Here is a 209949-nt window from a genome sequence, read left to right as displayed (position 1 = left end):
ATTTGCTGGTTTATTCCAGGATGTTTCTGTTACGTGTCGTCGCTTTAAGATGTTCTGTGTTCATATTTTGTTTGTTGCGGTTGCACCCGACTTAAGAGCCGCATGGCTCACAGGGCTATACCTAATAAATGAACTTGAACTTGAACCCTGACCAATTCACCACCCACACCCAGTGCAGTGTTTGTCTGTGGCTTACTGACCACTTTCTGTATATATCCATGAACCCAACCTTTTCACGTAAAGTCGTGTTTTCTTTAGCTCGTGTACGTGGGCAACGTCTGAGTAGAGTTTGTTCTTTTTTAATAGAACAAAAATTTATTAACTTAATTCTCTGTGAGTGGAAGCCACCATATTTCACCGTTTTCGAATTATGCAGATTTGAACGTCACAAAATGCATATTTTTTCGTTCAAACCCGCTTTAATCAGAAAGATCTCAAAAACAATAAAATATAGATAATGATTCTCGCTTTAATTTTACTTTCTGTTTAACGCTCTATCAAACGAAAAAAACACAATGTTATATTTGAACGATTTCTGAATGACATGCACCAACATTGTTATTGGGCACTTAAAATCGAGATTTGGGGGCCTCAAAATGAAAAAGTTACGGATTTTCTGAATTTTTTCTGCTGTGTCCTAAAAGCTACCTGTGTTCCAAATATCAGCTTTCTACCAAGTCGCGAAGTACCCTAGAGGTCTTTCTAGGCTTACAGATGAAGGTCTTTATTTATACAGATACAGTATTTTATCACAGTTTTACATGCAAATGTACAACATTTCTCATGAATGAGTTTAACAATGCTTTCTTTATGTGTTTAACCAAAACGCATTTCATAGCAATGACGGAATGGACATTTAAATCCGTTACATTATTGTGTTGCAACTTACGAAGCTGCCGACTTCCGAACGAGTCGTGGACTGCCCGTACTGCAGCCATCGCCCCCTCCTGGCGGAATCTAGGCCCAGCTCTTGCACGTGAGATGACTTTCCTGGTGTCTTGAATTTCCACCTCGTTAAACAAAATACACTTTATCTTAAAATGTAGATTTGAATCTGATTTATTTATTTATTTGATTCAATAACCTATTCGTAAATGTCCCGACGGTAATATTTTTAGATGTGAAATTTCACTTAGCATATATGAAACAAACTTAAACTAAACTAGTTTTTGTTTCTACAAGGTAATGCTCACATAGTTAAACAGCTCTTTCTATGAAGCGACCATGTGGACATTCATAGCTGCCAAATAACTAAACGCATGTTTCTAAATATGGAAGGAAAACAGGAGGACCCGGACCAAAATCTGTGCCAAGTGGTATCCAGGAGGTCGTGGGTTCGATCCCGACCTTGATGCCGGCATATGTGTAGTTTGATCTTGAATCCATACTCGTTGGTTCTTTTGGTAAAGTCTACGTAGGTAGAAAAAATAATAGATCACAACGTTTCGATCGCAACACAAGCAATCGTCATCAGGTGAGACAACTTACAGCACGAAAACTGCTGAAATGGGCGAGAGAGCTGTCGTGACGAAAAGTTATATAGTTCTGAGCTGGTAAGACATGAGGGGGAAGTGGGCGGGGCTGGAAGTGTGATGCAGCGTGTGAAGACATGAGGGGGAGTGGGCGGGGCTAGAAGTTGGAGGCTGCTGTGAATTCGTGTGGGTGGAAGTGGGCGGGGCTGGAAGTGTGATGCTGCGTGTGAAGACATGAGGGGGAGTGGGCGGGGCTAGAAGTTGGAGGCTGCTGTGAATTCGTGTGGGTGGAAGTGGGCGGGGCTGGAAGTGGGAGGCTGCGTGTGAAGACATGAGGGGGAAGTGGGCGGGGCTAGAAGTTGGAGGCTGTTGTGAGTTCGTGTGGGTTGAAGTGGGCGGGGCTGGAAGTGTGAGGCTGCTTGTGAAGACATGAGGGGGAGTGGGCGGGGCTAGAAGTTGGAGGCTGTTGTGAATTCGTGTGGGTGGAAGTGGGCGGGGCTGGAAGTGTGAGGCTGCTTGTGAAGACATGAGGGGGAGTGGGCGGGGCTAGAAGTTGGAGGCTGTTGTGAATTCGTGTGGGTGGAAGTGGGCGGGGCTGGAAGTGTGAGGCTGCTTGTGAAGACATGAGGGGGAGTGGGCGGGGCTAGAAGTTGGAGGCTGTTGTGAGTTCGTGTGGGTGGAAGTGGGCGGGGCTACAAGTGGGAGGCTTCGTGTGAAGACATGAGGAGGAAGTGGGCGGTGCTGTAGTTTGCATGTTCTCTCTTTCGTAGTGGTCGTGTGGATTTGTTTCCGGGTCCTCCAGTTTTGCCGCTCCATATTTATAATAAACTTGTGGCTGCTATAAATTTCCACGTGATAAGCCACTTAATTGAGGTATCATTTGTGGCCAGGTCGCATCTGAAAAAGAGCTACATAGCTCAGTGGGACCTTACCTGGTAAAATAAGAAATAGTTCATAGTTTGTCGATTTTAGCGACTCTTGGTGTCCATCTGCTTGCTTATTTACACTCTATCCAAGTGGCAATAGCTGCACGCGTTTAACTGTTGTCATTTTAGCGGATTGGTTTCTCTCTGGCACCTGGCTTTTACTCTTCTTCATTGCACCACCCGCCACCACGACTGAGAGCTTGTGGTGAAGGCTGCTGAGACTGCATTTTGACTACCAAGGATAAAAAAACTCAATACACTTGTCAATTGAAATAATAATATGACGAGTTGTATTTTTTTATTCCGGAAATAATTCCCATTGCATATCCGATTAGAGAAAAAATGCATTCAAAACGATGACATTTGTCATTAATACTACCTGGCTATTGAAAAATATATGACGCGAATGTTTTAGGTGGCTCCAGACTGCAAAATAGGATGTACAAGATTGAAAATACTACAAATGTTACTTAAGTTGATTATCGGATGATGACAATGGACAATTGCAAAAAAAATGCGCTTCTTACAGTATGATGTTTGCCCCCAATGTTTTTATAAAGCAGTGTTAGTGATGAATATGTGCTTCATTTAAAGAATCAATTACTTAAACTTAAAAAGCCATAATATGACGGTAAGCAGGTTATAGTAGAACTGCTCCAGAACGTTGACTCTGGCTCTAGAGTCCTCGATGCTCCAGTGACGTCAGCTCCAGTGACGTCAGCTCCAGTGACGTCAGCTCCAGTGACGTCAGCTCCAGTGACGTCAGCTCCAGTGACGTCAGCTCCAGTGACGTCAGCTCCAGTGACGTCAGCTCCAGTGACGTCAGCTCCAGTGACGTCAGCTCCAGTGACGTCAGCTCCAGTGACCTCAGCTGCACAGACCACGGCTCCAGTGACCCCATTACTCAGAGCCAGCTGCAGGTCACGGGAGCCAGAGTTCAACCAACCCGGATGGAGCCATTGATGACGCAACATTCACTCGCCTGTTGAGAAGAATAAAGCAATAGGGTCATCAGCGGGCTACCTTAAAGGTGAAGCGTTGTTGTTTGTAATCTGCAACCGTTAACTTGTATCTGATTTCAAGTTAATGGCATATATCACGTTGCCATCATAGTGTGGGTAATATTATGAAAAACATTTATTTTTGCCCATTTAATAACTTATTTTATTTTCCATTTTTTTCTCAGTAGTACAATACCCTCTTGGGTTCTATGAGAAATTATCGGATAATATACGTAAATGTCCCAAACCTAAGCCTCCCGTTTCACCTAACATTCCCCTGATAGTAATGCACATGCCCTCTGGTAATGTGGCGAGCCTGAGTGGTAATATAGCGAGCTAATGAGTTAATGCAGAATCCTCCTAACAAGTCGTGTGGAGAAGCTCGGCGAGTATTCAAGAGTTGTACTCGTGTTGTAAAGACCAGTGCAGAGGAATGCATTGGTGTTTCCTAACCCTTTGCTAAAGTCTATGCTCTCGATCTTCACCATTTCACCATGTACACACACAGCCGTGTGTTACGATATAGCCCGGATAACCTCCACGATCTATTAGCTTTGGTGAAACGTTCTCCATCAGTGAACTGACGTTAAAGACTGTACAGTCTATTATTCTATAACACGGTAGTTGCGTCCGTGAAAAACGCGTTATAATATTTAATATAGAGAAAACACAGCCTGAGATAACACGTGAGATGCATACGCAGGCTGAACAAAGACTTGGGCGCGTGGTGGGTAGCATCTAGAAAGCATCCAGCAGTATCCCGCCTTGTTGTGCGATGATATGCCGAGGCAGCCATACCACCGCGTATTCCTACTGTCGCTGGGACGTAGTTCCGTTCACTCCATCGCGTAATGTCCGATTGGCGTTGTGAAAAACACGCGTTACAGCACGCGTAGGGAGTTACCAATGAACGTGACTTCGTGACTTCTGCGTATTCCTCTTCAGGTTCAGTTTCCGATGGACGGATGTCTTCGTAGAGAGCGGGCGGAATTGTCAGCGACGTGTAGGTGCGGTCCGCGTTGTCTGTGGCCGAGTCTGCCCTGTTGCTCCTCTGTTGGTTAAACACACGGAGAGTTATTAAACGCACACACACATTTTGGACCGATTTAAATATTGCCAAAATAACAATTTAGCCCACCTTTGTTAATCAGATGCCAACATGTTCTTGATGTTTTCATCTTTCAAATTATTGAGCAAATGTGCACTCTCACCAATATCTGTGTAAATCAATCTCTTGCTAATTAAGGAGGGGGGGGGATTGGGGGAATATTGGGGACACTTGGTGAGCTGGCAGCAACTCGACGTCAGCCCCACGTTGATTTTACAGGGATCCTCAGAGGGGACGTGGCCCCACACACATTGCCGTGGCACGAATCCTGGTTATAATTTTAATTGATGTATAATTTTAATCAAAGCTTCAGAACACAGGTCCAGTTTTTTTGTCCTGAAAATTGAACTATGAAAAATAAGAACAGGTTTTACCCTTTGCGGCAATAAATCAGAAAGTGTTATGAAGTCTGAACACCAAACACATACTTCTTGCCATTAATAAAGTCTGCATTAACCACACACAGTACTTGTTGTGAACTTGCAAACAAACATCAGAAATATGCGTATTGTCTTTGAAACTGCGTAACCTACACTACAGAGAGCCTTTTTATGGCCAGAGAATGCCAAAAGAATGTTCTGGTACAAGCTGGGATGATTGACAGCCACTGTCGCTACCTCCGTGCCACCTGCAATGCATTGAGATGTCTACGCGTGAGTAGTGGCTTTGCGAACGGTAACACTGACCCCGATCTTCCATTGCTTCCGGGCGTAGCAGGCAGCCCCGCACGCGATCGCTGTGCACACGACCACTGAGACAGCGATGTATACTGGGGTGAGGTCCACTCCAGATGGTCCTGCAGAGAGGGACAGATCCTAACTCGAGCTGTGTGTGTCTGTGCGACTGTGAATGTCGGCACCACGGCACTTGCAAGACTGCTACTGCTAAGGCACTCGCCAACACGTGTTGCACGTTTTGTCCCGAATAGCTTATGATTGTATATTTTTAAATGTGATATTCGCGCCATTCCGGTTCAGTAATCCATTGCGCATCTATCTTGAACAACCATTGGTGTGAAACGTAAGTGAATATTGTTTATATCTTTATAATGTCGCACTCATTACAAACAAAGTATTTGTCACAAATTAACCACGATTCCTCGCTGATCTCGTAAAGGAGCATAAACCATCACGGCAACTCCGGTCATCCTTGCAGCAGCAGCGGCTTTTGGCTCAGCTATCGATCAAAGACGGTGGTCACCAGATCGCACGGCGCTTTCAGATGCAGTTTTGCGTCCATCTGGAACGCTCTTCCTTCCGATATTCAGAAGCCACTGGGAGCTATGCACTTTAAATCATAATCTAGATCGACAAACTCAATTCTTTAGAACTGATTTTTGTATTTAATTTGTTGCACATTAGGATCCTGAGATGGAATGCGCATTATACATTTGAATTATTATCGGGAAAGTACCGAAAATTTGGGAACACATTCATCCAGCAATGGATAAAGAACGGTTGATGATGATATTCCTGTGGGTATTTCCATTCAAACACCATCGCGAATACTAATATTAAAACTAAGGTAAGCGCCTCCTCTCGGACAATTTGTTAATATATGTCGACGTCGTAAATCCAGCTTATGACAATCTGACACTCATGAGTAGGTTTGCAGTTTCAACAAATTTCACGATATGACGATTATCATGATATATGTTTCTTGAAAGTTTGTAAATGTATTTCATTGCATTTTTCATGCTTTCTGTACTTCCGGCACGGATGAAGATTTACATCATGACGTGAACGCTCCCTAACTGCAGTTCACTAAACACAAGCCAGCCACGAGTCTTATCATGCCAACTTTCCAATCTATAATCTTTACGAGCCACGGACGTTTTATTCCGCACAAAATTAATTACATTTATTCTGAACAATATCAATTATTTATCTTACAAAAAAACGTTCCACGAAGCAGAATTATAAATTAATAGCTTATTTGCAATTGCAATTGCAGACAAAATAACCACGACGTAACGATATTTTTGCAAGCAATATAATCATTGTGGATCTCCTAATGTAAGATGGATCGTAGTATCTCCATATGGTGGAAACCATGACTGTAAGCATGTGTTGTGACTGTAATGGTCACTGTGTGGTGCCGGGACTTGCGAAGCCACGGCCGGAAATGTTGTCATTGTGGGCAGCCCGAGTTGCGGGCTGCAGTACCAACACTAGCTGTGGTTGGGTGAGCACTGGTTAGTGCATAGGCACCGCGAGCAGTGTAGGGTGCCGGCTCCCAGTGGGGGAGCAAGAGTGAGCAACAGCCAGCCAGGGTTACTCTGGGGCATGACACTCTGGCTGACCTGTTGTCACGTGACCGGACGATACTGGAGGGGGGCCACCGGTGGACGGGGGCTGAGGGGCGGTCACGTGGTCCTGGAGAGCTCTCGGGAACATTCGAGAAGGGGCCCGAGAAGCCTGGAAGGTGGGCGGGGCTAAGGGCGGAGCCAGCCCCAGCCCGGGAGCATCATATAACCAGAGCTCCGTGAGCAGCTCGGGGTTCTTCAAAAGTTGGTGTTCGAAGATCTACGCCGGGGAGAAGAAGCCTCTAACCACGGGGTCCGGGACCCAGCTTGTGGTCCGGACCGGGATAGCAAACCGTGTCTAGTTCTGCCGTAGCGTGGTTAGATGGGCATTCGAGACCCGAGCGTAGGTTGTGTTGTGTTGCGTGTTGTTGTGTTAATAGATAGTGTTGCTCCCAAGTTAACGTTTGTGACTCAGTTTGACTCAATACACATGCAGTCACAATTGTGTCAGTTGGGGCATTTGCTTGACGTTTGACACATTTGAGTCTTGGTTCCACCAAAGGCGACTGGCTAACACGTTTGTGTTTCACTTGTGAAGGAGTGTAACAGGAAACTTGTGGATTTACACTCCGCTATGTTTTTTTATATTAGTGCTGAAGTCTTAAAAGTGTAGAAAAACGTTTCAGAATCATTCATAGCCTAAAGCTGTGTCCACGTGTCGTAATGTAGCTTCATTTTCGTGCATTACCTTGTATTATCTTGACTTTCGTCTCATAGAATTCCTGGGGATTGTTCAGCTCGCACAGGTAAAATCCTGCATCTCCACTCTGGAGATCGTGAATGAGAAGTGATTTGTTATTATCGATGGAGTGTTTTCTTCCTCTGACGGTGTTGACGGGGAAGTATGGTTGTCCTGGTAGAGCAAAGTGCCATTTAACGCTTCCATAGATTCTGCTTTCAGAATTGCCTCGGCAGGGAATCGAGATCTTTTCACCAACTTTAGCCTCGATAATGTTGTTCGTTTTAACATCTGCAGACATAAGCACATATCACCAACATTGCTTTAATAATCAAACTCCGTGTGCCCCTTTGTCTCAGGCGCTCAAATGTCTGTGAAGCTCAACTCAGACACTTGATGGGCCGACAGCTCCTCGATAAGCCCCGCCCACTTTTCAAGAGCCACGCCTACTCACCCACTAGCCCCACCCACACAGTGACGCTTTCTGATATTGGCCACACCCTCTCCGCCACCTACACTCACTGCTCACGTAGCCCTGCCCACTACTCACGCCGTCCCGCCCATACCCCTAATAGCCCCCCCCAGTCATCTGGTCTCAAGTGGTCAACTCCCTCGCATAATATACGTGGGTTCGATCACGACCTTGATGCCTGCATATTTAGAGTTTGATTCCCTCTTTCCTCGTAGTGGGGTAAGTTTTCTCCGGGTCCTCCAGTTTTTCTCTCCACATTTAGAATCAGCAGGCATTTAGAGTAGTTAACTTATATAACGGGCCGCGTGACAAGCCACTTTGTTGCACTATCATTTGTGGCCAAGTCACGTCAGAAAAAGCGCTATATAGCTCAGTGGACATTACCTAGTAAAATAAAACATATTTTAGATAAAATAGTTTAGGTCGCCACGTGTCCTATTCAAGTCCACTTACTGTCCTTAACAGTTTGAACAACATCACTAACCTGTGTATGTTCTCGAATCTATGCGTTCCCCCTTCTGTCTTTAAAAGTAAATCCAAATCACAAGTGCCTTATTTTTGAACATTTGAAATAGTAAAAAAACCCATTAAATATGCCAAAGTCCTTCATTGCAGAGGACATGCACAAGACGTTTGGCAGGAAACTCCCTACAAGCTATGCTGGTGATGCCAAAAGGCGCCACACGCCTCGCCCATCACCTCCCGTCCAGCGGCACAAGCGTGGACAGAGGTGAGACTTTTCTGTTCCAAACTTGTAGTATTTTCTGATTAGTCGAGTATTCGAACTGATAACACTGGTCAACACACTTTTTCTGGCATAAGGTATTTCAACGGTTTTAAGGTAATTTTGGGGTGCTGATTCCAAATATGGCATCAGTTTTTGTCTATTACATCAGGAGATATCAAATATTGCATTTTCAATAAAAACTGCAGAAGAAAAATATGAAATAAATGTGGATATCTACATAAAATGATATTATAAACACACTATCCTAAAAAATACAGCACCATATTTTAACACTAAAGCAGTCACTGACTCGCAACAACTTGCAATCATAAGTGACAGAGTTAATTTCGGGTAAAATCAATGAAAATGGGGTATGCCGATAGCATAAAAATGAGATGTGATAGAGCAAATCTGAGATCATATTTGGAAAGCAGCACCCTGAAATTAGTCTAAAACAGCTGCAAAAGTCCAGGCCAGAATTTTTTTTTTTTGTTGACCAGTGTTATTGGTGGAGTAATCGACTCCTACAACAATCGTATGTCTTAGCTTACTGAGTTGTAATGATTACAGCTTCTGTTCATTGAATCTGCATCAGTTAAATAGATTAATAAAGAAAACGCGTTGTGACTTTTGGTAATTTCTGTGCCTTTTAGTAGATTCTGCGTCAAATTCGTGTGTTCAATTGCATAATCCGTACCGTACCTTTGATGAAGAGAAAATATGTTGCAGTGTACATGTCACTAGAGTGTTGATTCTGACATGACCATTTACATCTGTGCCATCTCTCTTCTTCCCAGTCATGATTTTCGACGGTCATGGAAGCGTTTTTGTTGTCAATGTATTTGGTGTTGCCAATTATGTTTTCAAGAGAATCACCAATGTCTTTATATTCACCATTAATTAATATAGTCCATCGAATATCGCTAACAGTTCCTCGGCAGTCTGTCCGACAGGGCAGCAAGATAGTTTGATGATGCTTCGCGATGGCGAACTCTAGGATTGCGTTGGCATTGCCTGCAGGGCGTGACAAAAATCCACAATGACAACATTTTACATCACGCACATGCTGCTAAGAAACACGTCCAATGTTACGTTAAAAATACATTTAATAAAATAATATAAACGTTAGAAAAAAATTGCACAATATTTGTGAGCATATCCATATTTGTTGCTATTCTCAAACTAAGGGGGGTGCCACTCTGGTGATGTGGATAGCGCACGGGACTGCTGATCCAGAGTTGTCAGTTCTATCCCCTGTCGTGACGGTGAGAACAATGGGCACGTTGCTCACTTCACCCCTGCCTCTGCCCACCGCGAGATTTGATCATTCTATTCATACTTGAGGAATCTGAAGAGCTATAAAGCTCGTCTTCACAAAAGTCCAGTAGGGGCTACGGTGTCAGAAAGTTACAACAACACCAAACAATGCGAAAACACGATAGGAGTGCAAAGTGTAGGACAGGTCAGTACAAACATTTACTTTAAGCTGTCACTGGCAGATCGAATTTCAGATATCAGTTGGTAGCGGGCATCGGGTAGCAACTCCTCTTCTGGATTATTGCACGAAATTTGGCTGTCCGGTGGCTCGGCCTGCCCCTAGGCACCTTGCGATGAGTGCATGAGAGAGTTGGTGGCGTAGCAAACTGGCGAGCGTCACGGGATAACTCCTCTCAAGATGCGTTCATCGGCAAAAAAAAGTTCCCACCACTGATCATTTTCGCCCGTACTTCACATCTGCTCATTTTTCAATATACATTTAATACAATAAAACATATAATTCTTATCCAGATTGCGCTAACGGTGTTGTGTCATGAGAAGTATCCATTCGAATGTCTCGCAAGGGAGTGCCACCTCTTCTCGTCAGAGAACGATCCACAGAAAGGGAGTTCACAGAGCCACCTCTGGGAATCCTCGAAGTGACCTGGTTCACGTATTTGACCCGTAGAACCTTCCCACCCACTCCTTGAGTAATTGTCCTCACCTGCTAGTAACACCTATCTTTTTTCTTATTCTCAGCGCTGGAATTAATGGAATTAAGTGCAGGCATGGGTGACCGAGCTGAGGCCATTAACTCACGGGCAGTAGCGCGGATTTAGAACCCCAGGATCTCTGGGGTGCAGACCATGCGCTCTGCGAGCTGTTAACCCGTGGTCCCCGCAGATCTGTTCGTGAAAAGAAAGTGGCAAGTCAGCGGGAGTTACTCACTCACGACAGCAGCCCACAGAGCGACGAGACAGGTGGCACTTGGCCAAGAGCACGACGCGGCCATGCCCAGGGAGACCGCTCTCGACAGCCTCACTTCCTCGTGTGCCGTTTTATACAATAATTCGGCCCTTAAATTTCCCGATCTTGGCGTTGAGCGGAAAGTTTTTCGCTTGGTTGCTTGTCTTTTGCGGTTCCCTCCTCTACGTGTTTTCCACGTGTGGTCTGAACCTGAAGCCTACGACCGCGAGGTGCTGTGCATTTGGGCTGCCAGAAAATAGAGCGCTCATCATCTCGTCGACGGGAGCGGAGATAGTCGCAAATCCGAGTGTCACATTAACACCCTGACCAATCCAGCACCCACATCCAGTGCAGTGTTTGTCCGTGGCTTACTGACCACTTTCTGTTGATATCCATGAACCCAACCTTTTCACGTAAAGTCGTGTTTTCTTTAGCTCGTGTACGTGGGCAACGTATGAGTAAAATTTCTGTTCTTTTTTTGTTAGAATGAACAAAAATGTATTAGCTTAATTCTCCGTGAGTGGAGGCTACTATATTTCACCGTTTTCGAATTATGCAGATTTTAACATCACAAAATGCATATTTTTTTCGTTCAAACCCGCGTTAATCAGAAATATCTCAAAAACAATAAAATATAGACAATGGTTCTCGCTTTAATTGTACTTTCTGTTTAACGCTCTATCAAACGAAAAAACACACAATGTTATATTTGAACGATTTCTGAATGACATGTGTAGTGGCCTTATATAACGACGGAGAAGGTTGATGGAGGCAACAATTATTTATTACAGATGTAGTGCCTGAGATACGCATCACACGCTGAAGTCGGTGTGCGCGCACGCAGCGTACAGTGGGAGCAAATAAGGACACGGGGCGCAGATTGGCTGGTCGTTGTTGTCTCAAAGGAGGTGACGTGATGTCTGAGGATGGTAGCAGGTGGCAGGGAGTAATTAAGGACGCAGGGCGCTGATTGGCCGAGAGGGTGTTGTTGTCGCAGAGTGGCGCCGCATTGTCTGGAAAAACATGCCACGTGGCAGCGGGGGCTGGGGGCGAGTGGCGTCGCGGGGGATGCCCCTGGTTAATTGGGAATTAATTGGCTCGGGGATAAAGACGGGTTTTCGGAGGAGACGGGAGTTCGCGCCTGGGAGGAGACAGAGGATGGAAGAGTCGGAGCAGCAGAGCTAATAACAGTATAGGGTAGCAGTGGAGAAGCGTAGGGTAGCAGTGGAGAAGTGTAGGGTAACAGTAAGACGATGAAGCCTGTAGGAAGCAGCTGGAGTGTGGGAAGAGAAGCTGATGTAGTTACAACAGAGTGGGATGGCGGAGCTGATAAAGAGCAGCCGAACTGTGGCGGAGAGAGTGGAGAGGAGAGTCGACGAAAGAGTGAAGGGGAGCGAGTTAGGCCGGCGGAACGCGGCGAGCGAGCGGAGAGCGTGGAGGAGAACTGTGGATCGGTGTGAGCGGGAGGAACATTGAGCGACGTTGGATTAAGAAGTGTTGAGCGAAATACGCGAAATAAAGTAACGAGGAAAGACAAAAAGCTGTCGTGTCGGTTCGAGCACTACACAGGTAACTTCAATTACAGCAGAGTAGCGACCCTGAGACTCGAAGAGGTAACGGCCTCTTCACCCATTCTATCGGGGGAAGTGTTCCCCAGCTAACGCCCCACGTTAACTCCCTACTTCCCCTACTCTAGACCTCCCTCCTGAGGAGGCAAGCTAACCTGGCCCAGCTTCGGCACAGGTTTTGACCACCAGCCACACCACGAGTCCGGCCCTTAGAAGGACATCGGCCCTCGCGGTTCTGGGGTCGCACCACTGGCTTGCTCTGCCCGGCCCTCAAAAGGGCAGCGGGTCAGAGGAGTCCCAGGTTCTAGCTAGCTGGCCTTCAGTCTTCACTGGTTCTTTGTCTTGGCTGGGTCGAACTGCCTCTCTGCTCTCTGGGCCCCACCTTATATACGATTTCCCACCGAGGGGCGGGTTTCTGTGGGATCACACAGGCCCCCCCAGCTCCCTCCCCTCAGAAGGCCCTGGGCGTATATCATCACACAACCGCCCAGAACAGGTTAGTACCGCTTCCCACAGAGGGGTGAGATCACACGCGTCCCACAACCCCCTCCCCTCAGGAAGCCTGGCCAGAGATGACACGATCACCCGCACCGGTAAGTATTGTAAGTCGGCCGGTTTGGCGTGTGTGCATCAATACCACCACCACACATGCACAAACATTGTTATTGGGCACTTAGAATCGAGATTTGGGGGCCTTAAAATGAAAAATTACGGATTTTCAGATTTTTTCTGCTGTGACCTAAAAGCTACCTGTCTACCAAATTTCAGCTTTCTACCATATCGTGAAGTACCTTAGAGGTTTTTTTAGGCTTACAGATTGTCGATATTTATACAGATACAGTATTTTAGCACAATGTTACGTGCAAATGTACAACATTTCTTATTTATGAGTTTAACAATGCTTGGACATTTAAATCCGTTACGTTATTGTGTTGCAACTTACGAACCTGCCGACTTCCGAACGGAACCCCATTCGTGAGTCGTGGACTGCCCGTGCCTGCAGCCATCGCCCCCTCCTGGCGGACTCTAGGCCCAGCGCTTGTACGTGAGATGACTATTCTGGTGTCTTGAATTTCCACCTCGTAAAACAAAATCAACTTTATCTTAAAATGTAGATTTGAATCAGATTTATGTATTTTATTCAATAACCTATTCGTAAATGCCCCGACGGTAATATTTTTTAGATATTCATTTTCACTTAGCATTATGAAATCAACTAAAACTAAACTCATTAAATCCTTTATATTAAGTTCACTTGCTTGCTTGCTTGCGCGCTTACGACCGTGCAAATCTTTTGGTCGTTTTTTAACCCACTTCCCGTGATCCAATCGAGCTGACATTTTGCACACCGACTCGTTGTGCGTGACAATGTATTTTCGTGAAAAAAATTTTCCAAAATTTTCCACTTTTTAGGAAAAAATAAAATTTCATATTTTATTTAAAATACCAATGTGATAAAAATGAAACTCTTACTCAAGAAAAACAGAAATGAATAATAAAATAAAACCGATGCCACGCATTTAAAAGATTGATAGTGGAAAACTTAGTTTTTACGGGTAATTTTTTTTTTACATTTTATTTTACCAGGTAATGATCACATAGGTAAATAGCTCTTTTTATAAAGCGACCATGTGGACATTCATGGCTGCCAAATAAACTAAACGTATGTTTCTACATATGGAGGGAAAACGGGAGGACACGGAGCAAAATCTGCCCCAAGTGGCATCCAGGAGGTCGTGGGTTCACTCCCGACCTTGATGCCGGTATATGTGTAGTTTGATCTTGATTTGAAGCTTTCGTGACTGCAGGAATCCATATTCTTTAGTTCTTTCGGTAAAGTCCACGTAGGTGGAAAAAATAATAGATCACGACGTTTCGATCGCAACACAAGCAATCGTCATCAGGTGAGACAACTTACAGCACGAAAACTGCTGAAATAGGCGAGAGAGCTGTCGTGACGAAAAGTTATATAGTTCTGAGCTGGTAAGACATGAGGGGGAAGTGGGCGGGGCTAGAAGTTGGAGGCTGCTGTGAATTCGTGTGGGTGGAAGTGGGCGGGGCTGGAAGTGTGATGCTGCGTGTGAAGACATGAGGGGGAGTGGGCGGGGCTAGAAGTTGGAGGCTGCTGTGAATTCGTGTGGGTGGAAGTGGGCGGGGCTGGAAGTGTGATGCTGCGTGTGAAGACATGAGGGGGAGTGGGCGGGGCTAGAAGTTGGAGGCTGCTGTGAATTCGTGTGGGTGGAAGTGGGCGGGGCTGGAAGTGTGATGCTTCGTGTGAAGACATGAGGGAGGGGGAAGTGGGCGGGGCTGTAGTTTGCATGTTCTCTCTTTCGCCGTGGTCGTGTGGATTTTTCTCCGGGTCCTCCAGTTTTGCTGCTCCACATTTATAATCAACATGTTGCTGCTATAAATTTCCACGTGATAGGCCACTTAATTGAGCTATCATTTGTGGCCAGGTCGCTTCTGAAAAAGAGCTACATAGCTCAGTGGGACCTTACCTGGTAAAATAAAAAATAGTTCTTAGTTTGTAGATTTTAGCGACTCTTGGTGTCCATCTGCTTGCTTATTTACACTCTATCCAAGTGGCAATAGCTGCACGCGTTTAACTGTTGTCATTTTACCGGATTGGTTTCTCTCTGGCACCTGGCTTTTACTCTTCTTCATTGCACCACCCGCCACCACGACTGAGAGCTTGTGGTGAAGGCTGCTGAGACTGCACTTTGACTACCAAGGAACAAAAACTCAACACACTTGTCAATTTAGATAATAATATGACGAGTTGTATTTTTTTATTCCGGAAATAATTCCATTACATATCCGATTAGAGAAAAATTGCATTCAAAACAATGACATTTGTCATTAATACTACCTGGCTATTGAAAAATATATGACGCGAATGTTTTAGGTGGCTCCAGACTGCAAAATAGGATGTACAAGATTGAAAATACTACAAATGTTACTTAAGTTGATTATCGGATGATGACAATGGACAATTGCAAAAAAATGCGCTTCTTACAGTATGATGTTTGCCCCCAATGTTTTTATAAAGCAGTGTTAGTGATGAATATGTGCTTCATTTAAAGAATCAATTACTTAAACTTAAAAAGCCATAATATGACGGTAAGCAGGTTATAGTAGAACTGCTCCAGAACGTTGACTCTGGCTCTAGAGTCCTCGATGCTCCAGTGACGTCAGCTCCAGTGACGTCAGCTCCAGTGACGTCAGCTCCAGTGACGTCAGCTCCAGTGACGTCAGCTCCAGTGACGTCAGCTCCAGTGACGTCAGCTCCAGTGACGTCAGCTCCAGTGACGTCAGCTCCAGTGACGTCAGCTCCAGTGACGTCAGCTCCAGTGACCTCAGCTGCACAGACCACGGCTCCAGTGACCCCATTACTCAGAGCCAGCTGCAGGTCACGGGAGCCAGAGTTCAACCAACCCGGATGGAGCCATTGATGACGCAACATTCACTCGCCTGTTGAGAAGAATAAAGCAATAGGGTCATCAGCGGGCTACCTTAAAGGTGAAGCGTTGTTGTTTGTAATCTGCAACCGTTAACTTGTATCTGATTTCAAGTTAATGGCATATATCACGTTGCCATCATAGTGTGGGTAATATTATGAAAAACATTTATTTTTGCCCATTTAATAACTTATTTTATTTTACATTTTTTTCTCAGTAGTACAATACCCTCTTGGGTTCTATGAGAAATTCTCGGATAATATACGTAAATGTCCCAAACCTAAGCCTCCCGTTTCACCTAACATTCCCCTGATAGTAATGCACAGGCCTTCTGGTAATGTGGCGAGCCTTAGTGGTAATATAGCGAGCTAATGAGTTAATGCAGAATCCTCCTAACAAGTCGTGTGGAGAAGCTCGGCGAGTATTCAAGAGTTGTACTCGTGTTGTAGAGACCAGTGCAGAGGAATGCATTGGTGTTTCCTAACCCTTTGCTAAAGTCTATGCTCTCGATCTTCACCATTTCACCATGTCCACACACAGCCGTGTGTTACGGTATAGCTCGGATAACCTCCACGATCTGTTAGCTTTGGTGAGACGTTCTCCATCAGTGAACTGACGTTAAAGACTGTACAGTCTATTATTCTATAACACGGTAGTTGCGTCTGTGAAAAACGCGTTATAATATTTAATATAGAGAAAACACAGCCTGCGATAACACGTGAGATGCATACGCAGGCTGAACAAAGACTTGGGCGCGTGGTGGGTAGCATCTAGAAAGCATCCAGCAGTATCCCGCCTTGTTGTGCGATGCTATGCCGAGTCAGCCATACCACCGCGTATTCCTACTGTCGCTGGGACGTAGTTCCGTTCACTCCATCGCGTAATGTCCGATTGGCGTTGTGAAAAACACGCGTTACAGCACGCGTAGGGAGTTACCAATGAACGTGACTTCTGCGTATTCCTCTTCAGTTTCCGTTTCCGATGGACGGATGGTCTCGTAGAGAGCGGGTGGAATTGTCAGCGACGTGTAGGTGCGGTCCACGTTGTCTGTGGCCGAGCTTGCCCTGTTGCTCCTCTGTTGGTTAAACACAAAGATAGTTATTATACGCACAAACACACAATTTTGGACCGATTTAAATATTTCCAAAATGACTAAAAGGCAGAGGTTTTGCCAATTTACCCCGCGTTTGTTAATCAGATACCAACATGTTGTTGTTGTTGTTGTCATCTTTCAAGTTATTGAGCAAATGTGCAATCTCACCAATCTGTGTGTGAATTCAATCCCTTGTTATTTAATGGGAGGCTCAATTGGAACACTTGGTGAGTTGGCAGCCACTCGACATCTGCCCCACGTTGATTCTACAGCGATGCTCAGAAAGGACGTAGTCCCACACACATTGCTCGTAGCACGAACCCTGGGTTAAATGTTTTATTGATTTTATAATTTTAACAAAAGCTTCAGAACACCGGGACAGTTTTTTTTATCCTGAAAATGAAACAATGAAAAATAGAACAGGTTTTACCCTTCGTGGCAATGAAACAGGAGGTGTTATGATGGCTGAACACCAAACACATACTTCTTGCACGTAATCAAGTCTGCATTAACCACACACAGTACTTGTTGTGAACTTGCAAACAAACATTATCTGAAATATGCGTATTGTATTTTTCATTCTTCACCTGAAGACGGCTGCTTGCGTTGTAGCCGAAACGTCGTGAGAATTATTTTATTTTATTATGTTTTATTTTTATTATTTTATTACTTCCCTTCTACGTGACTTTACCGAAAGAACCAAGAAGATATACGTATTGTCTTTGAAACTGCGTGACCTACACTCGAGAAAGTCGTCTTTATGGCCAGAAAATGCCAAAAGACTGTACCGGGCCAAGCTGGGATTATTGACAGCCTCTACCACTACCTCCGTGCCACCTCAAATGCATTGCGATGTCTACGCGTGAGTAGTGTCTTTGCGAACGGTGACACTGACCCCGATCTTCCATTGCTTCCACGCATAGCAGACAGCCCCGCACGCGATCGCTGTGCACACGACCACCGAGACAGCGATGCTCACCGGGGTGAGGTCCACCCCAGATCGTCCTGCAGAGAGGGGCAGATCCTAACTCAAGCTGTGTGTGTCTGTGCAACTTTGGCGAGCTGAATAAATGGCAACCAAAAAGCGCTACAAGGACACCCTTAAAGCTTCCTTGAAATGCATTGGATTTGACCTGAAAAACTGGGAACCCCTAGCTCAGGACCGACCTGCCTGGAGAAGAAAAGTACAGGACGGTGCAATCCTCTGTGAGAGTCGAATGGCCTTCATCCAACAGCATATTGGCAAAGGTCTGAATTGTTTTGTTGTTTGTGTTGTAGTAATTGGGCTTCACGTAAATCTCTTGGAGCGCTATTGTTCAAACAATGTTAACACAGGTTGCATCGCTACGTTTAACGGTGCAGTTGAGTGTCAGGTGAGTGTCAGGTGAGTGGAGCTTACCTCGTGGTTCGTTGAGAAGTTGGTGATGGACAAAGGTATTTGCTAAAATTATTTGTGCATCATTACTTTTGTTTATAGATACGAGTGTAAATTTCCGTTGGTGTGAAGTGGGTGAGGCTGGATTCCCTTGCCTATTGGAGGTAAGCGCCTCCGTGGACGATTGGTTCGTATATTTCGACGTCGTAAATCAGCTTATGACAATCTGCCACTCATGATTAGGTTTGCAGTTTTAACAAATTATTACGATATGACCATTATCATGATATATGTTTCTTGTAAGTTTGTAAATGTATTTCATTGCATTTTTCATGCCTTTCTGTACTTCCGGCACGGATGAAGATTTACGTCATGACGTGAACGCTCCCCAACTTCAGTTCAATAAACAAGTCGGCCACGAGTCTTATCATGGCAACTTGACAATCTATAATCTTTACGACCCACGAACTCTATTCCGCGCAAAATTAATTACATTTATTCCGAACACTATCAATTATTTATTTTACCAAAAAACGTTCCACAAAGCAGAATGATACATTAATAGCTTGTTTAAAATTGCAATTGCAGACAATTGAGACAAAATAATCAGGACGTAACGATATTTTTGCAACCTATATGATTATTGTGGATCTCCTACTGTATGATGGATCGTAGTATCTCCATATGGTGGAAACCATGACCGTAAGCATGCACTCACAATTGTGTCAGCTGGGGCATTAGCTTGACGTTCGACATTTTTGAGTCTTGGCTGCACCAAAGGCGACTCGCTAGCACGTCTGTGTTTCACTTGTGAAGGAGTGTAACAGGAAACTTGTGGATTTATACTCCTCTATGGTTTTTATATTTGTGCTGAAGTCTTAAAAGTGTAGAAAAACGTTTCATAATCATTCATAACCTAAAGCTGTGTCCACGTGTCGTAATGTAGCTTCATTTTCGTGCATTACCTTGGATTATGTTTACTTTCGTCTCGTAGAAATCCTTGCAATTGTTCAGCTCACATAGGTAAAATCCTGCATCTTCACTATGGAGATCGTCAATGAGCAGTGATTTGTTATTATCGATGGAATGTTTTTCCACTGACGGTGTTGACGGGGTAGAATGGTTGTCCTGGTAGAGCAAAGCGCCATTCAACGCTTCCAGTGATTCTGCTTTCAGAATTGCCTCGGCAGGAAATGGAGATCTTTTCACCAACTTCAGCCTCGATAATGTTGTTTGTCTTAACATCTGCAGACATACATAAGCACATATCAGCAACATTGCTTTAATAATCAAACTCCATGTGCCCCTTTGTCTCAGGCGCCCAAATGTCTGCGAAGCTCAACTCAGACACTTGGTGGGCCGGCAGCCCCTCCATCAGCCCCGCCCACTTTTCAAGAGCCACGCCTACTCACCCACTAGCCCCACCCACACAGTGACGCTATCTGATATTGGCCACACCCTCTCCTCCACCCACTGCTCACGTAGCCCTGCCCACTACTCACGCCGTCCCGCCCACACTCCAAATAGCCCAGGTACAAAGATGTTAACTCCCTCGCCTAGTATACAGGAGGTCATGGGTTCGGTCCCGACCTTGATACATGCATTTTTGGTAATTACATGTCCCTATTCTCGTCGTGGCGTGAAATTTTCTCCGGGTCTTCCGGTTTTTCCCTCTCATTAAGAATCAGCAGGCGTTTAGATAATTTGGCTGCAAAACAATTCCGCATGATAAGCCACTTTGTTGAGCTCTCATTTGTGGCCAAGTCGCATCTGAAAAAAGAGCTTCATAGCTCAGTGGGCATTACCTGATAAAATAAAAATACTTCAGTTTCAATAGTTTAGTTTCGTGATGTGCCCAAGTCCACTTACTGTCATTACCAGTTTGAACAACATCACTAACCTGGCTGTCGCCTGATGAAGCCAGTTGTAATTACTGGCGAAACGTCATACTCAGTTTGTAAATGTTGTCGCTTGGCTCTCCAACACACTGGTGTGCTGTACTAGTGACGAATTGCCACGTTCTGTTTACGTGACAACCCTTACTAGTTGGCTGTGTCAGGTGGTGGCGGGTTTAACGACACATTTGTATATTTACGCGATCTAACCCAAAAACCTCTATTATGGATCACTAACCTGCGTACGTAAACAAAAAAATAAATTTGCCAAAGCCCTTTAGTGCAGAGGGCATGCACAAGACGTTTGGCAGGAAAGTCCCTAAGAGCTATGCTGGTGATGCCAATTGGCATCACAAGCTCCGCCATTACCTCACACGTGTGGACAGAGGTGAGACTTTTTTATCTTCCAACTTTTAGTGTTTTCTGTTTAGTCGAGAATTCAGACTGATAATCGGCAGAGTAATCGACTCCTTCAACAATCCTTTATCTCAGCATTACTGAGTTGTAATGATTACAGCTTCTGTGTCAATGAACCTGCATCAGTTAAATAGATAAATATAGAAAAAGCGTTGTGACTTATGGTCAATTCTGTGCCTTTTTAGTAGATTCTGTGTCAAGTGCGCGTGTTTATTTGCATAATCCGTACCGTACCTTTGATTAGACGAATCGATGTATCAGTAAACTTGTCATAGGAGTCGTGTTCCTGACATGACCATTGACATCCGTGCCATGTCGATCCTTCCCAATCAGGATCTTTAATGGTCATGGAACCGTTTTTGTTGTCAATGTATTTGGTGTAGCCTATTTCTTTTTTACGACAATTAATGTGTTTCCAAACATTATTATCGTGTATATACCATAGAATGTCGCTACCGGTTCCCTGGCAGTCTGAGTGACAGGACAGCAGGAAAGTTTGATGATGCTTCGCGAGGGCGGACTCTGTGATTGCGTTGCCATTGCCTGCAGGGCGTGACAAAAATAAAAATAATAACAACATTTAACATCACCTACATGCTGGTAAGAAACACGTCCATTGTTACCTTAAAAATACATTTAAAACATATAAATGATTTACATAAATTACACAATCTTTGTTACCATATCCATATTTGTTTCTAGTATCACTCTGGTGAGCTGGTTAGCGCAAGGGACTGCTGATCCAGAGGTTGTCAGTTCTATCCCCTCTCACGACGATTAGAACAATGGGCACGTTGCTCACTTCCCCCCTGCCTCTGCTTACCCTGAACTTTGATCGTTTTTTGCATACTTGAGGAATCCGAAGAGCTATGAAGCTCTTTTTTACAGAAATCCAGTAGGAGGCTATGGGGTCAGAAAGTTACAACAACGGCAGCAAACAATGCGAAAAAACGATAGGAGTTCAAAGTATAAGAAAGTTCAGCACAAACATTTGCTTAAAGCTGTCGCTGGCAGATCGGATTTCAGATATCAGTTGGTAGCGAGCATCGGGAAGCACCTCCACTGATGGATTATCGGACACTACAGTGAGGGAAAAAGTATTTGATCCCCTGCTGATTTTGTACGTTTGCCCCACGGACAAAGAAATGATCAGCCTGTAATTTTAATGGTAGGTTTATTTGAACAGTGAGAGACAGAATAACAACAACAAAATCCAGAAAAACGCATGTAAAAAATGTTATAAATTGATATGCATTTTAATGAGAGAAATAAGTATTTGACCCCCTCTCAATCAGAACGATTTCTGGCTCCCAGGTGTCTTTTATACAGGTAACGAGCTGAAATTAGGAGCACACTCTTAAAGGGAGTGCTCCTAATCTCAGCTTGTTCTGGCTGTCCGATGGCTCAGCCTGCCCCTAGGCACCTTGCGATGAGTGAATGAGAGAGTTGGTGGCGTTGCAAACTTGCGAGCGTCACGGGATAACTTCTCTCAAGATGCGTTCATCGGCACAAAACAAAGTTCCCACCACTGATCATTTTCGCCCGTACTTCACATCTGCTCTTTTTTTCAATATACATTTAATACAATAAAATATGTCATTGTTATACCGATTGCGCTATCGGTCTTGTGTAATGAGAAGTATCCATTCGAATGTCTCGCAAGGGAGTGCTACCTTTTCTCGTTAGAGAACGATCCACAGAAAGTGAGTTCACAGAGTTACCTCTGAGTGACCTGGTTCACGTATTTGACCCGTAGAACCCTCCCACCAACTCCTTGTATTAGTAATTGTCCTCACTTGCCAGTAACACCTATTTTTTTAAATTCTCAGCCCTGAAATTATTCGAATTAAGTGCAGGCATGGGTGACAGAGCTTAGACCATCGACTCACTACACTTGAGACCCCGGTGTAATCACGTGCAGTAGCGCGGATTTAGAACCCCAGGATCTCTGGGGTGCAGACCAAGCGCTCTGCGAGCTGTTAACCCGTGGCCACCTCGGAGTTGTGCGTGAAAAGAAAGTGCCCAGCCAGTGGGAGTTACTCACTCACGACAGCAGCCCACAGAGCGACGAGACAGGCGGCACGCGACCAAGAGCACGACGCGGCCATGTCCAGGGAGACCGCTCTCGACGGCCTCTTCTCCAACCGCTCAGCCCTCACTTCATCGTGTGCCATTTTATGCCAAAATGGGCCCTTCAACTTCCCCATTTTGGCGTTACGCGGAAAGTCTTTTGCGGCCCCCTCATCTACGTCTTTCCCACGTGTGGTCTGGACCTAAAGCCTACGACCGGAAAGTGCGATGTGCTAAGGCAGACAGCAAATACAGAACTCTCCTCATCTTCTTTTTACTGTTAGTTGGGTTTTAATGTGCTAGCTTAGTGGCTGTGTATGGGCTTTGGTCCTTGTTATAAATTAACGTCCGACGTTTTGTGATGCTGATGGCATGAATGACGCTATATAAAATGAGTACATTGTTAATGAGAGCACATATCCACCATCACCGATTTACCGACTACACCCAGGACAGTAATACTTCGCCAAACGCGTGGGGAGCGGGAATGGGTGGTCACATTTCTGGGTAATGCTGTGTTTGGAAAAACCCCGATTTATAAATATTTGACCTCATGGGAAAAACTGGTTTGCGTTCCTGGGTCAGAAATTATCACTAATTCCCTCTTTGTTAAACTAATTCTACACGATTTGCCCCCACTTGGTATCACGTAAAAATACAATTAAAACGATAAGAAAAAAACTTTTTATTTTACCAGGTAATGGACCCACTGAGTATTGTAGCTGTTTTTCATCAGCGACCTGGCCACAAATGATAGCTCAACAAATTGGCTTATCATGTTGAAACGTATCGCGGCCGAATACTCCAGACACACGTTTCTAAATGTGGAGGGAAGAAACCGGATGACACGGAGAAAAATCCACGCGACCACAGCAATAGAGAAATGCCAACTCCGAATATATATGTAATGTGAGGATATATCCGGCTCACTGACGTATCACAACTCATCATGATGATTGGCTCTGCCGGTCCTGGTTTATAGCCAATGGGGGGAAGCCTAGGGGCGTGGCCCTGATGTAATGGAAAGGTGACAGCTGTAAGTAGAGGATTGGTTCTGCTGGCTTTGGCTACAGCCAATGGGGAGATGAGTCAGGGGCGTGGTCCCGGGAGCCTACGAGGGAGCCTGGAATATTCTATGGAGGCTAACCAGGATTGGTGGAAACGTACCACGTGACCCGGGTATTAAATAGGGGTGGAGACGAACGACACGTGGTCAGAACGGGAACGAACGGAGGAAGGGGGCCACGCGGGAGCGGGGCTGCGGGGTTGCCACGTGGCAGTGCGTCTCTCTCTCTATCTATCCCTCTCACGCTGCCTGTCAGCAGCGTGAAGGAAAGCTGTAATGCAAGTTGAATAAAAGACCGTATTCCAGAAGTCGCCTCAACGACCTTTATTACATATAGAAGGCGTCAGGGTCGGGATGGAACTCACGTCCTCCTGTATACCAGGCGAGGTAGTTAACATCTCCTAGCCACCGTGATAATGATGATGGGAGAGAGACACGAAAACTCCAAATATACAGCAGGCGTCAGGGTCGGAATGAAACCCACGACCTCCGGTATACCAGGCGAGGTAGTTAACATCCTGCCACCCAACTTGCCCCGTGATGTACACAGCGGGCCTTTGGATGATGAAATCAGAGGAAATCACGTGGGCTTCTGCCCCGGGCCTCCCAAAACCTCTGAGCGGCGTGGACCTTAACATTGGTGGAGGAAAGTGAGATGGGTAGAGGGGCCCAGGGGAAGAGGATGCATGGGAGGCATCAGGCCTTGATCTCGGAATACTCAGAGGAAGGAGTTATCACTCAGCTACGCACTCAGCTGGGCGACCTAAGTTCCATCCCGCGGCCATGGTGAAAAACAGCGCCGAGTGATTTACTGCCTTCCACCGTTCCCCTTCACAAAGCCGCGCTGACCTCCGCGGTGAAGTATGGTCAAACAACCCCCACTCCCCATGACTGACAGGCCGGGTTTCCTTTATCGAGTAGTGGCTTGACAACTGAAAACGATGCGAAGTTATTTTTCAAAAGATGTCTGACCTTTTATTTTCAGATGAACCGAGTTTCTTTTTCGCGGCTACTCAAAAAGCTCGCTCAAGAAATTGCTAACGGAAGGGGGCCTCTAATAAGCGGGCTCTAGAAAGAGAGCACCTTTCTTATAGGGTACTTGTCCTACTCTTCAGCACCAGAAAAACGTCTCGAAAAGAGGCAGGAGCACCCACACCGTACCCCACCATCGCACGCAACCTGCCAGTCTACTGTGGCACCGCATGACGCCTCTGCGGTGGAAAATTGGCGACTGGAGATGATAGGGGATAGTGAGAGGGTCTCAGACAGATTAAGTCCCTGGCTGGCCTCTGTCTTAAACGTGCAGAGCAAACTTTACCATTTGTTCATAATCAACGTTTTTGGGTTTAGATCGCGTTATTTATAAATGTGTCGTAACCCTCCACCACCCGACACGGCCAATCAGTAAAAAAGTGTCACGTTGACAAAAGACAAATTAGTTCACTGCTTTAGCCCACCGGTGTGTTGAAGCTTTCTTTCTTTACATTAACGCGATCTAACCCAAAAAAACCCTCTATTATGGATGATATTGGTTGCGAAAGCCTGCTTAGCTCATCGCTTCTTCTTTCAGAAGCGACCCGGCCACAAATGATAGCTCAACTCAGTGGCCTATCGTGTGAAAATCCTACAGCAGAAAAATAATCGAAACCAGTGGCTCTTAACCTTTACTGCAGCCTTGCACAATGAATACATAGGGCTTGATGAAACAAAGTAGTTGTTCTTACGTGGCCCGAGCTTAATTTTTCTTCCGATTATTTACCTTCTAAAAAAATGTGTCCATGTCTCGCACCCCCAAAAATGGCATCACGCACCCCCAGGTTAAGAACCACTGCCAGTTTAGCGCATGGCAAGTTTGTGGGACTCACGCCTCCAATTTTAAGTCTGTGAGCCATGCGATAGCTTGGGGAGTCACGCGACCAATACTGCTCAGTCCGCCGGAGAGCCAGGCTTAGGATGCAGTTGGTTCGCGATACGGTGGCTCCATTGTCGGGTTCTGGTTGGCTGCAGTCACACTGTGTGGGTTGTAACAATAGGTTTGACCCTTTCTGCCAATAAAGCAGGAGGTCCATAATCAACGTTTTTGGATTTAGATCGCGTTATTTCTAAATGTATCGTAACCCTCCACCACCAGACACGGCCAATCAGTAAAAAAGTGTCACGTTGACAAAAGACAAATAGTTCACTGCTTTAGCCCACCGGTGTGTTGAAGCGTGAAACCACAACATTTAAAATTTTTGAGTACGACGTTTCGCTGGTAATTGCATCCAGCATCATCGGGCAATTCGCCAGAAAAACAGGAGATGTTATGATGTTTAAACACCAAATAGAAACCTTTTGCAAGGAATCAAGTTCTGCATTAACCACCCATGGTACATGTGGTGAACATACAAACAAAGCATCCTCTGATAATCGTATACGCATTGTCTTTGAAACTTATTGGCCTCCACTAGAGAGACAGTCTTCTTTATGGAATAATCTCACCAGTCTCAGACCAGAGAAAGCCAAAAGGCGAACAGTACAAAGCCAAACAAGGTCCCATGACATGTGTTGGTTGTTTGTAATTCTCCACTTGTGGAGGGAGGAGGTGTGTGTGCGTGGCAGTGACCAGTTCCTGTTTACCCGAATCGTTTGATGGAACCACCGCAGTTGTCTAGGCAGAGCAAAGCTGTGTGAGGCAGTGGCGGGGTGGTCGATGAGTCTCAGAATCAGAATCAGAAAGGGTTTTATTCGCCATGAAAGTTCGCACAGACAAGGAATTTACTTTGGCCGGAAGGTGCATACATTCAACATTTAGGAATCTTAAATCTTAAATAAGTGGTTAACAAGTCTAACTATACTAAAGGTACAAGTCTAACTAATACTACGGAGCTAAAGTATGTAAAAATAGCATAAAATAAAATTTTAAATATACAATAGCTATAATATACAATATTTAATTACAAAAATGCAAATATGGTAACATAGTGCAAATATGGCAGGGTGTCATTGTGCAGATATTGTGTTAAAGTCAGTTTGAGCGTTAAAGTCAGTTTGAGCCCCTGGCCTTGTTGAAGAGACCAGCAGCGGATGAGAAGAAACTGTGTTTGTGGCGTGAGGTTTTGGTCCTGATGGACCGCAGCCTTCTGCCGGAGGGGAGTAGCTGGAACAGAGAGTGTCCAGGGTTGGAGGAGTCGGCCACAATCTTCCTCGCTCGCCTCAAGGTCCTCACGGTGTGCAGGTCCTCGAGGGTAGGCAGATTGCAGCCAATCACCTTCTCAGCAGTACGGATGATACGCCGCAGTCTGCTCTTGTACGCTGCAGTCTGCTCCACGAGCCACGGTGCCAGGCGTTGATGTTCAGTAGCGCGCGGGCGCTTCTCACAGCAGCAGTTTTCACTCACAAGCAGGCCAGCAAGCTGGTATCAGCGGCGTAAAGTTCCAAGTTACTTTTATTTAGTTTTTTTTTGCCAAGTAACAACTTGGGAACGCTGAGCACGGGTCTCTTGTCACGTTCACGTGTGAGAACATGTTAGGGGCGGTGTGTTTATTGATTTGTTTGTTTATTTATATATAGCAAGTAAGCAGAATTGGGCCGCCGTGTGGTTTGCTTTTGTGCACGCATGTCAATCAATTCATCAATTCCCTCCGGTTCAATCAATTCATCAATTGTCACAGATTCAATCAATTCATCAATTTCCACAGGTTAAATAAATTAATAATTTCCCACAGGTTAATTCAATTTACCAATTCCCTCAGGTTCTATCAATTAATCAATTCCCACGGTTCAATAAATTAATCAATTCCCACCGATTAAATACATTAATCAATTCCCACCGGTTCATTCACGTCAATAATTCCCACAGGTTCAATCAATTCAACAATTGTCACAGATTCAATCAATTCATCAATTCCCACAGGTTCAATCAATTAATCAATTCCTACCGGTTCAATCACTTAATTAATTCCCACAGGTTCAATCAATTATCAATTCCCAACTGTTCAATCAATTCCCCCTGGAGAGGGTCACCGGTCCCAGCCTTTGGGAAATGCGGAAAATTGATCTTTAAAACGGTTTTCGGTTCAACCGGCTTTTGTTGAACGACCTTACACAAGACAAAGATCCCCCCGTGTAGCCTTAAGAGACTGTTGTGGCAAATGCTGTAAGCCAGCACCTATGAAGACCGGCACAAAACACGAGAGCTAGGCCCATGACCGGTTCAGATAATTGTCACTGGGTATTGGCCGTGAGCGGGAATCGACCTCGGGTCGTCGAGTTCGTAGCGCAGCGCCGCGCTAACAGCCACACCACCGCTCGTCACGAGCCAAGTCATATGCGGGTGCGCGCACACACACACACACAACAACAACAACACTTGCTCCGGCGTGTGTGTGCGTGTCAGGGCGGCATTCGAAATCGACACCTCGTGGTGGCATCGAGCCACCAAAAGCACACCACCGACACGAGCGACTCTCTCTCTGAGCCCACCCCACCGCTGCACAGCGAGAGACAGAAAGAGAGAGAGAGGAAAAAAAACGATGGCCACACATTTGTGGCCTCTGTGACCCCACATGGCACTGTGGCGACGGAGGAGTTAGTGGGGCGGGGGGCGGGGCGCGGTTTGGTGTAGCGGCCTCTGTGATGATCAACGCAAGAAAGAGGCCGTCCTTGAGGGTTGGCCAGGCAGGCGGTGTCGGGGTTACCGCGCCGCTATAATAGTGAGCGCCGTGCCACCGTCGCCACCGTCCCGCGCTCACCACCCGTGCCACGCTCATCAACCCCGTGCCACGCTCATCATCACCCCGTGCCACCCTCATCACCGGTGCCACGCTCATCACCCCGTGCCACCCTCGTCAACCGCGCCACGCTCATCAACCCCGTGCCACCCTCATCATCACCTCGTGCCACCCTCATCACCCAGTGCCACCCTCATCACCCTTGCCACGCTCATCACCCCGTGCCACTCTCCTCAACCGCGCCACGCTCATCAACCCGTGCCACCCTCATCACCCGTGCCACCCTCATCACCCGCCGTGCCACGCTCGTCAAACCCGTGCCACCGCGTCCGTTCTGTGGGGAGCGGCATGGAGGTCGCCGAGCGAGGCCTGGAGGCGCCCCTGCCGCTGCTGCTCAGCGACTCGAGCGGCCACTTCTACGTGGTGCCCGAGACGGCACGCATCGTGGCCGCCATCGACAAGCCCGTGGTGGTCGTGGCCGTGGTGGGGAAGATCCGCACAGGCAAATCGTTCCTCATGAACCGCCTCGCCGGGTCCAACTCAGGTGCGTGCCCTGCAAGGTCGCCACTCTCGCCATGCACACTCCCCCCCCCCCTGCCCCTCACCTCCTGTCGTTTCCGGCATCGTCAAAACGAGAGAAAAAAAATGGTACATTTTTATATGTAAGAAATGCGATTTTTGTTGTTGTTGTAATTGACTTCAATTTCATACCGATTGTGCCATCATCGGTGTCGTCTCGTGAGTGCGAAAGAGCCCACTCGAAACCCGCACAGGGCATGGCAGGGCGACTATTTGTGTTCGAGATTTGGCCCGCAGAGCTACTTCTGGCGTTAATTCGTGTGATGCCTGGCTCACCCGCACTGCAGCTGAGGCCATCGTCCGTCGCGTGACAGTGGTGTAATACTGAAAGAAAAAATATATATACATTGCGATACAGATGTACTTCATTCTAGCGGAACAAACCCCAGATGCATGGGTTGAGACATCTCTGCCCTCAACGAATTCAACACAGGAAGCAACCACAAGCGGATGCGATGCCAGTCGCGCTTGCAACACAGCCACAGAGAGAGACAGACAGACAGAGAAAGAGAGGGCTCAACTAATTGCGGACAAAAATCAAGAAATGTTCATCTGAATGAACGTCCGAACAATATTTGAGCTGGAAGGATATATCATTATTAATTGTTGCAGATTAACACCAGGTCCTCCCGTTTCAGTAGCAAATAACCGAAAGCTTACTGGGATCGTTGGACTCTCGCCTGCCTCTGAAGATATCTCCCTGGCGCGCGCGCAAAAAATAAATCGTGCGGGATTTTTGCAATGGGATGGTGTGAGTTTGGAAGGCATAAGGCAAGGAAGCGAAGCAAACCGGTACCGGTTGCGGCGTTTTTTTGCGTTTGCCGCTGCTGCGTGTTTGTTTCTGCAAAAGCTCTGCCGCATTTCACGGCCACATTCTCCCAGCGCATGTGAAAGAGCTGAGGGTCGGCCAAAATAGCTTTCTAAAGAGGGCCACGCCACATAAATCAGGCGCGGTTGGCGCATAATTGGGAGTCGCTTGCTCCGCTTTGCCACTGTCACACGCACGTGTATGCGGCTGAGATGTGGACTCGAGTCATGTGACTTGGACTCGAGTCAGACTCGAGTCATGAATTTGATGACTTGCGACTCGACTTGGACTTGCATAACAATGACTTTGTCCCACCTCTGGTATGCGGACCTCTCTCGCTCGCTCGCTCGCTCCAGCCCGTCCGTCCGCTCCCCCTTCCTCCTCCTCCTCCTCTGCCCCCGAAACCCGGCGCAGTAGCAGCCGCCGCCGCCGCCACGGTCCCGACGTGATTTACCGTGTCGCCCACACCCTCAGGCGCCGTGACCGTCCCGCGGTGCCACCTTACCGGGTTACGCTGGGGGAGGGATGTAGGGGTTGGGGGGTTGCCAGGGCTCGGGTTGTCTTACGTGGGAACTGGACGACCGTTCCGCTTTCCACGCGGACGAAAGTCCAGCTTTGGTTGAACAACACCTGAAGTCGAACGTCTGCCGGCGAAACGCGGAATTCAAACAAAATTGTCAACTTTTATTTTGGACTCGCGTCTTCAACACCCATCCTCCTCCACTCCCCCTCTCCTCCAGGCCGAGATGATGGTGGCAGGGTTTGACGACACACCCGTGTCGACGCGATCTAACCCGAAAAACGCCCTCTCATGAATAATATTGCTCGCGAAAGCCTGCTGTGCGTTAAATAAACCAAATCATTCGGCATGTTTACCCGCGTGGCGCAACAAATCTGGTTTGACTGGCTCTGTTGGGTCGTGGAGGGTTATACATAACAATTGATATAATACCCGCACCTCCGATTATCACGGTTGGCTACGTACGGTGCGACAGAAGTTCAACATACATACATAAACTAATTACGAATCACGGAAATGACTAGCTGCACCTTTATGAGCATTGCGGCAGGCGTTCGGGCTAATTTTCTCTTTATAGCCCGAGCTGACGCCAGTGATGGAAGTTCTACATTCCTCAGGCGTGGAAGATAATATATATCCCAAGGCCAAACCACTGTTGACTTGTTCGCAAAGTACTTATTGTATAAGCTCCACCCACTCTACCCATGTGCCTATCTGGCCTACATCGCTCATAGATTATTGGCTTCATACGACAGACATTTGATATACGCACACCCGCTGTGTGTGTGTGTGTCAGTGTGTGTGTGTCAGTGTGTATGTGTCAGTATGTGTGTGTACGGTTGGAAGCGGTAGTGTAGCGGTTATCGCGTTGCGCTGTGAACCCGGCGACCCGAGTTCGATTCCCGCTCACGGCCAACACCAGTGACGATTATCTGAATCGGCCCTGGGTCTCCCCTTGGTCGACTCAGCCTCAAATGAGTACCTGGTGCGATGTGTAGACATCGTCACTGGGGAAACAAAGGCGGACGGGCGTGGTGCTGCCCACCCACCTTCTCAGCACTTGCCCCAACAGTCTGTTAAGGCTATACGGGGATCTTTGTCTTTGGGACGTAACCTTAGCGCGCTGCCTTACGCGTGCCCTACGAGCCCGGCGACCAACAATAATGGCAAATAACTGAATTGGTTCCACGGGCCTTCCCAGCCTGAAGTGATGGGTAAACTGGGGAGACAAAGGCGGCCGGGGGGACGTGATACTGGCCACCCATCTCCAGAGTACGCCGTACCGGCCTTCATAGGTGTTACTCGCGAACAGCAACTTTCCCCAACCGTCTGTAAGGCTATACGAGGTGGGGAGGGGTGGTTGATGTTTGTTCCTGGATAGTTCCCATGGAAATCGCGTAACGTATGAATGTAGAAGTTCCCGGTTTTGAACCTTACCAGCCCTCCACCACCAGCAGCAGCGGCAACAGCAGGTCCACGTTCACTCACTGCCCCACGTTGCCCCTGAGCGGTGACATCCCAGTAATAGGAGCCCCCTTCTGAGAAGTGCGGGCTGCACGTACGTGCCGGGTTTTTCGTAGAAGCGACCGCTCTGTGCGGCACATTGTCGCATACCGGCCACGTTTAACACCCATCGTCATCACTACCACTGACTGGCTCTGGATGTACTCACTTACGCTACTTGAAGGAAGCCAGACTGAACACTGCCCATATACTAATTTCTGCCCACAGGCTCAACATTGCCCATCGACTCAACACTGCCCCTCGACTCAACACTGCCCATAGACTCAACACTGCCCATAGACTCAACTGCCCACAGACTCAACACTGCTCACAGACTCAACACTGCCCAAATACTAATTTCTGTCCACAGACTCAACACTGCCTATAGACTCAACACTGCCGATAGACTCAACGGTCATCCGATTATTGATATTTTTAGAACTAACGATTCTATGCTCCATTTAGATCGACGTGCGTTCATATCGGTGGTTCTTAACCTGGGGTGCACGCTGCACCCCCTGGGGGTATGCGATGCCCTTTCTGGTGGTGCGAGACATGGCCAGATTTTTTTAGAAGGTAAATCATCGAGACACAAATGAACCTCGGGGCACGTAAGTACAACTACTTTGTTTCATCAAGCCCTATGTATTCATTGTGCATGATATATCGTTTTAACGATTGAGAACCGAATGGGTGCAAGGCTGCGGTAAAGGTTAAGAGACACTGGTTTAGATTATTTTTCTGTTGTAGGATTTCCACACGATAGGCCACTGAGTTGAGCTATAATTTGTGGCCGGGTCGCTTCTGAAAGAAGAAGCGATACGCTAAGGAGGCTTTCGCGACCAATATCATCCATAATAGAGTTTTTTTTTTGGGTTAGATCGCGTTAATGTAAATGTGTCGTTAAACCCGCCACCACCCGACACAGCCAATTAGTAAGGTTTGTAACGTAAACAGAACGTGCCAATTCGTTACTCGTACAGCACACAGGTGTGTTGTAAATGTTGAGGATTTGCTCTCTAACACACGAGTAACGAATTGGCACGTCTTGTTTATATGACACACCTTACTAATTGGGTGTGTCGGGTGCTGGCGGGTTAAACGGCACGTGTATATTTACGCGATCTAACCCAACACACCTATATTATGGATCAGTTGGCTTCACCTGCTAAGATAACAAAACACTGTTTAGTTTTATTTGTATATTTTTTAAACAGTGATTTGTTTACCTTTTCCTATACTTTGCACTCCTCTCTTGGATTTTTTTAAATATTGTGTTTGTTGTCACCTTCTGAGCCCATGCCCCTACTGGACATCTATGAAAAATTGCTTTACAGCTCATCGAAGATTCTTCTGGTATAAATAAATATTCTGATTCTGTACAAAGCGGCAGGTCAGGCCATCTACGAGAGGAAGCTCCTGGCGGTGATTGGGCGATGCCACGGGAATACAGTGTGTACTGTATTGCAATATGTACTGTACCTGGAATACAGTGTGTACTGTAAAGGGGTTGTAGGCTCGGGTTAAGAGACAGATGGGAGATCAGACATGGATTCATGGATCTGTGCTCAGCATTGATTGGTCATCCCCTCTTAGGGAGGCAGTAGAAAGATCCCTGGATTTGATCTCTCATGGTCTACCTCTAAACCGCATCCACTGCACAAACCATGGCAGCAGCAGATGCGGATACCTGATGATACACATATGGAAATTAAAAACTCTCCAGTAATAGTGGTGCGACTGTGGTCATCCAGAACAGGACCGTACGGCGTGCAAGGGCGCAATGCTCCGATCCACAAATACGAAGAGAGAGACACCACATTTCGATTTAAAGCTTTCGTGACTGCAGGGATTCATCTTCTTGGTTCTTTCGTTAAAGTCACGTAGAATGGAAATAATAAAATAATAAAATAAAACATAATAAAATAATTCTCACGATGTTTCGGCCACAACGCAAGCAGCCGTCCTCAGGTGAAGACCAGGTCTGTCGGGGAGACAGCGTCTGAATGAATTTCAGACGCTGTCTCCCTGACAGACCTGGTCTTCACCTCTCCCCGACAGACCTGGTCTTCACCTGAGGACGGCTGCTTGCGTTGTGGCCGAAACGTCGTGAGAATTATTTTATTATGTTTTATTTTATTATTTTATTATTTCCATTCTACGTGACTTTACCGAAAGAACCGAGAAGAAGAGACATCACAGTGAAGATACACTCCACTTACTCCTAACGCGGCTGTCTGGCTTGACCCACCTGAATGTGTAATTGCAGTTGTTGCTGTGCGTCTACATCAGCCAATATCAATTACCGCACTGAACCGTACTTCTATGCTCCAATGTCTATGCCGCCCGCCTCCACCAACCGATAGTTGACCACCGGTGGGGTGAGGTGTGCACAAAATTGACCCCATGACCTGCACGGCGTGGGCAGGTCCTCACCTCGTCAATAACATAAACCATCATCACGCAAACTCTGGTCAAGGATCATAAATGATCATCACACGAACTCCAGTGAAGGAGCATAACACACCACGTGAACTCCGGTCATCCTCGCAGCAGCGGCTTTTGGCTAACCATCGAAGAAAGATGGTCATCGCATAACGCGCTTTCAGATGCGCTTCTGCGACCGTCTGGAAGGCTCTTCCTTCCGATATGAGAAAGTCACTTTGAGCCGTGCACTTTAAAATCATCATCTAGATTGACAAACTAATTTATTTACAACTGCCTTTTGTGTTTAGTCTATTTTCCTTTCCACGCACCTCCGATTAGCAGGGTTGGCGACGTACGGTGCGAAAGAAGTTCAAAATACACACGTACACAACGTGCGTCCACGTGTAAGACTCGTCTTCCTGTGCGTGTGGTGATCTCTCCGCCTATATAAGCCACTCTCACCCCGCGTGTGTGCTCCTGTGTGTGTGGCAGCGGTTTCATAGCACTCAGCGCGCTGCGCTACGAACCCAGCAGGTACCAGAGTTCGATTCCCGCACACGGCCACCACCAGTGGTGACGATTATCTGAACCAGTCCTGGGCCTCCCCTAGGTCGACTCAGCCTGAATTGAGCACTTGGTGCGATGTGTAAAACATTGCCATTGGGCGTGGTGCTGGCTACTCACCCCCTGCTGCGCCTGTGCCGGCCTTCATAGGTGCTGCTCGCTAACAGCACTTGCCCCAACAGTCTGTTCAGGCTACACGTTGAGGTCTTTGTCTTTGGGAAGTACCATTGTGGGGTCCGGTGGTGCAGTGGTCAGCGAGCTGCCGTTCGAACCAGGCGACCCGAGTTCGATTCCCGCTCACCACCAACAATAGTTGCGAATTACTGAACTGGTTCTGGGCCTCCCTTCGGTCGACTCAGCCTGAACAGATGTGTAAACATCGCCACGGTTGAGACAAAGGCGGCCGGGCGTGGTGCTGGCCACCCAACCCCTCATGCGCCATGCCGGCTTTCATATTGTGCGACCCGTTAACAGCATTTGCTCCAACAGTCTGTTAAAGCTACACGGCGTGGAGATATTTGTTGCCCTGTCAGCCGCACCTCCGATTGGCATGCTTGGATAACGTACGGCGCGAAAGAAATTCAACATATGGCACGTAAATACATCTTTTTTTTTGCGGGGGGGGGGGGGGGTGGTTGGTCACGCAGGCTTCATGCTGGGCAGCACCATCAAGTCGCACACCAAGGGCATCTGGGTCTGGCCGCGTCCGCACCCGCTGGACAAGAAGAGGCACCTGCTGCTGCTGGACACTGAGGGTCTTGGCGAGGTCAACCCGGTGAGGACGGCCATTACCCCACCCCACCCCCACCCCGCCCCCACCCCACCTCTGCCCCCGCCCTCGTCCCACCCCCTTCAAGTGCACACGCGCGCCCCCTCTCGGGGAGATGTCATTGAGACGCAGGGGACGGGGTGCCGGAAAACACCCCCCCCCCCGCCTCTTTGGCTGTACAGCTGAGTGGGCCTTACCAGGGGTAAAATAATAATTATACAAATAGTTGTGTGCGGTTTTTTTTATTGTTGTAATTGCATTACTGATTGTTTTTGGGTGAGATCGCGTGAATATAAATATGCTGTTAAACCCGCCACCATTCGACACGGCCAATTAGTAAGGTTTGTCATGGAACACAAAACGTGCCAATTCGTCATTAGTTCAGCACCCCCGTTGTGTGTTGGAGAGTAAAACCCACAACAACAATTTACAAATCGAGTAATGTGACGTTTCGCCGGTAATTACAACCAGCACCATCAGGCGACCTAACCTCAAGAACCTATTTCATGAATAATAGTGGTCGCGAAAGCGTGTTGAACTGTACGAACGTGATCATTAGAGATTGAACTTCACCTCTTAGAAACATCGAAATTGCTCATAGGAGCGAGGTCACCCAAAGGTTCATGGGTGAGAGTTGGCCATCTGTGAAACTACTGGACATCTGGGGGAAAAGAGCTTTATCGCTCGTCGGATTCCTCCAGTAAAAATCAAGATTCTGAGTTGAGAGACTGCCTTAGAGCCATTCTTAAGGCCCAAGACCGGTCTTGAGAACCCAAGGCTGGGTGAAACTGGGTTCTCAGGCGTTGTGACCGCACACAACAATCCCATCAAATTCAAACTCTGCTTTGTTGCCTTTGTAATTTGTTGTGCTTCCCCCACACCTCCGATTAGCGCGATTGGTTATGTATGGCGCAAAAGCAGTTCATCATGCAAACTACTATACACTGTCCAGACTCAACACTGCCTATAGACTCAACACTGCCCATAGACTCAACACTGCCCATAGACTCAACACTGCCTATAGACTCAACACTGCCCATAGACTCAACACTGCCTATAGACTCAACACTGCCCATAGACTCAACACTGCCCACAGACTCAACACTGCCCACAGACTCAACACTGCCCACAGACTCAACACTGCCCATAGACTCAACACTGCCTATAGACTCAACACTGCCCATAGACTCAACACTGCCTATAGATTCAACACTGCTCACAGACTCAACACTGCCCATAGATTCAACACTGCCCTAGACTCAACACTGCCCATAGATTCAACACTGCCCTAGACTCAACACTGCTCAGACTCAACACTGCCCATGGACTCAACACTACCCATAGACTCAACACTGCCCATACGCTCATCACTGCCCATAGACTCAACACTGCCCACAGACTCAACGACACTCAGCACCTCCAATTAGCACGGTTGGCTACGTACGGCGCAAAATAAGTTCAACGTACGTACATGCAGTACATACGGTGCATACAAAACTCGGTTTATTGCCGTTTAACGTGGCTAAATGTCAGCGCTGAGACTTAAAAAAAACGTCACTTTGATTGACACTTGACGAACAATCTTCGCGAGGGATTAAAAGGTGTGCCCCCAGCGCAAATGCGTCGCTTGAAGTCGCTGCAGAAATAGCTGCGTGCGATCATGTTCGGGGTCTTCCTCCTCCCTCCTCCTCCTCGTGCGGCCGATGTCGATGTAGAGCAACAGCTTCAGTTTTACCACGAGCTCATTGAGCCACATGATTGCGGCCAGAGTTGCAGGGTGGTGCATCGTCGTCACGATCGTCATCGTTGTCATCGTCGCTGCGATGATCCCCTCCTCCGTGTTTGCGAAGCGCGCATCGAGTCTCCCGTTACATTCCACGCTTCTGTTCCGAGTGACCACAGTCGCATTCCAGAGATTCAAAATCAATCAATAAAAAGCCATCTAAATTCTTTACCATGGGACCCCTTTTTTTGCCAGTATCAAAGAATGAATAATAAGAATAGATGTTACCCTTTCTGGCAATGAAACAGGTGGTAATATGTTCAAACACCAAATAGAAACCTTTTGAAAAGAATCAAGTCTGAATGAACCACACACGGTTCTTGTGGTGAACATGCAAACAAAACATACTTTGATAATACATGCATTGTCTTTGAAACTAATTGGCCTACAACGTAGACGTCTTTATGGCCTAGTCTCACCAGTGTCAGACCACAGAACGCCAAAATTGCCAGTGTTCTTTACATCATTTACGCATCTTCTTGGTTCTTTCGGTAAAGTCACGTAGAAGGGAAGTAATACAATAATAAAAATAAAACATAATAAAATAATTCTCACGACGTTTCGTCTACGACGCTGTCTCCCCGACAGACCTGGTCTTCACCTGAGGACGGCTGCTTGCGTTGTGGCCGAAACATCGTGAGAATTATTTTATCATCTTTTATTTTTATTATTTTATTACTTCCCTTCCACGTGACTTTACCGAAAGAACCAAGAAGATGAATCCCTGCAGTCACGAAAGCTTTAAATCGAAACCATTTACGCAGTGCATCGCGCGCGGTTTATCCTCTGCTTACCGCAGATGTTTCCGAATGCGAGAGTGTCCTTGTCACGTGACGCGATGCCGACAGAACACATTAAAGGATACGATTGGTGGGCGAGTCACAAGATAAAAAAAACATTTTCTCGGCAGTTCGAACCGCACCGACAGCCCACGACGGGGAGTGTCCCGCCGCGCGGCTGCGGCTCAAGTTGAGAAATTCGCGCTTTTATAATTCTTAGAAGTGATGCCATGCGGTGGGTGGGTGAGGGGGGGGCTCACATCATCGCGAAGGGTGACCGCTGACAAGCGCCGCTGACGGGAATGGCAGCTGAGCGCACCGCAGATTCGGAGCGGTCGCAAGGATGCATCGGTCGGTGGTGCCGTCAAGCGTTTGCCTTGGTGTCGGTGACAGCGGCGGTGACGGCTCTATTGTGCAGGAAGGGGACACGGACAACGACCACGACACGTGGCTCTTCGTCATGAGCGTGCTGCTCAGCTCCATGCTCGTGTATAACACCACGGGGATCCTGAGCACGGACGGCTTGGAGCACCTACGGTATCCTTTACACCGAGCGTGAAGGGGACGGCGGGGGGGTGTGGAAGAGAGGTCGACGACCTTCGTCGATCAAAAATAGTGGCCCCGCGGCAGGGCCTTCGGGCACCCCTGTATGGGTGTCGGAGGGTCCGGGTGCCTGGCCTCCCGCGGTGTCGCCTCGGTGTGTGTGTGTGTGTCTGTCTGTGTGGTACGTGTGGTTGTGTAGAGCGGTAGTGTGGCGGTTAGCGCGCTTGCGCTACGGACCTGGCGACAAGAGTTAGATTCCCGCTCACGGCCAACATCAGTGACGATTGTTTGAACCGGTCCTGGGCCTCCTCTAGGTCGACTCAGCCTACTCAATTGAGTACTTGGTTCGATGTGTTAGCATCGCCACTAGGGAGACAAAGGCGGCCATGTGTGGTGTCGGCCACCCACCCCCTCGTGTGCATTGTCGGTCTTCATAAGTGCCCGCTAACAGCACTTGCCCCAACAGTCTGTGCGGTGCATCCAGTGCGTGCGAGAGGGAAGATTCCTCTGGCACAGCAATGTGGGTGTCGGAGGGTCAGGGTGCTTGACCTCCCGCGGTGTGGCCACGGTGTGTGTGTCTGTGTGGTACTTGTGGTACGTGCGGTCCGTGCCAAAGGGAAGATTCCTCCTGATGTGGCCAAAAAAAGCTCGTGTTGGGGTCGGACGCACATGCCCAGGATAGGTGAGGGCCGGTTGTCGAGACGGGGCATTGGAGTGGTCTCCACGGGTTTGGCGATCAAGGGGAAGAGGAGACCTAAGGGCCGATGTTGTGGTACTTGTAAGGGCAGGTGTTGAAGATCTTGTGTCCGACTGTGCATCATTTTTGGGATCTGGTGGAGGGATGACGACGTTGGTAGTGCACCGTGGTGGCGGTGGTGGTGGCATCAATGTTTTTGTCCACGGTGACATCTACTCCTAGGCCTTGTCTGGTGTTTTGGGGTTAGTATGCATGTCATCATGCATGCTATTTAATTTCTGATGTTGCTGCTGTAGCCCCTTTGATGTCTATGAGGCTGAGACTCGGCTGTGACTACACATGGGGACAATTCATGGATACAGCATTGATACATATTTAAAAACATAGTACAGGATTTATACGTAATGACTCAGTCCATTTTCTCACGAGGGATAATGCAATGATAACTACTTTTTTTAAGATGCCAGTGGTTACACCTTGGATCAACTCACACCTGCCATAGGAATGTGGAATTCACATAATTCGGGACCACCAAGAGAGATGAGTGCTGCCCAATACTCATTTGAGCACTGGGACACTTTGACTCCAAACTGATGAGCTCTTGACCCAACCACCTCACCAACCACCCAGCCACCCAGATACTCAACCCAGAGCCACCATACCACTCGACCACCCAGCCACCCAGCTACTGAACCAATTACCCACCCTACCACTCTACCACCCAGCCACCAATTTACTGAACCACTGAGCCACCATACCACCCTATCAACCAACCACCCAGCCGCTCAACCACCCAACCACATAACCCTCCTACCAATCAGCCACCCAGCCACCCTGCCAACCATTCACCATAACAACTATCCACCCAGCCACTCAACCACGCAGCCACCCAAATATCCAGCCACCCAGCCCACACGACTACTAGCCACCCAACCTCCCTACCACCCAACTATTCCTCAAAATAATCCAACCGCCCTATCACCCAGCCACCCGACCACACAACCCACCCAATCTCACCCACCAAACACGCAGGCGCATAGACACATTCCTCATTTACGGCCGAGCGTGGTATGTGTTTATCAAGCACCACTATCTATCGGAAACGTTTCGGTACAAGTGCACGTGGACTGCAGATACATTCGGTGGCTTGCCCTGTGTCGAGTGGCGGTGGCGTCAAAATGAAACTCTTGAGATATTACAAGGTGCGATTAATGTTTCACCTGGTAAGCCGCGCTGAGTCTCAATATTTGTTTTGCCGGAGGGTTATGTGCTCGAGTGTTCTAGCCAATTCCACAAACAAGTGGTATTTTTTTTTATGTGAGGTCCACACAAACAAATTTTACACACCCACTTTGTTGTACTGCCGTCGCTTGGCCACATCGCAGCCTGTGGCGGTTGGGAGTTTCACAAATCTCAAAGTTATATTTGTTTTATCAGGTAACGCCCCACTGAGCTATATAGCTATTTTTTTTCAGAAGCCACCTGGCCACAAATGATGGTTCAACGAAGTGGATTATCGCGTGTAAATTTATAGCAGCACAACAATCTAATGGCATGTTTCTAAATGTGGAGGGAAAACCCGGAGGACCCGGAGAAAAATCCATGCGACCACGGGGAGAACGTGTAAACTCCAAATACACAGCAGGCGTTAGGATCGGGATCGAACCCATGACTTTCTGCATACCAGGCGAGGTAGTTAACATCTCGCCACCGTTGCAGCCCTACGTGATCCACCAACTCTATCCTCTAAAAGCAGGTAGACGCAAGGCACGCATTGCCACGGCAGCCAGCCGTTTAACATTTCTGCCCTGTCGTGGAATTGTTGACACGCGAATGATGAGACGCCGCAGTGTTCAGAGCGAATACCGAAGCTCTGGCTGTGGCTGTGACTTCAGCGCTTGCCGAATTTGACTCCCAGTCTTTTAGAGTCCATCAAAAAATCAAGAAAAAAACGCGAATTCATTTATTTCCACCAGAGTGTGGGTCGCGCGTGGATCGGGCGCCTGTCTCCTCCACCACCGAGCGTCAAACCCGAACGTACGGCCAGGTTGAGCCAGACGGCTTAATCCGCCCATACATCATTTATTTCCCCTCCCTTCCGAGGTAAAAAAAAACCTCCAGCATTTGCCAACGAAAATCGGCACGCGTGCCAGAACCGCCACGCGCCTGGGCCGTGCGGGTGGGCGTTGGGGGGGGGCTGGGGCTGACATCACTGCCGCACAATCTGCCAGATTTTTTTGACGACGTTCCCGACCACACACACACACATACGCGCGCGCGTGCGCGCGCTCTCACGCACGAGCGTGGGAACACGAGTCGGGCAGCTTAGCCAGCTCAGTATGCCGCCCCCCGTGGTCAATCCAACTTGCCAGCTCGAAAATATTGAAGGTGGAAAGTTTTGCACAACGGGTCCCTCCTCCTTTGGTGGTGTTGCGACGATGTTTGACGAGGTGGCGCCTGGCGCTTGGTCGGCCGTGGTCAACCGTGGGGCTGTGCGCTTTCTAATTCGCGGGGTGACATTCGCCGAAGAAGGGGAGGCCCCGTCTGTTCCGGCGTCACGGTCCAAAATATGCCGAACTTGATCAATGGCTCGCGAATGACTTGAACTGCGAAGGCACTTAGGAACATCGCTCCCTCCACGCTACTGGCAGAGACTAATGCCCACTCGCTGGCTGGCGCTACATTCACCGTATGGCAGACAGGGGCAGCTGCCACCCTGTTGCAGGGCGCCTGGAGATGTTACTGATTTGGAAGAGCGGCATGAATAACATCAAGTGGTGATTATGATGAAAAGAGTAAAAAGAGGTAACCAAAAATGTATCAGCCCCCCCCCACTCCCTACTGTTTGGGCACGGGCTGTGCGGATGGACGCTGGACGATGTCTATGCGTCACGGTGGCGAAATGTTAACTACCTCACCTGGTATAAAGGAGGTCGTGGATTCGATTTGGACCCTGTCTCCTGCTGGAGTTTTCAGTGTCTCTCTGCCAGTAGTCGCGTTGATTTGTCTCTGGGTCCTCCGGTTTTTCCCTCCACGTTTGGAATCAACGTCACGCGTTTAGAGTAATTGGCTGCTGCTGTACACTTGAGCTATCACTTGTGATAGCCAGGTCGCTTCTAAACAAGAGCTATATATGCTCAGTGGGTCATACCTGAAAAAAAGAGGATATATATCAGACCTCCCCCGGCCCCTGTCAAACTTAATCCGAACGATGTCCCTAAATCCTCTGGCTGGCTCCATCAAACCGAATGCCAACAACGCGGTCAAAACCAAGCCAAGCACACACGACCCCCCCCCTCCTCCCCCCGCTCCCTGCCCCTGCTGGGCCGAGTGCTCGAGGTGGAACGATCTCCCCCGTCCACCAGCCGACGGTGGGCTGCACTTGCGACGGGTGTTGGGTAACGCCGCAGCTTTGCCCAGTGGCGTCTCGGGGTGGTTTGCCCTTGGCCCCTCCGATGTTCAAATTCTTCCCACACTTTCTTGAGGCCCCTTAACGAGCCGCGCACGCCCGGTGCAGTTGCACCGCCTGCACACTCGATAAGCCACGCCGCTGGCCGGTGCTGCCATGCCCTCGTCTGTTGCGATGCACCGATGCATAGCACTGGTGGCTACGCGCGATGCGAAAGCAGTTCAACATAAGAGCGTACGCACGGAAGCTTCGCCGTCCGTTCCGTCTTCAATGTTTGGTGGTGGACAGCAGCAGCATCATGTTCGAGTCACTTTTACCGTAACTTAAGTGTCGGGATCAATGGGAAATATTCAGTGTTCGAGCTTGAGTCGGACGAATAGAGCCAGGCACTCCTCGTCTCTGTGTGTGTTCCACCAACCCGCGCTCACTCACGTCTCGCCTGCGCCGTGCGTCTTGTCGCGATGGTGTTGAGTGGGGGGAGCGGGTGCGTGGCGGGTAGCTGAGTGAGCCAGTGTGTGCGTGTATGTATCTGGGGTGCGGTGGCGCAGTGGTTAGCGCACTGTGTTCCGAACCTGGTTCGATTCCCGCTCACGGTCGACACCGGTCCTGGGCCTCCCCTAGGTCGACTCAGTCTCAAATGAGTAACTGGTGTGTACAAAAAATCGTCACCTATTGGGGAAACAAAGGCGGTCGGGCGTGCTGCTTGCCACCCACCCCCTTCGCGTGCCGTGCCGGCCTTCCTAGGCCGCTACTCGCTAATGGCACTTGCCTCAACAGTCTGCTAAGGCTATACGGGGGGGGGACCTTTGTCTTTGTGTGTGCGTTACATTATCCCCAAAGAGAGAGCTGTCTCCCGGGGCGGGTGGTGCAAGCTGTGCCTCGTGGTTGACAGGTCACCGTCCCCCCAGGTGCACACTGCCCCCGCCACCCCACCCTGAGGACATCATCATCCATCATCATCGCGTGTCCCGACTCCGCGTGACTGCAGTTGCAGACCAATGAATGTTTGGCAAGACGGACCGGTGATCTTCTCCGATGTGACATCTGGGATTCAAACATTCCGACTCATGGGGGGGGGGGGGGTGGATGAATCCTGTGCTATATAGATCCGCATAAGATCTTTCCACGGATTTAGAGATTCGTGTTTTTTTAATCTCTATCACATGTTATGGGGCTCCATATTTATACCCCACCTACACAAGTCCAAGTACATACGGATACACGCACGCGTGCATTTAGGTTGCAACCCAACCAGGTTCTCCCAGATAAACCCCAAGTCAAGTCACGTGACTCTCACAGGGAGCAAGTGCATCAACCCCGTGGCGAAGAACGCCACTCCAGAAGGTGACATCGCAGAGCTTACGTGTTGCGGTCGCCTTCCGCCCGTTGCCCCGAAGCCACACTCGGTGGTGCTGCTCATTCTCGCTCACGCAGCCATGGAGGCGTCCGTCACGGAACTCGTATAAGACCGAGTCGCGTGACACATCGCGGTACGATTGGCTAATCGGCCATCGTGGCCATTGGCTTTAAGTCTCCCGTTGGAGCCCAACAACGCTACAAGGTCTTCCCGGGACACCGCGAGCAGCCACGGCCGTCGAGACCCCTTGACATTTTAAAATTACGGCCCCTTCTCCGCAAGCTTCGGGTGTCCGGATTTTTCGCATCCATGGAGGGGGTGGGGGCGGAGGGAGGGGGGGGGCTCGTGACCCCTACGGTCAATTATCATCACGAGCATTCCGTCAGGCGCACCGCGGGCGACAATGACCCATGTGGCACGGTCTCGTCACCAGCTAAGCTACGTGTGGATTTTACAACCCCCACCCCCCTCTCTTTTATCTTGTGCCCGCCGTTGAGTTATGGCCTCCTAAATACGGGTGTTTGGCAAGAGGACAGCGACCTTCATATAAACAAAACAAGAAGCAACATGCCCAGGGGAAGAGCTCACCGCCAGAGGAGAGAGGGCTGCCAGTCTGGGTGCCAGGAGTCGCGTGTGTTTGTCGTGTCTATATGGGGAACGGCGGCTGTGTGATGGGGTAGCGGTAGTGTAGTGGTCTTTATCGCAAAGCCATCATCGTTCTCCGCTGAGGACAGCGTGGAGTTAATATTAAATTTGGCACAAATCGAAACGAACGAACGGACACACACAGCCCCGTAGCTCGTGGCTCGTAGCAATGCATCTCTGCTGCGTCCTGGGATGTTCCACGAGGTGTGTGTGTGCTACGAACCCGGCGACCCGAGTTCCGATTCTCGCTCGCGGCCAACGCCAGTGACTATTATTTGAACCGGACCTGGGTCTGACCCTAGGTCGACTCAGTCTCAAATGAGCACCCGGTGCGGCGTGTAAACATCGCCACCGGGGAGACAAAGGCTGCCGTGCGTGGTGTTGGCTACCCGCCCATAGATGCGCGCTAGCAGCACTTGTTTGTATGGCCGCACGTGTGAATCGTCCATCACCAAGGGGGAAATCACAACGGTGGCGTTTTGTCAAGATGTAGATCTGACCTTTGACTGTGATTTGACCTGGCGTCATGAGCTGATGTTTAACGTTGCGGAGATAATCTAAAAATATACTCTTACAACCCATGGTGAGCTAGCAGCCCCTCCGTTAGCTCCACCCACTCAGGTAACCCCACCCACTGCTCAGGTAACCCTGCCCACTAACGAGGTAGCCCCACTCACTACTTAGGAAGCCCCACTCACTACTCAGGTAGCCCCGCCTACTACTCAGGGAGACCCGCCCACTAACGAGATAGCTCCGCCCACCAGTCAGGCAGCCCCGTCCACGACCAAGATATCTCCGCCCACTCCTCAGGTAACTCCACCCTCTGCCTCCGCATAACGTGAGTTTGACACGATGCCAGAAAACGTTGAGGTGGTGACAACATAGTGATGTTTCCAAATGCTTCGGACCACCAGGGAAAAACTTGTTGGAACCACCGGGACGTTTGGTATCTTGTCGTGTCGATGATGGATGATGATGTGATTTTTTTTAATGCGGCCGTTTCCCTTAACCAGCGTGGGCCACCACCACCACCACGACGACGCAGATTCGTGCTCAACCTCACGGACCACCTGCGCACGGACACGCGGCAGAACGCCCACGAGCCTGGCTCGGACTTCGGCAGCTACTTCCCCTCGCTGGTGCTTTGCCTGCGAGACTTCACCATGAAGCTGGAGGTGAACGGCGAGGCGTGCACCTCGGACGACTACATGGAGCACTTCCTGAAGATGCGCGTCGACCCTCAGGAGGACGGCCATGAGGTCAACGCGCAGAGGCAGTTGCTGTGCCAGTACTTCAAGGTGGGTGTCGGTAAAAAAAAAGAACCTGGCCAGGACAAACTAACTATCCACTTCACATTTTTTTTTCAGAAGCGACCTGGCTTTCACAAATTATGGTGCAACAATGTGGCTTATCATCGTTGCGTGGAAATATAGAAAGCAGCCAATTACTGTAAACGCGTGATGTTGATTCCCAATGTGGAGGGACCATGCAAATACCAAATATACAGCAGCAGGCGTCCGAGTCGGGATCGAACCCACGATCTCCTGCATACCTGGCGAGGTAGTTAACATCCCGCCATCGTGGGCGGGGCAGGCCTTCCCTGCGGCAGCCCCGCCCACTGTTACGTGACCACGCCCACTGAAACACGAGCCCCGTCCACAGAGCGAGCGGCCTCCTCACTCTGATGTTTGGCCCTAACTCCTGGTCACAAACCCCATCTAATTCTCAATCAATCCCACCCACCGCACAGGTAGTCCTACGCTTTCCAGTACACGATCATGGGTCGAGCATGAGGCCAGAAAATGCTAAACTGCAGACAATATCCACATGCTCGCAAATTAATCATAACAACAATTAGTAGCTAAATACTGAGACCACGAGTTCGTATCTGGGTTTCAGCTGTCCGTGCTTCAACCGCGTTCTCGAGTGTAGGCGAGCTAATGATCTCAGCCCTGCCCATAGGACAATGACGGCGAGACCTTTCCACAAATCCGACCGCTCAGTTATTTGTATCGACCTGAGAGCGACGTCGGATGATTCCGTGAATTCACCTCCGAATTTTTGGGCGGCCGCCGAACTCATCGCTACCTTCCTCCGTTCACCGTCGCTAGCGGAGTACACGAACCACAGCCATGCCACGTGACCCACTGCCGATGAGGCCCCATTACCACGGGGTGGGGGGGTGTACACCAGAGGTCGCAACCGGGTACCCGATAACCCTTACCCTATCCGATACCCGGCTACCCGTACCCAGCCGGGTACGGGTACCCGTTTGCGACCCTGGTGCGGTCGGGTACGGGTACGGGTAGTGAGTAACTATTTGTCACTCATTTCCTAACGTCTTGTCTCTTCTCACAATTCAAGTTCCTAGAATCAACCCACCCGCGCCTGCAACATGGCTTTATCCCAGAGGTCGCAATCAGGTACCCGATACCCGTACCCTACCCGTACCCGGCCGGGTACGGGTAGGGTAGGGTACGGGTATCTGATTACCCGGCCGTACCCGTACCCTACCCGTACCCGGCCGGGTACGGGTAGGGTACCCATTTGCGACCCTGGTGCGGCCGGGTACGGGTACGCGTAAGGAATCAAAACCCGTTTGCGACCTCTGGTGTACACTGCCTTTTTTTATGGGCTGCTCATTGTTAATTTAGACATCCAAATTAAAAGTGTTGCCCGCCATAAATTATTGTAAACACGACGCTGCTGTCAGCGCTACCAAGAGCAGCCAGGATCTGGGCTCTCCCTCTCCCCCATCCATCGCCCCGTCGCACTCAGCTAACGGGTGGTGATTTCTTCCCAAGGCTTTTTGCCACTGGTTGGGCCCATCCGGCGCCTCTGGCCGTTTGTCGTAGGGGGCTTTAACCTGCTCCTTGGCTGTGTAATTGAGCTGAAAGGTGTTTTTTTGGGGGGGGGAGGTGGAGGTGGGGGGTGGCGGTGGGGGTGGAGGGGGGAGGGGCCTCGCGCGTGGTGTCCTCTGGCGGGCAAGCACGCTCAGGCGAGCAGCTCAAATTGGGGGCTCGAGAGGTGGCGTAACAAGAAAAAAAGTCAAACACTTGACGCGGACGACTGCGTTGCACGTGCTCGATTTAGCACGCGGTTGGCCACGTAAGAAGTTCAGCGTATGCGTGTCGTGGTGTTTTGTTTTAGTCGACCGAAATAGCCTACGATATTAATTGCCGGGATTAGCGACACGTGTCGTATATGTGTAGCGACAAAAAAAAAAACCTTGTAATTATTACCACGATGATGAATTGTTCCCCTTGGATTTAAAGCAGTTGGGTTGATCCGGTGTGTGCACGGCGAGAATTATTGGCGAATGCGAGAAGTGATATCTTTACCCATTTTATAGCTCGAGTTGGTCTGGGTCAGAGTTGTAGCCCTGGATAGGGCTAGAAGCAAAATCATTCATTGCTTTATCCTCATATTTATCTGTAGCTCTAGTCCAGTTTAGCCGAGCATTTGGATATATCTCGAGACCAGTTTAGATTCGTGTTTGTCTAAATCGCTAGCCCGGTTTAGCTGCGAATTTGACTAAATATCTGTCCCGGTTTATAGTCATGTTTGGCTATAACTCTAACCCGGTTTAGACTCATGTTTGGCTCTATTTGGATGTATCTCTATCTCGGTTTTGCAGAGAATTTGGCTAAATCTCTGCCCCAATTTAGCCTCATGCGGCAACTGGCACCGCATCCCAACCCCACCCCCAGGCTTATGACATCACTTGCCGTGCCCCTCCCTTGCCCCTCCCACCCCGCCCTCCCACTCTCGCACAGGAGCGCAAGTGCTTCATGTTCCCCAAGCCCACGGACCTGCGGAGCCTCCTCAACCTGCAGAAGCTTCCGGATGACAAGCTGGATGAGCTGTTCATGGAGACGGCCAACTCCTTCACGGGGTACACCATTGGCACGGCGCGCCTCAAGCAAATCAACGGCGCCGTCTTCTCCGGCCTGGGTGAGTGTGATGTCGCCGATTCGGCAGCTCGGGTTTTGTCGAATTTTCGGGGGTTCTGCCTCCTCGTGCCATGTGTCTCGTTTCCCTTTTCCGTACCTCACATCCCGTGTCTCGTCTCCCATCTCCCATCTCCCGTGTCTCATCTCCCATCTCCCGTGCCCCATGCCGCATCATCTCCCATGTCCCGTCTCATCTGTCTCATCTCCCATCTCCCGTGCACCCGGCCCCGCGTGCGCTCAGCGCTGGTGCGGCTGGTGGAGGAGTACGTGGGCGCTGAGCGCCGCCGCGCTGTGCCGTGCATCGAGAGTGCCCTGCGTGCCGTTCTCACCACCACCAATCGTGAGGCCAAGCAGGCCGCCATGACGCTCTACGCTGCCAGGATGGCCCAAGCCAACCTCGAGGTGCGTGCTTGGGGCTTAGAACCCGCCCCCCCCCCCCACTTCCCCCGACCTGCTCGCCAGTGTGGAAGAGTAGGACATCACGAACCCCCTCCTGGAGGATCTCTCCCTGTAGCACGCGGAGGAGGCAGCGACTCGAGGGAGTAATCGCAGGGCTGCGCCTCTTGCCTTGTCTCCTGCAGCTGCCGCTGCCCTTGCAGCTCATCAACGGGTACCACCAGCAGGCGGTGGAGCCGGCGGTGTGGCTCTACCACGAGCTCACCATGCTAGACCGTGACCACCTGCAGGAGAAGGAGCTGCTGGTGAGACGTGCTTCGTCCCCTTTCATCCACCGTTCATCCGCTCATCCATCTGTTCATTCGTCTGTGCCTTTGTTCGTCCGTTCACATGTCCATCAATTCATTCAATCAAGTCTTTGTTTTCTCTTTAGTTGAGCCAGACAGTGTTGCCACCTGTTTTGGCTTTTTCAGGATCGTCCCCTTTTTGAGGAGGCAGCTTCTGCCCTCTGGATATCTCTAACTCTTCCCGAGACATTACGAGTCCCGGGTTTTGTCGGTTATGTACTAATGCACAGCCAAAGTTCCCCGCTCTTTCCACACAGCACGCCGCACCTGAGCTACATCACCACTCCCTCATTTCCTTCGTTCACCATCCACGGCAGTGTCCACCTCCCTGCCACCCTCCCCCACTCTCCTCCCTACCTACCTACTTTGCATCCCTATTTTCTTCCCTCCCCTCCCTACCTTTCCCCTCCTCTCCTACCTCTCTTCTCTCCTCCCCTACTTCTCTCCTTCCCTTGCTACCTCCCTCCACCCCTCCCTTCCTAACTCTATCCTCTCCCTTCCCACCTCCATCCCCTCCCTCCCTCCATCACCTCCCTACCCTCCCTACCTCTTTGCTTCCCTTGCTACCTCCCTCCACCCCTCCCGTTCCTCACTCCCTCCCTCTCCTCCTACCTTCCTTCTCTCTCCTCCCTTTACCTCCCCCCTATCCTCCATAACCCTCCATCCCCTCACTCCCCCCCCCCACCCCATCAGGTGGAGCTGACGAGGGAATATGCGAAGCTGATCACGCGGAACAGCGAGGTGTCGTGGCAGCGCTGTGAGCGCCGGCTGCTGCAGCTCTACCAGCCCATCAGGGAGAAGGTGGACCGGCAGGAGCTGCACAAGCCTGGTGGCTACCGCAAGTTCCGTGCCCTCATCGACAAGGTGCACGACGACTACTATGAGGCGCAGACGCGCGAAGAGGAGGTGAGGACCCCCTGAAGACAGTTGCGTTTCCGTCACCGCTGCTCGTCCACCTGCGGCAAGGCCTCTAACGGAGGCCCCTTCTGGATGCAAGGCCTCTAGCGGAGATCTCGTCCGGTGGCAAGGAATCTAGCAGAGGTCCCATCTGATGGCAAGGCCTCTAGCAGAGGTCCCATCTGATGGCAAGGCCTCTGGTGGAGGTCTCTTCTGGTGGCAAGGCCTCTAGTGGAGGTCTCTTCTGGCTCCAAGGCCTCTAGCAGTGGTCTATTCTGGCGGCAAAGATCTCTAACGAAGGTCTATTCTGGCCGCAACGACTCTAGCGATGTCCTCTCCTGGCGGCAACGCCTCTAGCGGAGGTGTCTTCTGGCCACAATGCCTCTAGCGGTGGCCTCTTCTGAATGCAAGGCCTCTAGTGGAGGCCTCTGCTGGCAGCCCCTTTCACCAAACAGTGGTGCGAGCCAGCAATGGCAGGGCTGCACCTTTACCACCTGTGGAGGCGAGGGGGCGCCTTCACAGTGGAGCCAGACGTGTGTCCCCAAAAGAGGGACATGGGCGTTGGTTGATTTTAAGAAACCTGCACCATCGTTTCATTTCAACTGCCACGCCAGGAGATGGGATCAAAGCAGCGCACCTCTCGATCACGATTCCAGTGTGCCCATAACTACTGCACAGCGGCACGACTGCGAGGCCTGTAACAATAATAACATTTTCTGAGGGGGGGGTCCCATCTGGCCAGATCTCCTGAGTGCCTGAGCGATACAGGCGGGGCGGGCCAATGGTCACGTGAACACGCTGCCTCACGTGAACACACCGAGTCACGTGTGCATGCTGCATCACATGAATACGCTGCCATAGGTGGACCGTAGGTGCGTCACGTGAACACGCCTCAACGTGAACGTGCCACATCACGTGAACACACCACCATAGGAGAGCCGCAGGTGCGTCACGTGGACATGCCACGACGTGAACACTTCACATGAACTCACCACGTCACGTGCACACACCGCCACCATAGGTGAACTACTGTTACGTCACGTGAACACGCCGCCACCATAGATGAACCGCAGGAGCCGTCGACGGCTCACAGAGGAAAAGTTTGCAGTTCGCTCAATTTAGGTTTTTTTTGCCAATTACTCTCTCGCAATCGCAGCGTGGACTGAATCACTAAAACTTCACTTGGCGACACCGTCGGCGTTAAATGGGGGTTGGGATGGAATAAAAACATTTGAATTGGGTTCTCAAATGTTCAAATGGGATGCGGAGGCCGTCGTTCATTAAAGCAATGCCTCTGCGTTTTATTTTTCGATGCATTGTGCTCGTTTAATGTTTTTTTTTATTTCACAGCAGGAAAATGTCTACAAGCTGTTCATGGACCGCAGAGACATGGACGGGAAAGTCATTCTCAGGGCCGACAGGAACGTCACCGACGCGGAGAAAAACGAGATCGGTGAGAATTCATCTTTCTTCCTTTTTCTTTTACAATTTTTGCCGACAACAACAACAACAAAAACAATGAACAAGGCAGGTGCTCGAGGAAGCGTTGAAAGTGCGACGCGTGACATGAGTCCAACGGGAGGGGGGGCGAGGCGGCGAGGTGGGGGGTGGGGCCGTGGCTTGAGATGGCTCCTGCAAAGGGACACCCAACTTGTCCGCCGTCCAGCCCGGCAGGGATATGCTCCAGCGCGGATCGGATTGCTGCACCGGTGGAACTCGCACACGCACATACTCACACACGCACATACTCACACACGCACATGCTCACACACGCACATACTCACACACGCACATACTCACACACGCACATGTTCACACACGCACATACTCACACACGCACATGCTCACACACGCACATGTTCACACACGCACATACTCACACACGCACATACTCACACACGCACATACTCACACACGCACATACTCACACACGCACATACTCACACACGCACATGCTCACACACGCACATGCTCACACACGCACATACTCACGCACATACTCACACACGCACATGTTCACACACGCACTCGTACAAACGCTCCCACACACGGACACACGAGCACACACATACGCACACATGCGCACACGCTCACACGCACGACACACACGCGCTCACACGCGCGCATACACGTTCGCACACGTGCACACACATGATCACACGCAAAAAGACAGATCCCCGTGTAGCCTTAACAGATTGTGGGGCAAGTGCTGTTTGCGAGCACCTGTGAAGGCCGGAACGGCACACGAGGGGGTGGCTGGCCAACACCATGCCCTACCACACGCACATACTCACAAACACACGCACATGCAGATGCAGCAACAATAACAGCCGTCATTTGGCACTAAGCCGCAAGGCACTTTCTGTGCGTGCTGTGTTACTCAAAGTGCGAAGTCCAAAGATCCCCCGTGTAGCCTTAACAGACTATCGGGGCAAGTGCTGTTAGCGAGCACCTATGAAGGCCGGCACGGTGCGCGATGGGGTGGTGTGGTCGCCTTTGTCTCCCTCGTGGCAATGCTTTACAAATCACACCCTGTACTCATTTGAGGCCGAGTCGACTTAGAGGAGGCCCCAGGACCAGTTTCATGTGAAGGAGATAATGCCGATCCCCATGATCTCAGCAGTGCCAGCCCAGCCACCTCTGAAACCAGGAGTGTATTTTCTGAGATGTGGCTGCGATGGCCAAGGGTCAAGAAGCTCCTGGCTGGGAGCGTCTGGGTGCCACATGGGTTTAGGTCTTTGGGCGTAAGAGAGTCAAGGAGGGGTGTGTGGGGGGGGGGGTCACGTGACTCGCTGACTCGGGGTGGCCTTAACACTGAGCCAGAGCCTCAGAGCCAGCACGGATTAGAAGCTCAGGGGATCGAATCCCGCTCACAACCGACCCAAGGCTAACTCGGGTTCACAAGTGTAGCGAGATTTTAATAGCCTCGTCCCCGTAACCAATTAATCCATCGTATTAGGTTGTTTTTTTTATTCACTATCTTTGGCCGATTCCATCACTGAGAATTAAAAATGTAGCTTTTTTTCTTTATTTAAATCTGGTGCTCTCGGGGTGGGGGGAGGGGGTGTGGGGGGCGGCCCTGGGCAGCTGCCTCGTGTCTTGATGGCAATGATCGCCTCGGTTAATCTTAGCACGGAGCGGCGTAAGTGAATCCCGACCGTGGTTACGCTCGCTCATACCTGGCCACGTGCCCCGGTCATCCAGCCCCACCTCCCCCCCTCCCCCCGCAAATTCACCACCCTCCCTCTTTCTCTCTCTCTATCTTATTGACATTTTCAAAATATTATTTTCGTCCTCTCAATGCAAAGTCGGCCCATAATTGTCACCGTGGTCGACAACATGAGTGTACCGCTTTTCTGCGGTAGTCACAACGGGAAAGACTCGCACCGCCCCCCCCACCCACCCACCATAGGAATGTAGAATTTCCACCACTGGCTTCAGGGCTAAAAGTGGAATATGAGCAACTGCCTCGTCTACGCTCATTTGAGCAAGAGATCGCTTTCACACTTTGTAGTTAATCCCAGGCGCCGCGTAATGACATGAACAATCCATTTGGATCGCGCAAACCAGAGCAACCCCGCGTGTTCTGGAGCGAACCAGTGCGGCGGATATCAGAGAGCAACCTCTGAGATCCATTCCAGGTTCAAAATACCTCTGGGCCACACAGCGCACAGGAGAGTAATGTTAAATCGCGTGAAACTCAAACTGACGTTTTAAGTCTCGACAGCTGGAAGTTAGAACAACTTAAGTGTAAACCCAGATTTTACGTGGTGCTTTTACTTATTTCATTTTGAATGTGAATTCATTGGTGCATGGGCTGAGATCATCAACTCACTGCACACTTGAGACGCATGCCAGTTCAGTCACATGCAGTGGCTGGATTCTGATCCCAGGATCTCAGCGGTGTCGGCTCAGCGTCTCTCGGTCACCTGGGCCACTTTCCCCAATTCAGAATCATAATATTTATTTATGCCGGAGGAATCCGAAGAGCTACAAAGCTCGTTCTTTCTCATCTGCGCCCACGTCCTCTCCTTGCTCATACGAGACTCGTCTTCATTGGCTGCGAACCATAAGCGGAGCGGTGGGCATTCCACATTTCTATGCCGGGAGCCAGAGAGGTTTTAGGCGCTTCCCACAACGCCGGGCGCATTTTGTTGGGAGGGATTGTTGTTTGCCGAGTCAAAAAACCCCATCCGACGATTTGAGCTTGTAGGTAAAGAGGCAAAACGTGCAGCCTCGCAATCGCCTCTCTAAACCCCACCCTGGTCTGCGAACTGAATACTCCAGACACGCAGCGCAAAACCGGCCGCACGCGAAAATGAAATTCGTCTTTGAATATTAAAGGTCGCTTTCATTCTTATCTCTTAAGCCCCTCTCCACCGGAACATGATTGATGTAACGGGCGGTGACATTGAACAAAGTGGGGGGGGGGAGGCAGTGTTTGACTGCAGCGATGGAGCTGGCAGAGGACAATGTCGCTCACGGCCTGATGATGGTAGCCAGAGATTTAATTTCTTTATTTTTTTGCCTGGTCTGTCTGTACGCCTCTCGCTATGGCTGTGACGACTTATCAACGTGCTTACTCTGGTCTACCAGCGGCCAAGAGGGTAAGAAACATGTTGAAGTACAGCCCTGAAATTCCCGCCACAGCTGTCGGCAAGGCCCCTCTGTAGGGAATGTTTGGCCTACTCTTCCACGTGGTGCCAGACGTCTCGGAGGAATAGGTGCGAGAGTACTCACGGTTCACCCCACGACGATGACCTTGCCGATAGACTCATAGCGCCGTTTTCATTCGCGCTGCTGCTGTGGATGGAGGAGAGGCCGATGGAGATTTAAGAACGCCGCGTGCGGTTGTTTCAGCTGCCACGCGGGGACGTCCAGCGCGGAACTGGCGACCTCTGCGCTAAGCATCACCAACCACGGCAAACCGGGAGGAATATTCAGCGAGGAATGAAGCCCTGGACGACAGAGGGAGGGGCAAAAATGAAATAAGTTGGGGAAAAAATGGACTGGTCAGCGGAATGTGTTTCCAATTACTATGATTACAAGGGTAGAATCTGTTCTAACTGTGGGGTCATTTCTTTTAAATATCTCGGGTGAATCTTACCTCTCCGAAGCTAATGAGCAAATCTTTGGACGAGCCCTTGGACCAATCTTAAATGGATCCACGGCTAGTGAGCAAGTACCACAGACTAATTTGTAAAGAACGGTCCCCTGGCCATGACATTTAATTACCCATCGCCCATAGAAAATACCCACAGGCATAAAAATACGAAAGATGCCCACAGATATAACTCCCGCCCCCCCCCCCCCCCACATTTCTTTAAAAAAGTGCTGTTAAATGTATTGTATCACAGAAAAGGGGAATTGTAGTGATAATAACAATGCATTTTATTTTTAATCAACGCAGGAAATCCTCGTTGAGTCCCAGGACTCTGCTGAGGGGAGTTCAGCCGTGAGCCGTTTGGGCCGTTAGAAAATCCATAATCGATTGTTTTCGTTTTTTCGTGGTTAGATCGCGCAAATATAAATGTCGTCATTAAACACGCCTACCACCAGAACCCGACGAAGCCGATTAGTTAAGGTTCGTCACGGAAAGATAACGTGCCAAATTCGTTACTCGTTCAGCACCAACCGTTGTGTGTGTGTGTGTGTTGGAGAGTAAACCCACAACATTCAACAATTCGAGTACTACTACGACCGGCATCATCAGGCGACAGCCAGAGTAGGAGAAAACCTCACGCACGCCGAGGGAGGAGGGCACGCTCATGACGCGCGTGCAGATTCGTTTTTATTTTTTGGGGGCTCACGGAAGCGATTGTGCACGTGAACACGCCACGGGCCTTTTGCGAGTCTGTGGCTGGATCGAGTGCCCTCTCCATATTCCACCGCGCTGGTCAGCGTGACGTTGGGAAGCCATACATGTGGGAGAATAGCTTACAACTAATTTGTTTTATTTTTATTTTACCAGGTAAGACCCACTAGGCTATAGAGATTGTTTTCAGATGCGACCTGGCTATCATCAATGATAGCTCAACAAAGTGGCTTATCACGTGAACATTTTTATAGCGGCCAAATACTCTAAACGCGCGACGTTGATTCTAAATGTGAAGGGGAAAAACCGGAGTGCCCAGAGGATAAATCCAGGCGGCCGCGGGAAGAGAGTGAGACACAAACTCCAAATATGCAACGGGCTTCAGGGTCGGGATCGAACCCACCAAATCTTGCATACCAGGGGAGGTAGGTAACATCTCGCCACCGCGGCGCCCGCAGAACAATACTGTACATCGATATATACAGTGCACTTCCGTCTGCGGCCCACAGCGTGGCCCTACAGCGTGGCCCTACAGCGTGGCCCTACAGCGTGGCTCTAGAACGTGGCCTACAGCGTGGCCCTACAGCGTGGCCCTACAGCGTGGCCCTACAGCGTGGCTCTAGAACGTGGCCTACAGCGTGGCCCTACAGCGTGGCCCTACAGCGTGGCCCTACAGCGTGGCTCTAGAACGTGGCCTACAGCGTGGCCCTACAGCGTGGCCCTACAGTGGTCTATAACTCCACACGGCGGTCACCCATCCAAAGCGCTATCCAGTTTCGCTCCCTTGCTTAACTTCCGAGGATCTGTCGAGACCGGCCGCATTGCTGGTCTCAGGCCACTGTGCCGACTCTGTCGCATGCGGCTCTCTGCGACTGTTGTCGTTTGCGTTTTGGTTTGGCAGTGAGCGACGAGCGGAGCAAGCGCCAGGAGCGGGATCAGAGGGCGACTGCGGAGCGGGACATTCAGAATGAGATCAAGATGCAGGCCATCAAGAACGAAACCCAGGTGCCTCCTTCGTCCTGCCACCCCCCCTCACCCCCCCCCCCCCACACACACACACCAACCACCCTTTACATTTCATCATCAGCAGCAGTGATTGATCCGCTGCTGGATGAAGGCCGCTCCGAGCCGTCGCCATCTCTCTCACGATCCTCGTGACATAACAACGAGCCTCGCGCGAGCCGGTCTCGCCGTTCCATCTCCTTCGTGGCACGTCGGCTCAGATGCGGTTCCATTTCTCGTCTGCCACCCTGTGGCCCACAGCGTGCCACTACAGTGGTCCTATAACACCGCACGGCGGTCGCCCATCCAAAACACGACGCGGTTCCACTCACTGCTCAGCGTCGGAGATCCGTCGAGATCGGCCGCATGGTCAGGATCGAAATCACAACCTCCTTGCATACCAGGCAAGGGAGATAACGTCTCACCACCGCCCCCAAGTGCGCCGTTTTCGCGAACAACAACAATAATGATAATTGTTTTTTTACCATTCTATCTGGCAACAAAACTGACACCTTTTTTTACAAGGAGTCATGTTTGCATAGACCACAATACCTGCAGTCATAATGCAAACAAAAAACATAACTCTGACTGCAGGTATTGTGGTCTATGCAAACATGACTCCTTGTAAAAAAAGGTGTCAGTTTTTTTGCCAGATAAAAGGGTAAAAAAAAACCAATTATCATATTTTTTACTGGCAAATGAGGTTCCAATGGTGTAAACAACAATAATAACAACAATGAACATCCGCGCGCGCGTGGCGAGTCCCGCAGGTGGCCGAGGAAGCGTTCGTGAGCAAGAGCCACGACGTGGAGCAGCTGATAGCGCAGGATCTGGAGGAGGAGCGCCAGCAGCACAGCCGCATGCTCAGAAAGTTCATCCACGAGCTGGAGCCGCTGCTGGAGGAGGCCCTCAACATGTTCCTGCTGCTGCTGCTGTCGCCCTGATGGGGCGGCGGGTCGGGGGGTGCGGCCACGCCACGGAGGGGTGGGGTGACGGCGGCGGTGGTGATGGCACGGCCTGGGGAAATGAGCAGCTGCAAGGCCTGGGCCTGACACGTCCACACTATTCAACGCATTGCGTCCGTTAACTTTTTTTTTAACTTCACGTTGCGCGCAAAATTATTGTGGCCATTTTTTTTGTTCGTGGTCACGACGACGCCCGCCATTGTAGTAGGTCGGTTCTTGGCGCCACCGGAATTCGATTCCATCTCCCGATGGCGCCGGGATTAGAAACGACGGGGTAGGGGGGTGGGGCTCAGCGAGTTCCTTACACAGATGCCCTCTCCTCCGCCCACCCCAGCGGTGTGAATGGGCACGCTATGGTTGGTCGGTCGGTCAGCAGGTGCGGTGGGTTAAAGCGTGGGTAACTGCTGCCTCTGGTCAGCATAGCAGAGTATGCCAAGTGCCCCCTCTGGGTCACACAGTAGAGGGCACCGATATCCCGCCTATTCTGCCACATAAGAGCAACGTTCGCGACATGACGGTCGAACCGATATATTATCAGAGTATGTTTTTTGTTTGCATTCTGACCACAAGCATTGTGGCTAATGTCGACATGATTCCTTGTAAAAGGTTTCAGTTTGGTGTTTTAACATCTTAACACAGCTGTTTTGTTGCCAGAAAAAAGGGGAAAGCCCTATTATCACGACATATTTAATCATACGAGATGAAATTCAGACAAATTAAGTGCGGCACCCAATTTTAAAGTGATGGCGGTTTTTTTTGTCACGTAATTTGTATTTTTAGATTAAGGGTTCCAGTCATTGACGGTCGGGCTGAGACCAATACCCTCGATTGCCCCCCCTTTCGAGAACCCAGTTTGAAACACGGGTTCGGCCGAAAAACCCAGCCACCCTAACCGCCAAGGCCCTCTCCATGGTGGCGCCAACAACCCGGCACCCTCTCTGACCTCTGACCTCCGAGCCAAGCACGGGGAGAGGGGAAGGGGGGGGTAATCGGGCATCGTGTTATCATCATTATAATTATTTTGGCTCGTGAAACATCGTACCGGATGCACGGGTGTTTTTTTGTGTGTGTGCTGTTGTTGTTGTTGTTGCGTGTTGTGGCGCAATAGTTATTTATCATATTTATTCCTGAGGTGTGCCGTGTCCGCTTTGAATCCCGGCTGCTGCAACTGCTGCTGCTGCTGCACCTCGTGACCGAATGTTGGGTTGAAGAGTAGGAACGAGGCGGCGTTGTTGGGAGACCACGGAATGATCGCGAGGGTGTTTTTGTTTTTGTTGTTGCGACGATGTGAAGGGCAATCAACCGATAACGGGATGCGAAGGAGTTCGCCAGCATCATAGCCGTCGTAGTAGTAATAGTTATTATTGTGTTAGCATTTATAGGACGTTGAGTGGTGCCACCACGGTGGCGAGATGGTAGATACCTCGCCCGGCACATGGGAGGTCGTGGGTTCGATCCCCTCCTGGACGCCAGTATATTTAGAGTTTGCGCATCTCTCTCTCTCCGCCCGTGGTCTCGTGGATTTTTTTTCTGGTCCTTCAGGTGTATCCCTCCACATTTATAATCAGCAGGCGTTTAGCGTATTTTTGGCTGATATACATTTCCACGTGATAAGCCACTTCGTTGAGCTATCCTTTGTGATACCAACCTTACCTGGTAAAATAACATAACAAAAAAATATAGTGAAGTCAGCATCTCAAAGCAGCGCCTTCTATCACATCTCAATTGAATCATTCAAAGGGCACCCCCCCCCCCCCACACCTTGGCAGCTGTCCCTGTGCAGCACAATGTGACTCAGCATCTGGCCCTGCCAAGTAGCCATTAGTCGTGCCAGTAGGGCGTCGATTGCTCCTGCTGCTGCTACAGCCGTGTTTATTCCCCCCGCTGAGCAATTTAGCGGAGTAATTGTTCCCAACTTGGTACGAGTGAACTCGGAGGGCAGGGAAAATGATGATGCTAATGAATCATGTGAAGCTGCGCAACGCTGTGCCGTCACGCGGTGTTCAGAGAGAGAGGGCGACTCAGAAAGAGAGAGAGAGGACGACTCGGTGAGAAAGGATGATTCAGAGAGGACGACTCAGAGAGAGAGGGCGACTCAGAGAGAAAGAGGGAGAAAAGACGACTCGGAGAGAGAGGACGACTCGGAGAGAGAGAGGACGATAGGTGAGAAAGGATGATTCAGAGAGGACGACTTAGAGAGAGAGGGCGACTCAGAAAGAGAGAGAGAACGATAGGTGAGAAAGGATTATTCGGAGAGGACGACTCGGAGAGAGAGGACGACTCGGAAAGGATGACCCAGAGAGAGGGGACGACTCAGAGGCGCCAGAAGGAGGAACCCAAGATGAGCGAGAAGGCAGCAGCAGCAGTCACGTGGTAATGACGAGGAGCCGCCTCTACCAACACTTGCCCAAGCTCTGCGGCCCTCTATATATTAAAATGTTTTCAGCCAATGAATGAGTGCGTTTGCATTTGATGGTCATGGTTACACGCTTTGTTATCTTGCCAATCAATTAAGAAAACGTACCCCAGTGGTGCACTCGCTGCGTTCTAAACGCCGGCGACGGAGTATCGAATTCCTGGCCCTTGGCTCGCACAAGTCCGAAGTAACATCATGCCCGTGGCGCGACAACTTTAGTTGGTTGTCTTTGTCAGGTGGCGATATGTTAACCACCTCTCCTGGTATACATGGAGGTCGTGGGTTCGATCCCGACCCTGACGCCGGTTGTATATTTGGAGGTTGCGTGTCTCTCTCCCTCCCCGTGGATTTTTTTTCCGAACCCTCCGGGTTTTTCTCCCTCCACATTGAGAATTAACATCACGCGTTCCGCATATTTGGCTGCTGTAAATTTCCACGCGATAAGCCGCTTGGTTGAGCTCTCATCGGTGATAGCCAGCTCGCTTCTGAAAAAGAGCTACATTGTAGCTCAGTGGGGTTTTTCCTGGTAAAATAAGACGTAGTTTAGTTTGTTTAGGTGGTGGATGGTTATGTTTTAAAAATACACGCCTTCCACACGACTATCTAACCCAAAAAACTGTCTCACCCAAAAGAAATCAAGTATGAGTCACGATATCTGTGTTCTAAATTCGACGATTAACGACAACAGGACTGACTCGTGCCTGAGATCAGCAGGCGCGTTCAAAAGCCATGACGCAATCCCCCACCACCATGTGACTGCACAACAACGTGCACTGGTTTGTCTCGAACGGTCGCACCCTAGAGGCTATTACGTATTGTTAAATGTTCGAGACCGTGAGCGTAACGATGCCCTAATCCACATCATCGTCGTTACGCTCACGGTCTCGAACATTTAACGCTGTAGGGGGCGCACTCCGTCTTCGCAAAAATGTTGAAAACAAATCTTTTGCCACCAGTAGGGTGGGTGTGTGGTGGGCAAGGCACCAGCATGCCAATGTAAGTGTAGTATCAACGATTCAGAGACAGAGGCTCTAGGAGGCACTTTCTTCACGAACAACTTTCACAGTCTCGTCCGCACACTCTCCACAGTAGCTTAGCCTCGCCTGTACACAACATCAGCCGTCTAACACTGACGGCGCTGACTGAGATAGCCAACTACTCTCCTACCCAGCGCAATATTTAGCGGAGACGTTTAGCGACGACGGCGACGAGGCGACAGCAACGACGAGGCGAGTCCACTCCCAGAACCGGCAGCCCCGAGCCCCCCGCTCTCGGCTCATTTTATGCTCAGAGCGCGGCCTGGCTCCGCCCTGACCACGCCTCCCTTCTCGAACCCGCTAGCAGGTTCCAGGGGCCTCCAGATGGGGTCCTCCGTGACCCTTGACCTAGTTCCTCCCCTCTGCCAACACCACGTGATCACGCTCACCGGCGTGTGTATTATCTGTCCACCACAGTTGCCGCTGCTGTCCATCAGCCAGCGCTATGACACGACACAAGTTAAATTTCGATTTAAAGCTTCCGTGACTGCAGGAATTCATATTCTTGGTTCTTTCGGTAAAGTCACGTAGAAGGGAAATAATAAAATAATAAAATTTGAAAACAATAAGATTCTCACGACGTTTCGACTGCAACACAAGCAATCGTCATCAGGTGTGAAATCCACGGCAAGAAAATGTGAAAAAAGTGACGATTTTTTTCTTAAGGTCAGCACCACGGACAGCGATTTGGCAGTTGGCCAGATGGACGAGTCCCTCTATGTTCGGAAAAGAGGAGGGGAGAGAAGAAGATAATGGAATGCGGTCTGAAAGTCACCGTAAGCGTACTACACAAGTGATGCTACTTCGCGGATTTTTTATCTGGGTGAGAGCCCTCTCGAGGGCTGTGCGAGAGGTTTAACGCTCAGCTGTTCAGTGCAGCGAATATAACACCGTGATTGAGATCCAACCTTAAGATAACGTCTGTAAACGAAAATAAATTCGCATGTATAATGGCATCCAATCTGTTATTCTACGTGTAAATCACTTAATTCAACAATGTAATACGATGAAGGTGAAATATTTGGATATGAAGAAGATGAAAAATTCATCTTCTACAGCCCTTTGTCAATCCACTGCTGGATGAAGGCCTTGCTCACACTGTGTCACTCGCAGAGGGGTTGTTTTGACCATACTTCACCACGCTGGTCCGTGCTGCTTCGTGAAGGAAGTGGGATGGCGAAACCAAAAATAACCCACGCACTGATATCACACGTGTTATCACTCCCACAGTGATATCAACCAGACATTGAGATCACTCCCACGAGGAAATCGCTCCCACAAAGATATCATTCCCATAAACATAACCACTCCCACAATGATACCAGCCCCAATATGACATCACTCCCACAGTGATATCAACCACACATTGAGATCACTCCCACGAGGAAATCACTCCCACAATGATATCACCTCCAATATGACACCACCCCCACAATGGTAATCACTCGCATGTTGATGAGTCGATGCCAATCGGGTCGCTTGGGGGTTGCTGACCGCCGCGTCGCCGCTCCACGCCCAGAAGCGCAGTGACCGCGAGTGCCTTGCAGGCGTCAAAGTGATCAGCGGCGTTCACGCGACGGTTGGCACGCGCACGCGCACGCACGCACGCGCACGCACGCGCGTCCCTAAACAATGCACAGCCTGCCCACGAACGGCAGGCGAGCGCGCTGTGCCAGCTCACACGCCCAGCAGGTGTCGACATCAACACGCACGCGACCTCGACTGAACCCCCGGCTACTCGTTCCCTTCGCCACTTCACTCACTCACTCGTACGCATGCCTATTCGTTAATTAAACCATTCGTTCACGTGAATATGCATTAGTTCAACCATTCATTCACGCGCCTATTCGTTAATTAAACCATTCGTTCACGTGAATATTCATTAATTCAACCATTCATTCACACGCCTATTCATTATTTCAACCATTCATTCACGCGCTTATTCATTAATTCAACCATTCGTTCACATGCCTATTCATTGATTCAACCATTCGTTCACGTGCCAATTCATTAATTCAACCATCTCTTCACGTACCTATCTATTAATTTACTCAGGAATTCACATGTCCACAAATTCACTCGCTCACGCGCCCATTCATTCGCATGCCTTTCAATTATTTCACCCATTCACATGCCTACTCGTTCACTCACTCGCACGCCCACCAATGCATTCACTCAATCACATGCCTATCCATTCATTCATGCAATCACATATACAGCCAACCATTCATCGTGCCCATCCATTCCCTCGCAGACTCACGCGTCCACGCGTTCATTCACTCTTCCACACGTCTATCCATAACAAGTATAAACGTACCCATTTGCTCTCGCGTTCTTCCATCCGACCATTCAACTTCCTCGCCTATCCAACCGTTACCTCATTTATTCATCAATTCAACTCCCATTCATGCATTCGCTCACAAGACAAAGATCCCCCATATAGCGAGGGGATGGGTGGCCAGCACCACGCCCGACCGCACCAGGTACTAATTTGGGACTGAGTCGACCTAGGGGAGGCCTAGGACCGGTTCAGATAATAATTAATCACTGGGTGTTGGCCGTGATCGGAAATCGAACTCGGGTCACCGGGTTCGTAGCGCAGCGTAGCGCTAACCGCTACACTACCGCTCCGGTATCATCCATTCACCCATTCACACACACACACACTATTCATTAACTCATTCACATACCTACCCAGCCACTCACTCACTCACTCACCCATATGCCTATATCTCTGAATTCATTCACTCGTTATCACGACAATGCATCCATTGACACACCTTCGCTTTGAAAGAAGAAGAAAAAAACTAATTTTAATTTAATGTCTACGCCGAGGGACGCGCACGTGTGCAGGCGGCAAGCAGCTGTCGGCTTATCTCTGTGGTTAACATTCTCCACAACGAACCGAGTGATTGTGTTGCGTTATGCGCGACGCGTCGCGCCATTCAAAGCTTACGTCAGAGAGTTATCATTTGTGTCTGCGTCTGTGTTGAGTTTGTTGTCCATTCCCCGCACCTCCGATCGGCTCCGTGCCGTGCGAAAGAACTTCGACATACGTACGTGAATCATTTGCACAAATGGATGATGATAATAACATATTTACGTGAACATAGCCGCTATATAGGATCCCGCTAGATTGGAATTGTTGCTATTATGGGAGACCTTTTTTGTTGTTACTAATATCAAAATATGATGAATAAGAATAGGTTTACCCTTTCTGGCAATTGGACAGGAGGTGTTAAAATTTTCAAACACCAAATAAATTCATTTTCCAAGGCATCAAGTCTGCATTAAGCACACAAGGCGGTTGTGGTGAACATGCAAACAGACACGCTCTGGTAATAACTGCGTTAAAGTCACGTAGAAGGGGAATAATACAATAATAAAAATAAAACATAATAAAATAATTCTCACGACGTTTCGGCCACAACGCAAGCAGCCGTCCTCAGGTGAAGAACAGGTCTGTCGGAAAGACAGAGTCTGTATGAGTGATACAAAGACAGCGTCTTTCCGACAGACCTGTTCTTCACCTGAGGACGGCTGCTTGCGTTGTGGCCGAAACGTCGTGAGAATTATTTTATTATGTTTTATTTTTATTATTGTATTACTTCCCTTCTACGTGACTTTACCGAAAGAACCAAGAAGATGAATCCCTGCAGTCACGAAAGCTTTAAATCGAAATAATAACACATTTATGTGAACATACCCGCTATATAGGATCCCGCTAGATCGGAATTGTTGCTATTATGGGAGACCTCTTTTTTTGCTAGTATCAAAATATGATGAATAAGAATAGGTTTTACCCTTTCTGGCAATTGGACAGGGTGTTAAAATTTTTAAACACCAAATAGATTCATTTTCCAAGGCAGTTGTGGTGAACATGCAAACAGACACGCTCTGGTAAAATCTGCGTTGTCTTCGAAACTGATTGACCAACTCCAGGTGTTTTGATATTATCAGAGCATGTGTTGTTTTAGATTTGAAGCTTTCGTGACTGCACGGATTCATACTCTTTGTTTTTTCGGTAAAGTCACATAGGTAAAAAATAAATTAAATGGAAATAACTAAATTAAATAACGACGTTTCGGGCGCAACACAAGCGTCCGTCATCAGGTGGGAAAGCATGTCCTACTGCTGTCTGTTTATATTCTTTCAAATCTTTGACGCTTAATATCTTCGGATCTACGAGACCAAGCGAGCTGAAATTGTGTACATAGGCTCGTAGTCGTCTCGCGTGACAATTCAAGATTTAATTTAAATAACCGATCCAGGTCTCGCCGATCCTGAACCACTTTGCGTGTTTTTTTTGTGTGCTACAAATGTGAGTGCGCTATTTCAAATAGATTAGAATAATTTTCCATACAATAATGAACAATTGTTATTGTCTGGATTGAGATCTTAGAACGAATGTTTATATATGCAAATTGTTTTTTGAACAAGATTAATAATAAAAAAAATAGATACAAAAAACTCGTTTTTTTCAATGCACATACTTTTATTTGTACTTAAAAGTTTGAAAATATATTATTTTGACCCCAGCATTAATCAAATGTTAATGTGCTCAATAAAAGTTGGTGGCTTGCATCAAGAAAATGAAACATCGAAAGGAAGCCATCCACTTTCATTGAGCACAGCATTAATTGATTGATTCTGGTGGAGATCAAATAATTAATTTTCAAACTTTTGAGTGCAAACAATAGTGTGTGTCCATTGAAAAGCCTGTTTCGTACCTGTTTGTTTTCGCACCTGTTGTCTTGGATGAACCATCCATGGCCCCTGGCTCTCCTGGAGAAGGAGATAACAGCAAAAATATTGAACTCCACCCTGTTGCATCCATATGGGATAGCGTGTTTCCCCCTCACTCGCACGCGTTGGTTTGGACCGGGTGCCACGGTTTCCTCCCAAATGCAAGCACTCAGTAATTGGCCGACAACGCCTTCATATACATTCAGACGTATGCGTGATACATTGAGATGTATGCGTGATACATTGACGTGTATGCGTGATACATTGATGTGTGTGTGATATATTGAGATGTATGGGTGCCCGTGTTGTTGTTGTTGTTGCAAAAGCCGGCACGCAGACGCCGGACGAAAGGAGATTTGACGTGGATACAAACGGAGCATCATCCATCTCATCCCGCACCCCCCCCCCCCCGCTTGCTCTGTTATCCCCACCGTGAATGCGGTTTTTGTCCCTTGAGACCACGGCTCAGTGCAGCTCGTCGATTCACATCGTCAAGGCGGCCAAATCAACCAGTTGTTGTCGTCAATTCTGGGGGCGGTGACACGGCGGGGGAGGGTGTGGGGGGGGTAGACCGCCACCCCACAGAGGAAGCGAGTCGCGCGTGTTTTGGCGGCTTCCGCTTTCCCACGGCCGCCCTGGTTAATACTACTACTGATACGGGTGAATTGTCGCCGTGCGTTTGTGTGCAATTCGTACATTGACCCGAAACCACAACAAAACACTTTTACGCACCGAGCCCACTTCACTCGGAGTGGGGCATTAAAGATCCCGTGACGCCATTCGCAAGAGAATCAGAATATGTAGCTATACTGGAGGAATCCGATTAGCTATAAAGCTCCAGTTGGTGTCCCGGTCCAAATATACTCAACATTGCCCATAGACTCAACACTGCACAATAGACTCAACACTGCCCATAGATTCAACACTGCCCTATAGACTCAACACTGCCCATAGACTCAACACTGTCCATGGACTCAACACTGCCCATAGACTCAATATTGTCCATAGACGCAGCACTGCCCATAGACTCAACACTACCCATAGACTCAACACTGCCCATAGACTCAACACTGCTCAGACTCAACACTACCCATGGACTCAACACTGCCCATAGACTCAACACTGCCCATAGACTCAACACTGCCCATAGACTCAACACTGCTCAGACTCAACACTACCCATGGACTCAACACTGCCCATAGACTCAACACTGCCCATAGACTCAACACTGTCCATGGACTCAACACTGCCCATAGACTCAATATTGTCCATAGACGCAGCACTGCCCATAGACTCAACACTACCCATAGACTCAACACTGCCCATAGACTCAACACTGCTCAGACTCAACACTACCCATGGACTCAACACGGCCCATAGACTTAACACTGCCCATAGACTCAACACTGCCCATATACTCAACACTGCTCAGACTCAACACTACCCATGGACTCAACACTGCCCATAGACTCAACACTGCCCATAGAGACAACACTGCCCATAGACTCAACACTGCCCATGGACTCAACACTGCCCATAGACTCAACACTGCACATAGACTCAACACTGCCCATAGACTCAACACTGCCCATAGACTCAACACTGCCCATGGACTCAACACTGCCCATAGACTCAACACTGCCCATAGACTCAACACTGCCCATAGACTCAACACTGCCCATATACTCAACACTGCCCATAGACTCAACACTGCCCATAGACTCAACACTACCCATAGACTCAACACTGCTACCCATAGACTCAACACTGCCCATAGACTCAACACTGCTCAGACTCAACACTGCCCATGGACTCAACACTGCCCATAGACTCAACACTGCCCATAGACTCAACACTGCTCAGACTCAACACTGCCCATGGACTAAACACTGCCCATGGACTCAACACTGCCCATAGACTCAACACTGCCCATAGACTCAACACTACCCATAGACTCAACACTGCCCATGGACTCAACACTGCCCATAGACTCAACACTGCCCATAGACCTCTTTTATAGCATCACCTCTGCTCTATTGGCCATTCTCTTCCCTCCCCTCGCCCCTTCCCTACCCTTTCGTGATCACCGCATCATCGCGCGCTTTCAGATGCGCTTCTGCGGCCGTCTGGAACGCTCTTCCTTCCAATTTTAGAAAGCCACTGGGAACTGTGCACTTTTAAATAATCTCGATTGAAAACGTGTTTCTTTAGAACTGATTTGTGCCTTTTATTGTTGCCCTTCCCCCGCCGCACCCCCGATTAGCACCGTTGGCTACGTCCGGTGCGAAAGAAGTTCAACGTACACACATACACACACACATACACTCGTTCCTCAATCCATGAACGCCCCTGGCACACTCCACCATTCCATTCCGCCATCGTTTTGCAATCTGCGTCAAAGCGCCATGATTGAAGGGCCCCCCTCTCTCTCTCTCGATATATAAATATAAATTCGATTTGAGTTCAAAGGCAACCTCGTTCTCGACCGAATGCATTGTTCGGTCGCTTACATCACCGGCTGCTCAATCCCTGGGTCGCCACAGCCAGGGAGCTCTCCCAGCGCCTTGCTGCAGCCTCAAAGGGCTCCTCCGCACGTGGTCATCACCATGGACCCGCCACGAGCTTCATTCAGCGGCGATTTGCCCGCGCGCAGACGAGTCCAGTGTCGTTTCAAGTTTCAAGTTTCATGTATTAGGTATAGCCCTGTGAGCCATGCGGCTCTTGAGTCGGGTGCAACAGCAACAAACAAAAGATGAACGTAGAACATCTTAAAGCGACTGCGCGCAACAGAAACATCCTGGATAAAACCAGCAACAACAACAGCAACAACAACAATTCTAGATTTTAAGCTTTTGTGACTGCAAGGATTCATATTCTTAGGTTTTTTCGGTAAAGTCACGTAGGTAAAAAATTAAAATTAAAATTTATAAAAGTAAAGTAAAATAAAAAATAAAATAAAAATCACGACGTTTCGGAGGCAACACACACCTGATGACGGAATCTTGTGTTGCCTCCGAAACGTCGTGATTTTTATTTTATTTTACTTTTATAAATTTTAATTGTAATTTTTTACCTACGTGACTTTACCGAAAAAAACATAAGAACAACAACAATGCCGCTCCGGGCAAACCGGCGCCAGCAGAGTGCGTCCGTGCGGCTTACATCGAATAAGGGATTATGATTGCGCACGGTTTAATGGGGTTAATTTGTATGGGGGGCAGTGGGGGAGGAGGAGGGCTGTGGTGGTGGTGTATGCGGCTAAGACAAGGCGTTACTAACAATGGGGTCGTTAAGTCAGTTCGGGGGGCGCGGGGATTATTTGACGCGCGGTAGTTCAGGCGACGACCCGAATCTAGTTGGACGCGTGGCTCGCCGTGGTATTGCCTGGCAGGGGTGCACCTCGGTCGTGGTGCGGAGGGGTGGGAGGGGGTTGACTCGGCTCATCGTCCCTCCGGGGATCGATAAAATTAGTAGCACTTTGTGGGAAGTCAACAGTGGTAACGTGATTAGGTGGATTACTGAATTAGGGCACTGTCTTACTTCTGCCCTCTCATCTCACTCTACTCTCCTCCACGCACTCTCCTGCCTCTCCCCTCTCATCTCACTCTACTCTCCTCCACGCACTCTCCTGCCTCTCCCCTCTCATCTCACTCTACTCCCCTCCACGCGCTCTCCTGCCTCTCCCCTCTCATCTCACTCTACTCCCCTCCACGCACTCTCCTACCTCTCATCTCACTCTACTCCACTCCACACATTCCCCCCTCTCATCTCACTCTACTCTCCTCCACGCGCTCTCCTACCTCTCATCTCACTCTACCCCACTCCACTCCCTCCACGCACTCTCCTACCTCTCCCCTCTCATCTCACTCTACTCCCCTCCATGCACTCTCCTACCTCTCCCCTCTCATCTCACTCTACTCCCCTCCACGCACTCTCCTACCTCTCCCCTCTCATCGCACTCTACTCTCCCCTCCACGCACTCTCCTACCTCTCATCTCACTCTCCTCCACGCACTCTCCTGCCTCTCCCCTCTCATCTCACTCTACTCCCCTCCACGCACTCTCCTGCCTCTCATCTCACTCTACTCCCCTCCACGCACTCTCCTACCTCTCCCCTCTCATCCCATTCTACTCTCCCCTCCAGCGCGCCCGTGTCGCCGCGCCCATCCGCCGTCACGATATGCGCCATGATAGATAATCGCGCATGGCACACGTGCCTCACACACGTGGCGCTTGGCGTCTTCACGCCATTCAATGACTTTGCCGCACGCCAGGCCGCGCCACTGACGACGAAGCTCCAGACCCTCTCGGCCTCTCATTTCCGAACCGCGGGTCTCCCCTTCAACAGACGACCCCCCCCCCCCCCCCCACTTTGATTGCCTCTCACCTGCCTGTAATTACTGGGAACGCGGCGTGATTAATTGATGGAGGTGAAGTGGAATGAGCGGTGCTCGATCGCAATCATCGCGGCGGTGCCTGCGCCAGGGATGAAGGTTGCACGAACGACGAACATCAACAACGCGTCCCCTCGCAGCCTCAACACACTCACACCCCACTCACACTCACACCCACATCACACTCACACCCCACTCACACCACACTCGCACCACACTCACACCCACGCCACACTCACACCCACACTCACACCCACATCACACTCACACCCACATCACACCCCCACCCACACTCACACCCCCACTCACACCACACTCACACCCCCAACACACTCACACCCCCACTCACACCACATTCACACCCACACTCACACCCCCACTCAAACTCACACCCCAACCCAAACTCACACCCCCACCCCCAACACACTCACACCCACACCCCACTCACACCACACTCACACCCCCAACACACTCACACCCCCACTCACACCCCCACCCACACTCACACCCCCACTCACACCCCCAAAACACTCACACCCCCAGTCTAGCCCAGGTGCCCGGTGTCCTCTCCACCCCGTGCTGTCTTGTTCTCTCTGTCTCGCCTGTGCTGCGTCTCACTCCGCCTTGTTCGTACAGGTGACATTTATATTGAGCGTATATAATCGATTACGTTATCCGATTAATCGTTTTAAAGTTGCTCCCCTCGCGGAATGCTGCTTGGGATGAGCTGGCGAAGGAGTGCGAGGTGGGACGAGAATCTTCATAGGAGAGGTGACTCTAATGGGTGACTCAGGAGTGACTCAGGAGTGACTATCAGAGTGACCCATTGTAATTCCCCGCGTCGCTCGCTCGGCCTCGCGCTGATCGATAACCGTGTCACTCGAACAAAGCCACCGCAGACGAGGCGACGAACACACAACAAAGACAAAGAACCCCCGCATAGCCTTCAACAGACTGGAGAGGCAAGTGCTGTTAGCAAGCACCTATAAAGGCCGGCACGTCACGCGAGGGGGAGGGTGGTTAGCACCAAGCCCGACCGCCTTTGTCTACCCTGTGGCGATGTTTACACACAACACCAGGTACTCATTTGAGGCTGGGCCGACCTAGGGGAGGCCCGAGACCGGTTCATATAATCGTCACTGGGTTTGGCCTTGAGCGGAAATGGAACTTGGGTGGTCAAGTTCTATCGCGGAGCGCTAACCGCTACGCCACCACTCCGCACCGACGCACAGACACGCAGACGCACGCACGCACACGCACAGGCACTCACAGACACGCAGGCGCACGCACCCACACGCACAGACACGCAGGCGCACGCACCCACACGCACACACACACACGCACAGGCACTCACAGACATGCAGACGCACGCACAGACACGCACACACACGCACAGGCACTCAGAGACACGCAGACGCACGCACAGACACGCACGCACACACACGCACAGGCACTCACAGACATGCAGATGCACGCACAGGGACAAAGATGCACAGACACAAGCAGACACAATCACACACACACACACACTGTTGGCACGCACAAACACGCAGACACACGTAGACACACGCAATCGGCCGAGAGGCTTCTCGTGGCCACCGATACCTAATGGCACCGCTAATTAAACGCAAACACGCATTGATTGCGTAACAGCGCTCGCAATTGCCTCATCAGATAGGCGCGGGCAGCTCAAATGACCCCCTTCGCTTGAAGTTAAAGGTGGCAGGAGGTAGGGAGAGGGGAGAGTCATTCTGGATCTTTTCTTGGTCTCTCTGCAAGTTAAAGGTGGGAGGACGTAGGGAGGAGAGGGGAGAGTCATTCTGGATATTCTCTTGGTCTCTCTGCAAGTTAAAGGTGGGAGGACGTAGGGAGGAGAGGGGAGAGTCATTCTGGATCTTCTCTTGGTCTCTCTGCAAGTTAAAGGTGGGAGGACGTAGGGAGGAGAGGGGAGAGTCATTCTGGATCTTCTCTTGGTCTCTCTGCAAGTTAAAGGTGGGAGGATGTATCGAGAGAGGATAGACATTCTGAAATATTCTCTCCAGGAGTTTGGGGGCGAGGGGGGGGGGGGCGGCGGGGCCGGGGTGGAGGAGGAGCGGGGGAGGGGTGTTCGTGCGGACGGGAGAGGGGGGGGGCGGAGGGGAGAGGGGGGGCGGAGGGGAGGCAGAGGGGAGAGGGGGGGCGCAGGGGAGAGGGGGGGGCGGAGGGGAGAGGGGGGGCGGAGGGGGGGGCGGAGGGGAGACGGAGGGGAGAGGGGGGGGGCGGAGGGGAGAGGGGGGGGGGCGGAGGAGAGAGGGGAGGGGGGGAGGGGCGGAGGGGGCGCTGAGTGGAGGGGGGGTTGAGTGGAGGGGGCGGGAGAGGGGGGCGGAGGGACGGCACGCCAGGTGGTGGGTGGCCAACGCCACGGCCGGCCGCCTTTGTCTCCCTAGTGGCGATGCTTACACACGGCACCAGCTACTCATTTGAGTCGACCTATGGGAGGCCCAGATAATCGTCACAGGTGTTGGCCGTGAGCGGGAATTGAACTCGGCTCGCCAGGTTTGTAATGCAGGGCGCTAACCACTACACAACCGCTCTCTACACAGACACACACACATTCGCGCACACACCCACACACAGTAACACACATCACGACAGAGCGTGGGAGGACGAAGACGCGTCTTTGGGAGGGAGAGAGAGAGAGAGAGGGTGATGAGGAGACAACACGCGTATCGCCCTCTCTCTCTCTGGGAAGAGAGAGGGAGAGAGCGCGCGTGCGAGAGAGAGCGAACACCGTCTCTCTCTCTCCTCTCTCTCTCTCTGGGAGGGTAAACACTCGCGCGCGTCTCTGTGCGCTCCACGCAGCCTCTCGTCTCCGGTGAAGGTCGCTCCCGGCCCCCCCCCCCCTGTTCCCAACCCCCACCAACCCACCCCCCCACCTCCTCCTCCTCCTCCCGTCCGTGACATTACCGCGCCCGGCTCCGCTGCGTCTCTCGCCGCCGCTCCTCTGCGCGCGCCGCGCGCTCCGCACTCGGATTAAGATGCGCGCGCTGTCGCCCGCCTCCTCTCTCTTCCTCGCGCTGTGGCTCGGGACGACCGTCCTCCTCATCCGCCGCGACATGCGTGACGGACGACGAGGGGGTGGACGAGGAGGAGGAGGCGACGGTGATTACGATGATGACGACGGCGGCGACGGCGGTGGTGGTGATGATGAAGCAGCAGCAGCAGCAGGAGGACACGTGGACTACCGCCGGTGGCTTCTGGGACCCTTCGGCGCCCACGCTTCGCCGGCTCGCCGCGTGGTCGCCCGCAAGGACGGCGACATCATCATCGGCGCCCTCTTCTCGGTGCACCACCAACCCCCCGCCGACAAGGTGTCGGAGCGCAAGTGCGGCGAGATCCGCGAGCAGTACGGCATCCAGCGGGTGGAGGCGATGTTCCACACCCTGGAGCGCATCAACGCCGACCCCGCGCTGCTGCCCGGCATCACACTCGGCTGCGAGATCAGGGACTCGTGCTGGCACTCGGCCGTGGCGCTCGAGCAGAGCATCGAGTTCATCAGGGACTCGCTCACCTCGGGCGGAGGGGACGACGTCGTCGGAGGCCGCGGTGACGGACACGCGAGCCACGGGGGAGCCCGTCTGAGCGGTCCCGTTACCGCCACCGCCGCAGCTGCAGCCGCTCGCTGCATCGCAGCGCCGCCAAGTTTGAAGAGGCCCATCGTTGGTCTGATCGGGCCCGGCTCCAGCTCGATGGCCATCCAGGTGCAGAACCTCCTGCAGCTCTTCAACATCCCACAGATCGCCTACTCGGCCACCAGCAAGGACCTGAGCGACAAGTCCCACTACAAGTACTTCATGAGGGTGGTGCCCTCGGACACGCTGCAGGCCAAGGCCATGCTGGACATAGTGAGGAAGTACAATTGGACCTACGTGTCGGCCGTGCACACGGAAGGTGGGTGGACCTCCTCCTTCTCATCTTCTTGGTGGTGGCGGCGGTGTTGTTGATGTTGATGGTGGTGTTGTTGTTGATGTTTTGATGTTGTTGATGGTGGTGTTGATGGCACAGTGGGGTGTACAGCTGGTGGTGCATCTACCGATCATCTCAGTCAGCTAACCCATGGCACCTGCCTGGTCTGTCCCGTGACCTCCTCCTGTCAGCGAGCCTTCGACACTTGAATCTTATGGCAGTACCCCGGGGTGACCAGAGTACCCCGGCTCTTGCATAATGTCCGTGATGCAATCATTTTTAGTTTGTCGATGGTCGGCGATGCGGCAATCGACTCATCTCGATGAGCTGAACGCGATGCACTATTCCGAGTTGAATATTTGGATAGCGTATTTTTGAAATATACTTTTTGGTTCGGTAAAGTCACGTAGGTAGAAAAATAAAATAAAAAATAATATTGTCACATTTATTTTCTTTTTCTACCTACGTGACTTTACCGAAAGAACCAAAGAGTATGGATTCCTGCAGTCACGAAAGCTTCACATCAGGATTTTTGTATGCTGATGTTTGGCGTTTCGACATCGCGGAGTAGCACCGATTTCGGATTGATTGGTGCCGTAGTCGCGGAGTTCAGTACACACCTGGAGGCCACGTGAAGTCTTCACGTGGCCTCAAAGTGCACCTGGCCTGGCACAGACAGCCGGGGTGACGTCACCGTCAATTAGTGTCGAATAGCGGTTGTAGTGGTATTGGTGGTGTTGAAGTTGTTGGCGGTGGTGGTGTTGATGTTGTTGGTGGTATTGATGATGTTGTTGGTGGTGTTGATGTTGTTGGTGGTGTTGTTGGTGGTTGGTGGTGCTGTTGATTTTGTTGGTGGTGTTGATGATGTTGTTGTTGGTGGTGATGTTGTTGGTGCTGATGATGATGTTGCGGTCTTCATCGGCCGATGGCTGGAGCAGGAGTTTGAGGTGCTACGGATGGTTAAGGGCAGCAGCGGGTAGCGGCAGCGCGGTGGTGACACGTGAGCCTGGTAGCAAGAAGAGTCTGGGTTCGATTCCCCAATCCGGGCGCCTTTCTGCGTGCAAATCAGCGTGATCCCTCCCTTTGTACCACATGGATTTCCTCCGGGTTCTCCAATTTCGTCCTCCTCCCACAGCTGAACAACAACAAAATGAACAATGCATTACAACCGGTTATTGTTGGCCGAAACATTCCCAAATGCTCCAAGAATTACCTTCAAGGGCTTCTCGATTTGGGGATCGCCCACGCAGCTGCAGCAGCAGCGGCAGCATCGAAAGTGGCTGCGACAAACTCGGTAGGACCCTCTCGAAAACGAGTCTCGAGTGGTCCAGCGAGGGGGGCCTTCTCCTCGCCAACAGTGTGGGCCACCGTCGATGGCTCGACTTGAGGTGGCTCGGATTGTGCGGGCGAACGCGTTTCACGAGGGTGGTGGGTGGGAAAGAAGGGGGGGGGGGGTGGAGAGGCAGTGCCGAGTTTATCTGCCAACCGAGTCTCCACTCGCCGCACTGACTGGCGTGGTGAAGTGTGGTTAATAATCTTATGTTTTTTCGGAAGCTTGTGTTGCCTCCGAAACGTCGTGATTTAATTGATTTATTTTCATTTATTATTATTATTTTTACCTCCGTGACTTTACCGAAAAAACCTAAGAGTATGAATCCTTGCAGTCACGAAAGCTTCAAATCTAGAAGTATGGTAAAATAAACACCCCGAACCCACACACTACCCAAGCAGTATATTTACAAAAGGGTCTATCTGTACACGTGCGTGTGGGGGGGGGCGGTGGTGTAGCGGTTAGCGCGCTGCGCTACAAACTTGGGAAACCCGAGTTCGATTCCCGCTCACGGCCAACACCGGTGACAATTATCTGAACCGGTCCTGGGCCTGCCCTAGGTCGACTAAGCCTCAAATGAGCAACTGGTGCGATATGTAAACATCGCGACTGGGGAGACAAAGGCGGCCGGGCGTGGTGCTGGCCAACCACCCCCTAGTGTGCCGTTCCGGTCTTCATAGGTGCTCGCTAGCGGCATTTGCCCCAACAGTCTGTTAAGGCTTTTCGGGGATCTTTGTCTTTATTTTATAAGATAGATAATGTACACCGTATAAAACGGGCATTTATACGTGAGGCAGTCACGTGATTTACAATGAGAAATCATCAGCCACGACCAATCCACTGCTGGGTGAACGCCTCACCAATCCGTTGCCTGCCGTGTAATATAACTTCAGACAAAGACAAAGATGCCCCCGTATAGCCTTAACAGACTGTTAGGGGTAAGGGCAGTTCGCGAGCACCTATGAAGGCAGGAATGGCACACGAGGGAGTGGGTGGTCAGCACCACGCCCGACCGCTTTCGTCTCCCCAGTCGCCATGTTTACACACAGCACCGGATACTAATTTGAGGCTGAGTCGACCTAGGGGAGGCCCAGGACCGGTTCAGGTAATCGTCGCTGGGTGTTGGCCGTGAGCGGGAATCAAACTGGTCTCTGCTGGGTTCATAGCGCAGCGTAGCGCCCACCGCTACACCACCGCTCCTCACAATATAACTTACCAATCCACCTAGCATGTACAAGCGAGCTTCAAATCATCGCTCCATTTCCTCGGTGTACGTACTCTCTCTCTCTGTCTGTCTCTCTCGGACGCGTTTTCACTCCGCAATGATGTTTGCCCATCGGCAGTCGCCCCCCTCCGATTCGCCGTTTCATTCATTCTCACTTCCAGTATTAAGTATTGCAGGGCCAGTTGGCCAGAAGTGAGCAAAAACCTGGCCCCACGTTTCACCCAGTCGACTGAAGACTGGCGTAGACTCCACGCGTTTTAAACGTGTTACATCAAAACCGCAGCGCACGTTTACATATTTAATTATCACAATGAAGAAAAATGTAAATCTCATTAATCATCCATAAGCGGCGTATGTCCGTGTGTGTGTGTCCCCCATTCTGTCTCTCAATGTAAGTTGTTAAGCGTGCCTCTCCCTCTCATTCATCAGTTTTGCCGCACGCACTTTTCAGTTCGTGTTTCCGCCGCCTCTGCCGAACCGTCTCCTCCCCAGGCAGATAGTCAAACCCAACATGATTAAAACAACAACAACAACAACAACAGACAAGCCATCCCCCCCCGCGCCCTCGTTCAGGTCAACGTCTCGTCAGTGAGGCTCCGCTCGGCTACACGAATCTCCTCCCTCCAAGGCGCCCTCTTTGGGGGGCATCTCGTCGTGTCCATTCGGGGTGTCCGTCTCGATGAGCAGAGGGCATCAGACGCCGCGACGCGAAAAGGGTGGTGGGGTGGGAACGGGGGCAAGCAAAACGCGCAACGGCAAGATTGTCAAAGTTGGCGGTGATCGAGATTAGTTAGCACTTTTTTTGTTTCAATTGAGCAAGGTTATTCATATTATTTGGGTCTTTCGGTAAAGCCACGTTAGATAGCGCGAAATGTGTTTTTTTCACTTGATGACGATTGCTTGTGTTGCGATCGAAACGTCGTGATATTTGTTTTTTTTCTATCCACGTGGCTTTACCGAAAGACCCAAAGAATGTGAATTCCTGCAGTCACGAAAGCTTCAAATCAAGATATTCCTGTTGTGTTATTATAATAGCTTGGGGGTGGTGGGGAGAGGTGACGGGATGAAAATTGCAAAGAGGATCTGTCCTCGGTCAAAGACAAAGATGACCCGTATAGGCTTTACATACTGCTGGGGGCAAGTGCTTGTTCGCGAGTAGCACCTACAGTGGCGATTTTTTGAGGATGAATCGACCTAGGGGAAGCCCAGGACCGGTTCAGATATAATCGAACTCGGGGCGCCGGGTTCGCAGTCAGGCGCCCTAACCGCTGCGCCACCGCTCCGCACGAAAAACTGCTTAGCAGAGAATGGCACACGCACGCACGCACATGCACGCACGCACACGCACATACGCACGCACACAAACACACACACCTACACACTAACACGCGGCGTGGCACACACACACCGACACACTACCACGTGACGTGGTACACACACACACACACCTACACACTAACACGTGACGTGGCACACACACACACACTACCACGCGCGGCGTGGGTTGTAGAGATACGAGCTGCTCCGTGTTTGCCGTGGCGTTCTGCGGTAATTGACTCCCAGCGATGTCTGCATTAACCTTTATCTCGCTAAATGGGCGCTGATTATCCGCTGTGACCGTTTACATTACCGGCCAATAAAGACAAAGATCCCCCGTAAAGACCTCAGCAGACTGCTGGGGCAAGTGCTGTTTTGCGAATAGCAGCAGAACCTATGAAGGCCGGCACGGCACACGAGGGGGTGGGTGGGTGGCCAACACCACGTCCGGCCGTTTTCGTCTCCCGCAGTGGCGATGTTTACTACTCACCGCACCGGGCTACTCATTTGAGGCTGAGTCGACCTAGGGGAGGCCCAGGACCGATTCAGATAATCGTCACCGGTGTTGGTCGTAAGCGGGAATTGAACTCGGGTCGCTGGGTTCGTAGCGCAGCGTAGCGCTAACCGCTGCATCACCGCTCATCACACACAGACAAATACAAAGATCCCCCATATAGCCTTAACAGACTGTAAGGGCAAGTGCTGTTAGCGAGCACCTATAAAGGCCGGCACGGCACACAAGGGGGTGGGTGGCCAACACCACGCCCGGCGATGTTCACTCATCGCACCAGGTACTCATTTGAGGCTGAGTCGACCTAGGGGAGGCCCAGGACCGGTTCAGATAATCGTCACCGGTGTTGGCCGTGAGCGGGATTCGAACTCGTGTCGCTGGGTTCGTAGCGCAGTGCTAACCGCTGCACCACCGCTCACCACACACACACACAGACACACAGAGACACACACACACACACATACAGACACACACACACAGACACACGCACACATAGACACACACACAGACACACACAGACAGACACACACACATAGAAACACAGACACACACACACAGACACACAGACAGACATACACAGACACACACAGACACACATACGCAGACGCACACACGCAGACACACACACGCAGACACACACACGCACACAGACACACACGCAGACACACACACGCACACAGACACACACGCAGACACACACACGCAGACACACACACGCACACACAGATACACACACACAGACACACACAGACACACACACATACACACACACACAGACACGCACACACAGACACGCACACACAGACACACACACAGACACACACACACACACACAGACGCACACACAGACACACACAGACACACACAGACACGCACACAGACACACGCACACAGACACATACACAGACACACACACGCAGACACACACACGCACACACACACACACACACGCACACACGCAGACACACACACGCACACACACACACGCACACACACACACAGACACACACACAGACACACACACGCGCGCGTTCTGTGAATGTGCATTACGAGTCACCGCTATCCGTCACCTTTATCGTCACCTTCGGCGGGGGAGGCGGTGGGGGCAAGTTTCTTGGTTCACTAATTGTGGCAATGGCAGTGACGGGTCCCGTACATTTGTAAAGCGTCGAGCGCGTGAGTGGAAGCAATGCAGCGTCTAAAGCTGAGTTTGCACTCTCCGAATGAAACCAACATCAACATCTAGACCTTACATTGTGCGGGGAAGCTCAAATGTGAAAAAGGGAGAAAATGTTCTTAGGGGTATTTATTTATTTATTTTAGTTATAAGCAAAGGGTGAACTATTATCTTGCCAATTTTCATCTCGCCTATTACCTTCGAGAACGTAATTAGATATTGCATCACTCGGTCATGATCGCCAATATGAGTGAGACGTGTGTGTGTGTGCGCGCGTGCATGCGATACACGCGTGTTATATATTCACATGCGTGTGTGTGTGTGTGTGCGTATCGAGTGTACACGCATCGTCTGGAGAGTGCACGCGTGTTCAATGGGCATCACCCATAGAGTACACACGTGTGCATCGCTCATCGAGTATACGTCTGTGCATTACACACCGCGTACACGTCTGTGCATCACCCACAGTACACACGTGCACACACAGCATGAGTAGGGCACAACGCACACACAGTGCACACGTGTACACACAGCATCAGTAGGGCACAATGCACACACAGTGTACACGTGTACACACAGCATGAGTATGGCGCAATGCACACACAGTGCACACGTGTACACACAGCATGTGTAGGCTACAACGCACACACAGAGCACACGTGTACACACATCATGAGTAGGGGACATGGCACACACAGTGCACACGTGTACACACAGCATCAGTAAGATACAACGCACACACAGTGCACACGTGTACACACAGCATCATTAGAGTACATGGCACACACAGTGCACACGTGATCACACAGCATGAGTGCACACGTGGTCACACCACGCACCTCGTGTACGCCGACATGGCAGCGTGACTCAGACTAAACAAAATAAAATATTCGATTTAAAGCTTTCGTGACTGCAGGGATTCATATTCTTGGTTCTTTCGGTAAAGTCACGTAGAAGGGAAACAATAAAATAAGAAAAAAACATAAAACAATAAAAGTCTCACGACGTTTCGATTGCAACACAAGCAATCGTCATCAGGTGTGAAAACTAAAATCGCCCAGGCGACGCTCGCGGCGCGAGCGTCGCCTGGGCTTGCCAGTGACGGTCAACTCGTCAAATCGCCTTCACCTGCCACCAGTGTGGCCGGGCTGTCGGGTGTGCAGGCGGTGCAACTGCACCGCGGCTCACGGGGCCATGGAGTGGCTCGGGCGAGCGAGAGGTTTGAGGGCGAGGGGGGTGGGGGGTGGGGAGAGGGGTGGGGTGGTCATTTAATTCTCACGACCTGTGCTGTGACGCGTGGGTGGTGACCACGCGGTCGTTAGCAACGCAACACGTGGAACATTTTTTTCATTTTCTAAATTAGCAACAACAAAAAGAACAAATGCGTGGAGATTAAATGCGCGCTTGGAATTTATATTGGGGAGAGCTTTTGCCCACAATTTTGTCTTTTTTTTTGAAGGAAACATGGGACTGGCTGGGAATCATCAGCGAGTTGTCGATGCTTGTAGTTGGTGGGCGTGGTGCCACGTGCCACGTATAGCACACACACAAAGACAAAGACCCCCCGTATAGCCTCAACAGATTGTTGGGGCAAGTGCTGTTAGCGAGTAGCACCTATGAAGGCCGACACGGCACACGAGGCTGTGGGTGGCCAGCACCACGCCCGGTCGCCTTTGTCTCCCGAGTGTCGATGTTTACTCACCGCACCAGATACTCATTTGAGGCCGAGTCGACCTACAAGAGGCGCAGGACCGGTTCAGATAATCGTCACTGGTGTTGGCCGTGAACGGGAATCGAACTCGGGTCACCGGGTTCGTAGCGCAGCACACACCTTATGGGACATCCCAGGGCAACAGCTGACATGCATTGCTACGAGCTACGGGGCTGTACGTGTGTGTTCGTTTTGATTTGTGCCCAATTTAATATTAATTCAACGCTGTCCTCAGCTGAGAACTATGGCGACTTTGAGAAAGACAAACTGGGCTGGGCGTTCACCCTTCCCCCACATCACCCCCCCCCCTCAATCTACCCGCCCCCACCCCACTCCCTTCACCCCCCCCACCGCCGCCACCCCAGCAATGTGACCCTGCACGAGATGGCGATGGTTAGGCGAGACCTTCACCCAGCCGTCGGTTGATCATGACTGCAGATGACGACACCGGTGATGGTATCCAATACCTTTGGAGGGTCGGGGTTAGAACGTCGAACACGAAGGGGCTCTGGCCCGACACCCTAAGCCACGTAGCCAATATGGCCGCGACGATTAACCCCAATTGCTGACTCCGATTCCAACCCAGGTACAGTTGATCACCGGTCACACAGAGAAGCGCTCCCAACGCAGTTTGGACGGCACGCAGAGCGTTTCGTTGGCGGGCGGGAGGAGCTCTTACATTTGATCTCAATCCACGAGCGGATTGGTTATTTCTGTTTGGGCCGGGGCTGCCAGGTGTCCACCAGGTGGGTTGTCAACCTACCTGCGTGAGTCTTCTCCTCCCCCGTCTGACCTGGGTGGGGTGGGTGGCGGACGGGCGGGCGGGCTAGTGGGGGTGGGGGGGTTATTTTTATTTAAAATAAATAAAATCGGGTTTCCCCCAAATTCAATAACCGCGCGATGCGGCCTCAACCCCGCGTCGCCTGCATCTCGACCACGGAAGGAGCCGCGTCAAAGGAGCGGGAGGAAGGATGGAGGATGATGAATGGATGGAGGATGGAGGAGGCTTTGCGTTTCTCTTTGACTGCCGCTAGCATCACAGCCCTCCGATCGCTCTCAATAATAAAACCCTCGGCGTATGCTCCTTCCTTGGATGCCCACCCCCACTCCCCCTGTGACCCCCACCCCATCACTCTCCCTGCAGCAGCATTAATTGCCCCAAAACTGCGAAGGAGGGGGGTTTCTCTTCGCCCGGTTCTTTCAATTTATTTATCATCTCCCGCAACCGCGGCGCCGCCGCTCCTTTGAAGCACCAATTTACCATCCGCGTAATTGTTATTGAGTCTTCCTCTTTGCGCGGAGAAAGAGAGGAACGCTCCTCTCATGCAAATGTATCGTCCCTTCCCTCATTCATCCATCCAGTTCATTCAGTCGTTCAGTTCATTCGCCCGCCCCGCTCACTCGCTCGCTCGCTCGCCTGGCTCAATTCACACAGGGGATTCACTCATTTTATTCAGTACGTGCGTGTTTTATTGATGCGACTGACAGCACTAATCTAATTTATTGTTACTGCATCTACGCTGCTCAGATTTTATTTATTTTACCTCTCCCACCCCCCTCACCCCACGACAACGCCAACCACCCATCCCCCGGCTTCATTTCATATTTTGCCTTAAGCAATAAATTTAAACAAATCAGTGCTCGTACCCATATCTAGTTCCCATATTCTCGCCTATAAAAATCTGGCGGTTGACTTGCATTGGTATTGATTTTTATATATTTTTAGGCAAGCCTCAACTCTTGCTGACGAGACAGCGATTGTCAAAACCGGTCCAGCGTTGTTGTTTTTCGGTTCGAATTATATCAGACACTGCTAACTGCTGAATATACAAAAAAAAAACTAAATCGATCACTCTCATACGGCAGTCGTGGCTGATGGAACGTGTACAAAATGAAATAGTTTCATTCCTTTGGTTTTTTTTAAGCGGAGAGACAGATATGGAGAGAAAGCGCGATGTCCCGGAGTACATTCCGAATCGAGACCACCACGTGTCTCATACGCTACGTGCCCCGCACGCCACGTGCCCCGCACGCCACGTGCCCCGCACGCCACGTGCCCCGCACGCCACGTGCCCTAACGCCAATAGCGACGTGGCGTCACAAAAGCGGCCTCGACAACATCCCTCGGCTGTGCATTCTGGGAGTTGTTCCCACAATGCAAAAATCTTTGGTGCAATCACTTAAAGAAGTGTGACCCCAGGTGGGGGGTGGGGGTACGGGGGGGACATGAGCCTGTGTGTGTGTGGATGGGGGGGAGCGGCAGCGTAGTGGTTAGCGCGCCGCGCTACGAACCCGGTCGAGACCAGATTTCGATTCCCGCTCAACACCAAGTGACGATTACCTGAACCTGCCCTGGGCCTCCCCTACATCGACTCAGTCTCGAATGAGTATCTGGTGCGGTGAGGAAACATCCCCACGCGGGAGACAAAGGCGTGGTTCTGGCCACTCGTGTGCCGTGTCAGCCTTCATAGGTGCTACTCACTAACAGCACTTGCCCCAACAGTCTGTTCAGGCTATACGGGGGGATCTTTGTCTTTGTGTGTGTGTGCTATCCGTGGCAAGTGGCACCACGCCCACCAACCACGAGCATCGACAACTCGCTGATGATTCCCAGCCAATTTCCCGAGCTTCTTAAAAAAAAGGCAAAATTGTGGGCAAAAGCTCTCTCCAATATTATTCCAAGCGTGCATTTTATCTCCACGCATTTGTTGTTGTTGTTGTTTTGCTAATTTAGAAATACAAATGATTCAAAGTGCTGCGTTGCGAACGACCGCGTGGTTACCGACCACGCGTCACAGTACAGGTCTTGCGAATTGAATGGTGCGATGTGTAGACAAAGGCGGCCGGGCATGGGGCTTTGCCCACGCACCCCCTCGTGTGCCACAGTGCAGGCCTTCACAAGGTGCTGACACTCGCTAACAGCACTTGCTCCAGCAGTCTGTTGCGGGCTATACAGGGGGGGGGGGCTGGATCTTTGTCTTCTTAGGAGAGTGCGGCGTTCCAAGATGCGTTGGGGGGTGCGGTGTGAAACATGACAAGGCGCTAAATAATCCACGTCACCGTAAGTGGGTGACCTGAGCAGGAGTCGGTATGGGGGGGTGGGCTGGGGGTGTTTTTAGGAAATTACAGCGGAGGTGAGCGGTCATTAATCACCACCACCGCCACCACTGCCACCACGATGCGTGTGGCGCAAGACGAGAGCAGTCGGTCTCCTTCCCCGGGATTAACGCGACGTCTGCGCGGTCCCCCTCGTCGTTGTCGTCGTCATCGTCGCCGGCCAAGGTCAATCCACTGCTGGACGGTGGAGGTACTCCACCAGACGCCACCACCATCGCCACCGCCATCCGTCACGATCCTGCTCGCAAGATGCTTCCGTTGCTCCGTCTCCTCCACGGTGGCTGTCCTTTCCGTCCGACGTGTTGATATTGGATTGCTCTTTGGTTCTGTTTTAAAAGACAATGATCCCCCGCATAGCCCTTAACAGAGACGAACTGCGTCAAACCCATTTACTCCATTAACCGATGAGTGGACAGAAGCGGCGTCGGTGGGGGCGAGGGATGGGAGGAGGAGAGTGGCTCCCACTGAAATCAACGTGCAACGTTGATTTCAAGTGCGTCGCAGGGAGATGGACGGGCTTGCGGGCTGCGGGAATTTGGTGCAAAATTCTCCGCGGCAGAGAAGGCAGCCCGGAGCCAAAGGCAGCGAGCGGCAGGCGCAGAGTTCGCCTGGAGGGAGGAGTGAGAGAGAGATGAAAGGGGGAAATGAGTGGATCTGGGCTCGGCGATACAACGGCAACAACAGCAACAACAAAACGCGTAATTGCGTGGGCCACTTCATTCCGTTTGCCCGAGCAGAACGCTCAAAAACAGGGGGGTCGCCTCCTCCTCCTCCACCCTGTTCCCTCCTCCTCCCTCCTCCTCCTCCCTCCTCCTCCTCCCTCCTTCCTCCTTCCTCCTCCCTGCTCCTCCTCCCTCCCCCTTAATCTGCCCAAAACAAAATCCGCTGACCTTTCGCGCGACCTTTTCGTGGCGAGCCGAAGGAAAGCGCCGACTCGGCAATCGAATCTGCATTGATCACCGCTCGGAAGCTGCGCAATTAAACGTGCGACACTCGCGACTGTCCCCGTCCCCCCGCTGCACTGAGACAGGGGGGGGGTGGGACGGTGGCGGGGTGGGAGGGGGGTAAGGAAGGGGGAGAGGGGAGTAAGGGAAGGGGGATAAGGGAGGGGGAAAGGGGAGTCAAGGAGGGGAAAGGGGGGTAAGAGAGGGGGAAGAGAGGGGAGAAGGGGGGTAAGGGAGGGGGAGAGGGGGGTTGGGGGAGGGAGAGGGGGGTAAGGGAGGGGAGGGAGAGAGGGGGTAAGGGAGGGGAGGGGGAGAGGGTAGAGAAGGGGGCTAAGGGAGAGGGGGGAATGGGGGGGGGGTAAGGGAGGGGGGGAGAGGAGGGTACGGGAGGAAGTAAAAGGGGGTTAACGAGAGGGGGGTAAGGGTGGGGTGGAGATGGGGGAGAAGGGGGGTAAGGGAGGAGGGGGGTAAGGGAGAGGGAAGCCAATTTGAAGGAGTGGCGGCGGGGGGGGGGTGGCACCGTGCCGAGTTGGCAGAAACAATCATTGCACATCCGCAGCGAGACCTCAGTGCAGTCGACTGCTCGGATTTGGCGCCCGGTGGAGGCCGGATGGTGGAATCTGATCAGACCGAGCCGCGGCACCATCAGTGGCAGGAGCAGGAACGGAAGGGCAATCCCACTGTTGCGAAACTCGACCCACCCAGCCACCCATCCGCCCACCCACCCCCAGAATGTCTGATCTTGCAATTTGCCACTCGCCCGGAGTAAAATCCTCAGCCTTACTTTATTTTTATTAATTTTAATTTAACTTTTTTACCTACGTGACTTTACCGAAAAAACAAAGAGTATAAATCCTCAGCCGTCTTCTCATCGCCCCATTGGAACTCGTCGGGAGCCTGGAGAGAGAGAGAGAGAGACGGTCTCTCGCAAAGCAGGGCGGCCCATCCGTGTTATTAGAAAACGTCCCGCGGAAGCGGCTACCACAGAGCTACATCTGAGCTCCCTTCTCCACATGATTCAAACTCTACCCCCCACCCCCTCGCTCCGCCGTATTTTTCTTTGCTGTAACGTTGTTACCCGCACCTACTGGACATCTGTGATAAAGAGCTTTGCAGCTCATCGGATTTCTCCTCCAGTATAAACACACATTCTGATTCCACGCAGCAGAAGACGATTCCCGAATCACCGCCGAGGCTGTGACCTGCGCGACCCCGTGACATCCTCCCCTCGCGTGTCCTTCCAGCTCGCGTGACCCCTACGACCACGTGACCCCATGACCTCCTTGTGCTGACCTTACCCCCCCCCCCTCCCCCCCCCACCCACCTATCGTTGGGTCCCGTCGGGGCAGGAAACTACGGTGAGAGTGGCATGCAGGCGTTCCGCAAGCTGGCGGACGACGCGGGCATCTGCATCGCCTACGCCGACAAAATCTACAGCAACGCCGAGGAGAGCAACTTCGAGCGCCTGGTGGAGCAGCTGCGCGCGCAGGTGCCCAAGACGCACGTGGTGGTCTGCTTCTGCGAGGGCATGACCGTGCGTGGGCTGCTCATCGCCATGCGACACCTGGGAGCCGTCGGCGAGTTTTTGCTCATCGGCAGGTGAGGCTCGCGGTGCCAACGCGGTGGACTTGGGGGACGATGGGTGTTTCTACTCAAACTTGATTTGAAGCTTTCGTGAACAACCCCCCACCCCCACCGTCTGTCTATTTAAGGCCTCGATACAGAGGCATGTGGGTCTCTGTGTGACTATGTTGTGTGTCTCTGCCTGTGTGTCTCTGTGTTGTCTCTCTCTGCTTGTGTGTCTGTCTGTGTGTCTATGTTGTGTGTTTCTCTCTGTGTGTCTCTGTGTGTGTGTCTGTCTGTGTGTCTATGTTGTGTGTCTCTGTCTGTGTGCCTCTGTGTTGTCTCTCTCTGCTTGTGTGTCTGTCTGTGTGTCTATGTTGTGAGTCTCTCTCTCTCTGTGTATCTGTGTTGTCTCTCTCTGCTTGTGTGTCTGTCTGTGTGTCTCCGTGTCTGTGTTTTTGTCTATCTCTCAAATTTAGTTCTACCTGATGACGGTTGCTTGTGTTGCAATCGAAATGTCGTATTATTTTTTAAAACATTCTACGTGACTTTACCGAAAGAACCAAAGAGTGTTTCTCCTCGCTCGGCTGGTGCGTTGCACGGTGGAAGTTCGTGGGCTTCGATTTCCCCGTTGTGTACGGGGTGCTTGAAACAAAAACAAAAATGTGAACGCTTTTATTGATGGGACTGTCGTTTTTAATGGGTAAAGAAATGGATAGTAATACGCTGTAACGTGATGACAAATGTCACGTTAATAGCTTCAGAAAGTCAAAGAGTCTCCCACTTATCTTCTTGGTTCTTTCGGTAAAGTCACGTAGAAGGTAAATAATAAAATAATGAAAATAAAACATGATACAATAATTCTCACGACGTTTCGGCCACAACGCAAGCAGCCGTCCTCAGGTGAAGACCAGGTCTGTCGGGGAGACAGCGTCTGAAGCAGGCTGCTTGCGTTGTGGCCGAAACGTCGTGAGAATTATATTTTATTATGTTTTATTTTTATTATTTTATTATTTCCCTTCTACGTGACTTTACCAAAAGAACCAAGAAGATGAATCCCTGCAGTCACGAAAGCTTTAAATCGAAAGTCTCCCACTTGTTCGCCATCATTGTCAACGCGTGCCTGGGATCTTCTCCAGGTAGTCTCCAGAAACCCGGAGGCACAACATTTCTCGTGGCGTTGTTGCAAATTCTCACAAGTGTTAACATTGTGTTGAAGCACCCAGTATTTGGAGTTTGCGGTGTGTGTGTGTGTCTCTCTCTTACTCTCTCTTTCCCCGTGGTCGCGTGGATTTTTTTTTCTCGGGGTTCTGGTTATCCCCCCTCCGAATGTAAAATCAACATGCGTTTCGAGTGTTTGTCGACTATAAATGTCCACATGGTCACTTCGTTGGCCAGGTTCCTTCTGCAAAAAGAGCTCTATAAGCGTGAGTGGGCGCTACTTGCTAAAATAAAATATAGTTTCGTTTATTTCTAGGATGCACTGGTAGGGACAAGGCCCTGTCACTAGACCTTTGCAACCGCCTCCACCGCCACCCACACGCCTAGAGTGGCACTCTATTGCCCTACTCTATTTGAATCTGTTTTTTTAGTTTGTGTTATTTTACCAGCTAAGGCCACACTGGGCTATGCGGTTCTTTTTGCAGAAGCGACCTGGATATCACAAATGATTGCTCAACGGAGTGGCTTATCGTCATCATCATCGTGTGGAAATGTCTAGAAGCAGCCAAATACTCTAAACGCGTGGATGTTAATTCTAAATGTGGAGGGACCCCCCCCCCCCAACCCATCCTGGAGTGGCAGTGCCCCCCCCCGCTCCACGCCCCCTCCCCCCGCTCTCGACCACAGTTCCCAAAATATGTGACTGTATTGCTCGGCGCTTTGTGTTCCCTGGCCGGTCTATATTTAGGCCGCAACTGGCTCATCCTCTTACGAAGGGCAAAAGAGGCGACGTGAAATGAATATCCCGTTACCGAGCGAACAGACATCGAATGGGATTCTTATGTATTTTGTCATTGTGATGAATGTGGGGCTCTGTTTACGCAGCTTTAAGTTACGGGACCCCCCTCCACCCCCCCCCCCCCCACCCTTTGTGAAACAGTAAAACCCTAGGACCCTCCCCTGAGGGCGACCGACTCGAAGCAGTAACATCAGGGGGAGATGTGTTTTTTTTATGAACTCTTATCCTCGTTCATTTTATTTTTTCGTCGTCTTTGGACAAAATCTGATCCCAGTTTGCGCGCTCATTCTTCCCCGCTGGGAGCCGCGAAGGCGCCGAGCCACGTGACGTGAGCACCGCGGCGTTCCGACGTTCCGCGTCATGTGCCGGGCGGCTTCCTCCGATTTTTACGGAAAATTTCTCAGCCTGCGGAAGGGGAAAACGTGAAGGAAAAAAAAACCAAACTCGCGTGGCACGAACCTGGAAACAACATTCGGAGAGAGAAGCTGCGTGGCATTCACTCGGACCCCTGAACGGATTAAAAAGATGAATGCCTTGTTTGCGATACGTTCTTCACTTTGGTTAAATATTTGAAGAATACAAATTTGGTAATATACTCGACGTTATGTGATTTGTTGCCAATGTTTTCTTCTTTTCGTTTTAAAGCTTTCGTGACTGCAGGGATTCATCTTCTTGGTTCTTTCGGTAAAGTCATGTAGAAGGGAAATAATAAAATCATAAAAATAAAACATAATACAATAATTCTCATGACGGCCAAAACGTCGTGAGAATTATTTTATTATGTTTTATTTTTATTATTTTATTATTTCCCTTCTACGTGACTTTACCGAAAGAACCAATAATAATTTTTTCTTCGTTTATATTTATTCGTATTCCTAGTTTTCTGGCGACCTGCAATGTTACGTTCCGTTTGACCAGGTAACCGATGCTTTTGTTGATGAATCCCGAATCAAGAGCTTCTTAGCTCACAGTGCGCTTCAAAATAAACTGAACTTAACGCTCAACGAGCAGAGTAGCCACCGCATCCCACGAGCGGCTAAAGTTAAAGCGGACATTACGGAGCTACGTCTGAGAGGCCTTCTAATTACCTCCGGTTTCACACAGTAAGGGGCGGGCTGGGTGGGGGTCAACACTGTCCACACCTCCGATTAGCACCGTTGGCTACGTACGGTGCGAAAGAAGTTCAACAAATGCATACGTCCCGCGCGCTCGCCATATCAGAGCAATGCTCGTCACGTGACGGTCACACTGCAGGATTTATAGTCATTGGAGCTGGAATTTATCCACATTGAGTGCAGAACGACGTTTAATGCGAGAAGCTTTTGGCTTTTTACGGGGGGGGGGGTGGGGGGGGTGGGGGGGGATCAGGTATTAGTGACCGCGCCGAGACCATCATAACCCGGGTCAATCACAACTCAGTCGATGTGATACCACGGGTCTCTCTTTGCGAGTCTTTTGATCTCTGCGTGAGTCTACGATGGGTCTGTAACGTCTATTACGGATCTCTCTGTAACGGTGGCTCTTAGCCCGGGGTGCACGCAATCCCTGGAGGTGCGAGACGCGAGTCTTTGCAAGGTTTGTTTTAGCAGGTAAGTCATCCGCACACACATTAAGCACGGGGCATGTAAGTACAGCTTTCTTTGTTTCATCAAACCATATGTATTTAGGGGCCGTCCATAAATGACGTCACGCACCTAGGGGGGGAGGGGGGGGTCAGATATTTGTGACGATATGTGACGAGGGGGGGGGGGGGGGGTTGAGAAATGTGACGTCACGTAAAAATGCGCAACTTTAAATAAATATGGACAATACGTTATACTTAATTAAATATACTTTTTAATAAATATTTTCTCCTACAACATCAGCGCCACATTGAATACGCACTACAATGACAATAATTTAAAGCGATTTGAAGCATGTTTTATATATTTTTTTTTCTGTGTGGGTGGGGGGGGGTCTGACTTTTTGTGACGCCGTGTGATGATGGGGGAGAGGGGAAAGGGGGGATCAAAAATCGTCCAAAATCGCGTGACGTCATTTATGGACGGCCCCTTATAAACATTATATAAAAAAAAATACTCTTCAGAACCGAAGGGGTGCAAGGCTGCAGCAAAGGTTTAGAACCACAGCTCTGTGTAAGTGATTGGTGATCGTGCTGAGACCAGCAAATCTCTGCGCCTTGAGACGCCGATTTGAGCTACCTGCGAAGCTGTCTGCTGGCTGGGTCGGTGTTGTGAACGGGAGGAGGGGGGGGCCCTAATCTCGGTGGCTGTCGGCGGAGCTGAACGGGGTTCATGATTTATTGATTCAGTTATTGAATTGGAAGAAAATGACCCCGGCCCTTCAGTCTCAAGTGGTCACTTCCGGCTTGAAGTGTCCCCCCCCCCTACCCGCACACCGTGTACACGCGTGTGCACCGTGTGTGTGTGTGTACACGTGTGGGTGTGTACACGTGTGTGTGTACACGCGTGCGGGTGTGTGTACACGTGTGTGTGTGTGTACACGCGTGTGCACCGCGTGTGGGTGTGTGTACACGTGTGTGTGTACACGTGTGTGTGTGTACACGTGTCTGTGTACAAGTGTGTGCGTCGTGCTGTATGTGTACACGTGTGTGTACACGTGTGTGTGTACACGTGTGTGCGCCCTGTGTGTGTGTGTGTGTACACGTGTAGTTGCCCTCCATTTCAAGCGTTGAATTCAGATCTCGGCTTAAACGCCATAAAAACCTTCGGGGGGGGAGGTTTCTCTCCCTTGCAGTGGCCTTCGCTGTCCACCTCCCCCACCTCCCCCACCTACCCCACCTCCCCCACTTCCCCCACCCCCCCCCACCTCTGTCACACCTCCAATTAGCACGGTTGGCGACGTACTAAATAAATGCACCTCTACATACAAAGACAAAGATCCCCATATAGCCTGGAACAGACTGTTGGGGCAAGTGCTGTTAGCGAGCACCTATGAAAGCCGGAACGGCACACGAGGGGGTGGGTGGCCAGCACCACGCCCGACCGCCTTTGTCTCTCTAGTGGCAATGTTTACACACCGCACCAGGTACTCATTTGAGGCTGAGTCGACCTAGGGGAGAGGCCCGGGACCGGTTCAGATAATCGTCGCTGGTGTTGGCCGTGAGCAGGAATCGAACCCGTGTCGCCGGGTTCATAGCGCAGCGCTAACCGCTACACTACCGCTCCCCACTCTACACACACACAGACACGAGACATGCAGACACGACGAGCTTGCGCCCGCGACGCAACGAAGCGTCGTAGACGCCGCCGCCGCCTTTGCACGTGCAGATGACGACGAACAGCTGCGCGGACGCGCCAGCGATGAATCCCGGGGGTCAGCAGCGCTGCGAGCGCCGTGGTACGCGATCGCGTTAAGCTCAAGAGGCAACAGCGGCGGCGGTGGCTTTAGGAGGCCACGTGATCCAAGCGCGAGCGGGGCTGTTCGTGCGATGTGCCAGCAAACGTTTTTTTTGTGTGTGTGTGTAAATATAAAAAAATTAACTTGTAGAAACAAAGTTTTTCACTATAAATCCTTTATATGCGTGGCATCGGGGCGGCTAGAGTCCTCTCGTCCTCTGGCTTGAGATGGCTGCCACCTATGGGTCAGATGATGGTGTTAAACACCACAGAGCGACACGAGGCGAACAGTAGGAAATCGATGTAAACGCTGAAGCATGAATCGCTCGGGTTTTGCAGCTTGTATAGCGTGCACATCGTTCCGTGGTATCGATGCCAATCCTCGCTAACTGTTCACGTCTCCTCCTCCTGCTGCTGCTAAAACAAAACCGCTGGACGTTTGTGGGAAAATAAGCTTCACAGCTTATCGGATTCCGCCAGTAACAAATAAATATTATGATTCTGCAATCGATAATCCGCCGGGTTAAATGCTTCTGGTTACCGCTGGCTGCATCGCTGCCAACCACATTGATCGTCGTCATCATCATGATCCTCGCGTGTCAGCGCATGAACTTGCCTTAGCGCAGCTACACCTCGGTTCGAACTTGAGTGACTTAACTAAGCAGCCACACACGTGCACTGCGATGACCTCATTTAAAATCATCTCCACACACCCCCCCCCAGCTCCCCACCTCCACCCACCATCTCACTCCTCCCCCCCCACCTCCACCCACCAGCTCACTCCCCCCCACCTCCACCCACCAGCTCACTCCCCCCCACCTCCACCCACCAGCTCGCTCCCCCCCCACCTCCACCCACCAGCTCACTCCCCCACCCCACCTCCACCCACCAGCTAGCCCCCCCCACCTCCACCCACCATCTCACTCCCCCCCCCCACCTCCACCCACCAGCTAGCCCCCCCCCACCTCCACCCACCAGCTCACTCCCCCCCACCTCCACCCACCAGCTCACTCCCCCCCACCTCCACCCACCAGATAGCCCCCCACCTCCACCCACCATCTCACTCCCCCCCACCTCCACCCACCAGCTCACTCCCCCCCACCTCCACCCACCAACTCCCCCCCCCACCTCCACCCACCAACTCACCCCCCCCCACCTCCACCCACCAACTCACTCCCCCCCCCCCACCTCCACCCACCAGCTCACTCCCCCCCACCTCCACCCACCAGCTCACTCCCCCCCACCTCCACCCACCAGCTCACTCCCCCCCACCTCCACCCACCATCTCACTACCCCCCCACCTCCACCCACCATCTCACTCCCCCCCCACCTCCACCCACCACGCCAGGATTCGCTCACAGACAGCGCTGCGCGCCTCCAGGAACAGAGAGAGAGAGAGGGACCACGCGAACCCGTGGCATCGTTACTCAGGGGCATGTCGAGCTCGGCTCGTGAAAGACGACCCTTCTGGGCAGTTGGAGGCAGCAGCCGCCCTCCAATAACAACGGAGGGTTGGGGAGCGAAGCTCACAACAACAACGAGCGGCAATGGCAGGGGGAGAAAGCTCGTGCACATCTGCCAGTCATCGCAGTCAGTTAACCCATGTCACCCGCTTGCCATGTCCCCGTGACCTGCTCCCAGCGGAGGAGCTTTCGACACTTCACGTGTGATAGCCTCAAAAATGCACCTGGCCTGGCACGGGCGCCGTGGTGACGTCGCAGCCATGGCGGCTGTTGTTGTTGTTGTTATTGTTGTTTTCGCGCCCGACGTTGACTGACCGCTATCAACGCCACGGTCGTCACCGCCGTCGTCATCACGCGCACTGCGATCAGTACATCGGTCATTCAATTAACCCCAAGGTCAATTTGTAACGCGCGCGGCATTCGGAAAAGAAAGCTGAGACGCCACCACTATGACCAAAACAGAGACTGAGATCCCCCCGTAGAGCCTTAACAGACTGTTCGGGGCAAGTGATGTTAGCGAGCAGCACCTATGAAGGCAGGGATGGTTCAACAAGGCGAGCGGGTGGTCAGCACCGATTTTTACACAGCTCACCAAGAAACTCATTTCGGGAGGCGTAGATCCTGTTCAGGCAATCGTCACCAGCGTTGGCCGTGAGTGGGAATCGAACTCGGGTGGCCGGGTTCGTAGCGCAGCGCGCTACCACTATCCCACATCTTGTCACTCACCAACTACGTCGCCCAATCACCCACTCACTCTCTCTCTCACTCACTCACCCACTCACTCACTTACCCACTCACTCACTCACTCACCCACTCACTCACCCACTCACTCACCTACTCACTCACCCACTCACTCACCCACTCACTCACTCACCCACTCACTTACCCACTCTCTCACTCACTCACCCACGCACTCACTCACCCACTCATCCACTCACCCAGCGCGTTAGCCGCTACACCACCGCTCCCCACCACCACCACCACCACCTCAATCATTGCCATCGTCACCACCACCTTCGGCACCAGCGCGGGTCGGGCCTGTGGCTGGGTAGTGGCCCAGATTTCAAGATAATTTTGTTAAACCTCGGTGAAAACTCGGGGCCGGGATAATTTCTCGTGCAACAGCGACCTGCGGCATGATTCTGTCAGTAGACTTTGAGGGGTAGGGGCGGGGTAGCGATGATTTGCGCCATGTGTGTATTCCCAGTTCAGTCATTTTGCGGCGTAACTTCGCAGTGACATCTCGAGACGCCCTTGCGGAAGGGGACCCCCTCCCACGGTGGCAGCTGCTCCTGTGAGGCGCACGGTGAATGCAGCACCGGCCAGCGAGGGGGCATTAGTCTCTGCCCGTGGGTGGGGAGGGGGGTCTATGTTGTTAAGTGCCTTACCAGTCTAAGTAAATTGTGAGCAATTCATCAAATTTGCCAAAAATGTGGACCCTGACGCCGGCACTACACGAGCAACGTCGCGCGTCAGTACAAGCAGACGGCGCATAGTATCATCATTCGTGGCTCTTACACCCCGCAGTAATAATAACCAGGGCCGCCCGCTGGATTCGAACCGCGCAAAACCTCTACAAGCGAGCGGCGAGCTCGCGCGTCCGCTGTGTGGGAGGGTGGGGGGGGAGGAGGTTGCCATCAGATGGAGGCAGCTGCGTCACATTGGCGGCCGCGGGGCTCCGTGAATGAGGTGGAGCGGGCGGGCGGGCGGGCGGGTGACGCTCACCGCTTCTCTGGCTGCGGGGGGCTACGCGAGATGCCCTCCTGGTGGGCCGTTAAATTCCACGCCGTTGAACACTGCGGAACGCGCGCACCGACGGCGAGAGGCAATTTTACACCGCGGGCGCCGCTTCGAGAGTTAATAAACGTCATCATCATCTTTTATAATGTTTAATTTTTATTATTTCCCTTTTACGTGACTTTACCGAAAGAACCACGAAGATGAATCCCTGCAGTCACGAAAACTTTAAATTATTTTATTATGTTTTATTTTTATTATTTTATTATTTCCCTTTTACGTGACTTTACCGAAAGAACCAAGAAGATGAATCCCTGCAGTCACGAAAGCTTTCAATCGAAATCATCATCATCATCATCATCATCGTCGTTGTTGTTGTCCCCAGACGCCCCCGTTCCTGTCCTTGGGGTGGGTGGTGGGCGGGGCGTCGGATTAAACCAAACAACAGGGCTCTTCGGGTCTTCTCGGTGACAGGGCATAAGGATGCAGGAGAGGTCAATGCGCCGAACCAAAGGCCATTACTTTGGCGCTGACCCCACGGATGCTCCTTGAGTGATAATGTCAACACAATCTGCACGTTCCGCTCTCCGTGCGAACACCCCGAGGCATGCAAATGTTTAACCCCCCCCACACACACACCCCACCAGACCGCCGAGCAATTTTGCTGATTTTTCTTTCAATTATTATTGCGCAAAATTTCATTCCTCGCACCAGAGGGCCCCGTGCCGAGGTGCTTACTGCCCCGTCACTGACGGTGCCACTGATGGGCCAGCGAGCTCGTGACGTCTGCGACGGGCGAGGCGAGAACTCGGTGATTTGTTTACCTCTGAGATACTTTGCACTCCTATTGTGTTTGTTGTTGTTGTTGTTGCTGTATTGTTTAGTTGTTGTAACGTTCCGACCCCGTGTCTCTACTGGGCATCTGTAAAAAAAAGAGCTTGATAGCTCTTCGGATTCTTACCAGTATAAATAGTCTGATTCTGAGTGATGTCCAAGCAGGAGACCACAACTTCTTCATACCAGAGCGCGCTAACACTTTGCCCTTGGAAGCTTCCAAGGCTGAGTCGACCTAGGGAAGGCCCAGGATCGATTCAGATAATTGTCACTCGTGTTGATAGCGTAGCACGCTAATCGCTGCACTACCGCTCCCCACATTCACTCACTCGCCCACCCACTCAGTCACTCACTCACCGACCCACTCACCCACTAACTCACCCACTCACTCCCGCACCCACTCACTCACCCACCCATCCACTCATCCACCCATCCACTCAACCACCCACTCACCCACCCATCCACTCACCCACTCAACCACCCACTCAACCACTCAATCACCCACTCACTCACCCACCGACTGAATTACCACCTCACCCTTACAAATAGCGTAACGAGCGTGGGGGTAGGGGGTGCCCCCCCCCACACCGGTGGCCAAAGCTCCGATTTGAGGCCCCCTTCACAACCACTTGGAGATATATATATTTTTATATTTTAGATATTTTCAACAACAGCGTAAAAGAACAACACGCTGATTTAAATCGCGGTTTCATTATTTGTTTTGTGCGTGCAAATGATTTACTTTACGTTGCACGTTTAATTTTTGATTTAATTCAAACCAAACATCGCCCCCCCTCCACCTAACCGATTGTCACACCCCGTGCCCCCCCCCCTGAGTTGATAATGTAGTCAACACGCCACTGGCAGGAGATCTCTGTCATTGGCAAGGGCAATGCTGAAGGCGAGCGCCAGTCTAACGACATTTTAATGCCGCGAGATTAGCGTTAATTAATTCTGATCAAACACAATTAACAGGTTGACTTAAAACGGCACCGCCGTTCCTCGGTGGTGCAATGAACCAATTCCCTGGTATCGGGTTTCATCCTCTCTGTGGACCATCCGGTGGTTACATGCTTCGAGAAAATGAGGACAGACTTTGAACAAAAAAATGAAATGCACGGTGACCGCGTGAAACAGGAACAAGTGTGGATTTGAGGACGTGCACGCGTTCGTAACGTCAGTGAGCATGGGCCTGGACAATATCGTGGCTGCAAGCGACGATCGCCAAGTATCGGAGACGAATGACAGAGTGGTAGCCGTGTAATTGGAGGGAGGAGGGTGAAGGGAAGGGTGGAGAGTGGTGGGCGAAGGGGATGTATATGTAAGTTAGTCGCAAACATTTTGGTTGGGATCATTTCTCACGTAGGTAAAAATTAAAATAAATGAGAATAACTAAATTAAATCATGAGGTTTCAGGCGCAACACAAGCGTCCTTCTACAGTTGAGGACAACGTAGCGAACGCACAACCGCTTAGGTACGTCTCAGAGATGGCTGTGACGAGGAATTATATAGTCGCTGAAGCTTTGTGATGCAGATCGTGGAAGTAGATAAGCAAGCTATGATTACGCAGCCTTTTGTTACGCTGCCGATGGGGTAAATTGGAGACGCACAAGCTAACAAGTAAACCCGTAAAAACAAAGTTTTTCACTATAAATCCTTTATATGCGTGGCATCGGGGCGGCTAGAGTCCTCTCGTCCTCTGGCTTGAGATGGCTGTCACCTATGGGTCAGATTATTGTATGGCAGCATTAAACAATTGGTAATACACATTTTTTTTCCCCCTAAACAGTGTAAAAGTTTGGAAAAATTTTTTCACGAAAATGCATTGTCACGCACAACGAGTCTGTGTGCAAAATGTCAGCTCGATTGGATCACGGGAAGTGGGTTAAAAAACGACCGAAAGGTTTGCACGGTCCTAAGCAAGCAAGCAAACTTAATATTAAGGATTTTAAAAAGACCAAAAACTGCGTGTGGTAATGGTGATGGTAGTGTGTGAAGCTGGGGGTAACAGACTGGAAATATGGATATGTTAATGAAAATTAAATCTAAACTGGTTGTCTAGCAGTACACTGCACGGCAGCTAAAGTTTAACTTGGTTAATTACATCCTTCCAACGATTGCTCAATTTGAATCCATCATCTCGGTTGAAGTTATGGCTATGTTTGTATATCTGGATGGCTTCATGGACAAATCTTTGGTAGTAACCAGGAGGCTTGCAAGAGCACCTTGGTATCGGAGAACACAATGTCATGAGAACCAGCAGTATTATAGCAGTGGTCAGCTACGGCCGAAGAATTCGTCCTGCCATGTTTAAAATCCGACTTGTGCTCGCGGGTGCGATCAGAAATATGTCGTTCCGTTTCCCCGTTAAAACAATCACCACAGGTGCAACTCAGTTTGTAGACACCAGGGTACTGTAAGTCAGGAATGACATCCTTTACGGATGGGATAAGATCACAGATCTTGTGTACTGTACTGAATCGGACCTGGATCTTGTGTTTGTTCAGAATTGTGGAAATATTTTTGGTAATGCCTGTTATGTATGGCAACGTAATGATTTTGATCGGAATCTCAGGGGGTTGTTTCTCCACGGTGGGAGAAACGTGACTTTACCGACAAAACCAAAGCGTATGAATCCTTGCAGTCACGAAAACTTCAAATCTAGAATCATTTCTCTTTAGTTCAGGATTTTTTTTCTACTTTTCCTGCACGGAATCGTCACTGCCCTGGCATCCTGCTTGCTGGGACGGCTGATTGGGGAGATGTGAGGTTACTTTCGCGAAGGTCTCCTTTGAAACCGTAAAGCTTTCGCTCATCCTTTGTCTAAAGCAAAGAGGCTTTTGCCCATCCATTGGGAGGCTATGCGCTACCTGCTGTCACGCTTGGGGAATTATATCCCCTATGCGAGTGTCGCAGTGATGAGAAACGCCCGCAACCAATCCCCGTGAAGCGAATTACAAAACAGATCACCAGTGATCCGTACGGACAAGTTACGCGAATTCAGGCGCTTTGCATACGTGGGTAGACCCAGGGTGTTTGACGACTCCAGTCATCGCGGGCCCCCCACCAATCCACTCCATTCAAATACAAGTTATCTCATTCCACGCCACATGATTGTGAAACAAGTGCCACGTGAACGCTGTGTACGTTTAATAGAGCCGATTCAAATTGAGATTAAGATATCAGCGTACGTATGTGTGTGTGTGTGTGTGCGTACACGTGTTACACGTGTGCGTCTGTAGACGTTGCATGTGTGTGCACGCGTTCCATGTGTGCGTCTGTACACAAGTTCCACGTGCGCGTGTGTGTGCACGTGTCTCACGTGACGCAGACAACGTCCATTGCTTTGCGCGTCACGTGGCAGGTGGTTAAGAATCATCGGGCTCATGCAGCGCGAAACGAGTTAATTTTCATTTGAACAGGGAGAAGTAAATTGTTGATCGCAGAAAGGCAGACGTAGTCTGGTGCTTGTGGTGGGCCGCGAGGATTGGAGTATTGGAACAAAGCTGGGATAATCAGTGGGACACACCTGGGGCATCACGGTGGCTAGGAGATGTTAACTCCCTCGCCTCGTATACATGAGATCGTGGATTCAATCCCGACCCTGACGATGCTTGTATAGTTGCAGTTTGCCCGTTCTTCCCCGTGATCGCGTGGATTCTTCTCTGGGTCTTCCGGGTTTTCCCCTCCGCATTTGAAATCAACGTCACGCGTTTAGAGCATTTGGCTTCTCGAAATATCCACTTGATGATGAGGTAATGCGATGCGCTATCATTTGTGATAGCCAGGTCGCTGATTCTGTAAAAAAATTGCTATGTAGCTCCGTGGGTCTTACCTGGTAAAATGAAAATAGTTTACTAGTTTAGTTTTAGTTTCATCACTAAGTGGCTTTGTTTTTTGTGGGGGTGTGTGTGTGTACACGGCCATAGTTACCCGTAACTTCAGACGGACACAATTTATGTCCACGTCTCTCCGACGAGCGGCGAGAAGAGGCTCGCGAAATGCCCGTCCCTCTCATCCGCGCCGCGATGGATGCACGGTGGAGCCGCAGAGCGTGAGCTCACGCCATCCCTCGTGTGCGTGTGCGTGCGGGTGTGTGGGTGTGTGTGTGTGTGTCACATCACCATCGTCATCATCATCAACTCGTGCCATAAATAAGCGGCGTTTTCCAAAATTATAGGCAATTACCATCAGGATGTCACCCCTCTGCTCTTCCTCCTCCCTCCCCACCGGCCACCCACGCGTTATTATTATGAAGATTTTTTATTGTTTGGCATTTTGATGGCGGTGTCGCAGATGCCTAATTTACAGGAACCGTACGTTTAGGTCCGTGGGCAAGATTGGCACCGATATATATGTATAAATATATCTCCATATGTATGCGCGCGCGCGTGTGTGTGTACAATAAATATGTAATTTTAATTATCGTTACTATTTAATGAACAGAATACGAGAGAGCTTCGTGGGTGAGAGAGAGAACACGAAATTTGCATGCCTTCCGCGTGCACGTTGCAATATTCATTTGAGTCTCTTAATCAAACGGAGTTGGGCGAGGCAAGCGAAGTGAAGGGGAGAGCCGTGGTGCAATGATTGTACCCCACCGCCGCTATTCAAACCCCGTCGAACTCTGTCTTTGATTTTCGCGGTTCCCAGCCAACATCAGCGGAGACCGATAACTGATGTTTTCTATTTATTGATATTTTGTCTTTTAACCGGGAGGTCGTTTTAAGACGTTCGATCGCTGAATGTTAAAATTTAAAGTAAAATAAAAATACAACTGTAGCCTGTTGACTCCTTTTTTTTTCTCAAACGCTTGTACGTACGAAATAATTAGAAGATCTGAACCTGTCGTGGGCTTCCACCTCCCCCGCCCCTAGATCGACTCAGCCTTCAATAACCACGTGGTGATGATGTCTATGCAATGCAGATAACAGCAGCAACTGGTGCTAATAGGTGCTCGCAAACAGCACTTGCCAGCAGGAAACATTGGTGATCACACAAAGAACTAAGTTACTCGACATCCATTGTTGGACTGCGCTTCTATGCTCTCGCATCTCACGGTCCCCGCCTTTAGCAAGCCGCCGTGTTGACCGGCGTGGTGAAGTATGGTCAAACAAACCTTTCCCTCCCCCCACCCATGACCGACGTGACCGATGATGAAGCATTCATCCAGCAGTGGATTAACAATGTAGGATCAACCCTTGCGACCGAACGTGAGCTGCACGCGAGTCGCGTCTCACTGGGAAGTCGTCGCGCACAGCGAGCGAGGGTCGCGTTCAATAAATCATCCTAACACCAATTGGTGTTTGGGTTCTATTGGTTCAGATTGTGTTGAGCACGGAGGTCGATTGATTACAAGTTGTGTGCCCTCCACCACCCGACCGAGGTCAGTGGCGCATCAAGTCGTGCTTTTACATCGCAACAAAAACAAATTCCGAGCAGCGTTCAGTTGGTGGCTCACGGTGAATTAAATTCAATCATTTATTATCATCATAGCAGCCTGGTTGGACACTGGATCAACAGTGTCCCCCTGATCGTATGAGGACCATTTATGAGATATTAAGTAAAACATATTTTAAAATAACATACATGTTTCGATTTAAATCTTTCGTGACTGCAGTGATTCATCTTCTTGGTTCTTTCGGTAAAGTCACGTAGAAGGGAAATAATACAATAATAACATAAAACTTAATAAAATAATTATCACGACGTTTCGGCCACAACGCATGCAGCCGTCCTCAGGTGAAGAACAGGGCTGTCGGAAGACAGCGTCTGAATGACGCTGAGAATTATTTTATTATGTTTTATTTTGATTAATTTTATTATTTCCCTTCTACGTGACTTTACCGAAAGAACCAAGAAGAACAAACATGTTGCTTGTCTGTTAACTGTGACTGTAAAATATGTTGTAGTCGGTTTTAATGTAGGGGTAGTAACACTCAATCTGCTTTCCAGTTACCTCTTCCCCAGCTGGTTCAATAAGTTAATAAACCATCGTCCGTGGCGGGTGCCCTCTTGCTCACAGCTGACGATGCTATCCGGGTGGTGGACGGTTTTCTTTATTGTTGTTTTTCTTACACACTTTTATTTAACTTGCCCCGTTGTCTGTTTATATTCTTTCAAATCTTTGACGCTTAATATCTTCGGATCTACGAAGCCGAACGGGCTGAAATTACAGAACAGGTCCAAGTCTCGCCTCTCCTTTGCCTCTTTGTGTTTTACTTAAAATTGTATTGCACTATTTTAAATACATTAGAATTATCTCGTCGACAAATTGGTAAAAAAAACACGCGTTTTCAATGCACACACTGAATAAGAGTGGGTGGTTTCCTTTGGATCTGTTGAATTTTCTTGATGCAAGCCACCCACTGTTATTCAACACGTCAAATTTGATGAATTCTGGGGTCAAACTAATTTCCATTCTATTTTGAGCGCAAGTGAAAGTGTGAGCATTGAAAAACGTGTTTTTTACCTAATTATTTTTTTGTTCCCAGACTTACACGACGATCTTGACAGACAGACGGAAGAAACTGTAGAATTATGGAACTGCACGCTCGCTAATCACGTAATTCAAACGCTTCAGAAGAGCAAGTGGCATGGTCGCCAAGGTGGCGAGATGTTAGCTACCTCGCCCCGTCCACAGGAGGTCGTGGATTTGATCCCGACCCTGACGATGCCGTCTATTTGGAGTTTGCGTCTCTCCCCCCCCTCCCCCCTCGTGTGGATTTTTCTCCGGGTCCTCCGGTTTCTCCCTCCACATTTAGAATCAACGTCACGCGCTTCAGAGTATTTGGCTGCTATACATTTCCACGCGATAAGCCACTTCGTGGGGCTATCGTTTGTGATAGCAAGGTCGCTTCTGAAGAAAGGGCTACGTTGCTCAGTGGGCCTTACCTGGTAAGATAAAATAACAGAATAATTCAGTTGAATTTCGATTTAAAGCTTTCGTGACTGCAGGGATTCATCTTCTTGGTTCTTTCGGTAAAGTCGCGTAGAAGGGAAATAATCAAATAATAAAAATAAAACATAATAAAATACAATTCTCACAACGTTTTGGCCACAACGCAAGCAGCCGTCCTCAAGTGAAAAACAGGTCTGTCGGAAAGACAGGGTCTGAATGTTTGCTTGCGTTGTGGCCGAAACGTCGTGAGAATTGTATTTTATTATGTTTTCTTTTTATTATTTTATTATTTCCCTTCTACGTGACTTTACCGAAAGAACCAATAAGATAATTCAGTTGAGTCGTTTTTAACATCGCAAGCGTATCGACCCTTCACATACTGCCCATCGTCTGCTTCGCGGTTGATCTTAAAGATCACGGGTTTTTTTTCATAGGTGAGCGATGACAACGATGTTGACTACCTCGCCCAGTATGCAGGAGGTCGTGGGTTCGATCCTGACTCTGACGATGCCTGCTGCTGTATATTTGGAGTTTGCGTGTCTCTCCCCGTGGATTTTTATCCGGCTCCTCCGGGTGTTCCGCTCCACATTTAGAAACATGTATTTGAGAGTATTTCGCCGCTCTAAATTTCCACTTGATGATGACAAGCCACTTCGCTGAGCTATAATTTCGTGATAGCCGGGGTCGCTCATGAAATAAAAATTCGCTACGTAGCTCAGTGGGGCCTTGCATCTGGAAAAATAAAAATAAAATCTTTTAATCGTTTTTTTTTTAAGTGGGGCATGTTGAGGACACGTCACGGTGAGAAGGGATAATTGACGATGGTAACACCCACATTTGGTGGAGTGGCCGGCCAAAGAACGGGAAGCGTCCGAGAGAACAGCGCGTCTGACGTAGAGACGGAGTGATAAGTTCGGACTGCACTGCAGAATCGCTAGAGATGGCTGCGGCTTGGGTGGGAGGTGGGAGGGGGGGGGTGGCGTTCATCCAGCAGTGGATTGACGACGCTTATTATGATGACGTTGATGATAATAACAATAATTTACATTTGTAAAGTGGCGCGTGTCATCCGTAGATCCCACCAATCTGCGCCGTGTATGTAAAGCGAGCAAATATTCAGAACCTGCAGCCTGAGCGGCCGGGACTAAGGCAGGGGGTAAGAGGCCAATTTAAAGAGGTGAGTTTTCAGTGCGGGGACTTTAATAGCTGCTGCTGATGATGATGATCATCGAGTCAAAATGAGTTTGCCTTAATGTGCCGTGCGTGGCGAGCGTGCCATCACTCAGCAACCGAAGAAGAGCTCCCTGTCTCAGCGCCGCCTCGCCGTGACCCTCACCCAACAACGTTCTCAGTTGCACCCCCGCAGGCCCCATCAGCAGCATCAGCAGCAGCATCAGCAGTAGCATCAACAACATCAGCAGCATCAACAGCATCAGCAGTAGCATCAACAACATCAGCAGCATCAATAGCATCAGCAGCATCAGTAGCAGAAGCAGTCAAATCAGCAGTAGCATCAGCAGTGGCAGCAGCAGTAGCATCAGCAGCATCATCAGCAGCAGCATCAACAGCATCATCAGCAGCAGCATCAGCAGCAGCAGCAGCGTCAGCAGTAGCATCAGTAGCATCAAAAGCATCAGCAGCAACAGCATCAGTAACATCAACAGCATCATCAGCAGCAGCATCAACAACATCAGCAGCATCAGTAGCAGAAGCATTAACATCAGCAGCAGCATCAGCAGCAGCATCAGCATCAGCAGCATCAGTAGCATCAGTGGCATCAGTAGCAGAAGCAGCAACATCATCAGCATCAGCAGTAGCATCAACAGTGGCATCAGTAGCAGACGCAGCAACATCATCAGCATCAGCAGTAGCAACAGCAGTGGCATCAGTAGCAGAAGCAGTAATATCAGCAAAATCATCAACAGTAGCATCAGCAGCAGCATCAGCAGCAGTAGCATCAGCAGTGTCATCAGTAGCAGAAGCAGCAACATCATCATCATCAGCAGTAGCAACAGCAGTGGCATCAGTAGCAGAAGCAGTAATATCAGCAAAAGCATCAACAGTAGCATCAGCAGCATCATCAGCATCATCATCAGCAGCATCATCATCAGCATCAGCAGCAGCATCATCAGCATCAGCAGCATCAGCATCATCAGCATCAGCAGCATCATCATCAGCAGCATCAGCAGCAGGTCGTCTCCGATAGCTGTCCCAGGCACCCGTAGACTCGCCGCTTTATCTCTGCCCGTCGCAGCGTAACTCTTCGGCCGCCGCTAATCTATGGCGGATCTATTCTAATTACGGGGCCCCGCGCCGTCTCGCTCTCTGCGGCTCGCTTGACGAATGCTCCCCACCCTCGTTACGTCCTCCAGCAGGGGGGCTTAGCCCCCCCCCCTCGCGCCGCTGTTACAAATCCAATCGCGCCATCGATTCCACGTTCCATCCCCTCCCCCTCCCTGTACAACCCCCCTCCCTCCCCTCGATCCCGACCACTAATAACCCTAAAAGGAATAATGACCAAAGGTAAGGGGGAAGTAGGGGGGAGGGAGGGGGGAGAGTACAAAAAAGTTAATCTCGCGTTACGTCTGAGATGCTGACGAAGTTCTAGATTTGAAGCTTTCGTGACTGCAAGGATTCATACTCTTAGGGTTTTTCGGTAAAGTCACGTAGGTAAAAATAAAAAATAAAGTTATCAAAAGTAATAATAAAAATAAAATAAATGAATAATATTTCAATTATTTATTTTAGTAATTTTTCATTTTCTTTTTTACCTACGTGACTTTACCGAAAGAACCTAAGAGTATGCCGGCGAAGGTCGGTTTTTATTTTGGCTCAAACGAGGAGCTCCCATTTACGTGGAGCAGCGCCGAGGAAAAATTTCGACGGCGCGCGCGAAAAACGCCACGAGGAATTGCCCAGTGACGTCGGCAGACGTCATAATAAAATAAATAATATATACAAAGCCCATGATCCCCCCGTAAAGCCTGAACCGACTGTAGGGGCAAGTGCTGTTAGCGAGCACCTACGAAGGCCGGCACGGCACACGAGGGCGTGGGTGGCCAGCACCACGCCCGACCGCCTTTGTCTCCCTAGTGGCGATGTTTACACACCGCACCAGGTACTAATTTTTTCAGGCTGAGTCAACCTAGGGGAGGCTGCGCGGGGTGGTCGTCAACCGAACGTCTTCGGGGTTCTCGCGGGAGCTCGCGGGACACGAGCGACGGCTTTGCGAGGCCTCCGTCCAGCCGTGGGGTGCAGGCGACGATGGGCCCGGGGCAGCTTGCTCGGAGGTGGGGAGGGTGGTGAGTTAGGGGATGGGTGGGCGGGTGGGGCGGTGAGGATTCTCCCACGCGTTCTGCTCCGTGAGCCGTGTTGGCGCCGAGACAATTCAGCGGTTTGGCGTTCATCACCCCTCTCACTCCCTCTACTCCCTCCCTCCCTCCCCTCCCTCCCTCTACTCCCTCCCCCTCCTTCCTCCCTCCCCTCCCTCCCTCTCCTCCCTCCATTTTTATTTTTTTATTTTTTGTAACGATCAGACGAGAAAGAGTCTCGGTCTTTCAGCACTTTACTTCGTTCATCATGTCGTTTGTTTGTATTTTTTTTTTTATATAACGCGGGTTTCCCGTGTAATATTAGTCCTATTGTGTGTTACTGTGTTCATAGACACCAACTAGAAAACAAATCACCCTCAAAAACCCATCACCAGATCCCCTGCTGCTGCGCTACCAGCACCATAGCGGCGAAGGCACCTGCCTGACATCCCTCCCCTCCCTCCCCTCCCGTCCCTCCCCTCACCTCCCCTCCCCTCCCTCCCTCTCCTCCCTCCCCTCCTTCCCTCTTCTCCCTCCCTCTCCTCCCACCCTCCGCCGCCACCACCACCGCGTCCACCGAATATATTCCGCGCTCATTCTCCGCGGGTAGTTTGCATCGCTAGACGAAAACTGAAAGAAGAGAAACACACAAAAAAAACGCGAACTTCTCCGTGACAGCGCCGCTCCCGTTGCCGGCGAGGGCTTTTTTGGTGCTAGAACGGCACCAACGCCCCGCGCGCGGAGCAGTGTGCAGACCTCAATCGGCCAGGCGCCTTCAATGCCAGCCAGAGGGGGGATTGGCCGGGGGGGAGTGAGGGGGGGGGCAACACTATGAAACAATAAACTAGTTTTTATTTTATTTTACCAGGTAAGGCCCATTAAGCTGTATCGCTTTTTTTCGGAAGCAGCGAACTGGCAATCACAAATGATAGCTCAACGAAGTGGCTTACCACGTCGTGGGAAGGCATAACACGTTGCTTCTAAATGTGGAGGGCGTAAACAGGAGGACCCGGAGAAAAATCCACGCGACCACGGTGAGAACATGCAAACTTCAAATATACGGGCATCAGGGTCGGGATCGAGCCCACGACCTCCTGTATACCAGGCGAGGTAGTTAACGTATCCCAGCCACCGTGGCGCCCTGAAACGCACGCATTTTCATTGTTTTTCAGTAGCGACTCGGCTACAAATGACAGCTCAACGAAGTGGCTGATCGCGTGGGGATTTATAGCAGCGTCTCTCTCTCTCTCCCACCGTGGCGCTCGCTCCGCGTGCCCGTTGCCAACGATAAGTGGCACGCACGCGCGCGCGTAGGAGGGGTAGATAGAGAGAGAGATAGACATTCATTTCCCAAATCTGCTGGAGCCTGTGCGTGCGGCTGTTATGTTTTTATTGAAGGGAAAAAAAAATCCAGACGTAGTGGGGGTGGGTGAGCACGGAGTGTAAAACAGTCAAATTAAAGAAAACGCTCAACAGCAACAGCAACAACAAACGAATCACATTCGACGACTGCCGCGGAACTCGCTGTGTTTGGTGGACGAAGAGGTGCAAGAGAAAGCTGTCTGCAGAGTTCAACCTCTCGCTTTGGTAGCGATCGCCGGTGCCGTTGCAGTGGTCCAAAAAAAGGTCAAAGGTCAAAATGTTGTTCCCGACTCAAATGGCGCATTGAGACCACTCGCGCTCACCTACCGTCGCGGAAGAGCCGATGGTGGAAATTCCACGTTTCTATGGCGGGGGGAAGGTATATCCATACGTCAAGGACTGTTGATTTGCGCACAAAATTGGTGCAAATTTTTATCGAACACCCCCCCCCCCACTCCCAGCGCTTCGGGACGCCGCAGATGCTGAATGTTCATTGTTTCGGATGCTGTGACGGTGGTGTCAGGATCAGCAGCGCACTCGCTGTCAAATCATCCTGAGGACGCCGGTTCGACTCCGTCTCCTGGCGCGTGGTTGTTTAACACGATGGAGCAAGTTAATTAATTACCCCCCCCCCATATCCCCCCCCATCCCCCCACTCCACCAGCTTCCTCCCACCCTCTCTCCTCCCAACAGCGGACTGAAAACGGTGGGGGTAAAATGTGGGTTACTTCCAAGAATTCTCGCCGGCGCGGAAGAGTAGGCCAAACAACCCTTTGGAAATTGCCTTCACGCTCGAGAGCTCCCACCGGTGTGCGGAGGCCACTGCCGCCATCGGCGGCGTGGAGCAAAGCAATTGCAGGTGCTGCGCCTTTGCCGTAGACCTTCGCTGCTGGAGGGCTTTGCCGAGGCGCGCGTGCAGATACAAAGTCGCGTGAAGATCGACGCAATTGCAACGTTCTGTGTGACAGTCCGCTCGAACGGCAAACCCACAACAAAAACAAAGATCCCCCGTATAGCCTTAACAGACTGTAGGGGCAAGTGCTGTTAGCGAGCACCTATGAAGGCCGGAACGGTACACGAGGGGGTGGGTGGCCAGCACCACGCCCGACCGCCTTTGTCTCCATAGTGGCAATGTTTACACACCGCACCAGGTACTCATTTGAGGCTGAGTCGACCTAGGGGAGGCCCGGGACCGGTTCAGATAATCGTCACTGGTGTTGGCCGTGAGCGCGCTAACCGCTGCACTATCGCTCCCCACAACACACACAGACGCACGCACACAAAAATCTCAGCATTTTCGTCATGAACACAAATCGTGTATCAAGGGGACAACGTGAAATGGGACGTTTCGCGCAATGCCCCTTTGTCATGGCAGAGAGACGATCTCGTTCTCTCTCCCTGGGATGAAGGATCGTTTCTCAAAACTTTGCCTCGACAATATTTTCTTTCCTATTAGAGCAATGTTGTTCATGAACGTGTTGATTTGTGTGTTTGTTATTTGTGCTGACGCACTACTCGCCAGCAGGTCATTACGAAACAACAGACATACATGTCGTTTTTTGTTACTTCGTAAAGTAGAACTGGAATTGAAAACAAATGGAGAGATATCCAGAGCGGAAACATTGGATCATGTACACATGCATAAACATAAGCAGGCAGCAGCAGTAGTGGCAGGCAGCAGCAGTAGCAGGCAGCAGTAAGCGGGCAGCTGTAGGCAGGAGCAGCAAGCAGGCAGCAGCAGTAAGGCAGCAGTAGCAGCAGCAGTTAGAAGCAGTCGTAGCAGGCAACAGCAAGCAGGCAGCATCAGCAAGCAGGCAGCAGCAGTAGCAGCAGTAGCAGCAGGCAGCAGTAGCAGCGGCAGTTAGCAGCAGTAGCAGCAGGCAGCAGTAGCAGCAGCAGTATCAGCAGACAGCAGTAGCAGCGGCAGTTAGCAGCAGTAGCAGCAGACAACAGCAGTAAGGCAGCAGTATCAGCAGACAGCAGTAGCAGCGGCAGTTAGCAGCAGTAGCAGCAGGCAGCAGCAGTAAGCAGCAGTAAGCAGCATCAGCAGCAGGCGGTGAGTATGATTCGTTGCAGTCTCCTAGACCGCATGCTCTTGGTTGCGTGGAATCTCGTTCTGAAATCGCAGCGAGGATGCAATAATATCACAGTGGCGTTCCGAATCCCAACGAAAAAACCCCCAACAGATTCAAAAACGTATTCATCATTTCATCAGTCGTGTTGCGGAAACAATCATATTTATAACAATATTCATACTGTTCATAAATAGTGAGGTGGTGGGGAGGGTGACATTCTTAATATAATTTTTAAAAAATCCCGAGGCTATTTTCTGTCGCACCTCGGCCTCTGTAGCAGCGAGAATCTCGCTCGGTACGGGGGGAGGGGGGGGCATTGACATTGACCCCCCCCCCTCCCCCCAAACAGCCCCCCCACCCTCGCCCTTCCCCCCCGCCCCCTCCTCTAGAGATTTATTTTTTGTAGCAAATTTTCTCAAGCGGCACCTCGTTAGGACCCCAGGCAAACACGCGGGTGTGGGTAATTGATTAGAACGGAAGAGCGGTGGCGCAGTGGTTAGCGCGCTAACACTACGAACCCGGCCACTCCCGTTTGGATTTTCGGCGCGCGGATTACATTAGTAGCGGAGTGGGAGGGGGGGTGTCACCCCCGACCACCACTACCCCCCCCCCCCGGCCCGCCCGCCCTTCATCAATCCGCAGGGTCGACCGTGGTGAAATATGGTCAAACAACTCTTACACCCACCGGTGATATGGCAAGAGGCTTTAAACTATTAATGTTTGTTATTATGGCTCAACGGGACTGCCCGCGTGTCTCAGCGGTCGAGAGAGTGGCTGGCAGTCGAAAGATTGCCAATTCAACTCCTGGCTCAGCCCATAATTCCTCTCTCCGTGGAGGGGAAGAGTGAAAACTTTTGCACCAATTTGTGCAAAAATCACCAGTGGTTGCCGTATGGATATGCATCTTCACCGCCATAGAAACGTGGAATTTCCGCCGCTGGCTCTTCCGCAACGGGGGCTCGGCACCAGTTTGTATCAATGCCCCATTTGAGTCGGGAACCACATTTGACTTTTGACCTCTGCAACGGCGCCAGCTGTCGCCAACCAAAGTGAGACGTTGAACTCTGGAAGCAGCTTTCCTTTGCACCTCTTCGTTCACCAAACACACACAGTGAGTTCCGCTGAAGTCTTCGAATGTTGGGTTTCTCTGTTGCTGCTGCGTGTTTTTATTTAATTTCACTTCTTATTACGCTGCGTGCCCCCGCCACTACGGCTGGATTATAAAAAAAAAAAATTCTCCAATAAAATAAAAACTGAGCGGCACCACAGGCTCCAGCAGACTTGATAAATGAATGTCTCTCTCTCTCCTCCTCCTCCTACGCGCGGGCGCGTGCGTCCCACTCATCGTTCGGAACGGGCACGCGGAGCGAGCGCCACGGTGGGAGAGAGAGACGCTGCTATAAATCCCCACGCGATCAGCCACTTCGTTGAGCTGTCATTTTGCGGCCGAGTCGCGTCTGAAAAAAATAACTAATAGCTCAGCAGGCTCTATCTGGTGCTATAGAATTAAACATAGTTTAGTTTTCACGTATTTTTTTTTATCAGTGGAGTGTTTTACCCTGACTATACTTTGCACTAGTATCGTTCGTTTCGTTGCATTATTTGTTGCAGCGTTCTGACCCGTCCCTACTGGACATGTGTGCAAAAGCGCTTCATAGCTCATCGGATTTACCCTCCAGGCTCACTAAAGATTCTGACTCACGTTGTGAGAGCTGTCGACGGCTGCCACGTGAATTTCTACCCGAGAATAAATGCCTCCCCCCCCCCCCCCGTTCATCCGTGCGTTCAATTCTTCACGTGGCGTCTGCTTTTCAACACCGTTGCTCTGTATTCCTCGCAACGAACGCAACTGATGAGAAGTTTTAGCTTCGTATTTCCCTACTGAGTAGAAAAGCCAAGAAGATCCCCCTCGACGGCTACTCGGCCGGCAGACCGCATCGAAGCGTTTCCCACGCAATCACGAACGTTTTAAAACTAAATCAGAACTTAAACGTTCGTGATAATGGTAGGAATCCACTGGTTCCACCAGCCCACAGAGGATTATTGTGTCCGTCCGTCGTGCAGGGAGGGGCTGGGTGGGGAGGGAGGGGCTGGGTGGGGAGATGAGGGTGGGGAGGGGCTGGGTGGGGAGGGTGGGGCTGGGTGGGGAGGGGAGGGTGGGGAGGGGCTGGGTGGGGAGGGAGGGGCTGGGTGAGGAGGGAGGGGCTGGGTGGGGAGGGGCTGGGTGGGGAGGGTGGGGCTGGGTGGGGAGGGGAGGGTGGAGAGGGGCTGGGTGGGGAGAGTGGGGAGGGGCTGGGTGGGGAGGATAAGGAGGGGCTGGGTGGGGAGGGGAGGGTGGGGAGAGGCTGGGTGGGGAGAGTGGGGAAGGGCTGGGTGGGGAGGGTGAGGAGGGGCTGGGTGGGGAGGGTGGGGGTCGGTGGGGTGGGGCTGGGTGGGGAGGGGCTGGTCACCCCGTGCAGTCACGAAAGTTTCAAGTCAAGATTTAATCTAAACGCCCGTTGGATTTTTAAATGTGGAGAAGGAAAACGGAGGAAGCTGTCACGCTACCACCACGGGGTGAGAGGACACGGGGGACCCCATTTCATCTACGGGCATCATCAAGGTCCGCGATCGAACCTACGACCTCCTGCCTACCAGGCGAGGGAGATAACATCTCTCAACAAATAGGATAAAGGTGCATGCCTGCAATGGCTTGCTCGCGCTATTGCTGCCGGAAGGGCCTCCACTACAGAGAGACCTCTGGAGCGCGCGTTGGCCTACTCTTCCCACGATGGCATTGTCTCGTGCGGTTTGCTGACAGTGGATGGCTCTACCCACTCGCCCAACAACATGAATGAGAAGGATTTTTTTTGGGGGGGGCGAGTGGAACAAGCCGGGACAGGTGGCCACGATCGCGTCAGTTCCGCAGGCACTTCGCGTGTTTCCACTGCAAGTGCACACCATGGGGACATCGCTTGCCAGGATCAAAATATTATACAAGAATAGGCTTTTACCCTTCCTGGCAGCGAAACGAGTGTGTTAAGATGTCTAAAGCATTAATTCTAGATTTGAAGCTTTCGTGACTGCAAGGAATCATATTCTTAGGTTTTTTCGGTAAAGTCACGTAGGTAAAACATCAAAATTAATGAAAATAAAATAAAATAAAAACAAAAATCACGACGTTTCGGAGGCAACACAAGTCTCCGTCATCAGGTGGGACCGTCACAGCCAGATTAGCTGCATCAAGTGAGGCAATGATTCAAGATGTAATCCCTTAAAAGCGAGTTGAGGGGGGAGGAGAGGGAGGGGGGAGCTCATCAGAATATGGTAGCCACTGAATGGAACATATCGGGAGGGAGGGGGGGCGGGGCGGGGCGCTCCCCCCTCCCTCTCCTCCCCCCTCAACTCGCTTTTAAGGGATTACATCTTGAATCATTGCCTCACTTGATGCAGCTAATCTGGCTGTGACGGTCCCACCTGATGACGGAGACTGTGTTGCCTCCGAAACGTCGTGATTTTTGTTTTTATTTTATTATATTTTCATTAATTTTGATGTTTTACCTACGTGACTTTACCGAAAAAACCTAAGAATATGTCTAAAGCACCAAACGTAAACCCTTTGCGATGGAGTCATGTCTGCATTTTCACCATATATGCTTGCGGTGAAAATTCAAACAAAAAACGCTAAAATATGCTCTGGTCGTTACTAGCAGTTACTACCAGGGCAGATGTTTTGTGTTTTCTGTTTGCATGTTTGCTACCAGTATATGTGGTTAACGCAGGCATGATTCCTCCTTGCAACGGGTTTCAGTTTGGTGTTTTAAACATCTTATAACACGAACTGTTTTATTGCCAGAAAGGAAAAAACCTATTCTCATATGCGACCACATAGCCGCCGTTGCAAACGGAACGCGAACAATGAGATCAACATATATATATATAACGGAAACATAACAACAACAATCTCACCATTGGAACCTCCTTTGCCAGTAGCAAAATATGATAATGAATTTTTTACCCTTTTATCTGGCATCAAAACTGGCACCTCTAAGAAAAGCTGTCTCGGGTGTGGACCAATCAATTTCAAGGACAGTGCAAACATTATCAGAGTTGTGTTTTTTGTTTGAATTCTGACCGCCAGGTATTGTGGTCAATGCCTCCTTGTAAAAAAGGTGTCAGTTTTGTTGCCAGATAAAAGGGTAAAAAAACAATTATCAACAACAATCTCGTGATTGTCGGCTCTGTTGAAGCCACGTGGACCTCCCCCCCCCCCGGATTATTTGCTTTCGATGGGAAGTGCGGAGCGAGCGGGCGAGAGGGGCGAGTGAGAGGGCCGACGGGAAAGGGAGCCGGCTTCAGAGATTCACGTCGCGATCGCGTTGCGATGACTCGCAAGGGTCGTTCGGCCCTAGACCTAGGGGCGGGGGGGGCTGGGGTGGGGTGGGAGGTGGGGCTGGGGGGGTCCGTGATGTTGCGGTTTTGAGTTCGGAGTCGAGGTTCCGTGCGCACCTCTTACGCTCACGCTCCGAGTCGCCGGTCAAAGCGAGAGAGCGCCAGATCTCTCTCTCTCTCGCTCTCACTCACTCTCTCGTTCTCTCGCTCGCTCGTTCTCTCACTCACTCTTTCATTTTTTCGCTCTCTCTCACTCTCTCGTTCTCTCGATCGCTCACTCTCTCACTCTCTCGTTCTCTCGCTCGCTCGTTCTCTCCGCGACAACATTCAGAATCGCCGAGTTCCCCGCGCTGAGTCTGGTGGAAGTAAGAGAGAGAGAGAGAGACTTTTGAGGTTGACTTTTAAACCACTTTTATTGCCGCCAGCAGCAACAGCACTAGAGGCGATTCCGATATGAAATACACAAAGGCAACAGCAAACAAATGAAAAGAACGCTATAAATCCACGCGCTGTGGCGCTAAATGCACCGCGCATAACACGAAAGAAAAGTCACGTGGTGGTGGTGGTGTTCATCGCGCGCGTCACGGTGACGAGCGAGCGCTTCAGAAGGAGGAGGAGGAGCGCGAGACAGAGAGAGAGAGAGGAAGGGAGAGAGAGAGAAAGTTGGTAAATGTTCATCCATCGCATGTGTTCATCGCGTGGTTGTTCACTCATACCCGCTCTCATGCAGTGCGGAAGAGACAAGGTCCATACGGATGCGCAGACGGTCTGTGAATGGGACATTCACACGTTAGTTATTTAATTTGCACGCTTGTCGATTGATTAATTAATTCCTTCATTAATTGTTAGGCAATCGAACAAAGGCGGTCACGCCATCGCGCGCTTTCAAAATGCGCTTCTGGGGCCGTCTGGAACGCTCTTCCTTCCGATATTAGGAAGACGCCGGAGCGATTAACTTTTAAATCATCATCATCATCATCTTTATTGTCAAACTCATTTATTTTTTCAGAATAGATGTTTGTGTTTAGTTTGTTGTCCTTCCCCCGCACCTCCTATTAACACGGTTGGCTACGTCCGGGTTCGAAAAAGCTCTACACGCATACGCTGCACGTAGCCAGCAATTTAGCACAGTGGAGGCGGCTGGGGTTGGTAGATCAGACAAATGTTATGAACCTCCCTTTGCGTTGCCGTGGAGGAGGAGCCGCTTTGCCAGGAGAAAGCGGCACAGAAAATGTGTGGACTGATGTAATCTGTCCCTTCTGTGCAGGGTGGGGGGCGGGCATAGAGCGTTGCGCCCTCGCACGCGTGGATTTACTTCGGGCGCTCCGGTTTCACTCCCACGTCGTAGCACAATAAACGCTCGCTAATTGGGCGAGAACATCCTAGCGCGCAGAGAACCGCAGTGCAAATTGTCGACAGCTCCGGCTCACACCGCCTGGCAGCCTTCCAGCTCGCGGGTGTGGCTCATACTCAGCGATTGCGAGATGCGATTTGAGCCAGAAGTAATCGTAACTCTAGCCAGAGCGCAGAGGCAAGCGAGGCAATTTTCGAGCGCAATTAATCCCTCCCCATTGCTCCGCGGGGGGCAATCGGGAGGCCTTTTCGAGCGACATCGCAGCAGAAACGCGCTCGCAAACCGGCTGCCACTCACGTGCAGAAGTGAAGTTTCGGTCCTCTGGGGTCACTCCCTCGGCCCCCCGTTGGGTTGATTGGATGTTAAAGTTTCCAGCTGGGAATGTCACTCCCCTCTATCCACACCAACAGGGCCTCTGCGTCTCTGCATCCCCTGTACGCCGCAACTCTGTGCGCGTTGACTGTGGTGCGTGTATCGACCCCATAGAGCAACCAGCACATATTAATAGTGTCTTTCTAAACTCACCAACTCGCTCACCTACTCATCAACACGCCCACTCACGCAGGGTGATCTCATCTTATCCTCTGCGTCTCTGCCCCTTGTACGCTGCGCCTCTGACTGTGATGCGTGTCTCAACTCCGTAGCGCGCCCAGTACATATTGATTGACTCTTTCTCTCTAAACTCACTCGCTCACCTAACTCACCTTACTCACTCACGCCCCCCCCCCTCCTCCTCTTCCCCTCTGCATCCCTCCCGCCGGCGTTCCTCCAGCGACGGCTGGGCCGACCGCTACGAGGTGATCGACGGATTCGAGGTGGAGGCCGTGGGAGGCATCACCATCAAGCTGCAATCGGCCAAGGTGAAGTGGTTCGACCAGCACTACCTGAAGCTGCGGCTCGACACCAACAAGCACAACCCGTGGTTCGCCGAGTTCTGGCAGCGCCGCTTCGAGTGTCGTCTCAAGGGCCACGCGCAGGAGAACGCCGCCTTCCGCCGCCAGTGCACGGGTGAGGCGCGGCAGCGTGGCCGCCTCTCGCGCCCTCGTCCACTCGCTGGCCCCCTCGCTCGCTCGTCTACCCACTCACTCGCTCACGCACTCACTCATTCACTCGTTCACTCACTCGCTCGACTACCCACTCACTCACTCGCTCGCTCACTCATTCACTCGTTCACTCACTCGCTCGTCTACCCACTCACTCGCTCACGCACTCACTCATTCACTCGTTCACTCACTCGCTCGACTACCCACTCACTCGCTCACGCACTCACTCATTCACTCGTTCACTCACTCGCTCGACTACCCACTCGCTCGCTCGTCGGCCTACTCGCTCACTCACGCACTCACTCGTCCACTCATTCACTCGCTCGCTCACTCGTCCACTCACTCACTCACGCACTCACTCATTCACTCGTTCACTCACTCGCTCGACTACCCACTCACTCGCTCGCTCGTCGGCCTACTCGCTCACTCACGCACTAACTTGTCCACTCATTCACTCGCTCGCTCACTCGTCCACTCATTCACTCACTCACTCACTCACTCACGCACTCACTCACTCGTCCACTCATTCACTCACTCGTTCATTCATTCACTCGCTCACTCACGCACTCACTCGTCCACTCATTCACTCGCTCGCTCGCTCGTTTACCCACTCACTCACTCACTCGCTCGTTCGTCCGCCAACTCACTCACTTGTCCACTCAGGCACTCACGTACCATCCACTCAATACCCAATCACTTACTCACCTACCCTCCCACTCCCTCGCCGACCCACTTTAAATCGCCCACGCACTCGCCAACTCACTCACCTACCCACCCACTAACCTACCCACCCACTTACTCGTACACTCACTCACCTAACCACCTATGCACTCACTCAACCACCTTGCCACTCACCCACCCACTCACCCACCCACCCACCGACTCGCTCACGTGCGCAGTGGATGTATGTACACCGACGGTTAGTCGCCTCCTTGTTTCTCTTCTATTGCTACTCCCATGGGCGAGCCTGGTGATTGCCCCTGCTACCTTCACTCGTTGATTCTTATCACATGTGCTGCGGGCCCGGTCGATCAGTCGGCACGTTTCATCTCAACCACCTACCCAGTCGCTCGCCCAGTCAGTCACTCACCCAGTCAGTCACTCACTCAGTCACTCACTCAGTCACTCACCCAATCAGTCAGTCACTCACCCAGTCAGTCACTCACTCACCCAAGTCAGTCAGTCACTCACTCAGTCACTCACTCAGTCACTCACCCAGTCAGTCACTCACTCAGTCACTCACTCAGTCACTCACCCAGTCAGTCACTCACCCAGTCAGTCACTCACTCACCCAAGTCAGTCACTCACCCAGTCAGTCACTTACCCATCCATCCATCCATAGAGCACTCGGGTCAGTGTGGAGTTGGCAGTTGAGGCTCACTGAATGCAATCATCTCAGCAGGCTGTTTAAAATAAGTAGCGCACTGTGGGCGAATCAACAGCAGTCGCCCTACGGGGAGACTTGAACGAGGCGGAGGTAACGTGGAATTTCCACCAAATGGCTGAGGGCTTCATCAACCGGGAGGCGGGGCACTGCCCGGGTGTTCACGTTTGCTCGAAAGGACAGAATAAAGATTGAACTTTTGTTTTCTTAAAACCGAGTCACGAATGCGGGAGAGGAGGCATCATCGGAGCAATGATGGATCCACTTTGTTACTCCTAACGCAATGATATGGGGCTCAGCCACCCCAATGTAGAATCACATCCGTTGCTCTATACAGCAACATCATGCATCCAAAGGATACTGCAAAGATCTATAGACTCACACCGAGACCTGTAGACTCACACATAGATCTATAGATTCATATAGAGACCCACAGACTCACACAGAGACCCATAGACTCACATAGAGACCTATAGACTCACACACAGACCCATAGACTGACACAGAGACCCATACACTCACACAAAGACCCATAGATCAGCACTGAGACCCATGGTCTCACAAATAAACCCATATAATCAGACAGAGAGCTATATGAAGGAGGCATCATCACAGGGCGGATCCACAACTGCACCTCAATGTCGAATCACATGCGTGGCTCTACATCGACATCAGCGGCCGTACAAAGAAGACCGAGATAGGGAAATTAAAACTAAGAAACGCCCTCTTACGTCCATTACATTCAACCTGCAAACACGCGAAGCGCACACTGGGCACAGAACAACAACAATAGACACAGAGACAGGCAGACACACAGGGGGTGACAACAATAGACACAGAGACAGACAGACACACAGACAGCCAGACAGACACACAGACACACAAACAGGTAGACGGACAGCCAGACACACAGACACACAGACAGACACACAACCAGACACACAGGGGGTGACAACAACAGACAGACACACAGACAGGTAGACAGACACACAGGTAGACAGACAGACACACAGGTAGACAGGTAGACAGACACACAGACACACAGAGCGGGCACACTCGCTCGAGTTGACGAAGTCCCGCGATTAAACATGTGGTGCACGCGGAACAACACAAAGACAAAGATCCCCCATATAGCCTTAACAGACTGTAGGGGCAAGCGCTGTTAGCGAGCACCTATGAAGGCCGGAACGGCACACGAGGGGGTGGGTGGCCAGCACCACGCCCGACTGACCGCCTTTGTCTACACAGTGGCGATGTTTACACACCGCAACGGATACTTATTTGAGGCTGAGTCGACCTAGGGGAGACCCAGGATCGGTTCAGATAATCGTCACTGGTGTTGACCGTGAGCGGGAATCGAACCCGAGTCGCCAGGTTCATAGCGCAGCGTAGCGCTCCCCACTACACCACCACCACCCCTACCCCGGGTAAGATACACGTGGAATAACCTACCCCTTGTACACAAAGCAGTCCTCCTCCTTAAACGTATTCAGTACCTCAACTCCACCTTACTTGCAGAAACTAATACATTTAGATATTCCATCAAGGTCCTGAAGCTCTTCGCGTCTCCAACTGCTCAGCACTGCCAGGTCTCGCTGGTGCTTTTTTGCTGATTTGGTGCTTTTGTTAGCGCGGCAGCACAAACTATGGAACGCCTTGCCACTTGAAACCCCATCTCTTTAAAGTGACGTCGGTTTTTTTTTGTTTCCTGCTTGCAATGCAATGCGCATTTGGATCCTAGGATGCAATGCCGATTACACATTTGAATAACTTGATTTGAAGCTTTCGTGACTGCAGGAATCCATACTCTTTGGTTCTTTCGGTAAAGTCACGTAGGTAGAAATAAAATCACGACGTTTCGGGCGCAACACAAGCGTCCTTCATCAGGTGGGCATCCTGTCGTGATTTGTTTTATTTCATACCTACGTGACTTTACCGAAAGAACCAACGCGTATTTGAATTCCTATCAAACCTCCACCTCTTCTCTAATTCCCATTCACCTCCCCTCGCCCCTCCACTCCTTCCCGTCCCTTTCCTACAGCCGCTCCGTGACCAACCCCCTACCCTAAGTACCTCTCTATCGCTATCACTCATTACTTAAAACCCTGAAGCACTGCCCCCCCCACCACCACCACCACCTAAATCGTTCCATCCTGCCGTGTCGCCGCTTTCTGCGAACTGTGTCAAAGCGCCTCGAGTGAAGACCGCCAGCGGCGCCCGGCGCTCTTCCCCATTCCTCTAAAGCTTCTTCTTCTTCTCCCTCCTCCTAATCTTCTTATTCTTCTAAAGCTTCTTCTTAAGCCTCTTCCTCGCTGGCTGGCGAGGACGCGTGACTCCGCCAGAGCCAGAGAGCTGAAAGGTGGCGGCAGGCGGCAGGCGGTCGGGCGGGCGGGCGCGCGGCAAGGAGCCGAAGGAGCAGCTCCGTGGAGCTGACGGGAGCCGGTCCAGCCTGGCCCGGCTCCCGTCAGCGCCAGTGGAGCCGAAGGGAGCCTGTCCAGCCTGGCCCGGCTCCCGTCAGCGCCAGTGGAGCTAAAGGGAGCCTGTCCAGCCTGGCCCGGCTCCCGTCGGCTCCGAGTGACGAACCTTACTGATCGGCTGCATCGGGTGGTGGCTGGGTTAGCGACACATTTATACTGACGCGATCTAACGCACGGATCCTTTGGCGTGGATAATTTGCGGTGATTAATAAACGCACGCGCGCACACGCAGCTCAAAGAGCTGAGCGGAAGCAGGCAGACAGGCGTGGGGGGGGTGTGGGAGGGGGGTGCTTCGCGGATACCTCGCCTGGTGGGTTCGATCCCGACCCTGACGCCTGCTGTTATTTTTTGGAGTGTGTGTCTCTCATCATCATCACGGTGGCTAGGAGATGTTAACTACCTCGCCTGGTATGCAGGAGGTCGTCGGTTCGGTCCCGACCCTGACGCCTGCTGTTATTTTTTGGAGTGTGTGTCTCTCATCATCATCACGGTGACTAGGATATGTTAACTACCTCGCCTGGTATACAGGAGATCGTGGGTTCGATCCCGACCCTGACGCCTGCTGTTATTTTTTGGAGTGTGTGTCTCTCATCATCATCACGGTGACTAGGATATGTTAACTACCTCGCCTGGTATACAGGAGATCGTGGGTTCGATCCCGACCCTGACGCCTGCTGTTATTTTTTGGAGTGTGTGTCTCTCATCATCATCACGGTGACTAGGATATGTTAACTACCTCGCCTGGTATACAGGAGGTCGTCGGTTCGGTCCCGACCCTGACGCCTGCTGCTGTTTATTTGTAGTTTGCGGTGTTTTTCTCGCCGTGGTCGCGTGGATTTTTCTCCGAGTATTCCGGTTCCCCCCCCACCACCACATTAAGAATCAACATCGCGCGTTTAGATCATTTGTCTGCTTGCTTTACATTTCCACACGACGACGACGGCAACGACGATGATGGATAATAAGCCACTTCGTTGAGCCATCGTTTGTGATCGCCAGTTCGCTTCTGAAAGAGAGCCCCGTAAGCTCAGTGGGGACCTTCAACCGGTGAAGTAACAGCGATGTGGTAGTGCACGATGAGGCTCGCGAACGAGCGCCTCATTCCCCGTGCGGAGGAGTTGGCGTGACGGCGAGAGAGGGGGTGGAGGTGCAGTGGGTCGGGTCGCGCGTGAGCCCTCCGCCTGCGTGTGTGAGCCCCGGGTGACCTCTGGCTATCTCAGGGGGGGTCGCTAAGTGCGATGGAGAAGCCAGGCGCTGCATACCGAGTACCCCCCCCCTTCCACAGCCCCCCCCCCTTCCACACTCACACCCCCCCCCCACCGCATGATTCTCTCGCGTTACGCGTTCACACACAGCGCGTGCGCTCGGCGGGATGTTCACAGCGTGAGCCCTAGACTCACCTGGCGCGCCACGGTGGCTAGGATATGTTAACTACCTCGCCTGGTATACAGGAGGTCGTGGGTTCGATCCCGACCCTGAAGATGCCTGCTGCTGTATATTTGGAGTTTGCGTGTCTCTCTCATCATCATCATCATCATCACGGTGGCTAGGAGATGTTAACTACCTCGCCTGGTCTGCAGGAGGTCGTGGGTTCGATCCCGACCCTGACGATGCCTGCTGCTGTATATTTGGAGTTTGGGGGTCTCTCTTATCATCATTATCATCACGGTGGCTAGGAGATGTTAACTACCTCGCCTGGTATGCAGGAGGCCGTGGGTTCGATCCCGACCTGACGCCTGCTGCTGTATAATTGGGGTTTTTGCGGGGTGTTATTCTCTCCATGGTCGTGTGGATTTTTATCCGGATCCTCCGGTTTGTGCCTCCACATTTAGAATCAACATCACACGTTCAGAGTATTTGGCTAGTGCAATACATTTCCACAGGATGATGATAAGCCACTTCGTTGAGCGATCGTTGGTGATAACCAGGTCGCTGCTTCTGAACTAGAGATACACAGCAACTCAAGTGGGGGCCCTTACCAAGTCAAATAAAAAAAATAGCTCAGTTTATAATTTCAGCCAGACTCGGGGGCCACGTGGTCACAGCGAAATCACGGAGGCAGAGAGGAGGCGATCGATTCACGCGATAGCGGAGGCGTCTCCATACAGAAAAAAATGAAACTAAACAATCACACTTGGCACTGGTTAATAGACGGGGTGTAGGCGCAGCCCTGCAATGGCTCTCTAGATTGCCCTCTGGAGGGTGTTTTTGCGGCCTGATCTTTCACGCCGGGCGGACGGCTTATAAGCTGTGGGAGTGCCAACATTTTACTACCACCAAACGACCTGCCGATCAACTGAACCAGTTGGGAAATGTGGAATTCACACCACCGGACATGTTTCTTCTCGACCAATAATTCTACCCCCCCCCCCCCCGACTATCACACGTGGTCGTCTGCCCGGATGTCTTCTCTCCACGAGATTCTCTTCTGTGCCTCGTCTCTGGTCACGTCCACTGCCCTCGATCTCCCTCCCCTCATTCTGGCCTGCACCTCCAGAGCCCTTCTCGTCTACAGGGCTGTCTACGTGCGAGTCTATGGGTCTATGTGCGAGTCTACGGGTCTCAGTGTTGATCTATAGATCTCTGTGCTCTGTGTGAGTCTATTGGTCTCTGTGTGAGTCTACGGGTCTCTGTGTGAGCTTATGGGTCTATGTGTGAGTCTATGGGTCTCTGTGTGAGACTATGGGTCTCTGTGTGAGTCTACGGGTCTCAGTGTTGATCTATAGATCTCTGTGTCAGTCTTTGGGTCTGTGTGTGAGTCAATGGGTCTCTGTGTGAGTCTACGGGTCTCAGTGTTGATCTATAGATCTCTGTTTCAGTCTTTGAGTCTCTGTGTGAGTCAATGGGTCTCTGTGTGAGTCTATGGGTCTTAGTGTTGATTTGTAGATCTCTGTGTGTGAATCTCAATGTGAGTCTATGGGTCTCTGTGTGAGTCTATGGGTCTCTGTGTGAGTCAATGGGTCTCAGTGTTGATCTGTAGATCTCTGTGTGAGTCTATGAGTCTCTACGTTCGTCTGTGAGTCTGAGTGTGAGTCTATGTATCTGTGTGTGAATCTCAATGTGATTCTATGGGTCTGCGTGAGCTTCCATGAGCCTTTCATCTCCACAGCCCCTCTAATTGCGTGCCCATTGCATTTCGTCGACACGTGCCAACACCATCTGACGTTTCGCCTCTCCGACCCTCCAAAGGATCCGAGTTAAACCCCCGGCTGATGCTCGCGAACGCCTTCATTCTGCCTCCGCTTAACACCACCGAACGAGGGCCGTTGCGCACTGCAAGGAGGCCGTCCCTGCTCGCTTCGCTGGGCAACAACCCCCCCTCCCCATCCCCACTCTGACTCGGTGGGCCAATTCAAGCTACTCCACGCCTCAGTCCAGTTCCAGCTTGCTGCCGCTGCCGCTGCTGCGTCGATTGAGCCCTGGGTTGCTGGGGATGATCGTTTGAATCCAGAGATTGCGGTAGTTTGCCAGATTGCGGATGGTTATGTATTCATTTATTTATTTTGTCTCGCGGCTGCTTGCCCCTCTTTTTTTTTCTTTCAGGGAATGGAGGAATTGAGAGATTGAGATCGAGAGAGCGCGCGCGGTCATCTCTCCTCGCTCGCTCTCTCTCGTAGCCGCCTCCTCCTCCTTCTGGGTCGTTGCTTGCAGTGTCTCGGTCATTCGGGGCGCCGTGTTAAAGGCTCACTGCTGCCGCTGCCGCTGTGTTTGTGCTCCGCATACATCTACCCCCCCCCCCCACGTCTCTTCGCTTTGCTCCGCCGTGAACCGCGGGAGATGGGGATCAAGGCTGGGAGATTATAGAAAAACAGCTGATAGCGAGAGAGGGCGACGCTGGGTTGCGGGAGGGTTGGGGTTGAGAGGTGCGGGGCGGAGATGACCCGAGTCACGGGGGAGGACGAGGTGGGGAGGGGCGGGGGGGGGGAGATAAAGATGAGGATGGAGGGGTCTCGGAGATTGGAGAATCAGAGCGTGGCAATTGAATGGGATGGAAAGTAATTTAAAAAGAATGGCCGACTCCGCTGCTGTGATAAGGTGTGGCTTTCTGTGTAGGGTCAGAACATTGCAAAGATGGGGGGCTTATTCCCCCCCTCCTCCTTTGCCGCCCCCCCCCCTGCCCCATGTACTTACATTGCATTCATGGCCCTAACAAATACAACGCCGTCGCCACGTGTGCGAATTCATATCTGTCACGGGGGGAGTAGCGAGCGGATGGGGGGGGGGGGGTGAGTCATTTTCTAATGGCTCGAAACGAGGAGCCGCATATGAAAGAGAACTATTCAATAATTGTCCTGCCGGAGAAAGGGAGATCCATTTGAATGCTTCCTGGGCGAAATCGAATACGTGAAGGGATCGCGCCGTGGCACATGAATTTCAATATTTACTTCGGAGGCAACAAACAAACAAACAAAATAGGGAATGAAGAAAGCGGTAATTGAAAGGCACAATGAGAGAGCGAGCGAGCGAGAATGCACTCACAAGGCAAAAGTCGTTCTACTGCCAACAGGCTGACCGCTAGATCCCAAGGCCAGTTGCTCGGCTATTGTTTGGTGCGCGCCACAGGTTATTCGGTAAACAAAAGAGTCAATGCGATGCAAATTGCATTTGCATCGCATCGACTTCCGTGCGAGTCTACAAGCGGCGTGCGCGCGCGTGCGTGCGTTGTCGCGGTCGTGTCACTGTGTTGATTCGGAACGACGGCGTCCAACCATTCTGTTGCTGAAGATGCTGCCGAGCACGTGGGAGCGAAACGTCGGACGTCGTGCCGAAACAGCCGTGAAAACACGTCGGAGAATTGCGCGTGCGTGCGTGCGCGCGTGACGAGTATCTGAACCGGTGCCGCGCCTCGCCTAGGTCGACTCGGCCTCGAATGAGTATGTGTGTTGACCTTCTTTCGCACGGCACGGAGCCAACCGTGCTAATTGATGCGATGTGAACACATCGCCACTAGGGAGACAAAGGCGGCCGGGTGTGTGGCTGGCCACCCCCCCCCCCCCCATGTGACGTGCCGGCCTTCATAGGTGCTACTCGCTAACAGCACTTGCACCGACATTCTGTTGAGGCTACACGGGAGGGCCCCCTTTGTCTCTCTAAATATTTGACGTGCAGCCGTTTGTCAATCCGCGGCTGAACGAAGGCCAGCTCCCCCGCCTAAGCCCGCGTCGGTCACGGGAGCCGTTTGACCATACTTCACCACGCTTTGCCAGCGCCGGGGGGGGGCTGCCGTCAAACGTAGCCAGGAGAAGAAACAAAAATCCAAACTCGGGTGGTCGGTTTTCAGCGGCGAAGTGCGCTAACCGCAGCGCCACCGCTCCACCCGATTTGGAGTTAAAGCACGTCTCAACGGCGTAGCAGTGTGCGGCGACGACAATGATACTCCCCCCCCCCCCCCCGTGTAGCCTTCAGCGGAACTGTTTGGGGGACAAGTGCTGTTTGCGAGTAGCACCTATGAAGGCCGGCCGGGCACACGAGGGAGGGTGGGTGGCCAGCAGCACGCCCGGCCGCCTTTGTCTCCCTCGTGGCGGCGTTTGCACACCGGACTGGTTTTGATGTTTCACGCAAACGTCACGAGGTGTTGACCGTGAGCGGGGAATCAACTCGAGCGAGACAGCGAGTTGAGAGACGAGAGGCTGACAGAGTTGAGTTTCAAACCAAATTTTATTGCTGCCAGCAGCATAGGCACTGGAGCCGATCTCGAGGCAAGTCACATCGAGTACAGCGTCACGTGGACACGCCACAAACACTGCCCGTGTCACATGCAAAGACAGAGATCCCCCGTGTAGCCTTAACAGACTGTTGGGGCAAGTGCTGTTAGCGAGCACCTATGAAGGCCCGAACGACACACGAGGTGGACGGGTGGCCAGCACCACGCCCGGCCCGCTTTGTCTCCCCAGTGGCGATGTTTACTACACACCGCACCAGGCACTCATTTAAGGCCGAGTCGGCCTAGAGGAGGCTCAGGCAATCGTCGCTGGTGTTGGCCGTGGGCGGGAATCGAACTCGGTTCGCCGGGTTCGTAGCGCACTGCGCTAACCGCTCCGCCACCGCTCCCCCAAGCAAGCAAACGGCACAAACACGCCCTGGGATGATGGGGGCACGGGGTGGCACGGGTCCGTGTGATCGCTTGGGTGCCGGCTTTTACACAAAAAAGAATTACCCCAAAATATCCACTTCCCAAATATAGCGCGCGTCGTTAGCCCGCGGAGATCTCTGCAAACGCCTCGAAGAGGTGTGAACGTGCTAATGAAGAGATAATGAAAATTTGACAATATTGTGGTGTGTATGTGGGAGTGTGTGTGTGATGTGTGTGTGCGATGGGTGGTGTGTCTGTGTTTGTGTGTGTGTGTGATGGATGATTGTCTCCCCGACAGACCTGGTTTTCACCTGAGGACGGCTGCTTGCATTGTGGCCGAAACGTCGTGAGAATTATTTTATTATGTTTTATTTTTTATTATTTTATTACTTCCCTTCTACGTGACTTTACCGAAAGAACCAAGAAGATGAATCCCTGCAGTCACGAAAGCTTTAAATCGAGATTGGTGGTGTGTTTGTGTGTGCGTTGGGTGATGGGTGGTGTGTTTGTGTGTGTTTGTGTGTGTGTGCGATGGATGATGGGTGGGGTGTGTGTGTGTGCGTTGGGTGATGGGTGGTGTGTGTGTGTGTGCGTTGGGTGATGGGTGGTGTGTTTGTGTGTGTGTGTGTGCGATGGATGATGGGTGGTGTGTGTTTGTGTGTGTGTGCGATGGATGATGGGTGGTGTGTGTTTGTGTGTGTGTGTGTGCGATGGGTGATGGGTGGTGTGTGTTTGTGTGTGTGTGCGATGGGTGATGGGTGGTGTGTGTTTGTGTGTGTGTGTGTGCGATGGGTGATGGGTGGTGTGTGTGTGTTTGTGTGTGTGTGTGTGTGCGATGGGTGATGGGTGGTGTGTGTTTGTGTGTGTGTGTGTGCGATGGGTGATGGGTGGTGTGTGTGTGTTTGTGTGTGTGTGTGTGTGCGATGGGTGATGGGTGGTGTGTGTTTGTTTGTGTGTGTGTGCGATGGATGATGGGTGGTGTGTGTGTGTGTGCGTTGGGTGATGGGTGGTGTGTGTGTGTGTGCGTTGGGTGGTGTGTTTGTGTGTGTGTGTGTGCGTTGGGTGATGGGTGGTGTGTTTGTGTGTGTGTGTGTGCGTTGGGTGATGGGTGGTGTGTTTGTGTGTGTTTGTGTGTGTGTGCGTTGGGTGATGGGTGGTGTGTTTGTGTGTGTGTGTGCGTTGGGTGATGGGTGGTGTGTGTGTGTGTGTGTGTGCGATGGATGATGGGTGGTGTGTGTTTGTGTGTGTGTGTGTGCGTTGGGTGATGGGTGGTGTGTTTGTGTGTTTTTGTGTGTGCGATAGGTGGTGTGTTTGTGTGTGTTTGTGTGTTTGTGTGTGTGTGTGTTTGTGTGTGTGTGTGCGTTGGGTGATGGGTGGTGTGTGTTTGTGTGTGTGTTGGGTGATGGGTGGTGTGTGTGTGTGTGCGTTGGGTGATGGGTGGGGAGCGGTAGTATCGCGGTTAGTGAGCTGTGCTACAAACCCGACTGGATCGTCGGGTGCTACTCACTAACAGCACTTGCCCCATCAGTCTGATTAAGGCTATACGGGGGATCTTTGTCTTGGTGGGCGGTGGTAGTGCGGGTTGCGTGCGCGGGTGTTGGTGTGTGCATGCGATGGGTAGCGGCAGTGTAGTGGCTTAGCGCCCTGCGCTACAAACCCACCCACCAGAGTTCCATTCCCGCTCACGGCCCAACATCAGTGACCAAATCATCCGAACTGATCCTGGGCCTCGGCTCGACTCAGCCGATGCAATCGAGCACTTCGTGTCGCGGTGTGTAAACATCCCCAAGCTGTGGCCGAATCCACACCGCTACTTCGTGTGCCTGTGTGCTCGCTACCAACGGCACTCGCCCCATCAGCCTCTTAAGGCTATACGGGGCGTCTTTGTCTTTGGTGGGTGGCTGGCTGACTTGACGGGGTGGTGACAGCATCAAGGCGGAGACAAGAGATGAGCGGCGGCGTCTTCAGAAAAAAATAAAATATATTTCACACGGGACTCGGTTGAATAAATAAGGTAGAGGCGCATCCCCTGCAAGTGCCGGCTCACGCCACTGCTAGCGGAAGGGAACTCGGCGCGACAGCTGCCCTCTTACTCAGGAGAGCGGGCGGGGAGGGGGGCATCAACAACCTGCGGCTCCGAATCCGCATGCGGCGGCTCTTGAAGGACCGCTTCGTGACCCGTTCTTCATGAAGGGGCACCCCACCGTCTCCTATTCACCACTTGCATTTTGAGGGCTCTTGAAATATGGAGGTTTTTTTTTTTTTACAAAATTAGAAATTTGTTTATATTAAACGTACCTCCCTCTTGTTGTTTTGGTTGTTGATTACCGGTCTCGAGGGTGTTTTGGCTGCCTGCTCTTTTCCTCTTGCCAGAGGTCTAGGAAGAGGTTGGGTGGGTGGGGTGGGTGGGTGGGAGAGGGGGGTACCCACATTCTACCCCACCACACGTGATCTGCCGATCGACTGGCTGCTGCGCACGCGTTTTATAACTGCGTGTGATGAGGATGGGGGTGGCTGGGGGGTGGGTGGGGGGAGATTGAATAAATGTGCGCCATCGTTTCAACTGCCGCGCCAACGACGCAAGGGACCTGCGAAATCGTCCAACGTGGTTCATTCACCATGAGCGCCGCCGTGCCTAGCAGCGTCCCCCGTAGCGGGGGGTGGGGTGGGAGCTAGGTATTAAATTCGGCATGAATGCGGCATCAAAAACGAACGAGTGATAGAACGAATTCATGACTGCGTTCCCACCCAAAAAGAGGAGTTAATTTGTAAACAAACAAAAAAGTGCGGGCGCGCGGAGACGGCGTGAGATGTGGCGGTGATTTTCCCGCGACCCCTCCGCGTCTCGCTCATTTGGACGTAGCGACGAGCTGCAGCGTATCGGGCGGTTAAAATTATTATTACAATACATAGATGTCTTATTATTATTATTCCTTCAACCCAAAGGCCCACATGAGCTCCTTCCGTTTGTTCTGTGGACGACAGCAAAAAAAACCACGGCGGGGGATTTAGAGTGCAAACATAATGAGCGTGGCAATTAGTGGGGCGGGTGGCTGGGTGAGTGTGTGACGGATCGTAGTTTTGTCTTGGTGTAGTTATGCACGAATGCACCGCGCGTCTCATCATCTCTTTAAGCAAGAAAAACTAATTAAAATTAATAACGCGCGTGTACTCTGGGGAAACACTAAATTAAAAAAGTATTTTGTTTACTTCCAGCGATGGAATTATATAAAAAACAAACAAATGTATTTCAGCCTTTACAAAACATCAGAATGAGAATAGTCATTTATATGTGAGGAATCCGATGAGCTATGAAGCTCTTTTTCACAGATGTCCAGTAAGGGGCACGGGGTAAGAAGGCTACAACAATAACAACAACAGTTACAAAAACACGATCGGAGTGCAAAGTACAAGAAAGGTAAACAAATCACCCAGACACAAACAAATACAACACTCAACCATCCCCATCCTACCAGGCAAAGCCCACTGAGATATTTTACTTATTTTTCCAGAAGCGACCTTGCCACAAGGGATATCTCAACAAAGTTGCCCCACGATTTGGACATTCAAAGCAGCAAAATGAAAGAAAAAAACCTTTATTATGAATTATTATGAGCAAAATAATCATAATAAACGTAATTGCAATGCGCGTTCCAGAGTGTTTCCATGCCATCGTCCAATTTGTAATGGAATGTGCTGGACTCCTCTTTGCTGAATCCCGTACGATGGATTTATGATTCTGGCAGGATTTGTCCCGTGTATTGTAAAGGCTCTCCCTTCGGGTTTCGCGTTCGATCGACCACCGCCGATGGACTACCGGCCACGGTTTTTCAATACCGCGTCCAATAGGGCATTACATTAGAACGTTCCCCTAAGGATGCTCTAAAGAGGATGTCATACAGGACTTAAATGCTCCCTGCCAATATATTATTTGACATTGCATTCCCACGATTTCTCGTATGCGTTGGGGAGGGGAGTGGGGGGGAGGGAGGCAATTGCGTTACCCAGCGGTAGCGCGTTCGCCGATTGTTGCAAAAGGTTCGCAGTTCTCATCTGCATCCTGCCACGGTGGCTTTGAGATGTTAACTACCTCGCCTGGTATACAGGAGGTCGTGGGTCCGATCCCAACCCCGACGCCTGTTGTATATTAGGAGTTGGCGTGTCTCTTTCCTCGTAGTCGCGTGGATTTTTCTCCGGGTCCTCAGGGTTTTCCGTCCACATTTAGAATCAACGACACGCATTGAGAATGTTTGGCTGCTACAAATTCCCACGTGATGGTAGGCCACTTCGTTGAGTTATCATCTGTGATAGCAAGGTCGCTTCTGAACAAGAGCTGTATCGGCTCAGTGGGTCTTACCTTGTAAAATAAAATAACAGAATCATTCAGTTGAGTCGTTGTTAACATCGCAAGCGTATCGACCCTTCTTCACATGCTCCTCGTCTGCTTCACGGTGGACGTTAAAGATCACGTGACGTCACTCGGAAAGAGTAGGCCATCGTGTTGCCGCCGTCACGGTTCAAACATTTTCCACGTTTGAAAATCATCTGCTTTTGGGCCAAATATTCAAATCTTCGACCAAATAACACCCGAACATTGCTCAATTGAGATCGCGCGCAGCAGCGTCATCAGTAGCAGCAGCAGCAGCAACAGCAGCGCCTCCTGCTGCGAAGCTACTGCAGACCGTGTCGTGAATACTAAAAACTCTTGAGCTATGTAGGGAAATTTTAGATGCGACCGGCCACAAATGATAGCACAACAAAGTGGCTTATCGCGTGGCAATTTATAGCAGGATTCTAATACTTGTAAACGGATGTTCTTGATTCTAAATGTGGAGGGGGGGGGTGGAATTCGGAGGGACCCCGAGAAAAAATCCACTCCACCAAGGGGAGAGAGACACGCAAACTCCAAATATGCAGCAGGCGTCAAGGTCGAAATCGTACGCACAGCCTCCTGCATACCAGGCGAGGGAGTTAACATCTCGCTACCATGGCGCCCTTCCTGTGAACACACATAAGCGCCCTCCTTTGTAGCGATAGCCTTGCACGAGAAGAATGATAGCGCCAATACGAAATCTACCAAACGATTACGACCAAGCCGAACATACGCGGTATGCAGTTAGAGCAACAACTAAAAAAAAAATCGTGGCTTATATATGATCAAAGACGGACGAATTCTTTTGAAAGTAAAAAAAAATTCGAGCCAATTCCATTAGGCCCGTTTTATTCTTGTAATTTATATCGTCTCTCTCTCTCTCTTTGATTCGTCTGTGACGTTACCACTCACCTTGGGGAGAGCACGATCGGTAATGGAAAGGCATCAATTAGGGTAGAGCCAGTGCGGACGTCTCTGAAATGAAGAAGAGTTTGGCGAATAATAATAATAATAACAATGCCTTCACTCGCGAGAGATTCTGGGGTTTGTCCGGACTTGCTGCCGTGATCTGTTCACAAGGGGACTATTGGGCTACGACCACAAAGACAACAAAGACAAATATTCCCCTTGGGTCAAAACGCTACTGGCCATCACCTGTGAAGGCTGCAAACAACAACAGCAGCAGCAACAACAACAACAACAACGACGACCGCCAATATCCACCGTGCGTCGCTGACGTCACCGCGGCGGTTGTGAACTTTGAGGCCACGTGAAGTGTCGAACGCTCGCTGCTGGCAAGGTGGTCACGGGACAGACCGGGGTGCCGTGGGCTGATTGAGATGAGTGGCTGGCAGTAGCACCACCGCCTATTCCCCCATACTATGCCAATGTGCTCTTTTTCTATCCGCCCGACGCTCCGCTCATTGTTTTGAGCGTCGCATCTCTGCGCTCCTGTTGGAGAGCGACTGCCTCCAATTGTCCAGTCGCATCCAGTAGCAAATACAAAGATCCCCCGTATAGCCTTAACAGGCTGTAGGGTCAAGTGCTGTTAGCGAGCACCTATGAAGGCCGGCACGGCACACGAGGGGGTGGGTGGCCAACACCACGCCCGGCCGCCTTTGTCTCCCTAGTGGCGATGTTTACACTCCGCACCAGGTACTCATTTTAGGCTGAGTCGCCCTAGGGGAGGCCCAGGACCGGTTCAGATAATCGTCACTGGGTGTTGGCCGTGAGCAGGAATCGAACCCGGGCCGCCAGGTTCGTAGTGCGGGCACGCTAACCCCGATGCTACGACAAAGATCCCCCATATAGCCTTAACAGGCTGTTGGGGCAAGTGCTGTTAGCGAGCACCTATGAAGGCCGGCACGGCACACGAGGCTGTGAGTGGCCAACACCACGCCCAGCCGCCTTTGTCTCCCTAGTGGAGATGATTACACACCGCACCAGGTACTCATTTGAGGCTGAGTCGACCGAGGGGAGGCCGGGGACCGGTTCAGATAATCGTCACTGGTTTTTGGCCATGAGCGGGAATCGAACCCGGATCGCCAGGATCGTAGCGATGCGATAACCGCTACAACACTACCACTCCAACAACCGCCATTCGCCACTAAGTAGCGGTGACGTCACCACGACGCTTGTGCCAGGCTATGTGCACCTTGAGGCCAGGTGAAGTGTCGAACGCCCGCTGGCAGGAGGTCACGGGGCAGACCCAGCAGGTGCCACGGGTCGACTGACTGAGATGACTGGCCGCTACACCACATGCGCCCCATACCGTGCCAACTTGCTGTGTTTTAGGCACCCGGCGCTGCGCTCGTTGTTGTGAGCGTCGCTCCTCTGCCCTCCGCTCCCCTCGCACACACACACACACCTAGGTACACAGCCCAGGGCCCAAGCTCACGCACGGACACACGCCGCAAATAGTTTTAGTCTGGGACCCACAGGAGCCCCACTGCATTTCAAGACACGGAGCTTGAGCACGGAGACGTTCTTATTATTATCGCGCCGTTCTCGGGGCTTCAACAACAAAAACAAACAAACAACAACAAAAACAACCGACCCCCGGTGTGGCACAAACAAACAAAAAAACAACGCGACCTTTAGCGAAACGTGGATCACTCGCACGAAAACCCGAGACGAGTCGGAAAGCCGGCGGGGTAGGGAAAATCCGGCTGCGGGAACGAGAAATAAGATCGGCGCCAAGCTCCTCCTGTTGGACAATGCCGTATCGACGGCGGGCGATCGTCAACCACGTACGAGCTGCGTTGATCGCTGATTAACAGATTTGTCGGGCGAACACTTGAAACGGAAACAAAAACACGAACTCGGTTGAGTTTTGCGTCACCGAATCGTGAGCACCAAGAGCTGGGGTTGGGTTTTTAATTTTTGTTCTTTTCAGCAAAATAATTGCTGGCAGCAGTGAGAGTATCTGAATTCTGGCAGGGTGAAATTATCTTAATGCTGGCAGTGGTGAGATTATCTGAATTCTGCCAGGGGTAAGATGATCTTAATGCTGGCAGTGGTGAGATTATCTGAATTCTGGCAGGGTGAGATGATCTTCATGCTGGCAGTGGTGAGATTATTTGAATTCTGGCAGGGTAAGATGATCTTCATGCTGGCAGTGGTGAGATTATTTGAATTCTGGCAGGGTAAGATGATCTTAATGCTGGCAGTGGTGAGATTATCTGAATTCTGGCAGGGTGAGATGATCCTCATGCTGGCAGTGGTGAGATTATCTGAATTCTGACAGGGCTGAGATGATCTTAATGCTGGCAGTGGTGAGATTGTCTGAATTTTGACAGCGATAAGATGATCTAAATGCTGGCAGCGGCAATATTAGCTGAATGCTGGCAGTGGTGAGATTGTCTGAATCCTGGCAGCGATGGGGTGATCTGAATGTTGGCAGCGTTGAGATAATGCAAACGGTAACGCTGGCAGCAGTGAGGATGACGGCTGCGGCATTGATTAAAATTGTCGTGGCAACGGTTGTAATTGTAATTGAAGCACCGCTGATAAATTATCTCGAGGGGCGCGCGTTGACGCTATTGAGATGTATGCATCGTGTGGCTCCTGTGTATCCAGTGTACGGGTTAGGAGGCCCAACCAGATTAAGAGCTCCCTCCCTGCCATCCCCCCATTTCCATAGGCATCCCTGCAGCCCGACGCGTGCTGCCAGTCCCCAAGAGAGCCCCGTTTCATCGCGGTAATGACAGCAGCGCGGAACTGAATGAATGCACGCGATGAAAAGAACTGTTTTGGCCATTCTCTCTCCAGCTTGACCCAGGCAACTCACTGTTCCATTGACCCTGTGTTCCGACCTCCTCTCCCCCCCCTCCCTCTCCCTTCCAGCTTCAGGGCCGTGTCGATGCCATTCCCTCCGCGTGCCACCATCCTTCACAGTTCCTTTCATTTTTCATTTTTCATCACTAGCAGTTTTTTGGTTGTTGTTGCTTTTGTATTGCACGGATTGTCCGTGCGTCGTCTGTGTGTCGTCTGTGTGTGCCTTGCAACAGGCAGGGAGAGAGAAGAATAGAGGTGGGGGAACAATGAAGCTCATTTCGCACCTGTAATTATGACGCATGTGTCTCCTCTGTCAGCGGTAATTATTGCCCGTTCGCCCTGCCCGTTCTGACTGGGGCCCCACCTCGAAACGCCGCTCGCGTCGCGTGAAATGAAAAACGCCGCTCCGACTTGAATTTGTGTTTTTTATTTTTTATGTATGAGGCCAGCAGGTCTCTCTGACTGCTGTCATTCCCCCGTCGCGGTTCGCTCCTTCACGACCGCGACGAGCATAGAGGGTGGCGCCGGACGAGTCTGGAATTACAAAGAGAAAACTCCCCCCCCCCCGTCTCCATCATCTTTCTTCTCCCACACTCTCTCGCTCGCTCGCTCTCTCTCTCTCTCTCTCCCCCTGCCTGTCTCTCTCTCTCTCTCGAGATCGAGAGCTGCACGCCAGAGCCGTTAACTCTAGCGCTGCAGGGAGAACAACCCGCACGCTGTCGAGGGTCGCCCGCGCGTTGCTGATGATTCCCTGCAAGGTCGAAGCCGATCGGATTTCACGTTGAGCAAAGGAAGGAGCGATCCCATCGCACCCCTCCATCGCTACGTCGTTGTTTGTTTTTCTGCTCAGTTTAGCACGTAGCGGTCGTGGTAGTAGGGGTCTTTCGTGACCAATGTTATCCATAATAGAGTTTTTATTCTTCTTGGTTCTTTCGGTAAAGTCACGTAGAAAGAACCAAGAAGCTGAATCCCTGCAGTCACGAAAGCTTTAAATCGAGAGTTTTTATTTATTTGTTTGTAAAAATAAATGTGTCGTTAGACCCGCCGCCACCACCACCCGGCGCAGCCAATTAGTAAGGTTGTATCGCGTAAACAAAAACGTACCAATTAGTTACTCGTTCAGCACACCGGTTGTGTGTTGGAGAGTGAACCCACGGCGACATTTGCAATTCGAGTACCGTGAAGTGCCGCTCGGTAATTGCAACGAGCATCATCAGGCGATAGCCAGAAAAATAATAAAAGCCTCTTATGTCTTTCTAGTCAATGCGGAGTGCTCGTGACCTCGATGATAAAGACTCCACTGGGTTTCGTGAAAATGCAACTGGTTTACTGTCCCCTCCCGCGGTTACAACACTCTATGTCTACCTCTGTCCCCCAGAGACAGATATCTTCGTAATCTCGTGATCTCTAGATTGGTATCCAGGCTGGATCCTGGGCCGCTGCTACCCGACATCAGTTGGAACCCGTGTCTAAAAATAAAACAACGAAAAAAAATGTAGAAACGTGAAATAAAAAATCATGCATATGCATGGGTGACGGAAGTCTAAAGCGCGTTTGTCATCGCAAGTATTTAGCTGGCGATAATTACGTTAAGATTCAAGCCGTCTAAAATGGTTATGTTTTTTTCATGATTTCAGCTTTGCATAAAAATACGCATCGTAAGCTTTACAATGGCTCATCATTCATGGGGAATTGGCTGAGCGGCTTAGGAGTAGCTATCACGACAAAGATGCATACAGATTAGCCTCTAATTATATAAGGATATGCCATCGGCTTATCCAATAGGAAGTGTGTGGTGCAGTGGTTAGAACCCTGCATTATGCACCTGACAATCTGGGGTCAGAGTACAGAATGTGTTATGACATCGCAGCAATGTTGAACGTTTAGCGTACGAACACATTCCTGTGGAGGGAGCTGGGAGGAACGTTGGGTTGCTCGGTCAATGGCCAGGGTCAACGGCGGCGTGGTGTATTCCGCAAATGTGCCCGACTGTGAGGGCGGGCACAAGCCGGCGTGAGTAGGTTAAACGTTGAGTTTTATAAGGGCACCACGGGGTGACCAGCCCCTCCCCACCCAGCCCCACCCCTCCCACCCAGCCCCTCCCCACCCTCCCCACCCAGCCCCTCCTTTCACGACGGACGGACGAACACAATAATCCCCTGTGGGCTGGTGTAACCAGGAGGTTCCTACCGGTATAATACTCTCTCGAAACTCCCGGGTAAATAAAGAAAGTTACACACGTTGGACATTCCAAGCGTAACGAGAAATCTTTACGGGGTTGGTCGTAAGTCGATCGTAACCGATAATAACTATCGATGATGTCACACAAATTGCCGTCAAATTAAATCACCAAATTACATTAACCGCAGCGTTTACAATGAATACCGTCAACATCAATAACGTAATCGTTGGACGGGTGATTGCTTGTCTCCGTAGCCGTGCGATTTGAGCTGGTGCAAGAGATGCTGATGGTGTCTCGCTGTTGCAGCCATTTGGGGTTCCCGTTTCGCATTTAGCGAGGGCTAACGAGCGGGTTAACCGGCGACACGTTTCACGTGTTTGTTTGTTTGTTGTTGCGCGCGCGTGTGACAAGGGGTGAGTACTCGAGAGATGACGAGAGGGGGGGATGGGGGGGGGTGATCTCATTTTTGCAAAGAGTGACCTGGTTGACTGAAAACTGCAATGACAATGACGCATATAAAACATCGGAGCAAAAAAATACAACTGCATTACAGAGCGAAACAAATAATAGAGATGTAAAGCAGTCGACAGGCAAATACATTGCCTGCGACAAAAAAAGTTGGCTCAGATAAATCACGTGTATTGAACGAGCAAACATTCAGAGCACTCTAAAGTGAAGTTAAAGAAACAGCAAAATATATATTCGGGGTGATTATTGCATCGGCGTGTAAACAGACAAGGATATGCATCCAAAGATAATCGCCAGTGACGTTATCACACAACATCGACAGCTCAACATCAACGCGTGATTTTCGATGATTTTTTATTGTAAAATTAGTGGCAATGATGATGGTGGTGGTGAAGATAATGATGATCACCACACAATGCCGCTCTAGACACGACGGATGGATACACCCGCAGTTTATAGACTCATAAAGTCGCATAGACCCATAGACTCGCATGGAGACCCATAGGCTTACATATAGACCCATAGACTAGCATAGAGACCCATAGACTAACATAGAAACCCATAAACTTACATGGAGAGCTATAGACTAACATAGAAACCCATAGACTTACATCGAGACCCATAGACTAACATAAAAACCCATAGACTTACATAGAGACCCATAGACTAACATAGAGACCCATAGACTAACATAGAGACCCATAGACTAACATAGAGACCCATACACTTACATAAAGACCCATAGACTAACACAGAGACCCAGTCCATAATAGATTTTTTTTGGGGGGTTAGATCGCGTAAATATAAATGTGTCGTTAACCCTCCACCACCACCCGACAATCGGTAAGGTGTGTCACGTAGCACAACACGTGCCAGTTAGTGACGCGTTCAGCACACCGACGGTGTGTTGCAGAGGAGACCCACAGCAGCGTTTGCGAGTCGAGTACCGTGACATTTCCGAAAAACCCGCGTGTGAAACCGACAGAGGGTGCGGGTGGTACAGACTGCATCACGGGGGGCCAGTGGCGTAGCTAGGATATTTTGCGCCCGGAGACGAACTATAACATTGGCGCCCACACCCCCAGTTTAATCACATACCAAAATGTAATTGCATGACATGTAGGCTGTGTGTGGCGGGATATATACAATTTTAGGTTGAGGTGTTGATTTGTGCAGTATCTTCTTGGTTCTTTCGGTAAAGTCACGTAGAATGGAAATGATAAAATAATAAAAATAAAACATAATAAAATAATTCTCACGACGTTTCGGCCACAACGCAAGCAGCCGTCCTCAGGTGGAGACCAGGTCTGTAGACAGTCAGACTCTGTATTCTCAACAGACCTGTTCTTCACCTGAGGACGGCTGCTTGCGTTGTGGCTGAAACGTCGTGAGAATTATTTTATTATGTTTTATTTATATTATTTTATTATTTCCATTCTACGTGACTTTACCGAAAGAACCAAGAAGATGAATCCCTGCAGTCACGAAAGCTTTAAATCGAAATTTGTGCAGTAGTTTCAGGCTGCCGCGCCCGCCGCAATAAGTTATAATGTAACGTTGTAAGCCTCATTTTGGCGCCCCTTTACCTTGGCGCCCGGGGACACATGTTCCCCCTGCCCCCCCCCCCCTAGCTACGCCTCTGCGGGGGGGCCCACGGGTCCCACTCGGCCGTTCGGGGGCCCGAGGCTACGGCGACCAGGGGGTAGATTGGACCGGACCGGGGCAGTGTCTTTCGTTCGCACCCAGGACCCATGCCAAGCAAGCTCGCTCGCTCGACTGGACGACCAACAAGAAAATGAAAAATGAACCATTATTCAGCGTGCAATTTTCTCCGGCTGAGAAATGTGAAATCAATGGCTTTTTTTCCTCTCCCCTTTTGTATCTTCCTTTCATAAGCAAGCATTGCAGGCTAAAGCAACATGTGTGTGAGTGTGTAAGAGGGGCGTAGAGGTTAGCGCGCTACGAACTCTGTGACCCGAGTTCGATTCCCGCTCACGGCTAACGCCCAGTGACGATTATCTGTAACCGGTCCCAGGCCTTCCCTAGGTCGACTCAGACTTAAATTAGTTACTTGGTGTGCTGTGTGAACATCGCCACTCAAGAGACAAACGTGACAGGGTGTGGTGCTGGCCATCGACCCCCTCGTTTACCCTGCTGGTCTTCATTTGTGCTCGCAAACAGCACCTGCCCCACAAGTCTGTTGAAGGCTATCTGGGAGATATTTGTCTTTGTGGCGATCGAGGTTCGACTCCAGGCAGTGATGCACAAATCCAGAGCCACTTCATTGCTACGCGTGGTTTTGAATTTGGGGCCGTCCATAAATGACGTCACGCACCTGGGGGGGGGGCGGTCAGACATTTGTGACGATGTGTGACGAGGGGCGGGGGGGGTTTGATAAATGTGACGTCACATCAAAATGCGCAACTTTAAATAAATATAGACAACACACGTTCTACTTAATTAAATAGACTTTCTAATGAATGTTTTCTCATACAACATCAGAGTGCAGCGCCACATTAAATACGCACTACAATGACAATAGTTTAAAAGCAATTTGAAGCATGTTTTATTTTCAAATTGGAAGTATGGTTTGGGGGGGGGTAGAGCTTTGTGACGTCATATTTGAGGGGGGGGGTCTGACTTTTTGTGACGCCGTGTGACGAGAGGGATGGGGTCAAAAATCGTCCAAAATCGGGTGACGTCATTTATGGACGGCCCCTTTGTGGCGATCAAGGTTCGACTCCAGGCAGTGAAGCACAAATCCAGAGCCACTTCATTGCTACGCGTGGTTTTGAATTTCCCTTCGATTGATTCGACCTTTAAATGGGATCGCCACCGATTCCACGATCCAACCCCGGAAATATGTCTCAGCCAGCAACGAGGTTCGATGAACAACAGCACTGCACAGTTTACTGAATTAAAGTTCAAAACGCCCACACCGGTTAGCAGATCTCTGTTACAAATCAATCCCTGCTGCTGCTGCTGCTCGCATCCGAGCATGGATGAGGTCGATTCCGCTGGCTGTACCGGGTCAAACCAGGATAGGTGGCAACCACGCACCGAGATGAGTGCCTGGCAATGCCACGCTTAGACTAAGCACTGGCTGAGTGTGTGCAGGGCAGGTCTGGCATCAATAGGCGCTCGCACACAGCAGTTTACACCCGCCGTGCACACGTTTATGTGTTTCAAGTCACTGCGTCTGCTCGAGTCACGGTTGTTTTCATGGCTTATGAACTCGATACGACGGAGACAAAGTGATTTGTTCTCCGTTAAAACATATCCCAGTCCAGGCCAAGGGACGTCCTTATTTCCCTTTTATAAAACATGCAGTTTTTCTTGGGCACTTGCCTCACAACACTCTGCTCACAGGCTATACGGGGGGCCCCGTGTCTTCTCTGTCTATTTGTCGATATTCTTGATCTTGAAACTTTTCCATCACTGACGAGTTTGTTTTGTCTTTCCGCCGCCTGTTTTCGTTTCATTCTCGCGGGGGCCGGGGGGGAGGGGGTTGATTTTGGGTCTTGTTTTTTCTTGGTTGTTGTTCTTTTCGTTTGCTGTTTTGTTTTTTTCGTTTGCTGTTTTGTTTTGTTTGTTGTTTTTTTTTGTTTGTTGTTTTTTTTTCTTGCTTTCTTCTCTTTGCCCCCCCCCCCCCACCTTTCCTCCATACACGTGTCGCCCGCCGGGCAGGGAACGAGAGCTTACGGGAACACTACGAGCAGGACAGCAAGATGGCCTTCGTGGTGAATGCCATCTACGCCATGGCCCACGGCCTGCACAAGATGCAGCAGGCGCTGTGCCCGGGCCAGCGCTCGATGTGCCCCGCGATGCGCCCCATCAACGGCAGCACGCTGCTCACCTTCCTCATGCGCACGCGCTTCTTCGGGGTCACCGGCGAGGAGATTCAGTTCGACGAGAACGGCGACACCCCCGGCCGGTGAGGTGCACCCCGGTCGGCACTCGCCCCTCCCCCCCCCCAGACACGCCCCTTGCCCACGCACACACACCCCCCCCCCCCCAGACACGCCCCTTGCCCACGCACACACATACCCCCCCCCCAGACACGCTCCTTGCCCACGCACACACACACCCCCCCACCAGACACGCCCCTTGCCCACGCACACACACTAACCCCCACCAGACACACCCCTTTCCCACGCACACTCCCCCCCAGACACATCCCTTTCACACGCACACTCTCCCCCCCAGACACACCCCTTGCCCACGCACCCTCCCCCCCCCTAGGCACAACCCTTTCCCACGCACCCTCCCCCCCCCCAGACACACCCCTTTCACACGCACACTCCCCCCCACCAGACACACCCCTTGCCCACGCACACCCTCTCCCCCCCCCCAGACACACCCCTTGCCCACTCACACCCTCCCCCCCCCAGACACACCCCTTGCCCACGCACACTCCCCCCCCCCCCAAACACGCCCCCCCAGACAACCAACCCAGACATCCCCCCTCCCCCAACAGACACCCCCCCCCCCTACCACCACAACCCCTCTCCCCCACCAGACACCACCCACCCCAAACACACCTTCCCCTAAAAACCCCACTCCCCCAGACACTCCCTTCCAGACACTCTATCACTGCTGTTTAGTAGAAGGATGACTGAGACATAGTACCTCCCCCCCCCCCCCGCTCATGATTGAGGCGTTCGATATCTTTGTAAAAAATTGGTTAACCTGTTAACGATGTTCGTTCCAACAACTGGCTCCGACTTATTTGACGCTGTGCCATCCAGTGAAGGGAGTTGCCGTTTGTTGTTCACTCTGCGACGGGCAGAGTTGGCTTCTGCAAGCGCCAAGCAAGGACAGGGTTTTGTTGCTGTAGAAATCTGCATAGCCACACACTCCACTACCCAGCCACACACTCTACTACCCACACACTCCACTACCCACACACTCCACTACCCAGCCACTCACTCCACTACCCAGCCACACACTCCACTACCCACACACTCCACTACCCAAACACTCACTCCACTACCCACACACTCCACTACCCACACACTCCACTACCCAGCCACACACTCTACTACCCACACACTCCACTTTCCCAGCCACACACTCCACTACCCACACACTCCACTACCCAGCCACACACTCTACTACCCACACACTCCACTACCCACACACTCCACTACCCAGCCACTCACTCCACTACCCAGCCACACACTCCACTACCCACACACTCCACTACCCACACACTCACTCCACTACCCACACACTCCACTACCCACACACTCCACTACCCAGCCACACACTCTACTACCCACACACTCCACTACCCACACACTCACTCCACTACCCACACACTCCACTACCCACACACTCCACTACCCAGCCACACACTCCACTACCCACACACTCACTCCACTACCCACACACTCCACTACCCACACACTCCACTACCCAGCCACACACTCTACTACCCACACACTCCACTTTCCCAGCCACACACTCCACTACCCACACACTCCACTACCCAGCCACACACTCTACTACCCAGCCACACACTCTACTACCCACACACTCCACTACCCAGCCACACACTCTACTACCCACACACTCCACTTTCCCAGCCACACACTCCACAACCCACACACTCCACTACCCAGCCACACACTCTACTACCCACACACTCCACTACCCAGCCACACACTCTACTACCCACACACTCCACTTTCCCAGCCACACACTCTACTACCCACACACTCCACTTTCCCAGCCACACACTCTACTACCCACACACTCCACTTTCCCAGCCACACACTCCACTACCCACACACTCCACTACCCAGCCACACACTCTACTACCCACACACTCCACTACCCAGCCACACACTCTACTACCCACACACTCCACTTTCCCAGCCACACACTCTACTACCCACACACTCCACTTTCCCAGCCACACACTCCACTACCCACACACTCCACTACCCAGCCACACACTCTACTACCCACACACTCCACTACCCAGCCACACACTCTACTACCCACACACTCCACTTTCCCAGCCACACACTCTACTACCCACACACTCCACTTTCCCAGCCACACACTCTACTACCCACACACTCCACTACCCAGCCACACACTCTACTACCCACACACTCCACTTTCCCAGCCACACACTCCACTACCCACACACTCCACTACCCAGCCACACACTCCACTACCCACACACTCCACTACCCAGCCACACACTCTACTACCCACACACTCCACTACCCAGCCACACACTCTACTACCCACACACTCCACTTTCCCAGCCACACACTCCACTACCCACACACTCCACTACCCAGCCACACACTCTACTACCCACACACTCCACTACCCAGCCACACACTCCACTACCCACACACTCCACTACCCACACACTCCACTACCCACACACTCCACTACCCACACACTCCACTACCCACACACTCCACTACCCACACACTCCACTACCCACACACTCCACTACCCACACACTCACTCCACTACCCAGCCACACACTCTACTACCCACACACTCCACTACCCAGCCACACACTCCACTACCCACACACTCCACTACCCACACACTCACTCCACTACCCACACACTCACTCCACTACCCAGCCACTCACTCTACTACCCACACACTCCACTACCCAGCCACACACTCTACTACCCACACACTCCACTACCCAGCCACACACTCTACTACCCACACACTCCACTACCCACACACTCCACTACCCACACACTCCACTTTCCCAGCCACACACTCCACTACCCAGCCACACACTCTACTACCCACACACTCCACTACCCACACACTCCACTACCCAGCCACTCACTCCACTACCCAGCCACACACTCCACTACCCACACACTCCACTACCCACACACTCACTCCACTACCCACACACTCCACTACCCACACACTCCACTACCCAGCCACACACTCTACTACCCACACACTCCACTTTCCCAGCCACACACTCCACTACCCACACATTCCACTACCCAGCCACACACTCTACTACCCACACACTCCACTACCCACACACTCCACTACCCAGCCACTCACTCCACTACCCAGCCACACACTCCACTACCCACACACTCCACTACCCACACACTCACTCCACTACCCACACACTCCACTACCCACACACTCCACTACCCAGCCACACACTCTACTACCCACACACTCCACTACCCACACACTCACTCCACTACCCACACACTCCACTACCCACACACTCCACTACCCAGCCACACACTCCACTACCCACACACTCACTCCACTACCCACACACTCCACTACCCACACACTCCACTACCCAGCCACACACTCTACTACCCACACACTCCACTTTCCCAGCCACACACTCCACTACCCACACACTCCACTACCCAGCCACACACTCTACTACCCAGCCACACACTCTACTACCCACACACTCCACTACCCAGCCACACACTCTACTACCCACACACTCCACTTTCCCAGCCACACACTCCACTACCCACACACTCCACTACCCAGCCACACACTCTACTACCCACACACTCCACTTTCCCAGCCACACACTCCACTACCCACACACTCCACTACCCAGCCACACACTCTACTACCCACACACTCCACTACCCAGCCACACACTCTACTACCCACACACTCCACTTTCCCAGCCACACACTCTACTACCCACACACTCCACTTTCCCAGCCACACACTCTACTACCCACACACTCCACTACCCAGCCACACACTCTACTACCCAAACACTCCACTTTCCCAGCCACACGCTCCACTACCCACACACTCCACTACCCAGCCACACACTCCACTACCCACACACTCCACTACCCACACACTCACTCCACTACCCAGCCACACACTCCACTACCCACACACTCCACTACCCACACACTCACTCCACTACCCAGCCACACACTCTACTACCCACACACTCCACTACCCAGCCACACACTCCACTACCCACACACTCCACTACCCACACACTCACTCCACTACCCAGCCACTCACTCCACTACCCAGCCACTCACTCCACTACACAGGAACTCATAGACACTTCTAAGTCCCGGCTGTAGACCCCACCAGCTGTGAATCACGGCCACCCTCTTTCTCGGTCTCCCCCTCTCCGCCTCGAGTCTCTCTCTCCCCGCTTACTTCTCACTTGCTCTTTTACACTCACGGCGCTCCGACATCTGTTGTTTAAGGGAGCCTTATAAATCAGATTGGTTATTTATTTATTAATAAGTTCACGTTTTTCATCATAGCGTGTGTTGTGTGTGTTCTCATGCGTTACGACTGAATCTCGAATTGGATTGTCAACACTTTAAATTATGCAAATATTGTAATTGATCGTGAATAGTAAATGAAAATCCGTGGGTGTGGTGGGGTTTGGGGTTGTATGCAATAAAGCGAGCGACAGAGAGCAAATTATCTGAAGCCTCAAGCGACGTGCGGGGTGGAAGTAGAACTATGAAAAGAAGCAAGGATGCGAAACGGAAGATTGAATTCACAGAACTCCATAAGACGATTGGGAGAGGGGGTTGGGGGAGGGAGAGAGAGATATAATAAATAAATAAATAAGCCCACGCCGCAGAAGCCACCATGGCGAGCGTGAATGAGGTCGATGATCGGTCGCACCCGTTCGGGAGTGACACGGAATTGTTGATGGGCCGAAAGTAAACAATAATGAACACGTGGCGGCCAGCATGCTAATGGACATCTGTGAAAACAACAACAACAATAGCTTCACCGCTCAACCGGCTTCCTCCAGTGCACGTCGACATTTTTATAATTCTACGAGACGCGTGCGGCCACCACGTGGGGCCACCACGTGGGGCCTACCTGGGCACGAGACCTCGGTGGCAGCGGCTGCGGTGACTCTGTTATGAATATCGCTGCTGCTGCTGTTGTCGTGTAAATGCAACGCGTGGCCAGAGGCCCGTGGCGGGAGGAGGGAGCGAAGTTGTGTTTGCAGTGGCCAAGAGACTCGTCCGAGTTTAAAGCTATGAACTGAATCTTAACAGGGTTGTTTTACACCATTTGCCAGTAAAAAATATGATAATTGTTTTTTTACCCTTCTATCTGGTCCAACCCATGTGAGACTAGGCTCTAAGGAAAGCTGTCTCGGGTGTGGACCAATCAACATCAAGGACAGTGCACATTATCAGAGTTATGTTTTTTGTTTGCATTATGACTGCAGGTATTGTGGTCTATGCAAACATGATTCCTCGTAAAAAAAGGTGTCAGTTTTGTTGCCAGATAGAAGGGTAAAAAAACAATTATCAGGTTTTTTAAATCATTATTTCTGAGTGACGCCACGTGACCTTTAACGTCCACTGTGACGTGAGACGACGCGTAGTATGTCAATGATCGATACGCCTGCGATATGAAAACAACTACTCAACTAAACAACTGTTTTTTTATTTTACCAGGTGAGGGCCCACTGAGGCTGTATAGCTCTTTTTCAATAGCGACCTGGTTATCGCAAATGATAGCTCAACGCAGCGGATTAATCATCGTGTGGAAAATGTCGAGCAGCCGGGTACTCTTAACGCGTGACGTTGATTCTAAATGTGGAGGGGAAAACCGGAGGACCGAGAGAAAAAAACACGCGAAAATGGAGAGAGAGAGAGAGACACGCAAACTCCACATATACAGCAGCAGGCATCAGGGTCGAGATCGAACCCAAGACCTCCTGTAGACCAGGCGAGGTAGTTAACAGCTCATAGCCACCGTGATGATGAGAGAGAGACACGCAGACTCCAAATATACAGCAGCAGGCGTCAGGGTCGAGATCGAACCCAAAACCTCCTGTATACCAGGCGAGGTAGTTAACATCTCCTAGCCACCGTGATGATGATGAGAGAGAGACACGCAAACTCCAAATATACTGCAGCAGGCGTCAGGGTCGAGATCGAACCCAATACCTCCTGTATACCAGGCGAGGCAGTTAACATCTCGCCACCGCGGTGAAAGCGTACATGAGTTGCAGCCGGGCGAGTCGTGAACCTCGTGTTCACGGCGTCTTCACGGCGTCTTCTGCACCACAACGCGTCACACGTCAGGGAATCACTCCGTTCGGGCAACATCCCGAACCCCCTCCATCCACAACCTTTCATTCCCTTCCCCCGTCCTTTGCCGAACGCTCCACGACTCTCCGCCAAATCAAACTGTGCCACGGTTTATCCACTGCTCGATGAAAGCCCTTCCCTATCACCACCCGACCACATTCCTGCGATTGCCACGATCCGTTCCGCGTCTTCTGCACACGAGCTGACCCTCGGTTGCTCCGTCTCCACGACAAAGCGTTCCACCCTTGGGCGCCTTTCCCTCCCCCCTCAACCCGCTCCTCCTTTAGACTGCCATTCTTGTCACCCATTCTTGTCACCCATTCTTGTCACCCGCCTCAACCGCTGGCCTTCGCATCACCACCATATCGCAAGCTGTCCCCTGCCCGAGCCCCCCGCTCACTGTCGATGTGCGTAGCTCAGAGATCTGCGTGCGCTCCTCGTCCGGATCTCTAGGTGGGATTCCGAAGCTCCCACTACATCTCTCTCTCTTCTTTCTGACCGAGGTTTTCACGTTTCTCGTCCGTGGGGTCAGAAGCGGGGGTAACGCGCACTGATTGAAAACTCTCGCCCGCCTCCCGACGGAACATATGAACCGCGACGAAGCCTGCTTACATTCTGGCTGATGATGCTTGTTGCAATTACTGGCGAAACGTCGTACTCAGGTGGTAAATGTTGTGGCTTAGCTCTCCAACACACCGGTTACAAACCTTAATAATTGGCTGAGTCGGGTGGTGGCGGGTTTAACGACACATTTATATTTACGCGATCTAACCCAACAACCTCTTATATAAACTATTGGTCGCCAAAGCCTACGTGTTAAACCGGAGTTAATTCAGTCGGTAAACGGAAGAATACATTCACAAATGACGTTTCAGGCAGAGAGATATCCAGATTTTCTCTCTCTCTCTCTATGTGCTATGAAGAAGGACTATTGCCCGAAACGTCGCCTGTTCTATACTGGTTTTCCATTGAAGACAACGCACACGGTGTTATCGACATGGGACGTGTTGAGCTTTTATTTTTCGTGCCTGCTCACAAACCCCAACGCAGCTGCAGCTGCAGCAGCATCACGCGGAAATGTTATTCATTGTAGCCATGTGGACAGGGAGCAGATCCGCACGGGATTTAGCGGTTGAGACCACATCGGATTTACATGCGATCGACCGGTTGAGACTGGCTTTGCGCAGGTGTTAGCGGCCGCCGCCGGGAATCGAACTCAGGTCGCCGGGTTCATAGCACTGCCCGCTCAAACCCCCCTCCCTCCCACCACCCACTCGACCGTTCGACTGTTCCACTCATAATATGATGATAAAAAACAAGTTACGTAATCTATAATAAGTAATACGTTTCACGATGTTAAATGTAATGTACCCGCACGTCTGATTAGCACTGTTGGCTACGTACGGCGCGAAATAAGTTCAACATACGTCCATAATACATGCCAGCCACAATATTACAATATGTGTAAGAGTATATACAGATGTATCATTCACAAGAGTCTGTGCGTCGCACTCTGCATCTCCCAGCACGCGATGACGACGGCGACAACGATGACGATGACGACGACGATGATAACGACGATGATAATGATGACGACGACGATGATGATAACGATGATGATGACGATGATGATGATGAAGACCACTACGATGATGATGATGACGACGATGATGATCATGATGATGACGACGACGATGATGATGATGACGACGATGATGATAACGATGATGATAACGATGATGATGATGATGAAGACCACTACGATGATGATGATGATGACGACGATGATGATCATGATGATGACGACGACGATGATGATGATGACGACGATGATGATAACGATGATGATGATAATGATGACGACGACGATGATAACGATGATGATAATGATGATGATGAAGACCACGACGATGATTGATGATGATGATAATAATAATGACGACGACGACGACGATGATGATAACGATGATGATGATAATGATGACGACGACGATGATGACGATGATGATGATGATAATGATGAAAACCACGACCATGATGATTGATTATGGTAAAAATAATAATGACAACGACGACGATGATCAAAACGACAATGACGACGACGATGCCTACGACGATGTTGACGATGACGACGCTGCCGACGTCGGTTATGTCGTCATGGCACTATGCCCTCGCGGTCAGAGCTCACACGCGGTGCGATGATTCACGGGGCGCTCGAATGCGTTCTAGGGGCCCATCGAGTGTCAACTGGGAGACGTCAATGCCCCCCACCCACAAAAGCAACGTTGGTGGGGTAATAGTAGCCATTTTCTATGCTTTTGATGCATAAGCAATTAGAAAATAACGCTTACTACCCAGGAACAAAAATCGTGTTCCATCGTGAATAATTATTGTTGACCAAACCCGCACTGCGCCCTACGATCACGGCCAAGAAGAATCAAGGCTCAGTGGGCGCGGGTCACACGCGCAGAGGTGGCAAGATTGTATTTATTTATTTAAAAGCCTCTCTCCATCAACCGCGAAGGAATCTGACCGCTGAATGAAATAACGCCGGCGGCGCTTACGAGGTGTACGGTTTCAATTTCGTCCGCGATGTAAATTCACTTTGATATGTGGACACAAAAAATACTTTGTAGAAATTGCAGGGGGTGGGGGGGGGAGAAAGTGAAGTGGGGAGTAGGAGAGGCGGGGATGGAGGGATAGAGATGGGGGGAGGGGGACGGGGGTAGGCTCGCTCGGAATCCTTATCGCTCGAATTTCACTTCAACTTATATCCCCCGCAGGAAATACTCCACGCAAATAGCCTGGCGCGCCTCTTTCATTGCGGGGGGGGGGGCAATGGGCCGCGTTCAGGGCAGAGCGAGCGGACACATTTTGGCAGACAGGAGCCCTCGCCGGAGCATCCGAGTTTGATTTGACGCGGCGTGTAGCCGAGCAGCAGCGGGTCAATCTGTAGCCGTTCTCTCGTCCCTGATTGAGAGCCGTTTTCCCTCGCGTGCCCGGTCACTATTTCTCCTTATTATGATTATTGTTGTACGGCCGTCTTTGAATTCTCTAGATTTCCTCCCTGGCCCTACTGCAACCTCCCCCCACCCACCCCCCCTCACGACGACTCCGCGCTGCAATCCCACGTGCGACTCCGTAATGCAGGGGGTTTGTTTGGGTTCGATCGCGTAAAAATATATCGTTGTGTCGTTAAACCCGCCACCACCCGACACAGCCAAGTAGGAAGGTTGGTCACGTAAACAGAACGTGGCCAATTCGTTACTAGTACAGCACTAGTCTATAGTGTAGTGTATAGTGTAGTGTATAGTAGTATAGTGTAGAATACTAGTACAGCACTACACCGGTTGTGTGTTGGAGAGCCAAGCCACAACATTTACAATCTGAGTACGACGTTTCGCCAGTAATTACAACTAGCTTAATCAGGCGAAAGCCTACATGGTAAACATACGTACAACTATACACTACACTACTATATACTACACCATGCTATGCACTACACACTACACTACTATACACTACACTATACACTACACTGCACACTACACTATTATACACTATACCACTATACTAAATAGAAAACTAATATAAGTTTTAAAAAATGGTTGTTATGTTTAGTTTGCTGTCCTTACCCTGCACCTCCAATTAGCACGGTTGGCTACGTCCGGCGCGAAAGAAGTCCAACATACTACTATACACTACACACTACACTACTATATACCACACTGTGCTACACACTACACAACTATACATTACACTGCACTATACACTACGCTGCTATACACTACACTATATAATACTTTACACTACACTATTATACACTACACCATCAGTAGAATCACCATCACGCGTTAAGAGTATTTTGCTGCTATTATACTGGTAGGAACCTCCTGGTTACACCAGCCCACAGGGGATTATTGTGTCCGTTGTGCAGGGAGGGGTTGGGTGGGGAGGGAGAGGCTGGGTGGGGAGGGGAGGGTGGGGAGGGGAGGGTGGGGCTGGGTGGGGAGGGGAGGATGGGAAAGGGCCGGGTGGGGAGGGTGGGGAGGGGTTGGGTGGGGAGGATGGGGCTGGGTGGGGGGTGGGAGGGGTGGGGCTGGGTGGGAAGGGGCTGGTCACCCCGTGGTGCCCTTATAAAACTCAACGTTTAACCTACTCACGCCGGTTTGTGCTCGCCTTCACAGTCGGCCATATTTGCGGAATACACCACGCCGCCGTTGACCCTGGCCATTGACCGAGCAACCGAACGTTCCTTACCGGCTCCCTCCGCAGGAATGTGTTAAATGTCCACACCACGATAATACCACTTCGTTGAGCTGTCATTTGTGGTAACGAGGTCGCTTTTGAAAAAAAGAGGTACACATCTCAGTGGGTATTCCATCTTGTAAAAAAAAACACATTTTATTTTTTTATAATTTGAATATTTTATTTCGTGCCGGTTGGAGTGTTGGCCCTCACCGCTTAAGAGAGAGTGCGCCTCTTGGGCACAACCGCGACAGAATAGCACTTTAGTTTTTGGGAGCACGCGAAAGAGGATGGGGGTGGTTGATTGTGTGTCGTTGGTGTGGTCGAGCGAGTGGGGGGTGGGGGGATGGTGTTGGGGAATCCAAGGACCGGCTCAAGACTTTACTCGCCACTGTCGTGGGCCCTGTGTCGGACGAAGCAAATCAATCTCAGCACTCGCCGGGTTCACAGAGCGAGTTGCGATGAGGCTCCGGGCACGCGATGCTGCTGCTGCCTTCCCTGGCCCACCACCCACCACCCACCAACACCACCGCGCGCTTTAGTGTATGGAAAACTGGACAAGGGACCTTGGTGGCCCCGGCTGATTGGAGCCGTGGAGCGGTGTTAGAGGAGTCATTTCCTCGGATATTGACACACTTCATTACGAGGTTATTGCTCGGTTTCCTTGGTGCGGCTCGCTGCGTATTTGATCGGCAATCCTGGGCGGGGGTTGTGGATGGGTGGTTGGTGGTGGGTGGGTTGTGGGTGGGTGGGTGGTTGGTGGTGGGTGGTGGTGGGTGGGTTGTGGGTGGGTGGTGGTGGGTGGGTTGTGGGTGGGTGGGTTGTGGTGGTTGGGTTGTGGGTGGGTGGGTTGTGGGTGGGTGGGTGGTGGTGGGTGGAAGCCTGCTGGATTCTAAGCACCCAGCATTCACCCATAATGTGGAGGGCCGCATCCATCAGTTGTCAAATGATGATGTTTCTGTGTGTGTGTGAGTGCGCTCGCTAACTGCACTTGCCCCAACAGCCTGTTGCAGGCTATACGAGAGGTATTTGTCTTTTCTAACATCACTTGCACCAACAGTCTGTTCCCGGCTAGAGCGGGGGGTCGTTGTCTGTGTTGTGTGCTGGATGGTGGGGGAACGGCGGTGTAGCGGTCAGGGCGCGCTGCGCTACGAACGCGGCGGCCCGAGTTCGATTCCCACTCACGGCCGATGCCAGTGACGATTGTCTGAGCCGGTTCTGGGCCTCACCTGGGTCAAATGGGCACACGGCGCGTTGTGTAAACATCAGCACTGACGAGACCAAAGCGGTCAGGAGTGGTGCTGGCCACGCCCACCCGCGTGCCCGCTCGACCAATCAGCGCGTTGCGTCCGCGCGAGGAAACGGCGCATCCTATTGGCTGGATTCTGAGGTGAGGACCCGGTTTCCACATTCAGCGTCTCATCAGCAGAGTTGGGCTCGCTTGAACCAATGCTGGTGAATTGCTAGATGTGTATCGGCAATGACGCTCCGTCTCTGTTGGATATGGGTCCTCGTTCGATGCAACACCGTCTAAATCAGCTGAAGCCGCCGGCAAACCACGTGACTTCCGTGTCATCACCCCCCTCCACTCTGATCCCTCATCTATAGATCTCAATTTGTCTAAATCAGCTCAAGCCTCCCCCACGTGACTTCTGTGTGATCCCCCCCCCCCACTCTGAATCCCTCCTCGCAGCCCGCTGTTGAAAAACAGAATCTGTTCCTCCGTGCAGCTCACTCATGCTGGCTCATTCTTTCCCTCTCTTTCATCCTCTCTCATCATCATCACCATCGTCGTATCTCTCTCCCGAAGCCCTCTCCGTCGTGGCGAGCAGACCACAGACATTTGGCATCAAGCTACTCGAACCAAATTGGAGTAATGCGCAAGAATGGACAAGAATCGCCCGATTATCCCAGATGTCTCGACAACGGTCGTCCCTTCTCCCCCTTCCTTTCCTCGAGGTGCTCATGCTCAAGTGAGGTCTAACAGTGTTGTTGTCTGGATGGGGGTTGGGCGGGGAGGGTAAGGAAGACTTCTGCCTTCTGAGTGTCTGGATGCGTTTAGGGAACACATAAGTTTAATTATGCCGGCATCTGAAATATTGATGAGTCGCTTCACACTTTTATCACAGAGTCATAAAATATTTATTGTAACGGGAGATTTGCGGGAGAATATGAGGCATGCCGTTTTCCGCATCCATTATCCAGTCCAATAAATGTAAGATGTGTTGGGTCTCTACGTGTGATCGTTAATTTGAGTCGGGCTTCACTTACAGTCGTCTGAGAGACATCTGGTCAAATCTGACCTCATGAACTCTCCAATAATTAAAGTCGATACGACCGATTCCCAGAGAGAGAGAGAGAGATTAAGACCCCCGCTTTAACACGTAGGCTTTCGCGATCAGTATTATTCATAATAAAAGTTTTTGGGTCAGATCGCGTTATTTATAAATGTGTCGTAACCCTCCACCACCCGACACGGCCAAGCAGTAAAACATGTGTCACGTTTTTCAAAGGACAAAATAATTTACTTCTTTAGCCCACCGGTGTGCTGAAGAGAGAATCAACAGCATTTTGAAATTTGAGTAGTACGACGTTTCGCTGATAATTACAATCAGCTTCATCGGGCAAGAATGGTGAAGCTCTCCTGTTGTTTCCGGTCTTAAATAGAAACAAATACCAACGAATAACAATTGAATGATTACCAACCTATATAATTACAATACCCTCCCCCTCTTTGCCTCGAATCACTGCACCAGATTGAATCAAATGATAACGTCACCCTGCTGCTGCTCTATTTAATACCGAGAGCAGTTCGCGGTTCGAATCCAGTGGCCGCCCTGTTCAATACTGCGGTGTGTAACGACCGTCATCATAATACCACGCGTGCCGTATGCTTCACAATAGACGTTAAATATCCCATTGCGTCGTTCGCAAGAGTGGTAACCATTTGCGTGCCGGCCTCAGGGACCATTTTTGCCAATTTCGAAAATGACACCGCGAATTAGTCAATTGGGATAGCACACAGAGCAGCGGCAATAATCTCGCCCTACTGGCAGCAGACTAATGCCCAAACTCACTTTTGCAAATGAAACCTCCAACTACTGGCAGCAGACTAATGCCCAAATTCACTCTTGAAAATGAGACCTCTACCCGTTGTCACTTGAGTTCTCACCACTTGGTTAGAAGACAAATAATTGCCCCCCAAAAAGTTGACTCGCCACTGACGTCGCCACGGCCGGGAATTGAACTGAGGTTCTTCCTTTCAGGTGTGGAGGTGGTAGGGATGGGGCTGTCCCGTGCACTGGAGCAATGTAACACTTTAACGCAGTGTCTCGCCCGCTTATCAATACCGGACGTGCCCCTGCTACGGTCACGTGTGGATGACTGTGGCTCAGGCCGAGATGCAGGTTCATCTCTCTGGAGTCTAGAACAGGTGGGGGAGGGGGGGTGGGGAGTAGGGGGGGTGGGGAGTAGGGGGTTAGGGGGGTCGCCAACATTTCGAGGTAGAAGAAGAGTAATTTGTCTTTAAACCAAATAGTTCGTGAGCCGCATCACACGCGCACAGCTACTTGCACCCAACTCCCCCACACATTTAGAAAATTATCTTCACGTTAAATTACGTTCAATATTCACGTTTATTTTTTCTAAACGGCTGCCCGCAAAGGGGGTGCGGGGGAATGGTGCAGCCAGAGAGCCGCAAGGGATGGGTGAGCCAGAGAGCCGCAAGGGATGGGTGAGCCAGAGAGCCGCAAGGGATGGGTGAGCCAGAGAGCAGCAAGGGATGGGTGAGCCAGAGAGCCGCAAAGGATGGGTGAGCCAGAGAGCCGCAAGGGATGGGTGAGCCAGAGAGCAGCAAGAGATGGGTGAGCCAGAGAGCCGCAAGGGATGGGTGAGCCAGAGAGCCGCAAGGGATGGGTGAGCCAGAGAGCCGCAAGGGATGGGTGAGCCAGAGAGCCGCAAGGGATGGGTGAGCCAGAGAGCCGCAAGGGATGGGTGAGCCAGAGAGCCGCAAGGGATGGGTGAGCCAGAGAGCCGCAAGGGATGGGTGAGCCAGAGAGCAGCAAGGGATGGGTGAGCCAGAGAGCCGCAAGGGATGGGTGAGCCAGAGAGCAGCAAGGGATGGGTGAGCGAGAGAGCCGCAAGGGATGGGTGAGCCAGAGAGCCGCAAGGGATGGGTGAGCCAGAGAGCCGCAAGGGATGGGTGAGCCAGAGAGCCGCAAGGGATGGGTGAGCCAGAGAGCCGCAAGGGATGGGTGAGCCAGAGAGCAGCAAGAGATGGGTGAGCGAGAGAGCCGCAAGGGATGGGTGAGCCAGAGAGCCGCAAGGGATGGGTGAGCCAGAGAGCCGCAAGGGATGGGTGAGCCAGAGAGCAGCAAGGGATGGGTGAGCCAGAGAGCAGCAAGAGATGGGTGAGCCAGAGAGCCGCAAGGGATGGGTGAGCCAGAGAGCCGCAAGGGATGGGTGAGCCAGAGAGCCGCAAGGGATGGGTGAGCCAGAGAGCCGCAAGGGATGGGTGAGCCAGAGAGCCGCAAGGGATGGGTGAGCCAGAGAGCAGCAAGGGATGGATGAGCGAGAGAGCCGCAAGGGATGGGTGAGCCAGAGAGCCGCAAGGGATGGGTGAGCCAGAGAGCAGCAAGGGATGGGTGAGCCAGAGAGCCACAAGGGATGGGTTAGCCAGAGAGCCACAAGGGATAGGTGAGCCAGAGAGCCACAAGGGATGGGTGAGCCAGAGAGCCACAAGGGATGGGTGAGCCAGAGAGCCACAAGGGATAGGTGAGCCAGAGAGCCACAAGGGATAGGTGAGCCAGAGAGCCACAAGGGATGGGTGAGCCAGAGAGCCACAAGGGATAGGTGAGCCAGAGAGCCACAAGGGATAGGTGACCCAGAGAGCCACAAGGGATGGGTTAGCCGGAGAGCCACAAGGGATAGGTGAGCCAGAGAGCCACAAGGGATGGGTGAGCCAGAGAGCCACAAGGGATAGGTGAGCCAGAGAGCCACAAGGGATGGGTGAGCCAGAGAGCCGTCACATGCGGCTCCGATCCATTCGCTGCTCGAGAATGAAGACTTGCCGAGGGGCGGGAAGTGGTCGCGATTGGCAGGGCAGTGTGGGTTGGGCGGGTGAATTGGAAGTCGTGGGCAAAGCGGGAGGACGCTTAAAGAGCTTACAGGGGAGGCGGAGGAGGAGCGGGGTGGGGGAGGGGAGGAGGGGAGGATGAGGAGGGGGGAGGTAGCAGTCAACCGCTGAGCGAAATCCGACAGGGCTGTCTCGGGCCAAGAGGCCTTGGGATTTTCTTTCTAAAGGGTTTTTTTTTTGGCCTTGTGCATATTTTTTCGTTACATTTTCGATCGGAATGTCATAGCCCGCGTGTGACTTACGGCATTTTTTCCGTGACGTATAATTCGGAGACGCGGGCACTGACGGCTACAGTGGAACGCCACAGAGAGAGAGAGAGAGACGGACAGCCAACGTTGTGAATTACACCTAGAGACAGGAAGAAAAAGGAGGAGGAGGGCAACGTGGATCGGTGAAGTCGTAGGAATGATATTGACTGTTCAGAGAGAGAGAGAGAGCGAGCGAGCGAGTAAGCAGACCTGTGCAGGAAACAGCACGAGATGGAATCGTGGCTGATGGACGACAGTAGTGGTTCTGATCTCGCATTATGATGGCAGCGGATGTGTACGGGAGCTCCATGCCAATGTCCAGGTCTTGCTGGGCACCTCGAGAGGGCTTCCGCTGTTGAGAGTTCGTGTCGTTTTGCCGTTTTTTCTCCTCTCCGTTGAAGGAGCGCAGAATGCAGTGGGTTATTCGTAATAAAGGTTTTTTTTTGGGTTATATCGCGTAAGTATAAATGTGTCGTAACCCTCCACCACCCGACACAGCCAGTGAGGTTTGTCACGTAAACAGTGGGTTACTCTATGGTCCGTAGTGTGGGTCGCATAGCCACCCTCGCGCTACTGTGGCTGGTCTTTAATGTATCTCTGTGGGCGTCGATGTATCTCTATGCATCTCTTTGTATCTATATGAGTCTCTATGTATGTATATTAGTCTCTGTGCATCTCTGTGTGTCTCTATGAGTCTCTAAGTATGTCTATGAGTCTCTGTGCATCTCTGTGTGTCTCTACGTGTCTCTAAGCATGTATAAGAGTCTCTATGCATCTCTGTGTGTTTCTATGAGTCTCTAAGTATGTATATGAGTCTCTATGCATCTCTGTGTGTCTCTATGAGTTTACTATTATGGTCCACAGTTTGGGTCGCATGGCCACAAATCGCAGGAGGAGGGGGAATGTCGAAGCCATGAGGTGTTGCAATGAGGCTTGGGTCTCGAGTGAGGAGGTGTTTTTAAATTCTGTACGTCCGCCTTGTTTCGCCAGCGTACAGTCGGGATCTGGGTGAGATTCTAGAATGGGTGACACAGCAGCCGCAGCAGCGGCGCGATCCCAGAGAGGGTGGGGATTGAGACTCGGGACATTGTTGAGGTCTTTGGTGATGATGGGTAGGTGGTTGTCGTTGGGATGTATGTTATTAATGTTGACATTATTTCGCACCGTACGTAGCCAACCGTGATAATCGGAGGTGCGGTGGACAGAACAACAAACTGAGTACAAAAAAGCAGTTTCTAAAGAAACGAGTTTTCAATCTAGACTTAAAACTGCATAGCGCCCAGTGGCTTCCTAATATCGGAAGGAAGAGCGTTCCAGACGGCCGCAGAAGTGCATCTGAAAGCGCCGTGCGACGATTCCGCCTCCATGGAGACGGAGCGATTGGGATCGGATCTCGTGCGGGAGCGAGACGGCCTGCGGCATTGCGCGAACATCAGAGATGCTGACGAGGCTGGGAGGCCCTTCATCTAGCGGTGAAATGATCACGCCTGTTGATGACGACGACGAGAAATGATGATATTTTTTAATTCAAATGCAGTCGCGTCTGTTGCCACTGCGTAGGCCACGCGGGGGGATCTTTTTTCAACGGCACATTTACAGTTACGCGATCTAACCCACCAAATATTATGAATCTTTGTCTTGCATGCCTGGTTGCTTTAGTGCAGGCTAGGAGCAGGGGAGTGAGGTGGGGCTGGGGCTGGGGTTAGGGTTAATCTATTTACTATTTAATATATTTTAGCCCATTCAATATACATTGCGCACCGCAACGATGCTCTCTTTAGTGCATCTAATATACATTTTCAATATTCGTTATTTATTTATTTCCCCCGTATGTCATGCCGTCCGATTGTCTTCTGTGGCATGCCCCGTGAATGCCACCCCCACGTTGAGCCCCTGGGCATTGCGAGCTCGAGGGGGTGACCGTCCCCTTCCCGTGAGATGCCACGGGAGATTGGAGGGTGGGGGGGCTGAGTGGGATGGGGGGGGCTGAGTGGGGGGTGGGAGGGCTGAGTGGGGGGGGGGGCTGAGTGGGGGGTGGGAGGGCTGAGTGGGGGGGGTGAACTTGCCAGGAGATGGTGAAACATCATAGAGACAGGGAGTGTGATTGGAGTGGTCAAATTGTCTTATTTATTACGCTTGATGACACTGAAACGCCTCCCTTGTTGCTACATTTCTAACAAGCAAACACAAAACTACGCTGTACATTACTCAATTGGAATACGCATCTCGTTTTGCGATATAATCGCTTCCCCTACTGCGTGAACCTAGCAGGATCGTCTTGAGACAGAGTCTTGAGACAAAGTCTTGAGACTCAGCGAGGCTTTGCTGGGTCTCCTGTGCAGCTGCACATCCTGATGATGCTGACGTCCTATCGCGTTTGTGGATTGTGTTTGTTGTGGTAACGTTCTGACCGCATGGCCCCTAACTGGACATCTGTGGGGGGGGGAAGAGCTTCATAGCTTATCGGATTCCTCCAGCATGAATACATTGATTCTGATAATGAGGAACAGGCGAGGGCGTGGGGCGGATGACGTGGCAGAGGTGGCAGCCGAAGATGCAGCTGAAGTTGGGGGGGGAGGGAGAGGCAATGATGCGGGTCTGTGATGAAGGAAGGGAAATAAATGGACTGCAATGTTTAGGGTCGGGGCAGGGGCGAGACAGAGGAGATGGGATCGAGATGAATCACTGGCCCACACCACGGGCACCGTTTTTTTTTTGGGGGGGGGAGGAGGTGGCTTGATCATTGTGTATCGCGTCCGACAACGTTTGCTTAAAGCGGACGACGTGAGCGTCCTAATTCCGCACCATTGTCACTATCGTTATCGTCTGTGATGTATGGACGCGCCTCTTAGCGTGCGGCGACACGACGCCATGCACGACGTCCACCACCGAGCGGATTTGCGGCTTTGCCCAACGCGTGGATTCGCAGTTGCACCGCCTGCGCACTCGATGGCTGCGCAGCGTGCTTCGCTTATAGAAGACCGATGGTAAACTCGCATAGAGACCCATCAACTGCAATGTATATAGAAACATGGACATATAGAGACCCGTATGCATTACAGTACTCGCATAGACCCCATAGACTCACAAAGACCCATTAACAGAGGCCCATCAACTCAACACACAGGCCCATCAACTCAACACACAGGCCCATCAACTCAACACATAGGCCCATCAACTCAACACATAGGCCCATCAACTCAACACATAGGCCCATCAACTCAACACAAAGGCCATCAACTCAACGCATAGGCCCATAAACTCAACGCAAAGGCCCATAAACTCAACACAAAGGCCCATCAACTCAACACAAAGGCCCATCAACTCAACATGTAGGCCCATAAACTCAACACAAAGGCCCAGCAACACAACACAAAGTCCCATAAACTCAACACAAAGGCCCATAAACTCAACACAAAGGCCCATCAACTCAACACGTAGGCCCATAAACTGAACACAAAGGCCCATAAACTCAACACAAAGGCCATCAACTCAACGCATAGACCCATCAACTCAACACACAGGCCCATAAACTCAACACAAAGGCCCATGATCTCAACACACAGGCCCATCAACTCAACACACAGGCCCATCAACTCAACACAAAGGCCCATAAACTCAACACATAGGCCCATAAACTCAACACAAAGGCGCGTCAACTCAACACATAGGTCCATAAACTCAACACATAGGCCCATAAACTCAACACAAAGGCCCATCAACTCAACACATAGGTCCATAAACTCAACACAAAGGCCCATCAACTCAACACATAGGTCCATAAACTCAACACATAGGCCCATAAACTCAACACATAGGTCCATAAACTCAACACATAGGTCCATAAACTCAACACATAGGTCCATAAACTCAACACATAGGCCCATAAACTCAACACATAGGTCCATAAACTCAACACATAGGCCCATAAACTCAACACATAGGTCCATAAACTCAACACATAGGTCCATAAACTCAACACATAGGTCCATAAGCTCAACACATAGGTCCATAAACTCAAGACATAGGTCCATAAACTCAACACATAGGCCCATCAACTCAACGCATAGGTCCATAAACTCAACACATAGGTCCATAAACTCAACACATAGGTCCATAAACGCAAGACATAGGCCCATCAACTCAACACATAGGCCCATTAACTCAACACGTAGGCCCATAAACTCAACACATAAGCGGCCACGAGTCTTAACGACAAAGGACAGAATACACGACTAGCGCTCACAAGTGGTAATAACCAGGCTAGGGAAGAGGGGGGGGAAGGATCTGTGAGGTTCAGGAACCGGTGAGAGAGTTCGAGACGAAGGGGCGTGGTCAGGGGTAGAGGGACGGGCCGCGCTGGGGGATAAAAGGAGGCGAGAAGCGAGGTTCTGGGCTGCCGTGGGAGTCGGGGTCGTTGCAGTCGTCGCTATGTCCTCAAGTCGTCACCGTGTCTCCGAGTCGTCCCTGTGAAGAGGTCGTGTTCTGAGTAAATGAATCCCTCGCCGGTCAGAGTGTCTGAAGAGTCGTCACACAATGATGGACACTGCTCGAGACAAGCCTCTCAACGGAGGGAGGCCCCTTCCGCCAGCAGCGACGCCGGCTTGGGAATTGCGGGGCCTGAGCCTTTGCCTTACGCGGTCCTGCGTAATGCCCGTGAGGGGTGCGGGGAGAGATGAGGCCCACTGACTGCTTTGGTCTCGTGGCAACAAAGGACGCATTGCACCTGCTCGGTCTCAAATTGATGCCCTCGCCCCGCTACATTAGCGGCGCATTCCTGCCTACTCAAAAAAAAACACACACACACACAGGTGCAGACAAAGATCCCCCGTGTAGCCTGTAACAGACTGTTGGGGCAGGGTGCTGTTAGCGAGCACCTATGAAGGCCGGTACGGCACACGAGGGGGTAAGTGACTAGCACCACGCCCGGCCGCCTTTGTCTTCCTAGTGGCGATGTTTACACATCGCACCAGGTACTCATTTGAGGTTGACTAACCTAGGGGAGGCCCAGGACCAGTTTAGATAATCGTCACTGGTGTTGGCCGTGAGCGATAATCGAACCCGGGTCGTCAGGTTCGTAGCGCAGCGCACTAACCGCTGCACTGTCGCTCCCCACTAGGGCACCCGGCACACTGACACGCAGAGTCCATAATAGTAGTCATCATGATGTACCTACCATGTAATGGGGATGGCTTCCAAGAGAGCGCTTAGCGTGGTCTTGCCATGGTTACGGGCGGAGACATCAGCGGAAGCTGCATGCATTTTCCAGCTCGATTTTTTGTTCAACACCGTATCGCTTTTCACGATACGATGTTAACAAAATCTTTATTTATAGCTGGAGGAGGAATCTGATGAGCTAGGAAGCTCTTTATGTCACAGGCACAGAATCAGAAAGTCCCAACACAATAATGCAAAACACGATAGCAGTGATCATTATAATTATGACAAAGCTAAGCAAATCACTGCATATATATCTCTCCATGTTTATTTTAGCAGGTAAAGTCCACTGAGCTATTAGCTTCTTTTTCAGACGCAACATGGCCACAAATGATAGCTGATTATAATCGCCACGATGTAATGACGATTATCGAGATATCGTTTTACTGTAACTTTGTAACTGCGTTGCGCACGTTAATTCTATAAGCTTCACGCTTTGTTGTATGCCCAGGGATGAATAGAGATGGCTCAAAGAGTTCGTCAAATTCTAAGCATTGCAACTTTGCAATCTATAATAATATGTCAACATTCAGTCTTTGATCAGCAAGCTAGGCTAGCAAGCTAGGCTTGCTTGAACCATTGATTTAAAAATAAGCTCTGCAACTGCTTCAACATCCAGTGCATCAGCAGCAGAGTCAGGCTTGCGTGAACCATCGGTTCAACGGAACCAAAACTCTTGACCTGTTGCATTGTATCATCAGCAGTCAGGCTTGCTTGAACCATTGATTTAAAAATAAGCTCTGCAACTGTTTCAACATCCAGTGCATCAGCAGCAGAGTCAGGCTTGCGTGAACCATCGGTTCAACGCACGCGAACTGCCAGACGTTCATAGAAAAAGGTCCTCCCTGGTAGATGTGGCTCCTGGATCCGACGCACAAACTCCGACAAGTCAAATCATCGTTGGCATTTGCCATGGAAGAGACAGCGGGTAACGAAAGGCGCGCCGCTCTTTCTCTCTCCTCTCTCTCTCTCGGAGCGCGCAGCAGAAACCCCCCCCCCTACCCCCGCCACGTTTTGCCAGCAACAACAACAACAACAAAAAACAACAATAACCAACAACGGCATTTCAGCTCCCCTGTACTCTTGAGAAAGATGCCCCCTCCCCTCCGCTCCCCCCCATTAAAATTGCATGCGGCTTGTTCACGACGTGTTCTGGTGGTTATTTTGTTTAATTATTGAGCGACCCTTACGAGCTAGCGGGCGGTCGGGCGGGCTATATCCTTGGTGGGGGAGGGGGCTGGGGGGGGGTCAGCCACATGGCTGGGGGGGGGGGTCATCCACGTGTTTCGCTTCACCGTCTCGGGCTTCATCTGGCTGCCCGCGTGCTCGCTGTCCATGCGGGAGGCCGCGTTTCTCCCGCGTGGTTATTGCCAAATGTTTCGCCCCGGCGGCGGCGGACGTTTTAACTCGTTCGGCGCCGGCTGCGATGATGACACGGACGACGCACAACGACGACGATGGTGATGACGATGATGACGATATGATGACGATGATTACACTGGTCAACAAAAAAATACCTTTTTTTTTCTGGCCTGGACTTTTGCAGCTGTTTTAGACTTATTTAAGGGTGCTGATTCCAAATCTGATTTCAGATTTGCTCTATCACATAATTTTTATGCTATCGGCATACCCCATTTTCATTGATTTTACCCGAAATTAACTCTGTCACTTATGATTGCCAGTTGTTGCGAGTCAGTGACTGCTTTGGTGTTAAAATATGGTGCTGTATTTTTAGGAAAGTGTGTTTATAATATCATTTTATGTAGATATCCACATTTATTTAATATTTTTCTTCTGCAGTTTTTTTTATTGAAAATGCAATATTTGATATCTCAAAAACCTGACCTGATAGACAAAAACTGATGCCAGATTTGGAATCAGCACCCCAAAATTACCTTACAACCGTTGGAATACCTTATGCCAGAAAAAAAAGTGTGTTCACCAGTGTTATTAATCCTTGCGGCGAGATGGTAGAAACGACTTTGGGCGCGCGTAGTTGGATTTCGCAACGCGGCACAACTTGAAGCCACGCCGATGAGAATACCGCTGGATGTCTCAAGCCCGGTGCTAAATAAAAAAAAAACGCCGTGCAAGTAGTGCGCTCCCAGAAGGCCCCGCGGTGTTGCTGATGGGATGTGTGAAACATGAAACACACGGGGCGCCGCGATGTTCACTCCCTCGCCTGGTTAGACAGGAGGGCCTGGGTTTTCCATCCCGACCCTGGCGCATGCTGCTGTACATTTAGAGTTTCACACGGAGTCTTTCGCGACCAATATAATTGCTAATAAAGGGGGTTTTTTAGGCTAGATCGCGTAAATAATTAAATGTGTCGTAACATCATTTGCCAGATGTTTGAAGTAATTACCAGCGAAACGTCGTATTCACATTGTAAATGTTGTGGGTTTACCCTCCAGCACACCGGTGGGCTGAAGTAGTAACTAAATTGACGCGTTGTTTGCGTGACAAACCCTGACATGCTGTATCGGGTGGTGGAGGGGGTCCTACACGTTTATACTTAGGGACCGTCCATAAATGACGTCACGCGATTTTGGACGATTTTTGAGCCCCCCTCCCCTTCGTCACACGACGTCACAAAAAGTCAGACCCCCCCCCCTCAAATATGACGTCACAAAGCTCTGCCCTTTCCCCCCAAAAAAAAATAAAACATGCTTCAAATCGCTTTAAACTATTGTCATTGTAGTGCGTATTTAATGTGGCGCTGCACTCTGATGTTGTAGGAGAAAACATTTATTAAAACGTCTATTTAATTAAGTAGAACGCGTTGTCTATATTTATTTAAAGTTGCGCGTGTTTACGTGACGTCACATTTCTGAACCCCCCCCCCTCGTCACACATCGCCACAAATGTCTGACCCCCCCCCCCCCCTAGGTGCGTGACGTCATTTATGGACGGCCCCTTACGCGAACTAACCCAAAAACATTTTAACGTGTACATGTGATCCTTATGGCGGTACCCCGGGGTAACAAATAACACAAATTGGCCGGGGCAATTAAATATTTTATTTCTGGGACACAATTTTTTTTCAGGGGTGTACTTTCCTCCGCGACTGGGGCACCGATCAATCCGAAATCGGTGGTGCTACTCGAAAAACATCAGCATAACAAAATCCGTCATCGAAAAATTCAACTTTGAATCGTGCATCGTGTACAGCTTGTCGAAGATGAGTCGATTGCCGCCATCGCCGACCATCGACAGACTAAAAATGACTGCAACACGGACTTCTAGATTTGAAGCTTTCGTGACTGCAGGATTCATATTCTTAAGTTTTTTCGGTAAAGTCACGTAGGTAAAAAATTAAAATTAAAATTAATAAAAGTAAAATAAAATAAAACTCACGTTTCGGAGGCAAGACGGAAGCTTGTGTTGCCTCCGAAACGTCGTGAGTTTTATTTTATTTTACTTTTATTAATTTTAATTTTACATTTTTACCTACGTGACTTTACCGAAAAAAACCTAAGAATATGCATCACGGACATTGTGCGAGAGCCGGGGCGCTATGGTACTACGATGGTGACCCGGGCTACCACCATAAGACACATTTTGAGTTTGGATCCTCCAGTGTTTTTTTTTAGCCCCCTCCACATGTAGAATCACAACGGTAAGCCACTTCGTTGAGAAAGTAATTGGTGATAGCCAGTTCGCTTCTGAAACAAAACAAAAAAAGACCCTCACAGCTCAGTGGGGCTTTTTTACACCTTGGAAAAATACTAAATTGGTATTTATTTTAGCGTTATTGCTGAGTGCGCAACGCGAGCATCCATTGGCAGAGCGAACGTCAAACGCGCCGCTCAGTAAGAGCTCGCGGGCGCTGTAATAGAATAATAGTAATTGTTAACTACTGTACATTATAAAGCCCCCTTAAACAATCGTTCTCAGGATAAAATTAATCGAAATCCCCCATAAGAGATTTGCCCCCGCCCCCCTCCACCATATATAGTTGTTTGTGGTTCGTGAATCGAAGGTCAATTGTTATCGATTCTGCTCAGTCGATCCGGCACCCGGCTCAAAGTCGATCGGGCAGCCCATCTTGAAAATGTACGATTTTTATTATTTTAAATTACATTCGGCGGTTCACACATCGCAACAAAAACAACGGTATTGATGTTCGACTCTTACGTTTTTTTGACGTTAACTTGTTCATATAGTAGATTCATTGGCCATCGATCCGTTGATCGAGTAATGATCCTGTGAACGATTCATTTGATTGGCTAATAGCAAACAATCCATTGTAATTTATGCCACGTGACATTAACCCACCCCCTCCTCCCCTCTGACCGTCGCAGCTGATTGGCTCTCAAGTGAAGACATCACTATTTCAAACCAAAACAGCGGGTGGCATTCTCCACGTCTTTGTGTCTTGTGGCCTGTTGGTGCTGGTTGTTGTAGTTGTTGTAATTACTGGCGAAACGTCACGGTACTTGAATTGCAAACGTTGTTGTGGGCTTACTCTCCAACACACTGCTGAAGCTAGTAGCGAATTGGCATGTTTTGTGTTTGCGTGACAAACCTTACTCAATTTTCAGTTTCATTTATTTGGTATAGCCCTGTGAGCCATTCGGCTCTTGAATCGGGTGCAACCGCAACAAACAAAAAACAAAAACATGAACAAGAAAACATCTTAAAGTGACTGCGCAAACAGAAAAATCCAGGAAAAAACTGCTAAATCTTCCGGAAAGAAAGCACCGTACACCAACGCTGTGCAAAAATCCCAGTGGGATGCAAGTCAAACAACAACAACTTTTGATTTAAAGCTTTCGTGACTGCAGGGATTCATCTTCTTGGTTCTTTCTGCCTTCTCGACAGACCTGTTCTCCACCTGAAGACGGCCGCTTGCGTTGTGGCCGAAACGTCGTGAGAATTATTTTATTATGCTTTATTTTTATTATTTTATTATTTTCCTTCTACGTGACTTTACCGAAAGAACCAAGAAGAAAAAAAACAACAACAACCACAAGACAACTTAGATTAAATCCATCATTTTAACTCCGTACTACAACAAACAAACATGGCCAAACCAAAAAACTTTTCGAAATCACCAAAATAAAGCCATAAAAGTAATGTAACAGTGATCTTGGAACTGTGACCGAAATTTCAAAATTAACGACATAAACAACATGTACCACCAAAAACCATGTAGCCATAGCTACAATATGAGTATAAAAACATTTTAAATTCACCTTTAAAGATCAGCACACTAAATCAAACCATCATACGTTGCAGCGGTCATCCGGAACGAAAACATTTGATTTTAGGCCACTGAATACTAATCGTCCATGTCGGGTGGAGGCAGCGGGTTTAACGACACGTTTAAATTTACGCGATCTAACCTTACAAAGCCATCTGATGTGGATAATATCAGCAAGTTTCGATTTAAAGCTTTCGTGACTGTAGGGATTCATCTTCTTGGTTCTTTCGGTAAAGTCACGTAGAAGGGAAAATAATAAAATAATAAAAATAAAACATAATAAAATAATTCTCACGACGTTTCGGCCACAACGCAAGCAGCCGTCCTCAGGTGAAGACCAGGTCTGTCGGGGAGACAGACCCGGGACAACGACACTCATGATGATGCGTTTAACAGACGCTGTTTCCCCGACAGACCTGGTCTTCACCTAAGGACGGCTGCTTGCGTTGTGGCCGAAACGTCGTGAGAATTATTTTATTATGTTTTATTATTTTATTATTTCCCTTCTACGTGACTTTACCGAAAGAACCAAGAAGATGAATAGCATTAAGGTCGGCGATTCCGTCGCAGTCTCGCTTACATTGTGCGCCACGTCAGAGCGCTGGCTCTCTGTGCCTATCCCATCTCACCGCTGGGATGGACTCGGCACCCCGCCGTGACGAATGTGGAATTTGTTTCCACCGCGGGCCGCAGGGCACCCAGTTGGAGATGAGAGGATCCTGGAAGTTTCCACGGAGCGAGGGTGATGTTGTAAAAAAAAAATACCCACGACGATTTCTCGGATCTTCTTGACATTGTATATTTTTTGTTCAAAGCGGTATCACACGTATATTTGGAGGGGTTTTTTTTGCACGCGATTGCACTCTCGTTTGAAGTTTAATTAGAATGTATTTAATTGCAAATTGACTGAAATTATATATCTGAAGCTCGCTTCAGCGATGAAAGTGGCTCCCGTGTTGAAGGTGCCCCCATCAGCGCGCTCGACGTTACCAGGCCAGAGGGCCCATGGGTCACGAATATTGAGGGCCCCCAAGGGAAGCACGTGTTCACATCACCTCACTCTACTCACCCTCCACGCACTCTCCCACCTCCCCCCTCTCATCTCACTCTACTCCCCCTCCACTCAATCTCTCACCTATCATCTCACTCTACTCCCCCTCCACTCACTCTCCTACCTCTCCCCCTCATCTCACTCTACTCCCCCTCCACTCACTCTCCTACCTCTCATCTCTCATCTCACTCTATTCCCGCTCTACGCACTCTCCTACCTCTCCCCCTCATCTCACTCTACTCCCCTCCACGCACTCTCCTACCTCTCCCCTCTCATCTCACTCTACTCCCCTCCACGCACTCTCCTACCTCTCCCCTCTCATCTCACTCTACACCCCTCCACGCACTCTCCTACCTCTCCCCTCTCATCTCACTCTACTCCCCTCCACGCACTCTCCTACCTCTCTCATCTCACTCTACTCCCCTCCACGCACTCTCCTACCTCTCCCCTCTCATCTCACTCTACTCCCCTCCACGCACTCTCCTACCTCTCATCTCACTCTCTACTCCCCCTCCACTCACTCTCTCACCTCTCATCTCACTCCACTCCCTCCACGCACTCTCCCACCTCCCCCCTCTCATCTCACTCCACTCCCTCCACGCACTCTCCTACCTCTCCCCTCTCATCTCACTCCACTCCCTCCACTCACTCTCCCACCTCCCCCCTCTCATCTCACTCCACTCCCTCCACGCACTCTCCTACCTCTCCCCTCTCATCTCACTCCACTCCCTCCACTCACTCTCCCACCTCCCCCCTCTCATCTCACTCCACTCCCTCCACGCACTCTCCTACCTCTCCCCTCTCATCTCACTCCACTCCCTCCACTCACTCTCCCACCTCCCCCCTCTCATCTCACTCCACTCCCTCCACGCACTCTCCTACCTCTCCTCTCTCATCTCACTCCACTCCCTCCACGCACTCTCCCACCTCCCCCCTCTCATCTCACCCTACTCCCGCTCCACGCACTCTCCTCTGCCTCTCATCTCACTCATACCACCCCCTGCACGCGCTCTCGCGCCCAAACTTCCCTCGGTGCAGTAGCACCGCCTGCACACTCGATAGCCACCCCACTGGGTGACGAGTGGTGGTGGTCGCGAGTGGTGATGATGGTTGTTTTGTGGTGCGGCACGCTGAAGGATGTGGCATGCTGATGGTGTCGCGAGTGGTTGGTGCTCGTTATTTAAATGCTAATGAATTCCCCCGCTCTCTCGCCCCCTCAACGCAATTCCTCGGTCACGGCTGGCCCAAGGGAGGTTGTTGGCGCGTGCGTGGGACGCGAGAGAGAGAGAGAGAGATTCGCGCTCTCCGTCCGATTGTTTTCGCGAGCGTGGGTCGGCGTTCGCGGACGACCTCTATCCAGCCTCGCGTCTCTCGCGGGCGCGGAGAGACGCGCGGAACGGGAGACAAAGGCGGCGGGCGACACAACGGGAGAAATGCTAAATTGTGCACTCCGGTTTTTTTTGCCCGGTTATCCGCGACGACGACACTCATGATGATGAGTTTAACACGGGGTCTTTCGCGACCGATGTAATTCATAATAAGGGGGGGGGGGAGGTGGGGGTTAGATTAGATCGCGTACATATTGACGTGTCAAACCTTACTAAATGGTTGTGTCGGGTGATGGTGGGTTAACGACACATTTATATTTATACAATCTAACCTAAAACCATAACAAAAGCAAAAAAAAATTTATTATGAAAAGAAGAAGAATAATGATGATGATTGGCAAAGATGCGGTGCATTTCATATCCGGTTCATTCTCATCGCGCCAAGGCGATCAACCGAAGTGGCTGTGTGGTTTACGGACACTACGCGGTGGTTTACACAGAGAGGGGGGAGGGGGCGGGGGTAGGGGGCGGGCGGGGGGGTCTTTAACGTCCGCTGGCAAGCAGACGACGCGCATCGCTGTTACCGTGCGGTGACAAACGAGGGTGGCCTGAGCCGGAATCGAACCGCGAGCCCTCTGCATTGACCCCGAGGGACAAGCGTGCTACAAAGAGAGTCATCGATCCTCCAGCACGGAATATAAGTTAGACCGTAAGCACCGTGCTTAGTTAGAATTTGAAGTAACCACCTTTTTTTTGCACTGTACACAAAGAAAAAATCCACCGATCATTTCTATATATTTTTTTCTCAGCCAGCCCAGGTCTATTATATAACACAATAACAACGTGTGTGCAGCAGTAACACCGTTATAAAGTTCTAGATTTGAAGCTTTCGTGACTGCAAGGATTCATATTCTTAGTTTTTTTCGGTAAAGTCACGTAGGTAAAAAACAATTTAAATTTAAATTAATTAAAGTAAAATAAAAATTAAATAAAATTAAAATCACGACGTTTCGGAGGCAACACAAGTCTCCGTCATCAGGTGGGACCGTCACAGCTAGATTTGCTGTATCAAGTGAGGCAGGGATTCCAAGATGCAAGTTCTTAAATACAAGTTAAGGGGGAGGAGAGGGGGGAGCTTATCAGAATGTGGTAGCCAATGAATGGAACGTATTGGGAGGGGGGGCGGGGCTAAAAGAGAACACGAGGTGTACGTGAACGTGGACGTGTTTGTGTGCAATCACCTGTTGGTGCACATGATAACGTATTGGAAGGGGTTCAACACGGCAAGGGAGTGGGAGGGGAGGGGGTGAAGGAAGAGGGGGTAATGGGGGGGAGGTTGATAAATACCAACGCTATCATAAATCACGGTGCCTAGACAACAACCCAAACATTACTAGATGACGGCGAACAATTTGCAAAAGGACCACAAATTGCCACGTTCAGCGCGTGACGTTGTTCTGCCAAATAAAGGGCTCTTAAACCCAACAAAAGCAAACCCTCGTGGATTATAAATACCCAAGACGGGAAACGCTATCGGCACAACAACAACAACAGCAGCGGCGGCGGCGGCTGCAGCTGACAACGTGACGACATCCAATCAGACGGAACGAATCCGCGAATGTGAACCACGCCGCAATGGGCACGCACGTCGCGAGCAGCCGTACAAATAAAGAAAAACTCGTGGCACCTTAAGAGTCTCGACAGAGCGGGGCAAATGTCACCGCCTGGTGAACAAATTGATTGACGGTGCACCCGAGGAGTGGCAAGCGACACGCAGACAGCTGTAAGCGTCAACATTTTGCGGTGGTAAAAACTTAATTTGGAGCTTTCGTGACTGCAGGAAGTACCCTTTGGTTATTTCGGTAAAGTGACGTATGAAGAGAAAATAATGAATTAAATACTAGCATACGACGTTTCGATTGCAACACAAGCAATCATCATCAGGTATAAATGAAATAGAAACACAAATCTAGTATACTTAGAAATGTAATGTAATACAACAGAGAGTCGGATAACATAACAGTCAACACCCAACACCTGATGATGATTGCTTGTGTTGCAATCGAAACGTCGTATGCTAGTATTTAATTTATTATTTCATCTTTATACGTGACTTTACCGAAAGAACCAAAGAGTCATTTTGCGGTGGTGTTCGTGGTGTAAATTATGCATACGTGGTATTTAGAAAACAGAATGTGACTTTACCCTCTCCGGCAATAAAACAGATGTTAAGATAAAAACTAATAGAACTAAACTATTTTTTATTTTACCAGGTAAGGCCCACTGAGCAATACAGCTCGTTTAAAAAAAAACCCAATCGACCACGGGGAAAGAGACACGAAAACTCCAGACCTACAGCAGGCGCCAGGGTCGGGATCGAACCCACGATCTCGTGTATACCGAGCGAAGTGGTTAACATCTCGCCATCGTAGATACTACACTGGCATAAAGGGTCCCGCAGATAAAGCTGCAGAGTATTTACTGAACTGCTCCGATGGCCATCGGCGCTTGACGGATGACCGCGGCGCTGACTCGAAGCCTGCCCAGGGTTTGTTGTCGCTGCTGCTCGCTTTGCCCGCCGCGCCAACCAATCACGCTCTCCCGTCACGGGGCCACTGCAGATATTGAGATGGACAGCCAGGTGACCTTTGTATATTACTCGTGTAGGAGCCCTTTCGAGACCGCGGGTGACCCCTTCTCAAGGGAGACTTGGGGTTTAAATAAGCTGAGTGGAAGAAAAAAAAGGAGGAACACATTCCTGCATTCTTCGTCTTGTTCTTCTTCTTGCAGAGCAGCACCTGTACCTGTCTTTGTGGTTCCTACGCAACCACGTGGTTCCTATTCTGCCACGTGGTTCCTACGCAATGGCGTGCTTCAATGCTGGCACGTGGTTCCTATGCCTCCACGTGTTCCAATGCTGGCATATGGTTCCTAAGACAGGACGTGGTTCCCACGCAACCACGTAGTTCCTATTCTGCCACGTGGTTCCTATACAACCACGTGCTTCAAAGCTGGCACGTGGTTCCTATGCAGGAACGTGTTCCAATGCTGGCACGTGGTTCCTAACACATGACGTGGTTCCCACGCAGCCACGCGGTCCCACACCAGCACGCGGTTCCAATGCTGGCAGGTGGTTCCAACACCGGCACGTGGTAGCCACAGCGTCACGTGGTTCCTACACTGTCACGTGGTTCCTATTCTGGCACGTGGTTCATCAGTCGGACTGACAGCGATTCCCGTGTGGTCGTTGCGTGTGCCCACACCCCATCCCCCGCCGAACCCCTTGTGCATCTGCAGCTACGACATCATGAACCTGCAGGAGACCAGCCAGGACAGCTACAGCTATGAGAAGGTGGGCAGCTGGGAGAACGGGGAGCTGCGCATGGAGGACCGCATCATGTGGCCCAACCGCAGCGTCGGCGTCAAGTCGGTGTGCAGCGAGGCGTGCGGCCGCGGGCAGATCCGGGTGGGTGGCGCACGGAACACTGCCCCATAGACTCAACACTACCCCATAGACTCGGCACTGCCCCATAGACTCAACACTGCCTCAACACTGCCCCATAGACTCGGCACTGCCCATAGACTCAACACTGCCTCAACACTGCCCATAGTCTCAGCACTGCCCATAGACTCAGCACTGCACATAGACTCAGCACTGCCCATAGACTTAACACTGCCTCAACACTGCCCATAGACCCAGCACTGCCCATAGACTCAACACTGCCTCAACACTGCCCCATCGACTCAACACTGCTCATAGACTCAACACTGCCTCAACACTGCCCATAGACTCAACACTGCCCATAGACTCAGCACTGCCCATAGACTCAGCACTGCCCCATCGACTCAACACTGCTCATAGACTCAACACTGCCTCAACACTGCCCATAGACTCAACACTGCCCATAGACTCAGCACTGCCCATAGACTCAGCACTGCCCATAGACTCAGCGCTGACTATAGACTTAACACTGCCCTTAGACTCAACACTGCCCATAGACTCAACACTGCCTCAACCCTGCCCCATAGACTCAACACTGCCCCATAGACTCAACACTGCCCCATAGACTTAGCACAGCCCCATAGACTCAACATTACCCATAGACTCAACCAGTGGCGGCTCCTGCAAAATCTCTCAGGGGGGGCAAATGCCTGGATGATTGATAAGGATAAGGTCCACCCATGCAATGGATACATTAACAGCTTAAGCATGTAAAGGCAACTTCACTTCTTTAATATTAATGAAAAATAAAGTGACTCTTACAATACATCTTGTTTGTTTCTATACTCACTATTAATACAATCCACTCAAGTTTCTTTTATTAAAGATTCCACTAGGTGGCGACAAATTATATTGTTGGATGAAACGTGCTTACGTATGATGACGTAAGCACCGTAGACTCAACACTCCCCATAGACTCAACACTGCCCCATAGACTCAACACTGCCCATAGACTTAACACTGCCCATAGACTCAACACTGCCCATAGACTCAACACCGCCCATAGACTCAACACTGCCCCATACACTCAACACTGCCCATAGACTCAAAACTTCCCATAGACTCAACACTGCACATAGACTCAACACTGCACATAAAGTCAACACTTATCTATAGACTCAACACTGCATCATAGATTCAACACTGCCTATAGACTAAACACTGCCCCATAGATTCACCACTGACGATTATCTGAACCGGTCCTGGGCCTCTCTTCGCCTCAAACGAGTACCTGGTGTGGTGTGTAAAACATCGCCATTAGGGTGTTGGCCACCCACCCCCTCGTGTGCAGTGCCGGCCTTCGTAGGTGCTCGCTAGCAGCACTTGCCCCAACATTCTGTTGACGCTCAACGGGGTATCTTTGCCTTTGTGTGCTTTTGGGTCGGCGACTCCGACCGCCAGGTGATCCGTAAGGGCGAGCTGAGCTGCTGCTGGGTGTGCACGCCGTGTAAGGACAACGAGATCGTGCAGGACGACTTCACCTGCTTGGCGTGCCGCCAGGGCTCCTGGCCGGACCACGACCTCAAAGGTTGCACAATCACGTGGTGCTGCTGATGATGATGCTGATGATGCTGCTGATGATGCTGCTGCTGACGATGATGATGATGCTGCTGATGATGATGATGCTGATGATGCTGACGATGATGCTGACGATGATGATGCTGTTGATGATGATAATGATGCTGATGATGATGCTGCACGTGACCCTGCTGATGATGACGCTGCTCATGCTGCTGGTGCTGCTGACGATCCTGCTGATGATGATGCTGTTGATGATGATAATGCTGCTGCTGATGATGATGCTGATGCTGTTGATGATGCTGCACGTGACCCTGCCGATGATGACGCTGCTCATGCTGCTGGTGCTGCTGACGATCCTGCTGCTGATGATGCTGTTGATGATGATGAAGCTGATGATGATACTGTTGATGATGATGATGATGAAGCTGATGATGATACTGTTGATGATGATGATGCTGCTGCTGATACTGTTGATGATGATAATGATGCTGCTGCTGGTGCTGCTACCGCGCCGAGCCCCTCAACCCCCTCCCCCCGCCCTCTCTGGACCCGCGTTGCCCCCCCCCCCCACGCTGCTTCCCGGCAGGCTGCGTGGAGATCCCGGTGTACTACCTGCAGTGGGGCGACGCGGAGGCTCTGGCGGCGGTGGCTTTCTCGTGCGCGGGCCTCCTCGCCACGGCCTTCGTGGCGCTCGTCTTCGTGGCCTTCCGCGACACCCCCGTCGTCAAGTCGTCGAGCCGCGAGCTCTGCCTCATGGTGCTGGCGGGCGCAGGCCTCGGCTACGCGTGCACCTTCGCGCTGGTGTCGCGCCCGACGCGCGCCGGCTGCTACGTGCAGCGTATCGCCGTGGGACTCGCCTCCTCGGCCATGTACTCGGCGCTCGTCACCAAGACTAACCGGATCGCGCGCATCCTCGCCGGCAGCAAGAAGAAGATTTGCACGCGCAAGCCGCGCTTCATGAGCGCCTGCGCGCAGGTGAGGGGCTCGCTCTGCCCGCCCGCTCGCTCGCTCGCCCGATGTCGTTGTTCGTGCTCGAGATTCGAACTCGGGTGACCGCAAGGTCGTAAGTACGGTCGCAGTAGCGTGCGTCCGGATGTTGCTCGCTCGCTCGCTCGCCCGCCCGCCCGCCAGCCGACGTTAGACGTGGCTGGGAATCGAACTCAGGTGGCCGCACGTTCGGAGCAGTGGTTGCGCGTCCGGGTATCGCTCGCCGCTGACATCAGGCCAACCGCCCAGCCACCAACTCGACCGCCCAACTACCCATCCACCCAAACATCCACTCGTAAAATAAGGGGACAATCACTCGCTATTGTATTCCCTGAGCCCGGTGACGCACCGAGCCGACTGCAAAACAAAAGAGACAATCAGACAATGCTTCCCGTCTCTGTCCTTGGACGTACAGAACAAAAAAATAATTATTATTTTTTACACGTCCCATACGATCACGTGGAGTGCACCGTATCAGCAGCATCGGTTTAGCACAACGGCTGTACCGGTTTCGACATTCAATGTCTCATCGGCAGAGTCAGGCTCGCCCGAACCAATTTAAAACTAAACTACTTCAAGAGGAAAAAACTCTATTATTATATTTTGGTACTGGCAAAGGAGGTCTAATGATGTAGATGCTTACCCCGAGCCCTCATTACTTTGATGGTGCATTGTCTTTGAGCTGTGGACGCCTTTTGGCGTCCTCTGGTCGAGCACCAATCGAGACGAAAAGAAAGCCGTCTCTGGTGTGGACCAATCAGTTTCAAGGACAATGCATCTATTATCAGAGTGCGTTTTTTGTTTGAATTTTGACCACAAGTATTGTGGTTAATCCACACATGATTCCTTGTAAAAAGGTTTCAGTTTTGTTGCCAGAAAAAAGGGGAAAAACCCTATTATATATTTTTTATTTTACCAGGTAAAGAAGGCCCACTGAGCTATATACAGTAGGTCTTTTAATCAGAAGCGACCGGGTCGCAAATGATAACTCGACGAAGTGGTTTATCACATCTAAATGCATAGCAGCCAAATCATCTAAACGCACATTCATTCTAAACGTGCGAGAGAAAACTGGAGGATCCTCAGAAACATCCACGCGACCACGGAGAGAGAGAGAGAGACACGTAAACTCCAAATATACGGCAGGCGTCAGGGTCGGGATCGAAGCCACGACCTCCTGCATACCAGGCGAGGGAGTTAACATCTCACCACCAATTCTGGTAAGCTACCAGATGTTAAAGCTCTCGGCTTCCCACAGCCAGTGCTCCCGGACAACACTATGCCCCGCACAGCTGCATCATTCAATGAGAGAGGCCACTGCGTTGTTAAGTGGAAGCACAGATTCTGTATATAATCTCTCCATTTTCTTCTGCGGGTATCTGCCCCTATAAATTGCCGTCAGCAAATGCGCGATAATGAACCATTTTTCGGTGACAGTTCCATTTGATTCTGTGAATCTATGCATTTTTTTTCGTCCTCTCTTGAAAAACATTTCGCCGTTCCATTAATTCGAATTCATGGACGCCCTTCCATTAAAACGGGAAAGCGAAGTGCGGAGCGGCAAACTCAGCCGAGTCCGAACTCCCGGTTGGATAATTAGTCGCTTAATGGACTAAAACATCAACACGCATCTTTGGCGTACCCTGCGCTAAGAGGCACTTGAATTATAATCATTCGATGTTTTTTATAACGTTTTTTTTATACATATATAAGCAGACCGTATTTTATCAATTTATTTCGACAATTTAATTGTTATCTTCATTTTATGAATATTACGAAAAAATATATTTTTTTATATTACGCACAAACATCACCGCTTTTATCATTCACTCTCGAGAAAATTTGGAGCCAGTGCCTGCAAGTTTCGGCCAGCGACCCAGCAGGCACTGCGGTTTCATGTCCTGGTGGCCCAGCAGGCACTGCGGTTTCATATCATGTTGGCGTCGAGGAGTTGTAACAACAGCAGCAGCAACAACAACAACAGCAACAACAACAGAAGCAACAACAGCAACAACAACAGCAGTAGCAACAACAACAGCAAAAACAACAACAACAACAGCAGCAACAGCAACAACAACACTAGCAACAACAACAGCAACAAAAACAACAACAGCAGTAGCAACAACAGCAGCAGCAACAAACAGGTTGTAGGAGCGAGTCAGAGAGCGCCAACCGGCCTTGGTTCTGAACTCGTAATTATCGAAGTCATACCACGCGCCTAAGTTGAACTTGAAAAGGACGTTCAAGAGGTTCGTGAGCATAAATTAAAAATGAGAAGTCTCGAGACTGTATATATGTTGCATGTATGCTGTATGTATGTTGTATGTATGTTGAGGTTCTTTCGCACCCTACGTAGGCAATCATGCTAATCGGAGGTGCGGGGGGAAGGACAGCAAACTAAACCATAAAAAGCATTTCTCAAGAAATGAGTTTCCCATATAGTTTTAAAAGTGCATCGCTCCAGCGGCTTCCTAATATCGGAAAGGAAGAACGTTCCAGACGGCCGTAGCAACGCATCTGAAAGCGCGCGATGCGGTGATCATCTTTGTTTGATGGGCAGAGGTGGGAGTGAATGAGAGAGGAGTGAGTGAGTGAGTAGGGAGTGAGAGAGAGAGAGGAGTGAGTGAGTGGGTGAGTGAGCGGGTGGGTGAGTGAGTGAGTAGGTGAGTGAATGGGTGAGTGTATTGACGATTCTGGCAGTGTTGAGTGAGCGGGTGGGTGAGTGAGTAGGCGTGTGAATGGGTGAGTGTGTTGACAATTCCGCCAGTGTTGAGTGAGTGGGTGAGTGAGCGGGTGGGTGAGTGAGTAGGCGAGTGAATGAGTGAGGGTGTTGACGATTACCCCAGTGTTGAGTGAGTGGGTGAGTGAGCGGGTGGGTGAGTGAGTAGGCGAGTGAATGAGTGAGGGTGTTGACGATTACCCCAGTGTTGAGTGAGTGGGTGAGTGAGCGGGTGGGTGAGTGAGTAGGCGAGTGAATGAGTGAGGGTGTTGACGATTACCCCAGTGTTGAGTGAGTGGGTGAGTGAGCGGGTGGGTGAGTGAGTAGGCGAGTGAATGAGTGAGGGTGTTGACGATTACCCCAGTGTTGAGTGAGTGGGTGAGTGAGCGGGTGGGTGAGTGAGTAGGTGAGTGAATGAGTGAGGGTGTTGACGATTACCCCAGTGTTGAGTGAGTGGGTGAGTGAGCGGGTGGGTGAGTGAGTAGGCGGGTGAATGAGTGAGGGTGTTGACGATTACCCCAGTGTTGAGTGAGTGGGTGAGTGAGCGGGTGGGTGAATGAGTGAGTTGATGGGTATGGCAGTGTCTATGAAGAGGAGCACGAGGAGTAACACCAAAGCTAGGAAGTGTTTGTATTTCGAACGAGGTGGTGTTTATCCGTGAAAAAAAGTTTTGTAGATCATCGGATTCCTCCAGTATAAATAGATATCCTGATTCTGATATGTTCCAGACGTCTGCGTTGTTCTCCTCTGGACGGGCAGGAACTGCAGAGTTTATCGGGATCTGGCTGAGATTTTCGAGGCTTTATTAGATGATTCGTGCTTTTCTATTTTACTAGGTTAAGGCCCACTTGAGCTACCTATCTCATTTTCAGAAGCGACCTGGCCACCGAAAATGATAGCTCAACGAAGTAGCTTATCATCGTGTGGCAATGTATTGCAGCCAATTACTCTAAACGCACGTTGATTCTTAATGTGGAGGTTAGAAAACCGGAGGACCCGGCGGGAGAGACACACCAAAACTCCAAATATTCAGCAGCAGGCATCGTCAGGGTCGGGATCGACCCCACGACCTCCTTTATACCAGGCGAGGTAGTTAACATCTCCTAGCCACCGTGATGATGATTATGAGAGAGGGAGACACACAAACTCCAAATATACAGCAGCAGGCGTCAGGGTCGGGATCGACCCCACGACCTCCTGTACACCAGGCGAGGTAGTTAACATCTCCTAGCCACCGTGATAATGATGATGAGAGAGAGAGACACACAAACTCCAAATATACAGCAGCAGGCGTCAGGGTCGGGATCGACCCCACGACCTCCTGTACACCAGGCGAGGTAGTTAACATCTCCTAGCCACCGTGATAATGATGATGAGAGAGACACACAAACTACAAATATACAGCAGCAGGCGCCAGGGTCTGGATCGACCCCACGACCTCCTGTATAACAGGCGAGGTAGTTAACATCTCCTAGCCACCGTGGCGCCCTTGCTCTACGTGAAACCCCCCCCACCCCGCCACACTTTGATTGGGCCTCTCGGGCCTGGGCAATTTAACTCTCTCCCCGTGCACCGATGCACTCTCTCTGTGTGTCCTCTCCCCCTCTCTCTCTCCATCCCCCCCTCTCCCACTCTCCCCTCTCTATCTCTCTCACTCTCTTTTTTTCTTTTTTTACGATCAGAGGAAACAAGATGATGCTCGGTGTAGTCGGCACTTTGCTTCGTTCATCATTTCGTTTGTTTTTCAATGCTTTGATTTATGTGCCCCCCCCCCCCTTTTTAAATGAAAGATTTCACGAAAGATGTTACGCTCTGCTGTCCTCCTTCTTACCCCTTTCCACTCTCTTTACCCCCCTCTCTCTCTACCCCCTCTCTCCCGACTCTATGTCTATGCTCCCACTGTCTCCCTCCCCCTCTCTCTCTCCCTCTCTATCTATTCCCCTCTCCCCCTCCCTCTCTCTCTCGTAATTAGAAGCTTCCCGCGACGGACTGTCGGTTCGGAGACCGCGTGCCACCACCCGATAATTGGCGCTCAACGTGAAATTATGAAACTATGCCACGGCATTGTTCTCCCGAGCGAGCGAGGGGGGAGGGCACTCGGTGGTGTGCCAGGTGTCACTGCGCCAAATTTAGAGAAAATGTTCACCCCCCACCCACCATCATCTCCCACCCCACCCACCAAATTATGGCAATTACAAATTGTGCGCACCACAAGGAGCGTCTTGTCAGAGGAGGGCGGAGGAAGGGAAAGCAGTGAGCGAGAGAGTGAGCGAGAGAGTGACCGAGAGAGTGAGCGAGAGAGTGACCGAGAGAGTGAGCGAGAGAGTGAGCGAGAGGTGGGGGTTTACATAAAGCAAAGTTTAAATTTTTTTTAAAAATTACGAAATGATGAACGAAACAAAGTGCCGACTACACCGAGCATCTTCTTGTTTCCACTGATCGTAAAAAAAAGAGAGACCGCGGCGGAGATGAGCGATGGGGAGAGACAACCTGCTGGGGGCAGCTGTGAAAAAGAGCTTCATAGCTCATCGGATTCCTCCGGCATGAATTCGTATTTTGAATGATCATCATCATCGACGTTGGTTCGCTGAATTGATTTGATAGCAAAGATGAATTGCGTCCATACTCTTTGGTTTTTTCGGTAAAGTCACGTAGGTAAAAAAATGAAAAAGTGAAAACTAAATTAAATCACAAAAATATAATAAAAATGAAAACGACTGCATTTAATTTAATGTAGTTGTTTTCATTTTCATTTTATTTTATTTTTGTGATTTAATTTAGTTTTCACTTTTTTATTTTTTTTACAACTAAATTTAATTTAGTTGTTTTCATTTTTATTGAATTTTATTTTTGTGATTTAATTTAGTTGTTTCACTTTTTTTTTGACAACTAAATTTAATTTAGTTCTTTTCATTTTTATAAAATTTTATTTTTGTGATTTAATTTAGTTGTTTTCACTTTTTTTTTACCTACGTGACTTTACCGAAAAAAACAAAGAGTCACGAAGACTTCAAATATAGAATTAATTGCGTCCTTAGTTCAATTTTTTGTTATATAATTCGCAGAGTCATCTGCCACACCTCCATCGGCTTCGCTGGGACTCTAAAAGCGCAACCCTGCGATCACAATACGCAATCCTCGCCGTCAGTGAACCGAGTCATTTGCGTCCCATGCCGTGTGACAGTGCCGATGATGACCGGCTGAGTAGAATTCGCGATTGCCGTCCTCTCCTTAATGAGTGCAGAGGTGAAAGCGCAGCCCCTGCAATTACTTGCCCACGCCACTGCTGACAAGTATAGGTCCTCCTCTCTCGAGTGTGTAATTGGCCTACTCTTCCACGCCGGTGAGACGTCGTGGAAGAGGTGGGAGTGCCCGCACTTTACCCCAGCCACGTGTGACCTACCGATCGTAGGCTGACCGCTGGCTGGACAGAGGCGGGTCGAAGGTGATGCACGAGGTCCAGCCACCTCTCCCCCCCTATACCCCAATTGTTTTGCCTGCCGCGCCTGGAGATCGAATCGAACCAGCGACCTCGGGGATGTAAATCCATTGTGGCTGAAATTTGACGCCGCTGTTGGCAGCCTCCCTTAGTTGCGAAACGTGAACACTGCAGTGTTGCTATTGCCAACATCTCAGTGGTTCGTAACTTTGGGGTGCACACATCCCCTGGGGGTGCGAGATGCCCTTTCTGGGGGGAGGGGGGGGGTTGTAAGACATGACCAGGTTTTGTTTTAAGATGGTAAATCATCGAAAAGACACATTCAGCACGGGCACATAAGTCCAACAAGATGTTTTCTTGCTCATGTTTTTGTTTTCTGTTTGTTGCGGTTGCACCCGATTCAAGAGCCGAATGGCTCACAGGGCTATACCTAATAAATGAACTTGAACTTGAACGTAGATAGAAAATTAATAGATCACGACGTTTCGATCGCAACACACGCAACCATCATCATCACGTCGGTGCGTGTGTGTACGTAGGAGCGTGTGTGTACGTAGGAGCGTGTGTGTACGTAGGAGCGTGTGTGTACGTAGGTGCGTGTGTGTACGTAGGAGCGTGTGTGTACGCAGGAGCGTGTGTGTACGTAGGTGCGTGTGTGTACGTAGGAGCGTGTGTGTACGTAGGTGCGTGTGTGTACATAGGAGCGTGTGTGTACGTAGGAGCGTGTGTGTACGTAGGTGCGTGTGTGTACGTCGGTGCGTGTGTGTACGTAGGAGCGTGTGTGTACGTAGGTGCGTGCGTGTACGTAGGAGCGTGTGTGTACGTAGGAGCGTGTGTGTACGTCGGTGCGTGTGTGTACGTTGGGGCGTGCGTGTACGTCGGTGCGTGTATGTACGTAGGTGCGTGTGTGTACGTAGGTGTATGGGGCGGCTGCGCGTGTTGGCTGGCCACCCCCTCGTGCCCGCCTTCACAGGGGCAATTCGCTAATAAGCAGTTGCCCCCAGAGTCTGTTCTGAGGCTATACGGTGGATCTTTGTCTTTGTGTGCAGATGGTGATCGCCTCGCTGCTGGTGTGCGTCGAGCTGGGCATCCTGATCGCGCTGGTGGTGGTGGAGACGCCGCAGGTGAATAGACGCACGCACAAAGGCAAAGACCCCCCGTATAGCCTCGACAAACTGTTGGGGCAAGTGGTGTTGGCGCGTAGCGCATATGAAAGCGAGGGGGTGGGTGGCCAGCACCACGCCCGGCCACTTTTGTTTCCATATAGTGGCGATTTTTACACAGCGCGCCAGGCACTCATTTGATGCTGAGTCGACCTAGAGGAGGCTCAGAACCGGTTCTGATAATCGTCACTGGTGATGGCCATGAGCGGGAATCGAACTCGGGTCGCTGGGTTCGAGGCGGAGCGCGCTAAACACTGCACCACCGCTCCCCGTGCGTCACACACACACACACGTGCGTCACACACACACGCACGTGTGCACACACACACACGTGCACGCGCACACACACACGTGCGCACACACACACACGTGCGCGCGCGCACACACACGGACGCACAAGCCTCCTTCACTCTATTCATCTCATTGTCTTATTGATTTGCCTGTGTTCGTCTGATTTTCTCATCTTTGTTTTGTTTCTCTTGTTACACGCAGACGATCTATCTCGTTCATTTGTATGACCGAGTGCTGATTATAATAGCGTTAAACTTTCGTTAGGACATTTCATGAGACAAATGCAGTGTTTAAAAACAGCCAATGATTTCCACTCAAAAGCAAATAAGCAGATCGCGAATTGATGAAAGCCGAGGACAAATCATTATCCGTGTGTAAATTGACTCCGAGACGTTGCACCCTGAGTCTCCGTATCCTGGAACTTAGAATATTGGAACTCAAGACCCGAAGATTCACCGGTCGCCAATCCCAGAGTATCTGAGTCCCGAGACTCTGGAACTCAGGATATGAGGACTCGGGCTCCGAGTACTCGAAGATTTAAATATGTTGGAAGGCACATTTTAGTCTGAGAGGTCATAACCATGTAGGAGCGACTCTGTATCTGCAATATTATGTGTCTGTTTGGGTTTATTACTCTAAGATCAGCAAAAGCAAAGTGTTATAATTTCGGGACCGTAGTTCGTGTGGGTGTTTCTCAGCCATGTCTACACATATTGTGATTTATGTTTAAATAATATTCCATGAGTCCCATTGCCCGACACGTCACCTCTTACATGTTTCTTTTTTCGTTTTAAAACCACAGCGTTATAGACGAATGTTTTGAGTTTCACATCGGGAGTGACTCTTACCCTCCCTCCCTCCCTCCATCCCTCCTCCCTCCCTCTCTCCCTCCAACTCTCCCTCTCACTCTCCCACCCTCCATCCCTCCCTCCATGCCTGCTCCCTCCCTCTCTCCCTCCAACTCTCCCTCTCACTCTCCCACCCTCCATCCCTCCCTCCCTCCATGACTGCTCCCTCCCTCTCTCCCTCCAACTCTCCCTCTCACTCTCCCACCCTCCCTCCCTCCATCCCTCCATCCCTCCTCCCGCCCTCTCTCCCTCCAACTCTCACTCTCCCACCCTCCCTCCCTCCATCCCTCCATCCCTCCTCCCTCCCTCTCTCCCTCCAACTCTCACTCTCCCTCCTCTCTCCCTCCCTGCATCCCCCTCCCCCCCCAGGTGGTGTTCGACTACCCGAGCGTGCGCGAGGTAAACCTCATCTGCAACACCTCCAACCTGGCCATGGTAGCCCCTCTCGGCTTCAACGGCCTCCTCATCATGAGCTGCACCTACTACGCCTTCAAGGTGCGAGGGCCACGGTGTAGGGCACGTGCGGGGTGGGGAGGGTGGGACATGAGGGGGGGGGGGGTTGCCACATCCGCTGTCGTTTCCACCGAGCGGCCGGCGAATCAACCGGCAGTTTCGTGTGTGTGTGTGTGTCGTGCGGCCCTCCTCCACCCTACACGGCAAACTGGACCTCCTGCGGTGGTGTCCACTCCTCTATGGTGTTCACCGCGCTCCTGAGATCGCCTCTTGATGCTGATGACGATGATGACGCTGGGGGGGGGGGGGGGGGGGGGGGGTGGGGGTTGTTTTTTTCTTGTTTAACTCCCGGCGAGTAAAAGTCCCTGCCAAGTTGTTCGACGCGCTGTCGTTGGTGATTGCTCTTTGGGAAATGTCATTCCGTTCTGGCGCGCGACTGCAGCGGCAATGTGTTCCCGAGCTAAATGTCAGCCGCGGCGAGAGGGCTTCAGCAGAGACAGTAAGCTCGCGTCGTTTTGCTGTTCCTCCTCCTCGATTGAAAGTGAGCGCAGGCCACAGTGGGTTTACTCGGTGGTCCATAGCTCGGATTGCATGGCCACAAACTGTTGCCTTGTCTATCATGCATCTCTCATGCTTATCCGTGCCTCCCTGTGCATCGCTGTGTTTCTCTATGCGTCTCTATGCATCTGAGTCATCTTCTCGCGTATGATAGCAATATGTCCAGGAGCTAAATGCCACCGAAATCGAGGTGCCTCCTGGTAGCCACGACGAGAGGGCCTTCAGGCGGGGAGAGAGAGAGAGAGAGACAGAGAGAGAGAGTTCGTGTCGTTTTGCTCGTCCGCCCCCCCCCCCCCTGCACTGCCCACCTCCCTCTCCCCCTCCCCGCTCAGACGCGGAACGTCCCGGAGAACTTCAACGAAGCCAAGTACATCGCCTTCACCATGTACACCACGTGCATCATCTGGCTGGCCTTCGTGCCCATCTACTTCGGCAGCAAGTACAAGATCGTGACCACGTGCCTCTGCGTGAGCCTCAGCTCCACCGTGGTGCTGGGCTGCATGTTCCTGCCCAAGGTCTACATCATCCTGGCCAAGCCCGAGCGTAACGTGCGCAGCGCCTTCACCACGTCGAGCGTTGTGCGCATGCACGTGCGTGACGCCAAAGTGACGAGCCGCTCCTCCAGCCTGCTCGGCCTCTTCTGCCCCCGGCGCAGGGCGACGCCCTCCGAGGAGCCCCCCAAAGCCGGCAGCGCCGCCACCACCACGGCGGAGAGGTGGGCGGGCGGGCGGGCGGGCGGGCGGGTCGCGTCTGACAAAAAGAGCTGTGGAGGCTCAGCGGGCACTTACCTGGTTAAAATAAAAATTGGACAATTTTTTTTATTGTTTTGTAGTTTAGAGTGCGGGCGGCGTTGCGACCGGTGGTCAGGCCTGCGCGGGTGGCAGGGGACGGCGGACCCGTCGCCTTCCCACCCACCCACTCACTCACCCACTCACCCATCGCCTCCCCACCCACTCACCCACTCACCTACTCACCCATCGCCTCCCCACCCACTCACCCACTCACACACTCACTCACCCACTCACCCACTCACCCACTCACTCACCCACCCACTTACCCGCTCACCCGCTTACCCACTCACCCACACACTCACCCACTCACCCATCCACTCACCAACCCATCCACCCACTCACCCACTCATCCACTACCGTGACAGAGAGATGTATAAATTTATAACGAGACGGATATTCTCGGCCGTGGCCTCGCTTCAGAGGGACGGCGGGGGGGAGGCAGCGGAGAGGTTGACGCAAAATTCACCAGGTTCACCATTAACGCCGGCTGGTTCGGGAAACACAAGAGGCTGGTGGGTGTTTTTTTTGCTGGTTAATGATCCTCCTGCAGGGGATCGGTTACGGATGCCGTCGAGGTCAACCGTGGATGGGAATCGAATCTCAAGCTGCTCTGGGTTCTTAGCACCGTTGACTAACTTCCGTGCGTGCCACCACTCGCTAACATCAACGGGAAATGAACGGAAAAACGGAAGTGTCCGTTGATAATGCATTTATAAATTAACACGAATATTTACATGAGACAGTGGCGTGGCACGGTTGCCATGGGCCCTGGTGCAAAAAAAAAACGAAGCTTCATAGCTCATCGGATTATTTTCTAATTCTAAATAATGATTCTGAGATTTTGAAATGGGGTCACCCCTTTGTCTCGTGCCCCCGTGCCATCCTTGCCCCCTGCCGCCTTGTGTCATCCGGCGCCTCGGCACCCTCCTGCCCTTGGGCCGAGTGCAGAGGTCGCAAACGGGTTTTGATTCCTTACCCGTACCCGTATCCGGCCGCACCAGGGTCGCAAACGGGTACCCGTACCCGGCCGGGTACGGGTAGCCGGGTATCGGGTAGGGTACGGGTATCGGGTACCCGGTTGCGATCTCTGGCCGAGTGTGCAACCGCATTGCCTGCACTCTCGTTAGCTACGCCGCTGGTTGTGGAGACTGCTGCTGCTGCTGCTCAACTGCACCATGGGGAGCTGGGGAAGAAAGGGAGCTGGGGGAAAGAGAGCTGGGAAAGGAAGGAAATTGGTGAAGGTAGCTGGAGAAGGAAGGTGAGGAAGAGAGCTTGGGGACAGAGGGAGCTGGGGCAGGGACCTGGGGAAGGGAGCTGACGACAAACACCGCTGGAGTTCGTCTCCAGTTCGCCGTCTCTTTTCTCACCTGTCACAGTGACAGGGAATTCCATTCTGCTCTTGCGTCCGGCAGCAGAGACAGAGAGTCAGAGATGGGAAGAGAGAAAAAGAGATAGATCAGGAGAGGGGGGGGGCGGACAGCTAAACTAACAAGAAGAGCCATTTCTTTCCGAATTCGGAAAGAAAAAGCAATATTCAAGAGCCGCGATGCAATTGGTGAAGACGAGACGGCGGTCCCTCATCAAAAACGTCACTGAGCAGTCACTGGAGTCCCAAGGTTGCCGAACCCCCCCCACCCCCCCGCCCCCGCCTCGGACTCGAGCCTTCGGTTCCGATCTCGCACAGCCCAGCGTCGTTCGATCATCGCGTGTCCGTCGTCTTTCTTCCTTGTTTCCCCCCCCCCCCGTCCTCCCCACCCCCCCGTCGCCCCACCCCCCTGCCCCCCACCCCCCTCCTCCCCACCCCCCGCCACCCTCCACCCCACCCCCCTCCCAAACCCACCACAACCCCCTCTCCCCCCACCCCTGCCACCCCCCACCTCAACCCCCCCGTTGCCCCCAACCCCATCCCCCCCACCCCCCTCCCCACCCCCCTCCCCCCCACCCCTCTCTCCCCCCACCCCCCGCCACCCCCACCCACCCCCCCGGCGCTCCCTCCGTCAAGCTCCAGCGGCAAGTCGAGCTCGTGGGTGCCCAGCGAGGGACACTCGCGCACCGTCGGAGTCCTCCGGCGCATCTCGGCGCGCGTGCGGACACGTGACGGTGGCGGCAGCGGCGCAGGCGCCTCCAAGAACCAGACAGCCGTGATCAAGCCGTTCGCCAAGCCCGCAGCGCTGGAGCTGCGCGGCAGCCTGCGCTTCGCCGAGATCAGCAGCAAGGGGCTGTACAACCTGAGCGAGGTGCCCGGCCGGCGGGGGGGGGGGGGGTGTCGGGGGGGGGGGCAGGGCCACTCATTGTCACCGTCACCACTGCCGGCGCAAGCAGTAGCACCACCAGCAGTAGCACCACCAGCAGTAGCATCACCAGCAGTAGCACCACCAGCAGTAGCACCACCAGCAGTAGCATCACCAGCAGTAGCACCACCAGCAGTAGCACCACCAGCAGTAGCACCACCAGCAGTAGCACCACCAGCAGTAGCACCACCAGCAGTAGCACCACCAGCAGTAGCATCACCAGCAGTAGCACCACCAGCAGTAGCATCACCAGCAGTAGCACCACCAGCAGTAGCACCACCAGCAGTAGCACCACCAGCAGTAGCACCACCAGCAGTAGCACCACCAGCAGTAGCATCACCAGCAGTAGCACCACCAGCAGTAGCACCACCAGCAGTAGCACCACCAGCAGTAGCACCACCAGCAGTAGCATCACCAACAGTAGCATCACCAGCAGTAGCATCACCAGCAGTAGCACCACCAGCAGTAGCACCACCAGCAGTAGCACCACCAGCAGTAGCACCACCAGCAGTAGCACCACCAGCAGTAGCATCACCAACAGTAGCACCACCAGCAGTAGCATCACCAGCAGTAGCATCACCAACAGTAGCACCACCAGCAGTAGCATCACCAGCAGTAGCATCACCAGCAGTAGCACCACCAGCAGTAGCACCACCAGCAGTAGCACCACCAGCAGTAGCACCACCAGCAGTAGCACCACCAACAGTAGCATCACCAGCAGTAGCATCACCAGCAGTAGCACCACCAGCAGTAGCACCACCAACAGTAGCATCACCAGCAGTAGCACCACCAACAGTAGCACCACCAACAGTAGCATCACCAGCAGTAGCATCACCAACAGTAGCATCACCAACAGTAGCACCACCAACAGTAGCACCACCAACAGTAGCATCACCAACAGTAGCATCACCAACAGTAGCATCACCAACAGTAGCACCACCAACAGTAGCATCACCAACAGTAGCACCACCAACAGTAGCATCACCAACAGTAGCACCACCAGCAGTAGCACCACCAGCAGTAGCATCACCAACAGTAGCATCACCAACAGTAGCACCACCAGCAGTAGCACCACCAACAGTAGCATCACCAACAGTAGCACCACCAACAGTAGCATCACCAACAGTAGCACCACCAACAGTAGCATCACCAGCAGTAGCATCACCAGCAGTAGCACCACCAACAGTAGCATCACCAACAGTAGCATCACCAACAGTAGCACCACCAACAGTAGCATCACCAGCAGTAGCATCACCAACAGTAGCATCACCAACAGTAGCACCACCAACAGTAGCATCACCAACAGTAGCATCACCAACAGTAGCATCACCAACAGTAGCACCACCAACAGTAGCATCACCAGCAGTAGCACCACCAACAGTAGCATCACCAACAGTAGCACCACCAACAGTAGCATCACCAACAGTAGCATCACCAACAGTAGCATCACCAACAGTAGCACCACCAACAGTAGCATCACCAACAGTAGCATCACCAACAGTAGCATCACCAACAGTAGCACCACCAACAGTAGCATCACCAGCAGTAGCATCACCAACAGTAGCATCACCAACAGTAGCACCACCAGCAGTAGCACCACCAGCAGTAGCACCACCAGCAGTAGCATCACCAACAGTAGCATCACCAGCAGTAGCACCACCAGCAGTAGCACCACCAGCAGTAGCACCACCAGCAGTAGCATCACCAGCAGTAGCACCACCAGCAGTAGCACCACCAGCAGTAGCACCACCAGCAGTAGCATCACCAGCAGTAGCACCACCAGCAGTAGCACCACCAGCAGTAGCACCACCAGCAGTAGCACCACCAGCAGTAGCATCACCAGCAGTAGCACCACCAGCAGTAGCACCACCAGCAGTAGCACCACCAGCAGTAGCACCACCAGCAGTAGCATCACCAGCAGTAGCATCACCAGCAGTAGCACCACCAGCAGTAGCACCACCAGCAGTAGCATCACCAGCAGTAGCACCACCAGCAGTAGCACCACCAACAGTAGCACCACCAACAGTAGCACCACCAGCAGTAGCATCACCAGCAGTAGCATCACCAGCAGTAGCACCACCAGCAGTAGCACCACCAGCAGTAGCACCACCAGCAGTAGCACCACCAGCAGTAGCATCACCAGCAGTAGCATCACCAGCAGTAGCACCACCAGCAGTAGCACCACCAGCAGTAGCACCACCAGCAGTAGCACCACCAGCAGTAGCATCACCAGCAGTAGCACCACCAGCAGTAGCACCACCAGCAGTAGCACCACCAGCAGTAGCACCACCAGCAGTAGCACCACCAGCAGTAGCATCACCAGCAGTAGCACCACCAGCAGTAGCACCACCAACAGTAGCACCACCAACAGTAGCACCACCAGCAGTAGCATCACCAGCAGTAGCATCACCAGCAGTAGCACCACCAGCAGTAGCACCACCAGCAGTAGCATCACCAGCAGTAGCATCACCAGCAGTAGCATCACCAACAGTAGCATCACCAGCAGTAGCATCACCAACAGTAGCACCACCAGCAGTAGCACCACCAGCAGTAGCACCACCAACAGTAGCATCACCAGCAGTAGCACCACCAGCAGTAGCACCACCAACAGTAGCACCACCAGCAGTAGCACCACCAGCAGTAGCACCACCAGCAGTAGCACCACCAGCAGTAGCACCACCAGCAGTAGCACCACCAGCAGTAGCACCACCAGCAGTAGCACCACCAACAGTAGCACCACCAGCAGTAGCACCACCAGCAGTAGCACCACCAACAGTAGCACCACCAGCAGTAGCACCACCAACAGTAGCATCACCAGCAGTAGCATCACCAACAGTAGCACCACCAGCAGTAGCACCACCAACAGTAGCACCACCAGCAGTAGCACCACCAGCAGTAGCACCACCAACAGTAGCATCACCAGCAGTAGCACCACCAGCAGTAGCACCACCAACAGTAGCATCACCAGCAGTAGCATCACCAGCAGTAGCATCACCAACAGTAGCACCACCAGCAGTAGCATCACCAGCAGTAGCATCACCAGCAGTAGCATCACCAACAGTAGCATCACCAGCAGTAGCATCACCAACAGTAGCATCACCAGCAGTAGCATCACCAGCAGTAGCATCACCAACAGTAGCATCACCAGCAGTAGCATCACCAACAGTAGCATCACCAGCAGTAGCATCACCAACAGTAGCACCACCAGCAGTAGCATCACCAGCAGTAGCATCACCAGCAGTAGCATCACCAACAGTAGCATCACCAGCAGTAGCATCACCAGCAGTAGCATCACCAGCAGTAGCATCACCAACAGTAGCATCACCAGCAGTAGCATCACCAACAGTAGCACCACCAGCAGTAGCATCACCAACAGTAGCATCACCAGCAGTAGCATCACCAGCAGTAGCATCACCAGCAGTAGCATCACCAACAGTAGCATCACCAGCAGTAGCATCACCAACAGTAGCATCACCAACAGTAGCATCACCAGCAGTAGCACCACCAGCAGTAGCATCACCAACAGTAGCATCACCAGCAGTAGCATCACCAACAGTAGCATCACCAACAGTAGCATCACCAGCAGTAGCATCACCAACAGTAGCATCACCAGCAGTAGCATCACCAACAGTAGCATCACCAACAGTAGCACCACCAGCAGTAGCATCACCAGCAGTAGCATCACCAGCAGTAGCATCACCAACAGTAGCATCACCAGCAGTAGCATCACCAACAGTAGCATCACCAGCAGTAGCATCACCAACAGTAGCACCACCAGCAGTAGCATCACCAGCAGTAGCATCACCAGCAGTAGCATCACCAACAGTAGCATCACCAGCAGTAGCATCACCAACAGTAGCATCACCAGCAGTAGCATCACCAACAGTAGCATCACCAGCAGTAGCACCACCAACAGTAGCATCACCAGCAGTAGCATCACCAGCAGTAGCACCACCAGCAGTAGCACCACCAACAGTAGCATCACCAACAGTAGCATCACCAGCAGTAGCACCACCAGCAGTAGCACCACCAACAGTAGCATCACCAGCAGTAGCATCACCAACAGTAGCACCACCAACAGTAGCATCACCAACAGTAGCATCACCAGCAGTAGCACCACCAGCAGTAGCACCACCAACAGTAGCATCACCAGCAGTAGCATCACCAACAGTAGCATCACCAGCAGTAGCATCACCAACAGTAGCATCACCAGCAGTAGCACCACCAGCAGTAGCACCACCAACAGTAGCATCACCAGCAGTAGCACCACCAGCAGTAGCATCACCAACAGTAGCACCACCAGCAGTAGCACCACCAGCAGTAGCATCACCAGCAGTAGCACCACCAGCAGTAGCACCACCAGCAGTAGCACCACCAGCAGTAGCACCACCAGCAGTAGCACCACCAGCAGTAGCATCACCAGCAGTAGCACCACCAGCAGTAGCATCATCAGCAGTAGCATCATCAGCAGTATCATCATCAGCAGTATCATCATCAGGCACCACCAGCAGTAGCATCACCAACAGTAGCACCACCAGCAGTAGCATCACCAACAGTAGCACCACCAGCAGTAGCATCACCAACAGTAGCATCATCAGCAGTAGCATCACCAACAGTAGCACCACCAGCAGTAGCACCACCAACAGTAGCATCATCAGCAGTAGCATCACCAACAGTAGCACCACCAACAGTAGCACCACCAACAGTAGCATCACCAGCAGTAGCACCACCAGCAGTAGCATCACCAACAGTAGCACCACCAGCAGTAGCACCACCAGCAGTAGCATCACCAGCAGTAGCACCACCAGCAGTAGCATCACCAACAGTAGCACCACCAGCAGTAGCACCACCAACAGTAGCATCATCAGCAGTAGCATCACCAACAGTAGCACCACCAACAGTAGCACCACCAACAGTAGCATCACCAGCAGTAGCACCACCAGCAGTAGCACCACCAGCAGTAGCACCACCAGCAGTAGCACCACCAGCAGTAGCATCACCAGCAGTAGCACCACCAGCAGTAGCATCATCAGCAGTAGCATCATCAGCAGTATCATCATCAGCAGTATCATCATCAGGCACCACCAGCAGTAGCATCACCAACAGTAGCACCACCAGCAGTAGCATCACCAACAGTAGCACCACCAGCAGTAGCATCACCAACAGTAGCACCACCAGCAGTAGCATCACCAACAGTAGCATCATCAGCAGTATCATCATCAGCAGTATCATCATCAGGCATCACCAGCAGTAGCACCACCAACAGTAGCACCACCAGCAGTATCATCATCAGGCATCATCAGCAGTAGCATCACCAGCAGTAGCATCACCAGCAGTATCATCATCAGGCACCACCAGCAGTAGCACAACCACGAGCAGCACCAACAGCAGCACCACCTACAGCAGCAGCAACACAAATATTATCATCATTATTAGGGCCATCGCCCCAAACGTCGCCTATAATATATTTTTCATCATTTAAGGCCAAACACCCAAACACACGGTGATTGAATGTGAATTTGTTGTTGTTTTTGTGCATGCTTGTGCACCACTGCCAACGCAACAGCAGCGTCACCACCACCACCACCACCAAATCATGTATTATTATCATCACTCTAACGCTTGTTACAGATTATTCTGCATCTCATAACAACGCGACGGCAAACTGCTGAAAACGCAGTTGTCTTGGGGGGGAAAAGAAAGAGACTAAGAAAGAGTCAAAACGTCCCGTCCGTCGTTCTGCCGCGCGACCCCCTTGCAGGTGGACGCCGAGGGGACCCCGCGTTGCGGACGCAGTTTCGGCAGCCACCACGACAGCATCGTGGTCCGCCGGCAGGGCAGCTACCAGGGCAGCTACCAGGGCAGCTGCCAGGGCGATGCGGCGGTGGCAGCCGGCAGCAGCCGAGACTGCTCCGAGACGGAGTTGCCGGGCCCCGGCGCGACGCCGACGATGCCAACCACCTACGCCGAGCTGTCGTTCCCGGCACCCGACGAGTCGTTCTTCGCGCGCCGGGGCCTGGTGCGGACGGAGCCGCGTGACCCGGCCCTCGGCAAGGGCGATCGGGGCCCGTCCGTTGCTACCTCTGACCCGGCCGCCACGGGGCCTCTCAAGGGGAGGCCTCGGATGGCGTTGCCCGACCTGAACCTCGGGCCGGGGCCTTCGGCGGCGTCGCCGCCCGAAGACTACGCGGCGTGCCGAAGCCGGTTGCCGCGGCCCGGCCAGCTCGCATCCATCACGGCGGCGGCCGAGAGCTCGCCGGGCGGCGGGCGGGCCGCGGCGGTGCCCGGGCCGGGGCCGTCGCTGGTGGCGCGGGGCCCACCCGCCATGGCCGCGTCGTCATCATCGTCGAGGGGGCCGACGACGCCGCCGTGTCCCCCTCGGGGCGCGGGCCCAGCGGCACGGAGGAACCCCACGCAGCTCTACGGCCGGGCCTACACCGCACCCGGAGACAACTACTCGACGCGTGGTGGCGGTGGTGGCGGTGCCTCCCACCTCTTTGAAGATTGCCCCGAGTGCGCGCGGGCGGCCGCTGCTGCTGCTGCCGCTAAGTCGTCTTTCAGCGGCGGCGGTGGCGGCGGTGGTGGCGGTGGTGGTGGCAGTGGCAGCGGCGGTGGCGGCGGTGGCGGCGGTGGCGGCGGTGGCGGCGGTGGCGGTGGCAGTGGGGGCAGCGGCGATAGCTACACGGCCAACGTTGACCCCGAGCCACCGCTGATCGCTCCGCCGTCCCCGTTCCAGGACTCGCTGTGCTCAAGCGAGTCACCCACAGGCTCGCCCTTCTCGGAGCATGGCCCCTACTTCGCCTCCCCACCCAGCTACGCCGCGCTCCTCCTCAAGGACTACACGCAGAGCTCCTCGTCGCTGTGACGCCGCCGCCACCTCGTCGCCGTCATTGTCGTCGCTGAGCCGGAGGAGAAGGTGCCAAGGGGCCTCACGCAATGGCACCAAGAGGGCAGGGAGGGCCTCTGGGCGAGTGTGGTAACAGCAGCGAGGAGGCCAATGTATGGGGAGCTGTGGCACGTGACCCTGGAAGCAAGTCGGAGGAGATGAGAGGAGGGTTGCGTGGCTCAGGGGTCAGACAAGTGCCGCCGAGGCACTGGATTCCAATCAATCCTGGATTGAGCCACCCATGAATGAAACGGGTTCTCAGGTTTCGTGAGTTGATGGTCTTCAACCCGGTAACCAACGACTGTTCAGCAGTTCTCTTTTTTAACCAATCACACTTCATATGGCTACATTTCAGGCCTGGGAAGTTTGCGAAATGGCTTCACTGCCAAGCAATGTGCAAAGGCGCGCACCTCCCCGTCTGCGGATAAAACAAAGATCGCCTGACCGGCTGACCTGGAGAACTTGCGTGACATCTAACTACGGCACGGGGTGATGCAGCGCTCACTCTGAGGCATTTTTTTTCCGAAAAAAAGGGCACTTGGTATCATGCATTGCACGATGCCGATGGCCGGAGATTTTAAAGGGTGACGAAAAGACTCGCGACCACGGCCGCCAGCGGGGATTTTGGCGCCACCAGCCGTGTGGGGCAGCCACGGGACACATGCCACTCCTCTCGGAGAGGCACGGTTTGCCACCTGTCTTCGTTTGGCAGTAAATTATTTGTAACGGAGATCCGGTACCTGCATTGTATTGTGGAGAAGGTGGCAAGCCTACCACTAGCTAAACCGTTTACCCACCCACGAACCCACCTACCCACTCACCCATCTGCTCTCCTACCCATATACATACTCATCCATCCTCTCACTAGCTCACTCACCCATCCATCCACTCGCCCACCCACCTACCCACACATATACTCACTCACCCACTCACTCGTCCACCGTCTGACCCGCTCACTCACCCATCCAGCCACCCACTAGGGTTGCCACCTTGTCCGGAGTTGACCTGGACAATCTTGGGATTTGCACCATCTGTATGTATGTATTTTGAACTTCTTCTTTTGCACCATACGTAGCCAACCGTGCTAATTGGAGGTGCGGGAGAGAGGACAACAAACTAAACACAAAAAGCATTTGTAAAGAAATACGTTTTTAATCTAGATTATTTAAAATCCATAGCTCCGGTGGCTTTCGAATATTGGAAGGGAAGAGCGTTCCAGATGGCCACAGAAGCGCATCTGTAAGAAGCACGTGTTGCGGTTACTGTCTTTGTTTTCAATGGCTAGCCAATAGCCACTGCTGCTGCTGCGAGGATGACCATTGGCAGTAATCTGCACTGCTCTCGTAGCAAAAACCTTGTCGTTGTGATGAAAGGTGGCGAACCCGGTGAGTAAAGAGGCCGCCGCAGCGAGACCTTGGGCCAAGTCTCGAGGGGGTCACGAGGCTGTTTAGAGGGGGTTTCCCGCTGAAACATGACACAGTGAGCGCACCAGGGAGGGGGGGGGTGTCCAGCCACCCACGGGCACCGTCCTGCCATGTGCCTATCAGTGCTTCCCACCGATGTTTTCTAAAAGGTTGCTCGCACCGGCGAGTGGCGGCGGGGCAACGGGGCGACCCCTTCGTCGTCAGCGGGTACAGCCGCAGTTTCTGCAGGCAAACGGCTCGCTCACCTACCCCTGCCCCCCCCCCTCTCTCTCTCAGTCCAGAAATCATTCCTCTCTCCCTCTCTTTTGTTGTGCGGTGGCCGTCGTCGCCCCGAGGACCGGGTCTAAAATGGGGCTCGCGTCAACTCTCGTCGGGTGTTTGTCGTGTTTTCATTTCCTCCGGCGATTTGTGGCAATGAAGTCGTCGCGGGACATTGGGGCGCAATGCATATCAGGTCCATGTGAGTTCACCGCAAAGTGAATGGTGAGGGTTTGAGGGCTGGTGAGGGTGAGGAGTGGGTGCCGGGATTGTGGTAGGGTTGCCACCTTGTCCCGATTTGACCCGAACGTTCCTAGGAATCGGCGTCATCCGTTTGCACGTTCAGGGTGTAGTGCTGACTTAGAAAAATATATATATTGTCTGGGTTTGATGTCCAGTGGAAAAGTTGATAACCTTTTTCATTGGTGAGGTGAGCGAGGCCAACTGGATAGGGAAAGCTTATCACGGGGCTGTGACCCTGGAGGCCGTGACCCCAGGGCTGTGACCCCGGGGTCGTGACCCTCATGGTCCCCCCCCCCGTCTGCCCTTTGCCACAAGATGGCCACTGTTTAGGCGTCCACCGTGATGCCTGCGCCACTTAAAATGGCCGCCTTGAGAAGCACGTGATGTATTTATATGGAGGAAAGCAGCGATCTATTTATTTCTCTGGAACTAATCTCTCTCACTCTTATTTTTTTTCAAATCTTCAAGCACCAAAACTTGTTGCACAACCCACTTCAGCGACGCACCTTTCCATAGAGTGACCCGAAGTTCTGCCGTGAAAAGGTTAGAATGCTTATTTGATTATCGCCGTGACCGCCATTGCAGCCGCTCTTACGAGAAAGCAAGCCATGAGAATAATGGATTACAGTCGGCCATCGATTAATTATCCAACTCACGATTATCCGGCTTCCAACATTATCCGGCGGTCCCAATCCAATCGGGTGAAACCGGCAAAGTCAGTAGCAATCGGCACAGGTGTGCATGACAAAAAAAAGTAGCTATGCTTGATTTCAGTGTCAAATTCTACGCAACCCCTATCATCGCCCCATGCAGAGTCTTCGAGATTGGAGTGGTAAGTATGGTACATTGAATATGGTAACTTTTTACAATAGGGTATTTATTTTTGTCTATTTGTATGTTTATTCGTGATAATTTCACATAGTTAACACATTTAAAACATTTAAAAAACGTATACACAATGCCTCAAAACATAATGGTATACAAGAATGTGCAAAAAAAGCTATTTTAAATAATGTTGTGTTTTTGAAAATCCAGCGCCCCCTTCCCCTCGAAGCTGCCAGATAATCTATAATCTGCTATACATTGATCGTTTAAAACGCTAAAACGTTCAACTCGTCATCCCTTCAGCGCTGCCGTTGTTTTTTGTTGCCGGAAGGCTACAAAGCAAATTTGTTTGCGCTTTTGAGTTTACATGGACACCACATTACACTTTGGCTATCGTTATAATAACGCAATGCTTCGCAAATAACCCATTCTCGCTTCACGCTTATGAATATCATGTATTGTGTGTGTGTGATGTAGTTAGAACATACATGGTTACGTTAAGATTTTTTGTTTTACTCAGCAACGACATTGCACAGCGGTTAATAAAGACCCCATCAACCATTACTTAAGTGTAAAGGGAAGATGGGCATTTAATAAACTATATTTAAACACCAGTGTTTTAATCGGTATGCGAAAATCGGGATGAAATGTCAGGTTGGTTTTATTGAAAGTCAGTATTCTGTTCTTAAGTTTTTTTTTGCTGCAACTCATAAGATTCCTACGATCGGTCTGTTTGTACAAGTGGCTGGTAAATGTTGATAATTAAAGTCCAATAATGTTGACAACTTGGCTCAGAACCTTGGGGGGACGAAAAAGTAGGCCCCTATTAATGCGAAGATTGAACAGGCCATTCGCAATATAACTCTGATATATTTCCATACGAAGGTTATTTTATTTTTCACGAACATTTAATTGTTAATCACGTTAAATAATTGATGACATTGTCTTCATTCGGGAAAGCGGTTGAGGAAGGGGTCCTGCTTTTTGGGGATTTTGGGGTAATTTCTCAATTTGTCATGGCGTTATAGCGCGGTCATAATCATTCGTGCCGTGTCGTTGTGGAGAATATAAGGAACACAATGAATGAGCAAGACAATGATCCTGCTGAACCAGGAGCCGTATGTGAAAGAACCATTGCCTATGAAACATCAGGCAGCTCACCAGCATTGGTTCAACCAAGAAGACTGACTCCACTGATGGAATTCCATCATCCCTCTGCACACTCGTGGCAGCTTTCAATCTACGCCGACATTTAAAAGACAATTAAAAGCCTGCCTTGGCTCCTCCCGCCCTCAACCAGTATATATACAAGGACTGTTTTCTTGGAATTTCTCTTACTTGATGCAGCAATCGTGCTGTGACGGTTCCACCTGAAGACGGAAGCTTGTGTTGCCTCCGAAACGTCGTGATTTTTATTTTTTTTATTTTATTTTACTTTTATTAATTTTTATTTTTTACCTACGTGACTTTACCGAAAAAACCTAAGAATATGAATACTTAAAAGCCCCTCGTCTCTCTCAAAGGTCCCTACCTGTTTCTTTCAGGCCTCACCTCTTTTTTAAAGGACCCCACCTCTTCTAAAAAGGCCACATCTCTCTCTCTTAAAGGTTCCCCACTCTTTCTTTCAGGCCTCATATATGTTTTTTTAAAGGTCACCACCTCTTTAATAAAGGCCTTGCCTTTTTTTAAAAGGCCCCCACCTCTTAAAATCTGACCTAAAGCTTTCGTGACTGCAGGAATTTACATTCTTTGGGTCTGTCGGTAAAGTCACGTAGATAGGTTCAAAGAAAATAAAAAAGAAAATAAACTACGACGGTTCGATCACAACAGAAGGAATCGTCATCAGGAGGAAAAAATGAGGGGGAAAGCTGCTGAGGCAGACTGTTTTAAAGGTTTAAAATGGGTATAGCCCAAGGGTCATAAACGAAATGTGAGCGACTCGATAAGATGAGTCTTCTTGTCTCGAAGTTTGTTAAAAGATCTAATAGTTGTGTGTAAACCCTCCCGTAAAGGTGGTTAAATCTTGACTTTAATCTTTTGTGACTACAGGAATTCATATTCTTTGGGTCTTTCAGTAAAGTCACGTAGATAGGTTCAAATAAAATAACAAAAAAATAAGAAAAAACTACGACGGTTCGATCACAACACAAGCGATCGTCATCAGGAGGAAAAGGGAGGGGGAAAGCTGCTGAGGCAGACTGTTTTAAAGGTTCAAAGTGGCTACACCCATTCTACACCCATTTTAAACCTTTAAAACAGTCTGCCTCAGCAGCCTGATGACGATCGCTTGTGTTGTGATCGAAACGTCGTAGTTTTTCATAAAAAATGTTGTTATTTTCCTTGACCCTATCTACATGACTTTACCGAAAGACCCAAATAATATTAACCCCCACCTCTTCTTCAAAGGCCCACCTCTATCTGAAAGGTCCCCACCTCTTTATTAAAGGCCTCACCTTATTCTAAAGGCCACCGCCTCTTCTTAAAAGGCCTCACCTCTCTCTTAAAGGTCCCCACCTCTTTATTAAAGGCCTTACCTTTTTTTTAAAGGCCCCCTACTCTTTAACCTCGTTTTGCAGCGGCAATACGCTTAAGCTCCATAGAGTCCTTTACCTCCGCGAAATATTGCACCGCGTTATAAAATTGCAGTAGCATGATCATGCTAATGAGACACTGATTGTCGAAACCAGTCCAGAGTTTTGCTTGTGTTGAACCAATGCTGCTGAAATGATGCGCCCCCAGGAGGCCTCGTGGCTGATGGGAATGTGTAAAAGAATGTTTTTGTATTATGTGGATAGACAAGATATGTTTGCTATCTGCTTGCTTATTTTTGCCTCTCCTCCGAGGAGGATTTTACGTCAGAGAGGAAATGAAAGTGTTCCGAGACAGAAAAAAAAATTGCCGGCATACGAAAGGTGGTTACACTCACAGGTCCACACAGATGGGTGCACACACCCATTTGGCTTTACTGCCCTCTACTGGTACACCTTGCAGCCCAGCGTCTGGGCAGTCTCGCTGATCTAACACGAACCAGCAACCTCCTCCTCCGAAGGGCTGACCCACAGACATGCATTTTATTTAACACGCAGCTGCTCAGCATACGATTTTAAATCAACAACAACAAAAGCCCAAGACGTCAAGCGACCAGCAACAAACAGCACTATCGCAGGAAAGGGGTGTAAACGCGTTGCTTGAATTGAGCAAGATGGTGACGGTGTTATATTTATTATTTAAGAGTTTGGGGAAGAGAGACTATGGGAGAGGGAATTTCAAAAGTCAAGCAGTGCTAAGGGAAGAAGCAGAAAGAGAAATGTCGTGACCTGCAGAGTGGTGCTGGTGCTGGTGGGGAGCGGTAGTGCAATGGTTAGCACCCTGCGCTATGAACCCGGTGCCTGAGTTCGATCCCCACTCACGGGCTAACACCAGTGACGATTATCCGAAAGGGTCCTGGGCCTCCCCTTGGTCGACTCAGCCTCAAATGAGTACCTGGTGCGGTGCGTAAACATCCCCACTGGGGACCCAAATGCGGACAGGCGTGGTGCTAGCTACCCACCCCCGTGTGTATTGTGCCGACCTTCATAGGTGTTTGCTAACAGCGCTTGCCCCAAGAGTCTGTTAAGGCTATGCGGGGGATCTCTGTGTTTGGTGGTGGTGGTTGAACAGTGTGATGGATCGTTTAGACCCAAATCCCTCAACCTTGAGGAATCAATGAGCAAAGTTCGTGGGAACAGCGACCATGGCAGTAGCGATACAAGAGCTATAAGGAGGCGACTGGCACGCTGGTGAGCGAGCCACACATGCCGTGAGGTCGATCACCATGCTGACCCCCCTAGGTGTTGTTAAACTGTACCTGGGCCGGCTTGACGGGGAGTGCGGAGACCGGACGCAGGACGGTTGACGATTGCGAGGTTGTTCGTGTAGCCGCGGTCTGTAAATCCGCTTGCCTTTGGCACGTGCGTCAAGACAGATGGAAAAATGCAACTGAAACGTCTTGAATATATATTATATATCAAGTTATTATCTGCCGCCATGGTGGTCTTGCACAGTCAATCGCGTAAGAAAAACATTAAAATTAGTCTGTGTTTTTTTGTCCCTCGAGAACATTTATTTTCTGTTGCTTGGGCATAACTGGGAAAGGTCGTTCGGCTCCCGAATGATTCAAATTTAGTTTTGTTCTCCCTTACGGCATTAAACTAAGAAAACAGATTACATTATTTACCGACCTGTAAAATGATTGAAAACAACATATATATAGTTTATATATATATAAGAATTACGATTCTCGTCGTACATGAATGTAAAAAACAGAAAGGATATATTTCGTACTCCCTCCTTGATTGATGCTTTGGTGGATGGACCACGCGAGTTGTCATTCTTAGTTTAGGTCGCTCTCTAACCTTTGCTCCTTTGACCTTTGCCCTTTGACCTTTTGCTCGTGAACGAGGGCATCTGGAGTAACATCCGCACGACGCAACCGCGGGGTGCTAAATAGGCAAAGGCAGGTCGAATGAATTCCCCTAACACTGAATAGGCTGTCTGTCTCTCTCTCAGGCGAGCGAGCAGAGAGCGATCGTTTGGCAAGATGTTTATATAAATACCGTGAGAGGTCGCGTGTGTTTGATGATGCTGCTGCTGATGCTGATGCGTGTTCGCGCATCGAGGGACCCCCCCCCCCCTACCCCGGTCCGGGGTCTTTGGGTGATTATCCCTGCCGGAATACGTCACGCGTCGTTCGCAGTTGTGAAATCAAATGAACAAATAAATATATATGATGCTTATATAGTAGTTTGGCAACGCTCAACGCTGGTTTGAAAGAAAAAACAAATGTGTCGTTCAAAGTATCGTTGGTGAAGACAAATGTGACGATTTGTTGGAACGCGTCGCCGTGTTTTATACACGTGGTCATCCATCACGTCCAATAGCGTTACGGTCACGTCGGTGAATTCTCATTATTAAGGTAAACATGTATTATTAAGACGGCAGTGTGATCTCGGTCAAAACAACTAGGCCGACACAACAACAACAACCGCCATTCGCCACTAAGTGGCGGTGACGTCACCACGGCGCTTGTGCCAGGCTAGGTGCACTTTAGGGCCACGTGAAGTGTCGAACGCCCGCTGGCAGGAGGAGGTCACGGGACAGACCCAGGTGCCATGGGTTGACTGACTGAGATGACTGGCCGATGCACCACGTGTGCCCCCCCCCCATACTGTGGCAAAACAACTCCCTACCTGCTGGGTGGTGGCGGACGGTAACGCTGTGGTGAGCAGCGCCATGGAGAGTGGAAGACCAATTTCAATTGGCCATTCCCCTCGTGGCGTTTGTAGCCTCCGTAGCTGCCGAAGGGGGCTCTGGACAGGTGCGAGGGGCTGGTAATCCCTCCACCTTCAACCGATGTACCAATAAACAACGTGAAAACAAATGTATGCACACACACACACACTGGTTATTTTTTATTCATTGTTAAATGCAGTTGTGGAGCACATTTGCTAGAATGGCACAAAACGTCAAACGGTCAGCAACAAACAGAACTGCTATCAAATGTGTATCACGTGCAAGAGTTGATTGACGCGTTTCTTTGAATTGAGCGAGGCTATTTATTACCTCCGATGCGCACGGTTGGCTACGTACGGTGCGAAAGAAGTTCAACAATTTCAAGAGTTTTTTGGGGGGGAGGTAGCAGAAAAACGATGGGATTGCGATTCCAACGTGGAGCAGTGCGATGGAATAAGCCGAAAGCGAAATGATGTGACCTGCAGTGTGGTGAGTGTGAGGGTGATTGAATGGGTGAGTGGGTGCGTGGGTTGGGTGAGTGTGTGGCTGTGACCTGCCTCCAACAACAGCGGAGGGCAGAAGAGCAACGGGTGATTAAAATACATCAAGCTGGCACAGTAGGGGGCATCTGCCAATCATCTCATGTCAGCCAACGCATGGCACCTGGGTCTGTCCCGTGACCTGTCAGTGAGCCTTCGACACTTCACGTGGCCTCAAAGTGCACCTGGCCTGGCACAGGCACCTTGGTCACGTCACTGGCAATTAGTGGCGAATCGCAGGTATCAGTTATTGGCTGTGACCCGCAGTGTTGGTGGTGGTTGAACACTGTGTGTGGTGGAGGAATCAATGAGTGGGGTTTACGGGAACAATAACCATGGCAGTAGCGATAGATGCGTGAGTGAGTGGGTGAATGATTGAGTGTGTGAGTGAGCGACTGCCCAAATGGGCGAGCGAGTGAGAGTGTGAGCGGTAGTGTCGGGGTTAGTGCGTTGCACTACAAACCCGGCGACCCGAGTTCTATCGTGATTATCTGAATCGGTTCTGGGCCTCCCTTAGCTCAACTCAGCCTCGAATGAGTACGTGGTGCGATGTGTAAACATCGCAATTGGGGAGACTAAAGCGATCGGGCGTGGTGCCATCCACCCCCTCGTGTGCTCGCTAACAGTCTGTTTTTGCTGAAGGGCGGATGTTTGTCTTTCCGAGTGTGTGAAATAACGGGCGAGTGAGCGCGTGGATGAGTAAGTGTGTCAGTCCGAGTGTGTTGTTGTGACCAGATCTGGACACATTCTCATCATTGGGCTCCTCCGGCAATGGAGGCAGCGCTGGCTGGGTCACGTGGCCACCGCTTCTGTTTGGCCGCTTAGGGGAGAGCTAAACGGGCGCGGCACGGGCCGGAGAAGAGATGGAGCTGATGTGGTACAGAGGGATGTGGAACTGAGTGGACTTGCCGAAGACTGGTGACTCGTGAAAGATGCAACTGGGCAGTTGGAGGCAGTCCCAACGACAACAGCGGAGGGCAGAGGAGCGACGCTCACAACAACGAGTGGATCACGGGGAGTCGAAATCGCATCAAGTTGGATCGGGCACAGCTGGTGCATCTGCCAGTCATCGCAGTCATTCAACCTATGATACCTGGGTCTGTCCCGTGGTCTCCTGCCAGCGAGCCTTTGACAGCTCACGTGGCCTCGGAGTGCACCTGGCCTGGCACAGGCGCCGTGGTGACGGTGTTGTTAGTGTTGGTGGTGTTGATGGTGGGGGTGATGGTGGTGGGGGTGGGGGTGGTGGTGGTGGGCTTGCTGATCAGGTGTTTAATGCTTCAGCCGCGAGGCTCGAACCTGCTGTCAAACTGCAATGATTAAAACAATAAACAATACCTTTCTGAACACCGCTTATTTATCCTCGAATGGCACGCTGATGCCTATGGCTCTTTTCTTCGGGAGGATCCTGCTCCGGCCGCTACATTTGGAGGGGGGGGGGGGGTTATTCGTGAGATGGTTTTCAGCCAATTAACTGACGAGTTGGGGTTTAGCATACACGCGGTGCGGGAGGACACCGGAGCGCCCGGAGAGAGCCCAAGCCGTTGCGCGAGGGGGAAACGCTCTATCCCCGTACATATCGAGACAGAAGGTAGCGCTTAACCTTTCACAATGTACGTATGTTGATATTTGTCTTGTGAGTGTGAGTAATTGAAGTTCCGCGTGTTCTCTCTCTCTCTCTCCACGGGGTGGTCGCGTGTATTTGGTCTCGTCCACATTTAGAATCAACACGCGCTTCGATGATTTTGGCTGCGAATATGAATTCCCACGTGGTGCTGATGACGATGTCGCGACGAGCTATCACGTTTGGCCAGCAAGCTCGATGGGTTATATCTGATAAAAAAAAAATTAGGTTAAGTTTAGATATCTGCTGAAAAAAACATAAATTACTCAATTGGGATCACACAGCAGCACCACTTCTCCCCGGCGAAAGAAAGTGGCAGGGCCCTCCTGTGGGAACACTCATTGCCATGGGACTCTTTCTTGGGTAAACTAAAAACTAGGGGAACAACAACAATAATTTTACTATAATTTACTTCGGCAAATATCAGTAACATAGCAGTGTTCAAGAGGGGCAGTATGAGGAAATTGCTCCCCCCCCCCTGCCCCCGCCGCCCCCCCCTCCATCCTCCCCCCCCCCCTCCAGATCCCCCCAATGCCCACCCTCATGCCCCCCATGCCACCCCCATGCCCCCATGCCACCACCCCCATGCACCCCCGCCCCCTCTCTTTATGCCCCCGCCCCCTCTCCATGCCACCCATTACCACCCCCCTATTGCCCCCACCCCTCCCCCACATTGGATGCGTCCCTGGCAAGGCTTTACGGTCGAGGTAGCCGGCATCAGCCACACGCACAAATATAACACCACGCCGAGGCTGGCCGCCACTGCCTGACCACCCCCCGCCCACCCTCCCTCCCTCCCTCCCTCCCTCCCGCCCGCCCGCCCGCTCTGCCGCCCAATTAGTCGGGCGAGAAAGACGCTCCATTACGCCTCGCTTCGTTATCCAATTGGCATCTATCTCGACCGGCCGCTAATTGACCCCGGGTTTGATTTAGTCCGTGGCGCTCACGGAATGAACGCGCGCGCGCGCGAGCCTCGGCAGGTGCGATGCGTAAAACGTCGCTGCCGCCGCCGCCGAGGAAACAAAGGCGGTCGGGCGTGATGCTGGCCACCCCCCCCCCCCCGGCCTTCGTAGGTGCGACTCGCAGGAACAGCACTTGCCCCAACGCGTGTGTTGAGGCTATGCGGGGGATATTTGTCTCTGTTGCCGATGCTCGGCAGCTTCATTGCGAGGGGCTGTCGAGGCAGATTGTTACTCCGTCCTGACCACGGACGTGAACGTTGATCCCCGTCGAATTACAATACAAGGAGGTTAAAACCAAACCCATTTGCACGTGGGTCTCTTTATATCTCAAATATATATATATACATACGCATGTCAAATGCGAAGGCGTTTAACCCTGTGTCTGTGGCCCTGCTGCGTTTGCTTTGGTCACGTAACCCCAAATAACTCACTGGGCTACCAGGTGGCCAGGAGCAAGTGTATAGTGTACTGTAGGTATGTTGAACTTCTTTCGCACCGTACGTAGCCAACCGTGCGAATCGGAGATGCGGAGAAGCGGTGTTCACGACCCAGCCTGCCTCGTGCCTCCTCGGTTGTTTGGGGGTTGCTCCAGGGCTCCACGTGCTTTTTCACACGTGGAACAAAACAAAAGAAAAATTCACCCCGTCCAAATGAAGTTGCAAATGATCCCAAAGCCGGACCCTTGAGACTCGGTGAGGCTGACCCGGGTGGATGGATGAACGATAGGATGGCATCAGCGTTAGAATGTGGCAGGGGAGACGAGGTCGTGCTTGGTGAGACGCGTGTGCAGGATGGATGGGGATAGGGTGAGCAACTAGGAGGTTGGGAATCGAAGGTGTTAGGACAACATTGTAGATGTAATAAGGAGATGGGGGAGATGTTGATTGGTGGGACGCGTGTGCAGGATGGAGGAGGCAGGGCACACAACTTGTAGGTTTGGGACAGAAACTGGCAAAAAAACGCCGGTTACTGAGACGGACATTGCAGTGGCACCCAGAGGTTGACGGTCATGGGGAAGAAAAGGCCTAAGACCAGACGATAGTGGTGGTGGTGGTGGTGAGACTGGGGGAACGTTACCCGAAGGTCGCGTCTCGGTTGTGCGTCAGTTTGTCGGATTCTCGCAGAAGGGAGAGATGGTGAGCTGTGGTACCATATCGATGGCACCGACTTGTTGTAAATTCACCATTCTCAGCCTCTAATGAGATATCAGCTTAAGTGCCCTCGGTTAAATTGTCTCCGCTCTCGCAGGGAGGGAGGTCAAATGGCTCCAACGAATGCGGGATCGGTCATCGCGCTCACTGAAGTTAATTGCACACCGCGGAATAATCCGGGTAACGCTTCAAAATTCTGGGTTCTCCTCGCCGCATCTGCTCTGCTTGCCATCGTTTTGGGCGTCCTGAGACGCGGGCTTAGGCTTTTTGAAAAGTGAAATGCCAGTGTCAACTTGTTTTGTTTCGCTTAGCCGACCACGTGAGAACACAAGAGACCAGGATACGGCGGCAAGAGTCTAAACTAAAAGTAAAACTAGTTTCATTTTACCAGGTAAGGTCCACAGAGCAGAACGGCTCTGTTTTGTTCTAAAGCGACATGGCTATCACAAATGGTAGCTCAACGGAGCGGCTTATCATCACGTGGAGATGTGTAGCTGACAAATACTCTAAACCAGTGGATCTTCATCTAGATTTGAAGTTTTCGTGACTGCAGGGGATCCATACTCTTTGGTTCTTTCGGTAAAGTCACGTGGGTATAAAATAAAATAACTTAAATCACGACGTTTCGATTGCAACACAAGCAATCATCATCAGGTGGGAAACCACAGCTCTAGAGTGCACACATCGCACCGGGTAAGGCTGAGTCGGCCGAGTTAGGTTAGGGCATGCCCAGCACCAGTTCAGATCCTATCCACCGCTCAATTTAAAACGGCGGCTTTCGCAACCAATAGCAATGATAATATTGGTGTTTTTTTACGGTTAATTCGCGTCAATATAAAAATAGTTCGCGCAAATTCTTCACTGCTGCTGCTCGTCACTGGGAATCAAGTTGAGGTCGCCTGCCGGGGATATTCGTTGCACAGTGCGCTAACCACTACACCACCGCTCCCTACTCCCCACTTACCGTTCCACCCCCCCCGCCCCCCTCTCACACCCCCCCCCCCCCTTCACACACGCGCACGCACGAGCGCGCACAGAGCCGGGTGAGACTTAAAATATGGTAATTGTCACTACGTAAGAGACACGGGGCCCTATTCGAAATCCAATTCTGGCGCCGCCGACTTCTGAATTCAAATCCCAGCAGTTTTGCCCCCGAAGCCGTTACACCAGATTAGCTCTAAGCCCCAGGAATTGAAGGCTGCACGGGGCAGCGGTCGGTACGTGCGTGTCCTTGCGAGGAGCGGTGGCGCAAGCAGTTAGGCTGCTGCGCTACGAACGCAGCGAGCGGAGTTCCGATTCCGGCTCGCGGGCAAACAACTCCTTAGAATTTCGATTGAAAGCTTTCGTGACTGCAGGGATTCATCTTCTTGGTTCTTTCGGTAAAGTCACGTAGAAGGGAAATAATTAAATAATAAA

General features: G+C 51.1%; 2 protein-coding genes and 2 long non-coding RNA genes across 4 annotated transcripts; 2 read left to right on the top strand and 2 right to left on the bottom strand.

Moving 5' to 3' along the window:
- Positions 1-4324: 4324 nt before the first annotated feature.
- Positions 4325-10984, bottom strand: LOC144735836 (uncharacterized). Its single transcript, XR_013588692.1, has 5 exons — positions 10896-10984; positions 9393-9704; positions 7501-7782; positions 5194-5303; positions 4325-4450 (listed from the first exon to the last, which is right to left on the bottom strand). It is a non-coding gene; the product is annotated as an uncharacterized LOC144735836 (long non-coding RNA).
- Positions 10985-15239: 4255 nt separating this feature from the next.
- Positions 15240-22896, bottom strand: LOC144735786 (uncharacterized). The gene is made up of 6 exons (XR_013588689.1): positions 22764-22896; positions 20954-21262; positions 19373-19652; positions 17928-18037; positions 16876-17014; positions 15240-15952 (listed from the first exon to the last, which is right to left on the bottom strand). It is a non-coding gene; the product is annotated as an uncharacterized LOC144735786 (long non-coding RNA).
- A 5664-nt stretch (positions 22897-28560) lies between these two features.
- LOC144735821 (guanylate-binding protein 1-like) lies at positions 28561-60775 on the top strand. Its single transcript, XM_078618343.1, has 11 exons — positions 28561-29111; positions 35616-35743; positions 38718-38836; positions 45996-46248; positions 48727-48904; positions 49145-49305; positions 49485-49604; positions 50340-50552; positions 51894-51996; positions 57260-57363; positions 58131-60775. Exons 1-11 carry the CDS (start codon positions 28916-28918, stop codon positions 58302-58304), a joined length of 1749 nt encoding a protein of 582 aa, XP_078474469.1. The 5' UTR covers positions 28561-28915; the 3' UTR covers positions 58305-60775.
- A 13118-nt stretch (positions 60776-73893) lies between these two features.
- On the top strand, positions 73894-196218 carry GRM1 (glutamate metabotropic receptor 1). Its single transcript, XM_078618325.1, has 13 exons — positions 73894-74847; positions 87544-87793; positions 117258-117493; positions 141772-142195; positions 174088-174256; positions 175694-175820; positions 176400-176788; positions 184008-184082; positions 185630-185755; positions 186604-186986; positions 189065-189299; positions 195115-195866; positions 196014-196218. The coding sequence occupies exons 1-13, from the start codon at positions 73935-73937 to the stop codon at positions 196216-196218; spliced, it is 4284 nt and encodes a 1427-aa protein (XP_078474451.1). The 5' UTR covers positions 73894-73934.
- The last annotated feature ends 13731 nt before the right edge of the window (positions 196219-209949 follow it).

This window comes from Lampetra planeri, chromosome 57 (genome assembly GCF_965212315.1).
Source record: "Lampetra planeri chromosome 57, kcLamPlan1.2.h2, whole genome shotgun sequence".
NCBI classification, from domain to species: Eukaryota; Metazoa; Chordata; class Hyperoartia; order Petromyzontiformes; family Petromyzontidae; genus Lampetra; species Lampetra planeri.
The sequence above is the reverse complement of the archived record's forward strand: the minus strand, read 5'-3'. Positions and strand labels throughout refer to the sequence as shown.

Coding starts and splice junctions, on each gene's coding strand:
- LOC144735821 (XM_078618343.1), top strand. CDS start 28,916: ATGGAGGTCGCCGAGCGAGGCCTGGAGGCGCCCCTGCCGCTGCTGCTC. Junction 46,249..48,726: donor TGCTGTGCCAGTACTTCAAG/GTGGGTGTCGGT, acceptor ACTCTCGCACAG/GAGCGCAAGTGCTTCATGTT. Junction 50,553..51,893: donor CGCAGACGCGCGAAGAGGAG/GTGAGGACCCCC, acceptor TTTATTTCACAG/CAGGAAAATGTCTACAAGCT.
- GRM1 (XM_078618325.1), top strand. CDS start 73,935: ATGCGCGCGCTGTCGCCCGCCTCCTCTCTCTTCCTCGCGCTGTGGCTC. Junction 142,196..174,087: donor AACGGCGACACCCCCGGCCG/GTGAGGTGCACC, acceptor GTGCATCTGCAG/CTACGACATCATGAACCTGC. Junction 176,789..184,007: donor TCATGAGCGCCTGCGCGCAG/GTGAGGGGCTCG, acceptor CTTTGTGTGCAG/ATGGTGATCGCCTCGCTGCT.